Genomic DNA, 217,219 nt, shown 5'->3' with positions numbered 1-217,219 from the left:
TGAAAAAAAAATTAATACTTCTTAATTCTAGTGATGTCAAAAGTGATGCCAACTAAGATCGATCTCTGAATGCTTTCTGAAAAAGTATTCAGTGGAGGGTGAAAAGACAAGCAAGATGGTACATGTGTAATAGTCAACAGGCTTATATGACTGATTCTGTCCCTGCACCTCCATTTTGACAGCTTTGTTTAGGAAAGTTTTTAATGTTTGATGATTTATCGTGTTTGTTTGGAGCTGCCCAGAGAGGAAGCCTAGCCATATGGGCAGGGTATAAATTATTATTATTATTATTATTATTATTATTATTATTATTATTATTATTATTTGTCACTGATGGACCTCAGTAATTGTCACCTTTTAATTGAACCCTGGGAGTAGAGAGTTTTGAGAGCCTCCTGTCTTAAGGACAACTAATGTGACATTTGTCTATGGCATTACCTAAAAATGAAAGACCATGAGAATTTTACATTTCAATAATACTTTAAGTTCTTTCTTTCTTTCTTAAAAATAAATAAATTAAGTATCCCTTTAAAAGAGCCTGGGGCAGAACAATAACTCAAAAGTAATTCAAACAAATGTATCAAAGACTACACTTGTAATCTATGACTAAATCAAATACATTTAAATATGTTTCCCATGTTAATAAACAGTTGGAGACAAAGAAAATGTGCCTGGGCGTGTGCATCAAGCATTCACAATACAACAAAGTAGAATATATCATGAACTGTGTTCGTTTATATGCTGTCAAAGTGTTTACTTTCCATGACATGCATTAAAACTGCTGTCACTCAGATGCAATGCTAGCTACTGTTTAGTATTACACAACTATGCTTCATGCCAGTCACCTTCCTCTCTGGAAGATGAGATTAAATGGTTTTCCTTCTGTTTCTATACAACACTTTAACATTATTTCTGAACCTAGGCAAAGCTATGGTTTACAGAAAGAAGCCAACTTCAACCTGGCTTATAAAATCTTATTTCAATGAACCATAATTAAAATCAATCAGAGTGCAGGGTTTGGACATAACCTTATATTGGGGTGCCAATCATTTTGGACCAGTATGCAAGTGCTGCGGGTGCCAGTCTCAAAATGGCTGCCATGGGGTCATGCTACTCCCCGCATCCTGGCCAAATTCACGCTTGCTGTGGGAAGTCAACTGTGTCATGCTGGTCCTCATTGTGAAGAACACACAATACTGATTCCACACAAACACCATGATTTTGTTGCTATCTAGTAAACAGGAAGTCTTCCCCAGTACCAAGAAAAATATCCAAAATGGACACAGCATGCTTGATCATTCCCCCATCCCAAAAATTCCCAAAAGCCCCTCCACAGGTTAAGAAAGCACCTATCAGTTAAGAAAAAACCCTTTCCCCTCAAAACACATGGATCACCAGCCTGGCACCCATACATATAAACAGACAAATTATGTATAAAAGCATGTCAATTGTTTATGCTCCTTGGTAGCATAAAGGCTCTATTGAGTTGTAGCAACCAATTAGTTGTCTAACTGGCACTGGTTGTCTAACAAGGCACTGGCTTGTAACCAAGAAAGTAATGATTTGGTGCAGTTCAAAAGAATCTGGACAGTAATTTATAAGACTCTTGTGTGAATGTTCCAGCAAGGGATTTGTTTTTGCGTTGACAAGGAAAAAAAGTTGGCTCAAACAGGCCAAGGGGTGGACTTCGCTTTCCTCCTGCCTGGCTCCAGGGACGTCTAGCTAATAAGGGAATCTGTTCTGGGAGAGAATTAACCTACCATTCCCAAGTGTTTCTCACAGTTCAGATTATATAGGTTGGGTGGCTTAGTTTTATTCAGTGTAGAAATAAAATAACTTCAGTGAAGAAGTGATATATAAATAGCTCAAATACTAGTCTTCAAATCCATCACAAAAGCTGTCAAGAATCTGCAGTGGATGATAGAGGTAGCACTGGTCAGTGTTAATGCAAAGGTTGCTTAAATTAAAGCTGAGCTTCCAGTTGCCTTGCAGTCACACCTTGTTTCTAAGAGGCATGAGTGCTTCCATTTGGGCTATTGGGGATTTCTTATGTCTCAGTGAAGTAGCAACCAAGTTTATTAGATGCTGGGGCATGGATTTTCTCACCAGACTACTGTATGTTCCATAAAACAAGTATGACTGCCATGTTCAGTAAGCCAATAACAAGATTAAACAGATTCAGATGGCCCACCTGACAAAACAGCACTCATTTGACACAGTCCATGTTCATGGATGGTATTACTAGCATGTAGGTGCTATAACAAAGATGAAGCAAGAACCTTTTAAAAGTTATGCCTGTGATGAACTGGCTGCTGCATATGGGAGTTGTATTTAATGGAACAATTTTTACAAGCACACTTATAGTGACTGCAGGCTTAATTTTCTAACTGCTCTACTATTCAGAGGAGCTGGTTTCATGTGAAATGTATGAAGCAGCAATATTAAAGGGCAAAGTCCACAGAAATGAAAACATTGTTCCCGTTACATCCAAATCAGGTCCACATGAAATCCAATTTAGAAAACACTTTTCCTTGGAAATCCTTAGCGTCACATATCGCTCTAATAAATACCAGCCAGAAAATGCCATACATTTCTGACTGCAATGAGTTGCACTGCATATAAACTCTTCTATATACTAACCTAATTTTTCCCTAAAATTGTGGAAAATGTGGGGAATGTGCCTGACTAGGTCCACAAATTCAAAACCCTTCATTCTTGCTTACTTGAATGGCTACCTGGCTACACTGAACTTTAGGTACACAATTGATCCAAGCAGCCACAATGGATGCAACAGAGATATACAGCCATCCAATATTTCCCTGTTCAGCTGTAGACAGAAGAATTTGATCTGCCTGGACAGCCAAAAAGAAGATTTTACTAGTGAACTGTGCATATATATATATATAATGGGTGAGTAGCCAGGGAGGTTGCAAATGTCTTTCTACTAATCTGTGAGAAGTCATGAAATTTAAAAAGGCAAAGGATTTTTTTCCACTGCTTTTTTCCCCCACTGCTTTTTTTTTTCATTATGCCATTACTAGTGATTTTGTAGCAAGGAGCATGCCATGCAGAGAAAGTAGAACACTTTTATGGCAGTCATTAAATTAGTCAAGCAAATAAAGCGCTTGGACTTAGCAGGGCTAACATCTCTTGGGACTTGTTGCTAGTAACATACTCATATTTATACCAAAGGAAATGAATAACCTTCTCTGGTTTGATAGAAACCAGGCCACAGGAGGATGCTAACGTACATCATCTCAGTTGCAGTTACCGTATTTTTCGCCCTATAGGACGCACTTTTTCCCCTCCAAAAATGAAGGGGAAATCTGGGTGCGTCCTATGGGGCGAATGCAGGCTTCGCGGACCTCTCCGCTAGCAGCAGGAGCGCTCCCGCTGCTGGCGGAGAGGTGCCTGCATGCTGAAGCCTGCGCGCGCTGAGCTCAGCGCGTCCAGGCTTCGCGGACCTCTCCGCTAGCAGCGGGAGCGCTCCCGCTGCTGGCGGAGAGATGCCTGCATGCGGAAGCCTGCGCGCGCTGAGCTCAGCGCGTCCAGGCTTCGCGGACCTCTCCGCTAGCAGCGGGAGCGCTCCCGCTGCTGGCGGAGAGGTGCCTGCATGCGGAAGCCTGCGCGCGCTGAGCTCAGCGCGTCCAGGCTTCGCGGACCTCTCCGCTAGCAGCAGGAGCGCTCCCGCTGCTGGCGGAGAGGTGCCTGCATGCGGAAGCCTGCGCGCGCTGAGCTCAGCGCGTCCAGGCTTCGCGGACCTCTCCGCTAGCAGCGGGAGCCAGCACTGGGCTCCCACGGCTTGCAGAGAGCTGCCTGTTTGGGGGCTGGGGTCGGGGGAAGCTCGGGCTTCCCCAACCCCGCGCCTGGGGGGGAAATAATTTTTTTCCTTTATTTCCCCCCCAAAAAACTAGGTGCGCCTTATGGGACGGTGCGTCCTATAGGGCGAAAAATACGGTAACTGCATTTCCCCTCAGATGCCATGCAATTAGAAGGACAACTGGTATATCTGAAGTACTTTACTAGAAAGGGGGGGGGGGGAGAGAGAGAGAGACTTAGATCATGCAGATATCTATACTCACATTGAGCAAATAATGTAGATAAAACGGCTCCTGCTGAAACATTTACATTATAAAACTTTCTGTATTAGCAAATACTGAGGATTTTCTACTTGGTAAATTGGTGTTGCTTTCTGGGTTTATTACTGTGGTTTGGGTGTTGGTTTTAATGTTTGGTGGCTGTTTTAATGGATAGAGCAATGTTCATAATAGAATGAACACTGAATTACTATGTTTTAATTGCTGAGCGCTGCTGGAAGGAAAATGCAGTGAGTGCCATAATTTCCTAACACATGAACAGCAACTAATTGTCAGTTCACATGCATTTTAAAGCAAAACTGAGAGCGGCTCTCTCTGTCTCTTTCCCCTCTCACACACAGCCTTCATATTTGACATATAGCACATGTTGCATTTTTGTTCCCATATATGGAAAATTAGTTTCTGAAGAACTGGCCTAACAACTTACACTGAACTGGAAGTCAAAAAAACAATAAATGAACAAAGGGCTCATTTTCTTTTAGTCATGTGTGTGAACGAAGCCCTGTTTTATTGAGTGCAACATTATTTAAGGAAAAAGCACAATATCTTAAATGCGAGTTTATGATCATTCCAAAATTTACACATTATAACAAAGGAAAAGTCTGTTTTCACTGATCCTCCTCCTGAGGGAAGCTTGAAGATAAAAGGGGGGGGTGCACAGTGAAATAAGGTTTCAAATAGGTTTTCTCCACAAAAACTTCAGGAGTGTAGAAATTCTGCATTATAAGGCAAATATGAAGAATGACATCCTCGAGTCTCAAAGAAAGCTCAGTTATTCCACCAAATAGAATGCACCCATACTCAAAGTCAACTTATTCAAAAAATAGGTTGATGCTCTATTCAGTAGTTAACGTGGAGAAAAAGAATTTCACATTCCATTTGTATGTTCAACTGATGCAGCCAAGATCCTTCAGGTTATCTAAAAGCGTTCATCGGGAAACGCAGATGGGTTTAAGTGTCAATCAGTTGCAATCTGCTAATTTGGTTGGAGGCCTTCGCAAATGTTTGGTGACGATTGCAAACGACAGCCAGGCAAATCGGAATAATACAGTAGCCCACCGTTTTGGGATCAGCTCTTGTACAGGAATAAAGGAACAGGAACATTTGTAAATAAGGGATCAAGAAGATAATAGTCCACAGCCAAAAGGGTACGGACAGCAGCCGTGTTTTTAAGGAGTGCATCCAGGTCGTTTCTTCTCTCAGTTTTTCAGGAGGTTGCTGGATGTGCTCCAGTGCTAGTCTGTTGTAAGTCTCATTGATTTCAAAGACATAGTAAAATGCTGCCGCACTTGCTATTAAGTATAATCCCACACCAATCCATCCCATCCTCTGACGGAAGTTCATCATTCTCCATGCTCTGAACCTTAAAAAAAGGAAAAAGATAATCAAAGCACTTAAAGAAATATCAGCTTGTCATGTTACAGGATACGATTTTCTAAGTGCAGCTGAAGTGTTACTGGGCAAATGCTGTTTCTGCCCCCCCCCCCCAATCTCCCAGTAGATGTCAGTAGGAAATGTAATGTGCAAAATGCTAAAGACAGGGTGTTAAATTTTCAGCAGAAGTGAAAGAGATGATGAGATGGTTGGTTTTGAAGACTGATCCCAAGTGGATGTAAGCTGCAATCTTCAAAGATTTATTCTACAGTGCAGCCAATTTAATTTTACTTATTAATCAGGTTTTTATCCCGCCATTTTAGGCTACATTATTCCCCAACATTCCAGTTTAATCAAGGGGGCTGGGTGTGCGAGATGGTAAGTGGGTGATGGCCCCCTCCCTCAATAGATAAAGCCGGGGTTTAGAGGAGAGAGGTTAGGGAGGGTATTGTGGCAGAGAAGTAAAGAAGCTGGAAAGCCAGAGAGGCAGAGCAATGATTGGTTTCTGTTCAAAAGCAGGGTTGCGGCTATGGGAGAAGCAAGACCCTCTTAGGGTGCTGAAGCTGCGGACCCCTCCATCGTAGGCTCAGGCTATGTATATGTGTAAATAAACCATATATCATAAAGACAACACAGTCTCCACTGTGCCTCATTTCCAAAAGGAAACACAAACCGCAGGTACGTGCCTCAAAATGATGGAATCTTGCACCACTCAGAGATTGGGGTGGCATGCAAAAATATGAAGCACTGTTGGCATTGGCCAGCAGTGGTTCTCCAGGATTTCAGGAAGAAACTTCTCCAAGCCCTACCTAGAAATGCTGGAACTGAACCTGGAACTGACTGCATGCAGATTAGATGCCCTGCCCCTGACCTAAGCCCCTCCCCAAAAACCTGAGAGTTACCAGGCAACCACAGACTTGACAGTTTCAGTAGCACTGTTCACTCTTTACCAAGTGGGAAAGGGAGTAAGAATTGGTGTAGGCGTCCTTTGAGAAAACCGAGTGGGAAGCAAAAGTCTGTGTACAGAGGTTGCGACACTGGCCCTCCGGCCTAGACAGTTAACACAAGTAGGGAGGAGCTAGGAGAGATGTGAAGACCAAGGGGAAAGCCATGCCCCCACCCCACTCCCATTTTTTCCCGGTTTTCCTCTGGGCCTTCACACCTCTGGGAACTTGGAGCCTAAACTTATGCACCTTGCTCTGATGGAGTGGGGCGGATAAGACCATGTACGAGAGTGTGTGCTCCCTTTTGAAGAGTACCATAGACACTGCAGCTGTATTCCTTAACTGTCACTTTATGAGAGTTGCATAAATCTCAAAGTTGTATAAATATCACTTATGAGATTTAAAACTGGCTTACATGGCTTTCAGTAAACATCTGCAGTCAAGAGCATGCACCCCTCCAAAAAATCCCTGTACATCAGGGATGGGGAACCACGTGCCCCTTAGGACCTTATTAACTGGCCCTTGGAAGTCTCCCCGATCAAATATACCCTCTGTATTCCTAAGCCACACCCTCCTCGAGTGTTTGGCATGGCTGGAATGTGTCCTCCTACTGCTTCTTGTTTCTCTGGATAGAGGAGGGGCATGTGTGCAAGGACAAAGAAACTGGCTTTCCACTCAAGAGTTAAGATTTACTTTTTTTTGCTCTGCTCACTTTTACTTTTGGGTTTGCCCGCCACTGGCATGTGGCCCTTGAAAGGTTGCCCAGAAGGAAATGTGGTCCTTGGGCTGCAAAAGGTTCCCTGACGCTGATGGGCATGCTTACAAGTGAATGAAGATCTCCCGTTGTTTTTGGACTACAATTCCCATCATCCCTGACCACTGGCCCTGCTGGCATTAATACACTAACAACATCATCAACAGTTTTTTAAGTCAGGGCAATACTTGTTCCTATCCAGCCAACATGGCTCCATGGAGCCCCTCAGGGCAAATCTTTCATCACTTCATTGAATCATTGCAATCACAAAAACCACAGCAACTCTATCTTTGTAGAATGTGGTTCTCATCAGTCTTTCCACGCCCAAGTGCCTGATCCTGTATTGTGGCTGCTCACATGTAGAAGAAACAGACTACTGGGCTAGTGCTTTGAACCTTAATGGTTTTAGTTACCCAGAAAAATCTGTTTTCTTGGCTAAGTACAGTACTGTTAAGAAGGAAGTTTAAAACTGTTCTCCATTCTGCTGTGTGCTTTCTGATTCTCAAAATACCACACTAGACTTCCAAGTTTATCCAGTCTTCTGCAAAAATGAAAGACCAATGAAGTTTGATGCCTGTGATAAGAACAGTCTACCAATTACCTCCTTCCCCAAGAAGAACAAGTTGCAACTTTTCCTTTCTCATTTTTGACTGAAAGAGGAACAAGTAGCAGGGAGACATTCTGGCTGGTCCCTAAGTCTGCAACAAAAGCAGGATTTATTGTGGCTAGAAGATATCCCTGGTGCAAGGTTATCTCATTTAATTTCATCTTCTGACCTAGACACAAAGAACTGGACTGCATCAGACAAGAAAAGCAAAGTGCCCACTGTAACATGTGCTTGAAATAGTCACTGGTTGAGGGGGCAGAGAAGGAAAGAGGAAGGGAGAACCATCCATTATGATCCGTTGTTTGATGACTGGAAGTTTCTTCTGACCTTTCTTGGGCGTGAGGGGGGAATGACATTCCTGTCTGAGAAGCAGGGAAACTATTTGTGTAAAGTCCCAATTTAGACATGTGGTGGTATTCAACTTAGTTTTACTCACTGAAATCAATTGACCCAACTCAGTGGTGTTCATTAATTCCAGTGAATCTACTTGGGGTAAACTAGTTGAATACCACCCAGAAAGAGCCATGAGCTTTGCTAAAACTGAAGCACACTTGGCATCCAGTTTGCTGAATTTTTATTACTCTTAAAACTTCTATGCCTTTGAGGCCAACACCTTTCTCAAAGCGGTTTACATGAAGTGAAACCCTGATCATAATAAAACACAATTAGAAAACACAAACATGGAAGATAACAGTCCACAACACAGAACCGCATCTAAGGAAATGCAGCGAAAAACCTGCAGGTATACAAAGGTATTCATCGACCAATGGAAGGGGACAAAAGGGAGGGATGGCTCAACCTCCAGAGCAGGTAAGACATTCCATAATGTAGCTGGGGACACAAAAATATTAACACACACAACACAGAAAATTATTAGAACTTAACTCCCTACCCGTCAAACACATTATAAGGGGAAAATATTTAATACATCATAAAATAACTTGTTGGTTAAAACAAGCTAAGAATAGCAAAATGATAATATTTGTCAACTAACATGAATAACAAAAACTCCCTAAGTCTCCATCCAAAATGAAACTACTGTAAATCCAAAATGAAACTACTATAAACTCTGTAGTGCAGCTCACTTCTTGCTCTTCAGTATAATGGCAATCCCGAAACGAGATTAGCAGCCTTGTTGCCAGGAGTCTGCCTGTATACGGTGGTACCTCAGTTTAAGAACAGTCCTGTTTACGAACAATTCAGTTTACGAACTCTGCAAAACCTGAAGTAGTGTCCCGGTTTGCGAACTTTACCTCAGTCTAAGAACGGAATCCAAACGGTGGAAGGGCACTGGCGGCAAGAGGCATTAGGGAAAGTGCGTCTCGGTTTAAGAACAGTTTCGGTTTAATTCCAGAACGGATTAAGTTCGTAAACCGAGGTACCACTGTATTTGTAAATGTGCATATCACAAAGGCGCCATAGATCTTCAGTGCTCCATCTTATCAAAGGGAAACTAAAGTCCAGGGGCAGAGTTATACAGTTATGACCACTCAGGAAAGTAGAGAACATTAAGCAACACAGTTTTTCAACTTATCTGTACTTGAAATACAGAATTATCTTTTAACAATTGTAAGCTGCAGAACTTGTTTTACCAATAATCTACACCACCTATCCCCTCTCACCACAAAAGTGACATACAACTGCCAGCTAATAATCATGTGACTGTCATTGTTCATTGCTGTCTGATCATGAGATCTACAAGCACATTTTAGTCAGAAAAATAATATGTAGAACCAACCTTCCCCTCAACCACTGGCCATCTCCAAATCTTTAGGAATAAGGAACAGGATTGAGCAACACGCTAAAGACCAACACACTAAAGGCTGCCTGTTACCTACAGTATAAAGTCAATTCACATATTTGAGAATTCCCTGCCAGATTTTTGTAAATATCAAAACCAAAAGTCTTTTTAGAACCTTGTTTTACAAACCATGACCACAACGAACTTGGAGCCACGAATATGCAGCCAGCCTTTTGCGACTGAATGTTTTTTGAACTCTTCCTTTTTAAAGAGTTAAAGATAGTGTGTGGGCAATAATCAAAGCAGGCCTGGTAGCATTTTGGAAGATACGTTTTAATTGTTTGAGTTCTGGATTTCTTGAGAGGGCAGATCTATCAACGGTTATTAGCAACAATAGCTATGACGCCACTATAGACAGAGGCAGTACAGTGGTGCCCCGCAAGACGAATGCCTCGCAAGACGGAAAACCCGCTAGACAAAAGGGTTTTCCATTTTTCAATGCGCTTCGCAGGACGAATTTCCCTATGGGCTTGCTTCACAAGATGAAAATGTCTTGCGAGTCTTGAGATTTTTTTTCGCTCCCCACCCCCTTTTTCTAAGCCGCTAAGCCGCTAATAGCCTTTTAGCAGCTAATCCGCTAATCCGCTAAGCCTTTAATAGCCTTTAATAGCCGCTAAACTGCTAATAGCGCTAATCGGGTTGCTTCGCAAGACGAAAAAACCGCTAGACGAAGAGACTCGCAGAACGAATTAATTTCGTCTTGTGAGGCACCACTGTATAGCTATGAATGCTAAACGGAATTGGCGGGGGGGTGACCAAGACAGCAGATCCACCACCACCACCACCCCTTGTTTTGAGCTCCCAAAGACATCTAGCCGGCAACTTTTGGAAACGGAATGCTGGGCAAGATTAACCTTGGCATGACTAACAGCTCAATTCCTATCTTCCCATGTGTCTATTTATTTATTTAGACCTACAACAAGCTTCTGCTAAATGATCTCATTACCAAAGTGAACACTGTTAACACAAGATGATCCAGTGAAAGTTCACTTTGGCCATCCTTGCTCTGCAGTCACCAGCCCAGGACACAACACATTACGAAACCTGTCCATCAGGCCCCTTTCAGTCATGCTTGCATAGCTGCAAAGACCATTTACAATTTTGCAAAAAATGTTGTTTCAAGGGCAATTCTGAAGCACAACTAATTAAAGAAATATACTGGGAACTCAGGCACTCTGATAAGTTGCCATGCAGGTCATGCCAGTTTTATCTGCGTAGCAATTCTAGGCATACAATACATCTTTCAGTTGCAAAGGTTGCTATAGGAATGAGAAACACATTTAAAAGGCAGCATTTCAGATAGGACACAATGAGAAATTCATTTATGTGCATGATGCTATTTAGCGCAACCTGTGGCAACTTGTTTATCACAGTGTGGAAATGGTATACTGCAGCAGCCGAATTTGGAAACTCAACTTAGCCACACTGACTAAAGCTGAAGTGAGCAGGATTCAGTCCTTGCATGGTACACTTTTCTTTCTCTACTAGAAACTTTGTCTTGCTAGTATTGTTATTATTTATCTCTTTCCATGCATGTCCCAAGATAATGTACAAAAGGTAACAAAACAGTTACAGAACAGTTGCAAAAGTAACAGATGAGTTCTAAAAAGTTGTTTAGAACTAAAAGTCTAATCAAGTTGTTTTTGATTGATTTTATGGTGAAAAGTTTTTAGAATGTTGGATTGTTTTGCTTGTTGTTAGCCGCCCTGAGCCCAGCTTTGGCTGGGGAGGGCGGGGTATAAATAGAATTTATTATTATTATATTATTATTTAAAAATACATAAGGACACCTATGGCTGAGACCTATCCATTCAGCTGTGTTCCACTGAAGTGTTTTTGAGTACATACTCAGGATCACTCATCAGTTAAGGTGTGACAAATCTATTAAGTGATCTGAACTATGCACTCATCCTTAAGATTGTAAGTACTTTGCTGGATCAGACCCAAGAACCCTAACAACCATGAGCAGCAGGAAGTTGACTGAAAGTGGACTGAAAGCTGTCTATAAGTGGAAAATTGTCTTCTCCCCACTTCTGTACTGGGGGAAAGGGTCAGTGTCAGCCCTGCAACTACTGGAACATTTACAGTATCATAAATACATAGCATTATCTTACAATTTGAGCCATTTCCAATGGAAAGCAAATGCTTAGGAGGCAACACACTGCTCATTTCACTAGCACAACACAAAGCAAACATGTTAGGCTGGCACTGCAGGGACTTTACAGGATATCTAACCCTTGAGCAGTTTGTTCCTGGGCAATACCATTAGGATGCTCACCTTTTTAACAAACTCCTGCCGCAACTGGGTTCGCCTACAGATCATTTTGTCTCCAAAAGTGGACTAATGAGAATATTGTTCAACAAGTTATAACACTGGTATCATCAACAACACAAGAAGTCAAATGAATTTTAGAATGCAGAAAAGAAAGGCAAGAAGAAACATAATGACATTCTTAATTATCCTGGTTTTACTTTCGTTGTTCTGCAGCTGACACTACCCTAACCAATATTATCTATTCATGATAGAATCAGTTATGGGTCCTTGGCGGTCCTTTACTTTTATTACACGTGCACCTGCATTCTTTCAATAAAGCTTAAAGCCTCACGTAATAGACAAAAGTAAGAGACTGAGCAGTCTAGGCTAAAAAGTTTGATTTTCACCTTGCCCACTGACACTAGTACAATAAAACGTATCACTTTACCAATATTATGTGCCCCCTCTGCCCATCAAGTCAACAGCAACTGCATTTTGTAATAGTGCCATAGCAGCCACATTCTTCAACGTACCTATTTTGAAGTAGCCTTTCCATATGAATGCTCACTGAAGAAGAAAAGACTAATACTTATCTAAAGAGCTAGAGCTATATTTGATATAGTAGCATCTTTGTCTTATCTGTAAGACAGCTTCTCAAGTCTGTCAAACTTTTTTTCAGTTTAACCCAATCAAATGATTCTACTTCCTAAAGTGAGATAGTAACCTACCCTCACTTTCCTCAATGTAACCTAACTGCCTAAAATTATTCATATCCCACACCCATTTCTACTGCACAGAAAGCTCCTGGGTAGATTATCACTCATTCGATACCCGAATCACAATAGGTCTTTTTAAAATTTAAAAATCACTAACCACAAACACAATGCAACCCAAGCATTAAGAGGAGGAACGGTCTGACACGTCACTATTCCTCCCTCAACCCTAGAGAGTTACTTCTCCCACTTTTGCCTTCCTGAAAAGGCTGACAGCACCTCATCCCCATACTTCCTTCTAAACCTTTCCCAAGGGCTCCCTTCCTCTTCCCCATAACTCCTCAAAACTTAAATCTGACCTAAAACCCAGCACGGATATGGACTGAGATATAAATAAGAGTGCCTCTGGGCAGGTACAATGCAACCTTTTGGATGTTTTGATTGTTTAGCTGCTTGTGCGTTCACTACCCTGGGCTCCTGTCGGAGAAAGGCAGCATGGGAATTTAATTACTCAAGCAAAACTGCTTCTAAACAGAGGGAGGGTGTGCATGTGTCGTCGTCCTCGACCCCCCCAAATTTGCAATGGGGGTAAAGAGCTTCCAGTAGGGAACTTCAAAGCAAATGTAAGCAAAGTGGCCTCTTTCTCTCTCAGGAATAGGATTTTTGTTAGGAAGGGGGGCAGGCTTTTGTTGTGGAGGGAGGGGAACAGAACCTCAGATTTGTACTGATTTTTGTACACGGGGGAGCATGTGTCCCCCTTGGCTACGCCCATGCTCTCAGACTGACAGGGCTGCGCTCCGTCTTCCTCGTCAGGCTGAACACAGAATCGTGGAATAGGAAGGGGACCCCGGGGTCATCTAGCTCAACCTCCTGGCAATGCCCAACGTGGGGCTCGAACCCGCGAGCCTGAGGTTCGGAGCCTCACGCTCTACGGACCGAGCTGCCCCGCCAGCGGCTGCGAGCGTGTCCCTGAGCCGGTGCAAAGCGCGCCGGGGAGGGACAGAGCAGCAGCCTAGAGCCCGGTCACCTCTCCGGCGCTCCCCGCCTCAGCCTCCTGAGCCCTTACCTTCCTCCGCCGGAAAACACGGGAACGAACAGCCAGGAGGAGAGAGCGCAGGCGGCCCGACCCTCCCCACCCCGCCGCCTCTCCTGCCGAGCCGCTCTCAGAGCCCACCCCTTCCGCCGCCCTTCCAGGGCCCGCCTCCTCCGAGCTCTGCTTCCGGTGCCGCGCGACATGGCTGCAGTCACGTGAGGAGGGTCGAATTGCCTGGCCGACGATTCCCGCTTTTACGGGCCGCAGAGCCGCCGCCAAAGGGGCGCGGCTCCTTTGGTCTGCGCACCGTGTCTTCCGGGATGTTTTCGACACCCTTATCCCACCCCACCCCCACCCCCGCTCCCAAGTGTGTTAGCTTCGTATTGCAGAGGCGGCAGCTGCTGGGAGGCAATGGAAGACAAACCCAGGCGCTTTGAAGATGCCGCCTCGGGGTCCCCCCCCGCCCTTTTGTCAACCACCCAAGGGGAAAGTCTGGAAAGAGTGGGGTGAGGGGAAATAATTTGTATTTTTTTGTTCTTAGCATTCCCCCCCCCCCATAGCAATTAAGGCTGCTGCAGGCAAAGAGCAGGACCGTTGCTCGCTAAGGCGTACAGATAAATAAACAGAATAAAATGTCTTAAGTTCCTCCACCCCATTCTCCCATCCCAGGAATGGAAGGGGGTAAAGAGTTAGTAACGCAGAGCCCCATTTCCGGGTTCTGTTTAAATGCTGCCATTTGCGGGGTAGGAGGTGAAGGCTGGAAGGGAAAGCAGCCGTAGCCTCACTTCACTGTAATGCATTAGTCTGAGAGAAGAAAAGTGTCGTTAGTGCTTCAATTGAGGCAGACTCGCTCTTTATCCAAGCACACATACACACCCCACGTACCTGAGCAAGATCAGTAAGCACGGGCTTAAGTCACTCTCTACCACCCCATCCCATGATGTAAAAGAAAAAGTAACTTCTTGTTTTTGTACAGTACTGAATAGGAGGGTGGGAGACCATTCGAAAGCTTTCAGTTTTAAATACCTACCGAGCTGGTTCACAACAGCGCCAAACCCCCAAGTTACGATCAGGCCACAAAGAAAAAATACAAGAGAGAGGCATTACACATACTTCTGTAAATCAAGAAAATCTTTAATAAAAATACAAAAAAAAAAGTTTGCCTGCTTGCACCAGCATGTGCTGGGTGCCATGAATAGATTTTTTAAAAAAATCCTGATTCAGCAACTCTTACAATGCAAAAACAGCAAGCAACACTTCAAACTCAGCACCTGAACCACATACCAAGCAAGCCCAGCCCAGCTCAGATATCACAATTTGAGCAACTGGCTCGAAAAATTACCAACCAAAGTGTGACTGCAACATCACACACAATTTTATTGTTTTATCTTTTGTGTAAAGTGTTTGAGGTGGTTTTAAAAAAAGAATAGAAAATGAAGCTGTGCATTAAATTTTACGAAATACATAAGCAACCAAAACTCCTTGCCAATTTCCCACTGCAGGGAAACCTCCAGCCTAATTAAGCTTACAGACCTCATTATGTCAGCCTAACTACACCTGCAGGCTTCCTCATTTGACGCACAATGCGGCTTAGCCCAATCACTCCCACCTGTCTGTCAACTGCTGTCAGGTGGCATGGCAACAGAAAAAGGTGCCAGATTTTAAAAGTGTTGAAGGCAAGCAGCAAAGGAAGAGGTAGAGTGTGCTCTTGGGTCTTTCATTGCAGCCACAGGCTTAAATTTGAATTGTCTAATCTCATATGATACCCCACCATCCACCCAAGGAGAGTGGGCCAGTTCTGAATCTGGCCCTCTTGACTGGATCTAGTTCCTTGTCTCTGCTTCCCCGCCCCCCAAGTACATAAGAAAAGTATTTCTTCTTATTGTTATAGGTTTGCGGGCGCTTAATGCCTGGGTTTAGTAAACGTTAGGATTTAATTAGAGTTTGTGTGTTAAAACGGGATACCAGACCTGTGTATTAGACCGTTTTAAACCCTCTGAAATTAGCATGTGTTAAGGGCTAATTAGGCCAAGATGGTGCTAATTAAATCAGTCTAATTACCTTGGAGGGACGCAGGTGGCGCTGTGGGTTAAACCACAGAGCCTAGGGCTTGCTGATCAGAAGGTCGGCGGTTCGAATCCCCACGACGGGGTGAGTTCCCGTTGCTCAGTCCCAGCTTCTGCCAACCCAGCAGTTCGAAAGCACGTCAAAGTGCAAGTAGATAAATAGATACCGCTCCAGCGGGAAGGTAAGCAGCGTTTCTGTGCGCTGCTCTGGTTCGCCAGAAGTGGCTTAGTCATGCTGGCCACATGACCCGGAAACTGTACGCCGGCTCCCTCGGCCAATAAAGCGAGATGAGTGCCACAACCCCAGATTCGGCCACGACTGGACCTAATGGTCAGGGGTCCCTTTACCTTTAATTACCTTGGAGGGGTTAGCCTGTGGGGTAATGAGGTGTTTTGCACAACAATGTATCAAAGGAACTCGCTGTAGAAGGAAAAGAGGTGGGGCCCCTTTGACTTCAGAGATAAAGCCAAGAGTTCAGGGACTGCAATTCAGAGTTATGTAACAGAGTTAGGAAGCAATGGGTTGTGACTCCAGTGGCATAGGAAGGGGGGGTGCAGGGGGTGCAGGCCGCCCTGGGTGTCATCAGTGAGGGGGGTGGCAAAATGGCCAGCCAGCTGGGAGGCGGGTGCGCTGCTTCACCGGTGTCGGCGCTTGGCTCTGAGAGCGCTGCACACCCGCCTCCCAACACTACCATCCTGAACTGCGGCTGGGAGCCATGGGGGGGGAGCGAAGCCTGACTCCATCCCACTGGATTTGTGGGGCGGGGGCGAACTTGGAAGCGGAATTTTCCACAGGAAAACACAACACACCCAAACAGGCGCCCTGCAGCAGCGAGTGTCTTTCAAAACACAAGCAAAGCAACCGAGCTAAGTGACTTTCGTTTACGTCGCGTCCCCACACTGAGCAGCCTTGCAAGGCTGGGATCTGGGGAGCGGAGTGCCAGAAGGGCACAACAGCCTCCTCTCAGGGCTGGGGTCGCCCCAGTGGCGGTGGGGGTTGGCTGCGCAATGCCTTTGTTCTCTGCCACTTGCTCTGCCCCCTTGCGCCCAGAGTGCGTTGGAGTCATGTGTGACTCCTGAGAGAGGAGTGAAAGGGAGGGAGGAGTGGGGGCAAAGAGCAAGGAGCAAGGTTTGAGAATACAGTGGTACCTCGGGTTAAGTACTTAATTCGTTCTGGAGGTCTGTTCTTAACATGAAACTGTTCTTAACCAGAAGCACCACTTTAGCTAATGGGGCCTGCTGCTGCTGCTGCGCCACCGGAGCACAATTTCTGTTCTAATCCTGAAGCAAAGTTCTTAACCCGAGATACTATTTCTGGGTTAGTGGAGTCTGTAACCTGAAGTGTATGTAACTTGAAGCGTATGTAACCTGAGGTACCAATGTAATGCTTGGGTCTGTTTAAGCAATTGAAGATGCCAGAACCTCTCAGGCTAAGATTTAGGCTCAGCTTGTAAATATATGTGTAAATAAACCATATAGGATAAAGAAAACTACAGCCTCCACTGGGCCTCATTGCATCCTTAAATTTCCATGCTTAACAAAAGCAACACCAGAGACAATGCTGGAAAGTAAAGTCCCTAGTATTTCAAAATCTGTTGAGGGGCCCTCACCCCCCCCCCTCACCATAATAACAAAAAGGCCTTCTCCTATGAAACTGAGGTGACACGGTCTTTCTGCATGCCACATTATGTGAGAGCTAGACAAATCTGCTGTGCTCATTGAAAGCCATTCAGGCAGCAACGGCACCAACCACCTCCCTGAAGGTTTCTCCTCCTGTTCTCCCAGTTCCGCTGAAGCCCACTAGATGGCGCACATTACCTTGACGAGAGCCAAGGTTCGTTAACGAGGCCTAAAGAGCTTGTGGCATCTTTAAAAGATTTGTGATACAACCTTAGAGTTGAGGTTTCTGGTCTAGACCTTTTCTCTAAGTTTAGTGGAATAATGTTCCAAATCCAGCGTCAAGACATTTTGACACCTGACGCCAACCATAAAACAAACCATATAAAGTGTCCCAGACTCCATTCATCATTTGAGGCCCTTTTTTTGTGTGCCTCCTCCATATAACATCTGAAGGGTGATAACATGAGACCGGGACTCCTCTGTAGCGGCTCCTCATTTGTGGAATGACCACCTAGGGTGGTTCGCCTGGCGCTTTCGTTATATATATTTTAGGCGCCTGGCAAAAATGTTCCTCTTCAAACAGGCCTTTGGCTGATTAATATTATACAGCCTTTTAAATGTGACTGTGGCAAGGCGGTGTTGTTTTGCTGTTTTGTTTTACTTATTTCCATTTTTTTATCCTGTGATTTTATTCTGCATTCTGTCGAAATGCGCATTGTATTGTTTCTTGGATTGACTAGTTTATGCATATAGATACAGTCGTATCTTGGTTCTCAAATGGAATCCATTTCAGAAGTCCGTTCGACTTCTGAAAACGTTCGGAAACCAAGGCACAACTTCCGATTTGCTGTGGGAGCTTCCTGCACTCAATCAGAAGCCGCGTTGGACATTTGGCTTCCGAAAAACTTTCACAAACACTCACTTCCAGGTTTGCGGCATCCGGGAGCCAAAACATTCAAGTCACAAGGCATTTGAGAACCAAGGTACGACTGTATTGCCGTTCCACCTAGCTGCAGATGCCTGCTTCAATTTTATTTCAGTGATTGATAAACCAGCATGTGGAGTTAGGGACATGTGGGTGCAATCAGCAACACAGCTGCTTCCCATGCCTCAGGGGTTTCGCTGATATGGGGAAAAGGCCCATACTGAGCCCGATGAAGATGTTGACCCAAGGTGCAGTAAGCTGTGAAAGGAGCAAATTCCACGCTAGGAGTCATTAGGGAAGGAACTGAAAAGTAAAACTGCTGATATCATAAAGTGGTTATATACAAATCTGTGGCACAACCACACTTGGGACACTGTGTACAGCTCTGGTCGCCTCACCTAGGAAAGGATGCCGCAGAGCTGGAAGAGGTTCAGATAAGGGCAACTGAAATGATCAGTGAGTAATTCTCCTAGGAGGAAAGGCTGCAGCACTGGGAGCTTCTTAAAAGCAAGTAAGAGGAGACATGGTAGAGATGTATAAAATTCTGTATGGTGCAGGGAAAGTGGACTGAGAAAGGTTTTTCTCCCTGTCATAATACTAGAACTTGTGGACATTCTGTGAAGCTGAATGTTGGAAGGTTCAGGAAATAAAGTACTTGTTCACAAGGCAAAAGGGCTATGGAATTTGCTAAAAGAAGAAGAAGTTATGATGGCTTCAAAAGAGGATTTGACAGATTCATTGAGGATAAGGCTACCAAGGGCTAATAGATTTTAATTTAATTTAATTTAATTTAATTTAATTTATATACCGCCCTATACCTGGAGGTCTCAGGGCGGTTCACAGAAAGCATTCCAGTATATAAAATCAAAATAAAAACAATAACCCAATAACATCTCCCAAAAAAAGAGCCAAATTTTAAAACGGTATAGGATGTGAATCAGGTCAACAAAAGGCCTTGTTAAAAAGGAAAGTCTTTGCCAGGTGCCTGTCAGGAGAAAGTATGTCTCTAAATCGCAGTTACTGGAAAGCACAGGTGGGCAGAGTGATGTTGTTCTCAAGTCCATGGGCATTTCGTTGGTCACTCTGAGAACAGTGGGCATCCCACACCCTCCCACATTTCTTTGATGAAAGTAGGAATGTCCTATTCTATTCTTCTTCTTCTTCTACACCCCCCCCCCATCTGACAGGGTTGCCCCAGCCACTCAGGGTGGCTTCCAACATAGATGAACACATAAGAAAACATTAAACATTAAAAAAACAACTATACAGGGCTGCCTTCAGGTGTCTTCTAAAGGTTGTATAGTTACGTATCTCTTTGACTCGGGAGTCGCATAACTGATGTTGTGTGAAACCTTTGAGCAAGACCTGAGCACAACCGCACGCTCTCCTTCCACAGTTTGCAGCAACCAAAGACATAAAATTTCTCTGTTAAAAGTGTTGGTTTTTTTAAAAAAGCTGGATGCAGGAAAAGGAATCAGAGAACCTCAAATAGGAAAACTATGCTTCTATGCATCTCCCCCTGCCACACACACCTGCTTTTATTATCGCTACACATCACAGAAGGATGATATTGTTTATTTCGGATTGTTTCCCTCTGTTTAGTCCTGGCCCCAAACCTCTGATTGTTCTCAAAATTAATCCATAGCCATTAAACTGTACAATCTTCTTTCTGGGGTGGGGAAGAGAGATTTTGTTAGATGATTCTCAGGCATTATGCAATAGAAATCAGCCTGTTGCCATCTTAATAGGCCTCTTTTCATGTCCCAAAGTGGAAAATTACACGGAATTTCTTCAGCCACATCCTGCACCCTTACATCATATCAGTTACTCATGCACAGTTAAAGAAACCACAGTTAATCCAATATATTTGCTTTGGTGTTTCTTCTTTGCTTAGAAGGAACTGATCTCTGTTGAACGAAGTCTGAGAGGAAAACCAGGAACCCGCCATTCTTCTTCCCTCAGCCCTGAGAGCAATTTAGATGTCCAAGATTACCTTTAGTAATGTCCCTGCCCAGTCAGTAGTTCTAATGATTGTGGAAGGCCTGGGCTAACAAATATGTTTTTAACACAACCGGGGAGTCCAATTTGTTCTGTGAGGCTATTTCCCCTCAATTATTTCCCCATCGTCAATCAGGTGAGCAGGGAACAGGTGCCTGCTGGCAAAGCAGCAGGATTTAACCCCTCTGTTCATCAGGTAGTCTCATTGCAGACAGGCCTAAACGAAAGAAGGCATCTGCTGGGTGTGATAGTTTAGGGTTGTGTATATGGCTTTACAGGCTAACAACAAAACTTTAAAGTTAGTTTGGTGACAACCTAGCAGCCAGTGCAGTTCCCCCTGTGGGAGAGCTATGTGCTTTAAAAGACCATGAACCATCAAGTCTTCTAACTTGTTCCTTTTTCAGAGACTTTATTGGCATGCCATTTATTCGATAACATTGTTTTCCTTGTAAGGTTAGTGCAAACAACAGGTTCCAATACAGAGAGCTCCTGATAAACCAGCAGTACAGTTAGGGTGTGTCTAAACTGCCACTCTTTTTTATTTTTCAGTTCAGCTTTATTTTTCAGTTGTCCTGGGGCAACCTCTCCCTGTCTGGCTCCTCTGGGGATTAGGTGGAACAAAACCCGCGAGGGGTTAAGGTGAACGCATTTCCTTTAGCTGAAACCATAACTATACAAAACAATTCAGCCCCCCAAAGAGCTGAAGGCGTAAGCCATTTGTTTTAACACATGAACGGCCTCTCTTGAGTCCACAGAGAAAATTAGACAATTCTTGCTTGCAGACTTTGCGGTCAGCCACTCCAAACATTGCTCTAATTCAGCAAGGGGCCACTTCCTTGTTTGCAAACAGCTTGAGTCCCACAGCAGCAGATCAGGCGTAGCTAGTGGCAGGTTTAGGATCTGCAGCTTGAAGGGTGTAGCTGCTAGGCAATTCTCATAGCTGCTAGAGGAGAGGAAGAGGTTATAGGAGGAGCTGTGGGTAGATGGGTATCTCTTGCTCATCAAACTTGTACCTGGAACTTATTGTGGACAATGCAGCCGACTGCTGAGTGGGACACAGCTGTGTGTAGCTGGAGGGTGCGTTATCCACCTGCCTATAAAAAGCAAGCCTGGATTGAACAACTAGGGTGATGTCAGCAGTTTCCAGAAAGCCTCCTCTTTGTGCAATGTATGTGGGAGAGCTGTGAGCTTGTTTGGGGCTCCGAGCTGAGTCCTGGGTGCAAGCTGAATAGGGAGGTGTGTCAGAAGGAGAAGGAGTTGATATAGGTTTATATTTCTTTGTATTCATTAGGACTGGGAGATACCAGCTTTTCAACATCGTGGCCAGCCAAACATCGCTGTTTGGTGATATACCACGATGCTGAAGAAACAAGAGGCATTGGCCTCTGTCTGTGATACACTGGGTGAGACTGTCCCAGCTCACACCTCAAGAGCTGAAGCAGTTTCACCCAGGCTTGCAGGCTGGGACAATGTAGCTGGTTTGCCCTGCTCAGCTGGGGAGAGGGAAGGTCCTCCCCCACAGCTGAGACAGCCCGGGTGCTCTTGCCACACATGTGCGGAGCATCGGGACTCCTTATCTGTTTGCTGCGGGGAATGGCAACTGCGCTCCCCTCAGCTGAGCAGTTTCACAGAGCCCCCACCCCGCCGCCGGCTTGTGGGAGCCAGTGTCAGGCTAAAGCTAAAGGTAAAGGTACCCCTGAGCGTTAGGTCCAGTTGTGGATGACTCTGGGGTTGCGCGCTTATCTCGCTCTATAGGCTGAGGGAGCCAGCGTTTGTTCGCAGACAACTTCCGGGTCATGTGGCTAGCATGACTAAGCCGCTTCTGGCGAACCAGAGCAGCGCACAGAAACGCTGTTTACCTTCCCTCCGAAGCAGTACCTACTTATCTACTTGCACTTGACGTGCTTTTGAACTGCTAGGTGGGCAGGAGCTGGGACTGAGCAACGGGAGCTCACCCCGTTGAAGGGATTTGAACCGCCAACCTTCCGATCGGCAAGCCCTAGGCTCTGTGGTTTAGACCACAGCACCACCCATGTCCCAGTGCCAGGCTAGGGGCTCCTTTAACTGCTCAACTGAGGTAAGGGCAGCAACTGCACACTCCTCAGTCGAGCAGTTCAAAGATGGAGAGGGAGGAACAAGCGGTATTGGCACCTCACCAATACAGCTTGTTTCTCCCTCTCCTGAAACCACCGCTGCTCCTGAGTCCCTCTGCTAGCAGCGCCCACTGGAGGAAGGAACTGAGTCAAACCGGCATCACAGTCTGCTCCTATCGCCCAGGCCTAGTACTTGTTTAATATTTTTCTGCGTAACTGTTTTTTTTTTCTAATATTGGGTGGGTTGTTCTAGTTGTCTGTTGTTCCTTTAGTTTTCTGTACACCACTTTTATCCAGTAAGTGGCAAGTTATAGAAATCTTCCAAATAAATAAAATAAGACATTTAAAACAAATACAGTCATACCTCGGGATGAGCGTGTTCGAGTTGCGCTCCGCGGCAACCCGGAAGTAACGAAGCGCGTTACTTTCGGGTTTCACCGCTTGCGCAGACGCTCAAAATGACATCTCGTGAAGAAGAAGAAGAAGAGTTTGGATTTGATATCCCGCCTTTCACTCCCCTTCAGGAGTCTCAAAGCGGCTAACATTCTCCTTTCCCTTCCTCCCCCACAACAAACACTCTGTGAGGTGAGTGGGGCTGAGAGACTTCAGAGAAGTGTGACTGGCCCAAGGTCACCCAGCGGCTGCATGTGGAGGAGCGGAGACGCGAACCCGGTTCCCCAGATAACGAGACTACCGCTCTTAACCACTACACCACACGTGCATGCGCAGAAGTGCCGAAACATGACCCGCGGACGCGCAGACATGTGGACACGGGTTACGTTTGCTTCTAGATGCAAACGGGACTCCGGAACGGATCCCGTTCGCATCTAGAGGTACCACTGTAAAACCAGACATACAAGAATGGTTCCCCGTTCCTTTTCCAGCTAACCATACACAGAGCTTTTCTTTCAGCCGGGACTCAGTTCTGACACCTCTCAGGTGGGTGCCATTGGCATTCTAAGAGAGCGAGGGAGGTGTTCAAGGTGAGTTCCGGCTCCTCTTTTTCTAGAAAAATAGCACTGACATATTCATGAATTTAATTTGTTTTATACAGGGTAACAAGAGCCCAGAAATACAGTAGCAGGCTGAAGAACAAGCTCCAGCTGCTTCCTTCTAGGATCTCAATTGACTCTTCCCTACCGAGCACCTTCGTGGCTGTTACACTGACACAGATCGCTGGTGTCTTTCGCAGATTCAAGTACTTGTTCTACGCAGAATTGAAAGTGTGGTTTCTTTAAACAGTGTGTTGCTTACCCGGTTTCACCTGCACCTCCATACATTATCTGATGCATTTAAGGCAGCTCCATATAAAAGGGTGTGGGGAAAGGGACAGTTAAGTCACCAGATTGAGATTTTTGCTAAAAGGGAATGGATGCAGGGGTCAAAGAGGTTGCATGGCATGAACACAATGGGACTTTGAGACAAGGCAGCTCCAGCAATGGAAAAAGAAGAATGGCTAGGAAGGTGGGGCGACTTCTGTCTGGACTTCTGTCCAGACAAACTGCAAGGAGGTTTGTGCCTCATTAGGTACAAGTTTTCACATGGGAGAGAGAAAATGGTGTACTGAAAAATGAGAATCGCAGTCACAGGATGTGGGGCAGACCTCATCACCACAATATCAGTAGCAGATCTAGTAGAAAAACTACCTGCCAGACTGGACGCATATGCCTGGACACATGCTGTTGTTGCTTTAGAACCATAGAATCTTAGAGTTGGAAGGGACCCAAGAGTCATCTAGTCCAACCCCGAAATGCAGGAATCTCAGCTAAAGCATCTATGACAGATGGCCGTCTAGCTTCTGCTTAAAGGAGAGTCCACCACCTCTCATGGGAGTCTGTTCCACTGCCAAACAGCTCTGACTGTCATAAAGTTTTTCCAAATGTTTACTTGGAATCTCCTTTCTTGTAACTTGAAGCCATTGCCTTGAGTCCTACCCGCAAGAGCAGGAGAAAACAAGCATGCTCCTTCTTCCATGTGACAGCCCTTAAGATATTTGAAGATGCCTAGCATATCTCCTCTCAGTCTCCTCTTTTCCAGGCTAAACATACCCAGTTCCTTCAACCATTCCTCATAAGGTTTGGTTTCCAGACTCTTGGTCGTCTTGGTTGCCCTCTTCTGCACATGTTCCAGATTGTCACTATCCTTCTTAAACTGCGGTGCTCAGAACTGGACACAGTATTTCAGTATTCTAACAGCCTTACTATGAAGCAGTGTGTGGTGTCTGCCTCAAACGGCATAGACTGCCTGTTGCCTCTTAAGCTAGCTTAGTGTAGTGGACAAGTTGTGGTGTCACCAGCATTGAAGTCAGCTTTTGTACATGCAACAGGGAACAGACATCTTGTCCTTCGCCTCAGGCAGAAAAAGATATTTGGCTAGCCCTGGCCATCAGCGGCAGCAGCCGTATCCATTATGAGGTAGGCTGCGTAAATTCGCCAGCTCAGGAGCAGAATTTACTTATTTATTTCTTTTCACAAAATGTATGTACTGTTTGATTGTAACAGAAACCTCTAAAGCGGTTTGCAAAAAGAATGAAACAACGAAATCTTCAGTTAAAAAAGAAGTTAAAAATGACAATTCAAAACCTTAAAGAAAAAAAAATCAACAATAAGCTAAAAACCAGATTAAAACACTTGTCGACCTTCAACATAGGCTTGCCTACACAGGTTTTTAGCAGGTGCCTTAAAGAGTAAAGGCACCTGCCTGACATCAACAGTCGGGTGTACCAGATTGTGGGTGCTGCCCCAGTAACAGATTATTTTATTAAAAATGCTGAACAGGAATTATGAGGCGTCTGCAACAGTGCCAGTTTGGCAGATTAGAACAGTCAAGTGGGCATATATGGGTAAGATTTTGAGTGCTGTTAAAAGGTAGTGAATTGTCCATAAATTAGTGTTATATTTTTAAATGTTTTTAAAATATTGCAATATTTATGGGTAAGGGAGATGAAATTTGGATTTTATGCCTCAGGGTATTATTATTATTATTATTATTATTATTATTATTATTATTATTATCATCAACAACAACAACAACAACAACAACAACAACTTATATGTCCCAGCCACTCTGGGCAGCTTCCAACAAATTATTAAACTGCAGTAAAACATTAAAAACTTCCCTATACTGTACAGAGCTGCCTTCAGACATCTTCTAAAAGTCAGATGGTTGCTTCTTTCCTTGACATCTAATCAGATATTAAAGACCTCTTCTGGAGAAGACTGTGTTCACTCAGAGGAGGATGGCTGATTTGGTGGTATTTTCTAATGCAGCCTTCACCGTGCTAATGCCTTCCCATATGCGTTGGACTACAACTCCCATCAGCTCTGGAGGCTGCTGGTTTGATGAAGGTTGTTCTAAGGACTCTCCAACTCCTCAATTCCCACCTTCCAGTAAATCCAGCCTGCTCATTCTACCAGAATAAGCATAGAGTACAAACCCTTGAAACCAGGCTCTTTAGTCTCCTTGGATGATATCCAAGTAATACTCAGAGTAGACCCATTGAAATTAACGAACGTGACTAGGCCACACTCACGCCTTACATTTAAAGCACCATGCAGTTGCTTTAAACAGCCATGACTTCTCCCAAAGAATTCTGGGAGCAGCGCTGGCTCACCCACTAGGCAAGGTGCAGCCAACACTTCAGGCGGCAGGAGGCACAGGCGCAGCAGATCCCGATGCAGATCTTTATTCCTGCCTTGTTCATGATGTAGATTTTCACTTGCCCCTTCTTCACTGGCAGGGAGAGGAGAGCCATTTTGTGGTTCACCTCAGGTGCCAAAATGTCTTGAGCCGGCCCTGGTGCTGAGAGTTACAATGGTACCTCAGGTTAAGAACTTAATTTGTTCTGGAGGTCTGTTCTTAACTTGAAACTGTTCTTAACCTGAAGCACCACTTTAGCTAATGGGGCCTCCTGCTGCTGCTGCACCGCCACTGCACGATTTCTGTTCTCATCCTGAAGCAAAGTTCTTAACCGAGGGTTGGCGGAGTCTGTAACCTGAAGCGTATGTAACCTGAAGCGTCTGTAACTTGAGTCACCACTGTATTTGGAGAACCCCTTTCCCCTTTCCAGAGTGGTTTAACAATCAGTCTCTCTTCACAGGGAATTCTTGAGAAGTGTAGCTCTGTGAGGGGAACAGGGCAGGAAGTCATGACCGTTCAAAGTGTTTTATTATAGTGCTTTAAAGGTATGGTGTGAATGTGGCCTAAGCTGCATTGATTTCAATGTGTCTCCTCTTGAGGCGGATTTAGTTGGATGCAGCCTGGCCACCAAGCACCATGTGTAGAAAAAGCACGATGGCATTTTCACACTCCTGCCTTGGGAAGCTCTATGTGAACTGCTGCCCCTCACGTCCTGTATTCCATAGAAAAGTTGGGCCTTGACTTCCCCCTTAATGCAAACAGCACCTCCAGGGCTTCTTCCACATGCATGAGGCTTATCGTAATGTTCCATCACCTGCCTCCCACCAACTTTCCCCATTCGTACCCTGTCATTCCTGGAAGAAATGGAGCCAGAGACTGCCAGCTTAGTACTGCTAGTGAGTCACATCCAGTTTTGTGACTCAGCAGCACCTAACTCAGCATCTTTGGGTCTGTTTCCTGCTAGGGCACTGCCGGCCACCGGAAGTGTAATAGCAGGCTGCAGGAGGAAATGAGAGGAGCACATGCTCAGCTATGGAGAAATCTACCCATTTCAATTTCACTTTGTTTCTCCTTCTCCCAGTCTACATCTGCCACATTCCTGCATCAGTTTGCATATCTTGTTTACAGAAGATCCTCATGAAAATTTGTTAGCATTTTAGCATTCTTTGTATTATACTGTACATGTTGTTTTGCTAATGTGTACATTTTTTTGCAAGCAATGTTCCCCTAATTTTATGCATGCATGCCAGGGGCGCCTTGAATGATGCTCAGGGCTGCCACGAGCAACACTGGCCACTGGCCTCTGTCCCTCTTTCCTTCCCTCCCTCCTCTGATGCCTTCTCGCATCTCTGCCTCCAAAAGGCTTGCGTGGCTGTTTGTTGCAGCAGTCCTGGCTACAAGCTCCCCAGGCAAATGGTACCTCTGGGGCTGGCCAGAGGAGAGGAGAGGGGGCTGAGCAAACACTTTACAAGGGAGGGTGTTGGAAAAGAGGTGAGGGGCTGCCGGCTTTGCACGCAAGGGGTGACATAACTGGGTTTCTGAGGCTTCCGGAACACATTTCCCCCAGGGGAGCTGCAGAAAGAATGTACTGGGTCAAAGGAGCCATGAGATTCAAAAAAGGTTGAAAACCTCTGATATCTGCTATTCTCACCAATATTTGTATCTACTGTTTAATAGAAAAGGAAATCTCCAAGGCGTTTACGTGAAATACAAGGAGAAAAATTAATTCAAATTAAAAATAAAGCAATAACATTCAGATTTTTTTTAAAAAAGCAAAATAAAAACAGAATATAGCATTTCCCTTTATTTCTCATCTTTATTTATTTAGCAAAATCTATATACTACTTGACTGTATAAAATAAAACAATGAAAACTGATAAAAAACCAAGTCAAAAATATGTGTTAAAAGATTATTAAAATCAGCAGTAACTAAAATAAGATTAAAACATGCAAACGTCTACATGTCTGCTTAGGCTTGCCTATCAGAGTGGCTGTGGAAACCCAGCCAGATGGCAATGGGTAGGGTATAAATAACATAATAATAATAATATATATATAAATTTAAAGCAGGCACTGAAAAGAGTACAGTGAAGGCACCTGTCTGATATCAATAGGTAGGGCGTTCCAAAGTGTGGGGTACTGCCACACAAACAGATTGTTTTCTATAAGTGTGGAACGTGTATTACGTGGCACCTGTAAATGATCCTGCAAGTTAACTGATCTCAAGCTGTTGAGGGCTTTACATACTTGGCATTGGCTATAATTTTAAGACTGAAAGGGGTAATAAAAGTAACTCTGCACCTGATCAAAGACATTTCCCCGCCTTGAAAACCTCCCCCCCCCTTTCCCCATCATTTCATTTATTAATTGCTTCCTATGAGGAATTTACAATATAATAAAATATTGTTACGGTTTGGCGGAGTTAAGCTTGGATGTGATGATCCTTCCAAATCCTGGATCCAGTAAAAGTTAAACTATAAGCCAGGCTAGGTTTCATTAAGAGAACAAAGGATTAAGGGGGCTCGGTGCAATACAAAAAAATGGGCTTGGCCCCCACCCCCCAACAGACAAAGCCAGAGTTTGGAGTAGAATTTTTGGGATGTGATGTGGAGAGAGAATGTTAGAAAGATGAGATTCGCATTCATTGCCCAAATTTGCCTCTGGCCTTGTAGTGTCTGCAAGGAATGTGGCCTGAAAAAAGTTACAATACACGACTGATTCAGATGCTACTTTTAAAGGTAGGTGTGTGTGTGTGTGTCCGCTGCCACACTCCTTCTGCATCTCAGCCCAATCCCCACCACCGCTTTGGAGAAAGAGCAAATTATTTTTTAATTCAATTTATATAACACACTTTCTCTAAAGATCCCAGGACGGTGCCCAACATTGAGAACATAATTTACGCAGCATAAGAATAAACTAACTAATAAACTAATAACTAAAAAGAAGAACAGGTTCTGTCCCCTACATTGAACAGGTCATAGAATGACTGAAGACCTGGGAAAAGAGGAATGTTTTCTCCTGACACCTACAGACATGTAATGACGGTGCCAGGCAAGCCTCTCTGGGGAGAGCATTCCATTGATGGGGAGCCACCACAGAAAAGGCCCATTCTCGTGTTGCTACCCTCTGAACCTCTCGGGGAGAGGAGAAATAGAGAAGGGCCTCCAATGACAATTGCAGGGCCTAGGGCTGGAGCTGGACACATCAAAGAAGCGTTTCAGTTAAACGCGTTGCTAACTTTGTATGAGAAATTGGGTAAGCAAAACATGGAACTCCACAGCGCCATCTGGTGTCACAGTGTTAGAATGCATAAACAACACATATAAAGCGTTTTTTCTTTGCCAATGTAGCTGAGTCCCAGGTCACTTTGTATGGGGAGAGGTGGTCCTTAAGGTATTGAGGTCCTGAGCTGTGTAAGGCTTGATAGTTCAGCACCAGCATTTTGATTTGGGCCCGGAAACTGACAGCCAGTGCAATTAGTGGGTAGGAGCAGGTTGCCCTCATTCCACTGCACTCCCCCTCTAGATTAGGAAAGGACAGGCAAGCAGGCAGCAACGGTAAAAGGACTGGTGCCCCCCCCCCAATTCCTGATGTGTAGGCCATGGCACGTGCTTGAGGATGCTGACGTCTGGCACTCACTCTGCACATGCTTCGAAGCAGCTGCTGTTACACAGTGTGGAACTGGTGTGTGTATGTGTGTGCTTGGACTTCTTAATGAACCTCCTCAGCATCAAATCCCAGGGGCCAAGTTCTCTTTGGACCCTAATAATAATAATATTTATATGCCACCCATCTGACTGTGTTTCCCCAGCCACTCTGGGCAGCTCCCAGCAAAATACTAAAAACACAGTAAAACATCAACCTTTAAAAACTTCCCTGAACAGAGCTGCCTTCACATGTCTTCTAAAAGCCAAATAGTTGTTTATCTGTTTGACATCTGATGGTGATACCTGGGTGTCATGACCTGGGACCCAGGTGAATGTCCTGGCCCAGGAAGTATGTCAGAACTCCCAGCACACGCACAGCTATGCTCCCATCCTCTGTCCCAGATCATGTTTCTGATACACAACTGACCCTCGCCTGCTGTTTCCACAACACTGCATGTCTTTATTTGGCTAAAAAGGACCAGCATTATTTCCAGACCTCCTTTGTAGGGTGACAGTGGGAGGGGGTTCCACAGGGTGGGTGCCACTACCAAGAAGGCCCTCTGCCAGCTTCCCTGTAGCAGTTCGCTGTAAAATATTTGAGACCATTCCTTCCCCTCAAGTTGATCAACATTGCCATTCAAATGGTGTGTGTGCGATTATGTGGGGCAGGGCTTACCTGGGATCCCCAATATTTTATTCAAGTTGGCACCCTGCCCCCCAGTTACTCTTTCCAGGAGGCATGGTTTGTCTATAATTGGGGGGAGTCAATGGTACACATGTATTTTATTAAGAGGAGGCACCTCAAAGAATCATAGAAGGGACCACGAGGGCATCTTGTCCAAGCTGCTACAATGCAGGAATCTTTTTGCCCGACATGGGGCTCGAACCCACGACCTTGGTCATAGCCAGAATTTTTGTTGGAGGGGGAGACTTTTGTGAGGGGGTGCAGTTGCCCCCCCTGGCTATGCCCATGCCCTGAGATTAAGAGTCTCATGCTCCACACATGGTTTGTCTAAAATTGGGGGGAGTCAATGGTACTTCACGGCCCTCAGGGCGAGTGTGTGTGTATGTAATCTATTTGAACTTGCTTCCTGTCACATGGGCGTAGCGGGGTGGGGGTTGGGGAACAGTGGTCCCCCAAATCAAGTAAATAAATGAAAATACTTGATTACTGACCAATTGCGTTGCAGATAACAGACCCTGCAAGTGTTCCTATTTTCCAGGGACAGTCCTCGATTTACAGAAGCCGTCCCAGTTTCTGATTTGATCCCGAAATGTCCCCCAGTTTTATAGAAGAAATGTTGGAGGGTATGGAGTTATCCCACCCACAAGCTGTCTGAAGGCAGCCCTGTATAGGGAAGTGTTTTTTTAAAAAAAATGTTTAATGTTTTGGTATGTTTTGATATATGTTGGGCACTGCCCAGAGTGGCTGGGGCAACCCAGTCAGATGGGTGGGGTATAAATAATAAAATTATGATGATGGCATGGGACGTCCCTATTTTCACCAGAGAAATGTGGGAGGGTATGAGATAACTCGCTTCTGCCCCCCAACATAAAGCCTGCCCCCACCCCATAAAATAAATCCTGGCCATGCCCATGTGATGCCACAGTGGGAGAAGAAGAGCCGCTCTGCACGAGCTCAGAGGCACCCTCGCCACCTGGGGGAGGGGAGCGAAGCAGAACAGAGGAACCCTCCGCAGAGACGGCGAGGGGAGGCACCGGGGTCTCTTTTAAAAGTCTGCCCGTGCCGGGCGAGCAGCCCCCGGTGACCTCCGCGGGGGTTTCATCCGAGGAAGCGGCACGCGGCGGCCGCCGCTGTCCGCGCAGCGCTGCCCCCTGCCGGCGCCGTCGATTCCCGGGCCCCGTTTCCTTCCTTTCCCTTCTCCTTCCCCCTTTGGCTCCGGCGACGTCGATCCGAAGCGAGGCGAGCTGGTTTCCCCTTGCGGAGGCCGGCCGCGTCCCCGGGCTCTCCGGCCCCGCTGAGCCCCCGCTGAAGGGCGTGTCCTCCCGGCGCCCCCCAACCTTTCGCTGCTGGCCGGGGGCGGCGAGAGGAGGAGACCGGCGTCGCGGGAGGAAGTGGAAGCGGCGGCGGCGAATAGCGGGCAGGCGGAGAAGGCTTTGCAAGCAGCCGCGCACCAAGGAGGCTCCGGAGACTCGCCAGCTTCGCCCGGGTCTTTCCCGTCCAGGCTCCGGGTTCCCGCCGCCTCGGGCCATCGCGGCTCCTGGGAGGCGGGAGGCGGCGGCAAGCAAGCAGCAGCTAGCCTCCGCCTCCGCCTCGGCGCCTGCTCCATTATAAAACGGGCAGGGGAGGAAGGAGAAGCCGGAGAGGCTCTTCCCGTCGCCTCGGAGCCTTCCGGGATTCGCCTCGCTGCCGAGGGGCCTGCAGAAAAGGGTTGCACCCAACTTGCTGCTAGTGCTGCTGCTGGAGGATCTGAGCCCGGCAAGAAGCCCTTTGGCGGGGCGAAGTTTCCGGATGGCTGCTGAGAGATTTCCCTCCCTGGCCATCCCCGCCTCCCTCTCCAGGGGTCCTGCTGCTTAAAAGGAGCGAAATCCCAAATAGATGTGAAGCAGGAAGCTTAGAGACCTGCCCTTCCCCTCCCCCTCCAGAGTGCCCAGGCACCCGAGAAAGACTGAATGGGTGTCCTGTAGAGACAGACACGCGCGTGCATATAGAGAGATATATGCAGATTTCCAAGTGAGTGCCTGCATCATTTTTCTTTTTGCATACGGGGTGCCTTTCCCGACGCGCACGCACCCTCCTCCTCTTCTTTTTTTCAAAAGAATAACTTGCTCCGGGGTGCAAGTGGAAGGGAAGATGCAGACGTTTCTGAAAGGGAAAAGGGTTGGCTATTGGCTGAGCGAGAAGAAAATCAAGAAGCTGAATTTCCAGGCGTTCGCAGAGCTTTGCAGGTAAGGAGCGAGGATCGGCGGTTTATTATGCTGTGTGTGTGTGTGTGTTTGTGACAAAAGGACCTTCCTTTCCCTTTTCTCTGGGACTCTTCTTTAACTTGGCACTTGAGCATCCCTCCCTTCTCCCGAGGATGTGGATGTGACGGGCCTCTTGCTCCTTAATCATCATCGTCTGGTGAGCAAATTGAAGGAGCAGTTGCACAGTGCAGCTTGGCTTAGAACCTCGGTAATTGCCAGTTGGGAAATCCAGCCTTACAAATCATAACAACACCCTGATCAAGGTGGAAAAAAAAAGGAAAGTGCCCAAAGCCATGATGATGTGAAAAGCTTATAATTTGCTTGGCTTCCTCTCCATCCCCACCACCCCTCTCCTGATTCACCAAAAACAGATGGGGTATAATGTGCGGCTTTGGGGATTATGTAGACATGTGCAAGGTTCCTGAATAACATATTGAGGAAAGTTGCAGCCACGCTTGTTGTTGCTTGCGAATTTCCTGCGGCGTAAATGCTCTCGTAGGTAAACTGGTCCACCGAGGCAGTTTCCTAAACACTGGAATAGGCAAAAATGACAGAATGTTGGTAAGCTCTCTAATGGAGCGAGCCACATACATCTGAATAACTAATACACTGCCTCGCTCAGTTTTGCCTTCCTGGACCAAGCATCTTTTTGCAATGACAGCCTCATCTCCCTTCTCCTTTGGAAAGTGCAGCCGTGGAAAGGGTTCTCTCCCAAGCCAAGATGGGCCTAAACGTTGCAAGAGCCTTTTTGCAGAAACCTAAAGAATGTGAAAGGCACTTAAGGGTCTCTCTTTGCTTTGCTGTTTGGGAGTTCGATTAAACCTACATTTGCATGCTCCTGTTCAAAGACTTCTAGGACTTATTAATGGGGAAAGCAAGACGGGCTCTTGCTTTGGGTTGAGAACCAAAATGGTAACATAATGGTTCAGGCTACTAAGAACTGAAGAAATGAATGAGCCGATTGTCTTGGTATATAACACAAGGTTGAGTTATATAGTGGTCTCGCTGAAGACAGTGGGGGGTTTCATACGGCTATTTGGGAGACTTCTTGAATGGTTAAACACTATTTTATTTTATTTTTTGCCAGCTGTAAGAAGTTGTTTTTCAAAGGTGGCCGTTTTCCATGACTTCTGTTATGTGTGGCTGCAGCTCTATTCAGCCACTGTTCTGTGCTGCTTATTACCCTTGTCTTGACCTGAATTCCCCAAATCAAATATTCCAGATAATATTTTAAGTTAAAAGCAAGCGAGAACAATCAAGTCTTTATTCTTAAACACCCAGACAACATTCTGACCGTGTTGCTAATCCAAGGGTACTTTCTTTGCTCCTTTAACAAAAAAGAAAGAAAAAGGGAGAGATTTCATCTGTTTGACTATACTGTCTAAGCAGTATCTCCAAGTCTTTTTGTCTCAAAATGCAATGCATGAACTTCCTCGGCGCTTTTTGCAAGGCCCTGGCAAAATTCTGGGGATAGTCGGTGTTGTTCCCCCTCCTGCTGCATCACAAGTTTATGGAGGAGAAGATATTCAACTAGATGTGAGCATCTGGGAACCTGAGCAGATCCTAGCTGTGTGAGCAGAGTGCCCTATGAGGGTATGCCGAAGGAATTTTATGTCCTCCCAAGTCGAAGGAAAGCCTTTTGGGTTACTTACGCAACTCGATGTGTCCTAGAACATAGAAATACTTGCCTTGTGCTGAATGAGACCATTGGTCCATCTAGTTTGGTACTGTCTATGCTAGCCTGCACCAACCCAGTGTTCTGCATGTTTTGGATTGCAACCCTTGTCAGCCCCAACCAGAATGGGCAGTGTCAACGATGTTTGCGATTTGTAGTTTAAGACAGCCGGAGGACACCAGATTGGGAAGGCTGTGGGCTCTCCGGGATTTCAGACGGAGCCCTTTCCTTTCTTTTTATTTGTTTTAAGTGTGAACACTTAATGATGTGGACTTAAAAACACCGGAAGCTGCCTTATATCAAGGCAGACTCTTGGTCCACCTAGTATCTGGTTCTTTCATCTCTTTGAGGCTGGTGCTTGTAATAGTTCTTAGCCTTTTTAGCAAGTGCAACACGAGACAAGTTTGAATAGTATATACAGTATATATCCAGCCCCATTGGCCTGTAGCGATGGCAAGCAGACTGGGGAAAAGTCGTCCCTTTCCGGATATAGCAAAGCCCGTGGGTCCGGCTACTTTGCAAGGAGTGCTGCGAACTCCCATGATGTGTTTAGCCCCCCGTAATATGGGAAAGCAATTAAAACCCAGTTGCATCTAATAAACAGTAGCAAGGGGCAGGCATGACAACGAGGCAGTGGTGGAGTGGAATTTTAGAATCTGTACTCAAAGTAACAGGAATCCTGCACTTAATAAGATAGGCAGGGTGCGTGTATTTTGTTACTGAGAAAATAATTTACTAGTTCAAACATTGCTGGAGCACCCCTGCACCCCTGGCTGCTAGTTAATGGTAGATTTGATGCAAAGTTGCATGGTGGCCGCCTGAATTCTTCCACGATTCCCACCTGTTTTTTAGCTGGAGGAGATAGCAAACCTCCTCTAGCCCCTCCTCTTTGCTGAATATATTATGAATTGAGTTTGACCATTTATTAGAATTTGTCCAGTATGTTTCTATGTCCTGTATCAAAGCATACATCTCCTCAAGGTGTAGGTAGGGTTTTCTCCAGTGTCTGAGCAGTTCTCATGTAACTTGCATTGAGAGTGATTGCACGAGCCCCTTATTTTGCTCAGCTGAGATGTCACAGTCCCTAATTTCCAAACTATGGTTTGGTGATCAGGGAGCAGCACACTGTGGGTTCTTGTGCACCCTCTTATGAATGATTCCCCCCCCCCCTCTTCCATAGTTTACTGTAACAGTAGCTTAGTGTTACATATATATTATGGCTAAATGTGGCTTGATTTAACCAGGATTGCCCCAAACCATGGTTTGGAGATCCATGTCAAAACCTTGGTTCCAAATCATGGTTTGAAAGCCCAGTCTAATGCCAATCAACACAGTTCTTTTAGGGTCACAAGTACAGTATGTTACTAGCTATAATGGCTGTGCTCTGTATCCACCTTCAGAGACAGCCATGTTTCTTACTACAAGTTGACCAATGCACCCAACACCTGCATCTTCAGCATGACTGCTGATTCCATTGCATCTTACTTCCCCAAAGCTGATTTCTTATGGTCCCTTATTCCCTGTTACTTCTGCCACCACCAGCTCCTCTTCCCAGGCTTCTTTTGGTTCCAGCTTGTTATGGAGGAGAAGCAGGGCAGGTTAATAATAATAATAATAATAATAATAATAATAATAGTGATTTATTATTTATACCCCGCCCATCTGGCTGGGTTTCCCCAGTCACTCTGGGCGGCTTCCAACACAATACTAAAAACACAGTAAAACATCAACCATTAAAAGCTTCCCTAAACAGGGCTGCCTTCAGATGTCATCGAAAAGTCTGGTAGTTGTTGTTCTCTTTGACATCTGGTGGGAGGGCATTCCACAGGGTGGGTGCCACTACTGAGAAGGCCCTCTGCCTGGTTCCCTGTAACTTGGTTTCTCGTAGTGAGGGAACCGCCAGAAGGCCCTCGGCGCTGGACCTCAGTGGTAGAATGACGGGGTGGAGACACTCCTTCATTGGGTTGTGAAGGAACGATCGATCTGCATCTGCAGAGCATTTTCAGGGTGTGATGTCACAAGTGCTTTTGAGCCTTGCTCGTTTCTGTAAACAGGTGCAATAGAAAATCTAAGAAAGGTATGTTAACATTGGATATATGCCTCCTGACCTGGTTGGAGGCCCAGCCTGAAATTCCTACCGAAGTCACGAAATTCTCAGGAACAAGCATGCCGCTTTCTCAGTCCCTTTATCTCTTAAGTAGGGAAGATCGGAGATAAGAACTGTAAAGTCAAGTTCTTCATACCAGGAAGCGTTATGTAAGTAAAACATTACTGACAACTCTGGTGTTTCCCCCGCAAGCACCTGAAAATTTAGGGACAGAGAGAAAGCTCGACATTGAAATACGATAGCAGCCTCACTAGCTTAAACATACCGTGGAAAAGTTACCCGAGAAGGCTCTTTAAAAAATAATAATGGAGGCAATTTTGATACACAGTTGGGGAAACTTTTCAACAAGGTCATATGAACCTCTTTGATTAATACTCTACTCTTTGCAAATCTTTGCAGAAGTATAACATGCAGATGTCTACACTGATTTTTTATTTATTACAAATGTGTTTTGGTAGATAATCTCTGCAAAACTGCATCATAGCCAACTGTTGCATTCCCAAGTGCAAGCTCGCAGTGTCTTTGACATGCACAAATCATGACTTGTTGTCATGGCAATCAATCTGGGTGAACTGGATGAGAGGAGAAATTGAGGGGATTGGGGGAGCAGCCAACCATATGGAGGATGATCATGTGTTTTGGCCCTCTTCTCGCAGAAAAGGGGGAACAAACAGTAGGAATATTTTTTGCAACCTATCGATTGCAGCTTCCGGTCCTGAATCGTAGAGTTGGAAGGGATCCTGGGGGTCATCTAGTCCAACCCCTTGCAGTGCAGGAATCCTGCCCACAGCTGTCTCTGGTTGGGCTTGAACCAGCAGTCTTCTGGTAAACAGCCAGATGCACTGACTGATTGCTCCATGAGGATGATGGCTGTACTTTTGGAGTGTTGTTATGTTTTGTTTTATAGAGAGATTCAGTTTTCTTTTGTCAATTGTGCATAAGGAACCGAAGTTGGACTTCTGGTCCCCCTCCCCCCCCCCCCAAGCATCCGTATCCCACTCTTCAGCTGGAAAAAATTCCACCGTGGCTTTTTAATAGGCTACCCTCTATTTTTATTTATTTCTTTGCCAAGCTTTTTTAGAGAATTGATCTGATTCAGTGTTGGTCATTTGTTCTGTATATTATTGATTACCCAGTAGGGATTCATCGGGCACCATTTGTTTTAACTTTTAAACCTTTGCTAAAAACCTTTCTATGCTGCCAGGTTTATGCAGACAATTAAGAGAGCATCTCCTGTTAAAAAAAAAAATTGGCTGATGATTTTTTGTTATTTTGTATGTGGCTTTTATTGTATGTTTGCATGGTTATAAACATGTTGGATTTTTTTTAAAAAAATGATGTTTCGGTATACAAGTCTTCTTTATAAATAAACATTATAAGTTTAAGATTTTAAAGTTCTATGATTTCACTACATACCACCTTGACGTTGCATTTTATAAATAGTCTTATAAATAAATAAAAATAATTAGTAATTAAACATTGATTGGAATCTTGTATATGATATAAACTGGATTAGAAATTATTGCACATTGTGTGCCGAACACTAGGGACAAGATGCCAAGCATTAGAAATTAGACTAATTACAATCTCCAGCATTAATCAGCATTTTTATAGCTATGAAGTATATTGCATATCCTCCCAGGAATTCTCATTAACTTTCCTTTTCCATCCTGAACTTGCAGAGACTAGATAGTTGGGGTTTTTTTCTCTGTCAGGTGCTTGCCACGTGCCAGTTAAGAGTTTATTTTTGATTCCAAAGTAAAAATTAAGCCCATTTAAGAACAGTTTAAGAACAGCGGCTTTTGTTCCCTAGGATGCTTTTTAATACTCGAGTATGAGCTGTAGATTGGATTAATGTATTTGCCTTAACCTGGTTTTAAGAACTGTGAGGTTTCTTGTGCTAGCTGTTAATTTGATTTTTGCAAGCTTTATATTAAAAGGTAGGGATGAAATGGTGCTACTAAATGCTTTGGTATGCTGATGCGCTAAGATTTGTTGATAATGCCGGCATCATAACACTAAGAGTTTAATGCTTGGTGTTAGTGCCTCCTGAGCTCAAATTATCCAGAAGGGAGAGCCAGTAGGTAGAGAATTGAAAATGGATTTTGGAGAGTTGGGTTCCAGGACGAGTGGTTAGCATGGAATTGTCATGCTTTGCTCACGTTTTACAGGGCAACCGTGTGACAACACCATCACCCTGTCATTATTCTCATCTCATCTGTGGTTCGTTGTTTTTCCCCACACTGCAGAAAGTTATGACTTTTTTCCCCAGAAGAATGGAAGAGCATTACAAATATATCTCATTTTATCATATACCGCCATGTGAGGGCTGTGCAGCCTATAAATATTTTGGGGGGGTATCCAATGAAGTAGTTCCGCTATCCCAACAACTTTTGGCTGTGCGAGCGAAACTTTCCCTTCCTCTCTTCTCCTTGCACCCCCCATCTATTCTGGGTCCTCCCCCCAAACTCTTGGGAACAGATTTGGGGAGGGCATGAGGAGAGGGAGAAGTTATGTTGTGCAAGCAGAAACTCCTGTGCTAGCAGAAGCACTTTGTTAAACACTGCCCCTTTCAAAATAATGTTATTTTTTAAAAAATAATATCCTTTCTAATCGCCAGCCCTTAAACATATTACTGAAGTCTTTTATCTGCTGTATACAGAACAGGTCTATGCTTATGCAACAATTACATTTGCCACTGGTATGTAGTGCTATAACAGTGTTTCCAGAAGCAAACAAGGAGAATATAAATAACAGACGCTTAAATATGCAAATCTCTCTGAAACTTCATTTTTTGAGTTTAGTGCAGCCTGCCCCTAAGTTTGCTTTAAGAGATCAGTGAAAACCATCCTTTATTGGCTTCATGTAATCTGTTGATTCAGTCCCTGCTCCTGCCAACCTAGCAGTTCGAAAGTGCGTCAAAGTGCAAGTAGATAAATAGGTACTGCTCTGGCGGGAAGGTAAATGGCGTTTCCGTGCCCTGCTTTGGTTCGCCAGAAGCGGCTTAGTCATTTTGGCCACATGACCCAGAAGCTGTATGCCGGCTCCCTCGGCCAATAAAGTGAGATGTGCGCTGCAACCCCAGAGTCGGCCACAACTGGACCTAATGGTCAGGGGTCCCTTTGCCTTTGCCTTTAATCTGTCGATTGTATACAATTTTGAAATCGTTAGCTTTTCACCTCAGCCTTACCTGTGTGACTTCAGATGTGAGCTATGCTGAAATCAGTTTCTATCTCTTAGCCCAGTGATCGTCAACTCTGGGTGCACAGATGTTTTTTTGGACTACAACTCCCATCATTCCTTGCCAGCTTGGCCAATGGCCAGGGATGATGGGAGTTGTAGTCCAACAAAACGTCTGGAGACCCAAGGTTGAAGAATGCTGCCTTAGCCTAATCTACTACACAGGGCTGTGTGGATAACGTATCGTGCCACCTTTAGTTCCTTGTGTATAATTTTTTAATTTTATTTTTTTAAAGGCACTGTGGTGACTGTTCTTAACACCCTCGCCTTCGCAAAATGGTTGGGACTTGCGCACTGTCTGCTAGGGAATTAATGTTTCGTGTGTATTGGTACCATGTAGTTAGTTAGTGATTAGTTATGCTGAGTCTAAGGGGGGGGGGGACCCCAGTATACCTGTGGAGGCAATACTCTGTCCCAAACATTTCAAAGACGTAACTTTTTATTTATTTATTTATTTAAAAAGAGGGGGTAAGGCGGATCATTTTGAGGAAGAGCGCTGCAATATACTATACTCTGCATGGATTAATTTCCCTCTGTATGGAGTCCTTTTGAATTGTGACAAAGCAAGATCTCTGCAGCAGAGATGATGACTCTTTGAAACCTATTACGTTACAGTCTAATTTGGGAGCTGAGGTACAATAGGTTTAACACGGGGACAGCTCTTTCCTCACCTCTCTAAGGAAAGCTTTCAAATGGGCAGGCCGAAGCCTTTTCAACATTTGCTTCACAAGAGCGCTCGCCCCTCCTGCAGTTTCCAACAGCTGATACTCAGAAGCATTGCTTCCTCTGACTATGAGGCCGTGCATTGCCATCACGGCTTAGCAGCATGTTGATGGGAGGGAGGGAGGGCGGAACACCAGCAGTTAGGGCTGGGTGGTATCAAGTTTTCAACATGGTGATATATCACCAGCTAAACATCGTGATATACTGACACATCACAATGTCTGAAATAAGGATGGAACTACTGTAGAGGCATTGACTGGCTTCACGGTTTTTCCTGCATTGTGATTTTTGCATAGCACCCCCCCCCCCCAATAATTCACGAAATATTGCCAGATCAAAAATTATGAAACCGATATCAAGATATGGACTTCAAACCCGCTTTAGATGACATGTCACCCTGCCTTAAAGCACACCATGACTCGTGATGATGGTAATTTATTATATATACCCTGCCTATCTGGCTGGGTTTCCTCAGCCACTCTGGGCGGCTCCCACCAGAATATTAAAAATGTGACAAAACACCAGACATTAAAAACTTCCCTAAACAGGACCGCCTTCAGATGTCTTCTAAAAGTCAGATAGTTGTTTATTTCCTTGACATCTGATATATTGCCAGAACAAAAATTATGAAATCGATATCACAATAAGGATTTCAAACAGGTTTTGGATAGTATATTGATATATTGCCCAGCCCTACCAGTAAAATGGCTGGAATTGCCACTGCCGCGGGAATAAATGGAGCATGCGTTTTCTCATCAAGTGCCATAAGGGTGTTTGAATTCCAGGCGGAAAAACGATCTACAGTTGTGATGTGGCTGAATGAGGAGGGTGGGCCACAGCTCAGTATCTGCTTTGTAAGCAGAAGGTCCTAGGTTCAGCCCCCAAGTAGGGTTGAGAGAGGCCGCTTTGTGAAATCTTGGAGGGCCATTGCCAGTCAGTGTAGAATAGACAATACTGGTATAAGCCAGCTTCTCATGGCTGGTATCTGAACTGAATGTGAAGCCAGTCCTCTGCAGGGCATAGTCCATTTCTCTTCTTCCCTGCTCTCTTGTCTAGGTTAGCCAGATCACCGCAGGTGGATGTGGGTGAAAGTTACAGACTGATGTCATGCTTCTGCCGAGAGCGAGAGGGAAACTGCAAGGAAAAAAAACCTTGAGTCTCTGTTCCTCCTTCCTCTTGAAATCAGCCATTGTGTGCTTAGTCGAAACGGAACGTTTTCTCTGTAGTCATTATGAGAGCATAGGGTCAGCTGGCCGGATTTGAGACACAGGCCCTCAGTTGCTGACTGCTCCATTAGCATAAACATCTGCCATAGCTTGGTGGTAGGGCACATGCTTCGCACACGAAACCTAGGAACCGGTCTTGTACCAAATCAGACCACTGATCCATCTAACTTGGTATTGTCAACAACGACTTGCATAGTTTCTTCAAGGTCTTCCCTAGTCCTGCCTGAAGATGTCAGGGATTGAACCCAGATCCATTTGCATGCAAAGCTATACACTCTGCTGCTGAACGATAAGTACAGTGGTACCTCAGATTACATACGCTTCAGGTTACAGATGCTTCAGGTTACAGACTCCGCTAACCCAGAAATAGTACCTCGGGTTAAGAACTTTGCTTCAGGATGAGAACAGAAATTGCATGGTGGCAGTGTGGCAGCAGCAGGAGGCCCCATTAGCTAAAGTGGTTATTCAGGTTAAGATCAGTTTCAGGTTAAGAACGGACCTCCAGAACGAATTAAGTACGTAACCAGAGGTACCACTGTATATGGAGCCGTTTTCTTCAAGTGGAGGATTGTGGGTTCAGTTCCCTGGCATCTCTAATAATAATAATAATAATAATAATAATAATTAATAAATTTTATTTATATCCCGCCCTCCCCAGCCGAAACTGGGCTCAGGGCGGCTAACAACAATCAAAATAATCCAGCATTCTAAAAACATTCATTATAAAATTAATTAAAATCAAATTGATGGCAATCATTAAGCAAAATTCTGTGCAGATTGCCAGAGGAGGGGGTCAGGCTGCGCCGTGACAGAAGGCCTGGTGGAACAGCTGTGTCTTGCAGGCCCTGCGGAAAGATGTCAGGTCCCGCAGGGCCCTAGTCTCTTGTGACAGAGCGTTCCACCAGATTGGAGCCGCGGCCGAGAAAGCCCTGGCTCTAGTTCAGGCCAGCCTAACCTCTCTGTGGCCTGGGATCTTCAGGATGTTTTTATTTGCAGACCGTAAATTTCTCTGTGGGACATACCAGGAGAGGCGGTCCCGTAGGTACGAGGGTCCTAGACCGTATAGGGCTTTAAAGGTTTAAACCAGAACCTTAAACCTGATCCTGTACTCCACCGGGAGCCAGTGCAGCTGGTATAGTACCGGATGAATATGATCTTGTAGCGAAGACCCCATAAGGAGTCTCACCGCGGCATTCTGCACCCGCTGGAGTTTCTGGGTCAGTCTCAAGGGCAGCCCCACGTAGAGCGAGTTACAATAATCCAATCTGGAGGTGACCATCGCGTGGATCACAGTGGCTAGGTCAGGGTGAGAGAGATAAGGAGCCAACTGCTTAGCTTGGCAGAGATGAAAAAATGCCGCTTTTGTTATAGCTGTAATATGCGCCTCCATAGAGAGGGAGGTATCGAAGATTACACCCAAACTCTTAACGGACGATGCTGGCACTAATTGCACCCCCACAAGAGATGGGAGTTGCCCCCTCAATCCCATATCGCCCCGTCCCAGCCAGAGGACCTCTGTCTTCGAAGGATTTAACTTCAACTGCTCCCATGTAACCATCCAGCCACAGCTTCCAGACATCTGGTCAGTGTGTCTGGGGCCGAGTCAGGATGGCCATCCATCAACAGATAGAGTTGGGTGTCATCGGCATACTGATGGCAACCCAGCCCAAAACTCCGGACAAGCTGGGCGAGGGGGCGCATAAAGATGTTAAAAAGCATCGGGGAGAGAATTGCACCCTGAGGCACTCCACGCACCAAGGAGTGGCGCGATGACAATTCCCCCCCCCCCCCCGGCGCCACCCTCTGTCCCCGACCAGAGAGAAACGAGTGCAGCCATTGAAGGACTGTGCCCTGGATCCCCACGTCAGCAAGGCCACCGTGAGTTCGTGATCGACCCCCAACCCGCCTCGATCCAGCTGCCTGCAGAGATCATCTGTTAGGGTGACCAGAGCCGTCTCGGTCCCATGACCAGCGCGGAAGCCGGACTGGAATGGATCGAGAGCCGATGTTTCATCCAGAAACCTACCAAGCTGTTCAGCAACCGCTCTCTCAATCACCTTACCCAGGAATGGAAGATTCGAAAGCGGGTGGTAATTGGATAGATCTAAGGGATCTAATGATGTTTTCTTTAAGAGCGGACGCACCACTGCCTCCTTCAGTTCCCCTAGGAATATCCCGGTGCCAAGGGACAAATTGATGATATCACCCAGGGGCGCCCGCACCTCGTCTGGACACGCTCTAATCAGCCAAGACGGGCACGGATCAAGAGGACAGGTGGTGGGCTTTCCAGCTCGGAGGAGTCTGTCCACATCGGCTGGGGATATCCGGTCAAAGTGGTCCAATACTGGACCCGAGGACAGTCAAGGGGCCTCCAGTTCCTTTATTGTATCCAAATTGGCAGGGAGGTCATGGCGGAGCAACAGGACCTTCTCCGCAAAAAAAGCTCGCAAATGCCTCACAGCTGTGTGTCAAATTGTTATTTAAATTTGGCTGTCCTTCAAGGGACGTTAAAGACCTAATTATACTAAATAATTGCGCCGGGCGAGAGCTAGCGGAGGCAATGGAGGCCGAGAAGTAGGACTTCTTAGCGGCCTTCACTGCCATCTTGTAGGTTTTCATAAAAACCCTATAAGATGTTCTTGAGGCTCCGTCACGGGCACCCCGCCATACTCGCTCTAGCCGTCCGAGGTCCCGCTTCATTTTCCGAAGCTCCTCGGTAAACCAGGGAGCCCAGTTTCTGCGGGGTCGCAGAGGGCGCTTAGGTGTGATCTCATCGATGGCTGCTAGGAGCTGGATATTCCAGCCCTCAACAAGCTCAGTCAATGAGTCGCCAGGGGGAGCAAGGTCCCGCAAGGCCTGACGGAATCTATCAGGGTCCATCAGCCTCTGCGGGCGAGCCCAAATTGGCTCGCCACCTAAGCAGGTTGGGGGTGGAAAATCAATCCTGGCTTTCAGAGCGTAGTGATCAGACCATGGCACCTGAGGCACCATAGGACTGAGAAAGACCCCTCTCCTCTGAAATCCTGATGCTGTACTAAGGAAACTGTGCTAAGCTAGATGAACCTATGGTCTGATGCCTGAATAAGGTAGTTTCTGAGGTTCCTTTCTATATTGTTAAATATTGTCGTGGCTTCATATAAGACCACATTGTATAAATGAACTGGCTTAACTTAGCCACAGAACAGGTTTGTCCGTAAAGTCAAAGAAATAGGTTGGGATATTTTAGATTTGCCCTTTTCTCCCCATAAAAGTCCGCAAATAGCTTTTATATGCCACGAGTATATAATGTTCCTCAGCCCTTTTGTTTCTCTTTTGGAGGAAGGAGCATATTGCGTTACACCCTGCAACAACCAGGCAGTGAGCTGTTGGCGTTATGCAATGCCAAGAACTAAGTGTGTGCTGTTGAATATGAAATTCTGAAAATTCTGTGACAAAGGATAGGTGAGAGAGCTAACAGTGTCTGCATTATGCTAGCTTCTTGCATCCAGTGGGAATATACACCATGGCTAGTAAACTTGCATTGCAGAGTATCTTTTCCAAATGCTGAATTTAATTGCTTTCTCGCAGTGTGTCATGGCCTGTGCCTTTGTGGAGAATCCCTGTTACCTTATGGAGCTGCCCATTTACATATTTACTTATTGCATTTTTACCCCACCTTTTCTTCAAGGAGCCCCAGGGGACGTATGTGGTTCTCCTCCTTTTCTAATTCCCACAACAACCCTTTGAGGTAGATTAGGCTGAGAGGCAGTGACTGGCTTAAGGTCACCCAATGAGCATCATGTCTAAGTGGGGATTTGAATCCTGGTGTCTCGGATTCTTGTCTGATGCAGGAATCTACAAATGCTGTCCCATCTTCATCTACTTTTGACCTGTTGTCCCACCTCACTGAAATCTAAATCTTAACACCCATGCGGCTGGTGTAAGGTTGGCGTGTTTGTTGTTGAAATCCAGGCCATCTGCCAGTTTAGCCTCATCTGCAGGAAATGACTCACAATAAAGAGTTCTTGCCTTCCTCCTAAAATTCAGGTTTGTCTAGTATGTAGGGGAAAGTGGTTCCATAGCTTTGGGGAAAAGGTAAGAGAGGTATAGCATTCTGTACACTATGTGCATCATGGTGCATTTTGCATGTAGCATTACCTCAGACTATGGCTTGGCACAAGTGAATAAGCGTTGGTGTATACAGAGCGAAAATTGCAGCTGTTTCATTCTCCTCTTGGTCCTGCTGTTTCCATTCTCCTTGGAGCTAAGTGTTGCATGTGAGCCTGGGCTTATACAGTGGTACCTTGGGTTACATACGCTTCAGGTTACATACGCTTCAGGTTACAGACTCCGCTAACCCAGAAATAGTACCTTGGGTTAAGAACTTTGCTTCAGGATGAGAACAGAAATCGCACGGCGGTGCGGCAACAGGAGGTCCCATTAGCTAAAGTGGTGCTTCAGGTTAAGAACAGTTTCAGGTTAAGAACGGACCTCCGGAATGAATTAAGTACATAACCAGAGGTACCACTGTAGTTTGTTTCACTTGAAACAAACCATTAGCAATAAGTCAAGAACAAACCTTGGCTATACTCACGGCAAGTTTGGAGCAAGGCATATAATGAGTCTTGGTTTGCACATAATGGTAAGCCAAACCATGGCTTAGCTCTGGGTAACAGGACTGGGGGAGGAGTATAGCAGCTGTGATTTTTGCTCTGTGTACCCACTGGTTTACTCATTCACACTAAGCCGCAGTTTGGCTTAGTGGTATGTGCAAACCAGGGCAATGTTTATGTGTTTGTAAATTCCCTCCTTCTCTTTCCTGCATGGATTCCTCAGTTCCTCACCACTGTCACATCAGTATTGCCCCTGCATCAAAGTTAATGTCATCCATGGTTAGCTTTAACCAAAGTTTGAAATCCTGGGGTGAATCTGGCTTGCAGATCAGGTTTTCTTCTCCTTCAGGTAACAGTTGTTAGGTTTTACTTGGCATATCATTGGCATACACCATGGTTAGCAGATGTCTATAAGAAATAGGAAGGGTGGTTTTATTTTTTTTGCAGATCCTATCTCTAATGCATGGTTAAGGGATTGCGTGAAATACAGTAAGTCTCCATGAGGCTTTTGTTTCTTTGGAATCTGGCATTGTAGAAAAAGTCCCATGGAGATCAGAAGCAACCACCCTCTGGGACCTGTCCATTGAGAATGAGCAAAATCACCCGAGTGATCCTGCAATCATTTAGCTGTTCCTGCAGCCGTAACACAGACATTCAGATCATTACTCAAACTGAAGGTTTGCAGTACCTGAACACTTAAGGTTTTGAAATGCAGTGTTTTGTACTTCATTCATATAGTGTGCGAAAAATGGTAACTGGTCCTTCCGTATTAGGATAAAGTAAGTGCAGGAATCCTCTTAAAATATCTGAGTAGCTGCTACTTACTAGTTTAAAGATGCTAATCTTTTCCATGTATGTGGGTAAAAAAATTTCATTGCACAACCGGATAAGGCAGTGCAACTTTGGTTTCCTTAGAGTTCAGTATAGTTCATCAGGGTTAATGAAGTTCTTGTACTTGAATAGCATGTAATATATTTTATCTAATCTTGACATTATCACCATGCTGGGAATTAAGGACATGATAAGAGCCCTGATGAACCAAACTGGAGGCCAGCAGTCTCTTCTCACAGTGGCCAACCAGGGGAAGCTATTGGAAGCTTGCAAGCAAGATGGAAAAATTCAGATTTGGTAGTGATTCCGTCAGTGAAAAAGGAACCCTCCAGACTAGGAACATAGGGAGAGCTCTGTTGGATCTTGTCCAATATCCTGGTATTTTCATTGGGCAACCAGATGTCTCTAGGAAGCCTACAACCAGGACCTGAGTAAATCAGTCACATGGGGCTGTATCTAGTGGATCACCTGAAATGAAAAGACACTTAGGCTTGTCAATTTCAGTGGGTCTACTTTGAGTCTAACTTAGTTGGCATTTAGTTTTCTGGACGTTTTCTTAATGTAGGCAATGTAAGGGTGGGTTTGGAGTGGTCAGGAACTGCCTTGTGTACCACAAGCTAATTCTGACTGTCTAGAAACTCCAAAATTGCCATGGTAGTAAAGAGAAGGAACAACTCTGGAAGTTCCTGTTGGGTTTTTGTTTTCAGTCAAAGGCTCATAGCTCCACTGGTCAGGTGAGAGCTCTGAACCTTTTGGTGAAAATGGCTGCTGTACAAGTTACTCATTTTCCCACACTGCCAGTCCATCAGCCACTTCTGCCCCTAGTGGTGAGGAGGAATAGTAGCTGCCATTGCAGCTGCTCATCCTCCCTCTGTTTTTGGGTTATTGTTCTCCTAAAAGGGCTTGCACCTTCCACCTGTGGCTTTCAAAGGGGTTGAGTGTGCCTAATATTGCGTAGGATCAGACTTTAAATGTGTTGAAGCTTATCAAACAAGTTCCATTGGCAAGAATTGTGTTTTAGATGCCGAAAATGTTATTTTTGTTTCAAACCTTGCAGATCGTGGACAGAGTGGATTGTTTTGGAAAATGGCAGAAGGACATATCTAGATTTATCTGGCAGGGCAAAAAGCCCCGAATAAAGTTTAAAATACTAACAGATTCAAAAGAAAGAGGGGGGTTTGCCCTGCCGGACTTGAGGTTGTACTATGAGGCTGCAGCCTTCTGCTGGCTGAAAGATTGGTTTTTGTTGGAAAACACTGATGTCCTAGATCTGGAAGGATTTAATAATGCTTTTGGTTGGCACGCATACCTATGGTACGACAAGGTTAAAGTACATAAATTGTTTAAAAGCCACATTGTCAGAAAAGCAATTTTTGCAGTCTGGATGAAATATAAAGACCTACTAGAGAGTAAAACTCCGAGGTGGTTATCACCAGTGGAGGCCAAGGCCCGAAAAAGACCCAATATGGAGGCCTACTGGCCGAAATATTGGGAACTAATTGAAAAAATTGGAGACAATTGGAAGCTGCAGAGCCAGGAGAAATTAAAAAACAAGGTGCGAGATTGGTTACATTATGCTCAAATTCAAGAGGTTTTCAAAATGGATAAAAAAGTTGGATTCCAGGTGGAAAAGTCGAAACTAGAGACAGAATTGTTAGAACCAAAGACAAAGCTGTTATCTAGAATGTATAACTTGCTGCTTATGTGGAATACACAGGATGAGATAGTTAAATCTGCTATGATTAAATGGGCACAGGATGTTGGACACAACATTATGTTTGAAGACTGGGAAAGGTTATGGAACACCGGAATGAAATTCACGGCAAGTACTGCCTTGAAGGAAAACATCATGAAAATGATATACCGGTGGTACATGACCCCAGTCAAGTTAGCTAAGATACATCACCTGTCTGACAACAAATGTTGGAAGTGCAAAGAAGCAGAGGGGACATTCTTTCACCTCTGGTGGACTTGCCCAAGGGTTAAGGCCTTTTGGGAAATGATTTATAATGAGTTGAAAAAGGTATTTAGGTATACCTTTCCCAAGAAACCAGAGGCCTTCCTGTTGGGCATGGTGGACCAGAGAGTGTTAAAGAAGGACAGAATTTTGTTTATGTATGCTAGTACAGCAGCAAGAATACTCATCGCTAAGAACTGGAAGACACAAGATCTACCCACGCTGGAGGAATGGCAGACGCAGTTGATGGATTACATGGAGATAGCTGAATTGACCGGCAGAATCCGAGATGTGGATGTAGAAACAATTGAGGCGGACTGGAAAAAATTTAAAGATTATTTGCAAAAGTATTATAAGCTGTATGAATCTTAAGATTATGCATGATTTGGAAATGATATGCTTTAGCAACTATGATTAAGTGAACAGTAAATTAAGTGAGAAAAGAGAAAAGGAGATAATATGAATTGAACATGTTACGTTTATTTTTAAAGGTATAAAAATGGTGACATAATATATTGAATTTGGATACATAACATGTGAAAGTTACAATAAGGTATGATATAAGGTAACAAATTGCTGACATTGTTAATACAAAGAATGCAGAATCGGAAGGGGTGGGGAAGTCCAAGTTAGGACTCTTTTTTTGGTTTGATTTATATTGTTTTGCTATACAAAAAAAAAAAAAAAAAAAAAAAAATGGTTTCTTGTAAATTTGTAGGTATGTTTGCAATGCACAAAATTTGGAAAGAAACGCAATAAAAAAATATTTTAAAAAAAAAAAGAATTGTGTTTTAGAAAAGCCTTTGTTGAGTGAGTGATTCTGTCTCAAACCATATGTGTGTCTATCAACCGGCTGTAATTTTAAGATATATATAAGAGAGTCTTTGTTACAGCTTATTGGGTTGGCTTTAAGCATAGGCCTGGTTTGCATGTAACACTAAGCCATGGTTCATAATTATGGTTGACTGATTAATCATCTGAATCTGGTCCAGTGGAATAACTGTGGTTTATTAACCATGAACAAACAACGCTGTAAGCCATGGTTTGTTGTTGGTTTATACAGTGGTGCCTCGGGTTAAGTACTTAATTCGTTCCAGAGGTCCGTTCTTAACCTGAAACTGTTCTTAACCTGAAGCACCACTTTAGCTAATGGGGCCTCCAGCTGCTGCCGCGCCGCCGGAGCACGATTTCTGTTCTCATCCTGAAGCAAAGTTCTACAACACTATTTCTGGGTTAGCGGAGTCTGTAAAGGTAAAGGGACCCCTGACCATTAGGTCCAGTCGTGAGCGACTCTGGGGTTGCGGTGCTCAACTCGCTTTATTGGCCAAGGGAGCCAGCGTTTGTCCGCAGACAGCTTCCGGGTCGTATGGCCAGCATGACTAAGCTGCTTCTGGTGAACCAGAGCAGCGCACGGAAACGCCGTTTACCTTCCCGCCGGAGGTTGGCAGGAGGCGGAGTCTGTAACCTGAAGCATATTTAACCTGAAGCGTATGTAACCTGAGGTACCACTGTAAAATGTACATAATACTTAACACTGTTTTGTGCAGTGTTAGAAATTAGCCAGTCATGATTCCCACATTGAGATTTGTTCTTTAAAATATAAAGTAGTATAGAAATAACGTAATAATAATGTAAATAAAAATAATAGTGAGAAATAAATTCCACTGGGGAAAGAAACAGTGCCTAGACATTCCACTGTGGAGACCATATCCTAGGTTTAAGGTGCCATTTGGCAAGTAGATTATATACCTGAGTTTTCAACACTGGTTTTTTGCCACCCTGAGGGTCACTTCACTGAGTCATTAAGCTAGAATCTTAATTTAATAAAAAACGTTGGAACATATAAATTTCAAATCTCTGTACAAACACTCTGCCCTGTCTTCAAATGAGGATAGTTGTGGCTCTTAATAAATGGAGCAAACTCATATCAAAATCCAAATCAATAGTTGTATGCATTTAATTAATTAATTATATTAAATAAACAATAAACAAGATAGTTGTATGCATTTAATAAATCGGTGTTAAGTAATACTTTTGCTATTAGGCAAACAGGTTCAGTTCTAATTTCTCTGTACTGGAGTGGTCAACATGGCACCCCCCCCCGAAGTTGTTGGACTCCAAATCCCATCATCCCCAGCCAGCAAGGCCAAAGGTCAAGTGTGATGGGAGTTGTCGCTATCTAGAGGGTACTGCATTGGCAACACCTGCTCTTTACAATCTTTTGAGCGTTAACACAACAAGGAGATGTGGGATAGAAAGCTCTATTGGAATTGCACCAATGATTTTCATTGCTTTTTTACTTACTCTGAAGCGCTTGTTTCCTTATTAGCCTGTCCCCTTGTATGTACACATTTGCACAATGGACATTGTTTAGTGGGAGAGAGTTGGCACAGGAACCTTTTCCTGTAATATATTTTTCTTTTCTGCCTTGAAGTTGAAAAGAAGCAGCCAACATAACTCCACGTTTGCTTGGCCAACTCCCACCATGATGTCTGTTGCTGACATGATAATTAAACATATTCTTCATTTTCATCACCCCTGGTTGGTATATTTGGCAGGATTCTGTTTCACTTGGTTCCAAGTTGAAATCCTTTCTGTGTGCACCTCTGGCATCTACAGGAGAGTGGTAAAGTAACATTTAAACAGGAAAATGTGCAGGGCAAGGAGGCAGGAATGTAAAGTTCAGATCTAGGCTGTTGGTTTATTTACATCTCTTTTCCAAGGATGCTCCTTAACTTTCATGTCTGCCGTCTCAAATGTGAAATAGGTGATGCAGCAGCAACAAGAACTACTGCTATTTTAGGCTGCATCAATGGAAGTATAGTGTCCAGGTCAAGGGGGGTAATCATACTACTCTATTCTGCCTTGGTCAGACCATACCTGGAATTGTTGTTGTTTAGTCGTTTAGTCATGTCCGACTCTTTGTGACCCCATGGACCAGAGCACCCCAGGTACTTCTGTCTTCCACTGCCTCCCGCAGTTTGGTCAAACTCATGCTGGTAGCTTCGAGAACACTGTCCAACCATCTCATCCTCTGTCGGCCCCTTCTCCTTGTGCCCTCCATCTTTCCCAACATCAGGGTCTTTTCCAGGGAGTTTTCTAGGACCCTCGTACCTACGGGACCGCCTCTCCTGGTATGCCCCACAGAGAAACCTACGGTCTTCAAATAAAAACATCCAGAAGGTCCCAGGCCTCAGAGAGGTTAGGCTGGCCTCAACTAGAGCCAGGGCTTTCTCGGCTGCGGCTCCAATCTGGTGGAACGCTCTGTCACAAGAGACTAGGGCCCTGCGGGACTTGACATCTTTCCACAAGGCCTGCAAGACAGAGTTGTTCCACCAGGCCTTTGGTCAGGGCCCAGGCTGACTCCCTCCTCTGGCAACCTGCACAGAATTTTGCTTAACGGTTGCCATTAATTTGATTTTAATTAATTTTTATAATGGAATGTTTTTGGAATGTTTGATTATTCGATTGTTTGATTATTTAATTGTTGTTGGCTGCCCTGAGCCCGGCTTCGGCTGGGGAGGGCGGGATATAAATTATTATTATTATTATTATTATTATTATTATTATTCTCTTCTCATGAGGTGGCCAAAGTATTGGAGCCTCAGCTTCACGATCTGTCCTTCCAGTGAGCACTCAGGGCTGATTTCCTTAAGAATGGAGAGGTTTGATCTTCTTGCAGTCCATGGGACTCTCAAGAGTCTCCTCCAGCACCAACACCTGGAATACTATGTCCACTTCTGGGTACCACAATTTAAGAAGGATATTGACAAACTGGAACGTGTGCAGAGGAGGGCGACCAAGATGATCAAGGGTCTGGAAACCAAGCCTTGTGAGGAGCTGGTTTCAATGCTGGTGACACCACAACTTGTCCACTACACTAAGCTAGCTTAAGAGGTAAGGGGCAGACTATGCCGTTTGAGGCAGACACCACACACTGCCTCATAGTAAGGCTGTTAGAATACTGAAATACTGTGTCCAGTTCTGAGCACCACAGTTTAAGAAGGATTTTGACAATCTGGAACATGTGCAGAAGAGGGCAACCAAGATGACCAAGGGTCTGGAAACCAAGCCTTATGAGGAGTGCTTGAAGGAGCTGGGTATGTTCAGCCTGGAAAAGAGGAGACTGAGAGGAGAGATGATAGCCATCTTCAAATATCTGAAGGGCTGTCACGTGGAAGAGGGAGCAAGCTTGTTTTCTCCTGCTCTGGAGGGTAGGACTCAAGGCAATGGCTTCAAGTTACAAGAAAGGAGATTTCGACTAAACATCAGGAAGAACTTTCTGACAGTAATAGCCCAACAGCAAATAGTCAAAGGTCAGTTTGCTGCAGCCATGCAAGCAGAGACCTGTTGGGATCTATCCAGTTATTTGTCTGATGTTCCCTTCTAACTTTTGATCAAAACCGAAGCCTGGTTTTCTTCCCAGAGCCAATAGACAGTTTCCTCCATAAGTATATAAATCTTTAAAACAAAATGCTTAAAACTCTCCTTTCTCTTCTTTTTTCTCTCCTCCATACTCACTCCCTGCCTGTTGCAACTACCAGTAAATGAAAAGTACGTTAAATAAAGCATACCGTATTTTTCGCTCTATAACACGCACCCGACCATAATACGCACGTAGTTTTTAGAGGAGGAAAATCCGTAGGCATGCCACCCATAGGCATTCCCTCCATAACACGCGCAGACATTTCCCCTTACTTTTTTGTTTTTTTTTTTTTTTTAATATATATTTATTGAAGTTTTCAAATAAAGCATATATTAGATAAGCACAACTTATCATTGTCCATTTAACATCTCTCAATTATTACATGGGACTCCCCCACACCTCCCGCATACACTTACATCATTATTAAATTTATTTCAAACAAATTATCATTTAACTCATCTTAATTAATAATCTTAATTTGGTTTGACATATAATTCAGCCTTAAATCTAATTTAATGGTAGACAATTATCTGCGCTGGCATCCAATTCAACACTCAGCCAAATTACAATATTTTTGTAAATAAATCTTAAATTCCCTCCAGTCTTCTTCCATCCTTTCTTCTCCCTGGTCTCGAATTCTGCCGGTCATCTCGGCTAATTGCATATAGTCTATCAGTTGCATCTGCCATTCTTCCACAGTGGGTAGCTCCTGAGTTTTCCAATTCTTGGCAATTAATATTCTTGCTGCTGTTGTTGCGTACATAAAGAATGTTCTGTCCTTTTTTAACACACTCTGGCCTACAATACCCAGGAGAAAGGCCTCTGGTTTCTTAGTAAAGGTGTATTTAAACACCTTTTTTAATTCATTATATATCTTCTCCCAAAAGGCCTTCACTCTAGGGCAGGTCCACCAGAGGTGAAAAAATGTTCCTTCATTTTCCTTACATTTCCAACATTTGCTATCAGACGAATGGTATATTTTAGCCAGTTTAACAGGGGTCATGTACCATCTATACATCATTTTCATCACATTTTCCTTCAACGCATTACATGCAGTGAAGTTCAGCCCAGAGGTCCACAACCTTTCCCAATCTTCAAACATAATATTATACCCAATGTCCTGCGCCCATTTTATCATTGTTGATTTTACCATTTCGTCATGTGTGTTCCATTTCAGCAGCAAGTTATACATTCTTGAAAGTACCTTAGTCTTAGGTTCTAACAGTTCAGTTTCTAACTTTGACTTTTCCACTTGGAATCCTAGCTTTTTGTCATTTTTAAACACTTCTTTAATCTGAGCATATTGTAACCAGTCTCGCACTTTGTCTCTCATCTTTTCTAAACTCTGCAATTTCCAGTTGTCACCATCCTTTTCTATTATCTCCCAATATTTTGGCCAGTTGGCCTCCATATTGGCTCTTTTCCGAGCCTTAGCCTCCAGGGGTGACAGCCACCTCGGAGTTTTATTCTCCAGTAAGTCTTTATATTTTGTCCAGACATTAAAAACTGATTTTCTGACAATATGGTTCTTGAAGGCCTTATTTATCTTAGCTTTATCATACCATAAATATGCATGCCATCCAAACGCGTTATTAAAACCTTCCAAATCCAAGACATCCGTATCTTCAAGAAGTAACCAATCTTTTAACCAGCAGAAAGCTGCAGCTTCATAATACAACTTTAAATCTGGCAGGGCAAAGCCCCCTCTTTCTTTCGCATCTGTTAATATTTTAAATTTGATTCTGGGCTTTTTGCCCTGCCAGACAAATTTAGAAATATCTTTCTGCCACTTCCGGAAGCACTCTGTCTTGTCTACAATCTGCAGTGTCTGAAACAAAAATAACATTTTTGGCAATACATTCATCTTGATGGCAGCTATTCGGCCCAACAAAGAAAGTTTTAGTCTTGACCAACTATCCAAGTCTCTCTTAATCTCTGACCAACATTTTTCATAATTATCTTTAAATAAACTCAGATTTTTTGCTGTTATGTTTACCCCTAGGTATTTAACTTTTTTAACCACATTTAGTTCTGTCTCTTTCTGAAGCTGTTCCAACTCAGTATCTGTCAAGTTTTTCCCCAAAACTTTAGTTTTTTGCTTGTTTAACTTAAATCCTGCCACTCGACCAAAGTTTTGAATCAGTTGTAGTACTCTTTTCAAACTAGACTCCGGCTCCTGTAATGTCAGAACTAGGTCATCTGCAAAAGCTTTAAGTTTATATTGTTTCGCTCCGACCTGAATCCCTTCCACCAACCTGTCCCCCCTAATCATATTCAGGAGCACTTCCAGAACCGAAATAAACAGTAATGGGGAAATCGGGCAGCCTTGTCGTGTACCTTTTTCAATTTTAAACTCTTCTGTAACCACATTGTTAACTATCAGTTTAGCCTTTTGTTCTGAATATATTGCCTCAATCCCGTTCTCAAACCCCCGTCCCACTCCCATTTCTTTTAAATTCCCCTTCATAAATTTCCAAGATATGTTGTCGAAGGCTTTCTCCGCGTCTATAAAAATTAAAACTGCTTTAGTGTTTATGTTTGTTTGTAAAAGTTCCAATATGTCTATGATGTTCCTTGTGTTAGTAAACATATGTCTGCCCGGGAGAAAGCCTGCCTGGTCTTTATGGATTATCTCACTTAAGACTTTCTTAAATCTTCGTGCCAAAACATCTGCAAATATTTTGTAATCCACATTTAAAAGGGAGATGGGACGGTAGTTCTTGAGTTGTGTCTTTTCAGTTTCTGACTTTGGAATCAATGTGATAAATGCTTCTTTCCACGATTCAGGCGCCTTCTTCCCCTCCATTATTTCATTACTGACCTCCAACAAAGGTTGTATCAAATAATCCTTCAGTGTCTTATAGTAGTTAGAGGTCAGTCCATCTGGCCCTGGTGATTTGCCCTGTTTCAGACTCTGGATGGCCTGTTCAATCTCTTGTCGTGTTATTTTGCCATTCAAAATTGTTCTATTTTCTTCTGACAGCTTTGCTAATCCATTTCTCTCCAAAAATTGTGTAATCTCTATTTCATCTTGTGGCCCTTGAGTGTATAGCTTTTTAAAATACCTCTGGAAGCACTTTCTAATCTCTCCCGGGTTCTGAATGTTCCTTCCTTCAACCTCTAAGTTTGTTACTGTATTTAATCTTTGTCTCCTTTTCAGCTGCCAGGCTAGCAGTTTCCCACATTTATTTGCCGATTCAAAAGTTTTTTGTTTCATTGTTTTAATCTTCCATTCTATTTCCTGATTTATCAGTTTGGAATATTGTGCCTGATAAAGTTTAATTTCTCTCAGAATCGGTTGGGACTTCGGGTTAGATCTTAACTTCTTCTCCAACTCTTTGATACTTTCCAGAATTTTATCTTTCTTTTCATTTTGCAGTCTTTTCTTTAAAGAATTCTGTTGAATCAAGAACCCTCTCATCACAGCTTTACTTGCATCCCAGATAGTTCTTTTTTCCACCGTAGTGTTCAAGTTAATCTCAAAATAGTCCTTTAAAGTTTTTTGGGCCTTCTTTACAATTCTTTGGTCTCTAAACAGGCCATCATTCATCTTCCATCTAAAGGAGCCGGTTGGGATCAATGTCATATCCATTCTCAAGGCGTTATGGTCGGAGCATGTTTTAGGGCAGATTTTCACCTTCCTCACCTTAGGTGCCAGACTTCTAGTTATCCATATTTGGTCGATTCGTGTCCAAGTCAGTTGAGCTTCAGAAAAGAATGTTCCTTCTCTTCCCAAGGGGTTTCTAACTCTCCAGATGTCAACCCAGTCCATATTGTCAGTCATTTCAAAAAAGGTCTTAGGTAGTCTTCCCTCTTTAGTAATGTTCTGGTTCTGTGACTTATCCATATTTGTTGATACTACCCCGTTCATGTCCCCCATCATGATGACGTTGTTGTAATCCAGATAATCCAGCATGGTCTCGTGCAACTTCTTATAAAAATCCGATTTTCCTTCATTTGGAGCATAAATTCCTAATATCAAAATTTTTTCTCCTTGATACTGTACTTCTATTGCGAGGATTCTTCCACTTTCATCTTTAAAGAGAAATTTTGGTGAAAGGCTCTCTTTTGCATAGATCACCACACCTCTCTTTTTAACTGTATCCGATGATATAAATTCTTGACCAAGCCTTTTATTTATTAACACCTTTCTATGGAGCCTAATCACATGTGTTTCTTGTAAGCATATAATGTCCAATTGTTCCTTTTTTAAAATATGAAAAATTTTAGACCTTTTTTCGGGACTGTTACAGCCATTTATGTTCCAGCTCAAAAGCTGCAGAGACATCCTGGATAGGTCTGGTTATTCTTTCTGGGGTGGTACCTTGTTCTCCGGTCCTTGAGGATCCGAGGGGGCGGGCTCCCCTGGAAGTTCTGGCGCTGGCAATCCAAGTCCTTTGTGGAGGTCTTCTCCGTGTGCTCCCAAAAACTTGTCTCTATCTTCCACTGTTTTGATTTTGATCTTTCTCCCTCTGTAGGTAAAGGATAATCCTTGTGGGAACTCCCACCTGAAGGTAATTGCGTTGCTTCTCAACAGTCTTGCCAATTCCGTGTAGTTAGATCTAAGGTCCAGCAACTGCTTAGGAATGTCCTTGTAGATTTCAATTCTCTTGCCCAAAATGTCTAGTGACTTTTCGTAGTGCAGGCCCAAAATCTTGTCCCTTTCCTCCTTTGATCTCAGTGTTATCAAACAATCTCTGGGCTTCTCTGTCCTTCTGACTCTGCCAAGCCTGAAAGCAGATACGATTTTGAAGTCTTTTTCCTCTAACTTCCAAAACTTGGCAAATTCCTTAGTTAGAAATTCAATAAAATTATCTTCTTCCACCTCTGGTATTGACCGTATCCTCAAGTTGGTCTCCCTGTTTCGCAGTTCTGTCATCGAAAAGTAAATCTGATGTTCTCCAACTTGTTTACTGAGTGGTCTTACTTCTTTCTCAAGTTCTTCCAGTCTTTGACTAGTATCTTCAGCCAGTTTACGATTTTCACCTACAGCCTCCTTTAATTCTCCAATAGACTGGGCATTCCGTGCAACTTGTCCAGTCAGCTTATTCAAGCTTTCTGTGTTCTGTTCAATTTTAGCTGTATGCAAATCAGCCTTCTTGTCCAGAGCCTCCAGTTTCTCCAAAATTTTCTCCAAGACAGAGCTACTTGTCCCTGAAGCCATATCTCCCAGGTGCAGCTCCTCTGTCTCTCCCTCCCCTGCCTGTATTAGGGAGGCCGCCTCTATGTCTGGAGGCAAAGTGGAAGGCAAGGCCGGCACAGAAGATCTGCGCTGTGAGGCTGCAGATAAAGTTAGAGTTGTTTGTTTAGTCCTTCCTCTTCTCCTTGCGCCACTCATTCCAAAGTTATCTGTAATCCAAGGTCAATCCAAGTTGTTCCCATGAGAAAGCAGAGTCCCAGATACAATAGTCAAACAGAGGCCGGGAAAGGGAAAGTAGGACAAAGTCACTGCTGTAAATCCAAAATCCTCTAGAGGGAGCTTGGTACGTCTTCAGGGAAAAGATCAAATCCAAGTTAAACTTGTAAATTTAAATCCATGTCCATCGCCTCCACAATGTATTATTTTTAGCAGAGTAAAACTTAAAGCAAAACAGTGTTTCTTACAGTGCCTTGACTGCAACAGTTTCAAAGTATCCAGTTCCAACTCAGAATGTTTCAAAACCTGAATTCAATGTATCCAAAGTTGCAAACTGGTGCTCTTCCAGGCAGCTCCAGCACCAGAGATTCTTATTTATTTTGTAATCCACTGGTTCCACAGAAGAAGAGTATCAATGCACTCCCAATATGACCAGCAAAAGTCAATAGCTCAAAGTCTTTCACTCAGAAAACTGCTTTAACAGGGTGCCAGCATTTAGTTAACGCATAACTTTTTGTCTCCACTCCTCCTGCTCTTTGCTTAAAGTTCAGTATAGCGGGAGATGGGCTTCCTGCTTATCCTCACTCCGTTTTCAGCCAAATTTCAACTTTTTTAAAAAAGTTTTAAAAGTTTCAGAAAGTTCTCAAAAAGTTTCAGAAAGTTGACAAAAGTTTCAGAGAGTTTTCAATGTCCAAATTTACTCACGGGTTGTAGTTTCCAAAATTCAGAAAAGTTGCAGGAAGAAAGGACAGCGCTGACCGGCAACAGCAACGCGGCTTCACTTCGCTGTTTGCGCAACGACCCACAGCGCCGCTACCCCCTCCGCGATCCGGAGCCCCTTACGGGGTCCCTTCAACGTTTTGGGGGCTGCTTCTGGCGCCCGCCGGGTCCCGAGACCACAGGCTTCTGCCACCTGTGGTTTTCCTGAATGGGTCTCCGCTTCGCCGTAGCGGACGACCCGTTTACAGCGGAGCTCCCTTCTCCTTACTCGGAGAAGGCAGCCATTACCGGTCGCGCCGCCTCCGGAAGTCCCCTATTTCCCCTTACTTTTTTGGAGGGAAAAAGTGAGTGTTATGGTGCAAAAAAAACAGTATGTTGTAGAATGTATTTATGGAGGTCCTCTTTAGTTAATCGAAGTTGCATTCTAGTTTTTGTTTGGTGCATTGAATATTGGGTAAAAGCACTTCAAATGTTTGATTTGCAAAAACAAACAAACAGCTTTTGCACTCACTGCATTCTGTGATTTAATGCAAACACTCGCTTTCAGTTTAGAGGCCCCTAATCTGTTCCTAAGAATGCAACCAGTGCGTTTATAGAACCCTTAAGAATAATTAAATTGCAGTCATGGGTGGAGGGATGCTTCGTCCCGTCCCCCCGTCCCCCGCCGTCCCCCCAACGAAACCAAAGAATGGTATTAATGTGTTGCACTGGGAGATATTTTCAGCTAACTGCATGTTATTCATTCCTGAAGAATCTGAAGCAATGTCTGTGTGTGGGTGTCTCTAGAGTCAGGGTGACAGCAGTATCCTGCAGGAGATAATTATTTGAGTATTTATGTTGCAACAGTGATGGTGGTGCTCTTGGGTTAGCCTGAGCTGCATCTTTCCCATTGCTCCCCTCCCACCCTTTGAACTGAGCAAACTTATTGAGTTCAGTTGATTAAATCTGGTAACTGTGTTATAAACTTTTTTTTTTTTAAATAAATCAAATTTATTGCTGCTAACCTATGTTAGAAAAGTTCCAGAAAGGCATCTGGAAACTCGAATTGGCATTTTAAAAATTTGCGGTTTAGGTGTTTCATTTTAAGTTCCCCCATTTTCCTCACTAGGCAGTTAAAAAAAATATGCTTGCCCTATGACGAATTTATAAATAGATGATCAAACTGACTTAAATAACGCAAATTACTTGGGAGTGTCACCCATTTCATTTGAACAGAAGAGTTAGTAATTTAAATGCACAAAAATTGAACCTGTTTTTTATACTGCTGCTGTTACTGTGTGCCTTCTATCCATCTCCCTGGCAGACAAAGGTTCAATGTCTTGGAGAAGCTAAAAGATTTCTTCCTGACCCATCGCCCAGAGAATTGTGATTGATGTTTGAAGTAACTCTTCCCATAATGGAAACATTTTTTAATAATAATAATAATTGGAGTTATTCAATTACTAGATAGGGTAGAAAGAATACAGATCTTGATTAAGGAAGCCATCATAAAATGTATTCTAGCCCTCTGCAAAATATCTGGTAGCCCATACATACCAGATGTGTGTTAGTCACATTGGTGCTGAAGATGGAACAACAGAGCCAAGGCTGATGGTGCAATTACCGGTAGGTAGACGAAACAGTGGTGGCATTTGGCTTAAGTACTAGGGCACAGAGTCTCCCCCCACCCCTAGCCTTTTCATGCCATCTTCCCCTCTTTCGAGCTCAGAGCGGCATTTTATTCCCACCAGAACCCTGTGATCTTCACCCAGTTTGCGTCCCAGCTGATGAGGGCTTATGGGCATCCAAGTCCAAAATGAGGACATTGGCCTCATTCACACATGACAGTAAACCATAGTTAATGGTATACCGTGATTGTGTCCTTTTGGCCTGTTTCACTTCTTCCCACCAGCACATGGAGGATGCAAACAACAATTCCTGGCTTAGATATGTGTCCCTTAAGCCTAAGGCACTACTTGAAACCTTATGTTCCAGCTCCATCACTGATATTATCTGCAGGAGCATTGCAGCAATTTCCTGAGTTGATGTTCCTCATTTGACAACAGCAAGAAACTGAGTCTTTAGTGTCATCAGTCCAGTCCTGTGGAATACTCCGCCAACAGAGATTTGGCAGGCATCTTCTGTTTCAGCTTTTAAATGCCTGCTGAAAACTTTCCTGGTCCATCAGGCTTGTGCAAGAATACATCTTTCCACGATAGTTACCTGATTTCCGATTTTACCTGCCCCCCATGGTTTTTATTGCACAGTCGTAGCTTGGATCCTGAATGCCTTGCGAGCCAAACGTTTTGGTTCCTGAACGCCACATACCCGGAAGTGAGTGTTCCGGTTTGCGAACATTCTTTGGAACCCAAATGTCTGACGCGGCTTCCAAACATTTTGGAAGTCAAATGGACTTCCGGAACGGATTCCGTTCAACTTCTGAGGTACGACTGTATTGTTTTTATATACAAATTTTGCAAAGCCGTCTGATTTTTTAAAAATGGATGAGTGGTATATAAGTGCTTTAAATAAAAAAAAATGAATAAAATGAATGACATAACTGATTACCATTTTCTAGGGAACAAGAATAGAAGAGGGCTATTGTCTTGCTTTGTGGGCTTACCATATTCATTTAGTGGGCACTGTGTGCACTTAAAAGGATCCCTGCTGGATCAGGCCCAAGGCCCCTCTGGTTCAGCTTCCTGCACTTACTGTGGAAATAAAATGCGGGACGAGTTGGGTCCTTTGTCTGATCCATGGAGGGTCTGTAGATGGCCTTAGGTTCATCGTTTTGTGCTCCTCCTCCTCTCCTAACCTTAATTTCCACCAGACTTGAAACCAGCTTCAATCCTAGTTAAAAGCAAAAACCTGTTGATAAAAGCTGTTGGGATGAATTCACACTTGAGAGGGGAAGGACCATATGATTCAAGGCTGACATTCTACTTTTCTAAACTTGTGTTTCTGAGGCAGAGCTCTTTTTTTCACTGCAATCTTCCAGGAGGTTCCTGTTAGTCATAGAGTAACTATGACTAAGTTTCTCATTTACTGGCCACATCAATAAATTTTTCATATAGTTGCCACAGCACTATAAATCGCCGCCAGTCTTCCCTTTATCTAGAAGCAAAGCGTCACTATACCGGAATGTCTCTGGCTGATTGTTCTGATAAGGTTTAAGAATGAGATTTTTGAATGACGGTGTCTTAAATGAAAGGAAGTTTAGTCAATCCCTCTCTGACATTCAGGTGAAATGAAAATGGATAAGATAAGGGTTTGTGCTACAATAACTTCCAGCAGTTCTTCTATTAGGAAGGCGCAATGGTTTTGTGCCAGCTAAGATTCTTCAGATGGAGTGAGTTTAGGACTGTTGACCACTAGTACTTTATCTTTCGGGTGCTTTTGAATCTGCCATTTTCATGGGCCCCAGTACCAATAGGCTAGATTATTGAGGCCTCCAACAGCACCTTCATTCATTCATTCATTCATTCATTCATTCATTCCATTCACATTTGCTCTTGCACAGGGGAGCTACCTTCTGTTCACCTTGGTATAAATGGGTTACCAGATACCCCTGGGAAATTAAAGGTGGTCAGACACCTTGTGTATCTTAAGCGTGTCTGCATTTGCACACATCTTATACTCCAGATGGTGTGTGAGGTCGATTTTGACCGTGACTGTTAGACTCTTGCTGAAGATTTAGTCACCACAAGTTAATGACCTTCTGAGGTCATAAAACAACAATGAACTTTGCATCTTCACTAACAGCTGAGGGCCTAAGAGGCTTTTAGCTACTCAAAAGAAATTTGAGTAGTAACAACAGTTTCTCCAGATACAGTGGTGAGCCAGGAATGCAGAAATTGATGGTGGTAGTGTGGGGGGGGGGACACTCCCCCTCATCCAGGCCCCAAGTGTGTTAAGTCAGTAAGAGGTGATCAAAGCAACTGCATTGAAGGTTTTGTTCTAGAGCTGGAAATTAATGAGCCTCCTCGCTATGTGTTGTATTGAGTAGGTGCAAAAACTGATTTCTCTCTCTCTCTCTCTCTCTCTCTCTCTCTGGCTTCTTCAATGCTTATAAAAGCGACCTGAAGCCATTTTTTGGTGGCATGGAGCTGCAATCCCCCCCCCCCCGACTATCTCGCTAGTTGTAAATGCAAAAGTCGGAAATTGCTGTGTGATAGTGGAAGAAAATACATTTAATAGTGTTGAGTTTCAAGATAGTGGCTGTGTCGAGATTTAAAGATAGCCCAAGTGAATGTGTACTTAATTCCCTATCAGATTCTTAACCCTCTCAAACTTAAGATATTTATAATACTTGATAGGGGTTGTTAACAGATCTAGTAAGGAATCCAGGGACAAGATGGTAAATAATCTTTTTTAGAGACCTCTAGTCTTACATCTGCTGTATTTGAAACCTCAACTGGGTCACTAACTCTCATTAATGTTTATGTTTCAAACAACATTGGTGCCAAAAGGGACAGTTTGTCTACACACAGAAATATCTCTTGATCAACCGTGGAACAGGTCCCGACAGAATTCCACAAGAATTGTTCTGGCCCAGTGCTGAATTATTTGCTGCAAGGCACTCTTTCAGAAGCATAAACAAGATTATTCTGAATAATTCAGTAACAGGAAGAAGTTCATAGAATTGCATAAGACTCTTTGGGAGTTTCCCCCCCTCCCAAAACATTGAAAGATTCTGTAACTTTCAATTTACCCATTGAAACTTTGCAACCATCAAGGTATGTTCAAATATGGCTTTCCAAAACCCAACCCTGCTCTTCTCATCAGCTTTTCATACATGCCACATCTCGTGTGCTTTTGTCAAGTTTGGAAAGAGAAGCTATCCTTGAACTGGACAGCTCACAGCTGTGAGCTTATGAGTAATTCTGTTAAATTCATAGAATTACTTAAGAGTCTGTGGGAGATTCCACCGAGGGATTCTTCAGCTTGCAATTGGCATGTTGAAACTTCACAACCATCAAGATACTGAGACATGTTCAAATATGGCCTTCTACAGTCTCCTCCGCCCTGTTCCTCAGCCCCCAGATCATCAGTTTCGGACATATGTCACATTTCTGGCCAGCTCACAACTATGGTCTTGTGACTAATTTGGCCACAATTTGCTAGCTATAAGTGTATCCTTTCCCCATAAGCCAAAGGCTGCATTTTGACATAACGAGAATTAGTGTTGGCCTTGTGTGCTATATATGGCTATGAGGAGTGTATGGCTATGAGGAGAATGGAAATGGCTACTTCTGTTTTGTCTAAAATGCAGCTTGTCGTTTTCATCCTGAATTGCAGTTAATTTTAACTATGGTTAGTCATGGGTATAGCCAGGATTTTTTGTTGGGGGAGGGCAGAACCTCAATTTGCTATTTATTTTTATTGATTTTTTTAATGGGGGGGACAGCTGCCCCCCCCGCCCTCCCTTGGCTAAGCCCATTTGGCTAAGCCCAGCCTCATAAACTCTGACTGGAAGTTGACTTGCTTCAACAAACCATAAGGTTAACCCTGTTTTGTTTGGGTTTGGATGACACAGCTAGAATTGGAAGGCCGGGGGGGGGCTATTGGGGGGGAGCAGAAGTCCTGTCACACAAGTGGACATCCTTGTGTTGATGGTATGGTGGCTTAGTGCTACGCTGGAAACAAGGCATAATAATTTTCAGTATACATTAAATTTTTCTTTACTCTAATGTTAGTGGCTTCTTCTGGTTTTTTTAATTGATCCTTATGTACTGGCAAAACCAGAGGCTACAGGTCCCTTGGTGTTCACTAGCTTGTATCTCTATTTGTAACAATTTCACAGGGCGAAATCAGAGTATAAAACCACAAAGTACATAATCAAAATAAAAACAACCACCCAATAACCACCCCCCTCCAGCACATTTTAAAAGCGCATAGGATGTCAATCAAATCATCCAAAGGAACTTTCTGCCTGGCACCTAAAGGTGTATAACGAAGTGACTCGATCCATAAAGGGTGAGATTTTTATTTTTATTTTTTCTTTGAAGGATGACACATTTTTCAATTTTCCCTCAAATTTCTGTCCCCCCGAGAAAACCTCTCAAGGGAAAAATCCCATCTTTTCCCATAGCTTCAGAATTTCTGGAATTTTTGTATCTTTAGACACAGTAAGCTGTGACTGACCTAAAATGAAAGCAAAGGTTCCCAAACTCCGTGTGGCCGTGTCAGAGGCTTGTTATCGCAATGCTAACCTTAATCCTCTTTTGAAATATCTGCTGTTCCCTTTTTTAAAAAAATAAATAAATCCCAGAACAAATGGATGTTTAACACATTCTGTTTTGTCTTGAACATCGGATAAAATATTATTTAATATAGCAAAACCTCTCTGGGTCAGACTGTTCCAACAAGTATCTCAGTTAATTATTTTCTGAAGAAAGGAAGTATCTAAGTATCTTAAGTATTCTGGGACAGCACCCCTGTCCTAGGGTCTAAGCACCATTAAGTGCTCTGTAATTTATATTTTTATTTTTTGGCTTTGATTTGGCAGCTCAACGTATGCCGGCACCAAATGCTCAACAAAATGACGTTTGGATCGCAGGAAGTTCTGAATCCACGTTTCTGATACTTTTTTGGGGGCAGCAAAGATGTTTTATGACTTGTACAGTGGAATGCTGCACGCAGTTTAAGGCCCTTGTTTTGGACAATCTGCGCTTCTTTGGCTGTCTTTATAGGGCACCGTGATTCATATTAAATTGGTTTGCCAATGCCTCTCCTTGTAATAATGGAAAAATTCAACTGAGGACACTCTGTCTTCACTGCAGCTGTGTCCGTGGTGGCCCTTCCAAGCTCTTTCAGTTCTAACGCTTGGAACGAGAGTCGTTTGACCTGTTGGAGCTTGAGCATTTGGTGTTTGTAGTACACAGTGAATCATCCACCTTTTTGTTTTCCCTTGGGACTCTATGGGAAAGTTAGCCACAGACTGATTAGAGAACCAGTATATACCTTGTGTTTTTTTTAAAAAAGATACCTAGGATTACGGTTAGTCTGGAATGTATTACTGATGTTTCTGCCCTCCCTGCTTTTAATCTTTGCTTTGATGTTTCATACCTGTTTTCTGTGATGATTTTGCTTTATGCTTGGTTTTGCATTACAAACACCCACCCACCCACCCACCCCTGGCTTCCACTCCTTCAGCCTCATATACTGTATATGAAACAGAGGTTATCTTGATGCAAATGGGCTAGATGACCTTCAGGATCACTTCCAACTCTACAATTCTATGAAATCCCACAAGTTTTTGTGCTGACGAATGACAGAGATTAAGAGCCACTGGAGACAAAGTTCTGTTTAATCAAACGTGATCAAGTTAATAGCTTGTTCTTGTTCAGTTTAACATGTAATGTTGTTGTCAGAATTAGATTTTGGTTCACCCAGCTTTAGGGTGTGTTTTGACTTCTTTTAGCTTAGGATAGCACGATTCACTTTCGTTTTTGTTTTAGGTGAGTGCTCAGGAGTCTTAAAGGCGCCTGTGGTTTGCAAACATGTCATTTTTCATTATGTTCCTTAAAACGGTCTGGACCCCGTACTTTGCTGTGCTAATGGCAGATCAGCATTTCTTTGGTCTTCCCCTTTCAAACATATGTGTACTATATAGTAGCAGACTTCGTGGAAATTCAGCTTATTATACTGATATGTGATACAGTCGTTAGTGTGCTGGATTAAGACCTGGGAGACCAGGGTTCAAACCCCTATGCAGCCATGAAATTCACTGAGTGACCTTGGACCAGTCACTCACTCTCAGCCTAACCTACCTCAAAGGCTTGTTGTGGGGATTAAGTGGGGAGGAGCAGAACTATGCATGCCACCTTGAGCTTCTTGGAGGGAAAGTGGGATATAAATGCAGAAATAAAATATGAAATCAACATGGGATGTGTCTTCTTCATTGGAGGTTTTTAAGCAGAGGTTGGATGGCCATCTGTCATGGGTGCTTTAGTTGAGATTCCTGCATTGCTGAGGGTTGGACTATATCAGGCATAGGCAAACTCGGCCCTCCAGATGTTTTGGGACTACAACTCCCATCATCCCTGACCACTGGTCCTGTTAGCTAGGGATGATGGGAGTTGTAGTCCCAAAACATCTGGAGTGCTGAGTTTGCCTATGCCTGGACTATATGGTCCCTTCCAGTCCTACAATTCTATGATTCTGTAATTCGTGGAATGGGGAAAAAAACCAAGTGTGAATTGTGGCCAAATCACCTAACTGTGGGATGAATCTTAACTGAATGAAGAAATTGCCTTAGGTGGTTTGGCTGCTTCAGCCTGTGGAGGCTAATCCTATATCACAGGATCAGTAGGGTCGATTTGTGAATTAAAATTTGCACATTCTTAGTATGAAGCCAAAACATGAAGGAAAAGACACAATGCTGGATTGAGAAGGTGTAGACCCCCTTGGCCACATCCATTTTGGTAGTTTGGGCAATCCTCAATTGATGCCCTTCCAAAAGGAGCTCAGCTTCTTCAGCACCCACTGTAGCTCCTCACACAAGACTAGCTCCTTAGTCCTACCCAAATTGATGAAGATTGGGTTTGTCTCTTTTATTCAGTAACAAGGGAGAGATCTTTCTCAACAGTGGCACCCCAAATATGGAATGCCCTCCCTAAACCATCTCATGTGATGCCTACAAAAACAACCCTGGGATGGCTCTGTTGACATGAGACTCTTGATCTCAGGGTCCGAGTTTGAGACCAACGTTGGGCAAAAGATTCCTGTATTGCAGGGGCTTGGACTAGATTACTCTTGTGGTCCCTTCCAACTCTATAATCCTATGATTCTCTAGCCTAATGATCCTCCTGCAGTAGAAGAAAGAAGAACAAAGCTGGCAGATGGCAAGAGGCACAACTTGGAGCCTTCAATCTGCTCTTTTTATATAAGCACCTAAACTCCACTAAGTAATCACAGTCTGTTGGACAGAACATTTTGTGGGTGGGGGGACAGAAACAGGGTCAGACCTTTAAGAAAATACACACATGGATAAGCCCTAAGGCACAGTAGGATTTTCTACATACTGTGTTTACTATATTTGGTTCACTTCAGGCAGTTGTACCTACAGTCCTCTGGGATGGAAGGTCAGGTTAGGTGGAAGTAAAAAAACATTGCATGGATGTCAAGAACCAGCCCTTAACACTGTTTATTGTTTGAGTAAGATTTGCAGTACATAGATGCTTGGGGAATTGCTTTCTTGCAGACAAATTCATTTTGTTAAGACTTCTTGCAAGGTAAGTGTGTCTGGGTTGAGTCTCTAGAGACCTATGCAGGCGCACATCAGCAGTTCCAGAAAGTGTCAAAGGGTATATAAAGAAGCTCGTTCAATTTCCCACCAAGGAAATTCATTCAGTTGCATGGCGCAAATCTGACCCGGGATCTTCCTTTTGACCGCAATCGGCAACATGGGACCTAGTTTTAATTTAATTCTCTCTCTCTCTCTCTCTCTCTGTGTGTGTGTGTGTGTGAGAGAGAGAGAGAGAGAGAGAGACAGACAGACAGACAGACAGACAGACTCTGTTTAAAGTTGTTTGTTCTCCCTAGGAAACCCCGGGGAATTGTATTTCTGTGTGTTTGGAATGGAGGGAATAGTGAAAGCCAACAACATAAATCTTAGAGTCTGCGCCAAACTACACTTCCCAAGACTTCGAAGAAAAGCCGTAAAACTAGTGTAGAACAGGGATAAACCTGCTACCCCCAGTCTGTCTCTCCTGTTCTGTTTTTCAACATCTTTTTTTGAAAAGTCACATGTTTTGGGCCTTGGCTGCATCTTACTACAGTGGTAGCTCATGTTACGTACTTAATCCGTTCCAGAGGCCTGTTCGTAACAGGAAACCGCTCGTAACATGAGGTGCGCTTTCTCTAATGGCGCCTCCTGCTGCTGCCGCGCCGCCGGAGCGCGACTTCCGTTCGCATCCTGGGACAAAGGTTGCAAAAAGGGGCATCTACTTCCGGGTTAGCGGAGCACGTAACCCGCAGCATTCGTAAGGGGGACTGTACGTAACACGAGGTACCACTGTATAGGAACTGACTAAACCATTTGGAAACGAATGGTATATTTCCTATTGTTGCTCTCCACCTAAAGAAAATCTTGTTGGACGAGTTGCATTGTGTAGCTAAAATGAGCTTAGTTTAATGTAGCTGTCCCATAGACATCCGACCGGCAATTTTGGGGACAAAATGCTAGATTTAGATGGGCCTTTGGTCTGATCTGCTGCTATTCTCCTCACGCTCTTGTGTGCGTAGCAGTTAGTGGGCATGTTTTGAAACTGCTGTGATGCCACTTAGAAGTCATTTCCTGTGTTTAGATTTAAAAGCAGTTTGCTGCGTTAGTGGGATGAAAAGCTAAAACCTGTAAAAGCAACTCCCATCCCCAAAGTGCTTGACAGAGGCAATGTTCGAAGCAATGTTTTCAACTTATGCCCTTGTTCTCCTGTCCTTATCCTTCCCTTTTTCTTTTAAAAAAATAGTTAATATTAGCATATGCAAATTTATTTTTTTAGAAAATTAATATACAGTGCTGCTGAGCATTTTTGGCAAAAATGGCTATAAAATCAAAAAGCAATAAAATACAAATAAAGATCAGAATGCAATAAATATGCTTAAAACCTATCAATTAAAACGATGCCTTTGGGTAAAGAAGATTTTAGGAAATATTTGAGGCATCCAACAATTTCATTTACCTACATAGCAATCCCTCTGTCGCTTGGTTTAGGATTAAGTGACCCTACATGTAGTTCACCTGTAATTTTCATGAAAAGTCTATTGGAATGAGATGAGCCAGAATCTATTTTTCTGAATCTAAATCAGTAATGCTTATTTAAGTTTGGTGGGTCTACCTACCCACCCCCAGAACTACATTGAGCAGCAGCAGACACAAGCTACTTCTACTGTAGAAGAGTTGGTTTCTTTTATACTGTGTATTTTGGGATAGCTCCTTACAGAGCAGTTTACAAAATTTAAATGCAATCCACACAATACAAGATCAGTAAAACCAATACAATCACAAACTAACATTAAAATAGTATAGTTTTTAAAGTCTTATTGCCAGCACATCCAGATTAAAAATGAAGCTCCTGCTTCTTTTGTGTCCAGTGTAAACACAAAAGAAAAGCTTATGTTTCCTGTTCTATTGTCACCCAAGTTATAGAGGAACTGTTGATGTATTGCATTAACATGTCGGTTGTATTACGTACATCTTAATCTGTTTTAAGCAAGCCCTTCAACTGGCTGTTGAATGTGAAACTAATAAAATATCCAGTGAAGTATTGGCCAAATATATTTTTAGCAATATCCATTGAGGTTCAAGCAGACTTCCACTCATGCAGTGGGACTTTTCTTTCCTCCCCTCTGCTCCAGAAGTTCCCCCAATAATCCAGAGCAGATTTTGGGGGCATGCAAGGGACTGTGGAAGGCAGGAGCAGAAGATAACACACCACTTAGATGTCACCCCAGGCCTCTTGTTCCAACTGTTTGTTGCATTTCAATAATATGCTTTTTGTTTTGTTTTCGGAAGTACACTATGCCTTTGTCGATCCTTCAGCATGTAAGAATATTGGGTATGCCCACTGATGCCGTTGCAGTTGTATATTCAATACCTTCAAGAGCACATTGGCTATGTGTGTGTGTGGCTATGGTTAGCTGGTATATCTGCAGCAATGCTGTTATCTTCCTGTCTGGCGATGACTATCATGACAAAAATGAGGTTACGCATGGACAGTTTATTGCTCCAGTTCTGTGTCCCAAGAGTTCCAGCGCTGAAAAACATGGACAGTCATTCGGAGATTATTTCTTTCTCCATCTCTGTGATTCACCTATAACAAGTTATTGTGCCGTTTCATTTTCAGGGAACAATCTCTGGTATGTAAGGAAGGGTGATAAGTGCTTTCTCAACAGCTGATTCCTAGCCAGCTGGGGCAGTGGCCCAGGAGTCTTACAACGTTAATCCCCAGTGTCAAGAATCGTGACTCAGCTCTTCCCGCTATGAGCATTACAGGTCTACTTTACGAACCTGTCGCCTTGATTATAGTTGACCCCACCCCACCAGCCCCATGCATGTCAGAAGCCTTATAAAATTGAATGCCGAGGTTTTCGTAGGTTGTTTTTTAAAAAAAAAACCAAGGCCTTGTAGCTTACGTAAGGGTTTCAACGGGGCAGCCCTTGTGCTGCTGACTCTATACTGTCAAAGCCCTCTAATCTAATCCAAAACAGGAAGACTGCAAGTAACATAAGTTCAAGAGGAAAAGGATTATAATGCCTCTGTACGTGAGAGGCCTGGTGCTCTATTGTGGCTTAGGAAATTCTGACCGAGTCAGGGTCAAACCATCTATCAATATATTCTGAGGGAGAAGCCTAGGAGGCCTCTTCTCGTGCTGCTTTTTATATGCACATATCTCTTTAAAGCACTAGGTGTTTTTGAATGTATCTAATGTGTTCTAAAGAAACTTTATTGATTTAAATGCTTGCTGATAAAAAAATACCTAGGAAAACACCAAGGGAGGCGGCATTGCACTGCACAAGACAACTGGCCCATCTGGACCAGTATTTATTGACACTGGCTGGCAGCAGCTTTTGGAAGCTTGGGGAAAAGTTCCTTTCCCCCACGCCTAATTCTTTAGCCAGGGATGAAAAGTGATGCCGCATGCAAGGGATGTTTTCTATCACCGAGTTATGGCACACAGTGATCTGAAATTTCCCCTCCCCATAATTCCATTTCTCTCTCTGTATATTTTGACACACCTGTGACACAGTCCCCTCATAAGAAAGCAAGATCCATTCCTAGTTCCCCCCCCTCTCTCTCTTTCTTTCTTTCTTTCTTTCTTTCTTTCTTTCTTTCCACCCTCAACTTTTTGTCCTCATTGCCTCACAAATTATAGAGCATCCTCCTCGAAAGAGAGCCATTTCCCTGCTTGTCACACCACCCCGGTTTTCTTCTCATGTGCCTTTTTCTTCATGGGTCTCCAGAGGCATTTTTTTCCAGGGTGTGTGTGGGGGGGGGAGGGATGTGAAGTAAAACAGTGTTGGGGGGGAGAGCAAGCTAGTTACTCACAAAAATAAAAATAAAATAAATGTCTGCACATTTTGACTTATACTTCAGGTTCTACAAATGCTAGAAACGTAACTTTTTTTTAAAAAAAAAAGGAAAGGTGGGAATCTGGGGGTTATGGTTCATCGGGGGGGGGGGGAGAGGCAGCATTTGTTTCCATGTCCACCCATGCTTTCCTTGCATCTATTGGGGCAGCCCTCCCAAATCCATTCCCAGAGTTCTTCCAAGTTCTCTCTTGCTTTATTTGTCCCTGTCTCACTTAATTTATCTACATTCCCTCCCAATATTTTTCCGGAGGCGTTGTTTTTCTCTGCCCTGTCCCCCCCCTTTAATATTTGCCTCATTTCTGTTTCATTGCACTTATAAGATACCCCCTGACTTTCCCTCAGCCACTTACACCCCCCGTTTGGTTTGCATCTCAGTCTCTGGACAGCCCATAATATAAATAAAAGTGAATTCCCCCCAAAATTTAAGGAGGCAGTATCCTGCTTACACACGTGTGCCCTTCACGCTTGATGAGGTGTGTATGTGTTTAGTATTCAGGATAGGCATATACAAGAACAAACTAGTAAAATGAGAATCTGCCTTTAGGCTTGGAATATCTTGAATTCCTTTCCAACCCCCATGACAGCATATCTGGTAGTCATACGACAACTGCAACTACTGTCGTTTTCTGCTTAAGTCATTTTGTAGCCATAACATGCAGCGTACGGAACCATGTTTGTTCTGTGTGTCATGTTACACTTTTTTCTGAGGAAAATATGATTCTCCTGTTGACATTTGCTCTTCCCCAGTCGCTTCTGCATCCAGTGCGATGGCAGGGCATGTTAACATTATGCACGGTTCTGCTTTCTGAGAATGTGGAGTCAAAGCTTTCATATTCCCTCTTGAGTCACGAGGGGGAGGGAGGCAGGGTTAGAAACTCAGATATATAAGCTAATTGACAAATGGCTCCTTAAACCTAGATTAGGGCCGCCACAACGGTATGTCTAGGTGCCATTCCCCGCCCAATGAAGATGATGAATTTCATTTCTATAGCGCTTTATATTTTAAAGAAAAAACCTCAGAGCGGTTTGCAACACATAAAAACATCAAATAAAACAATCCAGAATAAAACAAATTCAAGCTTCAAGCAAAATATTTCAGATCCTCCTCTAAGTGACATTTTGCTTTCCCCTGGGACAGGGGTCTGCAACCCGCGGCTCCGGAGCCGCATGTGGCTCTTTTACACCTTTGCTGCGGCTCCGGGGCGGATACTAGCGAGGGGAGGAGGCGCATTGTGCGCCCCGACACTCCCCACTGTGGCGGGCGCTGTACTGGCTGTGACGTCGCATGGGGGCAGTGCGTGCGTTAGTCATGCACCGTCCCGACGTCACCTTCTCGCCCGCCTGCCCGCTACATTGTAAGGGGCATGTACACTGGACACTGCATTGAAAGGGGGCATGTACGCTGGTCACTTTTGAAGGGGAGTGAAGAACACACACACAAAAAAAGGTAACTTGTCAATTTAACGTTTATTTCTATGAGGAGGAGTAATTCTGAGGGGTCAAACAAAGAAATAATAAAAAAGTGACAAAAAAGTTATTTTTATAATGACGAGTTTTGTGGCTCCCAGTTTTTTTTTCTTCGGAAACGGGTCCAAGTGGCTCTTTTTGTCTTAAAGGTTGCAGACCCCTGCCCTGGGAGATCAGGGTTCAAATTCCCACTCAGTCATGAAGCTTACTGGGTGATCTTAGGCCTCTTAACCCACCTCACAGGGTTGTTGTAAGAATTAGCTGTGTGTGTGGGGGGGTGAACCATGTACTCATTGGAGGAAAAGGTGGGTTTTAAATGCAACAAATAAGCTCTTCTATTTACTAGCTTAAGAAAGCTGGAGGGGCCAGCCAGATGGAGATGTCAGTCGCCAGCCTGGCATCCAGAAATCTCCATGTGGTCGCAGTTGGACCCATGCCAGTAGCAAAACACACCTGGCGCCTGGCTAATTTCTAACACTTGGAGGGAAGAAGGAGATCATGACTGAAAGACAAGGCAGAGATATGACAGCCCTAGAGCTGTAAATCAGGGGTAGGGAAGCTGTAGCCTTCCAGATATTGGATTCCAACTTCCATTTCCCCTGACTGTTGCCCATGCAGACTGGAACTGGTGAGAGTTCGGGCCCAAGAACAGCTGGAGTCCCCATCCCTGCTAAAATTAATTCAACAGCAGATTTTTCTTTTAACAAAGAAAGCTGATTAGCGGTTTTGGGGTTTTTTTTTCCTCCTTTGGTTTTCAAAGGTGACATTTGTGCATTTCGATTAGAAGAAGGCTACACCAGAATTATAAAGCATCTGTGAATAATTTAGAAACCAAATCAAAATAGTTGTCCTTCACAGTGATCACATTTTCTTACTGTTTGGTGTAAGAAATTAGTGGACGCAAGCAGTCAAGAACGCACCTGCTTTTTTCATTGATTTTTTTATTTTGCACTGGAATATGCACTAGTAAATCTGTGAACACATTTTGTTAATTGGCACTATAAAGAACTTTCAGAAACACCTTAAGTATATCGGCCATCAGTTTGTTGCTATTTGCTCCATTTGAAAGCATAATAAAAATATGTAATGGGGGTGGTTAGGGACATATGTCACTCTTCAAAAATGACTTCATGGTTGGTGATTTCTACCGTCATCTTGTTGCCAGCTTGCTTATTATAAACATCTAATAGCCTGACATGCTTTAGATAATATAGAAATAAGAATAATGTATACCACGGTTGTATGTTTATACTGATTGATTTGATAGCAAATACTGGGTGATATTCAGCTATGTTTTAGTCAGAGTGGAACCCTTAAAATGAATGGACCTAACCCTGCTAATTAATTCCAGTGCTTGATAAAACCTAGTAGAATACCTCTCACTGTCTTTCAGTACTGAGATTTGCAGTTATTATTTTATAGATTTCTAGTCTGTATTTTAATGATTAGTTGTCATCCTAAGAAGCCAATGTTAAGATTCCAATATTTAAAATAGTTGCAAAAACAATTAACAACAATAAAATAATCTAGAATAAAATTGTTCTTTAAAATGACAGCCATAAAACCATCTGAATGTAGACTAAAATAATAATAATAAATATTTGGATCTTTACTAAAGGACAGTCTGATGGGGTATGAATTTTCTTGGAGATTGCATCAGACCTTTCAATGATGATGATAAATAATTTATTATTTATACCCCGCGCATCTAGCTAATACATCAGTCATTAAAAACTTCCCTAAAGAGGGCTGCCTTCAGATGTCTTCTAAACGTCAGATAGTTGTTTATCTCTTTGACATCTGATGGGAGGGCATTCCACAGGGCAAGTGCCACTACCGAGAAGGCCCTCTGTCTGGTTCCCTGTAACTTGGCTTCTCGCAGTGAGGGAACTGCCAGAAGGTCCTTGGCGCTGAATCTCAGAGTCCGGGCTAAACGATGGCGGTGGAGACGCTCCTTCAGGTATACAGGGGTTAAGTACTTAATTCTTTCCGGAGATCCGTTCTTAACCTGAAACTGTTCTTAACTTGAAGCACCACTTTAGCTAATGGGGCCTCCTGTTGCCGCCGCGCTGCTGGAGCACGATTTCTGTTCTCATCCTGAAGCAAAGTTCTTAACCCGAGATACTATTTCTGGGTTAGCGGAGTCTGTAATCTGAAGCGTATGTAACCTGAAGCGTATGTAACCTGAGGTACCACTGTACTGGGCCAAGGCCGTTTAGGGCTTTAAAACTGGCCAAAGGATGTCCTCTTTCTTCTGAACTTGGAGTAGAAACATTCAAGTCTGCAAAAGTTCCATTCACTGGGTTGGCCGTGCTCCTAAAAATCTGCCGTTCATGTCTAGAAAGTTTAGAATGACATTATTCTCCTGCATCTGTATGTAATGTCAGGTTGTAGCCAGTTCAGTTTCCCCCAGCCTGGAATATGCTGTTTCTTAAAAAAAGAAACTAAGGCAATAGCTGAATTTAATTTCTTAATAAATAACTGTATTTTTCTACCTTTTCTTTTTCAGGAAAAGAGGGATAGAAGTTATACAGGTGAGTACAATTGTTTTACCGTCCCCCAATTCTTTAAAGGGGTTTTCTTTCTAAATCTCTTTATCTATATTTGGTATCACTGCCTTTCAATTTTTCCTTCTACTTCTAATGCTGGATTGCAGATAGGTTTCATTATGCTAAAGTATTGCAATTATGGGGTAGAAGCAGGCATTGCAAAAACAACAACACATGCTTTCCAGAGCACACTGCATTGCTTTTGGCACTCAAATTATGAGAACAAATGTAGGGAGTTCCTAGCGCAATTCTCAGTATCTCCTTCTGGCTCCACCTATTTGTAGTCAAATCATGCCTTCCAGTAGCCTTTTAAAAAGAGGGTCTAAGGGGGGCAGCCTCCCTCTGCCCCCCTGTAATCCAGGTACTATGGTTATTTCCCCTGTCTTGCCTTGCCTTCCCCTTGTAATGTGATGAAACACACAATGGGTTGTGTGTCTTATTACTATGTGTGATGGGGAGAAGAGGAGATATTAGGCAGAACGTCGCAGGAGAAGCCATCTGTTGTTGGCAGTGCCTTATATACACCCAAAGGGTGATATTCATTGTTAGTCATACTCTGAGCAAAGGCATCGAAATCAGTGGATTAAAGGTGTTGAAGTCCATTGACTTCCATGAATCTTCTCTGAGTTTGATTGATGTTGGAGATCACCCAAAGACTTTCAGGGAAGGGGGAAAACCCCTATTATGAATGAATGCACAAAATGTGCCAGTGGAAAGAGCAGAAAACGAAACACTCAACAATACGCTGTTATAAATGTCTTCAAGCATCTGGACTTTGCTAATGTCAGAAGGTCTACAGTGCTTTATAACCCGTTGCCCTGACTCAGTAGGAGTCAACCCAGTGAAGTTTGCTTTAATTAAAAATTGTAATCCTTGGCTCCAGTCATCCATCTAATTCTTGGAGCTCAAAAATAGGGCAGCAGTGTCTCACTGAATGAAGAATCCAGATCCATGACTAATATTGATCAGCTGGACTTGGTGTACAATGACTGGTGTCGGTTCTTTTTCTTCTGTGTTCCAGTGACATTAGTGCAAAGCAAAGGTTTTGCTGTAAAGGGATGGAGTATATTTTTTTCAATGCCTCGTAGTAAAAAAACTTTAGTTATTGCTAGTGAATCCTGTTTGAAGATTATTATTCAGGAACAAAATTTTGTACTTCAGAATAAGTGTAATACAGTGGTACCTCAGGTTAAGAACTTAATTCGTTCCGGAGTCCGTTCTTAACCTGAAACTGTTCTTAACCTGAGGTACCACTTTAGCTAATGGCGCTTCCCGCTGCGCCACCGGAGCACAATTTCTGTTCTCATCCTGAAGCAAAGTTCTTAACCCGAGGTACTACTTCCGGGTTAGTGGAGTCTGTAACCTGAAGCGTCTGTAACCTGAGGTACCACTGTCGTTACAAAAGCATAGGGAGGAGATGCTTACAGTTGCTTGTGGAACTGGAGATACTACTTGGATAAAATCACCAGAAGAAATGGCTAAAGCTTTTCTTGCTTTCAATTCAGGAGGGGCTAGTTTTATGAGAATCTACCTACGGTGTGTTTTCATGGAAGAACATCCTTCCCACTCTGCAAACGGGGCCTTATGCACCTTGCCAGCTTCTTGGTGCTCCTTCACTCAAAAGACATCTCAGGGTTAGTCTCAGGTGTGTCATACTGGAGCTTGATTTTCCTCTCTTCCCAAAATGGATAGCAAAACATCAGCTTGTTATTGCATAAGGATAAATCAATTGCTTTTGTCAAATTGATCTTAACCTGTTGCTACATTTCATGGCAGAACAATTTTATGTGTTCAGAGGCGGTACTGGTGCCTTATCAATTGCAGATCACTGTTCCTCTCGAACAGGAATTTATGAAATCTCAAATCTAGGAGCAGAAGCGGCAAGTGCTTTTCCACCTTTCAGTTTGGATTGGCATTTCTGTGTAAATGCACATACCAAGAGTACATTTTGAAGAGCTTGCTGAAAATGCTGAGAGATCAAAATAGGATGGATTCAAATTGAAACTTACAACTCAGCTTGAAGTTGTAAGAGGAATATATTAATAGATACTATTCTTAAAGATTTATCTGTTTTTACTTAACATGCTGTGCTTCCATCAGAAATATGACCCATCGGAACATATAGGAATCAGAGTATTTGTCTGTCTAAGCTCAAAATGCTCTGAACACAGATTGGCAGGTTCTCTGTAGAATTTCAGGTGGGTGTTTTCCAGTCCTAGTAGAGATGGCAGGGGTTAAAAAGGGGACCTTTTGCATGTAAAGCAGCCCTTTCCCAGGCTGATGCCCTCTAGATAATGTCCAACTGCAGCTCCCACCAGCCCTCACCCGCATGGCCAACAGCTGGGATTATGGGAGTTTTATTCCAACAATATCCAGAGGGCACCAGTTTGGGGAAGGCTTACGTAAAGCATGTGTTCTACCCCTGAGCTATGGCTTCTCCTCAAGGCAGCTTACAAAATTCATATATAACTCAGGCAAACGAAAAACATCACAAAGGCATGTAAAAGTGCAGAGGATCAGTCTAAATATCCTTCTCTGCTAATGAAGAAAAATTAACTGGCTAGTCCAAAGAGGGAGATTCTTATCAAGCAGATGCTGTTAAGACAGCTCTTGCACATAAAAATTGTCTGCTTTTGGTGATGAATTTGAACAACTTTTTTTGTTGTTGCCACAGTTGTAGTCTTAATTTGGGATTCCTTCCCTGCTAAATTAGCAGATTTGCCCTTTTAAACTGTGTTCCAATTCTAGCTTGATCTAATAGTGTCCTCCCCAGTGTGTCAACTCTGTAATGCACGTCCTTCCATCATAAGAATAGTCTTGCTTGGATCATCTAAGTCCAACATCCTGTTCTCTCCACGGCCAACTGGATGCCTATGGGATTCCGAACCTGAGTACCAGAATGCTATCCCCAGTTGTTACTGGTATTCAAAGACACAAGGCCTCCAACAGTGGACACAAAACTTAGACATTGTGGCTAGTAGCCATTGATAGCCATTTCCTCCATTAAATTGGTTTCAGCTTCTTCTAAAACCATCCAAGTTGGAAGCAATGACTACTTCTTGTAGAGACGAATTCCAGAGGTTAACTACGCGCTGGATGAAGAAGTGCATTCTTTGGTCTGTCCTGAGTCTTCCAACATTCAGCTTCATTGGATATCTTCTTTGTGAGCAGCCCCCCACCCCGCCATTGTGTGCAGCATTGGCCAATGAAAGCTTTCTGTTATCTTTAAATGCAAAATAGGTTATAGTTCAGTCACAGCCCATGAGGCAGGAGAAAAAAACTTGGCCAACGCTCTGCAGTATTGAATATACTATGCCTGCTTGGCTTGTGCAAATATTTGTTCTCATGATACGGCACCTCTTCATAAATCTCTACTAAGCTTGTGACACAAAATTGCTGGTCACAATTGGAAGATGTCGTTTCTCTGCTGCGGAACCATTCTGCATGCTGTGGGTGGAAATGCTGAAGGTTGCTGTACAGCACACCGGAAGGATTTAATTGGGTATTTTCACACCAGTTACTTCTGAAAATGGTCAACTCTTTAACTGTGGTTCATGTACCCTGTCACGTACCCTGGCTCTAGATTACGATATCCCGGTCTTAGTGAAGTGGTAGGGGGTGCATTTGTGTTAAGCAGTAGGCTTGCATTTGTTCCAGGATTATATCCTCCTGATCTATGCTTAGGAGAAGCCGGCAGTGGCGGCTGCTGACAACAACTACAGTTCCGTATGTCTGCAGTCCTCTATTCTGTGTAGCCTGCTAATACTGTATGCAGGTTTACTTAGAAATACTCCCTGTTTAAAAAAACCAAAACACTGAGGGTGTGATCTGCTTGTACTGGCATCGTACCACCCATATACAGAAGCGGTGGTGGCACCCAGATTGTGGAACACCCTCCTCGTAGATGCATGATTTGCACTGACACTACAATCCTTTCAGTACCAGATTAAAACGTCTATTTGTGTGTGTTTGCCTGGACTTTTAAAGCATTGGTTATGCCGTCCAAGTGGCTGCTTCTGTTTCTTTATCTGTTTAGAAATGGTATAACTAGTTTAGTTATGCCCATTTCACATCACATGTAGGGGTGAATATTAGTTTATAAAAGTATTAGTTACAAATTTAAAATAAAAAAGATTAAAATAATGCTACATAGAGGATTGCTCCCCCCCAAACCTTTGCATACACATCATCATCACCTTCATTGAATTGATATCTGAATCACCCTCCACAAATATGTCCCAAGGCGATTTATGGACATACTCCTAAAAACAGTGCTCCCAATTTACTGTTGCTGGGTTGTTTGGTTTTTGTTTTTTGTTTTAAAAAAACCAACACAGTGAAAATCTCCATCCTTTTAAAACAGCTGGATGCATCAGAAAGCTCCGAAGAAGCGAGTTTATCTTTAGCCAAAGTCAAGATACCGATGAAAACAGTTTGCACTAATTGTTGCCAAGCAACGGTTATTTTTGTGAAATGTTGAGGGCTTTACTTTTGTGTGAAACATTAGTAGAATAAGCAAAGAACAGCAGAATATATCCAAGGAAAGGGAGCTTATAAAATACATATCGTATACATAGAGACTCGTCTGGAAGCCCTCCAAGCCAAGCACAGTTTGAAGGATGTTGGTGAACTGTCTCCTAGGATCAGGGAAATGGTATTTACTTTTCTTTGCCTGCGTGCCAGTGGCTTAAGAGAAAAAGGCCCTTTTTTTCTAGGATAGTTCAACTCTGGTTTCAGCGCCTAATAATGATGATGAAGATGATGTTAACAGCATTTATATTCTGCCCTTTAGCCAAAAAGGCTCTTAGAGTGACTTACAAAACTCCATTCTAAGACAGTCCCTGCAGGGCATACAAGGAAATAAGACTGGGAGGGAAGAGGAAAAAGCAAGCTCAGACACACATTTTAAAGTTACAACCATTGTCAGTGGTCATTCTTGGTGGGTTGTCCTTGAATAGAGAGCAGCCCTTCTCCAGAAACAACCCACCATCAGATCTGTGAGTGGAACTGGTTGCCACAGGTCAGGAGAACAGATAAGCTCCTGCCAGAGTCCTTCTCCCAGATAGCTGTCTCAATGGCAGTTATAATCCTCACAGGAGGAGGTTGATGACATTAACTCTTCCTTTCATGCCATTAGCAAACATACTGGGGGTATCCAAGTGGCATCCATTTTGTGTCGGGGTTCCATTCCTGGCTCCCTTGCCTGACCCTGTTCTGCCCTTGGTGGCTGTGCGTTGGTTGGACACACACAAAGTGGTCGCCACCTGTAGATGGTATACGTGCCCCAGAAAGCTTGACTTTAACAAATGAATAGGCTTCTCAACTTTGCGTAAGGTTGCTGCAACCATTTTTCACTCTCTTGTGCCACCTCGCATCCATCTTCCCAAAGACAAAAGCCCACAGGGTTGTGTTATATCCCACAACCTTCAGCATGAATGCTGTAGTGGCAGTTAACAAGAAGATGAAAAAGAATGCAAGCATGCCATAAATTGGCAGAAGGCAACAAATAAAATGCAACCAATAACTCCTCATTTGCTTATTTATCAGAATTTGAGAACAGTTGCTCTAGGGATATGTGGTATATTATTTTTGTGTGTGTGTGTGTGTTTTTAAAAGGGCTATCCCAGGAGCTTTGTGTGTTGTGGTTCTTTAGGAGTATAGAATGTGGTGGTGCCTCAGTCTGGATTCTCAGCTTTGTTTTAAAGTTTCTTAAAATAGCATTTTAGGATTGTGTGGACATTTTAGGAAAGTGTGTGTGTTATCATCTTCAATCTAAGAAACAGAGTGGTAGCAAAACAAAATTTACTGTGGTTAGAAATAAAATTGCATAATAAAAATTAAGCAAAAGAGCAAAAAAATTGGGATGAAGTGTGCAAAATATCCTCATGTATATGGGTTGCAGAGTCTCATTTTCCTTGGTGCAAAATGAATTGCCTGGGAGCAGAATTTTATTTTTTAAAGACAGAATGCTTACAGCTCCTTCTCTCCCATAGTCTCTGTACAAGCAGAAGATGGTAAAATGCTCCTTGAATTTTTCAGATGTTGCTACAGCCACAAGGCATGGAGAGTGAAAAATGAAAATGATGCACACCGTTCTTTTCTTCATGCAAGTTCTCAGAAATTCCAAAGTGCGATCTGCCCTTCGCTGTAAACAGCACCGAAACATCTGGTCTGCAGTAGCTAAGGGGAACATGGAGATAGACCCCAAAGACCTCATGCTTGAAAACAGGGATGCTGTCATTGGTTTTGCTTTTTAAGGAACAGATTCCTCTTTCTCCGATGTATGACCCACCCTAAAAGTTCTCAGTAGCAAATAGATGAAGAAATAATAAAGGGTCAATGCTGTTGTGGTTGTAAAATGGGAAATCACCTCGGTGACTGACTGATCCAGGGGGCAATGCTGGACAGTTAAACTATCAATATTTTTCAGACAATTCATTAGTTTGCATGCATGTGCTTCAAATTGAATGGTTCCAAATCAGTTAGAACTTAGTGGTACTGCTTCTGCAACCTGTTCCTGCTCTCCTTACCTTCCTCATCCCCAAGGCGGAAGTTATCACGGAGCTAGGATAACTTTCAGTTCAAACACAACGGATTCATTCACCCCATACCGGAAATTCTTAGGCCATTCTTCCAGTATGCCAAAGAATCCTTATTTCAGTTCTCAGCAGAGACTCCCAATTCTTGCCCCTCTCATTGACCAACACACTAATGCCAGGCAAAAGGTAGTTATTTACAGTGGCTTTGAAAGAATCCGCTGAAGAATGGATAGAAAAGACATTCTTGAGGAGAGCTGATAGGATATAGGATTGTATTATAAAGAAAACCAAAAAAGAAGAACGATGACTGGTTGTGCAAATACAGTGGTACCTTGCAAGACGAATGCCTCGCAAGACGAAAAACTCGCAAGACGAAAGAGTTTTTTGTTTTTTTAGTTGCTTCGCAAGACGAATTTCCCTATGGGCTTGCTTCGCAAGACGAAAACGTCTTGCGCCTTTTTCTTAAAACTGTCAATGCATTCCTATGGGAAACCGTCAATGCATTTCCAATGGGAAACCGTGCTTCGCAAGACGAAAAATTCACAAGATGAAAAAACTCGCAGAACGAATTAATTTCGTCTTGCGGGGCACCACTGTAAGGGAAATCTTTTAAGTCTTGTTGACAGAAGCATGGAGCCTTGTGGTTTAAATGCATGCAAAATAGTTTGCTGCTATAAAATCATTTTATAGAAAAACTCTTAAAGTACCCAGTAGGTGTTGCCTTGCAAGGGGAAGGGCCATCACGCTACTAGAACGCAAATCTAATGAAACTGAATGTTGGAAGAGTTAGGACAGACCCTGCAAGATGTAATGATGGCCACCAACATGGATGGATTTGGATAAGACAGTGTGCTAGACATCTCCCCGGAGGCTGTATTGGTAGCAGCATCAAGATCAGTATGACAATTTTGTCCTCAAAGTGCCTAGCAAACTTATTGCAACAGGCCTTTGATGCCCCACAAAGTAAGGCAGGTAGTACCAGGTTTCCCACCACCCAAAAGAGCTCTGCTGGGTGGCTTCTTGAGGACACAGTGGAGACAGCAACATGGACCTTTTTTGCTGCAAGCATCATTATCTTGATCGTTTTGGCTGTGCTTTTTAATGGCTGTTTGGTCAGCTTCACACTGAGTTTTGTGCCACTTCCTCTCTAACTGTAGCCTGTCCTGCTTCCTTGCAGAAGGAATGGTGTTAATTGGCAGAGTACCCGTAAAGAAAGAATTTAAGCATCCTCAGACAACATCACCCATGCCAGGTTTATCAAAGATGAGAAGTTGCTGCTAGAGCCTTCCGGACAGCGCTGGTGCATAAGAAGTTTAAAAAAACTGTTTAGAATTTGAGTCAGTTTAGCAAGCAGTGCACCCTTGGTGTGCTCCATTTAAAGAACAGTACTGTAAAAGTTACATAAGGATGATAGACACGTGAACACTTCTGATCTCAGTATCTTCTGCATTGGTTCTCATGTGTGATCTCTGCAAAGAGGAGTCATGTACTAAATAAAGTAAATAAAATAAAATAAATCAAATAAAGTCAAGTGCTATTTATGAGGGGTTATGCTAAGTCTCTTCATTTTGATTAAAACCAATATTGAACATAGTAGGTTGTAAATGTTAATTTCCCTTGACTCCCAGTGGATTGAGGTTTCGGCGCCTTTCTTTATTGAAGCTCTCAAGGTTATGTACGGCCTTGTGTGCATGCATTTCCAAATGGTGACATAGCAACCGGGTATGCTGCAATGACAGACAACATGGCAAGAGCAAGGGTGGATGATGAAAGCCTGACACTTAAAAAGAAACAGCTCCATTTAGGTAACAGAAGTAAAAAATCACTTGAAGTAAAAGTAAAAAAAATGCTTGACTTGGGTTTTAAAAGTTGTGCATTTGGTATTTCTCAAATGTCATTGAAACATAACTTCTTATAGTCTGCTTATTATTTTCCCTGCCTCTTCACCACAATTTTTCAAGTTTTTCGTTGCAGTGTGTAAACACTGGGCGATAGTAGCCGGAGCTGTATACAACCTCAAGGAGGCCTTGCTTTGATCATCAGGGTTTTAACTAAATCCAGCATGACATACTAGGCAGAGATTGAGCCAAAGCAGATCGTTCAACAAGCCAGCACTTATAGGAACCCATGGGGTGGGTTGATGAGTGTGTGTGTGAAGGATCCTTTGTTAATCAGTGTTTGTATGTTTTACTTTGTTTTTAGATGAGCCTTACTAACATTACTAGGGACGCGGGTGGCGCTGTGGATTAAACCACAGAGCCTAGGACTTGCCGATTAGAAGGTCGGCAGTTCGAATCCCCGCAAAAGGGTGAGCTCCCGTTGCTCGGTCCCTGCTCCTGCCAACCTAGCAGTTCGAAAGCACGTTAAAGTGCAAGTAGATAAATAGGTACCGCTCCGGCGGGAAGATAAACGGCGTTTCCGTGCACTGCTCTGGTTTGCCAGAAGTGGCTTAGTTATGCTGGCCACATGACCCAGAAGTTGTACGCCGGCTCCCTCGGCCAATAAAGCGAGATGAGCGCCGCAACCCCAGAATCGGTCACGACTGGACCTAATGGTCAGGGGTCCCTTTACCTTTACCTACTAACATTACTAAGGCAAAACATTTGGTCAAATGAAGGGTAGATCACCAGACATGTGGATAAGTAGGTTAGAAAAACCTATTTCAAGCCATGATTTCCCTAATATCGAGTCCAATAGGCTGCTCCTAGTGTTGCATGAGTTGATGTTCCACATGCATAACAGGACTTTCCCCCTTTTCTCCTAACCATTAGTTTGTTTGTATATGCATAGCATAGATGAACAAAAACATAACTCAGCCAAAATGAAACACCTTCTTTTGTTGGAAACCTATGGATTGCAAGTTTTAAGCAGTTCATTTAATCTCTCCTGTTGAACGTGCTTAGCTTCGTTGGATTGTTCCCAATGACTTTTGTTTACAATTAATAAAAAGTCTCCAAGGGCATGCTGATCTAGTTCTTCTCTTTGCTCCAGCACAACAATGTTTTCCAAAGAGGATCTAATAAAAAAGTGGTAAGATTTATTATGATAGATTTATTGTAAACAATACCCTTTGCCTTCTTGATCTTAATCCTGATTGTCCACCTGTGGAAGCCATTTGGGGGCTCTGGCTACCATTTTCAGATAGAGATTAGCTTTGTTATGATTGCCCTGGCTTTCTTGTTTTTTGTTTTGGATAGAGCATTAGATCACTTTAAAGGAGCCTGTATTTTGGCAGCCGTTGCTATGTTTCTTAATATCTATCTATCCCCATTCTAGTGTATATGTATCACTTGGGGTAGCTTACATCATATTGAAATTAAAAACAACATAGAATATTACAAAAGACAGAGGGCAACAGGTAGAAAATTATTAAAGTCTTATAAAATAGAAGCCTGTTGGAATACAAAGCTATTAAATTGCTGGCAAAGGACACTGAGAGAGAGTGCCAGCTGCATTTCACGTGGCAAGGTTTTCCATAACCTGGGTGCAGCCACTGAGAAGGTTCTCTCTCATTTTGCATCTCGATAGTTGGGGGTCATTCCCCCCCCCAAAAAAAAATTATTATGGGTGGAAACCATGGTAACAAATTTTTCTGTCACCTCATGATGATGAGCTGAAGTAGTGCCACCATCCTTCCTGTTCAGTATTTGTGCACTTTGCTATAATGGATTGCAGTCTCACCCTGAGTGCTGTTTCTCATTCCTTAAAAATGCCAGAAGAACCAAAGCTAGGGAAACGTTTGTATGTGTCTGTCTGTCTGTCTGTCTGTCTGTCTGTCTGAAGTTGGCTTGAAGCTGGAAATGGGTGCTTCTTGGTGTAGAGGCCACCTGGGCATCCTGTGACGATGTTGGGTCCAGGAGTTTCCCCAAGCTATGGACTTGCTCATTCCAGGGGAGTGCAGCTCCTTCCAAAACAGGCCATCCCCCTACCTCCCACAAATGAGAATTTGGGAGTCACTGCGCAGGGAGTGGAACCACTGAAGTACAGTGTCTTGAACCCACACCTCCCTTAACCACTCCAGAAAGATGTTGTGGTCAAGTGCATTGAAAGCGGCTGAAAAGTCAAGGAGAAAAAGCAGGGTTGTGTTCCTTGCATATCTCTCTCAACAAATCAGTCAGGCTGACCAAGGCAGTTTCAGTGCCATAACTGAGCCTGAAGCTGGACTGAAATGGATCCAGACATACCTGAATCTGTGCTGCCACAACCCTCTCAAGTACCTTCCTCAGAAAGGGGTTATTTGCCACTGGGTGAGTTGTTTAATGTTCTGGGTCCCCTTTTAAGGAAGGGATGCACAATTACCTCCATTTGAGGAGATGGTTTCTCCTCCTCCAATAAAGCATCAAACACTTCATGGACCCACCCGGTCAAACCTCTACGGTTAAGATGGGCAGAGAGCCAAGGAGGCAATTATGACATTTGCCATGTACTTCAGACTTGGCCATGTACTTCATTCAGACTTCCTTTGTCTGCCTTCACTGTTGCAAGGTTTGGTATATAGCCAGTAGTGTAGGTCTATCAATGGTAGCAATTTTTCTGTGACAGATGATTGCTGGAGCTTTCATGGCTGAAACCTGGGAGCTACCAGCTCTTACATTTCTTTGCTTCCATTAATGCAAATGTGAGGGTGACAATCTTTCTTTCAGAATACCTTGTCCACCAGGATAAATTCTTGCTCTGACACAAATGAGAACTGGACCACCCTGATAGAATTGCTAACTGAAAGTCACAGTGCTGTGAGATGGGGTTTTAGTCAAGGCTCTTTTCTGACTTCTATTTGGGAACCGTTCAGATGTGATTTAATATAGTTACATTAATTGGGTTTAAAGACGTCAAAGGTCCTAAACTTTAGAGGAGTGTGGTTTTGTAATCCAATCTTTTAGAAATGGAAAGAAGAATGGCTACTAAAGAGGGTTGCTAGATTAATGAAGATAGCATTTTGTGTTAATGGAATTGCCTCAGGCAGAGGAACAGAGGCCAACAGTGAAATAAGGCACTTGGCTGTTTTGGCTGCTTATAGTTTGGAGGCTCATATTTTGAGCTATGCAAATAAGTGCTTTGACATAAGTGCTATCTCAAACCATCAGATTATTCACCTTCTGCATATTCATTGCTAAGTGGTTTTCTAAAACCGTGGAATTTTAGACTTAGCAAGATAGCATCCTCAAAATTTTGCCGTGACGCCCAATTAACTACACTAAAAGATTTTCCAAGTCGATGAATTCAGGGTGATCAAATGTAACTTGTTTAGTCCTACTTTGCAGATTTTGTGGAGTCCCGCTTTTGTTCTGTGTGTCTTTCCAAGGGGTTTGTACAGTACATCTTTCATGAAGCTGTGTGAGTGATTTTCGGTTGAAGTTTCATAGTCCTTGGTTGGACCTTCATCCTTTTTTGGATGATGTAGTGAGTTTTATTATAATTCAGACTTCAATGACACCTATAAACATGATGCAGAAGCCCACTTGGACTGACTTTGTTCTGAGAAGGAAGATAGTGGGAGAAAATGACAGCTGCTCTACATGGGCTTAAGAGAAACACTATACCCACTGGGAAACTGAACAAACCTGGTGTACCTGGAACTGAGTATGAAGAGTGCATCTGAATGGGACACAGCTGTGAGCAGCTTGAGGAAGTACCATCCACCTTGCGCCTGCCCATAAAAAACAGGTTTAGAGTGAGAGACCAGGATGATATCTGCTGTTTCCAGGAACTCTTCTCATTGTGTTTTTGTGGGTGAGCTGAATTTGTTTGGGCCCTGGATGAGAACCTAGAGGCTGACAGGGAGGGTGTGTCAGAAGGAAAATGAATTGATATCAATTTATATATATTAGTAACTTTATATTAATGTAGCATTTTTATATGCAACTGTATTTTTTGTAACATTTTGTTTTACACTTTCTGTTGTGGCTTCAGTTTCCTTAGAGATTTTAAAATCTATCAAGTGGTATATAAATTAATCAACGACTGAACAAAATGTCAAAAGTTTACAATTATTCAGTAAATGAGTTGCAAGAGGCTGAATGACCATCTAGCCTAGCTCCTAAGTTGCTCCCTAATGTGCAGCCACTGTGTGCTGCAAGCAGAGAGATGGATTCCCCCCCCCCCCCCCCGAGAAAATAGCTCCAGATTACTCAAAAGTGAGCTCAGCCAAACATAAGCTTCATCAATCTAAGGACAGGTTACCAGTGTCATGCATGTTGAATTATCATTGAATGGACGCCAGTTACTTTGTCAGTAATTTCTCAGTGAAATATTGTGCCCCAGTTATTGGTACCTCAGTTTTGTAAATCCTAGAAAGTGATGGGGAATGGGGAACATGTGTGTTTGTGTCCAGATGTTGTTAGACTCCACCATTTGTTGGTGCTGATGGGAGGTGGAATCCAACAACAAATGGAGAGCCAAAGGTTCCCTGATATTATTATTCCATATTATGGAGTCACCTTAATATGGAAGATGCTGATGGATTGCCGTTTTCTAGGCTTAACTCTTATTCTTTAGAATAGAATAACTGTGTGGAAACCATGCATTATAGAACTGATGTTGAAGCTGTTGGTCCCTTGAGAATAAGCAGCAGTCATGGATGCAGAGCAGGCTTTAAGCAGTCTTGATAAAAGGTTAATATAGAAACTTTTCCCAAGCTGGGGGGGAATCAAGCAAGAGAGTGTGGGAAGACTGATGCCTCTTGATCTGTGTGGCTTGTAGAGATTGATCTCTTACAGCTGGGCCTATAACCTGTAGCTGTGCAACAGAAATCGCAAACATAACAATAGAAAACTTGCTGTCTAATTAATTGATGAGATGAGGTAAGTTGAGTCAACCATGAGGGAATGCAGGGGGAGGAAAAGGCGGCTGCTTGGTCGTGGAATGTGCCCATCTGATTTCTGCTTAATTGGAGTCACTTGCAGGAAGCAGCATGGCAGCTGTAAGCTGTGAATATACTTAGCCAGCTGCAGTGATGATTTGATGGAAGGGTAAAGGTTTTTAATAAATTGCATAAACCGGCCTCTCTTGCTTAATGGAGATTCAACAGTTTGCCTAAGTTAATCAACTTTAGACATGGGTAATTTGTGGCTGTTTCTGGCCCTTATGAAAATAAGGCAGTAACAGGTTACTAAAACTGTGTTCTGTTCTTATAGACACTTGAAGTTGCTTTATGCTATTGAGTATAAAGCCATATACTGATTGGTAGAGGCCCTTGAAGGTCTCACAGCATTTCCCAACACTTTAAACCAAGATCCCTTTGGTGCAGAAGTGGTTGGTGGGTTCAAATGGTAGGAGGCACGAGTGGTTGTGGTCAGTACACCCCCCCTTGCAATTAGCACTGTGGAGATATTTCCTATTCACACCCTTGCAAATAGCAGTTTCTGGGGGGTCCAATCCAAACTTCGGAGCCTTGCATCATAGCAGAAGGCCTTCAACCCTTTCCTACTTTGGTCCCTGTCTGGTTTGGACCTCTCACAATTTGCAGTACCAAGAAAAAAGAAATCTGTTTGTTTTAATGTTGTTGGTTTTTTTGTTTTGCAATACTATTTGCAGGTGCGGTGCCCCCAACCAGGACCACAACATTAAAGCCCCCTACCCTACAGTCTTGATTTAAGCCTGAGCCATATTCTAGGTTGGGATCTGAGTTCCTTAAACATCACCTTTCTCTCTACATATTCCAGAAATCATCTTAGGCTTTGCTGTAGATAACCACGACCTCTTGAGGCATGGCGAATGAGAACCAGGGCAAAAACGAAACGGCAACCCTGTTTGAATTGCAAGCCTCCTTTGGCTTTGTTTGAAGAAGAAAAAATGCATACAGTACAGTTATGCCCAAATTATGTCCAAAAGAACATTGTGTCCAAAAGCTTATTGAAATAGTTTGCCTTGATCTAGGGCTGTAATGCTCCATTTTATATGTTTATCTCTGTTTTTAATGGGCAGTGCATAAAGTTCTTGTTCATATTGCATTGCCACTCCTTACTCTTTGGACCGTCCCTTGCTAATGAGATTATGCCAGAACCCTTGTCCATCTCTCTTCATTGTTTTGCCTCTTCCTCAGATAATATGATTTCTCAGACCTTCATTACTTTGTTCTGGCTTTATCAATGTACCCAATTTTCACAATTTATTTTGGAAGGGTGCAGGGATTGGGACAAAGATTTTTTATTTTTAAGATCGACTTAATGAGGACTGAACTATATCATATTGAGAAGCAAAGTTTACTAGGAGTCAGGTTTCGCAACGTTTGTGAGTAAGTGTGAAATTGAAAGCTTGGTGGAAGCAGAGGATACAGTTCAGCAGTAAAACACCATTTGGAGCATGTGCTTTATATAAAGGCCAAGATTTAAATTCCAGTTCAGTGATCCAGCATAGCAGTGCTGGGAAAGATCTTTGCCCATGATTGGAGTGTTGATAGCAACAGAAGTGGCTGAGGGTGGGTAATATGGAATCCTGGTTTTATTGAGTATAAAGACAAGAATGCAAAGCCAGTAGTGCAGGGTTCATTTATTGTCAAAATACTGTTGACGTCGTCTTTACTAAAAAGTCTAGCAAAACATTTTTTAAGACCCATAGTTTTAAAAATCTGGCATCTTCCATAAATATCTGAGAACCAATAATATAGATATGGAGCTGACAATATTTATTACAGCTTTCAGAAACTGCAAAGCAGCAGTGACTAAATATAACAATGTATTTGTGGTTCTGCATCTAGAAGATAAAAGGTAAAGGACCCCCGGATGGTTAAGTCCAGTCAAAGATGACTATGGGGTTGTGGCACTCATCTCGCTTTCATGCCGAGGGAGCTGGTGTTTGTCCACAGACAGCTTTCCGGGTCATGTGGCCAGCATGACTAAACCGCTTCTGGCGCAAGGGAACACCGTGACGGAAACCACAGCACGTGGAAACACTGTTTACCTTCCCACCACAGCGGTACCTATTTATCTACTTGGGCTGGTGTGCTTTTGAACTGCTAGGTTGGCAGGAGCAGGGACAGAGCAACGGGAGCTCACCCCATTGCAGGGATTCGAACCACCAACCTTCTGATTGGCAAGCCCAAGAGACTCAGTGGTTTAACTCACAGTTTAACTCACAGTTTTGAACTGTGGTTTGTTGTTGGCTTCTGTATCCTGGCTTGCTTTAACCATGATTCATCAACAAATCTGAAGCCAGGGTCCTAGTATAGTCCTGGTTCATTTCAGTGCCCTGCTGCAGATGGCTCACTAAGCAAAAGAGGCATAAGGCAAGAGCAACTAGAAATATTTCTTTGTTTATTTAGGTATTTAATTTTTGAAACACTTCCCATGAAACATCTGAAAGTGATTAAAAATTGAAACACACACACACACACACACACACACACTCAATTATGATAAAACTACTCCCTAGGTTAAGCAACTTTATCTGGCGCTTTCCCAGAAGTAGCTGTTCCTTGCATAGGGCTCCTTTCTGAATTCATTCTTCCCCCTATAAGCCTTCACTCTCAAGCCAACCTGCATGATTTTGATCAGGCTTCCTCAACCTCAGCCCTCCAGATGTTTTTGGCCTACAACTCCCATGATCCCAAGCTAGCAGGACCAGTGGTCAGGGATGCTGGGAATTGTAGTCTCAAAACATCTGGAGGGCCGAGGTTGAGGAAGCCTGGTTTTGATGACTCTTTGTGAACTAATTTGTCTGCCTAATTTATTGACTTATATCCAGGGCTGTTACGTTGAAAGCACAACTTAACTCTTAGGCTAGCATGATTGTTACACCTGTGGAGGGTAAAACAATTCTGAAAAGGATTCAAAGAATACTGATCATTTCTTTTTCTGTACGTTAGGGTTTGCCCGCCCCCCACAATTGGTGAGAAACCCATACTTAGGACTTTAAAGTACTTAACACCTGATAATCTGGATGGTCTTTGGGGTCTAGTTTGATAAAACCTGCCTTAAAGGTACTGGTCACTGATGGGTAATGGGTGAATTTTGGATGGGCCTGTAAAGGGTGTGTGAGCATCTGCTGGAAAAGTTTGATGATATCCCTTTGCCTCCCGATGTTCATCATTTCAGTTAGCAGGTGAACTTTAAAGAAAACCCAGCAGGGATGAAGACAGGAGTCCTGCTGAGATAAATTATTTTATTCTACTGGGTGGTAGGAATGGGTTAACATATCCTCATATTTGGGAGTGTCTGAGATGGAAAGGAGGACTGTCTGCTTTGGGGCATGTCAAATGGGAAGTGACCGAAGAAGTGAGGAGGAAACAAACCACAGTTTCTTCAGTCATCTGCAGCACTCATCCTGGCTTGTTCAACAAAATATGGTGTTAACTCCCCCCCCCCCCCGCAAATTCGCTTAGTGTTACTTATGAGCACAATCAGTGTCTTGATCTAGGATAAAGTTAGTGTTTCCCACAATGAAAGAAACTCGTTTTGTGACAGTAGCTGCTCTGTTGTCTGGCTAAATAGTCAGTGTGCCTTTCACAATTATTCCCCTGGTCCCAGTAGCAGATTTCTATGTACCTCCCTGAGTATATTGTTCTCTGCTCACTTTTCATTAGTATGCTTCAAGTCAATAGGAGAAGGTTAGGTTAGACAGTGTATGAATGGCTGTTAAAAGCTCCTATTTATTAGTTTAGCAAACCAAAGGCATGCTGTGGAAACAATCCAGTTCAATGATCCACATTCATTTTGAAGCGAAAGGGGATGCTGTTAGGAACATTAATTGACAAAGAAGGTTAAGTTTCTCTAACTGCAATTGTGATGTGATGCAAGAAAGGTCCTCTGCCTCGCCCTCAGGAAAAGAGATCAGCCTGGTTTGTCATCTGTAGTGAATCCTATGTTCTAGCAGCTTGTTGTTGTTTAGTCGTTTAGTCGTGTCCGACTCTTCGTGACCCCATGGACCAGAGCACCCCAGGCACTCCTGTTTTCCACTGCCTCCCGCAGTTTGGTCAAACTCATGCTGGTACACTGTTCAACCGTCTCGTCCTCTGTCGTCCCCTTCATCTTTCCCAACATCAGAGTCTTTTCCAGGGAGTCATCTCTTCTCATGAGGTGGCCAAAGTATTGGAGCCTCAGCTTCACGATCTGTCCTTCCAGTGAGCAGTCAGGGCTGCTTTCCTTCAGAATGGAGAGGTTTGATCTTCTTGCAGTCCATGGGACTCTCTAGCAAACTCCAAATGACCACACTCAGTAGCTTCATATAGATGTTCACAGCACTGAGGACAAGACTATACCCTGTGGTGCACCGTGGGGACAAAGCATGGCATCCCCAGTGCTACTGTCTGGACATGGCCCCATGGGGAGGAGGAGTAGAACCACTGTAGAAGAGTGCCCCAATACACACAGGTCATCCATCAGGGTGATATGGGCTGAGTCAGTCTCAAAACTTCATCTGAATCCAGACTGAAACAGATCTACACAATCAGTATCCTCCAGGAACTATTCAATCTGCATTTGTAATTGGTGCCAGTTGTTTTAAGCCATAGGATCCATAGGATGCCAGCACCAAGTAAATACTTATTCATTTGCCAAGCGGGGGCATTTTTAGCTGGTGGCCCAGGAAGCCTGAGCCTCGGACCTTTTGTTCTGGTCCCCAGATTTCCTGTCCCTTCCCCCTTAAAAACAAAACAAAACAAAACTTTTTTTTTTACTTTTTTTTTACTTTGCTTTTTTTTTTTTTTACTTTGCTTACTTTGCCTATAGTGTTCTAGGGTAGTACATAGTTGTTTGTAACCTTTATGGTTTAAGCTATTCAAGCTGTTCCTATTGGTTTTTCTATTTTTTGTGAGTTCATGTATTTTGTAACAGATCCCGGGATGCACCGAGATAAAGGAACTGGGCTATAAACGACTTTAATAAAAATTAAAATAAACAAGCAGGTTAGCCTTTATGACATGTTATGATAAGATTCTTTGTTGGTTTTATCACCATGGGCAGTAAGAGCCTTCATTATAAAGATGAAAGGTTCAAAACTGAAGAAACATTTGGCAGGTTGAGTAAAGCCATAAGGAAGCTGTAGAATTTGGGTTGGTGTTTTGTAATAACGAGGGCAGAGGATAAACACCTCGGGGAAATCTTTAGTTATAAAAATTCTGACATTGCAGAAAACTGTGAACTAAATGCTCTTTGAGGTTTCACTCAATTTTGCCATTCTATTCTGAGCAACTCTGTGCCAAATACATGCCGAATGCAGTGGCCCCGGGAGCATAATCTGAAAACAAATGTGGTGCAACCGTACTGAAGCAGAGATCTGTGTCTGGCCAGTGCAGGGATGGAAAACCAGTGTCTTCTTCTTATGCCATGATAAACAATGGTTGAAGTTACAAGAGTGTACTGTGGCAAACCTTGTGCTCATGTTCTCTCTGTTTCCTGCCTTCTTCAGTGCAACTGTGAAGTGTCTGGAAACTGTGATTTAGCATTAAATGTGTGTGCCATCCTTCTACTTGAGCTATCTTGAACTGGAGCTTGCTTCAGTTGATCCTCGTAACTTTAAACCATGGCTTAGTATTACATGGGCTGGCAACCCATGTGTGCTATCTTGAATTCTATAGAAGAAAGGCAGAATACAAATAAAACCGCCTTGGGTAGTGATTTCTTCTTATTTTGGAGAGATTATTCTAGAGGTTTTATTCAATGGCCCTCTGGAATTATGAGTAAACGAATGAGTGAACATTTTAAAAGCAATTAATCCGCGTTTAAGTAGGGGTATATGTATAACCATAAAGAATGAACAGAGAGGTGTGTGGGCAGATTGGCTACTAAATGGTTTTATTGGACAGTAATTATTGAGGGTTTATTTGCTTAGTTGTACTGATCCCAAACCTACACCAGAAGACTTGTACAAGGTAGGAAACTAAAGACATTTAACTTCCCAGACGCATAGCAGGACCCATTGCAGCAAATCTTTTTTCATGGAAAGATGCACATCTGCCTGGATAGCTCAGTTAGAGCATGGTGCTGATAATGCCAAGGTTGCAAGTTCAATCCCTGTATTGGACAGCTGTGCTGTCCTGTATTGCAGAGGGTTGGACAAGATGATCCTCAGGACCCCTTCCAACTCTATAATTCTATGATTCTTTGCATTTATAGGCAACAGGCTCAAGAGTCCAGTGTTGTGGCAGTGACAGAGCTGTATCATGTGTCAATTATTCAGTCTTCCTCTAGTTTTCTATAGAATCTGTACCAGTTTGCTTACAGCAAACACTCCAGCTGGCTAGTTGTTTGTATCACTAGTGCTGTCAGCTTCCACACAAACATTGTTTAGGGAAAATATTGTTGTGTGTAGTAGCAATTTCAAAAGTTTCCAACAAACTTGCCGTCTCCAGATCTAGCAAAGCACCCATCTGATAGGTTGTGTTGTCTATGCATAGATTTCTGCTTTGATGTGTAGCATTGCTAAACTTTACAGTAGGCTAGCTGCAACCAGCTGGGCAGCAGCTTGAGTTGTTTCTTCTCCAGTTTGTCTCCATAGTTGAAGATGCCCTTCAAACTTATTGCATCGGTGAAGTTACTGAACCTTTTGGGTCATTTGTTGTCAATAGGCCGGGGTTCTTCCTATACGTACATTTTGTGAACTGCCCCTGAGATCTTTGGATGAAGGGCAGTATATATACCATATTTTTCGCTCTATAAGACGCACCAGACCACAAGACGCACCTAGTTTCTGGAGGAGAAGGCAAGAAAAAAAAATATTCTGAATCTCAGAAGCCAGAACAGCAAGAGGGATCGTTGCGCAGTGAAAGCAGCAATCCCTCTTGCTGTTCTGGCTTCTGGGATAGCTGTGCAGCCTGCATTCACTCCATAAGACGCACACACATTTCCCCTTACTTTTTAGGAGGGAAAAAGTGAGTCTTATAGAGCAAAAAATACAGTAAATGTAATAAATACTTAAAATAATAGTCACTGGCAAATACTGCGAACATCCAGAATTCCGTAGGAGATCTGATGCTGGGCCAGCGCAGAAAACCTGTTGCATAGCTCTGTATGAATCTGGCTCAGGCTGTATAGTGGCCACTGAGAGGTCTTTAGGCCTGCCAGTATACAGATCAGGCCTGGGGCCTTCTCTAATGGTGTGCATGTCTGTTCACACCTTTGATCCCATGCACGGTCTGGAGGTCTCTGGGAAGACTTAATTTGGCCCAGTGTGAGGTGACAGCTCAAGAATTCTTGAAAAGGTCACACTTTGGCTCTCTCTAATTTTTTCCATTGATTTCCATACCAGAATTCTAGTACAGTGGTACCTCAGGTTAAGTACTTAATTCGTTCCGGAGGTCCGTACTTAACCTGAAACTGTTCTTAACCTGAAGCACCACTTTAGCTAATGGGGCCTCCCGCTGCCGCCACGACGCTGGAGCACGATTTCTGTTCTCATCCTGAAGCAAAGTTCTTAACCTGAAGCACTATTTCTGAGTTAGCAGAGTCTGTAACCGAAGTGTATGTAACCTGAAGCCTATGTAACCTGAGGTACCACTGTAGAGTAGATTGTTCAATGGAGTTCTCTTGAGTAGATTCTGTCAGCATTAATGACCTGGTGGAACTTCAGTGCATCAGAGCTAGTAGACCAATAACGCTTGGTTATCTCTATCAGAGTGCCATGTACTACAGTGGGGGAGGCAAAGGAATTCCTAGCTCTGCATTGCCTAGATTCCTGCAACTTCCCATTGAGCAACTGGTATCATAGATACTACAGATGTCACAGATATTGCACATGGTTAACTTCTAGGTGTACTTATGCTTCACCTAGTGAAGGTTGCATCAGCTGCTGTTGCCGCCGCCTCTCCCTTTGTTCCAAGTTTAAAAAGGATGCCAAGCATATGCTCAGGTAGGAATTGTTTGGCACTATTGTGGGACGCGGGTGGCGCTGTGGGTTAAAGCCTCAGCGCCTAGGGCTTGCCGATCGAAAGGTCGGCAGTTTGAATCCCCGCGGCGGGGTGCGCTCCCGTTGTTCAGTCCCAGCGCCTGCCAACCTAGCAGTTCGAAAGCACTCTCGGGTGCAAGTAGATAAATAGGGACCGCTTACTAGCGGGAAGGTAAACGGCGTTTCCGTGTGCAGCTCTGGCTCGCCAGAGCAGCGATGTCACGCTGGCCACGTGACCCGGAAGTGTCTTCGGACAGCGCTGGCCCCCGGCCTCTTTGAGTGAGATGGGCGCACAACCCTAGAGTCTGTCAAGACTGGCCCGTACGGGCAGGGGTACCTTTACCTTTTTATTGTGTACTTCACAATGGTCCTCCCAAGTAACCATAGTAAAAAGAGGTAGAGGGGGATGTGGACTTGGGTTGAACATCTGCACTGACCCTTGAATTAAACAAGTTTCCCAGTGGCATAGAAAATACAAAGCTGCTTGGCCAACAGGAATTGCTTACTCTAATAGTTTTGTGTGTTTGCTTGCTGCTCGTTCTGAAAGGCTTGAAATGTGAATATCATCTTGCCTTTCTTGGGGCAGGGTACATGGAAGTGCTGTTGGTTCGGTGTTGCCGTTTGTTTGCACAATAACACTGATGTATGTGGTGCGTTTCCAATAATGTAGGAAAACAAACAAAAAGAGGCTCTTTCCCAAGGAACTTGCATTCTCTAATTTAGACAACAAAGGGGATAACAAAATAAGGGAAGGGCAGTCCGTATATATTTGTTCTCAAAACACTCAGGTGACCACTAGTTATTCATTCCTTTATTCAGTCTTTGCTTAGAATATTTGTAAGACCTGAAGCTTGAAGCATGAAGAATTGGCCCAATAAAATAAATAATTGTGGTGAGGTTAGGAAATTGGGAGCACTGCATAGGTTCTCATACTCACCCCCCTCCACACATTAATTCCTCCTCCTCCTCCTTCATTTTTTTTTAATGAGCTACCAATTGTAAAGCCATGCTATTTTTGCTAGCTATGGTTCAGCTCCAAATCCTAGCTTGCAACCAAGTGGACTTGCAAACTTTGGTTTCAGTTAACAATGGCAGAAATGCTGTAACAAAAACATTATGCTAACTGAGCTTGGCTCAGAAAATGAAAGGTAGAGGGGAATCCACAAAGGTAAGGAGGGAAAACCCTGCAAGCCTGAGAAGAGAAGGGGGTAGGAGTCTACCAGCTTTGGTGCATTGAAGTTCCACCAAGTTATTAGGGCTGGCAGAATCTGCTCAAGAGAACTCCACTGAATAATTTCATGAGATGCTCCCAGCCTGCAAGTACAGTGGTGCCTCGCAAGACGAAAAGAATCCGTTCCGCGAGTCTTTTCGTCTTGCGGTTTTTTCGTCTTGCGAAGCAAGCCCATTGGCGGATTAGCGCTATTAGCACTATTGACAGTTTAAGGGCTAAAAACGGCTTTTTAAGGCTTAAGGGATTAGCGGTTTTGCTGCTAAAATGCTTTTAGCAGCTTAGCGCTTCAGAAAAAGGGGTTTTGGAGCGGGAAAAAAAATTCAAAATTTTTCGTCAATTTTCGTCTTGCGAAGCAAGCCCATAGGGAAATTCGTCTTGCGAAGCACCTCTGCAAACGGAAAACCCTTTCGTCTTGCGGGTTTTCCGTCTTGCGAGGCATTCGTCTTGCGGGGCACCACTGTAGTGGCTATGAGATTGGGCAGTATTGTATCACCAGCAATCTTCTACGTTTGCAGGGCCAATATGACTGCAGAGATCTTGACTCTTTAGATAACCTGTTTGTGTATTGGAGCCCTGATTTGGGTGTATCACTGACTGCTGTTCCAATAACCGCAGGCTATGGTCGTGGTTCACTGTAAATAGCCTGCCAAAGTGCTGAGGCAGCAGGGCCATAGTGCACTGTGCAGGTGCAACTTCTACAATCTGAGCTGCTTAGCACATACAATGTCTCAGTCACCACCTCAAATATCTTATCGGGCAGTAAATAAGATCAATGACATTTGTACAGGGTGTTACCTTTATGCATTGCACTTTGTCCTCTTTCACATAAAAAAAATGCACCATGTGCAAAAAGCTTGTTACTTCCTTGTTGCTTTTTTGCAATGTGCAGGAAAGGCTAGCTTTTTTTTATTTTGCAAAGCCAGGAGTGAAATAATTTGTGTGTTTCAGTGCCAGTTACTGCTGTGGCTGTGGCGGAATAATAAAAGGCAGGTTCAAAGGATGAGTGGTGTTGGTGGTAGTAAAGGGAAATGCACAGCATTTCTCCACTGAAAATGGTACCAGAGTGGATAGTACTTGGTTAATAGACTGGCCTAATGGTCAGGAACTCATATAGGGAGGCCACACTGGTGAAAAAGAGGAAGCACATCCTCTAGATGTAGAAAATGTACATATGCATAAATGCAAATTTTAAATCAGTTACCATAATTTAAATAGAAATGCAATACATCTCACTATAGAGGGGAATGTTGTGACCAGGTGACTTGTGTGCCAGCTCAATGTGCTGTCCAGTGCTATTGATGGGGCAACTTCAAGGATTTCACTTCTTATTTGAACCTGAACTTAAACTTTCAAATCAGAGGCCTGTCATCTGTAAAATAGGACATCTGCCCACCCTGAACTCGTAGTTAAATGTAATCCCTTGAGGTTTCCATTTGGCTCTTGGGTTACCAATTCAGAAGAGAGTGCATATAAAGGAACTATTGGTTTCTCATGTGCGAAGTTGCCCACTAACTATCAGTCAAAGTAGCTTCTGTCCAGACCCATCCGTTGCTGACAATTGCATAAAGAAGTGGTGTGCTTCTGCTTTCTAAATCAAAACTTCTAACTAAACTTAAAGCTGTGCTTTATGCGTGCACACATGTTCCTCTGTAGCTCTAATGCTTCCTGTTTTTATGCCACGGAGTTTTCACTGCGACTGTCTAGGACTTAACACATTGTCCTTTGCTGTGGTTGAGAGCCGCATCTAACTTGCTGCATTTCTTTTTTTCTACAGCCCTATAGCTTTTGTGTGCAAAGTTTGTACACTTAGTAAAACAGTGTCACTCCTCATTTGAATGGGAAGGATGTCCAGCTAGAGTTTATTAACAGAATTAAAGTCTGATTTCTCTGATCCTTCCTCAGATAACCTAATGAAAGCCTCATAAACAATGGATAACATTATCTTGCATCAGAAGTTGGAGAGGAGGAGATTGTAGCCCTTTAATGGTTTTCTTCTTTTGCAAACATTAATCGGTGGTCAGAAAGACTTGACTAGGATTGGTTCCATGCCCAGATGGCTTCATTTCTGGGGACCAATTGAACTGCCCCAGCCTTTCTTCACTAGTCCTAGTTGGTTCATTTGGCTGTCAGGGAGCTGTTCCGGACATGCAGTTGGTGCAACAGACCTTGCATGTTCCTGTTTTGTTACCAGTTGGTAGGAAACAACCAACATGGCATGCATCATGGAAACACAACTCTCTGTACTGCCATTCTTTCCGTCTTCCTTGCCATAATGAAAGAATGCCATAGGAAATGGCTCTCTGTTCATATGTCATGTCAATTCAACTGACAGTAGGCCTGTCCCAGATGTTTCTTAAAAACGAAAGCAATTGCAACTAAATCCCCCTCTAAACGTTTTGTTTCAGAGGTCAGCAACTTCTTTGGCCTTGAGAGGCCACATGAGATGGTGAGGCAACCTCATCTGCATCCACACATGCACAAAGGAAGAGGGAGGGAACGTGGCTGCAGGTGTGGGGCAGGGGATGAATTAGGCAGGGGTTGACTGGACAATTCATGTTGGACTGCAGGGAAGAGGTTACCCACTGGGATCTTGGAGTGAACTCTCCTTGGGGGGTTTTAAGCAGAGGTGGGATGGCCATCTGTCATAGATGCTTTAGTTGAGATTCTTGCATTGTAGGGGGGTTGGACTAGATGACTCTTGGGGTCCAACTCTACAATTCTGTGATCTACTTGATAGACCAAATCCCCACGTAATGGAAAGGACGTTTAGTTTTACTGTGTAGTGGGGTAGGAATAGGTGTTTGACTCTGTGAACTTTGAGTTCTATGATTCTCTGAGTGCTCCACCATGTGCCCTGCACAGTTGGCCACAAATCCCACATTTATATTTGCTGGAAATTACATGGTTTTGTCGCATGTGAAAAAATGAGCATAAAAATAAAACACATTCATACTTCACAGAGGTTCTGCTGTCAGTACAGTTGATATCTGCAGATTCACAACGTATTATGCCCAAACGCCGCTGCATGCACAGGTGATTTAGATAGCCAAACATCTGGGGTTTGCTCACTTCCATACTTCTTGCGGTTTGCTGGTCGGCAGCAGTCATATTCAGTCAGAAACCATGGAGAGAGGGAGGGGAGAGAGAAATCAGAGAGCAGCAGAGATCGGACAAAGCAGTTTCCCCTTTGTCTCACTTTTGCTAGTTGACTGCAGCCATTTTAGGAAGAAACCATAGCGGCAGGAGGGGAGAGAAATAATGGATTAGAAATGTTCCCAAAGGAATCTGTGGAAAATGTGGACTCGTTATGCAAACGCTCAACTAACGAACCATTTCCAGGGAACACATTCTGTTCAGTAAGCAGGACTTGCATATATGAAACTGTCCTAGTTTAGTTGTCGAAGGACAAAAAGTCATGATGAATTACTTTGAATGAGCTCGTATACACATATAAACACTATAACTTCAGATGCATGGAGTCGTTTATTATTTACTAAAACCATTTTTATTTCAACCTCTGGCTGAAAAAAGGCTCCCACAGCAGCTTACGAATAATAATAGGACAATCCCTGAGCTCATACTTAAAAGCTGAAAGACGTGGCATGAAAGGAAAACGGATTTGGAGAGAGGAGAGAAAATGGAAGCTCATGCACTTGGACTTGTGCTGCTAGTTTAAAACTTACTTTAACTTAAGAAATAAACCTCTCACACACTTCAACAAAATGAAAAGATAGCCTTCCTGAAATGCCTGCCAGAAGACCCCTTGACTGTTATGTCCTCTTTCAGTTCTTTCAGCGTTCATGGGAGTCAGGGTAGCACTGTAGACTGGCGAGCAGATGTGAATAAAAGCGAGAGCAAGAATGCAAACCACTCGGCCGCCTTGTAATGTTTCAAAAGGTAAAATAGACACACCCTGACATCGTGTACATGTTTCATAGAACATACGACGTCTGGCTGCTGCTTCTTTCCATGGGCAAGGTCTCCCCTGCCCACAGTAAGAAATGGTTGAATCGTGAAAGGGCAAAAATAGAGGTACAGTTCTCAAGTAGTTGTAGGTTCCCTTAAATGTAAGCATGAGAGGCTACGTAAGCTACTTCTCGTGTGCTAAGTTTCTGAACTACTTCCTGGCTCCTTGATAACTGTGTGTGAACAAATCTAAGCAAGTATTGATCTGGCACTGGTTCGTACCAAGGCCTAATCCCGTATCCAGTTCATTAAAAGTTCTCATTAGTCCTGACAATCTTTTTCTGGTAACAAGCTTGGCCTTCCGAGAGTCTGCAGTGAATTTAAAGTAGAAGTGGCTTTCTCTCTTTCTGATGTTTGTCAGAAGAAAAGCACATTATTTAGAAGGTTGGGGGTGGATTCCAAATTGGAACCTGTCTTTCGTGTTGGATTGTGTTGGGACACAAAAGCTTTCAGTAGATTTTTGTTTCCGAAATCTTCGGCCGGTAGCAAATATAGGCAGCCAATTAGGGAGCTGACTGAATGGGGTTTTGTTGCAAAACAAGCTCCTTCTTTAAGGCTTTTAAATTTCAAGTAAAATTTTCTGTGTAATGTGTTGGCAGCTAGGAAGTCAAAGCTGTTGGGAGTTTATGCAGTACAGTGGTACCTCTGGTTAAGAACTTAATTCGTTCTGGAGGTCCGTTCTTAACCTGAAACCGTTCCTAACCTGAAGTACCACTTTAGCTAATGGGGACTCCTGTTGCCGCCGTGCAATTTCTGTTCTCATCCTGAAGCAAATTTCTTAACCCGAGGTACTATTTCTGGGTTAGCGGAGTCTGTAACCTGAAGCGTCTGTAACCCGAGGTACCTCTGTATAGAGAAAAGCATCCATGCTAAGCTGGCCTGCATGGTATGGTCAGAATTTAACATTGGATTTGGGAATAATCTTGACTGTATTTATATCCTGCTTCTCAATTTTAAAAAGCTGAACTGGGGACATCTGGGGTTTTCAAACAAATCTGGCCAGTCATTAATTTATTTGAACCAGCAAGAGTTTGGTCTTTCTCACAGGTTCTTTTGAGGATAAAATGAGAAAATGAACACTCAAGTTTGCCACCTTGAGCTCCTTGCATAAATAATGAGTTACAAGTAAGGGAAGAGCTATAGCTCAGTGGCAGAGCACCTGACTTGCATGCGGAAGGTCACAGGTTCAGTCCCCGGCATCTCCAGCTGGGCTAGGAGAGAGAGAGAGACTCCTGCCTGAAACCCTGAAAAATCACTGTGAATCAGTGTAGACCATCCTTTCTCAACACTGGTTCCCCAGGTGTTGTTGGACTATGACTTTCATCATCCCTAGCTAGCAGGACCAGCAGTCAAGGATGATGGGAGTTGTAGTCCAACAATATCTGAGGAATCAAGATTGAGAAAGGCGGGTGTAGACAATACTGAGCAAGACAGACCAGTGATCTGACTGTGTACAAGGAAGCTTCCTTTGTAATAACCCATCGTTAAATTTTTAAACATTTCTTCCCTAGCTATCACATTATACATCAACAGTGCCATAAATTATGTGCTTTAAAACAGAAAAAAGTGCAAAAATGTCCTATCGTTATGTAAATACAATTTGATGAATATCATAAAAATCAGGATCATAAATGTAATTGAAACATCACGACGAGAATGCTCATTCTAAACCGTTGAAACAGCCCAGCGACTATCTAAAGCGAATGCACTTTATCTAGCTACTTCTCTTGGGTGGAAAATATATATCAAATAAAATATGCTGTGTGTTAAAATTGCACCTGGGTAAAGGCTATGCTTGGAATAAATACACCTTCAGGGGTTGCTATATTTGACTGTATTAAATGCTCACATCTTTAACCCTACTGTGTACAGTAAGCCCACAATTTATGCACATTTAACTTGTGCACATTCAGGTTTACATGTGTAGCAAAAAATCGGGCTGAGTTTGAACAAAGCACGCATTAGCTAAACAAACTATGGCTCAGCATTTTCTGTGAGCCAGGCTAATGACAGTGATCTAAATGAAAGTAACTGACAGGGATAAGTGATTTCATAAAGTGTTAAAGTGTTATATTGGCTTGCTGTCTTAGATATTTATGTTTGTATTGTTTTCTCTTCTTCCTCGGTCACATTGAGTCAGTGACCCAGCGCACACACACTGCAAACCAGGACTTTCAGTCAGTGCTCCCTGCTGTCTTCGGTTGCAAATCCTTCCCCATCCCCAAAGTTAGGTATTTTTGTGTTTTTATACTGTAAATTGCCCTGTGATTGTCAGGTGAAGGGTGGTATGCAGTGCTATTTTTCTAGAAAAAGAGGTGCTGTTTCTCACCCTTGTTCTCTTAGAATGGCAATGGCGCCCACCTGAGAGGTTCTGGAACTGAGTTCTGACTGAAAAAAGCCCCTGCGGTATATAAATTTGATAAATAAATCCTTGCTTTCCAACAAGGATTTGAAGTGGGCTTAAGTGGGCTTTAAATGGGCGAGCATTTAAAGTGGCCCACATCCAATGCCAATGCAAAGAAATAAATCCCAAAGGCAATGGAAGGCTAAGGAGGGATTTGTTTATTTGTACTCGCATCATTGTAGGTGCAGTGCTAAACCGTTGTGTTTTTTTCTGATTGGTTTTATTGAAAGATTTTCATAGACAACAAAGGTACGTATAATGTTCATAGAGTCCTAGCTACAGGTCAGTGAGACACTGATATCATTAATGTAAACAATGGAAAGGAGGGAGAAGTGTGGATGGGATCAGCTCCTGATTTTCATGGATGTGGTTTCCAGGCAGTCACCATTAAGTTTTTACTAGGCCAGTGCTGTCTTTTTGTTTGAGTAGTTCCCATACTCAAAAGGATTGAAGGAGAAATGTTGGGGGCAAATAATATACAATAATATACAACAAAAGATTGTTGTACAGTGGTACCTCGGGTTAAGTACTTAATTGGTTCCGGAGGTCCGTTCTTAACCTGAAACTGTTCTTAACCTGAAGCACCACTTTAGCTAATGGGACCTCCCGCTGCCGCCGTGCTGCTGGAGCACAATTTCTGTTCTCATCCTGAAGCACAGTTCTTAACCCGAGGTAATATTTCTGGGTTAGCGGAGTCTGTAACCTGAAGTGTATGTAACCTGAGGTACCTGAAGTGTATGTAACCTGAGGTACCACTGTGTTATTACCATTGGAAGAGGATACCCATAGGCAGAATGTGGTGGTGTTACTTTTTATTTTTTTCTGTTTGTATTGACAACGTTTTAAGATAACAAAGCCAAGTCAACTTCTTTAGAGAGAAATGCTTTAGAATGAGAGCAGCTGAATTTGCTTTTGGTTAATTCATACCCTTGGCATTGGAACAAAGATAAATTTTGATGTTGTGGGGGAAAACTACAGATACTTACTCACGTATCTGTGGATAGTATCTCACATGACATCAGATGCACCCTGAACTATTGAACCTGGAATCTCCTGGAGCTTTGAAAATAAAGTTGATAATGCTAGGCAACTGGGGTGGACCCTAGACTTTGTTCTGCCTGAGGCGAAGGGCAAGATGGCACCGCCTCTATTCAGTGTACAAAAGGTGGTCGCTGGCATTGAGACAGAGTCTTTTATCACACCAGAGGGCAGTACGCCCTGTTGGGACTGTTTTATTTTAAAACATTTATATGCCACCTCCCCGAGTAGTATTCTTCCAAGGGTGGCTTACATATTTAAAATTAGAAATACAGACACTATCCAAAATTTATCGCCTGATGTTGTAATGTGACTGAGAACCAGAACAAGTTAAAAGAATGCCCGATAAAACAGCAACGAGAGATTGGATATTATATTCTGATGGAAACTTGGGGAACGCTTTGGAGAAAGGCTCATAAATTCTCATTAAATGCAAACATAAGAGAAAACTGTTTTAAAGTTATGTGTAGATGGTTTCCAACTCTAGTTGTAAGTAAGGACTGGTCTAGACTTTGCTGAAAGGTGTAAGAGAGAGTCTGGAACATATTTTCATATGTAGTGGTGGTGCTGGCATAGTCAAAGATACTGGAAAATGATTGTTGAACAAATTTTAAGAACATTACAATATGATATACCATTAAATCCCTTTTTGTTATTATTTATTTTAAGTAAAAAAAATAAACATGTAAAACTTCTCATTTTATATGATCATAGCAGCAAGCATGTTGTTACCCAAAAGTGGAAAACTTTAGTATTACCATATGGTAAAGAATGACTAAGCTCTAGGAATTTAAGAGCAAGAATAAGAGGAATGAACAACAATGAATTTACAGAAATATAGTCTCTAGCTCTTTATTCAATTTTGCAAAATAAAATAAAATAAAATATTGTCTTCCAAAAGTACAATATGATTTTAGTCTGTTTGAAGTGTTTACCCTTGCACTTCTAGTTGAAGAATATTGGGAGTAAGGGGTGCAATTAAATTTTGAATACCACCCATTGAAATTAGTGAACATGAAATTAATTTCAGTGGGTCTACTCTGCATAAAACTTAGCTGAAGACCATCAAAGGACTGGGAAAGGTTTCTGCCTTAATGTGGTAAATGTGAGCATGGTGCCCTCCAGATGTTATGGACTACAAATCCCATCATCCCTGACCATTCACCATGCTGACTGGAGCTGAACTCCAATATCATCTAGAACGTCACAGATTCCCCACCATATTCCCATATGGTCATTCTTCCCCTAGTTGCCCCTATCCACAATAGAAATCAATAGAAATTTTGTAGAAATCAGGGAAAAGTTGAATATTGGTATATTCTTATACAACTTATACAACTTTTATTGAAAATGCTCCTCCCTGGTGGGGAGGGAGAGGGCAGGGGAATGTACTTTGTAGTATTCACACAAATTAGGCTGCCCATTTATGCATTGGTAAAGAGAGAGGAAACGCATTAACCCCCTTCAAAAGAGGTAATAAAATCTGCATATGCTAATTTATATGCATAGATGAAAATTTAGAAATTGCTATAATTTAGTTTAAATAGGAATACATCTCGTGATGGAGAGAGAGACTGACCGGGGCAGTTGTTGTATTAGCTTAGCCTGCTGCTATTTTGATGGGTGACTTCTGTCCACAGCGTTCCAAACAGAGAATGCCTTCGAATAGAGGACTGTGCTCTGTGAAGCAGGACACTTGCCCACTGTAATGCAAATACTTTATATGCAGAATAGTACAAAAGTATCGCCCATCCTCCTCATGAATGTCTCCACCTGGTGCAGACGTATGTAAAATTAGCAACTAGAAGTTATTTTAACATCCAGATGTTCATAATCAAATTGTACTGGATTGGACAGATATTCTCCATCTTGGGTTTTTCCAGTTCTGTGAAGAATAGGAAACTTAGTGCTTTGACATCTTTCCTTCACGGTGAAACTTGCTCCCTCCTTCACTGCAAAGATGTTTGTCCGGGCAGACACTGAAGGGGGAGAAAAAACTGGGAAAATTCCACATGGAAGTATATTTCCTTTCTCGACCCTCTGCTGTTTCAGCAGAACCGGAATGGATAATTAGATGACTTAACTGCAGCATGTAAGAACAGGGCGGGAGGGATAAATGGAAATCCCATTTGTTGAACTTTTCAACTCTTTGATTAGCTTCTGCAATGGTTTGTTCTGAGTTTGCCCTTTGCAACGGGATCAGGATAGTTCTTCTGTCACAAAGGGAGGTTTTCATGCCACCAGTTCTGCCTCGGTGCCCTTTGGCTCCATGCTAACTGCTGCAAGTATTAACATAGCTGAGCTGATTTTGGCAACTGGACAGGGGAGGGGAGAGCGGCGGCGGCAAGGGGAGGGCGAAGATCTCTTCCAAGTGGGTAGAAATGATATGGGAACACATTAAAGTTGATTAAACGACTTAACAAGCGGCACGCACAGCATGGCTCTAAGGTCTGTCTGGTTGTTGTCAGATAGGCTAGCTGCTGTAGATCTTTACGTTTTGCTAATACATCCATTATCGTCATTTCCCAGTCATACATGCGTGGCTTTCTAACTGCTGGTGCAGCTTTCAGTCTGTGTCTGTCATGCAGCTGTCAGTTAGGCACACCTGCTTTAAGCCTGAGGTTCACACCCATGCACTTCCAGGCAAAGGCTTTCGGGCCTGACTTAGCTGAGAAATTGTTTTACATGACATCTGCAGCTACATAGACCTCTAATCCCACTTTATGGAAGCTTCTTTGTGACTGAGCAATTGGGATTCAGCAGGGTTTTCAAAGCTTGAGAACAGGCACTAATGTTTAAATGCAAACATGGCTGCCCAACTCTAAAATCACATCTCTCTCTCTCTCTCTCTCTCTCTCTCACACACACACACACACACACACACTTGAACTTTGTTTGTTTGTTTGCTTGCTTTCTTGCTTACTTACACTCCACTTGTTCAGACAATCATTTCCTCCCAAAATGGCTTATATCAATCATAAAGTTGAGGACCTGTCTTCAGGCTTACAAGCTAAAAAACAAAAGCAAAAAAACCCATAGATATATATAGAAAAGCATGTGGCATGAAAATATAGCAAAATGGTGAGCTAAGAAGCTTTTATTCTTGTTTCAGACCAGGCTGATCTTCTCTTGCTGGTTGCTCTTGCTTGGAGAGCAGCTGGTGCCCCCTTTGTCTTTTGACCCCCGGATGGGGCCAGAGTTTTGTTTTTCTGCTTTCTTCTGCGATCCCAGGGCAACTGGAACAGAGTGCTCTTCTTGGCTGGGGGTGGGTTGAGGGTTACAAACTCCCTTCAACTGTTCCTTCATTGGGCGATGGATGGGGCTGGGTTCTTCTGCACCTTGCCATATTGTTGTTTTGTTTCCCTGGCCAATTGCAGAAACCAACGTGTGGTCCCCTTCAGCTCTGCAGTTCCAGGGCAATTTTCTTTGATGAAGTTGTTACTGTTAAAGAGGCATGGATTTCTCTTGCTTACAACAGAGGACTCTTCGTCTTCAGATAGGGATGAATAATATTACTAGATTTTGGAGTGGCAGTTTGCTTCTCCTTAGGCTGATGTCTACTGAAGCATTTCTAAAGGCCTGGCTGCATGATAGAAGCTCATGTATTGGTAGTGAGCTCAAGCACTTAGTCACGACAGCTATGTAGGCAGGCATCTCCATGACTGATTTCCAGCTAGGCATCTCCCAAACTAACCTACCTCACAGGGTGGTTGTGAGGATAACACAGGTGGGATGTGGGAGAACAGTGTACACTACCCTGAGCTGTTTGGAAAAATGGCAGGATAAAAATGTAATACAGTGCTACCTCGGGTTAAGAACTTAATTCGTTCTGGAGGTCCGTTCTTAACCTGAAACTGTTCTTAACCTGAGGTACCGCTTTAGCTAATGGGGCCTCCTGCTGCCGCCGTGCGATTTCTGTTCTCATCCTGAAGCAAAGTTCTTAACCCCAGGTACTATTTCTGGGTTAGCAGAGTCTGTAACCTGAAGCGTCTGTAACCCAAGGTACCACTGTAATAAGACTATATTGGTAAGATGTCAATAATGAATTGAAGCTTTTTTTTTTTTTTAATTGCCCAGGAAGCTGCATGCTAAATTGCTTGGTCTTGATGGACTGTGATAAACTGAAATCTCAAATGTTGAAGCAAAGGAAGAAGAAAAACAAGCTATTCTGGCTCAGTAACCCTAAGTGAGCAATCATACTTATTACAAACCGCCTTAGGAATACCATATACAGAATTTGGCCAAGGTCAATGTAGACGGGCGCTGTACATTCTGTTCAGAAGAAGGCCCACCCGGTGCCAGAGAACACTGAAATTACCAGCATTGAACTGTACAATTTATGGAAATATGTTAGAGTGCCATAAATCTGATGCTGGAGCGAAGTACAAACAACATAGAAATGCTGTTGCCTTTGTAGGTGTTACAGCATGAGGTGCAGTCATGAACTCTAGATTCTGACACCCTCCAAACGTTAAACTTTAATTCTAATCAGTACAATGCAAGTTAGATGTTAACCACATTGGGTTTAGAAATCAAAAGAGTTTTGTCTAACTATCATGTGCAGAATTCTTGAGTTGCGCTCCCTAAAACTGCTGTAAGAGAGGAAAAAAACAAAAACCCTTCATATTTTTATAGTCTTCTATATAGGGCTTCATATACATTATCTTAGTAATCCCTAGAAATAACTTCAGAAATGCAGGTCAGTATTATAACCGAAATAAAAAAGAAAGTGGGGAGCATTCTCTACAACAGGAACACACAAAGTGGAAAAGAATTCTAGGCAAACACGGGGAATAAAAAGTTTCATTTATAAAGTTTGTGGCTGGGGTGCAATTGCAGGAGAAAAATGGTAGATGTCCGTAGAGAAATGGCAGCTGGGGTTTCAATGCATGAAGTGGCCAATTATGAATTGTTACAGCCTTTAAGGCATTCTTTCCTTTCTAAGATTTTTATTTCCTTTCACTGAATAACCACCCATCTCTTCTTGCCATGTTACACTTCCCTCGCTGTATCCCGCATTGAAAAGTCCCTTGCCCTGGAGTCCTTTCTTTTATTTTGGCAGCTTTTGTCTCCTAGTTGCGGGGTCCAGAGTCTGAGAGTGAGAGCAGTGCACTGAATTCTCTGGAATAAACCTTAACATTTCGGGGGGTGAGCATGTCAGATGTGAGGGAAAACTTGGAGAGATGCTGCAAAGACCAGGAAGCCGGAGGGGCTGGAATTCCAGCCAAGGAGAAACACTGGCTCCTTGTTTTGCTCAGCAGAGGGCCATCAGAAATGTGCACTAGACTTTGTCAGACTTGTGACAGGAGCTGATATTTCTGCTGAAAAGGCTTCATGTAAGGACTTTTCATGCCAGTATACAAAGGAAAGGTGGAAAAGCTCCAAACCTTGCGCAGTTTAGAAGTGTTTACTTTCTACAGCTATGAATTGTTCTGAGAACATGGAGAACTTCTTTGCAAACAGCTTAATCTTTGCAATATCGGTCGAAGCTGTTGGTTCTCGCTGTTTGGGGTCACGATCTAGAGAACCTGTTCTGCATTTAGAATTCTGCTTACACCATACAGAGCAGCTCTTTCTCCTATTCAAGCACTTTGGGCAAAAGAACCGTCCCCATTTAGAGGAAAACTCGAGCAACATACTGAGCATTTGTTCCTTGGGTTCAAGCGGTTTCAGGTGGCTAATTATTTCTCTTAACCTTGTGTTGTGCAGGAACTTTACATATTATGTGGATACGGTAAATATGAGCAGTGCGATGCTTTGCACGCTTGGCCCTCACATCTCTTAGGGTAAAGATTTCTGAACTGAGTAATCCTTGCAGTAAACAGGTTAATATGAGGATTTTAAAGTTGTGATGGCCAAATAGCTGATTCATCTGTAATGTACATCCCATAACAAGGAATACAGTACATAGAAGGCATACCTCTAGACCAGGGAGGTGAACCCCACTCCTCTTTAAAAAACAAAACCTCAATTTTTTGCCTTCCAATATTTTTCATGAGTTTTTGCCTGCAGACTAGACCAGGTGATGGGAACCTTAATCCTCCAGATGTTGTTGAACTTCAGCTCCCATCAGCCTCAGGAAGCATAACAATGGATGGTGGGATTTGTAGTTCAGCAACATCTGAAGGGTCAAAGGTCCCTCACAACTGATCTAGAACAGTGTTTCCCAAACTTGGGTCTCCAGCTGCTGTTGGACTACAACTCCCATAATCCCTAGCTAGTGGGACCAGTGGTCAGCAACTGCGTGGTTAAAAAACAACAGCTTCTTATATCTCATCCTTATTTGGATTGCTTACGTTCATGCTATTTTGGGTGAGGGAATAATGGCTCTTGCACTGCTACTGCTGGATTCCTTCTTCCCCTTCCTCCTCGCCTCCCTGCTGTGACGTTGAACTATAGTCACTCTTCCTACAGCTGCTTGGAAAGGGAGGACAGGAGAGCCCTTGAGTCTCAAGTTCCTCCTTTATAACAGCTTAAAGTTCTTTGTGACTCTGCAATACCAAAGTGCTCTTTCCATCTCTTCCTCTGCATGTGCAGTTGTTGCCTTATGCTCAGCTGCATGATTCAGTACGTGTTTTGTGGTGGTGAAACTTTTGTTTGCCTTTCTGTCTCCTACGTTGCATGCAAACGACACTAGAACTTAATTGTCTCTGTTACATCCTGCTTGACTTCTGGGGAACTTGGGGGCCGTGGAGGGAAAGTTGAGTTCAAACGGAAGCAAGCACAGTTCTTTCTTTTTTAAGTGCTGTGAGCAACCTGCCTGCAGGCCTACCTGATCACCTGATATAAGTGAACTTAAAAGGATGCTTCTGCACATGCTAAATTTTGCTATTTCAGGGTCACTAGAGTCTTGTGTTCTTCTGCCGAGCCTCATGCACTTCCTGTAGATTTAAGGTCATTGTGCTATTGGGACACACAAAGACAGGTTCCGCCCATGCACTTCCCCCCAGGATTTTAGAGTGGTGATTTGGCATTGGCAAATGCAGCAGTTTCTATTACTTAGCTTTTCTGGATTTCCTCTTTCTTTTAAAAAACACTTATCTTTGCTTGGCCACATTAAATAACAGTGCACTCAATTAATTCCAAATCAATGCGGAGCCCAAACTGCAAATGACAATCACAGGCCCCACTTGTGTGTTCAAAAGTGGATCTTTCCTACTGAGGTGGCCAGATGCAAGAGAGGATTTCAGCTGGTATAGTTTGTCATGCAATGTACATTTCCTGAAATTTGCTCTTCTACATAATAATTAAATTTGATAATTTCAATAAGTGAAATTATTAAATTATTTATATTATTAAATGAAGAAGCAATAAAACATACAATTAAAAATCAGTATGAATATTCAGTGCAATGGGTGTGCCATCTCCCATTTTCAGCCACAAATCCACAGACATACCATGGACCATCTGAATAAAGCTTGCAGACCACTGATGGTCCACAAGCCACAAGTTTGGGAACCCCTGGGCTAGATGCTACAGAAATGGCCTTGGCATAGTTCCTCCTTCTCTGTTCCTGTGGCACAACATGGTCTAGCTTTATTCATTTGCTGGTGAGAGACAGACAGGAAGGCCCATTATGGAAAGCATTTGATTGGATGTCCTCCTACCTAACCCTTCCCAACTCACAATTGGCTATGTAAGATCAATTGTTCCTTGGTGCAAACATTGAGTGCATGACAGTGAACAGGAGTGCCTTAAGATTCTTCTTGGTGCCCAGGGGGGGATACAGACACAAGAAGGAAGACAGGTCAAGGTGGCATTGGATATATTTTATTCTACAAAAGCTGTAGCCTTGGCTGGAAACTTAACCATACTGGGAGCCTTCGGACCATTCTGAAGAAGACAGGAATGAGTTTGCAAGTATCTTGTAGGGCTGCAGAAGACAGGCCTGCCTGGTGATATTGCAGAGCTACTGTCTTGAGTAGATAGAACCGAGCTAGATAGATCAATAAGCTGAATTGGTGTAAAACATCTTCGTATTCTGACTGCAGTGGTTCTGGGAAATGGTAGCTCATGGTTACTAGTTGAGCACCCCTTAGAAAGCCACTGCCAATGTGATGCAGGTACACAGATGGCCCAGATCAGTAGGTCAGGTTGGCATGTTCAAATATACAGCATGATATTCTAATATTCTCTGTATCTTTATATCTGGAGCTGAGTTTCCATCTGAACACCCAGATTTGATCTCACACAGAATAAACCTACTTCCTGCTTTTTTTGACTTTTCCAGCTTGACCTTACCAAACCGATAGAAGATCAGGGTCCATTAGATGTGATCATACACAAACTGACGGACGTCATCATTGAAGCTGACCAAAATGACAGCCAGTCGCTGGAGCTGGTTCACAGGTTTCAGGTGAGTAACATAGTTGATACCTTGTTGTGATATATGGCGGATGCATAGGGCAAGAAGAAGAGTCTGGTTAAGCTATCCCTCCACCTGCAAATGGCAGTCCTATGGCCTTCTGCCTGTATTGCAGAACAGCATTCAGATGTGCAAAGCAGCAGAGTAGCATGTAACATGCTGTCGCCCTTCCCTCTGTGCCCATTGCACTTTCCCAAGGCAAATTTTCCCTTCCCCTCTAGCACATTGGTAAACTTGGGTCTGCTTGAAAGTGTGAACAGATGCAAATCTCATAGGTGAGCACTGTTCCCTTGCCAGGGTGTGCATCTGCAGCCCTGTGATTGTGCCAGCAAAAATGTTCAAAAGAGGAAATGCCCTGAGTTGTCTTGTGTTAAGGGTGGGGGTTGAGTGGGAATTTGTTATCTTGGGACAGAACTACATGTTATGTTTAACTCTGGGAAGCTGCTACAAACAGCACCCCTATAGCTTGTAGATGTTCTGACCTTGCTCAACGTTACCGGCTGGCAGCTGTGGGAAAGTGCTCAATTTGATTATTGTCTTAGCATGGGAGGAAGTTAGCTTAAAAGTTACAGGGGAGAGGGATTTATTTGTGGTTTTCCTGTGGCATATGTTCCTTGTAGTTGCACCTTTAGACCTAGCAGCGTTGTTGTATTGCCTACAGTTAGGTTCTTCTAGGGCTCCCCTTGTGGCCAAATCACACCCACCTGGTGTCATATGTGATGTCAGGTGTTGCGCAGGTAAGGGCAGGGCTTGGCTGAAAGGCTGTTTCTGCAGGCTCAGCCAGTTGGCAGAGTAGCACTTTGAACAGGGTTTCAGAAGAGCTGGGAGGGTGGGAAGGGGGGGGGGAAGTTACCTGAAGTCATTGTGATGTCAAAGTTAGCCGGTGGGAGGTGGGGATTGTGCCAGAAAGATTTCTCACCATGGTCTGCAGCAGAAGGAAGAGTGAATGCAGTTAAGGAGCTAAACACAGGCATCTTTCAGAACATGTCATGTGACCTGTTCCCTTGGCTATTCCTTGCATTTTCTTTTGGATGTGCAGGTGGTACAAAAAACACCTGACGTGGATATTGAGAATTACTGCTTCTGCAAGTCCTGAATGCAGCATTTTATGTTGCTGACATGGTCTTTCTTTCTTTCTTTCTTTCTTTCTTTCTTTCTTTCTTTCTTTCTACCTTGGGTACAAAAACTTCAAGGTGATACCTTCTTAAATTAAGAGGAGCTGTTCCACTTAATTGGCCAGCCTTTGCATTCAGAGCAGAAGTTTTCAACTGATGCTCTTGCGGCTTTAAGGCGTTTGCCGTCGGCTGGGTGAGCTCAGCGTATTAAATAGCTTAGCTGGAAACAAGCTTTCAGTTGTTCGGTATTGAGAGGCAAGCACCATTTTAAACAAAATAAATACAGGAGGACCTTTGCACAATGGTTGCAGCCAAGTAGCATATTTCAAATAAACAAAGCAAGAGAATTATTGTTCACAGAAACTATTCTACGCTGTACTTGAAAAAGTGGATTTCTTAAGAAATACACTTTAAACTATATATAGTTTAAGTACCTTCTTGCAGGACTACTTAAACCAAGTACAAAAGTGAAGGTATTTCTGTTCTCCATAGCCCAGGACAGAGGACTTAGAGGATGTACTGTTCGTCTGCCCTGGGACTTTTGTGTTGTCTTCATTTGGGCTAATCCTCTCCTCCCTACTGAAAACATAAGACGACCTCTGCTGGATCAGGATAGAGGCCCATCTTGTCCATCATCCTGTTGTCACGGTGGCCAGACAGATGCCTCTGAGAAGCCCGCAAGCAGGACCCGAGTACAACAGTGTTCTCCCTACTTGTTATTCCCAGCATTTGATATTCAGAGTAAACACTACACAAATCTGGAGTCGAGTCCCTAAGATGGTTGGATGGCAATTCATATGCCTCCTTCCGGCAACTCCTGCAGCCAAGCTGGTGTCTAATGTATTACTCTGCTTTCCTCTGGACCACATCAGTGAGGCCGAGAAGATGTGTCTTGTCATCTGGGCATCCCAGGACCTCCATACACCCAGGTGCTGCTCACCCCTGGAGGCACATTCCATTCTCTCTCGAGACAGATAGATGCCACAACAACATTCTTATTGCATGGGGACACCTTTACACACCTGACTTCTGCCAAATCAGCTCTGCAGACTTCCTGTTGGAATGGTTGGTGCAGAAGAAGTTGACTCTGGACCATGTATAACTGGCAATTCCCCTACCCCTTGTGTGCTCTGTGATGAAAAGCTTCTGCCAAGCGCTGCAAGCTTCTGTGATAACTAAACAGGAGCAAGAAATCCTCATCAGTGCTTGGCAATGTAAAAACACCACTCATCTGACCTTGGAGTTACTTGACGCAACTGGGTATCCCTTGGGCTCATTACTAGATATTAAATTAAGCTGTGTACTAATTAGCAGCTACATGAATAAAACATTGCCCCTCCCTCCTGCAGTGGAAGGGTCAGCACCAACAATCTCCTGAGGGGGTTTCTACCCCTTGAAATGTAATTGCCGCGACTCCACATTTTAACCCTTTAAGAACTCACAGCTGTCCATGGAGTCACAGGTTAATTCTGTGTCCAAGGCACCTGTCTACCAGCTCCATCTGGTATGCCGGCTGAGACCCTACCTGCCTGCGCGTTGTCTCACCAGAGTGGTACATGCACTGGTTATCTACCGCTTGGACTACTGCAATGTGCTCTACATGGGGCTAACTTTGAAGGTGACAAAGAAACTACAATTAATCCAGAAGGCGGCGGCTAGACTGGTGACTGGGAGCAGCTGCTGAGACCATATAACAGCGGTCCTGGAAGACCTACATTGCTCTCAATATGTTCTGAGCACAATTCAAAGTGTTGGTGCTGACCTTTAAAGCCCTATACAACCTTGGCCCTGTATACCTGAAGGAGCGTCTCCACCCCCATCATTCTGCCCAGACACTGAGATCCAGCTTTGAGGGCCTTCTGGCGGTTCCCACACTGCGAGAAGTGAAGCTTCAGGGAACCACGCAGAGGGCCTTCTCGGTAGTGGCACCCACCCTGTGGAATGCCCTCCCATCAGATGTCAAGGAAATAAACAACTATCTGACTTTTAGAAGACATCTGAAGGCAGCCCTGTTTAGGGAAGCTTTTTAAGGTTTAATGTTTTACTGTGTTTTTATATATGCTAGAAGCTGCCCAGAGCAGCTGGGGCAACCCATCCAGATGGGCGGGGTACAAATAATTTATTATTATTATTAGCCAGTTCCCAACATTCTGTCACTTTCTTATGTGATCAGGGGGGAAGAGCCCACAATGTAGCTATTCATAAAGGTAAAGGTACCCCTGCCCGTACGGGCCAGTCTTGACAGACTCTAGGGTTGTGCGCCCATCTCACTCAAAGAGGCCGGGGGCCAGCGCTGTCCGGAGACACTTCCGGGTCACGTGGCCAGCGTGACATCGCTGCTCTGGCGAGCCAGAGCCACACACGGAAACGGCGTTTACCTTCCCGCTAGTAAGCGGTCCCTATTTATCTACTTGCACCCGTTGGTGCTTTTGAACTGCTAGGTTGGCAGGCGCTGGGACCGAGCAACGGGAGCGCACCCCGCCGCGGGGATTCGAACCGCCGACCTTTCGATCGGCAAGCCCTAGGCGCTGAGGCTTTTACCCACAGCGCCACCCGCGTCCCAGTAGCTATTCATATATGGTCACAATTGGCTATCGGTAGCTAGGCCAGGGATGGAGAACGTATCTGACCCTCAGAATTGTCCCCTGGCTACACACCTTCCTCAGCCTCCCAACTTCTTCCCAGGCCATCCCCCTCACCAGCCCTGTTTTCTGCTTCCTTGATAGTTTTTATTTTATTTGTCTAGCTAAAATGTGTCACTCACAGTGCTTCTTCTTTGCTTGGATGGAGGACAGAGCCCCTCTTCTCACTGTTTCGGAGAGTCATCACCCGCCAGCATTTGAAATTCGCCATGTGCATTTTGCACCTGGATATTGGCCATTTGCCAATCAAGTGAAGATGCCTAGTCGCCAGGATGGCACCTGACGTCTCCACTACCTGGAGATGCATGCCTGAGGATCCAAGGATCCTGACTATTTCCACACATCGTGCAGAATTCTATCCATTATATTTTATCCGCAGAATGGATTTCAGGAACCAAAAAGTCGTATTGAAAAATCTGACTCCAAAATGGCAACTAGGCATTCTGTTTTGATGACTGTAACCCTGGTTTAAGGTGCCATTTGACACCTAGCTTATATATCTGAGTTCCTAACACTGTCACCTGCCCCCACCTGGGAACTCAGTTGCAGAAGGTGCAAGGCTCTTTAGGGGGATAATAGATTCAGAAGAAGTCTCCTGCCTGCTCCTCTTCCAGTAGCAGAAGCATCCTCTGAGGAGGGGATGCTCCTTCCTTCTGGATGCATGCAACCCAACAGCACTGTATAAGTGATTGAATTCACAATTAGAATTTATGAAGCACCTTAGAATCTAGGTAGTGTGCAAGGGTTATATTAAGAAGAGCAAACGCCCATAGCTTTTCTTTAGAAGAGCCTTTGGGGGGAGAGGGGAAGACCGTGGTTCAGTGGTACAGCACCTGCTTTGCATGGGATAGCTCAGCTCATAGTACTCTCAGGCTCATGGGTTTGAGCCCCACGTTGGGCAAAAAGATTCCTACATAGCAAGGGGTTGGACTAGAATGACCCTTGTGGTCCCTTCCAACTATACAATTCTATGCTTCTATGAAGGTCTCTGCTTCAATTCCTGGTGTCTCCAGGTAGAGCTGGGGAAAACTCCTGCTCGATCCCTGCAGAGATGCTTCGAGCAGTACAGATCTAGGTGGACCAGTGGGTAACCCAAGGCGACTTCCTCTGTTGCTTTGAGTACAAGTAAGATGGAGAGGCAGAGATCAGATGTCAAAGGCTTGGTAGCAAAGGTAAGTTTTCAGAGGCTGCTGGAATGTGTGCAAGGAGGAAGAAGCACAGACTGTGCAAGTTCCAGAGAAAATGGGGCAGGAACAGAGAAGGGGTGAAATAGAGGAAACAACCTGAGGTTTAACCAAGAGGAACGTTATCAGTAGACTCAACCAAAACAAGAAGGCAAATGAAGAGAAAGAAGCAGAGATAGATAAAAGGAAGTGATGAGATTTTAAAAAATGAACAAAAAGAAGAAGCAGCAACTTAAATTGGATCAGCTAAGGAAATGGAAGCAAATGAATAGAATTCTCTAACGAAGGGAAACGTGGGAGAAAGGAGATCCAGGGTGAAGGTGAGAGAGATGCCAATCAGAAAGAAGAGAGAGTAATCAAACCATGAAAGAATAAAATAATAAGGCACTGTTAGGAGTAGAAGGCAAAAGACATTTCAGGCTGATACCAGTATGGTTTTCATAGAATCATAGAATCATAGAGTTGGAAGAGACCACAAGGGCCATCGAGTCCAACCCCCTGCCAAGCAGGAAACACCATCAGAGCACTCCTGACATATGGTTGTCAAGCCTCTGCTTAAAGCCCTCCAAAGAAGGAGACTCCACCACACTCCTTGGCAGCAAATTCCACTGTCGAACAGCTCTTACTGTCAGGAAGTTCTTCCTAATGTTTAGGTGGAATCTTCTTTCTTGTAGTTTGTTTTCTTTGCTGGGGCTTGATTGAAAGGAGTGGGAGTGGGGGGAGAGTTGGAGAACTCACAGTTCAGCATTTGGAGGAAAAGGAAGAATGCAAGTATTATTCAGAGTGAGATAAAAAGAAGGTTCAGGTGTATAAATAGGAAGGCGGGTGCTCAGTTTGGAATAAATTAAGCTTGAGGTAATAATACGTAACTCTGCTGGAACGGACCAAAGGACCATATAGCTGAGCGTGTTGTTCTCTAATTGTGGATAACCAGATGCCCATGGGAATCCAACAAATTTTCCAGGGCCCCAGGTTATGGTTACATCAGGCCACCACCTTGCTGAAGCTAAGCTTGGCTGGCTCTGGTTAGTGTCTGGATGATTGACTGCTTGGGTACTACAGGTATTCTGCCCTGGGTTTCATGATGGCAAAAGTGGGATATAAATGTAAAGAAGTAAATAAAGAGCAGAACCTGAGTACAGTAGCACTCTTCCACTCGTATTCCTTAGCAACTGGTATTATTGGAAATATTACAGCCTCAGTTTTATTTGTTTTATTGAGCAGAAATTGTTATGTCGCTTAATTGCAAACAACAACAATCCTCTAAGCGGTTTTGACTAGTAGCCATTCATAGCCTTATTCCCCATGAATTTGTCTAAGCCCCTTTAAAGCCATCCAAGCTGGTGGTCATCACTAAATCTTCTGGTAGCTAATATAATGAGAAGACAATTCAGTCAAAAAGTAAACAAGATAAGCCAGGGGCAAGGAAGCTTTTCTGGTCAGTAGGCCAGATTCTTATCTCCCCACTTCTGCTGGGCCAGATTTGATTGGTGGTTGATGAGGTAAGCAGAGAAATTAGAAAAAGTTCCCTTCCTCATCTTCTGCTCCTGCAGTGGTACCCAGTATTTTGCCAGAGCCATGGTAGTGAAGCATCCCTCATACTCTGTGGCCCTTCACATTTCTGAGAGCTGTCCTTCAGTCCCTGCCATTGAGAAACAGCGCAGCGGCAATCTAGTGCAAATTTAATAGAGAAAGAAATGCAATGGAATCCCCGAGAGGTAAGAATGAAATGAGAAAGCATCAAATTCCAGGGGATGGTGTGATAGGATTCAAATGGGAAGATCAACTGGATATATGAAACTAATAATAAAACTTCCATTTTATTCAATAGAGTATAAAAATTAGAGACATACTACTACTACTATTACTAGAACCCCCACCCACCCAAAGTAATACAAATGGTCTGTGAAACTGTTGAATTGCTTTCATTCAGAAAAAAAGAAAACCTTTTCCAAAATCCACTTCATACACCGTAGTCTGACTATTCTCTGGCTTGCTTTTCTTCACATAAGGCATAGTAGATGTTTGCTCTTTTTAAATTAGATTCTGAGGGTGGCATATTTCGTTTCCAGATATAATTGCACACTTGTGTGACACCCAGGCCGTTGGGCAGCTTGTATGCAACTCTTATTGTACTCTTGGGCATGTTCAAGAAGGTGCTTTGCATGCGCTATCATTACAAAAATGCTTTTAGCTCCATGAGCAGTTCTTTAGAGCCTACTGATTTTATCTTTGCTTAAAATGCACATTACGGAGAGCAGCTTCAGCTGTGTTAGTTCACTTGCTATTCATGCCCTAGTATTGTGCTCCATGCCACTTTCACTCAGATGCTCAGACATAATGGCCTTTCGTTTAACTTTGTCATGATTAATTTATTTACATTTTGCTGTGGCTTTAGCAACATAACATGGCCTTCTGTTGTAGCTATCAAACTTGGCTGCATATGTAAGAATATACAGTGGTACCTCAGGTTAAGTACTTAATTCGTTCCGGAGGTCCGTACTTAACCTGAAACTGTTCTTAACCTGAAGCGCCACTTTAGCTAATGGGGCCTCCCACTGCTGCCGCACGATTTCTGTTCTCATCCTGAAGCAAAGTTCTTTTTTTAAAAAATAAATTTTTATTAAGTTTTGCACAAATATCTCCAATCAAACAATTTCATAAATGACATATTTTCATCTTTTGGACTTCCCTCAGCTTTTCTGACAATCATCCGTATTTAAATTTTTATCTATGCATTCCCCAAATTCAGTATCGCCTTTTAAAATACCTTTTCAAACATATTTACATTCTTGCAATATTCCTTATATTTTCACAAAGCTTCTTTAAAACCCACTAGTGTTGTTTGTTCATCACATACACTCTTCAAATAATCTGTAAATTTTCCCCAGTCCTCAATGAACTTGTGATCTCGTTGATATCTTATTTTTCCAGTTAGTTTATCCAGTTCTGCATAGTCCGTTAGCTTCATTCTCCATTCCTCCAGAGTCGGTAGTTCTTCCTGCTTCCATTTTTGGGCCACATCCTGAAGCAAAGTTCTTAACCTGAAGCACTATTTCTGGGTTAGCGGAGTCTGTAACCTGAAGTGTATATATACCACTGTATATATATGTAAAAATTTGTGTCCAGCTTAATGGACAGTCACTGCTCTTTCTTTCAAGCTGTTTTGAACAATGTATTTATCCATTGTAAAAGTACAGATAAATACACTAGCCTTTGCACGTTACCCTAAGTGGAAATGCATGCTGGGTCATATTGCGTCTGGTTGACCTCGCTTTGGCTGTAGGTTAACTAAGAATAAAGTTCCACAGAAACCATGTTTACTAGTGGCCCTTGCTCACCAGCTCTCCTGCTTTTACGGAGTTGAAGTTATCAGCCTGCTGTGAAGAATTCCACATGATCCTTTTTTTATATGAAAAAGGGGGAGGGAATGAAGTCACATAGGAATTTAATTTAGAAGGCATATTCCTTATAGTATTTCTAGGCAAGCCAAAGATCATGAGAGGGAGGCAGAAGTTCATACATACCAGCTTTGTGAGCGAGACATTTTATTGCCAGGCTGGGTAGCTATCTCATCTATAAAAATTTCAAGACGACAGTTTTGCACAGATTTTAACAAAGCTAATAGCATGTAATGCAAGGAGTTATAGATTTCATTTATTATTTTCCCCATGCCAGTGCCAGATGAACATTATAATGCCCACCACCCTTTGCCCTTATTGCACCCCTGAAAAATGTGCTCCTGCAGAGACTCTAGTCTTTCTGCAGAATGGCAGGATAAGGAGGGATACTGACATTCTGACATTGATTGTAAGGCAATGGGAACTAGCCAGATGGTGAGAGAGAGTCTGTTACCCTTCAGATAACGGACTTTGGGAATTCGTTTAAAATTGTAACAATTTAAACAACCCAATTCTGTGTTTGCACAATCCAATTCTGACTTAATTGCCTGGGATATGCGTGACCTTCGGGCACCTGCACCCAGGCCCTTTGCTTCCACATCACACCTCCCTTTTTGAGACTGGGGCAACACACCAGGAAATTGCACTTAGCACGCCTCTCGCGGTACAAAGCGTCTTGTGGAAGCAGTGGCAATAGGCCCTCCAAGATGCTGGGCATTTGGCATTGCCCAATGGCACTGATCCCTAAGGCCAGCTTTGCCGATGTTTCTGTTGAAGAAGCACATTTCCTATTGCAGTCAAAGAGAGGGAAAGAAGGGAGAAAAACATTTTTTTAAAGTTCAGTCATCTGATATTTTTATTATAGCCGATTTCTGTTTCCCTTTCTCTCCCATCTTTGTAACTCGCTCTCAGAAAACATGTTGCTGTGGGCACTGAAGATTTTGTACAATTTCTTTACTGGTTTGCAGAAAATTAGATCTCCCCCCTTCTAATTAAGAAGACTTTGCAAGATGGCAGAGTGGAGTATGTTGTTGTTGTTGTTGTTGTTGTTGTTGTTGTTGTTGTTGTTGTTGTTATATTTCCTTTGCCCTTCCTCCCAAAGGAGTCCAGGACAGCAAACAACAAAGCAGAAAAACAGTACACTTAAAAATAAAATAAAAAAACATTTAAAAACACAAAGGCAAGTTGATTACAGCTTGGGGAGGAGTTACACACTGGGCAGTCTGGAGTTTTGTGCAACATGTAGCCTGGTGTGTGCACTGTGTCCTTGTTATAAGGCTTAAAAAGTGACTAATTCCTATTGTGTGCTGTCCAGTGCAATGAGCTGTCTCACATGTGGTGCGTGTGAGCTCCTGCTGTCTATCAGAGGGCAAGAACAAATTGCATACCTATTGTTAGGCTGGTGCATAATGAACTTAGGACTTTGATCGTGCACAGGCTTTCTGCTGCCTAGGAACAACCCATGTTGCATTTGTGCTGCGTGAAAGCACTTGTCTCAAGTGGGCATTTCCATTGAAGGGCAGTAAGCAAGACAAATGGTTTTGTATTGACACGGCCACTCCTTCCTGTCGTTTTTGCCTGGACCGCTCTTCCAGAACACCTGCAGACTGTTGCCGTTTGGTTCTGCCACCTTTTCAATGAAGTTTTTAAGTTTTAGCAGCTTAGTCTGCACCCACACCCACACACCCCGCTTAAAGCCTGAGTGTGGGCAACTGCATTTGCTTCTTAGTTTCTCCTCTCTCTTTCTCAATCACCCTCTCTCACTCTCCCCCCCCCCCAAATTGTACATTGAGGTTGTAAGTCCTGTGGAACATGTCTTCTGCTAATGTTGCTGTGTAAGGTGTCATGCAACTGGATAGCACAATATTATAAAATGCTGCATTCGCCCCTCTGAGCATAGGTAAAGGAGCAATGGATTTTGTATTAATTCTGCCTTTCTCTTAGTTTGCGCGAAGAAAGCCCACAAAAGAAGCCCAGTCCTTAAAATAACAAAATTCTATTTGCAAATCTAAAACAAAACAATCTGGTGTTTTTAATTCAAAGTCTTTGAGCCCACTGCTCAGGGAAGGCCTGAACTCACCTTGAGCTTCTTACGGCCCACCTGCTGATGTAAGCCAGATGGCTGCTTTTTCACAAATGGATAGATGCGTGGAGCCGATGGAATGTCTCCTTTAATTTTGCACAAGATTTTAGCTCTATTGCTGCTGCTGCTGCTGCTGCTGGGGAATGTTGTTATAGCACAAATATATATTGTTTTCTCTTGCAGCAAATGGATTATAAACTTTTACGGGATTAACTTCTATCAGCAAAGGAATACAAATGCCTGGTGGTGTGTGTGTGTGTGTGTGTGTGTGTGTGTGTGTGTAAAACTTTCACATGTCAAGAATAGAGGCAAAAATAACCTAAAGATAACATACAGTACAATGGAACCTCGTGTTACGTACTGTCCTCCTTACGAACGCTTCGGATTATGAGCTCCGCTAACCCGGACGTAGGTGCTCCTGGTAGCAAACTTTTCTCCGGGATGTGAGTGGAAGTCATGCGATGGCAGCGGGGGGCACCATTAGCGAAAGCGCGCCTCAGGTTAAGAACGGTTTCGGGTTAAGAATGGACCTCTGGAACGAATTAAGTTTGTAACTGGAGGTACCACTGTATTTAAATCTTTATGACCACCCCCACCTCTCAAGGCAATAACAGCTGTTGCAGGTCAGAGAAAATGGTGAGGCCCATTTGGATTGTTTAGCACAAAAGTCAGCAAACCTTTTTAGCAGGGGGCCAGTCCACTGTCCCTCAGACCTTGTGGGGGGCCAGACTATATTTTGAACACAAAGAAACAAAAAAATGAATTCCTATGCCCCACAAATAACCCAGAGATGCATTTTAAATAAAAGCACACATTCTACTCATGTAAAAACACGCTGATTCCCAGACCGTCTGCAGGCCGGATTTAGAAGGCGATTGGGCCTGATCTGGCCCCCGGGCCTTAGTTTGCCTACCCATAGCTTAGCACCTCTGCCCCCTCTGAGTGTGTTCCCCATAATTTTCTCCAACATGCAAGGGGGTCCTTGGCAGAAAAGTGGTCACGGAAAGGGTTCCCTGAATACATTTTTAAAAAAAGTGGTATGCAACTAAGTCTTACTCAGAATAAACACTTTAAAATCAGTAAGCTCAGGCTAGCCATGCCCACTGATTTCAGTTGATATGACTTAGATTCAGCTTCCCTTTCAACCTTGTGTGAGCAATCAAGGAAGTGCCTATGCTAGGCCAAGTGTGATCGATTTCCTTTTTTCCCCCTTCAGCGTACAATCATTCACCCCTTTAAAGTATAACTAAATCGAAAGTTGACAGGACATGAATTTGAAGTATGCCACCCTCCGGTAACTGATTCTCTAAACAGACACTCCCATTAGCCTTTGGCCTTGGCACCAGAAAGCAGTGCATGGTTAATGAAAACAGTGCAGGACAGGAATGGGGAAATAGACACAGGACCAGCAACTGGTGTCTGAAAGAGAGAGAGAGAGGGAGAGAAAAAAAAAATACTTCTGGTAAGGCTCCCTAAGTAAAAAGCTTGGGAACAGTGGTACCATAGAATCAAGTCCGTTTTATGCTGTTTTCAAGAGACAATCCAGAGTCCTTGCCACTGACAGAAGGGCTCCCTCTGTTTGTGGAAGGGACTGAGACCCAGCAGAGGCTTCCACTGTGGGAAGGGAGGGGGTATTTTGCCATTCTCCCCCCACTCCTCCTTGGACTATTTCCTACATCTTTCCAGAGAGCATTCCAGGTTTTTTGAAGCAGCTTTTCAAAGGATGTTTCAAAGGATGTTCAAAGGATGTTCAACTGGAAGAGATATTCACCATCACCCTTTCTTCCGGCAGCAGCATCCCATGAGTAGAGTTCATCGTTAAATCCATGCCTATATTTTTATTTCACTACAGATCACTGGTAGATGTGAAACGGGCACTCATTTTAACATTTTTCACCAAATGAGATGTCTCAGGTTTAGCAGAGTGCTATAGCCTTTGCTCTAAAATGAGCAGAAATGCCCTCTGTTTGTGCTAGCCAGCCCATAAGTGAACTCCCATTCGCAGTAGGATTACCATCGCTCTATATAATCTTCATTCCCCATGCAAAAATAACTTGAGCCACTCTCCCAAGAGATGTAGCATTTAGCTAGCTGCATAAGGTGGTGCGTATTCTGAACCAGCCTTTACTCTGTAGGCCTAAGAGAAGGAGAGATATAGAGTTGGAGGAATTCAAGGTCAAGCTAAAAATAAGTAATGCCTTAATATAGCCATTTTATTTTGCTGTTGCTCAAGGGGGCATTTCCTTGCTGCTTTTTTAATTTTAAAAAAAGAAAAGCTACATATTTCTCTCAGTGACATGGTCACACAGCTCCTCATTTATAGCAAAATTGCCAGAATCCCGAGACGGTTGTATATCTAGTGCCTTTCTCCCCATATGTAAAAAGAAGGTTAAAGAAAGCTTGTTCCTAGTAGCACAGGTCCTTTCCTCTATTTTTTTAATAGCTGAAACTGGAATTGTACAATATTCTTTGGAACTATCTCTGTTGCAGGTCATTGTCCGTAAGGAATCGAAGGCTAAAAGCTAGTGTCTGCCTAGCTGGTTTCTTGAAATTATCTTTCATCCTGTTGAAAAGGTAGTTTCATTAGCTTTAGTGTTCATCTAGAAGTTGGTTTGTTTACAACTGAACATTTTAGGCCTACTATTTTGGGATTTGGAAGGAGGGGTGATGCTGAGAGTGTCATCCTTTTGTTTGACTCTCACCTACTGCTTTTGCCAGGAGCAGTTGGTTTTCCTCTCTCCTTGCGTTTGTGTGGGATGAGCCCCATCTAGGGATTTGATGAATTAAGTCTGTTTTCCAGACTTCAGTTCCTGTTGGAGTACTTGCTGTTGTTAGAACTCCTCCACTTAGGCAATTAGGGGGTTACTCTGGAGATGGAGCGTTTTTTATCGGCCTTTTATGGGTAGTAAAGGAAAGCTAGGTCTTAAATTAAGACGAAGCAACCTTTCGGAAAATCGCAAGATGTCGTCACTACATCTCAGGCTGTGCTTCTGTAAAGTCTAGTTACCATGGGTTGTTTTGTGGCTCTTTGATATCTCAGCAAAAGAATTAAATGCAAAAATAATGCAGACAAGATTCACATGGATAGCTGGTTTTGTGCCCAGGGCCAGTGCATCACAAATAATAATTCTTGAAAAGTTCTTTTTTGTTTTTTTAAAAAATACTTTTATTAAATGACAAATCAATACCAATATGTGTTTTTTAAAGGAGTTTAAACAAAAGCCAAATAGAATATCTTATGAGGGGTTGCTTGCAAACTAGGAAAACTGTTGTGGGTACCACACACATGCACACACCCACAACCCACACATGGACACACCACAACTAAGTGCACATAGCATCCTATTTGATATGCTACAATAGAATGCTTCTTTCAAGCTGGATTGCAGGAGAAGGAGGAGGAGACCCTGTGGGAAAGCCTTTATGGGTATTGTTTCTAGAAAAAGAGGTGCCGGAACTCACCATTAGCACCTCCCTCTTTCTCTTAGAATGGCAATGAAAAATTATTTGCTGTTGTTTTTTGGCATGCCGATAGGCTCGCTCATATGTCTTACTAAACAACGGTCTTGAAATCCGAACAAAGGGCAATCTAGGTCTGTGTTTCTTTTGGTTTGGCTTGTGTGTAGAAGATAAAGGCAGAGGGACACACCTACAGCATCTGGGTCAGGCTGATCTTAACCCAAGAACACAGCCCTTTCATAAGTTTTATACGGAGGTGCATGTAATATGATTGGTATGTTTGATAAAACAGGCAGATAAAGTGGTGAAAATGTTGGTTAAGGCAGGCAGAACAAGTGAGAAAGTTGAAGTTTTAGGATCATCGGACAGGACCGGCTTAATTTCGAGATCAAGAGACCATTAGTCTGACACCTTAATCAATGAGAGATGATTGGGATGCGTAGTTGTCTGCGCAGCGGAATCTAGTGTTTTTAAGCATTTTCGTAGACTTTATTTTTGTTTCCCTAGTATACACAGGAAAATAAGTGTATTTCCTTTTTTCTTTCTTAGTGTGGGTTGTGACTTTGCTGAACACTCTGGTTCTGGATTAATCATTATCATAGGATGTAATATACTGGAAACCCTGTTGAGCCGAAGATTAGCTGCACTTCCTGTATTCTATAAAGCTTCAGGTAGAACAGGGATGGAGAAGATGTGGCTGTACTAACTCTCACCCTCCCTTGTCATTGGTTGTTTTGGCTAGAGCTTATGGGGGTTTGAGTGCAGCAACATCCAAGGGCCCACAGGCATCCATCGCTGAAGTATGGGCTTAGCAGGACTTGCTGTATGCCTTTAAGTTCAGACATCAGACTGATTTTAGCAGATGTGGTGTGGTCCCTCACAATTTGGATGAGCCTTCTAAACCCATGCCAACAGTAATCTCTTAAGTGCCATAGCAATTCTATTCAGCTATACAGATGACGTTGACTTAAGAAGAGCTATGCTGGGTCATACCAAAAGCCCATCTAGTCCACATTCTTTCTTCCCACAGTGACCAGCCAGACACTTCTGGGAAATCTATTAGCCATTAATAGGCGGCTTCTTCTTCTTCTTCTTCTTCTTCTTCTTCTTCTTCTTCTTCGCTGCAAATTTATTGATTAATTTATTGATTGATTTATCTGTTGATAGGCTGCTCAAGCACTTTGCAACTTCAGTTTTCGAGCATCTTGGAAGCCGAATGATTCAGAACCCAAATGCCGAAAACCCAGAAGTGAATGCTTCCATTTTCGAATGTGCCTCAGAAGTTGAACGGCTTCCGAGGCGTGTTTCTCCATTTTTCTCAATGGAATTGAGAAATCCAAAACATCCATGACAAATGACTGACCAACCTCTGCTTTAAAACCTCCAATGAAGGAGAGTCCATCACCTCCCGAGGGAGTCTGTTCCACTGTATCCTCTGGCCAGGAGTGCCCTTCATAAAATACTGGCGGTTCTTCTCCCAAGTATGTAGGCTGCACCTCACCCTCATTTGATTCCTCAGCCAGACCCTACAAGACAATGGGTCATTACAGTGCCTTGAATGCCCCTTGATAACGGCAATATATGGTTTGCGTGTTTGTATTTCTGATCACTCTGATCTGTTGGTGTTCAGTACATGGGACAGTTTGGCCAACGTTTCAAGGAAAAATATTTTTTACACTTAATGTATATTTTTAAATACACAAAGCAAGAGATGCTATAGACCTCGCCCCTCCAATTTTGGTTTGTGGCTGGCAGTCATAGCTTCTCTTACCTAAACAATTGCTGTTTTCAGAACAGCAGGATAAATTGGTGTGAAACATGAAATTCAGGAATTGTCAGTGTAAGCTGAACTTTTAGTGTCCTCTGTTCTGGCACTCTTCTTCCCATCATGCATCTAGAGTCCAGCAAATCATTTACCTTCATATGTAACATGCCACATTTCTTCATTCCCATAGGAGTATATTGATGCTCACCCTGAAACCATAATTTTGGACCCCCTTCCTGCTATCAGGACCCTGCTGGACAGATCGAAATCTTATGAGCTTATTAGGCAAATAGAGACCTACATGCAAGGTAAGTCGCTAGCATTTTTAACTCGTTATTTGAGTATGGAGGAGGGGGCTGGGACTGATACCTGGTTGGAAAGGTAGTCTTCATTCATTGATGGCTAAGTTCAATACTGTCAAATCTAACTGCTCATCATTCAAATCTGGATCTATCAAGCCACACTGAACTTTTTTGTGTGTCTATTTACAACTTAAGACAGTGATTGTCTTCACATGTCACCAGTGAAAAAATAAATGCTATATTATTTGCTTTATTCTGTCTGTTTCCTACACAGCTCCAACCCTTATACTAGCTATCAATACAGGTGTTGCACCTGTATTGCATATAGGCCTTTGCCCTGAAGAAGCCCCAGAAAGCTCCTGTTACTACCACATTTGGTATGAAATGGCACCAGAGACCTCTATCCTGAAGCAAACCATGTAGAGCAAGTCTGAGGAGGAAGGGTAGAAGTAGGGCTTTTTTTCAGCCGGAACTCACCAGAACTCAATTCCGGCACCTCTCAGGTGGGCGCCATTGCCATTCTTAGAGAGCAAGGGAGGTGTTCATGGTGAGTTCCGGAACCTCTTTTTCTAGAAAAATAGCACTGGGTAGAAGAGATGTAGAACAGTACATCTCTTCCAATCAGATTGCTCAGTTACAAAGTGAACTCAACTGGCCACTGGATGGCCACTATGAGAACAGCAGGCACTTCTTATTTGGGGCAGATGAAGAGATTTAGGTAGCAAATAATTAGGACCTTGAGTAATATTGCAGAAGCATCTTATCTAGCTTTGTGTGGGGTTGCTCATTGAACCTTCAGTGCTGGAAAATATTGTATCTTCAAGGGGCTATTCTCAAATTTTATAGATAGATATTTACACACACGCATGCTCAGAGTGTGTCAACCTTTACACTTTTTAATTGTTTTTAAGGAAAGCATTTCACATTTTAATAGATGAATTGCTGTTCCATGATTTTGAGCTGCTGCCTGCATATTTATTGCATGGTTTTGCAAAATGGGGTGAAGTTTACCTGTTTGGCTACAAAAGTGTGGAGGGGATCTTTACAGTGGCCATTTTTCAAGTATGCTGGTGGTGTTAATTGTTTGAATTACTATGTATGTTTTTCTCAAGACGAGAGTTATTAGAAAGGGTTGAATGATTGGTTAGAGGTGAATGAAGCATGAAGTGATGAATCTGCTGAGGTTAGTGCTGCTTGAGTTGACATACTTCATTTCATTTATATTTTTTGTCTTCTACATGTAGCTGATTTAGGAATATGAGCATTTTCGTGCTCAGTGCAGTAGCAGCTTTCTTTGAAGTATGTCATCTTGTCCCATTACACTAATTTTATCTTTGCTCTTCAATGAGGCTGTGTTGCTAGCTATGCAAATGAGCTTATTGAACTTCCTAAATAAAGTGCATGCCTTTGGGGCAGGAAATTGAATACATATTAAGGTATTTTCATAAAGGTACTGTAGCTTTATGAAAGCTTGCAGGTAGGCAGGATTCTGTTCCAGTATCTCTACTAAAGGAAGCTTTTATGATCTGTGTTTACCTGAAAATCTGTTCAAGGTTGACTATGCTTATAAAATGAATTTGTAAGTAGATTTTATTCTAGAGATTAACAGATTGCAATCCTCCTGAAAGGTTCTTTTTAATGGAAGTAGGACAGCGTGTTGTAGTATCTTAAAGACTAGCATGTGTATTGTGCCATAAGCTTTCATGGGCCAAAGCCCATTTATAATGTGTCCAATGAAGCAGGATCTAGCCTGCCAGTAAGTTCCATGTGGTTGATGAGCCCAAGAGACAGGTCCCTTTCATGGAATATACATGTGATTCCCTCTCTGGTTGTGTTCAGACAGACCATAAATTTCAAACTGCGTTTAACTGAATGGGGCTGTTGGTCTACAGTGTTTTAACTCTTGCTGTTTTTATCTATATCAGGCACGTCCAACTGGTAGATCGTGATCTGCTGGTAGATCACTGGATGTCTGGGTAGATCCCCCCAAAAGGGGGTAGATCACTGCCAGTTTTTTACTCTGTGAGTGGATCGCAGTCCCTTGGGAGTTGGCCACCCCTGATCTATGTTATATTGGGGTGGTTTAAATGTATTATATCTTTTGATTTAGATAGTTGTTTTTTATTGTTTTAACTGTGAACTGCTCTGACAGGTCCTTTGGCCCTGAAAAAGATGATGTATAAGATTACTTAAATTGAGAATGTGTGTGTTGCATTATAATGAACGTTGGCCAAGTATGGCCACCAAGGCCAGTCCAAGACATCTTGCTGCCTGAGGCAAAGGACAAGATGGCTTCTCCCTCCATTCCATTTACAAAAGCCAACCAGACTAACAGCTGAATCTGAGGGCAGCAGGGTAGCTTAGGGGGTGCAGGTCTTGTGACACAGAGCTCTGTCTGCTTGCTGCCCCTCAGTATCTGCTCTTTGAGGTGACTGACCAATCATGATCTCACCTCTTCCTCTTAAAAATTTTTAACAGCAACAAAAAAAACGAGGAGGAAAAATACCCTTTATGGTAAACATTTCTTGTATAATGATCTTACGAAAGTGTGGTAGGGTTCAGTCCACTCTACGGCCAAAATTGATCAAGTGGGAGATTATACTTAAGCTTTGGAATGCTGCTACTTTAGGGACATGCTGCCACAAGAATTCTTTTCCTCTTGCCAAAACACGATCTAAAGAATTGTGCTGCCTGATTAAAGAGCTAAACCCTCGTAACTCCAGGGGTATTACTCAGTTCTTTTACATAATAGTATCGGGTACAATTTAAGATTCTTGCCTGACATCTCTTGAAAAACAAAACGACCTTCTACCAAACAGATATTAAACTAATACACCCCAGGTTTTTCACACCCACAGCTAACATGCAACAAGGGACTAACTTTTTAATTATTTGCAATGGAGGCCTGCTTTTGTTTCCCTCCTCCTTATTTAAAAAAGCCATTGAAGTTCCGTGGAACTTCAGAGTTCTCTAGAACACAGTCTTAAAACAATTGCTCTTGTTCAGACATTTAGTTACAGTGAAGTGCCGGCTGTTTCTGTTTTATTTATTGCACTGTAGACACAAGAGGATTGTGAGGTCTGCGTTAAGTTGTGCCCTGTTATCCAAAAGAGGATTGCTTGCTTTATCACAGTTATGAATTGAGTATTTTCTTAGATAATCCTGTCACTGCCGTGGGCTATCAATAACTAGCACTCCTGTGCTAGGATTGTGTCGTGAAAAGCAAGTACAAGATGAATGGAATTACCCAGAGTGCTGTGTTCTACCTGTAGCTATTTTCACCCTGTTGATTAAATCCAAAGGTACATTTTGGGGCTACATCTAAGAAAGAAAGAGCTGCTTCGTGATGCAAAGGGAAAACAGATTAAAGAATTCTTGCCTCCTGAACTGACCTCTTGTTCTCTCTTGCATGCTTCCCTTACCCACTCATCATTCGAGTGATTCAGGAAAGCATGATAAGAGCAACATTTTTTTTAATAATAATATTTCACGGCTGACTGAGAAATATCTAGCTACTTCTCTTTCTAAATTAATTGCAATGCCTTTCCTTCAGCAAAGATCAGCACATTATTGACTTTGTGTCTGGGGCAACCCAGCCTGATGGGCAGATTATTATTATTATTATTATTATTATTATTATTATTATTATTATTTGTGTGGATCTCGTTAAGTTAGGCTCTGCGAATGCTTCATTTTTTATAACGGCTGTTCTTTCTCTCTCTCTCTTTCGCTCTCTCATCGGGTTTCTTGACTGTTCTAAAGGCTCCTTTTATTTCTGATAACTAGGGCTGGTTCACCTGAATAAAAGCCACTGGAACAGTTTCTCCAAAATAATGGAACTAACAACCAAGTGTGCCTGTGATCCGAAGAGATCCTGACCCTTTGACAAAGCAGAATCCCTTACCCAATTTCCCCATCTGGCTGCAAGCTCTCTGAACTATATTGAATACCAAATGCTGCCTTGGAGGTTTCCCCAACATTCAGGATTTTATCCGGGGTGGTGGTGGTTGTCAGCAGCAGTGTAATGGGCTCCTAAAAGGCTCTCGGGTATGCATGTGGAGCACTTCATATTTCCAATTGGATCTTGGCATATGTTTCAGAGCAGAGTACCAATTATACCACATCATCTAGCCCAGGTACACTTGACTGAGACTGCAAGCAGTTGTGCAAGGTCTTAAGCAGGTAGCAGAGTTAGTAAAGGGCTCTACCAGATATCCTTCTCCCCAGATGAAGTTAGGGTATTAAACCTGGGGGCAAGGGGGTTTCTATAGGCAAAGTGGTGCACCCTATTGCTGAGTTGCACTAGTGGCTCAATCCTCTACTGGCCACACCCCTAACACCCACATGTTAGGCATGGACATCTGCAGAGGGAAATCCTGCATGTGTAGGCTTCCCTGGGAGCGGGATGTGTGTAATTGTCTATACCTGTAGGCATGGATGTCAGCACAGCCCTGTTGTCCCTTGACTGCATAACTCCCTCTTTGTATGATGGGGTCCAAAGAGAAAGCAGTAAAACAGCACCCCTACAGAATACTTTGTCTGAAGTAGCTACTCCATGGTAAAGCTGATCCTGCAAACTCAGTTTGGGAAATGCTATTATATTTGGGTTTGGTTGGTTGTTTTTTTTAACCTCTTACTACCTGTAACTGTATTTGCTGCAAGGGAAAACTTGACTTTTGCAGCCCTGTAACATTCTGGGATTGCGGGGTTTGCAACACTGCAGGTAACCTGATTTCATAACGTTTCTAAACTGAGAACGCTCTCAACTTTTCAAGCTTTATGGGACGAAGTCTTTACTGGCTTGGGTGACCAAGAAAGGTCATGTTTGTTTCCAAAACAAAGCTGGTTTGTTTTTAGATTTGCTACTTATTCTGATTTATTTTCCAACTCCAAAAGTTTCCATAGGCACAACTCTAAAAGATGGCTGACTAGATAGTGTCAAGACAGTTGTTTTCTGTAAATGTATGCCTCTTTATTTTTACCCCTTTCTCCTTCTTCCCCCTCTTGTCTCTTGTGATCCAGAAATAATACAGCAGAGGAGAAAGGGAAAATAGGCGTTGAAGTAAGGCTGTGATGTTGAGAAAGGTTCAGATTTCTTAAATGGTCAATTTTGTTATATTACAGGGGTGCCTTTTAGTAGATGTGTAGGCTTCTTAGAACTACATGCATTTCATTTCTGAGCTCCTTCCCAAGGTAAAAGAAAAGGTGAAGACATACCTTCCCGCTGTCACTAAGTGCACACACTTTCATAGCAGCAGGCTTTGATTTAAACCAATTTTCACTATCTGAGCCATTTCCAACCATTTTCAGTCCTCCTCATTTTGATCTTGCAGGAAGCCAAAAGCATATGAGCTGGGTTTTCAAAGCACTCCGTTGCGATTCATAATTAAGTGCCATTTTGGGGAAGAAGAAAAAATCAATTATGGTGGTTTGCAGCAGGTTTTGACCTACCGAGTAACAAATAGCTTGAGCCTTTTCCAAAATAGCAAAGGCAAATCCTCTTTACTCACTTTCCCGTCAAGAATAGGGATCGTGGCCCTCCAGATGATAGACTGCAGCCCCCATGAACCCTGGCTAGCATGGCACTGACGATGATAGCAATTATTGTCCGAACAACTTTTGGAGGACTAACAGTTGCCCATCCATTATCAAAAGGATGATCTACTATTCTTGTCCTGCTCCACATCTCCTGGGGTTATGTTCTGGCGTTGAAAACCAGTTGTGATAAGTGCCCCAAATCTAGACCACCTTCTTCTTCTTCTTCCTTCCTTCCTTCCTTCCTTCCTTTGAACAGAAAGAAACCCAGATGGCTGAATCAGATGATATTGTGCAACATTCTTGATCAGATGGCTAAAAAGCCAGGTGTGTGTGTGTGTTTGTGTGTGGTGGTGGTGGTGGTGTTTTAAAGTCTGTCACATTCAGAGGTACTCCACTTGAAAAGACTTGCCCATCAAAAGAAGCCTTGGCAGCTTTGCACATTCAGTGGAATAAACACAGCCATGTTGTGGGGGAGACAGAAACAAACATTTGAGCCTTCGATTTTTTGGGAATGTAAGCAGAAGGCAAGTTCCTTGTTCAGTGGATATTGGCTGAAAAGGATGGCTTTCTCTTGCCTACTGGTTGGTGGGGGGGGGAAGGGTATCCCTCCCATTTTCTGTATAGAAAGTGCTTATTCTTGTGAAGCAGAGCAAGAAAGAAAGATCGTCTCCTTCTAAAACTACTTTTTAAAGAAAATAGTAAGCAGTGTTGACCAGCAGACAAACACATTTGCAGCAAATTCATTATTCATGGAGACTGAAGAAACAGGTGCTGGGGACAGGATGTTCTTTCAACAATGACAAAATAACTGCCTGGGAATAAATGCATCCTATTACATAGGATTGGGAGCAGCAGGGAGGGGAGAGCTGATCTCTCTTTTTCATTCCGAAACAAGCTTTCAGCAGAGACATGGCTTGGGGCTCTCACCTGATTAAAACACAACTGATAAATAAACTTAAGGATATTCTAGTCATTTAAAGCTGAATATATTTGCACATGAGTAAACAATTCCTAGGGTAAAAAACAAACAAACTACTTTTGTCTTGGGAGTAGGTCTACGCATGTGAAGGGGCCATAGCTCTGTGACAGATCACAGACCAGGTTCAATCTCTCTCATCTCCAGTTAGAAGGACCAGGGAACAGATAATGGGAAGAACCTCTGCCTGGTTGTAGGCATGTTTGAAGACTCGGGGGGGGGGGGGGGACCTAGTGCATTGGGATGGTCAGTTCTCTGTTTACATTTTGTGGGTGACATTTTAAATGCAATTTCTCCCAGATGCATTCTGAATATAGGTAAAGGACCCCTGGGCGGTTAAGTCCAGTCAAAGCCGACTATGGGGTTGTGGCGCTTATCTCACTTTCAGGCCAATGGAGCCCGGTGTTTGTCCACAGACAGCTTTCTGGGTCATGTGGCCAGCAAGACTAAACCACTTCTGGCGCAGCAGGACACCGTGACGGAAACCAGAATACACGGAAAGGGATTTCCACAAGACATCAAACAACCAGAAGTGCCCCCTTTGACAATCAGGTGGGGGTTGGGGAGTTGCTGTGAGGCTTTCTCTGAGATACTCATATTCCAAGCTGTTTAGGTCTTTTTAAGTCAATAACAATACCTTAAACATGTTCAGAACTATCACGTAGTACTATATTCAGAATGCATGGGACGCAGGTGGCGCTGTGGTCTAAACCACTGAGCCTCTTGGGCTTGCTGATCAGAAGGTCGGCGATTTGAATTCCCGCGACAGGGTGAACTCCCATTGCTCTGTCTCTGCTCCTGCCAACCTAGCAATTCGAAAGCATGCCAGTGCAGGTAGATAAATAGGTACCACTGTGGTGGGAAGCTAAACGGCATTTCTTAACTACTAGGAGTAGGGTTTTTATCTGCAGTGTCACCTGCTTTGTATAATGATCTCCCTTTGAAGGCACCAACTATTTTGGTGTTCCGCGGATGGCTAAAAACTCACCTATTTGCCCAGGTATTCCTGGGCCCCTGGTGTTTTAAAATGCTGGTTGTTGTTGTTGTTTTAATTAATGCTTGAATGTTATAGGATGTAATTCAAAACTTGGGAAACGCGTTCCCTTTGTTCCACTGCAGTATTACTGCACAGCAGCTGTTCAGTGTTTTCTTCTTTTCTTGGCAAGAAATAAGGTGCTGGTACTCATATGTTGATAAAAGTGCTGAAGGTGCCAGCACAAAATGGCTGCCGCAAAAAGCAGAAAAAGTGGTGGTGGCGCTTCATACCAGTGAGTGCTGTCACAAAAGAAACACTGCAGCTTTTACATGCTAATAACATAATTTTGGTGCTCCTGCTCCCCCCCCCCGGGGGGGGGTCCTTTGTATAAAATCAGGCCAGTTCTGGTGTTGAAATAAGAAAGGATAAAATAAAAACATTTATGCAAATGTTCTAGATACATTTATATAGAAAAGGACCCCATTCTGGTAATTTGGGGTGATGCGTTAAGTTCTGTCTAGCCAAACTTTCTGAAAGCTAAATTCTGAGCCTGTAAACAGCTGAAAAGAAAAACAAACTGAAGTCTAGCAAGGGATACTAAATAACTCAGACAGAAAGGAAATAGATTGTCTAATAAATCAAAGCCTATTTTATACAAGCCATACTGGACTATGGTGAGAAGTGTCCAGATTGTTGAATTTAGCTGTGTTTCTTCTCTGAAAAGCAGCCAGAATGTCAGCGCTCTCTTTGATTTACCTTATATTGCAATTCAGAGTCTCTTGTTAGGACAACATAAATTCAGATGAATTAAGCTGTCATGAAGCAAATTCCAGGTTTGCTGCTCTGCCATTTGAAGGAGGGGGTTAGGCTTGTTCCTGCCCATTGAGGGTCCCCCCCCCCCAATATCTGAGGTGACTTCCTAGCACACAAGTATCAAACTATATTTCCGTACTTAAGGTTCCTGATAGCTGTGCAGCTGGAGACTGGCATTTATGGACTACTGTTACACTGGTCTCCATTATTTTTCTCTGCGCCTGTCATTTACATCAAGGCAGCAAGTTAATAAACATACACACAAACACACATACACACACACACGCACACACACGCACACACATATATAGGGTAGGAGAGCAGAAAATAATGACAATATATTTCACATCTGGCAACCAATGTGCCACTTTGGTTTCAGATAGTACATGGGTAGAAGAGTCTGAAAATCCTGGGACACAAATTTTCATAGCCCTCTAGCAACTACTGTGCCTCATTTACCAGACGTAATGTATTTAGTATTAATTCTGAAAGTGTATACTCAATTCTGACCAAACTAAGCCTTCTGGTAAATAGCTGCTAGCGGGCCATGAAAATTTTGTGTCCCAGGCTTTTTTGACGCTTCTGCCCATGTACTGTTGGAAACCAAAGGGGCACATTAGTTGCCAGAAGTGAATTCTTTTTCCAGCTCTCCTACCCCACTAATAGAATCAAGGCTTGGACCAGAGGTACAAGTACTTCTACCAAAAGTACCAGAAGTACTTCTACCAACGGCACGCCAACGAGGGAGAGAGGCTTCTCTGTTACAGCACCCTAGTTGATACATCCTCCCCAACAAAGTACAACTGGCACCACTGAACCTGTTTCCCTGGGCATCTTAGTTGTTTAGTCTGCCTTATTTATTTATACAAGTATTTCTATACCACCATCTCACATAAATTACCAAGGCAGTGTACAACAATATCTGCAATGCCAATAAAATATAAAATGCCCTTAAAACAATATAAAATAATTGTTTAAATGGCTGGCTAATCTTGAGAAGAAATGGCAAACCTAGACAGCATCTTAAAAAACAGAGACCTCACCTTGCCAACAAAGGTCCGTATAGTAAAAGCCATGGTTTTCCCAGTAGTGATGTATGGAAGTGAGAGCTGGACCATAAAGAAGGCTGATCGGCGAAGAATTGATGCTTTTGAATTATGGTGCTGGAGGAGACTCTTGAGAGTCCCATGGACTGCAAGAAGATCAAACGCATCCATTCTTAAGGAAATCAGCCCTGAGTGCTCACTGGAAGGACAGATCCTGAAGCTGAGGCTCCAATACTTTGGCCACCTCACGAGAAGAGAAGACTCCCTGGAAAAGACCCTGATGTTGGGAAAGATGAAGGGCACAAGGAGAAGGGGACTACAGAGAACAAGATGGTTGGACAGTGTTCTCGAAGCTTCCAGCATGAGTTTGACCAAACTGTGGGAGGCAGTGGAAGACAGGAGTGCCTGGCGTGCTCTGGTCCATGGGGTCACGAAGAGTCGGACACGACTAAACGACTAAACAACAATCTTGAGAAATTTGAACTGAACAGACCTGTCAGCATAAAGACACCTTCAAAAGACACCTGAAAGTTAAAAGCAAGGATGCCTACCAAATCTCTGCTGGAAGAACATAAAATACAACTAGCAACACTAAATACCTGACTTCTATTTGAGGCCAGTTGGGTATCTGTAATATGGGGGACTACTAATGGAGCTCCCCTGGATGATTTCAGTGATCAGGCTAGGATATAAGGGCTCAGGCAATCCTTAAGGTATCCTGGGCCCAAATTGTTCAGGGCTTTGTATATCAACACAGGAGCTTTGACTCTTGATGGCTAGCATACGGGTAGCCGTTAAGAGATGTTTTAGCAAAGGTTTCACCTGCTGTAGGCCACCTGTAGGTATTCACCATAGGTATTACTCCTAAAAGACCAGTGACTTCATTACTCAGAAAAAGTGTTGAGAAATTTTCTTCTGGGAAGCATTCCGAGTGCAAACTGCTATTTGTGGCAGCAACAGTCTGTCTTGAGCAGACTGTGAATAATGTCAGGACTGTGCATATGTGTATGCGTGTTGCCTTTAAAGGAAGCCTCTCAGCTTGTAGCAGGTATTGTACTGTCCCTTGAGTTCATTGTCAGACCGAGGGCAGTGGTTGAAAGGGGCTTGTTGTTAACATCCTTTCATGAAAGGGGTTGCTTGTTTCCCTTCAGTGGAATTCAAGCTGCTGCTCTTCCAGTCTGACCTCTTCCCAGTGTGCTGCTCTGCTGGGAAATGCTGCCCTCCAAAGGTGCAAAGACTGTGCAAATTAGGTTTTTATATATATTAAAAAACCTCTCCAAGATGGGCACTGATGTAACCACCACAAGCAGAACCGAAAAGGAATTGGCTTCATGAAATTACCATATGTTTGATAGCAGCTGAAGCAATTCCAGGCTGTTCCACATAGACATCACCTACTGGGTTTGTGATGGTGTTGAGTGTGTGGCCTTTAATGTGTGGTTTTTTTAATTGATGTTAACATAGATGCCAACTGCAGTGCATAGCTGGTAGTTCAAAGCTGCCAAGAAAACGCTTTGCATGTTGGCTGTTGCTATGCAGTAGTGACGCAACGTTTTGTTGCGATGGCGGTTTGGAAAGCAACCGTTTCCCACTTTAGTTAAGTATTGTCACCCGCAGAGACTTTCATGGTATAGATAACTATGCCTGGACTATCTTCATTCTCTCTAGAGGGGCAGCCCCTGTTTCTGAGGTTAGGGGGCAGGGACTGGCCTGGTTAGTGCTCCTGGCCCCAGTGAAAGAAGCATGTTCCTTACAGCAGGGCTGCAGAAATTTGTGAATCTAGCTGTGGCATAGATGGACCTGCCATAGAGACAGTGAAGATGGGAAATAAAGCAGCACTAGCATTTGTTTGCTGCTCTTTAAAGGAAGGCCAAACACACCAGTCCCTTTCAGGCACTTACAAAATCGTTCTTTGGGTCATAGCTTCTCTTTCATCCTTCCACAAGAAGCAGTTTGACAGCGGTGTGCTGGAATACCTCTAGAACCATAGTGTTCGGTGTGACTTTTGTTGCCACGTTGATTTGACTTCTCAAAATGCTAACACAACAGGGCACGTTCCACAGCGTGATAACACTAGCTTTAATATGTCTTGCCAGCAGTAGAAAGGCAGGTAACTGCATTGCCACCATAACATACAAACATTATGCACCACTGATTCTTTGTGGGTTTTTTTAAAAAAATCTTGCTTATACTGTCAAAGGGTCTCAAGAATTGTGCCATGTTAGAGAATTGGATTTATTTGTTGTGTTTTCCACAAGAGAGAGATGTAAGCACACAATGTTTCCATTAACGGGACCTACCCGCTACTCAGCAAAATAAAACAACAAACCTTATTTTTGCATTTGCAATGGTAAAATGATATAACAAAGGGTATCCTCTTAATCTTCTAGTTCTGATTTTGAAGGTAAAATGTTCTGCCACTGAAACAAGAATTGACCTGTACATTGTGGGCGCTCCTCACAGCTGTTTATTGTGGACTCAGTACTTGTGCATGCAATGCATGCAAGTCTTTTGCAATGTCCACACAAAGACACACAAATAAATGGGGTTTGTGCAGGGGTGAATATGGGGTAGCATTTTTTCGAGGACAACTTGTGTGGATGCTGTGAAAAGACATGAATGCATAAGCAGCAGCAAGTCCACAATAAACTGTGCAGAGCTGCCCTGAATAAGTCAGGATTTTTTCCACCCTTCTCTCTTTAAAAGAAAATTCCCTCTGATTTAGTTCTGCTGTTGAAATAGAATCTGCCTTCCAATGGTGCAAGCTTAGATGTGTACACTCAGAAGTAAGTACCAGCACTGGACTGAATACTAGGTCTCCAAGAGATTGGGGCATACAATTTGTCTCCTCTTTTCCTAATTGAGGACCACAGTGAAGTTTGTGTGGCCGCAAGTTTACATGGGTGAAAGACGTTTACACTTCATAAATTAACCTACAGGCTTCACTGTCAGTGGAGATGGGTGACTTCCTCTCAGCTCACGTCAGATTCGATTGGAAAATAAAAAAATGACTTGGCTTCTTTTCCGAAACCAATCCGGAAGTCATTCCTTCCTCCCATTCACACACCAACTCCCTCCCTGTTTCCCTTTTAAACAAGACTCACACAGCTGGCACTTTGGTCACAGAAAGAGAGGGAACAAGCTTCTCCCTGCCTCTCCCCTTAAGTTGCATGCCAGGAAGAACAACCCCAGTGGCCCTTGGGAGATGTAGTTTCCCCAACAGATATTGCAATCCAAGTAGCCCTTTGAGGAGCAAGCTTACATTTGCCAAACATCTGCTTATAAGCTTCATGAGACATCTGGCTGGCCAACTGTTGGAGATAAATGCTGTGACCAGATAGATTTTTGCCTGATATGTTGTTGTTGTTGTTTAGTCGTTCAGTCGTGTCCGACTCTTCGTGACCCCATGGAGCAGAGCACGCCAGGCACTCCTGTCTTCCACTGCCACCCGCAGTTTGGTCAGATTCATGTTTGTAGCTTCGAGAACACTGTCTAACCATCTCGTCCTCTGTCGTCCCCTTCTTCTTGTGCCCTCCATCTTTCCCAACATCAGGGTCTTTTCCAGTGAGTCTTCTCTTCTCATGAGGTGGCCAAAGTATTGGAGCCTCAGCTTCATGATCTGTCCTTCCAGTGAGCACTCAGGGAAGGACAGATATTGCCTGATATAGCAGTGTCCTTATGTTATTAGAGTCCTTACATTGCCCTTAGATCCCACCCCACCCACCCATAACTATTTTATTTATTACATTTATCTTCTAAGGCTCTCACGGTGGTGTATATGGTTCTCCTCCTCCCCGTTTCATCCTCTCAAACAACCCTGTGAGGTACGTAGTTTAGGCTAAGAGATGGTGACTGGCCCAAGGTCACCCAGTGAGCTTCATGGCTGAGTGAGGACTCAAACCCTGCTCTGTAAGGTCCTAGTCCAACACTCTAACCATTACACCATACTAATTCTGTTCTTGGTAGATGTTTGTTCTTAATCTGTTCTTTGTCATAGAGTCCCTTGTAACTTGATTTTTTTTCTTACAGCAGTAAATATTTTGTTGGCGTTACATGTAATCTTGGGCATGTAGACTCTTTCAAATTTAGAAAATGATTTTAAGTTTCCTTATACCTTCCAAGGGAATTGTGTGTTGAAACAGTTGTAAACAGGCTGGTTTTATTCTTGCTATAAAAACAAAGAGGGGAACTGAGTTTTCCTCCACACAGTGAAGCCCTGCCCACCTCTGTGTCAGGCGGACTACCAGTCTACCAACCAGTCTACCAACTGGCTGAATCGAGCCAGTGCTGTTAACGGGGCAGTTGTTTCATTGCAGCACAGAAATAATGGCCTGTTCTTATGCAGTGGTCTGTTCTTATGCTGGCCACTCTGTGCTGCCCAGTCCTAACCTGCCAATGAACATTAGTTACTGTTTTTATTCTTCTGTTGGTTGTCACCCATGGAAACCATTTGCTTTGCTGAGAAACCACAGCAGCTACCTAACGCTGGTATGCAGCTAAGATTTCTCGATATAGCCTTCATGGAGAGGAGGGGTTGGACCAGTAGTTGTTTACTCGAGCCTTGGATTAGTATGACATAACTGGGTCTCAAATCTATTTTGTTCGTGGGAGATGAGATGAAACAGTGAAATCTGCTATTATTTAATGCTTCTTGCTCTATTCTGACTCTCGCGTTTCCCCAAAGCCAGTAGCTTTCTCTGTATGATAAAAGGGCCCAGGCAGAGGAGGTGAGATGCTTTCACTGGCAAGCTGCAGATAAAGGTGGCACTAATAGGGAGCTGCAGACAAGCATATTTCTGCCTTTAGGTTAGCTGCTACCATCTCAAAACTTATTAAATGCTGTAAGGAGTCATTTGGGGGTGGGGGGAATTCCATCATGTACCGAATAATTAAGACAAAGTTCTGCCCTCACATACCAGGAAACTATGAAATCTCTGTAATAATTTCAGTTTGGAAGGAGATGCACTTTGTGCATGCTTTACGTTATCTGTTCTAAACCTTAGACTTGGCTTTAAATGTGTGCAGGTTGTGGGTCACAGCCTTATCAATTCACTGAAATGCATACCTGCCTAGTTCCCATTGGAGGCTGTGAGGCCAGATGTCCTTAAACACAGTTACTCAAGTTTCATAGGGATGTTTTCGGGCTTGTTCATTTACTAATTCTCTCTTGATGTTGAATGTAATTGACTAGTGTCATGGTAGGCTTTCACTTTGATTCAAAACAGCATTTGAGAAGGAGGAGCCTGTTCACTGGAAGAGGGTGGCGTCTGCTGGGCTCCCCATTTGCAGTATCAGCTGCCTTTTTAAGCTCACCGAAGGTCAAAAGTGAACCAGTTCTGGGGAATTCAGAATGCCTCCTGTTTAATCCCCCCTTTCCCCTCTCCTGTGCCTCTGATCTCATTTACCCTCTTCCTTGAGTCACAGGTTGGTAACCTGTAGCCATTGGGCCTCATGCAGCTCCAACCTTATTTTATGCAGTTCCCAGTGCTGGAAGCTGCCATTATCTTCCATCCCATTAGTGTTCCTTCCTACCTACTCATCACTTCCCTTTCTTGCCACTAATTTGTATGTGTGTATGTAGCACACTAAAGTCAGAAATGATGCACTTTCAAAAACAATAGGTGCGTTGTACACACACACAATCCTCTACATACTTATACAATAACAACACCATTAAATGCAATAGGTTAGTTTCTGTGTAGGACTAGGAATTCCAATCTGAAGTAGCCATGATTACCTTGAACCCAGAACACTTTCGTTTACCAACCTTCAACAAGATTTGTCCCTTCAGGACTGTGGACCTTGGCCGGGACAAAAGTTTGTGTTACCCCCATGTGACCTTACGTCTTCCACTACGTTCTGGTCATATTTCATTTCAGCTTCAAGGTTCACTTTTGAGTCTTTTGTGATTCCCCTGAGCATTGTGCAAAAGATGGTGGCCTGCTTTGAAACAGCACCATGTCTGGGAGTTAATGTGACAGGTATGTAAGTAAGTATACATGTATTGCCCTTTTTGTGAGTAGGCTGTGTCCTCCAAGGAAAAGTTTCCGTGACCCTCAGTGCACCTGTGCTTGAGATCATTGGAGAGTAGGACACTCTTGGCAGCGGCACAGAATGAATGCTGAAAATAGGTGATGGTATCGTACAGACAAAACAAATCTTCTGTAAGGTTTTTTTTTTCCATTTGAGTTTCCATGGAAGACAAGCTGGGGGAACAAAGGTGGAACTAGACTTCTCTTTGAATTTACATGGCTGGCGCCAATAGATATTTGTGAGCTTTAGACATGTGGATGGGGACTCAGTCAAGGCCAGAAAGAGTCCCTTGTATCTTGGTTAAATCAGGTGCAAGTCCTTAATTGAAGTTAAGGAACTTTCTTCTGCCCAGGAACTTAAAAGTATTGCAGTCTTGTCACTTTCAAATGCTGGTGCCTGTTTCATCATGGCAAGGAGAAGGAAGCTTTGAAGCTGGGAGAACTTAATTTTGTTTGGAAGGTGTTATTTTTAGATCCAAAGCGACCTCAAAACATCAGTTTGTCTGTCATCCTCCGTTTCTTACAAGTTGTTTGCCTGCTAGAGTGCATTGCAATAAAATAATGGCTTAACGGCAGGGATGGTGAACCTGTGAGACTACAGATGTTGTCCTATTAGCACCCAGCCAGCATGGGCAATGGGCCAATTGTATATGCTTATGCAAGTTAGACTAGCATATACAACTAGATTCATGCACTTGAATCTGAATTGAAACTTAGTTCACAGGTTAAGAACAAGAATTGGTAGCGTTACTTTATGCTTCTGCAAACTTCAGTAAATCATGTACGGCCCCTAATTTAATTTATTCTTGCTTCACAAGGAATGGATATGGATGTTAAGAAGCAGGGCAGCCTTGGAGTCAAGAGGTGAATAAGGAAGGCAGGGAAGCAGTCACTCATTCCCCACCTCCAAGCAGGAGAGAAGTGCTGCCACACCGTCTTCCCCTGGCTACACCACTTAAAATTAGGTGTACAGCCTGGTCTAGGTGGGACTGCTCCCCCTAGAAGAAGCAGATGCCTACTTAGAGTGGGACTCCTAGATCCACATCTGTCACTTAATGCCTTAGTGGCCCAGAATGCCTTTTACCAACTTTGGCTGGTTTGCCTTTCCTGAACAGGGGTAGCCCAGCCACTGACCCATGTTCTAGTAACCTCAGTTTCTATCACTAATGATATGGCAGTGACTATCTCACTAGCTGCTTCTGGGCCTGATGCAAAGTGGCAATGCTTATCTTTAAGGCCACAAACAGCCTGGAACCTAAACAAATGAAAGGAGCACCTGCCCCAGGCTTATTCTGCCCATTCACGAGGAGCTGTGTCTATTCTCTGTGCCTCCTTAGCAATAGATAGCCTGCTTTGTATTTTTAGTTGCTCTTCCTGTTTTGATGTATTGAATGAGTTTGTATATTATGGTGTGCTTTGTGACTGTGTGTATTTTTATTATGTATCTGTACCCCGCTTTGGGATGAAGGGGAGGCAAAAAGTAGCCGTAAGTTAATAAGATAAATAAATAGAACTGCACTTTCCCTTTTCTGGAAGGGAGTGTCAGTCTGAAGGGTGTGACTCACAGATGTGCCAGTCCCATATCTGAAAATAAACTTCAAATAAATTTCAGATACTTTGTAGAAGACTGCTTTCAGCTGGTTGTATGGGCCATAATTTTCTCTATCCACATTTCAGACATCATAATGATGCTCAAGGATGCCCTCCCATATTTCAAAGGGAAAGCCAAAAATAGACCTCCTCTGAATAACTAAAAGAAGCAAAACTTCCGGAGGAGCAACAGTGTTAGTCTATTGCAGCAAAAACAATGGCCGTGTTTGTATATCATGTTAAACCCAAGGGTAGGGAACATTTCTGGCTAACTTCGGCAGGTGGGGTGGTCAACGCAAGCGGCAAATCACTTTGCATAATTGCAATGCCAGATGATCAATAGGTGGGTTGTCCTGCTCACCTGTCAGCTTGCCAAAGTGCTTCCCAATTGCCCAATAGGCAGCTGCCACCCAGTGCCAGGTTTGCATATGGGCTGAGTGGGCTTCAGCCCAGAGACTCAGACTCTAGAGGGGCCTTGGCCTCTTGCCTGGTTTTATTTTATTTTAAAAAGGCAGATTTTACTCTCTAGGCCCAGTTGCTAAGTAACATTAAGCACATGATGTATGAGTCTGTTTAGTAAAGTTCATGGAGGCTTTAAAGCTACTTGGATTCAAATGATAAAGTCAGCTATTAAGCAATTCAGATGTTCAGATCACTGGACAAAGGTCCATTGGAATATTAACACTGCAATGGACCTTTTGCCGTTTTGAAGCAAGCATTCAAAAACCCAGCCTGGTTCTGCTCAAATAATTTATTCTACTCCATCAAAGTCAATGGAGAAATCTACCCAGTCTACTGTTTTGTGTGCAGACTTTTCTCTAACCAAACTACCTCAACTATAGCTCTACTTCTCGATTTGATTATTGGCACCACGTTTATCTTGTTCAAACCCATGGAAATTCTAAAAATCATATGAACTCCATGTTAACAAACTTAACAAGAAAGCTTGTGATGAAACTGAAAAAGGAGATTCTAGATGACAGGGTGAAAAGCTTCTGCAGAAAATGGAAGAATTTGAATTCATTTCCATGCTTCACCTTTGGAGGCATTTGCTAGACCAATCTCATAGGGTTAGCAAGTCACTCCAAAGTTTGCAAAATGAGCTCATGTGCAGATATTTACAGCTCACTATTGCAGTCTGTATCAAACATTCAGGCTAATTTTGATGAAATCGAACAGCAAGCAAAATTTACTCTACCAGATGTAGAGTACGAATCTGTGAAAAGAAGGCAGGGGATCAATGATGAGACAGCACCCGAACCCAGTGATGGCCAAACATGGCCCTCCAGCTGTTTTGGGACTACAGTTCCCATCATCCCTGACCACTGGTTCTGTTAGCTAGGGATGATGGGAGTTGTAGTCTAAAAAACAGCTGGAGGGCCAAGTTTGGCCATCACTGCCTTAGACAGACTTTCTCTAAGAGACATGCTTAGGGTAAATTCATTTATCCCCATCATGAAGTCAACCTAGACAGAACAGCAACTGTGTATAGGAGTGCAGCTGGCAATTTTCCATTTTTGGTGAACCTGCAAACAGCCAAGGAACAGACTCACAATGGTGTTTGAGATGCTGATGCAAGAGTATCCAAAGGATGCTGAGGGTAGTCTAGTCCATGATCTCTTGCACTTCCACCTGTGCGTTAAACAAGCTCACCACCAAGATATGTATCAAATAATATTCCTGGAAAAAAATTGGACAGCTTTTCCCAATGTGGAAACAATTTTCAGATTGTTCCTCTGTTTAATGGTCACAAACTGTACTGGCAAAAGATCATTTTCTAGACTAAGAAGGATAAAGAATGATTTACGGTCAACAATGTCCTGAGATTGGTTGTCTGATCTAATCATGCTCTGCATAGAAAATGATGAACTGCGACTTACTGATTTTAATGATATAATTGATACATTTGCATCCAAAATAACTTGAAAGAAACTGTTCCGACTTTGTATGTAGTGTAATGTTACAGCATAGCTATGATTCCCCTATGAATGTTCTGTGTGAATGTTTTCATTACTTCCATACTTTTGTAAACTTATTAAAGATTATAAATTTATTTTTAAAAATAGGCTTTTTATCAGTGCTAAAATTTGAGCAATCTTCTAGTTTCATTGCATAGATAAAGAAGAGAACAAGATTTTGTTTCTCATGATCATATGCTATTAAGTTTGGGCCTCCCAAGCTATCCTAGTTTAGGACGTCCAGTTGCTTTAATCTGGGCCTGCTGCCACCTGTACATTAAACCATAGTCAATGGTTAGCAGTGGCTAAATGTGAGTGAGAAGCATATTGGTGCTCACTGCCCAAATGTCCCCACTTTGCTCTTCTGCATTTTTGCTGAGCTGGGAGCAACAAGCAGCTAGCTTTTGGCTTGTTGTGTCATCCAAACTTGTGCTCATGGTTTGATTCCTCAAAACAAACCACAAATGGTAAGCCAAGAACAAATGTTGTGCATTTGCATTGCCCATAGTTAAATGTTATAGTCTGACATGATATGCAAGGCAGGCCACTTTGTTCTGTTAAAGACTAACAAATCTATTGTGTCATAAGGTTTTATGGGATAGATGCATGAAGTGAGCTCCTCCAGATTTCAGGCATAAGGGGAAAGGGAAGAGAATGTTGTAAATATTGGGTTCAAAACTGTTCCTTAGAAAGCCAGTACTGGCAGAAATTGAACAATGCGGACAGACTGCTTCAATCTACTCTCTCTGTTCCCTCCCCACTTGTTTTTCAGATGAAAGGATCTGTTCTCCACCATTTATGGAGTTGACAAGTGCTTGTGGAGGTGACACGTTGCAGCAAATAGAGAAGAATGGAATTGCATTCCCATTCAGTACGTCAACAGACTTTGCATTTCGCCTAATAATAGGCAACTAGAGTATTATCCCCTGAAATGTATTCTGATAATCAGCACATCTCAGAAAAGAAGGTTGGAAACAGTACTTGGCTGTGGCCCTCGGAACGTTGTCCAGAATGGAATGTGGCCCCTAGGCTGGAAAACGTTCCCCCACCCCTAGACTAATGTGTGTGTCTTTGAAAGAAGATTCCACCTAAACATTAGGAAGAACTTCCTGACAGTAAGAGCTGTTCGACAGTGGAATTTGCTGCCAAGGAGTGTGGTGGAGTCTCCTTCTTTGGAGGTCTTTAAGCAGAGGCTTGACAACCATATGTCAGGAGTGCTCTGATGGTGTTTCCTGCTTGGCAGGGGGTTGGACTCGATGGCCCTTGTGGTCTCTTCCAACTCTATGATTCTATGATTTACTGTGTGTGTGCTGTACACTACATAGTATGCAGGAAAGCTCTCACCAAGCATCACAGTGTGATGCAACAGATTTCCCCATTGTTTGATTCTTTCCGGATTGTATGGAATGATTTTCCAGGGTCATTGTGAAAGACTCGAGTCCCTTATTATATTGGTGGCATTGAGAGAACGGTATTCCAAAACCGTGGTGGCCACCATAGAGAAAGTCCCTTTTCCCATGGCCACTCATCTTACAAACCATGTGGGTGAACACACCAGGAGGGCCCACAAAGCTGATCTTAACGTGTGGCCAGGTTGGGGCGGGCTGCAGGCAGACCAACAAAAAATTTGGGCCCAGTCCACTTAGTGCTTTAAAGGTTAAAACCATCCCTTTGCATTAGGCCCCAAAATGTACCAGCACAGCCTGTTACCAGTGCTGACCCTCTTGCCCCCAGCAGGGCTCTGGTAGTCACAGTGAAGAGTGTTTTGGTTTTGTTCTACCCTATTTACTCAAAGTTAGCATTTCTCCTTTTTTGTTTGTGTAGTCTGTAAGACAAGAGTGGCCCATGGAACCAACTCGCATGAGGTGAGTATCTCCATCTTCTGCCTGATGAAAAATTAAAAAGTGCCATTGTTGGGGGTCCTAGTAGAAAAAGAGGAGAGAAACTGCCCCCATTGGTATTTTTGTTTATATATCTGAAGGAGAAGTAGGGAAGGTTCTTCTCTTTTTTAAAAAAATTCAGAAGTCATTGCTAAGGCTGCATCTTAATGTTTTAATGTTGTATTTTAATCTTGTTTTTTTAAATTGTATTTTAATCAACTTGTTTTTATTATTGGTTGTTAGCTGCCCTGAGCCCGGTCTTGGCTGGGGAGGGCGGGGTATAAATTATTATTATTATTATTATTATTATTATTATTATTATTATTATTATTATCATTAATTGTCTCATAACTCATTAACTGTTTTCTCATTCTGCAAGCCAATTTAATAAACACTTGATACCCACTTGAAATACTATTATTGAAGGGTTCTTCTCCAAATTAACATTAGAGAGTTCCTAATTCTATTCAGCACAGAGACATTTTTAAAAATTCTAACCACTAAATGTCAGCCCTTTACCTTTAGCTACCTGGAAGGTATTCAGACTCTGCATTGACAGGCAGGCATTGTAAAAAGAGAGCTTCATACCTGTGCAGCAACTGATAGGAATGCCTCTTTAGGTCTACATGTTATCCACATGCAGCACACACTGATAAAAGGATGCTCTTTGCTGCTCTTGGGTTACTTGACGGAAAAGTATGGAATAAAGCTTAAGAAGAAGTTAATTAAATTCTGAACCCAAATCTTCAGCAAAGCAGTGGCACCGACTTCAAAGATGCAGTGGGCTGGCTATTGGTTTGCTTTTAAAGAGTTTTTCGTGTTAAATTATACTTTGTACTTTTAAAGTACAGATCCTCAGGGTCCCTTGCAACTCTTCGATTCTATGATTCCATGATTCTAAAGTTAGCGCAGCAGGTGAGAAGCTAGCTGTCGGCTTGAATAGGCAGGGGCAGCAAAGTGTCCCCAACTGCTCAGTACAAAAGAAACCATAACAGTGGCTCAACAGAAGTCACACAGACCCTGCCCAGAAAGCTGGATACGGACCATTGGTTCATTGCTGTGTCATGCAAAACTGCTAAAATAAAAGGTTTTATTGTCAGTCCATACTTGTTCATTAAAGGTTTAAAATGTTATTTTTGCTCGTATGAGATCTCTGATAAGCATCTTTGGTTTCTTTCAGTCTCCTTCCCACCCCCCACCCCTAAACCAAACGCTGCATAAAATAATTCATCCACTTGGCAATTTGCATGACGAACACACCCAAGGTGCAAGGTGGAAGCCGCACCTTCTCCAGACTTAAAAATGATTATGTGTGCATCTGTGTTACTGCTGCAGGGAGCCACTGGTACGACAGTGATCCTGTACGCCACATAATGTGCGTTAATTATGCTTAATTGCGAGTCCTTGTTGAGGTAAGAATATGTGGTTTCCCCTCTCCATTTTCCAGATGGCCATCATATTCAACCAAGAAGGCCTGAAAGCTATCCAGCCTCCGTGTGTGATCCAAAGCTTCATCAACCACAACGCCGTCCTATACAAAGTCTTTGTGGTTGGAGAGTCATACACTGTGGTGAAGAGACCGTCTCTGAAGAACTTCTCAGCAGGCATTTCAGGTAAACCTCTGAGAATGGCACTTTTGGTGCAAGCCTGAACGGGAAAGAAATCTTGGTGACCAAAGGAGAGGATTCCTCTGAACCTGCCTTCTCAAGAATGGGGCTTTAGGTCATGATGGATAATCACGTTTGTCGTTGTTGTTTTGCAGTAAATGGTCTGCTTTTTCTCACATCTGCACAGAATCCAGATGTCTTTGTTTGAGGGGAAACCTTTGGTTGGAAATGTATCACATTTTTCCAGCACACAGCCCATCATATTGTGTGTGCGCGCATGCATTGCTTTTGCAAGTGTTGTGAGGAGCCACGTGACCTGCTTGTGACATCACTGGTGCCTCCCCCCCAATATTTTTCTTTTCAAAAATACAACAACAGTTTAATTAAAAGCTCCTGTCCTCTCCCTTTTGCAGCAAAGGTACCGTCTCCCTGCCCATTATGTTGTGATGAAGTATTGCAGTGCTCGTTCTGGATTGGTGCAAGTGAAGGGATGATGTAAAATCGTCCCAGGACTTCTAAACAAGTTGCAAATATCGCAAAGACACATAGAGCTCCTGGGTTACACTGCCCCCTGGTGTTGCATTTATCTATTCAAATCCCTTAACGAGCCAAGAATAATGATTTGCATGCAGAAGGGAGGGTTTTCTGCTGCCTGTACAGCACAGTAATCACCAAAAATCACCAGCTCCAGAGTTCTGTTTTAACGTTTATGCTTTTCTTACTATTACACGCTGCAGATAGAGAATCGATATTTTTCAACAGCCACAACGTATCAAAGCCAGAATCCTCTTCAGTCCTAACAGAAGTAAGTATAACAAGGCCTATTTCTGAATACAGTGAGTCAAGCAACAAAACAGATCTCAAGGCCCCTTTTTGCAACAATCTCTCCATTCCAAAGCCATTCTTTCCTGGTTTATTCTAGGAATGGTTGCTGCTACAGCACAGTTGCAAATCAAAATCATCCAAGAAAGCCGCTTGAAATGTTTTAATTGCACCTTTTATGTCACAGAAATGTAGGAAACTTACTTTATACCAAGTCAGACTGTTGTTTGCTGTGACTGGCAGTGGCCGCCAGAGTCTTGGGCGAAGGCTTTTCAGCACTTGATATTTATTCTTCTTCCTTTTTATAACTACCGTATTTTTTGCTCTATAAGACTCACTTTTTCCCTCCTAAAAAGTAAGGGGAAATGTGTGTGCGTCTTATGGAGCGAATGCAGGCTGCGCAGCTGTACCAGAAGCCAGAACAGCAAGAGGGATTGCTGCTTTCACTGCGCAGCGATCCCTCTTGCTGTTCTGGCTTCTGAGATTCAGAATATTTTTTTTCCTTGTTTTCCTCCTCCAAAAACTTGGTGCGTCTTATAGAGCGAAAAATACGGTAAATGGAAATGCCTTGGATTGGGGTTTTCTGCATGTGATGCATGCACTGTGGTACCCTCCCCCCATCAGGGTGCTGAACACGTAGTAATTCCCCACAGCACTCCTGAGAAGTGGACTCAAGGGGATTAATGGAGAATGGGTTACAGTGCAACAAAGTGTTTTCCTGACACTTGATGTAATAATGCAGTCCTTTTGAATTAATAAAAAGGAAACCGTAAACAGTGGCGCAATTTGAGCAGTGCATCTCAGCTCTGAGAAGTTTAAGGTCCACTCCCTCTGCAGTCACTTATGGGAGGATAAATGTACAGCGGAACCTCGGTCGTTGAACGTAATCTGTTCTGGAAGACCATTTGACTTCCGAAACCTTTGACAACCGAGGTGCAATGGGAGATCGGCGAATTCCATTGAGAAAATGGAGAAACGCGCCTTAGAAGCCATTCGACTTCCGAGGCGCATTTGAAAACAGAAGCATTCACTCCTGGGTTTTCGGCGTTCGGGTTCCGAATCGTTCGACTTCTGAGATGCTCGAAAACCGAGGTTCCCCTGTACTTGTGTTTTTCTCCTAGTCCGTAAGACCCCTTCTTGATTAGTCACTTTCGTATCCTAGATATCAGATGTGGCTTGCACTGGCTGCGCAGTAGGAAATGGGACGAAAGAGTGAATTAGTTGGTCCCACTGCCCTAAACTCCATTTGTAAGGCTAGCCAGTGTGGTTTCACTTGGCTACGACTCCCAGCCTCCCTGACCATTGCTGTCCTGGCTGAGCCTGCTGAGAGTTGAAGTCCAACAACATCTGGAGTGCAACTTGGTGTCTATCATTACTCTATTCAGCAGCCATGTGGCCGCTAGAGGTGAAGTGAGATGTGCCACCTGACTTGCCACCACTGTGCCGCCCGCTTCCGTCCTAGCACCCTGCTGCCATGGTGCAAAAAGACAGACATTGCTTGCTCAGTGGTTCTTCACCTTCCTCTCCTTGCCCCAGCAGCCCCTCAAAATCTTCTTCAGGGATTTTGGGGCACACTTTTAGGGCGTACAAGAATTTGTAGGAGGGAGAAGAAATCTGCTGGATACAGCTTGTTGGTCGATCTTGTACTCAGAAGTCATTTAAAATAAGGGTGTATTAGCAGTTGCTGTTTTCCCTTGATGTGCTAACAGCCCATGTGCATGTTTACCACTTAAAGCACTACACCTGAACCTTTAGAAAAGTTACATGAGTAACTAAGTCCATCGTAACTTTTCCATGATTGCGTGGCTTTGAGGTCATCCTATGAGCATCAGATTCAAAGTGTTGGTGTTGACTGATAAAGCCCTAAACGGCCTCGGTCCTGTATACCTGAAGGAGCGTCTCCACCCGCATCGTTCAGCCCGGACACTGAGATCCAGCGTCAACGGCCTTCTGGTGGTTCCCTCATTGTGAGAAGTGAGGTTACAGGGAACCAGACAGAGGGCCTTCTCAGTAGTGGCGCCCACCCTGTGGAATGCCCTCCCATCAGATGTCAAAGAGATAAACAACTACCTGACATTCAGAAGACATCTGAAGGCAGCCCTGTTCAGGGAAGTTTTTAATATTTAATGGTGCATTGTTTTTAACACTTGATTGGGAGCCGCCCAGAGTGGCTGGGGAAACTCAGCCAGATGGGCGGGGTATAAATAATAAATTATTATTATTATTATTATTATTATTATTATTATTATTATTATTACCTCCCTCTTCTAAAGTCTCATAACTGAAAGCAATATATAATGCAGTTACCATAGAGTATTATAAAAAGCACAAGACACTCTTCCATGGCTGTCATTAATCAATGATTAAAAAATAAAAAAAATCTGCCAGCAGTAAAATAGGAAACTGTCTTGGAGACAAAACACACACACCAGTTTTTAAACTTCTCTCTCTCTCTCTCTCTCTCTCTCTCTCTCTCTCTCTCTCTCTCTCCATTATAGCTAGATAAAATAGAAGGTGTGTTTGAGAGGCCAAATGATGACGTCATTCGGGCAATCTCGAGGACACTGAGGCAAGCCCTGGGTGTTTCTCTCTTTGGGATTGACATCATCATTAACAACCAGACTGGTCAGCATGCTGTCATCGATATAAATGCATTCCCAGGTAAGAGCAGGCTGCTACATATCATATGAGAGCATCTGCAAGCATTGCGATGGATGTGGAAAATACCTTCTGCAGCATACCCATTGCAGGGGTCTTATTTGCCCAAGGACTTCCACTGCACAATGGCACTTGCCTTTCCTCTCCTCTCCCCACCCCAAATCTGCTGTGACATGTTGAGGGTGGGGAGGAACCCAGAACAGATTTGGGGGACGCACGAGAGGAGAGGGAGGGGAAGTTTTGTTGCGCAACAGAAGCCCTTGTGTCAACAGGACGACTTTGTTGGACCTCACATGTGAGTACAGATACTTCTTTAACACCAGCATATACGTTTCTGGAAAGCGACCCAATCAGCTTCCCCAGTCATGCTTATACTTGCATGTAATGCCCATGCACTTTGTGATTTTGCAGGAAACAGTGGAGCAGCACTCACCTTCCCTGCAATGTTCCTACTATGATGGCGGGAGGTTGAGAGGGAAAACTTGGACAGCAGTAAACTAGAAACCGGAGTTTCATTGATAATGAGAAATTGGTGTTATGAATTGAAATCTCTTAACCACAACAAAAACCAATTTCAGGATATGTTTCCTGTATTTAGATTAACATTTCTCGCTAAGTATAGCACCTAAAAATATCCAGGTTTCCCCTACTTTATCCCATGTTTGCTTTATTCTGTCATGAGGATTTATCATTCTCTGGAAAAGAATTTCACTTTAAAATATTGCAGCTAGGAACATGGTAGGTTTGCTTTGCTTTATGGCACTCGATGTCATCACCTCTAGAGAGGAAATGTGCTTTTTGCCCTTCCTTCCACAATCAGACACTTGGGGGCTGTTCCAGCTAAGATGTTTTAGTGCTTAAAGTGCTCTAAAGACACTTTACTGCTCTCCCCTCCTCCAGTCACGTTGTGATCTGTATGAAAATCCATATTGCATACTATTTATCTCCTTGTACTCGTTTTCAAATGTATTCTATCCTTAAAAGTGCCTTTTAGGATGTTTTATAAGCTGAGAACCATATCCAGATTTCAGAAAACTGCGAGATCCAAAGAATAATTATATATTTGCTCTGAAAGGTAGGAAATAGTTCAGATCGCTTAAAATTGCAGACCCAGTGAAATGCTCCTCCATCACTTGGTAGGAGGTCTGAATTATACTAGAAAGAAAGAAAGAAAGAAAGAAAGAAAGAAAGAAAGAAAGAAAGAAAGAAAGAAAGATTTGATTTGTGAATTAGAATCCCTATTTCATCAGGAACTTTCACTGAGAGAATGGAAAAGGATGTAGGAATACTTCGGTTCAGTTCCAAGTGTGAATGAATGAGGATACATCAGGATAAGGGACAACTAAGCTAGGTAACTGATTTCTTCTCCCATGCTTCTGGAGGGAAGTTCTAGAGAACTAAACCCTTGAGCCATGCAAGAGAAGCACCTATGCTCCTCAAACTCAGAAAACACAAAGCCATCTTGGTAGGAAGGGGGAGATGGTAGTCAATGTTCAAATGTACCGATGTGGCTTCTCACAGACAACATAACACTTCCTCTTACTTCCCTGCTTCATCTTCTCTCACAACACAGAAAGGGAACAAGATCTGGCCCAGGAAAATAGTTGCAAATGCCAGTTCCTAGTAAATGAGTGGATTATCTTTGCTCACACTGGCAGGGAAAAGGTCACACCGTGGACCTTTTGGCTTGGGTTGTTCTGGGTGCATCATGGTTAGGAATGGATCTTGAGCACTGTCTGCCCTCTTCAATATTCCTAACAATGGCCTGCATAGTATGGTTTCACCAAAGGGGTAAAAAACTGGTCCAAGAGCCTTAGGTTAACTCTCTTGCCCTCTCTTGCAGTGACCTCTTTGGCGAGTAAAGGAATCACAAGGTGAATTAAGGGTTGTAATTTAAGGACACGATGGAGAACAAAACCACCGGAGCATGCAAACCCAAGTGATAGTCTTCTACTGTATGCTTTTAGGAGTATAGCTTAGAATTCGACTGTTACATTCCCACAAAAAAGGATCACTTTTTTAAAGGAGGGGATTTTATTAGTTTTCAATTCAAAAGGAGCTAGTCTAATAGGAAGACATCCATGCCTGACTGTTCCTCTTTCACATTCCCTTTTCAGGTTATGAGGGTGTCTCGGAGTTCTTCACAGACCTCCTGAATCACATAGCTGCCGTCCTGCAGGGGCAGTCACCGGAGGTGTCGCAGCTAAGTCGCAGCAAGCACCTGACAGAGCAGAGCAACAGCCTAGCGGGAGAGCGGACATGCTGTGCTAGCATGGGCTGCCGGAGCCTGGCGGGCAAAGACTCCTGGATTGTGGAGAACGAGACCAACAGCTCCGTGAAGCTTCAGCACCAGAGACTAGGCTGCAACTCCGCAGTGTCTCCTAGCTTCCAACAACACTGCGTTGCTACGTTGGCAACAAAAGCTTCCTCTCAATAACCCAATCAGTGCCATGGACTAAGAAAAAACTCTGTAGGCCCCAGGATCAGAACAGGATGGTTGGTAATGCAACTACGAAACAAATCTCTCTCGGTTCAGCGTGATTTGGGGAATGAAAAACAAAATTAGTGATCTGGGTCCACTTCATCAGATTCCTATTGTAGATTTGTAGTGAGTTTACACATACGTACGTGTGTGTGTGTGTGTGTGTGTGTGTGTCTTAAACACTAGAGCTTAATGTTGGAGGGTGGGGTCTCTGTCCCCCCCACTCCTTTCCTCTTTGTGATTATTAATGACCAGAATTTCAAGGATGAACTTCACAGAATCGATAAGGATTGTATTTGAAAATTTGCACATGCCAGTTCTTCTTCGTGACTCCTTCCCAGACCAGTCCAAAGAGTTAAGCACGAATGTCTATGGGTGCTTTTAAAGGATTTGGGACTAGGGCACAACCTACATGCCCAGAATTAGTTTTGGTTTGGTGGACGCTAAGGTTAGGGCCAGTTGCAAAATGTTCCCCCTTCTCTCATAAGAAAATTATGTACTTGTCAAGTGTGAACAGTCTGTTTTCCCAGTACATTTCTTATTGGCATAGGTTGACGCAACACTGCCATTTGTTCCTTTGGCGTATATGAATGTTGCTGTATTTGGCACAGGAGTAATCCGGGGCAATCCTTTTCAACCAGGCCTTTTTTAATTTTCTTGCTGCTTTGCTGATCCTGAGACTGCAAAGGGTCAACTAGTTTTGTGACCACTACTCCCCATCATTCGGTTTACTCAAAGGCAGAACCTTGTACAAAAAACCAACAACAGGTGGCAACTTTCATTACACTACCCACCCAACCCAATCACTCTTTGTGTTTGGCTGTCTCTCTCTTTCTCTCCTCACCTCCTCTCGTTGTCACCGGAATAGCGTCATTAGGGCAATGTTATAGAATCTATAACTTATTTCACAGCCTGCTTATACCTTAGGACCTGGTTGCAAAGCAAAAGTGCACCTTAAACTCTTTCAGCACACAATTCCTTTCAATTCTCCTGCCAGGAATTTTGTCCGCCGTTGTCCAGTTCCAAATCTTAAACCAAAATCAGTGGAGCTGGCCAGTATGTTGAGATGGCATTGTTGGTGAGATTGCCGGCTTCTTCCTTTTTGAAACAATCACTAAGTCGTTTAATTAAGGAAACGCTAGTAAGGGCTTATATCGGGCTTAGATACCGATGGAGCGAGTGAGCAGTTACATGGATTGTAGCTCCGAGGGCCAGTTCACACATGGTGAGTGCATGGTAAGAGGATATGTGTGCATGCAAGCCAGGCTGTGGCCCAGGCTGTACATGTGTTTTCTCTCCCAGCACACATTGTTTTCAGGGGAACGGAGCATGTCCATCATGCATGTCTGCCAGCCACTTCACATGTCACACGTTGCTTTGATGTACTGTTAATGCTAAAAGAATATGAACTGGCCTTAAGGACCCCACCCATTGGTCCCAAGAATGTTTGGATATGCAATAAAGAAAGAGAAACAGGGAGCAATTGATGAATTTTGGGGCACTGGAAGAGCCAGAGTGGGAGAATGACCACACACGTTTTGGAGACTTGACAAGTGTTTACCCTGCCCAACCTTAGGGGGGTGTTTTTTTGGAGAAAGGTTTATAAGTGTTGTTATTAGAGGGCAGCAGGGGGTGGGCTGGGGAGAGAATGCTAACTTTACTTAATATGTTTGTGTTTCATTTATAAACTCCGTTATAGAACGCCACAAGAAAGTAATAAACTTAATTAGCCACCCCACACCCTCTGAAAGAGGCTAACCTTTGTAAACTATTTCCCACGAGAGACCGCTAGCGCTTTCCGTACGAAATTTAGGCCACAGCAATCCTAAATAATTATCTTCCTCCCATGTCAGCCGTTGTGGAGGCATCAAAACAAATTGTACGGATTTGCCTGTGCATTTTTTAAAAACATGCATTTGGGGCGGGAGTGAAAAGTAGGTCAAACGTGGATTTTCTTCCTGTTGCTGGAAGCCTTTTCAAAGTTTGTGATGTAAAAAAAATAAATGAATGCAAACAGAACGTATTTCTCTAAAACCCTTTTAATCTTGGTGAGAAGCATCACTGAAAGCAACTGATTCTCCCCCTCCTCTCTGTCTGTAATGTTCAGTAATACAAGGTTTGGGATGTTATCATGTTGAGTGTTGCAAACCCTGTGCCACCTCATTGGCTGCCGTTGACATGAGTTGGGAAACCAGCAATGTGATGTACTGTCACAAACTTTGCTTTACTTACCATTATGGGCTGTGAGCAGCAGGAAGAGTCATGGGTTCTTGCCACAGAGGTCCTCAGGGAGCAAGCAGTCTACCATGATATATATTGTGGTACTGTGGCATCACTGGCTTACGGAGCTTTTTTAATTATTACTTCCCCCCACCTTTAAAAAAAAATTGAAGTGGCAATATTAAATTTGAGTTAAGGGGTGAGCAAGCTAGAAGAAGAGTCTGTTCGGTCTGGTTTAGTAATGGGAAAACATTTCAAAACTAACAATGTTTACATGAATCTGAGTATTGGATCCAATTACAGTGTATTTATGCTGTTTGCTAGATTTAATAATAAGCAAGGAATTATTTTCGCGGCTGCCTTCTAAATTGTGGTTGGCCTATTTTGCACTGCTTCATTTCTCCAAAATAAACTACTGAAATATAATTGTGCATTTTAATATTTGTTTAAAAATGATTATTTAATAAATTTTGTAATTTCTTTGAAGTTTTAACACAAAAATGCAGTCCAAATCTTGACTACCAATAGAACCTAACTTAAGTTTCATAGCCAAATAGGTTACCAGCCTCTTTCCTCCCATAGCTATAACTGAAGTTTATTGAAGTTTCATATCCTACAAATATTATGTAACAAGATGGTATTAACAACTGGCTTGATCAGCAAGTAAGTTGTAGTGCTGTTAGTATGACATTTACCTGTCAGTATCTTGGGTCAAACTAAGGATGGTGGATCTGTCCAACTCTGGTCTGTGTCAATTTCACACATGTTCATTCATAAGCCTGTTCCCATGTCCGCATGAATCAATGATTTTTGTTTTAAACCACACAAGAATTATTTTTAAATATGTATTTTATCACAAAATACATATTTGAACATGTTTTTTACATCAGTGTGTGTGTGCATTTCTAAACTTACATAATACTAAAATACACTTTTTAAAAAAGCATTTTCATATTATTATTATTTTTTTGAGCTGAGATCTCTTATCTCAAAATCTGGAGAATTGCAAACTCCAAAGGATAACCAGTTTGCAGTGGATTCTGCAGAAAATGAATTCCTCCAGCTTCTCTGCATCAGTCTTTCCATATGGCATGAAAAAGGAATGCAACTAATTCACACAAGTGCTGGGGAAGTAAGGGTGTGCTGTTGCAAATTGCAGAGCAATGAGCAAATGTTATTAAAAAATAAAGCTACATGAGTATAAAATCAACTTTTCATCTATGGGCCACAGGAGCATCAAAACTCTTGAACCCATATTTGAGGTGCTTCCAGATTTTAGTTTCCAGTGCCAGTTTGGTGTGTGTCCTTAACAGTCTGAAAGTATGCGTGATATTCCTTGTCATACATAGGGTGAAAACAGCTGTACATTTTTTTGTCTTCTGGAAAACACGCACACCTTATTGGGGCACCGTTTTTACTGAATGCATAAACAAATGTGAGTGGGAGCTTGCTGTCAAGTGCTGTCCCACTCCAGCATATAACCAGGGATCTAAATGCTGAAAATGGTTGGTAGAGGAGGCTCCCCGCTGCAGATTTTGCTTGTGGAGTGCTCTAAACACGGTAATTGTGATGCTTTGGAAGGAGTACAGTTTGGCAGCATGCACAGAGTCACTTGTTTCTTTATGCACAGAGAGAACTAATGCCTGAATAGGGCTATCGTCCTGCAGGTTTTCCTTGTTCAGTTGGAACAAGGAAAGGCCAGTGTTGGTTACCTATTGGCTAGCACCAGAGCTGTCATGGATACACCCAAGCCCTGGAACCATCTTGCTACTGAGTCAGGGGGAATTGTTTTTGTTTTGCTACTGTTCTTCAAACATTTGTAAATTTGGGGAAGGGGGAATTTACGCATTTATGCATAAATGTTGCTTTAATTTAAAATGAAAGGCAATCGCAGCCACCAGTGGGACAGGACCAAGGGTTAACATCTATACCTTTGGCAAGGGGAACAGCTAACTGAACCGCTGCTGCTGCTGTTCAGTAGATACATCTTTAACAGAAGTTGCAAAGAATTCTCGGACTGTCTGAGAATGTTAATGTTTGTGTGCACTTAGCAATGTCACTCTTAAAATAAGGCCCTGTCAGAAGGCAGCCACCGGGCTTTTTTTGTATTACAGAAACAGGTGCTTTGCCCATCCTTGTATGAACAGAAAGAAGACATTCACGCTAGTGTTTTGTGTACATAAGGATTGACAGATTTCAGAGTGCACTTGGGCATAAATCCACAGCCCATTCAGCTTCGCCCCCCAGTTCTGAAAAGCCCTTCCTTCTAGAAATAAACGTATATAAAACCTAGCTCTTTCAGTGTGAATGTAATGCCATTGCCATGAGCGCTGCCATGCTCTCCCAGTAGTGTGCAAAATAAGTCAAGAGTAAAGAATTTCTCAGAATCTGCTGTAATGTTATAGCCTAATTTATGTAAATTATTCATGGCACTGAACTGTACTTTAAAGAAATCAGCCATTGGAGTTACATGGGGCTACGTTATCCATATACCTGATTTATTATTATTGTCGTGGCTGACTGAAAACTACAAGAGTTTACCCCTCTGTTATTCCCCACACACCCATCACACCCTGGTTGACACTTGATTTCAAAAGCATTCTTGTGTGATTGGAAAATGTTGTCACGTGGTGGTGGATGCTGGCCATTTAATCAATAAAAACTACGTCTGTCATCCGTCTTGGTTGGTTTAATCATGAGTTTTAGTTCATTGGTTCTTAATTAAATCAGTCAATTTGCAGATTTAAAAAAAGCGTGTTGCTGATAATGCCAAGGTTTGACACCTATATGGGTGCATTTTCCTGCATTGCAGGAGGTTGGGCTAGACGATTTGTAGGGTCCTTTCCATGATTCTATCATTCCACCTATCAAAAAAGCTTTATTTTTAATTAATCATGCATGTGTGCATCAGGCATCAGTTTAGACAAGACATTCCTAATTTCTTAAGAGAAGGAATTCTTCTGTTATTACTATGCTTTCAATCTGCAATTTTAACTACTTGTATTAAAAATATTGGGGGTATCTTAGTCAAGCAAAATGTTACTTCATTGGGCAGGTAAATAATTTAACCTTGCAGCTCTAATATTAAAACTCAGCTTTTATGAGGAGCTGTCGCTTTTTAAAGAAACGTAATTTCTACATAACAACCTGTAGCACGACTTGAGCGCTGCTATTTCAAAGCCGCTGAGCCTTTTCTTGCTGCTTTTTTAGCCCCTGTGATCAAAAGCACACGTTTGACCAACAATTCCTGTTCTTAGTAATATCCATATGAACTTTCCTTCTTTCACCCAGGGCTTGTGTCCAATACCTAGAGAGCATGGATCTAAGACGTTTCCCACTCGCCCAGCCCTTTCTAGTCATGGGTCTGAACAGTTTCCCCCCTTGCCCTGCTCCTTTCCCAGGGAAAACCCATGCTAAATCGGAGCAAACATCAATCGGGAGAAGACCAAAATTGCCATTTGCTCCGACTGAGCGCTAAAGAGCAGTTTTCCCTGGGGGAGAGCAGCAAAAAGGTCATGCGCTAAAACTCTTCTGGACTGAACTGCTTCAGGCAGCAGGTTTGTAGGTACATAGAAAGCTAGATTATTAAGGGGCTGCCTAGGTGAAAATCCCTTTCGCTGCCACCTCCCTCCCTGCCTGGAAGCGTTCTGTTTTTTTATATGGCAGAGCACTCAGTGAAGCAAACTCACCTGCCACCTAAATTGGAACAGTCCAGGAACAATAACATTGTTTCGTGGCACCTCAAACACTACTAAATATATAGGGGTGCAAGTTTTCTTAGGCTAGAGCCTGTGTTTGCTAGATAAATCAGAGAGTCCTGTCCCTTGGATCTGCTGTTTTTTGTACACTGGGCTTAACAGCATAATTGACTTATGGATGACTTGAAAATCAAACTCTTGAGTGTTTATTAATTCAGTTTAATTCCTGCCTTTAAAAAAAAAAAAGGCAGCAAAAAGGCTTGTCTTAATTTCTAATGAGCAAAGCTAGTGAAATTTCTGTGTGTTGGTGTCTGTGGTGGGGAGAGGAATCCCGTCTTCCTTTTTAGCATTTCACGTTTCTCTTCCCCTGCTTGCACAGTAACTTCCTGATACAACATTTCAGGGTGTGAAGAGATTTGTGTAGTATCTGAACCTTGCAAATATGTAAGTATAAAATAGTGACTTCTATATTTGAGGCTGTATATGAATGATAAGAGGTCTTCATCTCTTTTGTAAAGAAAAGAAAAGTCTGCTGTAAAAATGAAAATCTATACTAGATGTATTTTAAAAATTATTTATTTCTTTAGATCCCTGCCTTCCTCAGTGTTTATAAACGTGGCTCAAGTGAACCCTTTCGAGTGAGATCCCCAATAAAGACCCATTAAACTGGACTAATCTTTGCCAGTAATTGGGATTTCACATCTTTTGTTTGATGAATCAGGAATTGTTGTGGGTTTTGGTTTTTTAAGGCATGCTTGACATTCAGTGTTCCCAGTTCCAAGCTCGCCTCATTCGGGACCATCTTCCTCCTCCTTCCAAGGTTGCAAAAGAACATTCATAATTCTCTGCCACTTTCTGTAGTGTTAGCAAGTGTGAGTGTTGTGATTGTTATGTTCCCATTCACAAAATTACTTTCATTAAAAACTAAATGGTTTTGTATTTAATTTGAATATGTATATATTATATATACATACATACATGTTAGATAGATAGATAGATGATAGATAGATAGATTAGATATAAGAAAAACATCTGGGCTTCTTTAAAAACCAAAAATATTAGCTCCATGGCTTTTTTACATGTACTGCATGTCTGACATTCTTCTCAATAATAATATGGTGCTTCTCAGCTCTTGCTTATGTTGTTGATTTCAATAGCAGTTTATCCCATTTTTGTCTTTATTTGCCAAACACCTGTGACAGATTTTTTTTTTTAAATGAGAGTAAAATGCACTTAAGTATCACCTGTTGTTTCTGTGTCTGCTTTGGGTACAACACTGTCCTTTTCCAAACACATGATTAAAATAAATGCCTTATTAAACCACCTTCTCCTGCGCTCTTTTTAATGATTCAAGATAGCTGGGTTGGGGTTCGGGGCCTAGGTGAGATTTTATTCCATAAGGCTGGTCTTTTTTTAAAAAGCACACAACAACTTTCATACCCAGATTTACAATCCCAGTGCAATTTACCGTATTTTTTGCTTTATAAGACTCACTTTTCCCCTCCTAAAAAGTAAGGGGAAATTTGTGTGCATCTTATGGAGCGAATGCAGGCTGCGCAGCTATCACAGAAGCCAGAACACCAAGAGGGATTGCTGCTTTCACTGCGCAGCGATTCCTCTTGCTGTTCTGGCTTCTGAGATTCAGAATATATTTTTTTCTTGTTTTCTTCCTCCAAAAACTAGGTGCGTCTTGTGGTCTGGTGCATCTTATAGAGCGAAAAATACGGTAAATTGCACATATTCTAACCTGCTGCTTTGAAGAGTTCCAGGTCCTGGCTGGCCTGATATCTCACCCTGAAGAGCATCTCCTATTAGGAGGACAAATCTTTCTTCCACTTGGGTAGCCCTTTCCTTTTGCCTGCCTCTCAAAGTCAGTGCATCACAAAGAGCTGGGCCTGCGTGGTGGAAGCGAAGCCTCTCCTCCTCCTGACTTGCTCTCCAGCAACTGTGACCGCCCCCCCTGAGACCACTGGGTATAGGGCGGTATATAAATTCAGTAAATAAATAAAAAAATGAGGAGGCCATGGAGAGGCAACAAGATGCTCCCTTGCCGCTGCCTCTCGGGACAAGGGCTGGCTCATCCTTCTCCCCGACCTCAGCAGCAACACTGGCAGGGGAAATAGGGTCATTCTGGGATAAAATCAGAAGCGGAATGGCAAGTCTAGTTTTCTCCCCATTTCTCCAACTGCACTTGGTGTGTGTGTGTGCATTTGCGTGCTAAAAGAAACCCGCCTTGAACTGAGGATGAATAGCAATAGCACGGAGTACATTTGACATCAGATTTAATGGAAATGAACAGCACACTTAACCACACCGTGTACTGTGCCCGTGTCTTGTATGCCCCACTGTTCATGAGATAATGCTAAAAAACTCTGCCCCCACGATGATGTGCAGATCATGTAATAAGCTGCGCAGGATCTTGCCTTCTGAACGCAGCATACTTTTGTATTTTTATATTGTATTTCTTTTACAGTGGTACCTCGGGTTAAGTACTTAATTCATTCCGGAGGTCTGTTCTTAACCTGAAACTGTTCTTAACCTGAAGCACCACTTTAGCTAATGGGGCCTCCCGCTGCCGCTGTGCCGCCGGAGCCCAATTTCTGTTCTTATCCTGAAGCAAAGTTCTTAACCTGAAGCACTATTTCTGGGTTAGCGGAGCCTGTAACCTGAAGCGTATGTAACCCGAGGTACCACTGTAGTTATATTGTAAAAGAAATACAAGTACAATGTATTTCACTCAAGTTGCCCCCGCCCCAGAGATCTACATACTTGAGAAGCACTGCTCTGGGGGTTCTTCGAATGCAGCTGTGAGAGACGAAGGAAGGAGCCCAACGTTGTGTGTTTATTTTTGTCCTTAATTTTTATATAGAATATATTACAGTCAGAATTCTCATCTTTGAATCAAAAGATTAACAAGTTATTGCAAGTTCTTTTATCCAGTAAAACCTAACGGTACGAGTTAAACATTCTAGAAAGCTGTCATGGCTTTTTCTTTTAAAAAAAGAAATGGATAAAAAGGAAAAGGAAAAAAGTAAGGTGGGAAATGACAAAACCATCCCTTTTAATCAACAGAAAATACATGAGTAAGCCATACTGCTTGTGATCCTGTAATCCAAAAGTTACAAGCCAGTAAAGCAAGCATGAAATCAAACAACAAGCAAATGTGAATGGAAAGCATTGCTACCATAGAGAGAGAAATCGATGTTGTTTTTTCTAGTGATAATTGGCTTCCTATGCAAAATGCACTTTCTCCATTATTATTACTTTCATCTTTTTAAAAAACAAAAACCACACACAGAGACATTAAATTGCAGTGTTTAAAGGGTGAGTTAAAATTTCTGGCTTCTTGCTCACGGCATGTGTTATAAAAGTGTCAACCCCTTCGCAGGGCATGCAGCTTGTGGGCCACTTTCTCCAGCTCCGCTTCTATTGCTGCCAAACTCTCCAGTTCTTGGTCCTATAAAAGAAAAGGGGGGAAACACAGCACATGAAGGGTTATTTCAGGGCTGGAAGAAATTGCTCCACAGCTGTGAAACTCTGCAGACAGAACTATCTGCTTTTAGAGTGGCTCTAAAGACTTTGAAAAAAATATATAAGAATGTATTTTGCAATGGACTGCCCTTTTTTGCTGGATTCTTGGGTTTTACATGCACTTATTGCACAAGTAGTTTGCTTGTTTTTACTAAGTCTGTATCCTTTTTATAAACCACTTTGTAACTATTTTAATTTTAATTTAATTAAACATTTTAACTTAATTATTAAAAATATTTGATTTAATATAATTTATTATAACAAATTAATTTGTTGTTGTTTAGTCGTTCAGTTGTGTCCGACTCTTCGTTACCCCATGGACCAGAGCACGCCAGGAAATAAATAAATGGGGGGTGAACTGAAAGGCCTGCTCTTTGATATATTCAGCATTAAATTAAATCTGGAGTCAGCCATCAGCAGAACCAATAGTGCATGTTATTCTAGCCTATGTCAGATCTTTATCCTGCCTGATCCTATGAGCTACTGTGCCTGCACTTGATATAACAAGAATGGGGAACTTGCAACCCTCCAGGTGTTATTGGACTCCACCTCCCAATATTCCCAATCAGCATGGCCAATAGTCAAGGATGATAGGAACTGTTATCCAACAGTATTGGAGGATCACACGTTCCCCATCCCTGAACAACAGCAATGGTATTATTTAAATAACAGCCCTAAAGGCTGTTTTATGTCTCTGGATAATATCAGTGAGTTGGCTAGAAATATATGTTAGCTGCTGAGGAACTCAACCCTACCCATTTAACGAAAGTGCTTAGAATCTCCTGGAGAGCAGCCAGTTAATGTAACCAAAAGGAAGACTTTGCAGCATCACAGGAGACACTTTGTTTGTGGAACAAAATGGTCATTTTCTGTTCTTTTGCAAGAACATTCAAAGAAGTGTGAATTTCAAAAAGTTAGCTGTGTAACGTGAACTGCGCCAAATTTTTCCATCTCTGCTAAGTCTCCCTCCCAAATGTCCCGTGGTCCTGGTGAAAATCCAAACGCTTAGAGAGAAAACAGCCGCCGTCGCATGCTGTGCATTAAGCACAATGAGTATTTTGACACCGAGGTCGCTCGCAGTTTCTCACGACACCACTTGCACCCCTAAGGGGGCTGAGACGTTTACCCTGACAAAGGGATGTGTGCCGTGTGGTCTCAGAGGATTGTAAAACAGGAGAGATTGCTGAAAACGATCAAGGGTTGCAAAATGTTTTGCTGTGAGTTGCAAGCCAGGTAACTGGTGTTAATGTATCTGTGCGTGTGTGTACACATGCTTCTCTTATGTGTTTGAACAATCTCACTGGTATCACATTTCTTTCTCCTCCTAATGAACATGGGCAGGTGTACTGTTCTTTCCCCCCTCTCTCTCCCTTACTTTTTGCTGAGCTGGCGATGAGGGCTTTTGCTCTGCTACTGGCACCTGAGCAACCGTCGTCATGGTTTTCTGGTGGCCTCCCTGGTGTCTCATCAGTGTCTTGGCAATTCCCTGAAAACACAGTGATTTGTGTCTGTGTGTGCATGCATCCCGAACAACAAGGCAGTGTGGAGCTGCGGATCAGTCACGGGGAACCTTGAACCTTCTAGATGTTGCTGAACAACAACTCACATCAGCCACAGCAAGCATGGAGTGATGGGTGTTGCCATTTGGCAACTTCTTGGGCAGGGCCAAAGATTCCCCACATCTGCTGTAGATGGAAGAAAGGGAATAGCCTCTCAGTTTGGTGGCCAAGTAAGTTGGCCTCTTTCTGCTGGCTATTAGGGATCCCAGTTATCAGACGCAAAGCAATACAAAGGGAGCTCAGGTACCTTCTTTGCAGAAGGGATTTTAGTGATCCAGATTGCCATGCAAGGATGAGATACACCAGCTGAGGCTCCTTCCTGCCACTCAATCAGGCTACAGTAGAGGCAGAAAGGGGCTCACAGGGCTTTTGCATGGGCTTAGCTAAGAGACCAGCAACTTTTGAGTCCTTCTCTCCTCAATCTCTTTTCAAAGATTTGGTCATTGAAAGCCGGTCATTGCAAGAATTCTCTAACAAGTGTTCCCATCCTCCCTTTCCTTTGGTAAAGGTGAAGGTAGAGGGACCCCTGACCATTAGATCTAGTCGTGGCCGACTCTGGGGTTGCGGCGCTCATCTCGCTTTATTGGCCGAGGGAGCCGCCGTACAGCTTCCAGGTCATGTGGCCAGCATGACTGAGCCGCTTCAGGCGAACCAGAGCAGCGCACGGAAACGCCATTTACCTTCCCGCCGGAGTGATACCTATTTATCTACTTGCACTTTGATGTGCTTTTGAACTGCTAGGTTGGCAGGAGCTAGGACCGAGCAACGGAAGCTCACCCCGTCATGGGGATTCGAACCGCCAACCTTCTGATCGGCAAGTCCTAGGCTCTGTGGTCCACCTGTGTTTCCTTTTTGGTTGTAAACCTGAGTGCAGGGACTGTCTTATTGTTGGCATTTGTTGGCATTTGTAAGCTACTCTGGCTGAAAAGCAGGGTAAAGATGCTTAAAATCAATTGATCAGTGTTGCAGTGTTGCACTTTCAGATCAGTGTTGCAGTGTTGCACTTTCAGAAACCTCAATTCTGTACTGCTGAAGGTACAGAGAACAGGCCCCCCACTTCTACTAGGGATGCAGCTCTGACCAAAGGGAGACAGTTTGGGAAATAGGGAGTTTGAGGAAGGCACCTCCAGAGTCAGGGGCAATGTGCCTCTCAGTACCAGTTGCTGGGGATCACATGTGCTTCAGGTCCTCTTTGTTGGCTTCCCATAGGTAACTGGTTGGCCACTTTGAGAACTAAATAAGCCTTTGGCCTAATCCAGCTGGCCCTTATGTTCTTGCTCTGGCAGGCTCTTGTGCCTGCTAAGTATCTACTTCAAAGGTGAAGTATTTCTGCTGTTGCAATTTTTTATGTTTCATATATCTTTAAAGATAAATATATCTTTAACTGTACTTTATGACATAACGATTTTAAATGGTGAGGTCTGCCTTCCAGGGTAGCTCATAGGCACTAAAAGCCCGAGGTAGAAATGCATATGAATATTTGTAAATAAAGTAAGAGCTGCCATGAGTCTCCCTGAAAGTGTCTTCTCCAAAGGAAGCCCAGGCCCAAGCAGCACTGCCCCTGGAGTGTGTGGCAAAATAGCTATTGTGAGAAGCAATTTCCTAAGCCAGAAAACTCACTCCATCCTCTTCTAGAACTCAACACACCCAGGCAGCATATACACAAAAATCCTGGGAACTGTAGTTTACTCCCCCCCCCCCAAAGCTATAATTCCCAGCACCCTTAAACAACACTTCCCAGGATTCTTTGGGGCAAGCCACGTGCTTCAGTCACATGGTGTGTATGCAGCCCCATTCTCAGACTGGTCATTGCAGATAGGGAAATCTTACCTCTGTTCTCCTGTTAGCACTTCCTTCTTCATCCTTCTTTTCCTCAGGCAGAGCAGCAAGTGGGAAGGCTCCTTCGCTGCTCTCCTCTTTGGAATGATGCTTCTGCGCTCTCCTCATGTCCTCTTCAGAGGTACGGAAGTCCTGCTTGCGGGATCTGAGAGCCAGTTTCATGGACCTGTCTGGGTCTTCGTTGCTCTCGCTTTCCTCCGCCCTCTTCGTAGTGCTCAGTTGTTTAGCCAGCTCATCCATTTTGTTCCATCTCTTGGCATCTTCTAAACCTTTGGAGGGGTCCTCCTCCACTTCCTCACTTTCAGCATCCCTGGCGCGGGAGGTGTCATCATCATCTCGAGACGTGTGATGCCTTCCTCCCTTTGTACTACGGAATTTCTCTTGTTCTTCTGAAGGCTGTCCATCCCGATCAAACTCTTTAGCATCTTGGTTATCTAAAAGGGAATTGAACAAAATGAACATAGTTTAATGGTTTGCTTTGGCTAAATAAAATGCAGGTCATAAATAGGAGTATAAAGCAATAGACGCCTACTGGCCATGGTGACTATACTGATCATGGAGCCTCCCTAAACACCTTTCTGAAGGTTGGCTGTTGTCCTTCATCTCCTTCATCTCCATGTCTAGCAACCAACACACCTTAGGGTAGGAAAAGGATGGAGCTCTGCCCCGTTTCACACGCCTGAAAGGAATGGGTCGAGAGCGGATATAGACCTAGAGCAGAGAGCACAAACAGCCCAGCTCTTCCATTCAAATCCCCTCCATAACTTGAATGTTTGGATGATTTACTTGAAAGATTTAATGGTGTTTCCTTCCAGTTAAGTGCACTTAGGATTGAAGAACAGGGGAACAGTCTTCCTTGCCGCTGCTAGAAGCGTCCAAACATATAGGGCATTATCCAACCAACTCATTCCGTCGTTGCAAGGATTTCAGCTCATGCAATAGAACTTTCCCCGCTTCCTCTCTCCACACTCTCCCCAGATCTACTCTTGGGGGGGTTGGGGAAAGCCCCAGGATAGATAGAGCATGGAGAGAGGGAGATGGAGGAGGTCCCATGGCACGAGCAGAAATCCTTGCCCTAATGAAACAAGTTAACTTGGGTACTGCCCATCAGTAAAATAGATCATCCAAGTATTGAAGCTCAGAGTGGTGATGCTGACTGCAACATCAGATAGTAAGTCAAATGAGGGGACATGGGTTTAAGCTGATGAACATACCATCTTCCCTTTGATCATCCTTGTCCTCTGAGCTGGTAGGACGTTCCTCTTCAGAGGCCTCTCTTTCTTCTTCTTCATCCTCTTCTTCCCCATCCTTCTCTTCCTCCTCTTCCTCCTCCTCTTCCTCCTCAGCCTGGTCTCTGACACTGTCCTCTCCTTCCTCTTCACTTTCCTCCTGGCTGTTTTTGGAAATGTGCCCCTTTTCCTCCCCCTCCACCCCCACCACCTCATCGTCTTCCTTTCTCTCTTCCTCTTCTTCACCCTCTTGGCGTCTCTGCTGAGGGGCCTCGTCGTCTTGGGCCTCATCGTGGATGTGATTGTCTACTGTGTTGTCCCAGGGCAGTCCTTCCGTCTCGCCAACCTCGTTGCCGTCAAATCCTGCCGCGTTCTCCTTTTGCTCTTCAGAGTCAACATCTCTAGCCCTCGTCTCCCTTTCTTCTACGCTGTTCCTCTCATCTTCTTTTGAAACATCCCTTTCGCTGTTCTTCTGACTTCTCTCTGCCTCCAGCTCGGCAAAGGAGGCCGTGGGCTCCTCATCAGGGGTCCCCTCTGACAGATCTGAGAGGCGAAATGGTAGAGTTAAGCGGGAATTGGGCTGTGCTACAAAATGCACAGTAGAAACCGGCCCCAATTCATAACCAAACCCTTGAATGTTTCATGTGAGTCAAGCAGTTGCACTTACTTTACTGAGGCAAAGGGTCTTTCCCCAAAACGTGGAACAGTGTTGTTGGTTTTTTTGCCAATTAATTTTAATTGAGTTTCAAAAAAATTAACAAATTAACAACAAATCAATTCAAATTTAAAACAATTTTAAAAGTTGACTTCCCACCCCTTTTCCATATGTTTCTTTTCTCTCCTTTGCTGCTCACAATAAAATACTTTCCCCCCTAATTTCTATAGCTTTTCCATCCTTTCTCAATTTCCATTGGTTGTGCATGCAGTTCCTGCCTAGACTTTTGTTTAACTATAACTTTATCCAAGTTGTTCAAGTAGAGTTATTCTTCCTTTATCTATCCATATAAATCATTGATCATAATTTTAAATCGTATTTCCTCTGATACAACTCATTCATCTTGACTTTTTGCATTAACAATAACAATTATACAATACCTTTTAACCTTAGCATTCTATTCAGACTTCATAATCCTCACCAACTCCCAGGAAGTCTCTTGATCTACCTTGTTATGCAACTTCCTTTGAACAAAACAAACCTTGAACAAAGCAAACCTTCAAACACAGGGGCCAAATGTGGACATCCAAGTCTCTCTAACTGGCCCTTTGAGTTCTCCCCAGGCCACACCCCTACTTGCACTGGCGTGCTTATGAACTGCTAGGTTGGCAGGAGCTGGGACACAGCAACGGGAGCTCACTCCATTGCGCGGATTTAAACCATCAACCTTCTGATCAGCAAGCCCAAGAGGCCCAGTGGTTTCAGTGCGTAGCGTGGGTTGTCAGCACCCGGGGCAAGGCAAGTAATTTACGCCCCCCCCCCCCCGCTGCACTGTCCCTCCCCCAGATAGTCCCTCGCTCTCTCTCCGCACCGCACGCCTGGCACCCTCCCCTCCACAGTGGGCGGCGACCCGGCGGCTCGGCTCGGATTTGCACAGCCAGCACTGCAGTGAGAGAGAGTGAGTGAGCCAGGTAGGGGCAGAGAGCTGCGAGTGCGAGCGCGCCCCCCCCCAGATGTGGCCGGGCCCCCTGCACCCCCCACGCTACGCCACTGAGTGGTTTAGACCACAGCGCCACCCGCGTCCCTGACCTCTTTCCATGTTCCTGTTGCTTTGGCTTTCAAGGACCTCAGAAAGCTCATCTTCAAAGCCACTGCTTTTCTTCTGCTGCTCTGTCCTTTCACTTGCTCCTGTTTTTTGCAACACAGAAGTTTTGATGAAGGGGAGATGGGGACAGGAAAGAGAGAGAAATCAACACTTGACATCTCTCCTCTTTTAAAATACAAACTATCTCAAGTGCATTCATTCTCCTCGCAACAACATGGGGAAAACCTGTTGTCTAAAAGCATCCCCCCCCCCATGTTATGTTAATCATAGAACTGTAGCATTGGAAGGGATTCCGAGGGTCATCTAGTCCAACCCCCTGCCTTAGGAATCTTTTGGTTAGCCAGTGGGCATCTTCCCCCCCCTTTCAAAATAGCAGCCATGGTGGGTGAGGTGGATTGGGAGGATATTTAACCATTCCCCTCCTTGCAGTCACACACACAGCATGGCTCTGAAGCTGCTATTTGCAACAGGAGGCAAATAGCAATAGGAGCTTCAAATAGCAGTGGGCTGGGGAACAGACTTCCATTGGGGCTGCGATGCCCCCACCCATGGCAGCAAGCGTGTGTGTGTGTGTGTGTGTGTGTGTAAAGGTAAAAAGGTAAAGGACCCCTGGACAGTTAAGTCTAGACAAAGGCAACTATGGGGTTGCGGCGCTAATCTCACTTTCAGGCCAAGGGAGCCGGCGTTTGTCCACAGACAGCTTTCTGGGTCATGTGGCCAGTGTGACTAAACTGCTTCTGGTGCAATGGAACACCGTGGCGTAAGCCAAAGCACACGGAAACATTGTTTACCTTCCCGCCACAGCGGTAGCTATTTATCTACTTGCACAGGCGTGCTTTCGAACTGCTAGGTTGGCAGAAGCTGGGACAGAGCAACGGGAGCTCACTCCATTGCAGGGATTCAAACCGCCGACCTTCTGATTGGCAAGTCCAAGAGGCTCAGTGGTTTAGACCACAGCACCACCCGCTTTGCATATATTATAACATAAGAAGAGCCTACTGACTCAGCCCAATGGCCTATCTAGTCTAGCATCCCAGGTCTCAGCTACATTGGCAAAGAAAAAGTGCTTTATATGCGTTGTTTATGCATTCTAACACTGTGACACCAGATGGCGCTGTGGGGTTCCATTTTTGCTAACCCGTTTCTCATGCAAAGCTTGCAAGGTAGACCTGAGCACAACACAAATGCAACAGGCTTTCATTGACTGTCTAGGGTAGCCTTTGCAACATGCTAAGGGCTACAAATCAGGAAGCCCTGGGCTGAAATGTGCCTTCTGCAGAACAGCTAGCTGAGAAAGCTTTTTTATGCCATTGGGAGCATAGCCATTCTTGCAAAGGCTGTCTGTAGAGAGAGCTGTGTGAACTCCTCACACAAAACTGACCAATAGCCCTAACTCCAGGGCAATCTAAACCCTGCGTCAAATAACGTGAAATGCTGCGATATGAATAGATAATGCAACTCCCTTATTCTGCATAATTTACTCTTTCTCGCTTTTTACAAGAAGCTGTGCATGCCTCTTAAGGGAAAGACTGGGCACTCCCCGTGATTCCAGCTAAACTGTACCTTGGACTGCAATCTCCTGAAGCTCCTTTAGTAAGTTTTGATGGCGAAGAATGGAAAGGATTCTTTCATCTGCAAAAAAGAAGAAGAAGCTTGTCAGGGAAGCCTGCAAAAGCCAAGGTGAGCTGGCATACTCCTCATAACTCCATTAGCACACGGGCTGGTTGAGGTTATCTTTTTGGGTTTGTTTTAAAAAAATAATCCATTATGGCAGCCCATTAAAAAAAGAAGACACAATTTAGTTTTATAATATTAACACATTGGACTTTTCACTAGTAAGGGAGAAAATGATGCTGTACCTCCTTGAAGAGTTTCTAGGCATTCCTGGCCGATTGGGAGTGGATTTGGCTTTGACACTATGTCAGAAATGACCTCAACGATGCAGTTCATCACCTGGAGAAACACAAATATATTGGTTTACATCCCATCCTTCTGCCAATGAACTCAGGACGCTCTGGACGTGGTTCTCCTTCCCTCCCCCCATTTCATCCTCACAGAGAGGTTCATGGCTGAGTGGGGATATGAACCCAGGTCTCCCCAGCACTAATACAACACTCCAACTATACACCTTGTGATGTCCCTCTGGATCTTGTTGGACTCCAACTCCCATCAGCCCCATGCAGCATGGCCAATGGTCAGGGATGATGGGAACTGTAGTTCAACAACATCTGGAGGGCTGCAGGTATATGGAACAGGGAAACTTGTATGGTTCCACATTTAGTCCGGCTGCATACACATGACATTATATTCTACAGTCAACACATGCTGAGATCTTGTTTCTTTTCTTTTTTTATATAATTTTTATTAAATTTTCTGTTTTACAATTTAAAATACTCCTTTTGACATCCTTAAGATATCAATGACTTCGCTTCTTCTCTTTCATTCTACATATCACAAATCCCTGCATATTTTACACAAACGATAGCATCCACTATTCCATTATTACACCCATCGTAACTTATTTAGGCTGTTGAATTTATCTTAATGCTGCCAGCGTATTCAACTGTACACAGTTACTTCCCATATATTCAATAAACGTTTTCCAATCTTCTCTAAACGTATGTTCTTCTTGTTCTCTTATTCTATATGTTAAGTCTGCAAGCTGCGCGTATTCTGTCAACTTAAGTTGCCACTCTTCTCTGAGATCTTGTTTCTTATACCTAGTCCACACACAATCTGGACCTAAAGCACATTTTGTGTCCCTGAAAAGCATTTCCCCCGCAAACTAGCTTCACTCTGAAAATCAATGCTTGGTGCCTATTGGCTCTGCATGACACACCCTCCCCCCGTGTGTCCATTTGAAACCAGATGGAGCTGGTCTCAGCAATGGCGTAGGTGGGTGCACCCATGCCTGCACAATGATGTTGTGGATGGCTGTGCACCAAGATCTAGTCCCAGACTTAGGTACAGGCTGAGCAGGCTACAGCCCAGGGCCTGATAAATGAGCAGGCCCTTAACCTCTTGCCAAAAAATAAAAATTGGCAGATGTTACTATCTAGACCACGGGTCGGCAACGTTTACCCTCTGTGGACTGGATCGTGCGTGTGCCTGAGCACATGCACTCGTGATTTCTGGCATCTGTGTCTACGCAGGCGCAATTTATGGCGCTGTGGAAGCGAGTCCGCATGCTGTGCTGCACCGGTTTAGCGTAGCGAGCTGGAACTCACCGAGTGGGTGGCTCAGTTTGGGGGCAGCTTGTGGGCCGGTTAAATGACCCCTGTGGGCTGCTTGTGGCCCATGGGCCTTGGGTTGCCTACCTGTGATCTAGACCAGCATTTCCCAACCTTGGGCCTGCAGCTGTTTTTGGACTACAACTCCCATAATCCTCACCTAGCAAGACCAGTGGTCAGGGATGATGGGAATTGTAGAAAACAGCTGGAGGCCCAAGGTTGGGAAACACTGGTCTAGACCCAGTTGCTTAGAAATAGTAAAGAAGAGGACTAAGTTTTGTTTCTCGTGATCAGATGCTATTGAGTTTAGGCCCCCCAAGTTTGCATAGCCTCAGGGAATCCATTTGCTTAATCCGGGCCTGCCAAGATTGCAATTTCCATTTCCTTCTTCATTCGCCATGGGCACATGCAGGGTGAGAAAGGCAGGAATAACCTAATGAAGGGGAAATCCTTGAGCTGACAGAATGCTTACATACCACTGCTTTGGATCCAATCCCCTAGTAGCAGCCTAAGCTGCTGCTAGCATCACTTAGCTGCTGCTAGCATCACTTAGCAAGATAACCGAGCCATAATAATAATAATAATGATGATGATGATGATGATGCAATAAATGTCAACATTGTACTCTGCCTTTCAATGCAAAAAAGTCACACTGATGGGAGTCCAAAACTGCCCACGGGCACCAGGTTGGGGAAGATTGGCTAAAAGCCCTGAACACTTTATCCTGTTCTTGCTGAGCACCACGCTTTCCAAACCAAAGTTGAAAACCATGTTTCAACTGTTGAAAACAATTTATCCATCATGAACAGGAGGGATTAATAGCATTGCAATATTTATGCCCTGTTTTTTAAGTCTATGCAGAGGAGCATTTCTCAATTTAGGCTGCCAGCCTATACAGATTTACTTGAAAATAGGCCCCATTGAGCTCAATGGCACATACTCCTAAGTATATTGGCATAGGATTGCATTCCTTATCATATACGGTAAGCAATAATCCACATTGACTCTCATATAAATGGCAAGGTGTGTTTGTGATATTGGTGTTACTTTAAAGTTATTGCAAAGCAACCTTCTTTTCTAGAAGCAGAACACTTTTAAAAACTCATCAACAGCAGGGTGTTCCAAATTTAAACCTCCCACAAGCTGCTGCAACACAAAACTAGACCATCACAGCTGCCCTTTAAATTTAAATGTGCGGGCAATTGAGTCCCAGATGCCAATAACTTCCCTTCATCAAGCCTTGTCCAAATGTTTGTGGTTTGTAAGTGACTAACCCTTATCATCCCCGTAGAAATTTGCTTTCCCCATATTGACATTTCAGATTAAAAGGAATTTGGAAATATAACCACATGGGAAGGAACCCTTTTGCTCTCACGGTCTTCCAGCTTTTGAACCTAGTGCTCACTTAAAAAAAAAAATTAAACCATGCACACACACACACACACACACACACACACAATACCCATCTTTCGCAACAACCTGCACCTCTTTTAAAACAACCCATAAATAAAAGAAATTGTTGTTTGACTTCAACATTGATGGTCTATGAGATGGTCAATGAGAGTTGGAGCCCAAAAACATCTGTTCTCCACAAGTTCTCTATCCCTGTTTTATTGGATCTTACTGGCATTTGCCTTTATTGCATTGGGTGCTGTTTTAGTTCTTTATATTGTTTTGTGTATCCTTCTGCAGAACAGCTGCTGACCTGATGTCAGGGACTGGCAGGACACTGAGGGGTAGTGGCTGGATTCTGAGGAGTGGGCCCTGGGAGAAGGGGGCTTGGAGACCAACTTGAAGAAGGGATCAGTGATCTGGGGGAGCCTGTAGCAGCCAGGAGTTGAGAGTCAGAGGCAGGAGAAGCTGCAGGATTAGAAAGTGGAGGGAGGGAGAGGTCAGGTAGGGTAGAGCCCAGGGCTTCCATACTTCCTCCTTCAGCTTCCACCTCTCTTGCTCCACTGTCTCCCAGAACCAGAAGAGGACTGAAGAGGGAGGAGCAGAAGGTTCCCTGCAGGCAGTCTTCACTTCCTTGTGTGGAGCTCAGATCAGGGAGATACTTAAGCCAAGGCCAGGGGCCTCTCTGTTGGGGCAACTGCCTCATCGGGTGCATATCTAGGAGTAGCTGAGAGACGGAGGACTGATGGACCTGCCTTTCCCTAACTTGTAAGTGTACTTTTGACAATGAAGAGTTAATTCCGCACTCTGGGCACTTGGGCCTGCTAGTGCTGTGACACCCTGCAATCCTATGGCTCCTTGTGAAGTTACTCAAAAGGATGCATCCCGTGGTGGGAAGGGCCAGGGGAAGACATGGATCCAAAGGATCCATAGCCATCTCTGACCCCTGAGCTGCTCCCAAACCAGGGAGAAAAACACATCAGCCCAGGAGCATGGGATAAGGAGAAAGAGACCACTTTGGTCCTCATCCTCTTCCAAACCTTACAACTGCCTCCTCCTCCCAGTTGCAGCACTGCCACCAGCCTCCTTGCAGTGTGGATGTTTTATTCATTGATAAATAATGTGCACTTCATTACATCATTTGCTCAAGGTTGCTTTTACAGCTGTTAAAATAGATTTGTAAAAAATAAAAATAAAACCACAGTTCATTAAAAAAACCACCACCACTTAAGCAATTTCAAGCAGCAGCAGATAGATTAATGACAGCACCATTGTTCAGCAGCCATTAGCAAAGAAAAAGAAAAGGTGTGTGCTTTATACTTCTTCCTGAAGCCAAATGGGAAGTTTCACTGATCTGTTGGGTACTAATTCTGTAGTCTTACTGCACAACAGGCCATGCTCCAACCCATGGGCTGATCTTATCTCCCTGATAAAGGTAACCCAGAGCATGATCATAGAAACATAGAATTGTAGATTTGGAAGGGACCACTAGGATCATCTAGTCCAACCCCCTTAAACACAATAATCTTTTGCCCAACATGGTCCTGAATCCACAACCCTAAGATTAAGAGCTTCATGTTCTACCCACTGAGCTTTCCCAGTAGCAATAAAGGGGGACACATAACAAATATGTTCTTCATTCATGTTTTGCACATTTCACACGGCACCGCATATCATATTATTCTACTAGTTCTTCCTAAAGACCAATGCTTTGATTTTACATTCTTCAGAGTTTTTAAAGACTAACTAATTTATTGATGCATAAGCTTTCATAGGCATCACATCTCACAGGCAAACAATGAACCCCCTTCTTCCAGGATAAAGAGCACAACAAATGTTGGAGAAAACATAGTTTCAGGGCCCAGAGAGACTTGCCTGGTGGAAGACTTGCTCTAGTTCAGAGAAAGAATGTCAATCCTGCTTGCAAATATTCTAATTTGGGGCACCATTTTGGAATTCTACTATGTGACCAATTGCTATGCACTTTGGGTTAGCAACTGTTGGTCCCTGAGTCAATTCCAGCTCTCAAGGCACCCCTTCCCACAGTGATGTGGTCCTTCAGATGTTGTTAGACTACAAGTCCCAGCATCCCTGACCATTGGTCATGCTGGCTAAAGCTGATGGGAGTCCAACAACATCTGGAGAGCCAGAGTTTGCCCTACCCCTGCGCAATCAGTTGCTAAAGGCAAGACAGCTGTGCAGAGGGACTCCCACAATTGGATCTAGACCAAATTAGTCCCACTGAAATCAATGTGATTTGAGTAAGTCATTATTGATTTCAGTGGCATTCAAGTGTGACTTCGTCTGGATCCAATGCACTGTGGAGAGAGGATTTCTGACACATTAGTCCCACTCCTGCTAGATGTGGGGAATATCTGGATCAATTGCAGCAGCTTAGGGGTGAGGTGTCCAACAAGAACAGGAAAGGAACAGGTATGATGAGCTACATCTGCAATATCTTTTGTCACTCTGAGAAGACCAGAAGTCCATGACTGCTCTATCTGGGAATGTGACAAGCCTTTATTTGCTAACGACACATTAGGATGACACATGGCACAACTGCACATAAAACCATGGACGAGGGGGGAGGAAATGTGTGTGTGTGTGATTTGTGATATATTTTATACTTATTTTATCAATGGCATTTTATTGTTGGTTTTATTGCAATTTCCCCCTTGATGTTGGTGCTATAAAATGTTCACAGACACACAAAACATAATGCATTTGTGTTCCTACATGGGCAGGTATGTGAGCATTATGCGCACGTTTGAAGAAGTGGGTGTTTGAAAGATGTGTTTTCATAGCAGTGCTTTATTTATTCACATTTATCACTGGCCTTTCTGCAAGTGCCTGAGGTTTTACATAAGGAACAAAACAATAATAGAACTAATTAAAAATATTAAAATGGCATACACCCCTCAGCACTTAGTCATAGCAAGCATAAGCAAGCAAAAGAAGAAAAATGAGCAGCGTTAACTGTTAAAAGAATGGGAAAACAGAAAGGTTTCAGCCTTTGCATAAAGGAAAACCATTCTTGAGCTTACTAAGCCTAATTGGGGATTTTATTTCACAGTCGAGGGGCCACCACTGAGAAAGCCCAGCCTAACTGTGGGCTGGGAGGAAATAGCATCTGGAGAATGGACTCCTCAGGGGACCTTTAAACACAAGAAATGCTGCCTGTACTTAAACCCTATAGGACTGAGATAGGGGAACCTCTATTCTTCCAAGTGCTGTTGGACTTCTGACTATTATCAGCCAGCAGCCAGCCTGGTCAATAGTCAAGGATGATGGAGGCAACATATGGAAGGCCAAAGGTCTTAATGGGCAATAATGTGGCAGTTAATGTGTTGGTGACTCTGCAAGGGCCACTGAATAAAGGAATGGGTAGTTTCAGTTGAAGTGAGGCTGAATATATTTTTTCCTCCCAGGGCTGTGTTTTCTTCACTCTGACTGAATTGCCTTTCAGCTATGCAGGAGATTTGAGGGTCAGGGAATAATGGATTTTACGGGAGACCTGCTTCATAGTTCACCCATTGGATGTATGGTGGGAAGGATATGCTTACTGTGGGCATCCCGGGGGCATCTGGTTGGCCACTGTGGGAGAGGATGCTGGCCTAGATAGTCCTATGGTTTGATCCTGCAGGATCCTTTTTATGGCCCTATGGGACTCGGCCTAGAAACATGTTGTGGATGCTGGAGCTCAACCCTGAAATAGCTAAAAGCCATAAAAGGATGCCTCTCTGATCATGAGCTGTCTGCTTTGTGGGATGTTGCTGTATGCCTTTCTGCAAGCACCGAAGGGTCTGGTGCAGCCAGCTGGAGGGTGTTAGGCACTTAAGAACCAGGTCATAGGCTCCGATACAAATTTGTATGTGCTAATGGAAGTGTACTGATGCAAGGTTGGGCTTCTGAGCAAAACAAGATGATGGATCGCTGGGATCCCACCAGCATTTCATTGGCAGCAGGCTGAGCCACACTCTGCAAGCTGCAACAGCAGCACTTTTTCTTTTATAAAAAGAGAGGGAAGATCCAGGGCATCTGGGGCCAGTGCAAGAGACCTGGGATTTGGGTCTCCTGGGCCACAGCTCATACTCACGTGGTTGGGGTTAGAGGAAGGGGCATAGCTCAGTGGTAGAGCATCTGCTTCCTAGGTTCCCAGGTTCAGTCCTCAGCATCTCTCTATGCAGGTCTGGGTACACCAGTGGTGGCATAGCTAGACTAGGTCCTGGGTTCAAATCCCCATTAAGCCACGAAGCCTATTGGGTCACCTTGGGCCGGTCACTGCCTCTTAGCCTAACCTACCTCACAGGGTTGTTGTGGGGATTAAATGAGTAGGAGGAGAAAGAACCTTGAGCTCCTTGGGGAAAGGTGGGCTGTAAATGCAAACAACAACAACAACAACAACAACAGCAACAACTCAGGCAGTTCCTTGCCTGAGACTCTTGGAGAGTCGCTGCCGTACAATACGGAGCTGGGTTATATTCCTGGATTAGTCTCAGGAATATAAGCAGGCAGGAAGGCAGTGAGAATACCATGTTGTCTTGTGGGCAGAGGACAAGTGGAGACAATTGGAAGGCTGTCAAGCAGGACATTTCCCTATAGCAAGTATTTCATTAGAGTGATTTCCCCTAATTTTATCCAAGCCAGGTATGTTGTCCCAACATACAGGAGAAAGAAGCAGACTCATAGGAGGTTTAGAATAACATATAAAGATGCTGGGTGTGGTCCTTTTGAAGTACAGTGGTACTTCGGGTTACATATGCTTCAGGTTACATACGCTTCAGGTTACAGACTCTGCTAACCCAGAAATAGTACCTCGGGTTAAGAACTTTGCTTCAGGATGAGAACAGAAAATTGTGCTCCGGCGGCAGCAGGAGGCCCCATTAGCTAAAGTGGTGCTTCAGTTTAAGAACAGTTTCAGGTTAAGAACAGACCTCCGGAACGAATTAAGTACTTAACCCGAGGTACCACTGTATAGTCAACAACAGTAGAGATTTTTTGAGGGGAGATGATGGACATTGGCAGGACCAGTTTAAGCCACTGGCACAGCTAAAAGGAAGAGCTAAGTTGCACCCTTTCCTGTTTTATTTGAAGGATACATACAGAATAAGGCTAGAGTAAGACTAACGACCCTTCCTTCTGAGATGTGCTGCCCAAAGCAGCTGCTTCATGTTCCTCTGTGTTATGCCTGGCACTGCAGATTGGTGAATTATATGATGGGTACCTGGGGGGGGGGGATCAATGTGTGTGATGCTGGCAGTTTTTGTAATGGAAGTAGGCTAACTTCATAGCTCACAGCATTGACCTTCTCACATTGTCAGCAATGCTGGATGGCCGAAGTCAGCAGGAGGTGCTGTGGTCAGGGTGGGTGGGGCGGAATTGAGTTCTGACTTGGTGGCTTGCAGAGGGAAGCAAACCGTTCTGCAAAGGCTTAATGGGAAACAGTGCAGTTAGTAATTCTTTTATCTTATTTTATAGCATGCTCATTGTGCAGAGAGCTTTGCAAGGCTTACAGCTTATGGATGGAGGGGGGTTATTACTTTGCTTTGCTTTTGTTTTAACTATTTAAATTGAGCTTTTATCCTGTATTTTTATCTTTGGATTTGAGATCTTTGGATGAAGGGCAGTATATAAATTTCATAAGGAAGACAAAGAAGAAGAAGAAGAAGAGGAGGAGGAGGAGACTCAAAAGTAAATCCTTAAACGGGGCTTACTTCTATGTAACAATGTGTGGAATTGTAGCCTTAATGGCTGCAGTTCCCCAGCATCTTTAAGTTGTGGATTGCTGTTATTCCTGTTTGACACATGGTAATCTTGGTAATCTTGAAATGAGCATTGATTTACTTATTATAGGCTGAATCAGTGCAAAGCAAGATGTACAGTGCTTAGTATCCCCTGAAATCAATGGGACAAGTTGGTCGTGGCTTAACCTGAGTCCAAATCAATGGGAACTAAATTCAACTAACTTAATCTGGATTATACCCTATGTTTATATGATGCTCTTCCTTCTTGGGGCTGAGATTTCTTTGCATATGGTCCTCAATCCAGCATGCATATGCTGAAGCCTGGTCATATCAACACAGACAGCACTGGGCATAATTCTGACTGGACTGCAAGCCTGGAAGTTTCTCATACAAACACAGCTCAGGGCCCAAACTTCCTTATATTCAGCAACAGAACCATCTTCTTGGCCTTTAGATTATTCTCTTCGCCATTCCAGTCTTTGCACCCAGTTCTACAGTTCTAGCATTTTAATTCCAAGCCACTGACTACTGCTCAGGGGTGCTGCGGTGCAAATGGTACCATCAAACATTTAAGGAAGGCTTTTCAACAGAGATTCATATAATTGCAGATATAAAAGCACTTGTGGATGGTGGTAGGGAGAGGGAATTTGTGGTCTTATTAGAGTTTTCTCAAACAGCCGCAGCCAAGTATTCTGTACAGTACGGTGCCTCAAAAAGTGCTGATGTGCTCTCTTCTAATGAAAATGGTGCAAAATTGCAGTGATTTGAGCCAGCATGGGGGCCCCAGACAAAAGTGAAATTACATCGACCCCCTACCCCAAGATATTTGGAAGCCTCCAGAACTGCCGCTGGGCATAAAGAGAGTTCCAAACAAAATCTCCCAGCTGGCAGAGAGAGGGGACAGTGCAGCATTTCTTAAAGCACATGGGCTGAAAGGTAATTGTGTTTTTTGGAGAGATTATGGATAATTAGCAAAGCTGGCAAAAAGCCTTTTTTCCCCATCCACGCAAAAATGGAAAGGTCTCTTGCAGCAGATTTCAGTAAAAGATGGAGGTAAGGCATGTAAGCTCAACTCCATTAGCAAGGGAAGTCAATTTAGGTAAATTTAAAGTGGGCAGCATTTTTTTTTTTTAAAAAAAAGGTTGCATAAAGAAACATTGTAGTAGGGAATTTTTACTGCAGATTTCCAGGTGATATACAAGTGCACACAAACACACAAAGCCCTGAACAGCCAGGAACCCAAAAACCTGAGAGAATCCCTTTCCCCATACCAACCTCTCTAGTCTTTAGGATCAGCTAGTCCAACCCTCCTGGGGTTTCCCTGTGAGCAGCGTTCAAAACTCCCATTGTTCTAGTCACATTTTGCAACAGGGAATTTCATTAGCGTGAGCAGTTTCTGAGCTGTGGGTGCAGTACTGCGCCTAAGATTTCAGGTTAAAACTGCAGAGTGGAAGGAAAGGAGGACCTTTTTCTGCCTCCCCACTTCCAGCTACTCTCTGAAGACTGGAGAAGAGATCCTCTTAAGAATATTAGAGGGGTAGGCAGGGGAAGGACTAGACTATGTGAAAAATGAACATAAGATTTTAGCTGCAGTTCAGCTTTGTATTCTTGCTATTAAAAAAGCACGCCTGAGCACTCCATTGTGGCACCCATAACGTACGGTAGCTCCTAGCTTTCATATCTCAGTTTCTAACACTGCCTGTGAGGGCTCAACAGTGCAGGGGTTTGTAGGAAGACTTTTTCAATGACAGCTCCAAAACTTAGGATTTTGCCACTGTGGCGTGTCTTGCCTTAGAGCTGTGCTCTTTTAGAAGGAAGGTGAAGATGTATCTCTTCTGCCAAGCTTTTGGGGGCAAAGAGGTGTGATTTGTTGAGGTCAGTTTGTATTGTACCCCTTGCTTCCCCCCTCTTATTTATTAGTTTATGCTGTGCTTAATTTGCTCTGAAATAATTGATTTTCGAAATATGAGTCGCTGCATTTTTAAAAATAATCTGTGCACCACCTTTTGGCCATGTGATGAAGGGCCGTAGAAGTATATAAATAAATATAAATATAGGGATAGTAGGCAGCAGATACAGCAACGACTGCTGTGTTAGTCCCAAGATGTACAAAGTCAGTCTTAGGCTTAACCATTTGCCCCTTTACCCATGACAAACTACAGTGTGTCAGGGGCTGAGGCAGAGCACTAATCAATGGTTTGTAAAATACCACTGTGCAAAATAGACAAATACTCTGTCCCAGCACAGATCTATATACGGAAATGCACTGTGCATCCACACTGTGTGAGGCCACCAGATGTGAACCGCCAATTCCTTTCCCCACCTGCACTGTTGAGGATGTGCTTCCATGCCCACTCCCTCAGCCCTCTGGCTCTGCACACACACACACACCATGCATGCATTTGACTTTGAAAATAAAGGCATGAAAGGGGCATCAAGTCTATCCCCAAGGTCCAAATGACGCCTCCCCAGTCCCACCAGTCCTGTAGATACATAAACCAGACCACAGTAGGCCATAAAGGAAGGTACATATTATACAAGGTAAAGTGGCCTCAGTATGGTACTTTTTTCATTTCCTGTAACATTTTTCTCCCAATCAAATTTGTATCTTACCACTTTTACAGCTCAATGTGTCTACATGGATAGGTGATAGACTGGATTGATGGAATTAGTGAATTCCCAGTCTGTCTGTTTTCCCATAATCATATTGCCACACAAGTACTGGGTAGAATTCACTGGGATCTTAATAATTTCCATGCCACCCATTGGCAGCCCTGTAGCAACCATTTCTTCAAATGTGGATTTACAATATTTCAATTGTAACCCACTTCGTACAGCATATACGCTTACCCACTGATTATCTGAGCCTTGATATTGATCTCTTAAGCTCCTGGCATAATAATACACTTGTGTAATGTTCGTTTTGGTTTGGTTTTGCCTCACTTTAGACAGTCCATCAGTCTTAATGACAACTTTCAAGTATGTTACCCAGTAACACTTAAGCCCTTTAACAGCAGGGAGTTAAGTTTAGTCCACAATGGGCTTATGCAGGATATAATTGGAAAGCTAATTCACTAACCTTTCAGATACTCAAGAGGGGCACCTACAGCTGCTATTAAACAGTGATGAAATTACGCACGTCTTTGTTGTCTTGCTTTTAATCACATGCAAAAAGTGGGAAGGAGCAGAAACTAGGGCAAGGAAATGACTTTTTAGAAGGACTGTTTCCTACATTTCCCAGCAACTTGCCTGAGTTTACCCCCAGAGGGGATTTGCAGTCAATATTTGCTCCATATTTTTTAGGTACAAAAAAACACACACATGAATCTTGGATATATACCTAAAAATGTAACATGTTAAGTGGCTCCACAAGAGACAATTGACTGCTTCGTCTTATTCATTTCAAGCTACTATATATTGTGGAATCTTTTAAACAGACAAGACAGGACACTGCCCCATAGTTCTGCTTAAACAATATTCCTGATTTATTTATTTTTACCATTTTGTTTTTGCAACTCACCTTTGTGTCATCTTTAGTCGCTGGGTTTGTTACTGGAAGTGAAAGTACTGCAAGAGAGAAAGGGAGAGAAAGGCAAGATATTACATGTTCTCTGGAATAGTTCCAGCCAGCTGGCCCATGGCATGCAAAACTCAGCCAATGCAAGCCAGATGGGGAAGAGAGAGCGATTGGCACAAATATATTCTGCTAGGATAACAAGTCACAAAAACAGTGCATGAAATCCAGCATCGCAAGACTGCTCCACTTTGGGGCTTAAAAACAGAGAGAAGTGGTTGATTCCTGAGCACAATTGCTCAAATAGACATCCAAAGTGAAGGCTAAGTGGACTGCAGCAATGATTGCGTGCTGGGGGGGGGGTGTAGATCTGCAACAAATCATTCAGAAGTAGATTGCAGAATCTTTCTTTTCACCATCCCGAGTCTGAGTAAGCTGGTTAGTGGTTTGTTTAGGTTGTTCATGGGTGCAAACAGATAAGAGGAAGCGTATGGGTAGGAAGCTCAGGAGAGAAAGGAGGAGGAAGGAACGGGTTTTTTGGGTTAAAAACACAAAGAAATTGCAGGACGGAATTTTTATTTTTAGAAGGGGAAGAAACCAAACAGACTCAAAATGGGTCGACTGGGCTTCAAAAAGTTTGCTAGCGTAAAATGACCTTGTGGATCAAGTCAGATTCGCGAGGCTCTCGCAGGAGTTCACTGAATTCTCTTGACTCAGAGAACTGCGTGGTACCCCCAAGCCAAGTCTCCCCTCTTCCAAAAACAAGGCAACTCCCCGTCCTCCTGGAGCAGCTCCTCCATCTTGCGTCCACGGTAGCCGGACGGGGCCAGCAAAGACCGCGCCTCACCTCGCCTCTGTCCTTGGTGCTGAAATGAACCGCCGCTGCGGACAGCGGTCCCCGGGCAAGTTCCACACGGCAGAGGAACTGCGGGCAACGGACGGAGCCAGCCCACCCGCCGCTGTCTCGGAGGCTTACCTTGCGCTGTGAGGAGAAGAACAGCAAGCAATACTGTGCGGGTCATGACGCTGGCAGAACGGGCTGCAGCGCCGAAGGATGGCTAGAGGAGATCTCTCCTGCCTTTATTGCTGACGGCCGGGCTTTAGAGGTAGCAGCTGGCGGAGGGGGACTCTGGCATCGGGCGAGAGCTGAGCCGGGAGGCAGATTAATCAGCCCGTCCCCTTCCCTTCCCTAGATCCTCTTCCTTCTCTAATGCTGATGATCCCCGACGGGGCACTGCAGCAGCAACCTCATTTATATAGGGCCCCCCTCCCATCTCATCCCCTCCCTTCTGTCTCTTCCCCCTCCCCTCCGGAAACGGCGTCAGGAGGAAGCCATCTCTCCCTCCCAGGAAGGGTACGTCCCAGATCTCCTTGGCTAGGGATTGCAGAGCCGACGCGCGGCTAAGCTACTCTTTCTGAGCTTGCCCGCTTAGAGCGGGAACCTGGCTAGCCTAGTAAAAGCCCTGCTGCTGCTCCTGTCGGACAGCGCTCGGCTCCAGTAAGAGAGGCGTATGCCAGCTCCTCCTTTTTCACACTCTGCAAGCTGTTTTAGAGAAGGCACAAATGCGCCCAGTCGAAATGCTCACTGCTGGCAGGTAACCTATGGCGCAGCGTAGGCTCCAAAGAAAGGGAGGGAGCGAGCGAGCGAGCGGTGCAGGGGCGCCAATTATGGTGGGCTGTCATGTTCTTCAGAGCAGTTAGAGATCTAGTGATTGAGAGGTGTCAAAAGAAGATGAAAAAAGAGATGACCACAGCAGATAAACCCTTAAAAGTTCAAGGGAGTACTTTTCGGTAATCTAATGTTGACTCTGCTCTAAGATTCGCCTCTGAAGCTGGCTGTGGATCTTGAGTCCTCCTAAAATCTTTCCTTCCCCCCCCCATCTGAAACGGCACTCCTGTTAGATTAGGGACACACAACTGCAACCACTAAATTGTGTTTTCACAGACATTTAGGACCCAACTACATGTTGCACACAAGCACAAAAATCCTAATAACTGCTTTCCATCTTCAAACTCACTTCTGGAACATTACAGATGTAGAAGCTCATTTGGATGCGGGGGATGGGGTGGGGGAAGTAGCAGGTAGAAGGAGGGCTTAGTGCTCCCATCTCCTGCCCCTGTAATTTCTCCACTTCAAATTGCCCCCTAAAGCTTTCTTTTTTTTCTCCCAAGAAAAAGGAGGCAGAAAGCTTCTGTACCTTTAGGGCCACTTTACAGGAAAAACAGGTCTCCTCAAATGTCAACCAGTGTCTTTTCTTACTGTGGAAGGAGGGGTGAAGGTATGCAAACACACTAGAAAACTTCCATGGAGCTGAAATTGGACAAGATCTAATTCGGCCATGCATGTTTGCTTATTCCTTTACTTATTTTCAACAGCTGTCTCCTTTTTTCCTATAAAAGAAAAATAAATCAAGGTAGTAAACAATGTGATAGGAAATTAGAACAATATCAAACAATAAAATGCATGCAATTAGGCTAAAACTACAATAAACTCCAAGTCAATATGCTGGAGGGGGAACCTGGTCATCATAAGGAGTGTTGTGATGATGCTGAACTTCCTTTCTTGTTGTCAACCATCAGAACATCAGAAAGCCCCCATCCTGTGGGGCTACTTATGATGGAGGGGAAACAGGGTCCTAGAGGATTCTCTTAATAATTAGGTCAAGAGCCAACATGACACAGTGGTTAGAGTGCTGGACTAGGACTGGGGAGGCCCAGGTCCAAAACCTCATTCAGCAATGAAACTCACTGGGTGACCTTGGACCAGGCATTGTCTCTAAGCATTGCTTACCCAAGGAGACTGTTGTGAAAATAAGGGGTGAGCCATTTTACACAACAGGCTTCCAACATTTTGTGCTACATTTAGCAGTGGAAGTTAAGCCATTGTGGTTAAATATGGATCTACTAAAGCCTGCAGTGGGGAATCTGTGACCCTCTAGACGTTGGTGAACATCTGGGGTCATGGTTGTTATGGGTCAACAACATCTGGAGGGTGCTAGGTTCCATGGCCCTGTACACAAGGTACATGCATGCTTCCTCTAATGTAAAGGGAAGAGGTAAATGGCAATGCTGCAGTGGACACCTGCCAGACAACTGTAGCACATTATGGATCTGCCACAGCTGCAGCTCCCTTACACACTTCACATGTTTACTATGCTAAATATCCATGGAACTCTGAAAAACAGCCATGAGAATAACTTCTTCATTTCCTCCCCTGGCACATCAGTCAATACTAACAGAGTTTTCTAGGTCTCACTCTGTTTACATTTCCTCACAGTTCTTTGTGTCTGTAACAGGAGGATGTAAGGAATCTTCCAGGCCACTTGGAAAGTGACCAGCCTGGAAGTGCTCTAAATTCACTCCTGAACAATAAAGAAATAAACCATTGTCTTTCTGCAAAGGTGGATCACAAATATTTTCTAAGACTGTACTTTCCACTTCCAGCTGACTCTGCTCTTAATGCAGTAAAACGTTGGTGGACAGGCATGGAACAATGGGTGCTAGTCTGGATTTTTACATGGTTTATTTCTATGGATCATGACTTCAGGGCAGCTGAGCCTAATATATAATACCTAATATATAATAATACAGTATCTGTGACCCTGGTACAAGCGCCTTTCTAAGATGTGGTACAAGCGCCTTTCTAAGATGTGAATAAGTAGCATCCTGACCCTATAAGCCACAGAAAATATCAGCATACTAATATTTGTGTTTAACTAGCCAAACTTAACTGTTACCCTTTTGCATGTAGGAACATTTGTAATGGACACGTAAGTGGATTTAGACATACACCTTGCAATAAGGTGTGATTACACTGAAGATCAGGAATGGCATGGCAAAGTACCCTATTTTGATTAGGGAGGCCAATGAAAGTGGCACAGCTTCACCAGTGATAAGAAAGTCTGTCATTTCAGGTGAAGATGCGCATAATATTTCAAACATGGTGAAGGTGATTTGAAGGCTGCCCTGAAAAGACACATAGTTTCTTCTTTCCTTGAGTGCGCTCTGAAGAGGAAGAAAGTTTTCTGCAAGTTTTCAGCCTGTTGAGGAGAAAAGCTGTATGTGTTGGGTGCCTATTGGCTAGCACCCATGCCATTGGCAACATATCTCTTTCTCCAATTCCTGGAGTACTTCTGCAATTGTTTAAAGTGTTGTGATTCTTATTTGCAGTGTGAAAGATGCATTGATGACTGCTCTTTAAAAATTGATGTGGGTGTTCTTCACCCACAGGTATCCTGGCTATAGATGCACATCAGTATGTAGCCAATTACCATAGCAACTGGATTGGCTCACCTTGCACCTGCGATTAGCTCATCCATGAGGTGATTTACAGTCATGAAGGAAATTAACCCCTTCCCATATCATGTTACTCTAACAAAGCTTACTAATTTGTTAGAAGTCCATCTAACAGCACTGAATATGTTGCACATTTATAAGTAGTGGGCATTTCAGTCTTACTTGCAGAAGAGATCTCATATAGCCCCTTGTAAAAGATTCCAGTTTCCAATCATGGGGAAGCTGACTTTGAGTTACTAATGGAAACAACTGAAACTCTTCATGTGTTGAGACAGAACTGTGTTGTACCAGAGCTGTCTACTCTGACTGGTTGCATCTCTCCAAGGACTCCAAGGACTGGGTCTTTCCCACTCAGGATACCTGAGACACTTCAATCTCAGGTGTGAGAGCTAAACTTGCATGCAAACGATGTGTTTTACCATTGACCTCTGGTCTCTTCCTGCCCATAAACTCCAGCTCAGCTGCTTCAAGAGAGTGGAACAGATAACGTTCCCATATTTCCTCAGCCTCGTGTTTCCCTGAGAATGGGGCTGTTTTCATAGTGCAAGTGAAATATGTCTCACATGTCAAAACAGAATAATATATTCCCCCCCAAATATAACAGCTTCAAAGAGCAGGCTGTCGCCCGTCTGCAAAAGGGTATTCATCTTTTATCGTCATTTTTTTAGGTCAGCAGCAAAGTGATGTGAATCCCTTTGATTTTCCTTTGCCTCGACTGCACTTACAGCAGCCTGGAATTAATTGCATGAATTGCCAAGCATCTCGCTTACACGCTGCCAAAACAATACACAGAGAGGGAGACATAAATAGTGTCATATTCTGACAGTAAATTTCTTTCATTTTCACTCTCATTGGATTTGCCCTGTCTAAGTGTTCTTGGGCCTAGTTCCACAAGATGGAAAATCAATAGACACAGGGCATGTTTAAGAACACAAGAACGTAAGAATCTTGTTGCATCATATCAAAGCTCCTTCTAGTCCATATGGAGTAGAATGAAACTTTTGTTATTGGTTGGGGTGTCAACCATTAAAATGAATATATTACCAAGGATGTTATTTTTGTTTCAATCAATACTGGTGATCGGCAAGACAGATTGTTTCAACAAATGGCAAGAATATATTTCTAAATATATCTGGCAAGGGGGGAAAAACAAGAATAAAATATAAAATATTGATAGACATGAAAGAGAGAGGAGGTTTTCCCCTGCCGGATCTGAGATTATATTATGAAGCATCTTGTCTGTGCTGGTTGTTATTGAAGAATTCACATATTTTAGATCTGGAAGGTCATGATAATATTTTTAGTTGGCACATTTACTTGTAGTATGAAAAGGTGAAAGTACATAAAAGTTTTACAAACCATATAATTGGGAAAGAATTGTACAGAGTATGGGATAAATATAAAAACTTGTTGGAGACCAAAACACCACTATGGCTTTCACCTTTGGAAGTCATAGTGGTGAAAAAGAAAAATATGATGGGAATTTGGGCAACCTATATAAATTTATTAATATGAAGAAGGTGGAGAGTTAAAATTAAAAGGATTTAAGGATTTATCAGAGATGTTAACAACATGGTTACAATATCATCATCTGACTAAAAAGGATATGAAGTGGGGGTTTGGGGAACAAACATAACAACTAGAAAGAGACCTGTTAAACTGTAAGGTTAAAGTGATGTCTAAAATGTATAAGATGTTACTGGAATGGGAGACAAAGGACAAACAAGTGAAATCTTCAGTTGATAACACTGGGCAATAGATATTGGTCATACAGAAATGGATGCATGGGAACATTTATGGAATGTGTAAAATTTACAGCATGTTACAGTTTAAGAGAAAACTATATGAAAATGTTATATAGAAGCTACCTAACACCTAGTAGTTTGGCAAAAAGGTATAAATCCAAATCGAATATGTGCTGGAAATATAAAGAGAAATAAGGTACCTCTTCCATATGTGGTAGTCTTGTAACAAGGTTAAAGCTTACTGGGAAATGATATGTAATGAACTGAAAAAGATGTTTAAGATAATATTTATTTTTAAAAAAACCAGAAGCTTTTCTTTCGGAAATTATGGGATCAAAACTACCTAAACTGTATAGAAATTTATTTATGTATCCAACCACAGCTGCAAGAATTTTATTTGCCCAAAAATGGAAGGAAGAAGAGATCCTGACAAGAGAAGAATGGGAACAGAAGATGATGGACTGTGCAAAAATGGCGAAACTTACAGGGAGAATGAGAAATCAAGATAACTATTTTTTAAAGAAAGGAATGGAAATGATTTATTGAGTATTTACAAACAAACAGATTATGACATTGGCAGGATTAATGTAAAAACCTGTGGTTTCAATATCTATATGGGATATATATGTGAACAGATATATAAAATAATATCTTGAGATAATTTGGAGTATGCAGGAAGATGAAAAGAAATGTAAAAAACCACATAAAGACGGGGAAGGGAGTAGGAATTTGAAATGTTAAAATTTTAATTTAATAATTGTAATATCTATCAATGAAAATCATATATATATTTTTTAAAAAGCTCCTTCTAGTCCAGCATCCTGTTTCACCTGGAGACCAATCAGAAGCCCTCAAGCAGAGGAGGAGGGCAATAGCCCCAGGGCTGGCCCAGGACAACCTCTCCCTTGCCCCATTCCATCTACCGAAGCCAACCATGCTTCCTTCAGAAGGAATGCATTATGTAAAGAAGCATTTTCTTTTGACTGTCCAGAATCTACTGCACATCGACTTCATTGGATGACACCAGGTTTTAGCAAATGCTTGCAGGTGCACGATCTACTTTCCCCTAAATAAGACCCCAAGAAGAGCACTGGAGCTTGGCGCTGGTTTCACAGTTAGCAAAAATGGGTTGGTGCCGAGGCTGAAGAGCCTCTGATTCACTAATTCTCTCAGCTGAACAATGTGTAATAACACTTCAAGCAAACAACTGATTTTCCCAGCGAACCTTGGAGTGGAAGCTGATTACTCGTGTTCTGTGTGTATCTTTTGCCAGGTTGGAGTCCATTAGATATAATGGATTCTTTGTTTGGTGAATGATGGCCTGGAATATCTTGTTCCCACATATATTTAACATGCTGGCCTTTTCCACAATGCATATTCACATTGTAAGACCTGTGCATGGGAAGTCTTGTTTTGCTACAGCAGCTGGTGTGGTTTAGTGTTCTGGCAAACAAAATCTGCAGTTTTTAATTGACCTTATTTTTCAATGAAACCAGATAGATAGCTTGTCAACATCACTTTAAGCTAGGTTTGGAAAACTGTATTTAAAACCTATCTTATCTATCTATCATCTATGTACGTATCTGGATTTTTAAATGACGCTTTCATAAATGTTACTGTGTTGTGCTAACTCACATTGCAGAATTACAAATCTAGCTTCTCTTGTGGTTCCTGCAGAAAATATTTGAATGATGTTATCATCAAAGGAAAAAAAAGGTTTATGGCTGTTTATTTATGGGACCACCTCTCCTGGTATGCCCCGCAGAGGATCTTAAGGTCCATGAATGATCACAGTTTAGAGGTCCCGGGCCCTAAGGAAGTCAGATTATCCTCCACCAGGGCCAGGGCCTTTTCAGTGATGGCTCTGACCTGGTGGAATGCTCTGTCCCATGAGACTAGGGCCCTTCAGGATTTAACGTCCTTCCACAGGGCCTGTAAGACAGAGCTATTCGGCCTGGCTTTCAACTTGAACTTAGCCTGATCTTTTATTCCCCTTCCTTCCCTCCCCTCCCCTTTTTATGAAGATTACCCGCTCTGAGACCCCACAGCTAATTATCCCCTGGCCTCCTCGCTGGCCCAAGTAGGACTAATTCAGCCAGCTAGCCCTGGTGACTATCTAATGCTTATTGGATGGATTTTCCCCAAATTGATTTTTGAATTCTGAATTTATTGTTATTCACGTTTTATACTGTATTTTATGCTGTTTTTTGTTGTATCAATTAAGTGTTTTAAATTTGTTGTTAGCCGCCTTGAGCCCGGTTTTTGAACCAGGAAGGGTGGGGTATAAATAAAATTGTATTATTATTATTATTCTGAATGTTGGACAGCTAAAAGAAAAAAAGCTCTTCTTCGTGCAGCGCATGGCTTAAACTATGGAAGTCATTCCCATAGGAGGCAGTGATGGCCACCAACTTGGATGGCTTTAAAAGAGGGTTAGATAAATTCATGGAGGGCGAGGCTCTCGTTGGATACAGCCATGGTGTCTATGCTCTGCCTCCATGGCCAGAGGCAGCAAGGCTTCTGAATACCAGTTGCTGGAAACCGCCGGAGGAGAGAGGGTTCCTGTGCTCAGATCTTGCCTGTCGGTTTCCCAAAGCCATCTGGTTGGCCACTGCGAGAACAGGATCCTGGACTAGATGAACCTGATCCAGCAGGCTCTTCTTGTGTTATTAAGGGACCCAAGTAGAGTGGCAGAACATCAGCTTTGCATGCAGAAGACTCTGGGTTTTCAATCCCTACCATCTCCGGAAACAGATAAGTAGGCAGTGTAGTTGATACAAAACTGGCATTGCATGATGTAACCTCTAAAACCTCGCTTAAAACCCTGGTAGCTGCACAACCACCTGAAGTTTCATGCCAGCCTATCTTCAAATACAGCACAATACACAGAGTGTATGTGAAATCATAGAATCATAAAATTGTAGAGTTGGAAGGGACCATGAGGGTCCCATTGCCATTAACCCCCTGCAATACAGAAATATTTTGCCCAATGTGGGGCTTGAAACCATGACCCTGCAATTAAGTGTCTCATGCTCTACCAACTGAATTCAGACCCTCTTACCTCTCTGCACATTTCCTTTTTTATATAATAATTTTTATTTAATTTTCTGTCTTACAATTTCAAATCAACATTTTACAAACTTTAAAATATCTAATGACTTCCTTTCTTCTCTTTCCATGGTTCTTTTTTTTACATATCTTACATCCCTGCATATTTTACAATAACCATTCAAACCAATTTTCCACTATTACATCCATCAAAATTAGTTACAATGTTGGATTTATCTGTACAGCATTTTCAGCTGTACAGTTATTTTCCATATCCTCAATAAACATTTTCCAATCTTCTTTAAACGTATGTTCTTCTTGTCCTCTTATGATATATGTTAAATCTGCAAGTTGTGTATATTCTGTCAACTTGAGTTGCCAGTCTTCTTTAGTTGGGACCTCACTCACTCCCCATTTGGGGGCTAACAAAACATGGGCTGCTATTGTTCCGTACATGAATAACCTTTTCTGAAACCTGGTGGTTTCAGTCTGGGTTATCCCCAGCAGAAAGGACTCTGGGTTTTTTGGGAAAGTAATTTTAAACATTTTTTTCAGTTCATTCTAAATCATTTCCCAATGATTTAGATTTTTGCATGTCCATCACATGTGAAAGAATGTTCCCTCCACAACTTTACATGTCCAACACTTATCTGATTCTGTCTTGTAAATCTTAGCCAACCTACTCAGTGAAATACCATCTAACCCAGGAGTCAGCAAACTTTTTCATCAGGGGGCCGGTCCACTGTCACTCAGACCTTGTGGGGGGGCCGGACTATATATTTTTTTTAAAAAATGAACGAATTCCTATGCCCCACAAATAACCCAGAGATGCATTTTAAATAAAAGCACACATTCTACTCATGTAAAAACACGCTGATTCCTGGACTGTCCACGGGCCGCGTTTAGAATGCAATTGGGCCAGATCCGGCCCCGGGCCTTAGTTTGCCTACCCATGATCTAACCTCTCTGCACATTTCCTAACCAGAACTACACACCTTCTCCTGCCCCAAGGCCCTGTGCAAGGCTTTCCCCCAAGCAAACTTCCCTTCCCAATGCTGTGCTGCATTATCAACAATTTGTGATTGGCTAAATGCTCCCTGGTATTTAGAAAATTCATGAGCATCCTGTTACATCACAGCAGTTTAGCCAATGACCAAGAAGCTCATAAACTGGGGGAAGCAATATTTTAATTTTATTACATAACATCCCATTTGGTTCTGAGAGAACATTTTGCTTTTCAATAATGTGCAAGAACTATTACCTGGAGGCTGGGGATACACATCTCTCCTATCATCACATCCCCTTACCCGTAAGGTATGAAAATGACATTGTTTTAATGATCTGCGAGAGGAAGGAAGTCCAGGCAGTTATGCAACTCATTACATATTATGCTTTCCCAACTAATAAGGGGGACATTTTCTACCATAATAAATCTTGCAAATAGATGTCAAGTATTCTTAAGCGTCTTAATATTGATCTAGATGTTGAGAAGGTTGCACAAATTTGCATTGTTTGGGAGATGATTGTCACAATCTAAGTAAAAAAGAAGAAGAAGAACTGCATGGACAATCTAGGGGACCTGGAAGAACCAATGTAGGAAGCCAGAGCTACACAAAGACCAGCCAGTGATCATTAGGAGAGCAGGTTGCTTTGGTATGACAAGCTTGGCATTCCCTTAGGTCACACATTAAAATGTCAAACATGACTTTTGCCAGCAAATAACTTATTAAAACTGCCATTTGCAGGAATAACTTTCAAAGTCCTCTCCAGCTTGCGGGGACTTATTCAGCATTCACTTCAATTACATTGCAGGGCTGCCTCCAACAACTGGGTGCCCAACAGCTGATAGGAGTTGTAGTCCAAAGCAGCAGGCTAGGGAATGCTACTGTAGATAATCTCCCACGGGGGGGGGGGGGGAGCAGCACCCCACATTATCCCTGCATGCACTTTAATCGTAGCCCTCCGAGCCATTGCCTGTATATGGAATGAACCAGACTTCTTAGAGGTGTGGCGGCACTGCTCTGCTTACTATGAAGAGATGTTTTCTTGTGGCCAGAGTTGTTCCTAGATCTGCCCAGAACTGGATTGCCCCAGAGCTGTTTCACAGTGAACAGGGACACGTCGTTGCTGCACCAAGATCAGGTGCTATTTTGTACATTCGCTCATAGCCTGACATCCATTTGAATGGTATTTACTATGTAGGTAGTTGATTTGGGTGCCAGGAACGGCTGAGAATTAGCAGGTGTGCACAGCTGAAGTTTATTCCAGAACATGCAAGAGAAAACATGCATTTTGTGTTTTATGAAACTGCTTATGTGCGGTTGTGTCTACATGTGCTTATGCAATCAGAAACCAATATGGCACAGAGCTGGAATAGTTTTGAGCCATCTTTTTCAGCAGAGGCAAAAGGTCTGAATGGCAGACCTGATGGAGATATTGATTAAGCATTTTGTTGTTTAGTCGTTTAGTCGTGTCCGGCTCTTCATGACCCCATGGACCAGAGCATGCCAGGCACTCCTGTCTTCCACTGCCTCCTGCAGTTTGGTCAAACTCATGCTAGTAGTTTCGAGAACACTGTCCAACCATCTCGTCCTCTGTCGTCCCCTTCTCCTTGTGTCCTCCATCTTTCCCAACATCAGGGTCTTTTCCAGGGAGTTGATTAAGCATATAAACGCGTTAAATAACACCCAGGACTCGGACAATTTTATTGAAAGGTGGCATCCATTCATATCATTTTTTAGTGATAAAAACTTGGCATCTGCCTGCTACAGAGATCCATCTCTGGAGAAATGATTTTCCTGAACAAGGACATTGATCTGCAATTGAAGATGTGATAGACTGGGGGGAAAGGGGCAGTTTGTTCTGCTGATCCTTGCTTTGTTTTAAGCTCAATATTGAAAAACATCTAAGAAAAGAATCAAGGCTATTTTCAACTTACATAAGACAGACCACAGACCCATGCAGTGGGCCTGCTGATGTTGTGAAGCGGCTCTGGGTCTACTGCAAAGAGGGCTTTCTTCCTACACAGAAAGGAAAACAGCAGGTCCACAGACAACCAGCATATGAATATCATATCATGAGACTGGTGGGGCAGTACATGCGGGTGGTTGTTATGTACTGAGTTGAATAGGACCCAAAATGCAGCCGTCTGATTGGTCCTAGAACAATAAGATTCAGAATGCAGCAGTCTGATTGGTCCTAGAAAATAGGATCCAGAATGCAGCAGTCTGATTGGTCCTAGAACAATAGGATCCAGAATGGTCCACAGGAGCCACCCAATCCAGTTCCAGGTGGAAGTGAATCCACAACCTGATTGTCCTACAGGAGAATCCCGGAATTAGCCAATCACATGGGGCCCATTGTGTAAATAATATATATAAAGCAAACATTCTGGGGGAACTTCCATTCCTCCTCACCACTATGAGCTGAATAAAGAGCATGAAATCCACTCTCAACTCTGAGTATATTTCAGTGGTCTTGCTCACCTGGCTTCCCAATGCCAGGCATCGCTGCCGGTAACCGAGGAAGGGAGGTGCAATCGCAGTAGTGGATCCAAGCCAAGGCTCCCACACCACGCCAGGCACATTGTGTGAACAGCCCTCGAAGCAGAAGCAGAACAGCCTCGCTTGCCGCAAGGAAAATGCATCCTGTAGCATTTATGCAGCCTATTTATGGAGTTGCCCCTCCGTGATTGGAGTTTTCAGGCTGCGCTTGGCTTTAAGTTCTGTTGCCTTTCCTAATGCTTTCACTGCTGTATTAATTAAATGCTGGACAGCATCCCAGATCCTGGTCTCTGCCAGCCACTCTGGGGGGACAGAAGCCAGCCTGAAAGACGGTGTGCGCGCATTTGCCTGTCTTTCAGAAAGTCTGATCTCTTATTTGAAACGGTTGAAAACAGGTACAGCTGCTGCTGTTGCTGTTGGATCCATTTTGGTGATCACAATGGCTGAAATAGGGGTGCTGACAGATGGCAGAAGATGCACCAACAGGGAAATATTCTATAAAACCAAATGGATTCTTCCCCCAATTGCTGCACCATGTCATTTGACAGCATCCTCATTTGCCAGCCTCCACAGCACGCATAACAAGAGAAAAATATCCAATGAGGTTTTAAGACCGACAACTCGGCTCCAAATTGTGGGCTTCTGGAAGTTACATAATCAAAGCATCCAGGAGACAAGACCAAATTAAATGACTGGTTTCTGGGTCCCTGCTCTTGGTAAGCATTGTTTTTACTTGCAGCACATGGATAACAGATGTGGTTACATCCAGATGTTTGGAACCACATCTCCCATCATCCCTGGCTATGGGCCATGCTGACTGGGGCTGATGGGAGTTGTAGTCCACAATATCTGGAGGACATCACATTGGCTACCCCTGGATCGGAGTTTAACACAAATGCACTTTGCACAATCTCACCAATAGTCACAAGACACATCCCTCTCCCATGCACAAACTTCAGAGAAAAAGAACAGCACTTCCCTCTCTATCATGTCCCCACCTTCCCAAGTACAAGGAAGTTCCAGGGTCTCTTTTTGCAGGGGCGGTTTCCTTATGAGAAGGGAATATTGGAGTCTGATGCTGTTTTTGTAAGATCTCTATAATATCTGGAAAAGCACGTCCCAGTTTTATAGTTTAATCAGATTCCTGAGTATTTGGATCCCTAAATAACATAGAGCCTGCAGACAATTCTTTATCTCCAGGGTCAGAGTATATCCAACTGGACTCAAGGGCTGATGCTCCAATAATTAATAATTAATTATTATAATTAATACAAAACCCTGATTCTGTGCCAAATGTATCAGTCCCCGGATTTACAAATCAGTCCCCTGACAAAATCCATCTATTTACTGTAGTAGGAAGTTGAAAAGTGTCCCTGGATTCATTGAAAAAAATCTGGTAACCTTAACTTAACCATCCAGGGATCCTTTACCTTTCTTAGCTTACATCTACCCCAACCAGGGCTCAGGAACATCGTCTCCCTCAAGACATGCTAGAGTTTTTGGGGGGTGGGATGAGGAGAACTGTAATAAGCCAGGCAAAAGGGAAACAAAATGGAGGAAGGAATTCTGTGCCAATTCAATTAGAGCTGCAATGTGTGCCGATTGAGCACAGTGGCCCTTTACAACAGCAGGGATAGGTAATAAAACAATTAACACAGTTACTTATCTGCAAACTGGTCTTGCTAAGTACTGTAACTTGCTATTATTAATGTAGGGTCTGATGGCTTTTTCACATGCTGCAGTTTGGGTTCTGGATCGTGGCCACCGTCTATTAATAATACACCTGTACTACTCAATGGAAGCAGATGTCTGTGATGCCAAAAACATGACTCACTAAAAGGCCTCTCTCTGTCAGCAGTAACCCTTGTAAGATTTCCGCATTCACTAGAGAGGGGTTTTCGAACCCTCAAGCTGAGCCAGATTTTTCTGATTTGTTGGCCGTGAGTGTGGAATCTATATCTCTGATCTCATAGGAAAGTGGCTTGTTTTGCAAAATCGGAGAGCAGCTTCACTAATGAGATCAAGGAGATAAGTAACGCCGCAGATGCCTTAAATCTTACAGTGTAAAATTGTGCCCGGAATACAGTAACCTTGATGCACAGTGGGAATATTGAGATAAACAGCAGCCTTGATTGTCCTTGGAGCAGGGTGGGGTGAGCTCACTTTAATTACCACAAATGCTGTGTGTGTTGGTTAAAGGACCTCCAGGAGGGATATGGTATCGAGTGCTTGGGAGAAACAACGCTCAACAGTATATCTGATGAGGCTGTTATCTTTCAGCCAGCTAAGGAAGAAAAATCTTTGAATATCTCTCTTTAGAAAAACCAATGGGTTCCAGTCCCTTGATGCAAGTTAACATTACCATTAAATCTGCCATATGCATTACAGTTTAATTTAACTAAGTGGCACAGGGGATCTGTTTGGATGAGCAAAGGTGCGCTTCCTTGACAGGATATGGCTGTGTACATGTTCTGCAACAAATTCTGCATGCTGCACCTGCTGTCTTTTTCTCCTTTTTTATTTTTTCCTGCACATTTCCCCCTAATATATGAATTTTTGCAAACATTTTTGGTTAGAGAACTGCATCATAAAATTTGGATAAGTGTGGGTTTTGAAGGACACCTGTGTTTCTTTCTTTTATAAATTTTATAAACGTAAATTTATTTGTTTTTTCAGATAAAAGTTTTACAATCACATATCCAACATACAACATAAAAACAAGATTCCAAAGAATCTCCTGGACTTCCCTCCTCCCCTTTGTGGGTCCTGTTGTTAATCATTTCCTCCTGCATCTTTTATGATAATCCAAATCTTTTACATCTCCATTATGTCCAAAATTCACCATTAGACTACAAGTGTTATTCCAATCCTACTAACAATTCTAGTTATTTACAATGGGTTTTTTTAATTAAAATTTTGGTCTTCCTGATTCTTCTGGTCATTTTAGCCATTTCGGCATAATCCATCAACTTAATCTGCCATTCTTTTAGGGATTTTATCTTCTTTCCATCTCTGGGCCAAGAACATTTGTGCCGCTGTGGTTGCATACATAAAGAATCTCTTCTTCTCTATTTGGGATTTCGGTACCTAGAATTCCTTAAAAAAAGGCTTCAGGGTTGTTGTTTTTTTAAAAAAAAGGTTATTTTTTTTAAAAATCAACTCATTATTGAATTTCTTATTTCCTATACAGTGGTACCTCGGGTTACATACGCTTCAGGATACATACGCTTCAGGTTACAGACTCTGCTAAACCAGAAATAGTGCTTCAGGTTAAGAACTTTGCTTCAGGATAAGAACAGAAATCGTGCTCTGGCGGCACAGCAGCAGCAGGAGGCCCCATTAGCTAAAGTGGTGCTTCAGGTTAAGAACAGTTTCAGGTTAAGAACGGACCTCCAGAACGAATTAAGTACTTAACCCGAGGTACCACTGTACATCGGCTACAGTAACACAATTGTCTCCTGCTTGTCCCATTATTCTGTCTATTCTGGTAAAAAATTACAGTCACTATATTTTCCGCAGCAGCTGTTGCTTAATTAGGTCTCCACTGGCTGCAGTACATTTTGAGTGTAGTTTTGCTTTTAGGCACATCAATATATGCACAAATTAAATGTAAACCCCAAAAGAGGCAGAAGATGACAATTCCCCAGTTTGTACAAATATTTCAGATGGGCTGACCAAATCTCGTGAGTAGAATTCTGGGCACCTCAAAGCTACAGTCGCATTTGATGTACCAATTCCAATCCTACTCACAATTAGGTCTGCAACAGCCTCCGGCAACGTTATCTGAGCTACATATGGCAAACCAATCCCAAATCAACCCTGCAAGCAACATTCCCTCGATCCCAGCAGCAGCAATGGCCTGATCTCATCGATAAAAATGCTGCATGGCTAAAGATCAGTATTCATAATTGGAAGAAAAGGGCTAGGAAGCTGTTGTTAATCTGTGTACTGCGATTTGATGTATTTGGTATTTGAAGTATTTCTAAGCTGCCTTTCCGGATCATGCCCATGCAGTATAATTGATGGACACCAATAAAGCAGTGTCCAGGCAGACATATGGCAACCCATGTCAGTAGTGTCATTTTTGTTGTTTTTCCTTTAAAATAGCTTTAAAAAAATTCTTTTCTTTTTTTGTGAATTTGCTAAAGAAGCTCAACAACTTTGGACAAAACTTACAAAAGCTCAACAACTTTGGACAAAAAAAAGCACAACCACCATAGCTTAGAAACAGTCAAACCTCGGTTGTTGAATGTAATCAGTTCTGGAAACCCGTTCGGCTTCCGAAATGTTCGCCAACTGAGGCACGGCTTCCGATTGGTTGCAGGAGCTTCCTGAACTCAAGCGGAAGCCATGTCATATGTTCGGCTTCCGAAAAATGTTCGAAAACCGGAGCATTTCCTTCTGGGTTTTTGGCGTTCAGGAGCCAAAATGTTCCAAAATGGAGGTGTTTGACTGTATTGTATATTTTGACCTGGTTTATGCATAACACCAAGCCAATCCATTGTTTAGCACTGATGTGTGAGCAGCTCTCAGAGAGAAGATTGTGGTCACTTTGCTTCTCCTCTGATCCTTCTGCTATGCACTAAACCATGGTTTGACTATGTGTGTTGGTGGTCACACCCATAGTTTGTCTCCTCCAGGCAAACCATGAGCTGTAAACCCAAGAACAAACCTTGGTTAAAGCATACGGTTTGCCTGGAGCAAGCCAAACCATGAACCTGCGTTCAGATGACACGGTAAGCCAAACTGTGGCTTAGCTCACCACAGAGGAGCAAAGCAGTTGCAAAATTCTCTCTGGGAGCTGCTCACATATCTGTGCTAAACGATGGATTGGTTTAGCGTTAGGGATAAACCAGATCGATATATACAATACTGAATGCTATGCTATGGTACTGTACTTGTAATTGTTACATCGTTCATCAATTATACTGCATGGGCATGATCCAAAAAGGCAGCTTATAAATATTTTAAATAAATAAATGCAAAACTAAAGGAAGGATTCATACAAAGCGTCCGTAGTAGTTCAAATGAGGGAACGGAAAATCAGCAGCTCTTTGCCTGCGTATTGCCTTAGTAAAACGCAGCTCTAGCAAGCAAGGGGAGACTTGCCGCTGGGGCGAAGCTGAGTGCTGGTGGTGTACTGAATCTTGGGAACCAGACTGGGCCACCAATTGCCTGTTCCTGTATCAGATAACAATCTGGCAATAGGTGTTTTAGGATAGAAAATAATGTTAAGGAAGGAGAGGAGAGGAAGGCAGAGAAATATGGGGAGACATCATATCTGCCTCCACTGTAGCCAGCCATCTGCTCTGCATTTATTATAACCAATGTGTTCCGTTGGGAGGGCGATCAGATAACACATCTACAGTATACTTAAATCCACTTAGCAATCTCATCATCTTCTTCTTTTAATTAATCAAAACCATTTTCTTGCAAGGCCACACAGATAAATGCTTCCTCTGAGCTACTATTAAGCCAAGGTTATTAAACACCTGTGTTTGTGTGTGTATGTGTGCGTGTGTGTGTGTGTGTGTGTGTGTGTGTGTGTGTTCACACTATTACAGCCCTAGGTTTTGTTTTGCTTTATTTGAGATTGCTACTCTGAGCATAGAGCATTTTTAGCAGGTTACTACTTATGGCTTTTTAAACTACACAGTTTTTAGAAGACATCTGAAGGCAGCCCTGTATCAGGAAGTTTTTAACATTTGATGTTTTATTATATTTGTATATTCTGCTGGAAGGCCCATTTCCTCCTGCATCTCCAGCCTATGGTGCGCTTTTACTCTTTGCGGGAGCTAATAATAATAATAATAATAATAATAATAATAATAATAATAATATTGTTTTATTTATACCCCACCCATCTGGCTGGGTTGCCCCAGCCACTCTGGGCAACTTCTAGCATATATTTAAAACATAACAAAACATCAAACATTAAAAACTTCCCGATACAGGGCTCCCTTCAGATGTCTTCTAAAACTTGTGTAGTTACTTATCTCCTTGGCGTCTGATGGGAGGGTGTTTCACAGGGTAGGTGCCACTACTGAGAAGGTCCCCATCACTTCTGGCAGTGAGGGAACCATCAGAAGGCATCAAAACTGGAGCTCAGTGCCCCAGCTGAATGATGTGGGTGGAAATACTCCTTCAGATATACAGAGCCAAGGCCATTTAGGGCTTTAAAAGTCAGCAGGTGAATAGGCTGCTGCTGAATAATAAGCCTGTGGTGAGTGTGGGGAGGTGGAGTGGAGATACTGGGCCTCCTATAAAAGCCTATAGGGATCCTCTTTGTCCACATGGGAAAGCGGGGATTATGTGGCTATTCTCCAGCTGTGATGTTTGGGCACTGTCTGAGCTTCTAATGCTGTTGGCTAACCTGCTGCCTTCCAGATGTGGCTGGACTCCAACTCCCATCATCCCCAGCAAGCAAGCCACATGGTCAGGGATGATGGGAACTGTAGCCACAGCAGCTACCCCTGATGTAATGACTCCCCGTTTATTATAAAGGAGCAAATGGTTCCTACTAGTTTAACGAAGCGCTCAGACAAATGGGAACGTGCAGAGATGTCATTAGGCTGACTGGCCAGCCTTCCTGGAGCTATACAGAATGAGCTGCATAAAGTCAATCGATATTGCCAATTGAGGCCATTCGTGCAAATGCAAACTAACAAGCAAAAGTGCCTTTTTAAAGCCACTTTTTTTCATACTGGCCTTAAAACGCTGGAAATTGAGTTATGTGTGTTGTTGGGGGGGGGAGGCATAATCTCAGGGTTGTGGGTTCAAGCCCCATGTTGGGCAAAAAAGATTTCTGCACTATAGGGGGTTGGATTAAACGACTCTTGTTGTCCCTCCCAGCTCTATGATTCTGTGATTTTGGGGGAAATGGAACTCAACAATGCAAACTGCCTCAGCTTAGCTCAACTCTCTTTGGGAAATATAGGACAAGGGATGAAATAAATGGGCAGTAAAGAGATTTGACATCTTATCAAGGGCAGTATAAGGGCAGTCAAACAAATATGATAACTTGTGCCGTACTGAAGATGGATTATGTGAAAATTTAATAAAAATATAAACAATTTTTTTTAAAAAAAAACTTAATGCTGCAGCTCTATGTCACTCCTAAGAAGAGTCCTGCTGGATCAGGCCCATCTAGTCCTGTCTCCTCTTCTCAGAGTAGCCAACCAGATGCCCATGGGAAGTCTGCAAGCAGGACATGAGTGCAACAGCACTCTCCTCTCCTGTGGCTTCCAGCAAGTGCTATACTTCAGATTGTGGAGGCAGAGTATAGCCATCTTGGCTAGTAGCTACTGGTAATCTCCTCCTCCTCTAAATCCATTTAAGTGAGTGGCCTTCACCTGCACATCTTGTGGCAGTGAATGCCACAATCCTGCACCCGTAGGGATTTATTCATTTTTATTTATTGGAACCATTGATATACCACTTGACGACAATTGGATCATGGGACACGGGTGGTGCTGTGGGTTAAACCACAGAGCCTAGGACTTGCTGATCAGAAGGTCAGCGGTTCGAATCCCCGCAACGGGGTGAGCTCCCATTGCTCCTGCCAACCTAGCAGTTCAGAAGCACGTCAAAGTGTAAGTCGATAAATAGGTACCGCTCCGGCAGGAAGGTAAACGGCGCTGCTCTGGTTCACCAGAAGCGGTTTAGTCATGCTGGCCACATGACCCGGAAGCTGTCTGCGGACAAACGCCAACTCCCTTGGCTTATAGAGCCAGATGAGCACGCAACCCCAGAGTCATCCACGACTGGACCTAACGGTCAGGGATACCTTTACCTTTACCTTTACCTTTACCTTTACCTTACAATTGGATCAAAGTGGTGTGCAGAAAATATAATGAAGAAAATGTAAAAATCGGTTAAAACTTTAAAATCAGACCAGTTTAGATGCCTGCTGGAAGAAAAAAATGTCGTCTGTAAGAGGGAGGGGACCTGTCTGGCTTCAGCCAGAAGGAGGAAGGCTAGTTTCCATACACACTCATGCATCCATCTCTTTCTTCTAGCCAGACAAGCAAGAAACAACAACAGAAAACCCCAACGAAACCCAGTCCAAAGGCGGATCAGTGAGGGTTGTGGCCTGAGGAGAGTTCTCAGGCTCAGAAACAGGGGTCTGGTGGGCTGTATTTGGCCTGAGGCTCTCAACCCTTGTCTTATATCATATACCACCATAGAAAAAACAAACCAAGTCCACTCTTGGGCCTATCAGGGCTCCTTAACCTTCTTGAGAAAGCCAAGACTGCAGAGCTGGGAGGAAAAGTTCATGGCCTCTATCCCTTTGCAATCAAATGCGGAAAATGGTTCTTGGGCCAGGCCAGCCTAATCAGGATTCCTTGGGGAGCTTCAATGCAACAATTTGACAGAACGAATTGCAGCAAGCAACACCCTTGTTGAAAGTGGATTTCATGCTCTTTATTCAGTCGGAGTCGAGAGTAGATTTCATGCTCTTTATTCAGCTCATAGTGCTGAGGAGGAATGGAAGTTCCCCCAGATTGTCTGCTTTATGTACATTATTTACACAATGGGCCCCACGTGATTGGCTAATTCCGGGATTCACCTGTAGGCCAATCAGGTTGCGGATTCACTTCCACCTGGAGCTGGATTGGGTGGCTCCTGTGGACCAGTCAGACTGCTGCATTCTGGATCCTATTCAACTCAGTACATAACACTTGTTTTTATTAATACTCTGCAGAACGATACGTTGGCATCAGTTGTTTCTTTCTGCCAATGCGTGGGGCTTTACAGAGCAACATAAGCAAAACATACAGAACTCTGGCTGCCACTCTGTGTCACGGAAAAGGTGACCTGGCATGCAGCCAGGAGCTGCTGAGAGATGCTACAGTGCCAGGGCTGTTGCAAAGCATACCTGCTGCTTCCTGCTTGTTTGCTGTATTAATTGCTTCCTTCGCTCTTGCGTCCATCACATTAATTAAGTTTACAGGAAGTGCTGGGCAGGCGTATAAAGTAGCCATTGGCATTGTCTCAGGCAGCCACAAAAGCTCCCTTCCAGCATCTTGTCCTAAGGACACGTCAGGAAGCAGTGCTGTTTTCCTGGACCAGTTTCAATTTGTATTCGCAGCTGCCTGTGGGATGTCAGGTGGCATTGCAGCATGAAGCCACTGCTGTACGCAACAAGAGAGGCAGGCATCAGTCTGACAAGAACATCAGCATGGGCTTGTTGGGTCAGGCAAAGGGTCCAACGTGGCCAGCCGTACGCTTTGGGAAGTCCACAACCAGGGCATGATCTATACATGAAGGCCTGGTTCACACAAACAGCAGGCAATATGATAATTGTTGCCTCTATGATCTGTTAGGTGTAATTGATTTAACTGACACTGGAATGAAAATGCCTGTATATTAATAAATAGCTGAAGGCTTGCTAATATTGGGGGTTTTCCAATGTTGTTTTCTAAAGGACTCTGAGCTCCTTGAACAACTGTTGGTTGTTTTCTACTCTGTGCTGAGAGTGAACCTTTTATCATGTGATGAAGGTATTGAGTTGCAAATCTCCATTTTGAAAGGGAGTTGCTTTTAGTCTTTTCTCTCCCAAACTCCATGGAGTGAGGATCTAAATGAAGCTCTCCTGAATGGAGAGTAAACAGTCTAAGTAAGGCCAATGGGGGCTGGAAAGCAGGCTGTAGGAAGAGACAGACCTCTGCTTCTAGGTCTGTTTTGATTATTTCATATTTTCTAAGATGCTGAGCCTATGCTTGACAGCACAAGACACTGTATGGCTATTTTTGATGTATCTTTGATGCTTATGCTCTGTTTTTAAAAGAGTTCTGCAAGTAAAAGTTTAAATAATATTTTTATGGGCATGGACATTGATTACTTCCAAAAGGAGTCAGTTCTTATGCTTCCAGTCACTTCAAACTGTGCAATTTGAAAATCTGCAACATGATCTATATCTCAGAATTCTTCACCTTTCTGTATGCTAGGAACACTTGCACTCATAAACACTTATTAACCAGCACCTTGAGTAAGACAGGAAGCTGCCTTGTACTAAGTCAGGCCAGTGGACAATCTGATTCAGTATTGTCTACACCAGAGGTGGCTAAAGCATGACCTGTGTGCAATGTTCAAATCTAAAAACCTTCTTTTTTGGGTGCTCTCCAACACCCCACCCCAATGTGTTGGTTCTCCCACTCTGATGCCAGTTCTCAGAGTGGTCTGTCAGTTCTCCTTCCCTGGGAAGTGTAGTTCTGTGAAGGGAATAGGGGTCTCCTAGGGCCATGGCTCAGTGGTGGAGCATCTGCTTTGCCTGCAGAAGGTCATAGGTTCAATCCCTGGCTTCTTCAGGTAAGGCTGGGAATATTTCTTGTTTGGAAACTTGTAGAGCCACTGCCAGTCAGTGTAGACTGTATTGAGCTAGGTGGACCAAAGTTCCGACCTTATTCCTATGTTCCTGGAGGGTTAACAACATAACTCATGTAGCACATTTATATCCTTGGCTTCCTTCTTCCATGGAACTCAACATGGAGTACACTGGATTCTCAGGTAGTATCTCCTCCAAGCATTGGCCCAATGCCCTTAGCTCCAGAAAGGTGGATGTGTCTTAAGACCATAATGATTCCTCCTAGTTCCTTGTCATTCAGAACTGATTATCAGGCTCCTCTTTCTTTCTTTCTTTCTTTCTTTCTTTCTTTCTTTCTTTCTTTCTTTCTTTTTATATGCTTTATTAACCGTAGTTACATCCATACACCAAAGACATTTTATAGTCTGTAAATCAAACTCATCAAAATAAAAATTCCAACGAAGAAGTATGTATTTTCATAAATTTGACTTCCCGTCCTTCTCAACATCTTTTCACTCTAATAAACCTATTACCTAAATTTATCAGCAAAATCATAATAAAATATTAATATGCATATATGTATATATATCTATTTTAACCCATTTAACCTTTATTTACAGAGCTTATTCAAAAGCTGCTACCGAATTCAGACTGCAACACTTATTTTTTAAGTAACTCTTTAGAGTTTCCAGTTATCAATGAACTCCTGTTTTTGCTTATCTTTAATATTTCCCGAGAGACTATCTAGTTCAGCATCTTCTACCAATTTTAATAACCATTCTGATCCGATGGGTGTTTGGTCACTCTTCCAATGTTTTGCTATAAGTACTCTCACGGCTGTGGTGGCATACAGAAAGATTTTCCTTATCCTCCTGGCTATATCTGGTCCTGTAATACCCAATAAAAATGATTTTTTTTGGGAAGGATGCATTTAACATTATTTGAAGCTGAGTATGTATATCATCCCAGAAGGTTTTGATCATTTTACAAACCCACCACATATGGAGCATGGCTCCTCTTTCTAATGATAAGGACTCAGACAACTCATTTGAAATAAACACAGATATTCCTTTTAAACATATGATCCATGATAATGATGAACCTCATACTTATTTAGTTTGAATCCATTTTTATTATTGGCTAATGCAGTACCTCCTGGCTATAATTTAAGGGAGTTGCACAACAGTGACTATCTCCCAGTGGGTTGCTTTTGTCTGTGTCTCCAGAAATATTAAGCTACACCTTTGTCAGCCACACATCTGCTTTCAATATCCTGCTGTTGCATATAAACAAGATATGATGACTCTAAACAAACAGGGCCACCCAATTAAAGCTGGCTTTATGAACATGCATGGAACTAATTGATTTATGTGTGCAAAGTTGCATAGGGACGGCAGGGTTTTAATAAGCTGGCAAAGTAACCAGAGCTGTTTGAACTGGTGTTTAAATCAAGAAATGTTTACTTAACAAGCATCGACAATGTGGTAGAGATTGCACTGGCTTGACCAAAAAGATCTATCAAGTTTTGATTTATGGCAAGTGACATAACGTGGAGGGATGATGAGGAACCAGACACACAGGCTGCAGACTATGGAGCACCAGTCAAAGTTCAGTGTATGGATGGTAGTCCACACATTAGTAACATCACAATTAGACTAAGGTAAAGGTAAAGGTGCCAGAGTGCACAGAAACGCCGTTGACCTTCCTGCCACAGTGGTACCTATTTATTTACTTGCACTGGTGCGCTTTTGAACTGCTAGGTTGGCAGAAGCTGGGACAGAGCAATTGGAGCTCACCCGACTGCGGGGAATTGAACCACCAATCTTCCAGTTGGCAAGCCCAAGAGGCTCAGTGGTTTAGACCACAGCACCACCTGTGTCCCTCTGACAATTAGACTACAGTAATGCTCTGTATGGGGGGGAGGGATCCTTGTGCCTAGTTCAGAAGTTGCAGCTAGCGCAGAATTAACAGTAGTAGCAACTCAAAGCAACTTCAATCCATGAGTAAGAAGCAGGTACATTAAAACCAGCATAAAACAAATCAGAAAAAAGGAAAACTCATTCATATATTATTCATATTTTTTTTAATCCCCTTCCAATAAAAGGAGCCACAGATAATTAAAAACCAATGGCCTGGTGAAAAAGAGATTTTTCTATTGGCTCTAATAGGAGGCTTATTTTCAATAAGCTCCCAGTATGTTTCCGAGCACAATTCAAAGTGTTGGTGCTGACCTTTAAAGCCCTAAACAGCCTTGGCCCAGTATATCTGAAGGAGCATCTCCACCCCCATCATTCAGCCCAGACACTGAGGTCCAGCACCAAGGGCCTTCTGGTGGTTCCCTCACTGCAAGAAGCCAAGTTACAGGGAACCAGACAGAGGGCCTTCTCGGTAGTGGCACCCGCCCTGTGGAACGCCCTCCTACCACATGTCAAAGAGAACAACAACTACTAGATTTTTAGAAGACATCTGAAGGCAGCCCTCTTTAGGGAAGCTTTTAATGTTTAATAGACTATTGTATTTTAATATTGTGTTGGAAGCCGCCCAGAGTGGCTGGGGAAACCCAGCCAGATGGGCGGGGTATAAATAATAAATTATTATTATTATTATTATTATTATTAGCCTAATTGTTGGTTGGGTGGAGGCAATTTCCCTGGAGGGAAGGTTAACTCTTGTCTCTCTAATAATACTCTTCAAGAAGATCACACATCAAGGAGGAGCGAAACTAACTGCTGTCTGGTGGTGATGAGAATGAATGAGTCTGTGTGCGTTGGTGTGTGGTTGAGGTTGATGCCTGGTTCCTCCTCGCAACAGTTCCTCCACTTTGCAAATATGCTCAAAGCCCCCCAAAAGTAGACAACGCCTGAGGATTGAATGGTGTCGAGACTAACAGAGGAATAAAGCAAGAGAAAACGACTGCATTTCCCACAAACTTGGAAAGAGAAATGCAGCACTTTCTGGCTGCAACTCTTTGGAAGGAGTACATAAAGTGTAAAGGGGAGGCAGATATTTCCAAATAGTTTTGGGGCGTGCAGTGGGAGTCAGTCCCTTGCACGCCGATATGTTGCATTTGCAGCAGAACGCCCCATTGTAAATACGGCAAACATCTCTGTCACCATACAAGGTGAGATGTCTCTGAGAGAAGTGGGAGGGCCGTAGCTCTGTAGCAAGAGCACCTGCTTTGCATTTAGAAGATCCCGGCTTCAGTTCCTGGCATCTTCCTTCTCTGAAACGCTGCAGTGCCGCTGTCAGTAAGTACATAAGCCTGAGCTAAATGGACCAGTAGGTTTGACAGCTTTCTATGTCGGGGTCACTACCTGCTCCCTGCTATACTTAAGCTGGTCAAGTCTGTCTTCTATTACGTGGCAGCAAGAGAATCTGTCAGCATAAGTAGATCATCTCACATACAAAGACTCAGCCAGAAGCAGTTCTTCAGCACTCTTCTTGACACAATGCAACCGCCGTATCGATCCTGTTCACAGTTTTACTCTAAAGCAGATGTACTGTGACTGTTTATGTCCTCATCTCTCTATACAACGCCTACTTTGTTTGGGATGGCACACCAGCGAAGATATATTTCAAGAAACGTACCATATTTACTTTTCTCTTTTTTTCTGCTTGTGATTTTTCCTTGGCACGAGCCCTGTCAGGTCTCCTTGTGAGAGATTTCATTAAATCAGGCTACAGGCACCATATTTCTAATCATCAAGGCTGGCTGGTTGCCTAGATACTTCACTCCTCCTGCTATAGTGACATGGCTGCCAAGGCAGACTTAAAAACAAATCATGGCATATTGTTGCAGCTTTATCCTCCTCTGTGCTGTATTTTGAGAGGAACGTGAATCAGCTTCTCACACACGGCAGGATATTTGCACAAAAAAACGTAGATGGATTATCAGAAGGAGTTCACATCTCTCTGGTATTTTATTTTAATCACTCTTTTAAAAGTTGTTATAGCACGTTCCTCTGCTTCTCTCTCATTCCCTCCCTCCCTCCCTCTTTGTGGAACAAGACTTAAATAGAACAATCAGTTTTATGCCTCAGATAAAAGTGTTTGGAACTTTCCACTGATTTCTCTTGAAACTGATGGATGGTCCAACCTTCTCAAACAGAGGAGATCCGCAGTAGCTCCATCTGCAATAGAGATTACCTCCATGTGATCAGAGACTCACCCAGAACATTTTCCCCCCTCTAGAAGACATTTCCTCCAGCCCCCTCATAAAAGCCCCCTCATAAAAGCCTGCTGGATCAGGCCCAAAGCCCATCGTTGTATCCCCTCCGACATGTCTCCGATGAAAATAGGGATGTCCTATTCCATAATAATAATAATTTTATTATTTATACCCCACCTATCTGACTGGGTTGTCCCCACCACTCTGGGTGTCTTTCAACAGATGTATAAACATAATTAAACATTAAACAAACAAAAAACCCTTTACTATACAGGGCTGCCTTCAGATGTCTTCTAAAGGTTGTATAGTTACTTATCTCCTTGGCTTGGGGGTCGCATAACTCCATACCTTCCATTTCTGCAATGAAAACAGGGACATCCTAAAGAAAAGAGGGACATTCCGGGATCGAATCAGAAACCGGGACGGCTTCTGTAAATCCAGGACTGTCCGTGGAAAATAGGGGCACTTGAAGGGCCTGTCATTGTCTCTTCACCCCCCTCACTTACACAAAGATGTGACTGCTTGAAGTGGTGTAAGAAGTATTTACCGTATTTTTCGCTCTATAAGACGCACCAGACCACAAGACGCACCTAGTTTTTGAAGGAGGAAAACAAGAAAAAAAATATTCTGAATCCCAGAAGCCAGAACAGCAAGAGGGATCGCTGTGCAGTGAAAGCAGCAATCCCTCTTGCTGTTCTGGCTTCTGGGATAGCTGTGCAGCCTGCATTCACTCCATAAGATGCACACACATTTCCCCTTACTTTTTAGGAGGGAAAAAGTGAGTCTTATAGAGCAAAAAATACGGTAAATGTAGTGCAGATGGAGCCCAAATCTGCTGCTCTCAGGTGAGCTGGAGATGAAGGACACTCCTTGTCAAACTGTCAACTGACAGCCTAGTTAACTTCTGTACATAGAATTGGTGGGGGATGGGCCCCATCTTGTTCTTCACCTCAGGCAGAAAAGTCTTGGGCCGACCCTGATAATAATCCTGAGAACCTTTCTGATGAAATCCGGCCACATATTGAATTACAGCTGGTGCAGGAACAGGATTCAGGCTGTCACAGAAATGGGAGTGCATTTAATTAAAGCTGACAGCCATAATGACACTGCTTGTAATAGTGTCAGGGGATTGTCAGCTGCTGCATAGAACCAGAAGCTCTGCAAAATATGCACCGAGGATGCTGGCTTTGTTTAGGTCTGTGTGGATAAGGCACTTTTGCCTTTTGAAGTGAAAGGAAACCTACATCTATAGTGAACTGATACTAACAACCAGTTTCCAGTGGATAGAAGGTCTACAACTGCAGTCTGGCTG

At 43.2% G+C, this 217,219-nt stretch overlaps 3 protein-coding genes and 1 long non-coding RNA gene across 5 annotated transcripts; 1 reads left to right on the top strand and 3 right to left on the bottom strand.

The window, feature by feature from the left end:
• Nucleotides 1-4,568: 4,568 nt before the first annotated feature.
• On the bottom strand, nucleotides 4,569-13,795 carry LYSET (lysosomal enzyme trafficking factor). Its single transcript, XM_083440285.1, has 2 exons — nucleotides 13,611-13,795; nucleotides 4,569-5,460 (listed from the first exon to the last, which is right to left on the bottom strand). The coding sequence occupies exons 1-2, from the start codon at nucleotides 13,778-13,780 to the stop codon at nucleotides 5,049-5,051; spliced, it is 582 nt and encodes a 193-aa protein (XP_083296411.1). The 5' UTR covers nucleotides 13,781-13,795; the 3' UTR covers nucleotides 4,569-5,048.
• Nucleotides 13,796-31,414: 17,619 nt separating this feature from the next.
• Nucleotides 31,415-164,019, top strand: ITPK1 (inositol-tetrakisphosphate 1-kinase). Its single transcript, XM_083438773.1, has 10 exons — nucleotides 31,415-32,475; nucleotides 76,397-76,421; nucleotides 114,662-114,787; nucleotides 130,636-130,753; nucleotides 150,449-150,547; nucleotides 151,501-151,541; nucleotides 153,004-153,169; nucleotides 153,901-153,968; nucleotides 156,484-156,646; nucleotides 158,761-164,019. Exons 1-10 carry the CDS (start codon nucleotides 32,381-32,383, stop codon nucleotides 159,078-159,080), a joined length of 1,221 nt encoding a protein of 406 aa, XP_083294899.1. The 5' UTR covers nucleotides 31,415-32,380; the 3' UTR covers nucleotides 159,081-164,019.
• Nucleotides 51,072-62,795, bottom strand: LOC310684182. Its single transcript, XR_014514709.1, has 3 exons — nucleotides 62,038-62,795; nucleotides 60,596-60,733; nucleotides 51,072-51,457 (listed from the first exon to the last, which is right to left on the bottom strand). It is a non-coding gene; the product is annotated as an uncharacterized lncRNA (long non-coding RNA).
• A 3,844-nt stretch (nucleotides 164,020-167,863) lies between the features above and the next one.
• Nucleotides 167,864-190,391, bottom strand: CHGA (chromogranin A). Of its 2 annotated transcripts, XM_083437426.1 has the most exons (9): nucleotides 189,818-190,113; nucleotides 188,848-188,894; nucleotides 176,821-176,914; nucleotides 176,525-176,593; nucleotides 174,946-175,044; nucleotides 173,187-173,744; nucleotides 171,964-172,406; nucleotides 169,950-170,060; nucleotides 167,864-168,500 (listed from the first exon to the last, which is right to left on the bottom strand). In XM_083437426.1, the coding sequence occupies exons 1-9, from the start codon at nucleotides 189,861-189,863 to the stop codon at nucleotides 168,417-168,419; spliced, it is 1,551 nt and encodes a 516-aa protein (XP_083293552.1). In that variant the 5' UTR covers nucleotides 189,864-190,113; the 3' UTR covers nucleotides 167,864-168,416. The 2 variants fall into 2 exon arrangements, with proteins under 2 accessions (XP_083293552.1, XP_083293553.1); XM_083437427.1 differs by lacking the exon at nucleotides 169,950-170,060 and having other exon boundaries at nucleotides 189,818-190,391.
• Between the last annotated feature and the right edge of the window lie 26,828 nt (nucleotides 190,392-217,219).

This window comes from Podarcis tiliguerta (genome assembly GCF_965153285.1).
Source record: "Podarcis tiliguerta genome assembly, chromosome: 1".
NCBI classification, from domain to species: domain Eukaryota; kingdom Metazoa; phylum Chordata; class Lepidosauria; order Squamata; family Lacertidae; genus Podarcis; species Podarcis tiliguerta.
The sequence above is the reverse complement of the archived record's forward strand: the minus strand, read 5'-3'. Positions and strand labels throughout refer to the sequence as shown.

Excerpts from the sequence above, each read along its gene's own strand:
- ITPK1 (XM_083438773.1), top strand. The coding sequence starts at position 32,381 with ATGCAGACGTTTCTGAAAGGGAAAAGGGTTGGCTATTGGCTGAGCGAG. Across the intron at positions 114,788-130,635 it reads AGCTGGTTCACAGGTTTCAG|GAGTATATTGATGCTCACCC; the intron begins GTGAGTAACATA and ends TCATTCCCATAG. Across the intron at positions 156,647-158,760 it reads CGATATAAATGCATTCCCAG|GTTATGAGGGTGTCTCGGAG; the intron begins GTAAGAGCAGGC and ends TTCCCTTTTCAG.
- LYSET (XM_083440285.1), bottom strand. The coding sequence starts at position 13,780 with ATGTCGCGCGGCACCGGAAGCAGAGCTCGGAGGAGGCGGGCCCTGGAA. Across the intron at positions 5,461-13,610 it reads GTGTTTTCCGGCGGAGGAAG|GTTCAGAGCATGGAGAATGA; the intron begins GTAAGGGCTCAG and ends CCTTTTTTTAAG.
- CHGA (XM_083437426.1), bottom strand. The coding sequence starts at position 189,863 with ATGACCCGCACAGTATTGCTTGCTGTTCTTCTCCTCACAGCGCAAG. Across the intron at positions 172,407-173,186 it reads GGATGATCAAAGGGAAGATG|ATAACCAAGATGCTAAAGAG; the intron begins GTATGTTCATCA and ends ATTCCCTTTTAG. Across the intron at positions 168,501-169,949 it reads CATCGCCAGCTCAGCAAAAA|GACCAAGAACTGGAGAGTTT; the intron begins GTAAGGGAGAGA and ends TTTCTTTTATAG.